The sequence below is a fragment of the Oncorhynchus masou genome, chromosome 30, assembly GCF_036934945.1.
Source record: "Oncorhynchus masou masou isolate Uvic2021 chromosome 30, UVic_Omas_1.1, whole genome shotgun sequence".
Classification (NCBI taxonomy): domain Eukaryota; kingdom Metazoa; phylum Chordata; class Actinopteri; order Salmoniformes; family Salmonidae; genus Oncorhynchus; species Oncorhynchus masou.
Window position 1 is genome coordinate 62,099,550 of NC_088241.1, and position 288,358 is coordinate 62,387,907.

Consider the following 288,358-nt stretch of genomic DNA (forward strand, 5'->3'; position numbering starts at 1 on the left):
AAATGTATGTGCCTTTGAACGAGGTGTGCTAGTAGTAGGTGGCAGACACACTGGTTTCAAGAACTGCAACACTGCTGTTTTTTTCTCACTCTAAACAGTTTCCGGTGTGTATCAAGAATTGTCCACCACCCAAAGGAAATCCATCCAACTTGACATAACTGTAGGAAGCATTGGAGTCAACATGGGCCAGCATCCCTGTGGAACGCTTCGACACCTTGTAGAGTCCATGCCTCGATGAACTGAGGCTGTTCTGAAGACAAAAGGGGTTTCAACAAAGAAATAGGAAGATGTTCCTAATGTTTGGTATCCTCAGTGTCTTCAGAAAGGACCCCTTGTCTTATTCCACAATGTTGCTGATCCATTCTCAGTTTTCTCCAATCACACCCGTAAAACTATGTAACTGTTTTAAAGTCACCATTGACCTTATGGTGAAATCAGTGGAGGCTGCTGAGAGGAAGACAACTCATAATAATGTCTGGAACGGAGCAAATGGAATGGAATCAAACACATGGAAAACATGTTGGATGTATTTGGTACCATTCCACCTGTTCTGCTCCAGCCATTACCACGAGTACGTTCTCCCCAATTAAGGTGCCACCAACCTCCTGTGGGTGAAATCCCTGTGCAGTGTTTTTCCTCTCCGGCGACTGAGTTAGGAAGGATGCCTGTATCTTTGTAGTGATTGGGTGTATTGATAAACCATCCAAAGTGTAATTAATAAACTCACTACGCTCAAAGGGGTTTTCAATGTCAGATTTCTTTTAATTTTATCCATCTAGAAACAGGTGCCCTTCTTGTGAGGCAATGGAAAAGCTGGTTATATCTGTTTGAAAGTTGCTGCTTGACTGAGGGACCTTACAGAAAATTGTATGTGTGGGGTACAGAGAAGAGATAGTCATTTAAAAATCATGTTAAACACTAGTATTGTACACAGAGTGAATCCATGTAACTCATGAGACAAGTTAAGGACATTTTTACTCCTGAACTTATTCAGGCTTGCCATAGAAAATGTGTTGAATACATATTGACTTTCAGCTTTTCATTTTTATGTCTAAAAGCATAATTCCACATTGTGTGGAGAACAGTGACACAAAATCTCAATGGAATCCATTTTCATGAGATGTTAAATGTTGGACCAATAAGACCAAAAGATTTCATGGAAATTGAATGTAAAGGTTTTAATTACAGTGCAATTAATAAACAACCTGAAATGCAGTCTCAATTGTTTCTTCGATTTAACACTCAACATAAAAACTGAAACAATTACATCTAAATAGATATAAACTGAAAATAGATAAAATTGTTATTCTGGGAACTGCACAAAAGATGAAGATAAACAGTGACTAGTAGATGTTAACACCATTCTGCCATCATGTAGACTTCCTGCACCAACTTCCTGTCTTGTATCAGACCACTGTCTCTCCAACTAACTGTGTCGTCTCTCCTCAGTCATCATTGACTTTATATGGTCTTAAACTGCCTTCAGTGAGCTAGTTGAACTCAGCAGTTCCTCTATACTGGAACCCATTAAACAGATGCTCTGTGAACTCAACACTCAAAATAAATGGTCCAAAATAAAGAGTAGCCTGCATCATCATATCACCACTATAGTAACAGTTAAACATTTTTCATCCCAGAACATTCTACAAATATGCAGATAATCAAAGAGCACACAATTATAAATGTAACAAAAGTACCATTAGAAACTAATACACAATTATTATACTTTACATAAAAACACTTAATACCCAATTGCCAAAATAATTAACCTCCACCTCATTAATTCACTTGTGCATAAAGCCCATCTAGGTAGTTAAGATGGGGTACCTGAGCCCTACTCCCAGTCACGTTGACTTCAGCGTACTCACTCTCCTGTCCCTGGACCCTGTCCTGGGCTGCATCTTTGGTCTGTAGTTTGGAGAAGTCTATGTCACCATAGTGGATCTCTTCAGGCTGGTCATCTGCAGGTTCCTCTCCGGCTGTGGCCTGGTTAGTACACACTGTCCCAACCGGGGAGTTCTGTGGAGAGAACACAGAGAGAGGAACTGGTGTTTAAGCTCTAAGTTCAGTAATGTGTAAAACTAAGGTCAGCAGGTTACACAACACATACTGAGTGGATGACAATGAAAATGTCAATTAAACTGACATGAGTAAAGAATTTCATTTTGTCAACAAATGAGCTCCAATCTAAACAAAACACTGTCAAAGTCCAACAACTATTCTGTTTTTATTCCATGTTCTTACAGGATGTGGCATTGCTTTCGATGTGGTCATCTCCTCCTAAACTTCCTCTGAAATGATGTTAACCTCATGGCTTTAAATAGTTTCAGCATTAATTCAATACTTCCTTAGACACACTTTGTAGATGGTTTTGTAAGTTGAGCCTTATTCCCACCTGTCCCTGTGGACTGTCTGTCCTTTCAAGTCCATCGTGGAGCCTCAAGTTTCTCCTCCTGGAAGACATTTAGAAAGGTATTCTGAATGCACTGAGAGGTTTTTCATATGCAAAAGCACAAACACAGCAGAAATAAAATTGTTTTGCGTTGATGCCAGGAATAGTTCTTACCATACAAAAAGACTGATCAGGCTGATAAGCAAAATGACCCCCAGAGTTCCTGCTGCAACCCCAGAAACCAGAAACCAGAAACCAACCCCTGAGGTTTTTGAATCTTCTTGCCCTGAAAATAAAGCACATATTATGGTCAATTCTCACAAAAAGATCTCTCAAGTACACTACATGACCAAAAGTATGTGGACACCTGCTCGTCGAACATCTCATTCCAAAATCATGGGCATTAATATGGAATATAGAATGTCATTGTATGCTGTATCGTTAAGAATTCCCTTCACTGGAACTAAGGGGCCCAGCCCAAACCATGAAAAACAGCCCCAGACCATTATTCCTCATCCACCAAACTTTACAGTTGGCACTATGCTTTGGGGCAGGTAGTGTTCACCTGAAATCCGTCAAAACCCAGATTCGTCCGCCGGACTGCCAGATGGTGAATCGTATATTCAACACGCCAGAAAACAGATTTCCACTTCTCCACAGTCCAATGGCACTGAGCTTTACCCCACTGCAGCTGATTCTTGGCACTGCACATCGTGATCTTAGGCTTGTGTGCGGCTGTCCGGCCATGGAAACCCATTTCATGAAGCCCTCATCAAACAGTTCTTGTGCTGCCATTGCTTCCAAAGGCAGTTTAGAACTCGGTAGTGAATGTTGCCATCCTACTGCCAATGTTTGTCTACGGAGATTGCATAGCTGTGTGTTCGATTTTAAACACCTGTCAGCAACATGTGAGGCTTTAATAACTGAATCCACGCATTTTAAGGGGTGTCCACATACTTTTGAATATATATTGTATATCTAACCTACGATTGTGTCCTTCGTGCCCATTTTACCTTTTATAGCCAGCTGCACTTCATTTGACTTCCCACAGCCGTGACTATTTCTTGCTTCACAGTAGTACAGTCCTCCATCACCAGTCACATTGAGGGTGTAACTCTGTCCAGATGCTACCTGTGTTGTTTTACCCTCACTGATCTGGAACCAGGTGAAGTTTGTCACAGGAGGGTTGGCTGTACTGCTGCAGGTCAGATTAACACAGCTGCCCACTGATACTGAATCAGCAGGACTGATGGAGACCGAGGTGTCCTTAGGAGAGACTGAGAGAGAGGGGTTCATTTACAATGTATCTGGATATGGTATATTGAATAGTCTCATCAAAACCACTCTATTACAATCATCAGTGAAAACATGATAGAATGATCTATTCTTCAGGAACCGGTGACTAAATCTTACATGAAACGTTAAGCATCATGTTATGTTCTGTTGTCTTGTTGCTTGTCCCTACTGGGTAGACTGCAGTACAAGTGATGTTCTTCTCATGATGAAGGTATGATGGAGTGAAGGTCACCGTGGAGAGAACTGATTTGGTTTGGTCTGGATTCTCCTGCAGTTGGTTCTCAGTTGTGAACTGTGTTGGGAGAGTCCATGTCAGCTCAGGGGGGTGTTCAGGACAGGGAGCGACAGCAGAGCAGTTCAAACTGACAGGGATCCCTTCCTTCACCTCACCTGAGACAGTAAGGATGGGACTGGAAGGCAAATCTGTAATACATTGTAGATAAATATATTTTCTGCACTAATAGTTCAACTGTCCACTTGTTTTATCTTTGATGCAAGGAATTCAACTTTTATCTTTGATGCAAGGAATCTAAACTGGAAAAAAATTGTTGGTAAAAAGATAAATTGTCTCTTACCACTGACATCTATTTCAACAGACTTATCTGGATCTGTTGCACGGTATGGTTGACTCTCAATCCTGACGTAGTATTTATCAGTGTAATTGGTGGTTACATTGAAGAAGACTGTGGTGCAGTTCATCTGGGAAATGTTTCCAGTTATCTCCCCTTGATATCTGTTGACCAACTTACTACTGTTAAATATCACTCTGTCCGGACGCTCACGAAAGTTTGAGTTTTCTTTAATCCACACACCAGAGGGTAGTATTGCGCTGTTAAATGTATACTTATTTTGGTGAGGAATATCAAATGAACATGGGATTTGCACACAGGAGCCAGTCAGTACATCCAGTCTATCTGGCATTGTGGTGATCAAATCTCGTTGACCAAAACAGACCAAAACACCTGCAACATAAAGGACAACATCAGGGAGGTAATATGATCTTTTCAGTACAGTCACTCTCTCTCTGCAGCAAAAAATATGAACTCATTTCAATGTACAGGTGATTCCTGATGTCACGACTCCATGTCCTAAACTGGATCATGAACATATCTGGAGCACAATGTTTGAATCCAGACTATTAAACTATGCTTTTCTATACATTGAGACAGATGGGAATACAGCTCATAGTATGAAACATCATCCCTTGTACTTATTCCTCTGTCTGATTCATAACTAGTTGTTGTTGTGTGTAAGACTCACCTGATATAAAGAGGACAATGAGAAAAAACATGTTCTCAGGACAAGCCATGTGAGAACTCACACACTACTGATCACCTGAAACAGTACAAACATACACACATTTAGTAACTCAACACACTGCCCCTCCTTACCTTCAGGCTCAAACCCAACACCCGAGCACTCCATTCTCCCACCCCTACAGGAGGGCAGCTCCCGCTCAGGCTGTCCAAGCTCTTTTCTGTCCTGGCACCCCAATGCTGGAACCAGCTTCCCCCTGGGACATCAGAGACTGTAACGTTCTGTGCTTCACGGAAACATGGCTCACTGGAGAGACGCTATCCGAAGCGGTGCAGCCAACGGGTTTCTCCACGCATCGTGCCGAAAGAAACAAACACCTTTCTGGTAAGAAGAGGGGTGGGGGCGTATGCCTTATGGCTAACGAGACATGGTGCGATGAAAGAAACATACAGGAACTCAAATCCTTCTGTTCACCTGATTTAGAATTCCTCACAATCAAATGTAGACCGCATTATCTACCAAGAGAATTCTCTTCGATTATAATCACAGCCGAATATATCCCCCCCAAGCAGACACATCGATGGCTCTGAACAAACTTTATTTAACTCTTTGCAAACTGGAAACCATTTTTCCGGAGGCTGCATTCATTTTTGCTGGGGATTTTAACAAGGCTAATCTGAAAACAAGACTCCCTAAATTTTATCAGCATTTTCGATTGCGCAACCAAGGGTGGAAAAACCTTGGATCACTGTTACTCTAACTTCCGCAACGCATATAAGGCCCTGCCCCGCCCCCCTTTCGGAAAAGCTGACCACGACTCCATTTTGCTGATACCTGCCTACAGACAAAAACTAAAACAAGAAGCTCCCACGCTGAGGTCTGTCCAACGCTGGTCCGACCAAGCTGACCCACACTCCAAGACTGCTTCCATCACGTGGACTGGGACATGTTTCGTATTGCATCAGATAACAACATTGACGAATACGCTGATTCGGTGTGCGAGTTCATTAGAACGTGCGTTGAAGATGTCGTTCCCATAGCAACGATTAAAACATTCCCTAACCAGAAACCGTGGATTGATGGCAGCATTCGCGTGAAACTGAAAGCGCGAACCACTGCATTTAATCAGGGCAAGGTGTCTGGTAACATGACCGAGTACAAACAGTGCAGCTATTCCCTCCGCAAGGCTATCAAACAAGCTAAGCGTCAGTACAGAGACAAAGTAGAATCTCAATTCAACGGCTCAGACACAAGAGGCATGTGGCAGGGTCTACAGTCAATCACGGACTACAGGAAGAAATCCAGCCCAGTCACGGACCAGGATGTCTTGCTCCCAGGCAGACTAAATAACTTTTTTGCCCGCTTTGAGGACAATACAGTGCCACTGACACGGCCTGCAACGGAAACATGCGGTCTCTCCTTCACTGCAGCCGAGGTGAGTAAAACATTTAAACGTGTTAACCGTCGCAAGGCTGCAGGCCCAGACGGAATCCCCAGCTGCGCCCTCAGAGCATGCGCAGACCAGCTGGCAGGTGTGTTTACGGACATATTCAATCAATCCCTATACCAGTCTGCTGTTCCCACATGCTTCAAGAGGGCCACCATTGTTCCTGTTCCCAAGAAAGCTAAGGTAACTGAGCTACACGACGAGCTGCACTCACTTCCGTGATCATGAAGTCCTTTGAGAGACTAGTCAAGGACCATATCACCTCCACCCTACCTGACACACTAGACCCACTCCAATTTGCTTACCGCCCAAATAGGTCCACAGACGATGCAATCTCAACCACACTGCACACTGCCCTAACCCATCTGGACAAGAGGAATACCTATGTTAGAATGCTGTTCATCGACTACAGCTCGGCATTCAACACCATAGTACCCTCCAAGCTCGTCATCAAGCTCGAGACCCTGGGTCTCGACCCCGCCCTGTGCAACTGGGTACTGGACTTCCTGACGGGCCGCCCCCAGGTGGTGAGGGTAGGTAACAACATCTCCTCCCCGCTGATCCTCAACACTGGGGCACCACAAGGGTGCGTTCTGAGCCCTCTCCTATACTCCCTGTTCACCCACGACTGCGTGGCCACGCACGCCTCCAACTCAATCATCAAGTTTGCGGACGACACAACAGTGGTAGGCTTGATTACCAACAACGACGAGACGGCCTACAGGGAGGAGGTGAGGGCCCTCGGAGTGTGGTGTCAGGAAAATAACTTCACACTCAACGTCAACAAGACTAAGGAGACGATTGTGGACTTCAGGAAACAGCAGAGGGAACACCCCCCTATCCACATCGATGGAACAGTAGTGGAGAGAGTAGCAAGTTTTAAGTTCCTCGGCATACACATCACAGACAAACTGAATTGGTCCACTCACACAGACAGCATCGTGAAGAAGGCGCAGCAGCGCCTCTTCAACCTCAGGAGGCTGAAGAAATTCGGCTTGTCACCAAAAGCACTCACAAACTTCTACAGATGCACAATCGAGAGCATCCTGGCGGGCTGTATCTGTCATGTCTTATTATGTCTTGTTCCTGTTCTTTCTCTTCACTCTGTCTCTCTCTGCTGGTCTTATTAGGTTACCTTCTCTTTCTCTCCTTCTCCAGCTGTTCCTCATCTCCTCTAACTACCTCGTTCACCCTTTCCCCACCTGTTCCCTTTTTCCCTCTGATTAGGACTCTATTTCTCTCTTGTTCCTGCTACTTTCGGTGTCAGATTCTCGTTTGAGTTTCTCATGCCAGAAGCAAGCTATCGTCTCGTTTGCTTCATCCTTGTCCTAACCTGTCGGAATCTGCCTGGCAGGTGCATCCTGTACTCAGCTAACTGACTTTCGTTTGCACTGTGTCCAGTTCATCTGATGCTACGTGTGATCAGGTACCACTGTTCCTCTACGACCCGCGCCTACCCAGAGCGACCTGCAGCCTGTCGCCGCTAACCCAGCTATTCTCCTCTGCTGCTAAGAAGGGGACTCTCTTGATAATTATCAGAGGGACTTTATGTTTCATTTGTCGCCCTCTCTGCGGGTTGTCTATTTTTCCCATTATCTACGTCTGAAGAGGATTTATGTCTTTCCTGTGTTCTCTTTAAAGAACTCTGTTTTTGTTAAACCGCTTTTGGGTCCTCACTCAAGTGTTTAACAGAAGAATCTGACCAAGATGGACCCAGCGACTCCGGATCCTTTTCACTCAGCCGTCGAGATCCAGGGAGCGATGCTAGGCAGACACGAGGAGGAATTGTCTGCTGCTCTACATGCCGTTGAGACCCTGGCCGCCCAAGTCTCCGACCTCACAAGACAGATTCACCATCTCCGCCTCGATCCACCGGCCACTTCCAGGGCTTCCGAGTCTCCGGAGCCCAGAATCAATAACCCGCCGTGTTACTCTGGGGAGCCCACTGAATGCCGCTCATTCCTCACTCAGTGTGATGTGGTGTTTTCTCTCCAGCCCAACACTTACTCCAGGAGCACAGCTCGCATCGCCTACGTCATTTCTCTCCTTACCGGACGGGCTCGTGAGTGGGGCACGGCAATCTGGGAGGCGAGGGCTGAGTGTATTAACCAGTATCAGGACTTTAAGGAAGAGATGATACAGGTTTTTGACCGTTCTGTTTTTGGGGAGGAAGCTTCCAGGGCCCTGTCTTCCCTATGTCAAGGTAATCGATCCATAACGGATTACTCTATTGAGTTTCGCACTCTCGCTGCCTCAAGTGACTGGAACGAGCCGGCTTTGCTCGCTTGTTTTCTGGAGGGTCTCCTCGCCGAGGTTAAGGATGAGATTCTCTCCCGGGAGGTTCCTTCCAGCATGGACTCCTTGATAGCACTCGCTATTCGCATAGAGCGACGGTTTGATCTTCGTCGCCGAGCTCGTGGAAAGGAGCTCGCGTTCTCCGTTGCCCCCCTCTCCGCATCACTGCCCTCTTCTTCCGCCGGCTCGGGTTCTGAGCCTATGCAGCTGGGGGGTATCCGCATCTCGGCTAAGGAGAAGGAATGGAGAATCACCAACCACCTCTGTCTCTACTGCGGCTCCGCTGGTCATTTTGTCACTTCATGCCCAGTAAAAGCCAGAGCTCATCAGTAAAGGGAGGGCTACTGGTGAGCGCTACAACTCTGGTCTCTCCTTCAAGATCCTGCACTACCTTTTCGGTTCATCTCCGCTGGACCGGTTCATCAGCTTCCTGCAGTGCCTTGATAGACTCTGGGGCGGAGGGCTGTTTTATGGACGAGACCTGGGCTCGGGAACATGACATTCCTCTCAGACAGTTAAGGGATCCCACGGCCTTGTTCGCTTTGGATGGTAGTTCTCTCCCCAAGATTCAGCGTGAAACGCTACCTTTAACCCTCACTGTCTCTGGTAATCATAGCGAAACCATTTATTTTTTAATTTTTCGTTCACCTTTTACACCTGTTGTTTTGGGCCATCCCTGGCTAGTTCGCCATAATCCTTCTATTAATTGGTCTAGTAATTCTATCCTCTCCTGGAACGTCTCTTGTCATGTGACATGTTTAATGTCTGCTATCCCTCCTGTTTCCTCTGTCTCTTCTTCACAGGAGGAGCCTGGTGATTTGACGGGGGTGCCGGAGGAGTATCACGATCTGCGCACGGTGTTCAGTCGGTCCAGGGCCACTTCTCTTCCTCCGCACCGGTCGTATGATTGTAGTATTGATCTCCTTCCGGGAACCACTCCCCCCCGGGGTAGACTATACTCTCTGTCGGCTCCCGAACGTAAGGCTCTCGAGGATTATTTGTCTGTATCTCTCGACGCCGGTACCATAGTCTCCTCCTCCTCCTCTCCCGCCGGAGCGGGGGTTTTTTTGTTCAAAAGAAGGACGGGTCCCTGCGCCCCTGCATAGATTATCGAGGGCTGAATGACATAACAGTTAAGAATCGTTATCCGCTCCCTCTTATGTCTTCAGCCTTCGAGATCCTGCAGGGAGCCAGGTTTTTCACCAAGTTGGACCTTCGTAACGCTTACCATCTCGTGCGCATCAGGGAGGGGGATGAGTGGAAGACGGCGTTTAACACTCCGTTAGGGCACTTTGAATACCGGGTTCTTCCTTTCGGCCTCGTAAACGCTCCAGCTGTCTTTCAGGCATTAAGATGGATCCCGCTAAGGTCCAGGCTGTCATTGATTGGCCCGTTCCTAAATCACGCGTCGAGCTGCAGCGCGTTCTCGGCTTCGCGAATTTCTATCGTCGTTTCATCCGTAATTTCGGTCAGGTGGCAGCTCCCCTCACAGCCCTTACTTCTGTCAAGACGTGCTTTGAGTGGTCCGTTTCCGCCCAGGGAGCTTTTGATCTTCTCAAGAATCGTTTTACATCCGCACCTATTCTTGTTACACCTGACATCTCTAGACAGTTCGTTGTTGAGGTTGACGCGTCAGAGGTGGGCGTGGGAGCCATTCTTTCTCAGCGCTCCCTCTCTGACGGCAAGGTCCACCCTTGCGCGTATTTTTCTCATCGCCTATCGCCGTCGGAACGTAACTATGATGTGGGAAACCGCGAACTGCTCGCCATCCGCTTAGCCCTAGGCGAATGGCGACAGTGGTTGGAGGGGGCGACCGTTCCTTTTGTCGTTTGGACTGACCATAGGAACCTTGAGTACATCCGTTCTGCCAAACGACCATATGCGCGTCAGGCTCGTTGGGCTCTGTTTTTCGCTCGTTTCGAGTTCGTTATTTCTTATCGTCCGGGCTCAAAGAACACCAAGCCTGATGCTTTATCTCGTCTCTTCAGTTCTTCAGTAGTCTCCACCGACCCCGAGGGGATTCTCCCTGAGGGGCGTGTTGTCGGGTTGACTGTCTGGGGAATTGAGAGGCAGGTAAAGCAAGCACTCACTCACACTCCGTCGGTGTGTTTGGATAATGATAGGTGATGTGGACACCAAGAAACTTGAAGCTCTCAACCTGCTCCACTACAGCCCCGCTCGGCCCTCCTTTTCCTGTAGTCCACGATCATTTCCTTTGTCGTGATCACGTTGAGGGGGAGGTTGTTGTCCTGGCACCACACTGACAAGTTTTTGACCTTCTCCCTACAGGCTGCCTCATTTTTTGTTGGTGATCAGGCGACTCCAGGCGATTGTTGTGTCATCGGCAAACTTAATGATGGTGTTGGAGTCGCTCAGTCATGGGTGAACAGGTAGTACAGGAGCGGATTAAGCACGGATCCCTGAGGAACCCTCGTGTTGAGTATCAGAGAGGCAGATGTGTTTTTGCCTACCCTTACCACCTGGGGTGCGGCTCATCAGGAAGTCCAGGATCCAGTTGCAGGGGGAGGTATTTAGTCCCAGGGTCCTTAGCTTAGTGATGAGCTTTGAGGGCACTACGATGTTGAACGCTGAGCTGTAGTCAATGAACAGCATTCGCACGTAGGTGTTCCTGTTGTTCGAGTAGGAAAGGGCATTTTTGAACGCAATAGAGATTGCGTTATCTGTGGATCTGTTGGGGTGGTATGCAAATTGGAGTGGATCTAGTGTTTCTGGGATGATGGTGTTGATGTGAGCCATGACCAGCCTGGCTACAGACATGAGTACTACGGGTTGGTAGTAATTTAGGCAGGTTGCCTTGGTGTTCTTGGGCACAGGGAATATGGTGGTCTGCTTGAAGCATGTAGGTATTACAGACTCGGCCAAGGACAGGTTGAAAATGTCAGTGTAGACACTTGCCAGTTGGTCAACGCATACTCAGAGTACACATCCTGGTAATCCTTCTGGCCCTGCGGCCTTGTGAATGTTGACCTGTGGAATCCCTTTGTCGTCCATAATATTTTGCAATCTCTGCCACATCCGACGAGTGCCAGAGCCGGTGTAGTAGGATTCAATCTAAGTTGGATTCAATCTTGCAAGGGCTGTAGCTTTTGTGGTGTGATGGGTAACGATGCTTCGTGGGTGTCAGATTTTGATGTGTGCAGAGGGTCCCTGGTTCGAGCCCAGGTAGGGGCGCGGAGAGAGACTGAAGCTATATTGTTACATTGATGTTTGAAATTTGCTGCTTGACTGAGGGACCTTACAGATAATTGTATGTGTGGGGTACAGAGAAGAGGTAGTCATTCAAAATCATGTTTAACCAACATAGAAGTGTGTTCATCAACAGACATTTTAACGTAACTTTAGGGGCATGGCATCTTATAATGGTGATGAACCCAAATTCACTGCTGGGAGGGGGAGGTTTTTCTCATACTCTGATCAAACCCCTGTAAAGTGTGTAGGTGCAGGAGGTTCCCCCATGTTTTGCTCCACATAAAAATGGGATGAAAGCCCTTCATCTAGTGTTAATCCAAATGCCCCTGTAGATGGTCTCGCTGAGCTGGTCACTCAGCTAGCCCGGGAAATAGGTAGCTCAATTAGGGAAGAACTACAGAGTGGCAGGTCCAGTAAGCCACCAGTAAGTACAGAAAAGATAAGTGATCATCATTCAGAGTCAGTAGGATGTGTAGATCTCAGTCAAATTAAGTTCATCATGAAGATGGGCAGAGTGCAAGTATGGAGAGACTCATTCACCTGCTTGAATGTACCTTAGAGAAGAGCATACCACCTGTTATGGTTTCACAGACACAGGCCAAGGCACCATCTTTCCCCACCCAGCCCTTCAGGCGTAGGGAATGCAGGGTTTGTGGCTCAACAGATCACTCCACTGTGATGCACTGTAGACATGAGAACCTGTGCCTCCGGTGCTTTTCCCCAGATCGTTGGAAGTCAAATTGTCCTAAACTGGGGGAACGTTATGTCAATCCCGGTGGTGAGAGACGCCCACCACAACAGCAGAGAAACTCACCACCACAGCAGCAACCGTTAAACTGACATGCCCACAGGTGAAGGGGGGAAATGTGGGTGTTCAACTGTCTACCCCCAAGAAAGAATTTGATGATCTCGAGAAAACGTATAAGACTTTGTGCTCTGATGCGAAAGAAGGAGAGCAAATTGTTATGTTAGGTTCACAAGAAGTTGAGGCTTTTTCAGATTTGTTTTACACCTCTGTGTCTGTACATGGGAAAGTACAGCTTAAGGGCATGCTTGACACTGGGTCTATGGCCTGTACATTGAGTGAACATGCGGTGCAGAGACTTTTGGAAGCAGGTGCCCTTCCTCAGCATTATCAGCCTCCCGCAGAGTTAGTATTAGTGGGGTGTGGGGGGAAGAAGACCTCAACAAAGTGTTTCTATGATTTGGACATGCAAATCTATGGGATTGATGTTAAAGTGCCCACTCTAGTTGTTCCTGGACAGCGTGATGATCTCAGTCTGGGATCGAATGTCATTAAGCATCTATTGCATGAGATGAAAGGCACTGACGAATACTGGAAGCTCGTCAACAACATGGATGGCCAGACCCACTCACCAGAGGGTGAGCAGTTTCTGCAGATGATGACAAGTGTCACAAGATGGAAGGGACAGCAAGTCGATGGCAAGATTGGGACAGTGAAGCTCACTCAAGCTGTGACTCTTTCGCACAAGACTGAACACTTAGTTTGGGGTAAACATCCTAAAAATGTGGCATGGTCTCCAGGCAGCACTGTAATAGTCGAACCTACCAGGTCAAAGGTCATGCCCAGAAACATACTCGTGGGTAGAGTTATTACACCCATGTGGGGAGATGGCTGGGTCCCTTTAAAGGTAGTAAACTGTTCTGACAAACATCTCACCCTAAGACGTAACATGAAGTTGGCAGATGTGTCTACATGCTTGGCTGTTGAGGATGCAACAATCTTTCAGGGCCTTCATGAAGTGAGGAAAACCCCAATGGAACAGAAGCAGGATGACAATGGCTGCCACAATCTGAAACAAAGACTGTCTGATCTAGGATTAGTAGACATTGACATTGATGGATGCCAGGTAGCTGACCAGTGGAAGGAAAAGCTTGTGAATACCATCACAAAATATGAAGACATCTTCTCAAGACATAATCTGGACTGCGGAGAAGCCAGGGGTTATGTTCACCGTATCCACCTGGTTGATGACAGACCCTTCCGGCTACCATACAGAAGAGTTCTGCCTGCTCATTACCTGAAGCTGAGGAAGGTATTGACAGATATGGAAGAAGTAGGTCTTATACGCAAGTCAGTTAGTGAGTATGCCTCCCCTTTAGTCATGGTATGGAAGAAAGACGGGAGTCTGAGGTTATGCACTGACTTCAGGTGGATGAATGCACGAACGGTGAAGGACGCTCATCCCCTTCCTCATCAAGCAGATTGCCTCGCAGCCCTTGGTGGCAGTGCATTTGGACTTGACCTCAGGATTTTATAACATTCCAGTTCACGAAGAGGACAAGAAGTACACAGCCTTTACCACACCGATGGGACTTTATGAGTACAATCACATGCCACAAGGTCTGTGTAACAGCCCGGCCTCTTTCATGAGAATGATGTTGAGTATATTTGGGGACCTAAACTTTTCAAATCTCCTTTGTTACCTAGATGACTTGTTGGTCTTTGCATCCACTGAGGAACAGTCTCTACAGCGACTTGAAGTTGTGTTTAGCCGTTTAAGAGCCAACAATCTCAAGCTAGCACCCAAAGAATTTCTACGAAGAACAGTGAAATTCCTCGGACATATCATTAAAGAGGACGGTGTGTCAGTGGATCCTGAGAAGGTGGAGGCCATTGCCAAGATGAGCCAAGCTCAGCTGATGGAGGCAGATGGATGCACTCCCTCTGCTCTAATCCTTCTTGGGTATGGTATTATATTACCAGCACTTCATTCCTGACTGTTCTGCTATAGCCAGACCTTTGTTGGCACTCACTGGGGGTCAAAAGAGAAGAGGAAGAGATGGGAAGAAGAGCAACAGTGGGATTTCCCGGAAGCTGACGCTATCGGATTGGACTGAGGAGTGTGTCGTTGCATTCCAGAAGCTGAAGGATGCTCTTTTGAATTGTGTCGTGCTAGCTCACCCTGATTTCAAGAGGCCGTTCATTCTCTTCACTGACACTTCCTTGGATGGTCTTGGGGCAGTGCTTTGCCAAGTACCTGAAGGTGAAGATAAGGCAAGGCCCATAGCATTTGCAAGCAAGATCCTGAGTAAGTCGCAGAGAAGGTATCCGGCACTCAGACTTGAATTTCTAGCACTGAAATGGAGTGTGTGTGAGAAATTCAGTCACTGGCTTAAGGGGCACGAGTTCACTGTCTGGACAGATAGTAACCTGTTAACGTACATCATGACAAAACCCAAGCTGGACGTTTGCGAGCAAAGATGGGTTGCCAAGCTGGCACCGTACAACTTTGATTTGAAGCGTATCCCAGGCAGCAAGAATACAGTAGCAGATGCACTGAGCCGCGACCCCTTTGCAGTGACTGTCGCGCAGAGACTGATGAGGGAGTCCTACCTAGCACTTCTGTCTAAGGCTGTTGAGACGCTGAATGATGATGTCCAAGATGCCTTCCGTTGGGCTTCTTATCCCCAGGAGATAACCTCTTTGACCACTGCTGAAGTGAAGGCCATATGTCAGCTCCATATTGACTGGGAATGTTCAACGGAGATGCAAGCAATCCAGCTTGGTTCCAACACCCAACGGCTGCTTTCTCCTGGTATTGACACTTTGCCTGAACTCTCGCACGAGGAACTTCGAGATCTCCAGCTGCAAGACTCTGTGACTTCCAAGGTCATCCCTTTCGTCTTCAATAAGAAACGGCCCACCAGACGAGATCGATACATTGTTTCTTCTAAAGTGTTGTTGCTGATGAAACAGTGGGATCGCTTGATCCTAAGAGAGGGAGTTCTGTATCGTGTCATTAAGGAGAGTCACACAAACCGGAGAAAGTTCCAGTATGTCTTGCCAGAGGTGTTGAGACTCAAAGCGATGACTGGCATTCATGTTGCAGGACATCAAGGCCAACCTAGAACTCTAGCTCTGGCCAGACAGAGATTTTTCTGGCCTGCAATGGAGAGAGACATCAAGGAGTATGTGCGCTGCTGCCAGAGATGCGTTCTAGCAAAGACTCCAGAGCCAGCGGCTAGAGCCCCGTTAGAGAGCATCAAAACTTGCTCTCACATGGAGTTGGTGTGTTTGGATTTTTGGACAGCGGAAGACAGTAAGAAGAACTCAGTTGATGTTCTGGTGGTGATTGACCACTTCACTAAACCAGTAAAGAGACTAATAGAGTCAATCCACCAGAAGGTGTAAGTTTAACATAGTACGGAGAGATGATTTAGATTCTTTTTTTTTAAGGCTAAGAATGTAGATATAGTTTAAGAGGCACTATGCATCTAGGGGCAATTGAAGGCCTGACCAATTTTCACTTGCCCTGAACCCTATGGGTAGCTTTTGAGCTGAATTCAGAATTAAGCCTTGAGCTTGGTAGGTTATTTTGTTGTTTTACAAGGTTGGTGAAATTCAGGAGGGGTGAATGTAACAATTGTTAAAGTACTATGTGAATTTCACCAGGTTCATATATCAATATGTTGTTTTGATTTGTTATGCATGCCTGCATCCTGGGAGAAGGGGAGTGTGTACTTACGTTTTGCCTGGCGGGCTCGTGCTCAAATCATTTTGATGCACTGAGAGAAGTAGGCACGCTTTTTCTGTCTTCAGAAAAGTTTGATTCTTTTAAGTACAAAGTCATACACAGTGTTTTGTTCATGAATAATGATGTATATTTAGAGGTTATTCATAAGTGGATGGTATTGTTAACACTAGTATTGCACACCGAGTGAATCCATGCAACTCATGTGACGAGTTAAGCAAATCTTTACTCCTGAACTTATTTAGTGTTACAATCCTCTTCATCTGATGAAGAGTAGTCAAGATCAGACCAAAACGCAGCTTGGGAAGTGTCCATGTTAATACTTATGTTAATACTTATTTAAACTCGGAACACTAAGACAAAACGACGACCGACGACGACGAAAACGACGAAAACGACGACAACGACGAAAACGACGAAAACGACAAACGACGAAAACGACGAAAACGAAAAATAGCCACAACACAAAACAGTTCTATCTGGTACAGAGACAGAAAACAACTTCCCACAAACACAGGTGCCAACCCCAACTCACGCCCTGACCAAACCAAAATAGAGACATAAAAAAGGAAGGTCAGGACGTGACATTTAGGCTTGCCATAGAAAAGGAGTTGAATACATATTGACTTGAGACATTTCAGCTTTTCATTTTTATGTCTAAAAACATAATTCCACCTTGTGTGTAGACCAGTGACAGAAAATCTCAATGTTATCCATTTTAATGAGATGTGAAATGTTGGACCAATAAGACCAAAAGATGTCATGGAAATTGAATTGAAAGGTTTTTATTACAGTGCAATTAATTAACAACCTTAAATTCAACCTCAATTGTTTTGTTCATTTAACATTCAACATAAAAACTGACAAGATGAATTCTAAATAGATACTATTGAAGTCGGAATTTTACATACACCTTAGCCAAATACATTTAAACTCAGTTTTTCAAAATTCCTGACATTTAATCCAAGTAACAATTCCTTGTCTTGGGTTAATTAGGCTCACCACTTTATTTTAAGAATGTGAAATGTCAGAATAATTTTGTAGAGAGAATGATTCATTTCAGCTTTTATTTCTTTCATCACATTCCCAGTGGGTCAGAAGTTTACATACACTCAATTAGTATTTGTTAGCATTGCCTTTAAATTGTTTAACTTGGGTCAAACGTTTCGGGGAGCCTTCCACAAGTTTCCCACAATAAGTAGGGTGAATTTTGGCCCATTCCTCCTGACAGAGCTGGAGTAACTAAGTCAGTTCTGTAGGCCTCCGTGCTCACACACACTTTTTCAGTTCTGCCCACAAATCTTCTGGGCTTTGTGGTGGCCACTCCAATACCTTGACTTTGTTGTCCTTATTAAGCCACTTTGCCACAACTTTGGAACATGATGGTGCCACCCCCTTGCTTCACGGTTGGGATAGAAAAACGACTTCGGCTTGCAAGCATCCCCTTTTTCTCCAAACACAACAATGGTCATTATGGCCAAACAGTTCTATTTTTGTTTCATTAGACCAAAGGACATTTCTCCAAAAACTACAATATTTGTCCCCATGTGCAGTTGCAAACCGTAGTCTATTTTTTTATGGCAGTTTTGGAGCATTGGCTTCTTCCTTGCTGAGCAACCTTTCAGGTTATGTCGATTCAGGACTCGTTTTACTGTGGAAATAGATACTTTTGTACCTGTTTCCTCCAGCATCTTCACAAGGTCCTTTGCTGTTGTTCTGGTATTGATTTGCACTTTTCGCACCAAAGTAGGTTAATCTCTATGATGCACAACGTGTCTCCTTCCTGAGTGGTATGACGGCTGCGTGGTCCCAAAGTGCATAATTATATGTGCGTACTATTGTTCGTACAGATGAACTTGGTACCTTCAGGCAATTGGAAATTGAACCAGACTTGTGGAGGTCTACATTTTTTTTCTGAGGTCTTGGCTGATTTCTTTGTCAAGCAAAGAGGCACTGAGTTTGAAGGTAGGCTTTGAAATACATCCACAGGTACACCTGCAATTGACTCAAATGATGACCTCTTGAAACTCCCCATCCCGGATCCGGGATCGTGACTAAAGCCTCAGGCTCATTAGCATAATGCAACGTTAACGATTTCTGAAAATCGCAAATAAAATGAAAATAATGCGCCTGCTCTCAAGCTTAGCCTTTTCTTAACAACACTGTCATCTCAGATTTTCAAAATATGCTTTTGAACCATAGCAATTGACTAATTTGTGTAAGAGTATGCTAAGCTAGCTTAGCATTTTGAGTAGCATTTAGCACGCAACATTTTCACAAAAACCAGATAACCAAATAAATAAAATCATTTACCTTTGAAGAACTTCGGATGTTTTCAATGAGGAGACTCTCAGTTACATACCAAATGCGCAGTTTTTCCTGAAAGCGTCTGTGTGTAGGAGAAATTGCTCCGTTTTGTACATCACATTTGGCTACCGAAACTAACCGAAAATTCAGTCACCTACAACGTCAAACTTTTTCCGAATAAACTCCATAATATCGGCCCAATGAAACATGGCAAACGTTGTTTGGAATCAATCCTCAAGGGTTTTTTCACATATCTCTTCATTGATATATCGTTGCAAAGCCTGCATTCTTCTCTGAATTCCGTGGAAAAATACTTGCAGCTGACTGGCTTGCGCAACAATTTCGGCGCAGGACACCGGGCGGACACCTGGTAAATGTGGTCTCTTATGGTCAATCTTCCAATGATATGCCTACAAATACGTCACAATGCTGCAGACACCTTGGGGAAACGACAGAAAGGGCAGACTTACTCCTCTCGCATTCACAGCCATATAAGGAGACAATGGAAAACAGAGCCTCAAAAATCCTGCTCATTTCCTGGATGCCGTCTCATCTTGGTTTTGCCTGAAGCTCACGTTCTAGGGACGCACAGAAAATATCTTTGCAGTTCTGGAAACGTCAGAGTGTTTTCTTTCCAAAGCTACCAATTATATGCATAGTCAAGCATCTTTTTGTGACAAAATATTGCGCTTAAAACGGGCACGTCTTTTTATCCAAAAATGATATAGCGCCCCTAGAGTTTCAAGAGGTTAATCAATCTAATGCCATGACATCATTTTCTGGAATTTTCCAAGCTGTTTAAAGGCACAGTCAACATAGTGCATGTAAACTTCTGACCCACTGGAATTGTGATATAGTGAATTATAAGTGAAATAATCTTTCTGTAAACAAGTGTTGGAAAAATTACTTGTGTCATGCACAAAGTAGATGTCCTAACCGACTTGCCAAAACTATAGTTTGTTAACAAGAAATTTGTGGAGTGGTTGAAAAATGCATTTTAATGACGCCAACCTATCTATATGTAAACTTCTGACTCCAACTGTATAAACTGAAAATAGATAATATTGTTATTCTGGTAACTGCACAAAAGATGAAGATAAACAGTAACTAGTAGATGTTAACACCATTCTGCCATCATGTAGACTTCCTGCACCAACTTCCTGTTTTGTATCAGACCACTGTCTCTCCAACTAACTGTGTCTTCTCTCTTCAGTCATCATTGACTTTATATGGTCTTAAACTGCCTTCAGTGAGCTAGTTGAACTCAGCAGTTCCTCTATACTGGAACCCATTAAACAGATGCTCTGTGAACTCAACACTCAAAATAAATGGTCTAAAATAAAGAGTAGCCTGCATCATCATATCAACACTATAGTAACATTTAAACACTTTTATCCCAGCAAATTCTACAACTATGCAGATAATCAAAGAGCACACAATTATAAATGTAACAAAAGTACCAATAGAAACAGATACACAATGACAATACTGTACATAAAAGCACTTAATACTCATCGGCAAAATACTTAGCATCCACCTGTTTTATTCACTTGTGCATAAAGCCCATCTAGGTTGTTAAGAGGTGGTTCCTGGGCCCCTCTCCCAGTCACGTTGACTTCAGCGTACTCACTCTCCTGTCCCTGGACCCTGTCCTGGGCTGCAGCTGGGGTCTCTTTGGTCTGTCGTTTGGAGAAGTCTATCTCACCATAGTGGATCTCTTCAGGCTGGTCTACTGCAGGTTTCTCTGGTTCCTCTCCGGCTGTGGCCTGGTTAGCACACACTGTCCCAACCGGGGAGTTCTGTGGAGAGAACACAGAGAGAGGAACTGGTGTAAAGCTCTAAGTTCAGTCATTTGTAAAAATCAGCAGGTTACACAACACATACTGAGGGGATGTCCTTAGATACACTTTCTAGATTGTTTTGTAAATTGAGCCTTATTCCCACCTGTCCCTGTGAATTGTCCGTCCTTTCAAGTCCATCGTGGAGCCTCGGGTTTCTCCTCCTGGAAGACATTTAGAAAGGTATTCTGAATGCACTGAGAGAGTTTTCATATGCAAAAGCACAAACACAACATCTATTTTTGTTTTTGCATTGATGCCAGGAAAGGTTTTTACCATACAAAAAGACTGATCAGGCTGATAAGCAAAAGGGCCCCCAAAGTTCCTGCTGCAATCCCAGAAGCCATTGTGTTAACAGTCTCTTCTTGCCCTGAAAATGCAGCACATATTAGGTAATTTCTCACATAAAGATCTGCAATGTACACTACACGACCAAAAGTATGTGGTCACCTGTTCATGGAACATCTCATTCCAAAATCATGGGCATTAATGTCAATGTCATGAAATAGCTGAATCCAATCATTTGAAGGGGTGTCCACATACTTTTGAATATATATTGTATATCTAACCTACGATTGTGCCCTACGTGAAAATTTTACCTTTTATAGCCAGCTGCACTTCATTCGACTTCCCACAGCCGTGACTATTTCTTCCTTCACAGTAGTACAGTCCTCCATTACCAACAGTAACATTGAGGGTGTAACTCAGTCCAGATGCTACCATTGTTGTTTTACCCTCACTGATCTTGAACCAGGTGAAGTTCGTCACAGGAGGGTTGGCTGTACTGCTGCAGGTCAGATTAACACAGCTGCCGACTAATACTGGATCAGCTGGACTGATGGAGGCCGAGGTGTTCTTAGGAGAGACTGAGGGAGAGGGGTTCATTTACAATGTATATGGATATGGTATATTGAATAGTCTCATCAAATTCACTCTATTACAATCATCAGTGAAACATGATAGAATGATCTATTCTTCAGGAAACGGTTACTAAATCTTACATGAAACGTTAAGCATCATGTTATGTTCTGTTGTCTTGTTGCTTGTCCCTACTGGGTAGACTGCAGTACAAGTGATGTTCTGCTCATGATGAAGGTATGATGGAGTGAAGGTCACCATAGATAGAACTGATTTGGTTTGGTTTGGATTCTTCTGCAGTTGGTTGCCAGTTGTGAACTGTGTTCGGAGAGTCCATGTCAGCTCAGGGGGGTGTTCAGGACAGGGAGCGACAGCAGAGCAGTTCAAACTGACAGGGACCCCTTCCTTCACTTCACCTGAGACAGTAATGATGGGACTGGAAGGCAAATCTGTAAAAAATTGTAGATAAATCTATTTTACACTAATCGTTAAATTATCCACTTGTTCTCCTCTTATCTTTGATGAAAGGAATCTAAACTGGAAAAATAGCTGGTAAACAGTGTTAGGGAATAATCAGAATTGGTGGGTAACATAGGTAGGATGTTTTATATTCATCATTTGTTTGTAAGTTACTTCTCATTAAGAATGTTATTTTTGTATAATACTGTGGCGAGGTTGCAGTTATCTGTTCTATGTCGAGACTAAGTTGCATGGGCCGTAGAGAGGGGAGAGGTCAAAGTGTCATCATATCTTTTGCTCCACAATATCTGTGTGCCAGTCAGTGTGTCTCTGTGAGTTTGTCCAGGATTGGTTGTATTTAGAATTGGTTCTATCTAAATGACAATTTGATATATATCATAGGGTGGGGGTGATGTCTTGGTACCATTTTATACCAAGGACGAGATAAGAGCTTTGTTTAGGAGACCAAACTGAATGATAATTTATAGCCAACTCTGTCTGGCTAGGGGATACTCCTCTCTGAAGTAAAGTCTTTTCTTTGTGTAAGTTCCTGGGACCTGTGGATTGTCATGTCATCTAGGGGGGGTGGATCTTCGCTATAAAGGATCCCATTTGCCATTGTGTGGGGGCTCTCAACTTTTGAGTAGAGATACTGAACTGTTGAGAGTCACAGAAATTGCTATAGAGCTCATATAATTAACCTCTTTGAACTCTAGGGGCAGTATTTCATTTTTGGATAAAAAAACGTTCCCGTTTTAAACAAGATATTTTGTCACGAAAAGATGCTCGACTATGCATATAATTGACAGCTTTGGAAAGAAAACACTCTGACGTTTCCAAAACGGCAAAGATATTATCTGTGAGTGCCACAGAACAGATGCTACAGGCGAAACCAAGATGAAACTTCAAACAGGAAATTAGCAAAATTTTTGAAGCGCTGTTTTCCAATGTGATGGCTGTGATTGCGTAAGGAGAGAGCCCACAATTTCTGCCGTTTCCCCAAGGTGTCTGCAGCATTGTGACGTATTTGTAGGCATATCATTGGAAGATTGACCATAAGAGACCACATTTACCAGGTGTCCGCCCGGTGTCCTGCGTCGAAATCGGTGCGTAAACCTCAGCTGCAAGTATTTTTCCATTTAATTCAGAGAAGAAAGCAGACTTCCACGAACGATATATCAATGAAGAGATATGTGAAAAACACCTTGAGGATTGATTCTAAACAACGTTTGCCATGTTTCAGTCGATATTATGGAGTTAATTTGGAAAAAAGTTTGGCGTTTTGGTGACTGAATTTTCGGGGTTTTTTGGTAGCCAAAAGTGATGTAAAAAACTGAGCATTTTTCTCCTACACAAAGAATCTTTCAGGAAAAACTGAACATTTGCTATCTAACTGAGAGTCTCCTCATTGAAAACATCTGAAGTTCTTCAAAGGTAAATGATTTTATTTGAATGCTTTTCTGGTTTTTGTGAAAATGTTGCCCGCTAAATGCTACGCTAAATGCTATGCTAGCTATCAATACTCTTACACAAATGCTTGTTTTGCTATGGTTGAAAAGCATATTTTGAAAATCTGAGATGACAGTGTTGTAAACAAAAGTCTAAGCTTGTTAGCAAATATATTTATTTCATTTCATTTGCGATTTTCATGAATAGTTGCATTATGCTAATGAGCTTGAGGCTATAAATAGGATCCCGGATCCGGGATTGCTCGACGCAAGAAGTTAAAGATGGACTTTGATAACTAACTCTGACTTGTGTGTGTGGTTTGCTCCCATGATTTGGTAAATAGAGGAAATTTCCACGACATTTGGCGACGAGTATGGGATGTGAAGCTTCACTCGGTGACCGTTCCTACGATCTAGGTAAATAATTTGTGCACGAGGGATCCCCTAAACTTGGGATCTCAGGGAGAACCACACTTCGGGAACAAAGCAGATGGACCAACCTTTGATCTAAGAGGAAGCGAGCCGAGTGGATACCACATCTCGAACTGAGTTTTTTTTTAAGAAAAAGGTGAGCAAACCACACACAGATTTGAAGTCGAGTTTTTTAATTATGCCTGTTACGTATACTCTGAGCGTGAATTCCTTTGTAAGGAAGGCACCTTGGTGGCGTAAGCAGGGCCGAGTCAGAGGAGAGTAATCTGGGGGTTTTGTGGACTCAAAAGATACTCTGCACTGTCCGGTTGCCAGTGACCAAGAGCCCTCCTGACACTGAATTGATCACAGTGGGGATTTGATGCGATCTGTCGGGTTGATAGGCCAAGGGGGACTGTGTGTTCTAGGTGAAACACGGCACTTGGTGAAGCCCTATTGGAAGAAGGACCTCATTCTATGCGTCTGTGTGATTTGTCTAAGTGACCCTCAGATGTGGTGAATTCCAATTATTTGAAATGTGCTAGCCAGGTATGCCCTGGGTTTACTCTGTGTGAGTATTTTGTTATGGGATCACTAGGTAATAGTTGTCGGACCGTTCTGTGTGAGCGGGGTAGGGTTGACTCTGTGTGGGCAAACCGTTTTTCTGACCAGTTCTGTGTGAACATATGACCAATCCTGTGTGGATGATCCTGCAAGTTCTGTGTGAGTACCTAAGATTTCTTAAATTTTATATGGATTCTGTGAATTATTTGAAATTATGATGAATTATATGTGTGTATAATCAATTACTAGAGATTTGATAAAGTAATGCTGAGAATGATTAGATACAATTTAAACCACCCATCCGTAGACGTACGTAGGTTTTGAGTTGATATCTTAAATGGATAATTTGATAAAGATGAAGTTTTTAAGCACTATTAAAATAATCTACAAAATCTGGGAAATTGAGCTCTAAAAACTGATTAGAGTGTGTCCACTTTTGGTTGTTTTAACCTAACGATGTAACTATAAAACGCATATTGGATTATCTCCGTCTGGGTGAAACATTTGAAATTAAACTGCCCTTAAGGTCTGAACATGTTTTAATTTTTCTTCCCAGTATGAGAGAAGTTGCGGGATTTATTGAATAAACTGTTTTCCATAAAGTTAAAGAGAATTCGAGGGATTCTCGATGTAATTTATAATGTCGTACAAAGCCTAAGGTTTTCCATCAATCTAATTGTCATTGCGTGATTAATGTGATGTAGTAAAATATTTGAAAGACATTGCATAGTTAAACATTATCTATTTTTATTGAGAGGCGCAATATCTGTTTCCTAGTCATTAACTGTCAATTTTATTCTTTGATTGCTAATATATTCATTTGGAATTTGAGAATCATAGCTGGAGTATGAGAATCATAGCTGGAGTAAAGTTTGTACTATTAAAATTGGGCTATTATTCTTCTGGGAATTACCGATAGTGACGTATTTTGATTTTAATTAGAAATTGGGTTTATATGCGGAGAATCTTAGTCTTTAGCAATAGCATTAGTGGTTCAGTGGTAGAATTCTCGCCTGCCATGTGCGAGGCCCGAGTTCCTTTCCCAGTCATGGCGCTGGCTGAATTCAGAGTTTTTGATTGTAAATAGTCTATTTGAATGTTTTGCCTGGAAAGTTATGGTCGCTAGTGTTTGTATAAGAGATAAATTGAACGTTTTCAATAGATTGTTTAGGTTAAATTGATAGACTAATTCAACTTAAAATAATAACGAAGCGAATTCTGATGCAAGACGATGTCTGTTCACTAAATTATCTGCTGGAATAATGTATTGAGAATGGGGTCGTATTTAAATTACCGTATCAATAGAGAAGACAGTTACCTAAGTTAAAGAAATTCTGAATAATAGCGGGGAGAGAATGGCGAAATGTTTATCATTCTTACAGATTGACTGACGCATGTTATAATTTTGGCGCTGCGTGTTATTTTTAAAGAAATAGGATACATTTCATAAGTGTGAAGAGCAAAGAGAAGATGAAGTTATAAAGTTGGGGTTTTTAATCTTACATAGAGGTAAGGAAAAACGTTGAAATGAGAGGGGTTATATATTTTTGCCCAATGAGAAAAAGAAATATGAAAGTTGAGTTGAAAGTATAGAAGAGAGTTAATTGTTATGTTGGCAACTAATTGTCAGGGAAAGTTGCTGGAGGCAGGTAGATTGTTGTAGAATAACGTAAATTTGCGTTATTAGTTTGAATATACAATAACCTTACTCTAATTGTCTTGACCGTTGTTCAGGTACATTTTTTCTGTATTTCTAGCAGCTGATTCACTAGGTGGGCATCATAGATTTGTGGCGTTTATATTTACTGTATTAGGCTATGAGAATTGGGAGACTGGATGTCTGAATCATTAAACATTGTGATAATAGATTCTGGTGTTTATTGATTATTGGTTTGATTGTTTAAGTAACACCAGTCAATTTGAGCAGGAAAGTTAATGTAGTCTAACATTATAGTATGTTTCCATTATGAGGAACAATGTCAGGTCATTAAAGGTGATTGCTGGATGAAATAGTACGCCAACCTGTTGACAGAAGACTGAATGGGTATGAATGTTGAAAAGCAAGATTGGGCCAAAGACTAAACTAGTATGTTAAGTGGGGGAGTATCATAGATTTTAATTATAGTGTTGTTACCGCAATAGTCAAAACAATTTCATATGTTTTGGGAAATTAGCTAGGTTGAATTTGGATATTTGAGTTCCTTTATTATTCGCTTTTTAAAAGAGAGGTTGGAATCAAGTATGATGCCTTGGCACTTAAAATAAGATACCACCAGGAGCTTTTTCCATCAGTGGTTGTTTTTGAGGAACATGCAGACTGTGTTTAATTTTATTGAGATGTAAACATGAGTCTCTGAGCAATTTTGTCATCTGAATCATTATAGTAGTGAGTTTTTGTGTAGTTTGTTATTTGCATGAATTTATCACTGTATCATCTGCATACATTGGAACTTCAGGCCCTGTACAGACTAAAGGAAGATCATTAATGGATGTGCTGAACAGTATTGACCTTTGTGGATATCAGTGGGGGAAAAATTAAGTTTATTTTTATTTTTAAGATGATGAGACAGCACCGACTTTTGAAGGATTTTAGATTTGTTTAATAAAATCAGGATTGGTTTTTACTAAATTTATATCAACAGGTTGAAATTATTAGATTGCTGATTAAAAGTTTTTTAGGAGTTGATTTAACTTAGTTAAACATTGTATCATACATATACATTGATTTGATTAAAACTTATGATTAATGATTTGAGATACAGTGGTTTGGTTTATAGTTCACGTTTGAGTTTCTGAAACGATGTAGTGTAATGAATAATAAGTGTTTTTGTGTTTTCTCCGGGAAAATTGATATTTCACTGTCCCTCTCTGGAATGTTTCCAGGGACTATACTCTTGGGGAGAGTGAGTGAAATTGAGGCCATAAACTACCACATTGGAGGGAGCCTGGAAGTTTTTTTGTTTTACACACGCAAATTCTTTTGATAAAGGAATGTTCTGGGAACATGGAAATACAAAAATGTTTGGAACTAGTTGATTATTGTTTGCAAATTATTTTATATAGTGAAGCACTGCTTTGAAGGGTTTTGTATGACCTATGACCTTCTGCTGATTTTCCGTTGTGGCTTGATCACCCGCATTGGAAAGCCATTTGGACAATAAAAGTATGGTCATTTGTAATACTGCTTTCAAAATAATTTGTGTAATTGGTAAATATGTTCTTTAGCCATATTTGTAATTTGGACCATTTGTGAAGGGCATTGCTCTTAACTAAGGGGATGCTGCTTTAAGTCTATTTTCCTATGACCATAGGGCTTAAATCATTTTTCTTTGTGGAGTTTTTTTCAGTTTAGTGATTTAAATTTGATTAGGTTAGCTGAAATGTTATTTTACATTTGTTTTCAGTTTTGTTTTACATTACTCTCATACGGAGAGATGTGTGTAAAACATGGGGAAGGATTTAGTTTGAGGGTTTGAATTGAAGTTATACAACTTAAGTGATATGTGAAGGAGTGTATTGTATTGTTGAGTGTATTGTATTGTTGTGTTTGTTTTGTTCTATTCCCGAGAGGTATAGGTCTAATTTCTTGATCATTGGCTCTACGATGGAGTTGACAGTGAGATGGGGAGTATAAACCAAGTTGAAAGAATAGTTTCAATAGAATGTTTTGATATTCTCTGTGAAATATGTTTAGATATGTGTGTTAAGAATAATTGGTAAAAGTAATAATTTATCATGTAGTTAATGAACTGAACTAAACTGTTGTTCTGATCTGTTCTTTTGAGGTGATCATGAAAAGTGACGTCAGACGGTATCTTATTAATGCATGGAAGAGATAATTTGGACCGAATGGTGTGTGTACCTCAAAACCCCCTCTAACTGGCTGGATAAGAGTGACAAAGGCGTTGAAGGTGGCTTTCCAAACCACTTCTACCGTGAGAAAAGAACCAAGCCAGAAATTGGTGTACAGTATCAGATCTAAGCTATCAACTGCTTTTCTTTCATGGTTCTCTCATACTGTGATGAGTCCACTTGGAGTGATCATGTAGGAAGATCTGTCCTAACATTTTCTTATGATGCTGGTATATTGGTTGACGAATGGACAAGACATGAGTGGTAAAGATGAGACATTGAAATTGGGACATTATCATGGGCCGTCCACTTTGAACTGTAAAGCTATCTGAAGAAAAACGAAGATGCCAGAAGATGCCGTGCCTGTGTAAGGGGGGTTTGGTCAACTGTGCCATTAAAATGGCTTATACTTTTGTGGTATCAGGTTGATTGAAGAGGTCTAGTAATTTAGATTAAGAATGCATTGAGATACTGATCTGTATTATAATCATGATTAAAAAAGTTAATAGTAGAATTATGGGATAATTATACTGTATGCAAATCTGCTAATATTGATGTGTGTTAAATTGAGGTTTTTACTGTGAGTGATAAGACACATTTGATTCACTGAGGAATGCTATTCTAAATATTGGTTTGATAAATAGTTACTGGAATATGAATGATTTCCCTATTCTCTATTCCTGAGTATATTTCTGATCATGAGGACTTAGAGGGATGTCTGTCCTATATGTTGTGATGAGGCCTGTGTTTAGACACTGGTTCTCATGTAACTTAAAGAGCATTTATATGTTATGTTTTTATTTTCCTCAAATGGATTATTCTGTGTTATTAAACATGTGCAAGTTTGTCTTGTAGAATAAAGGTTGTAAACTTAGTACCAGAAGGGAGAAAGCTTACATATAAGCTAAGGTATTTGACATTGAGGGGATTTGAATTTTTAAATATTGAGTATGTAATTAATATTCAGATTTTTCAGAAGGGACTGAGTCCCTTGAGAGGGGAAGGTTAGGGAATAATCAGAATTGGTGGGTAACATAGGTAGGATGTTTTATATTCATCATATGTTTGTAAGTTACTTCTCATCAATAATGTTATTTTTGTATAATACTGTGGCGAGGTTGCAGTTATCTGTTCTATGTCGAGACTAAGTTGCATGGGCCGCAGAGAGGGGAGAGGTCAAAGTGTCATCATGTGTCAACATATCTTTTGCTCCACAATATCTGTGTGCCAGTCAGTGTGTCTCTGTGAGTTTGTCCAGGATTGGTTGTATTTAGAATTGGTTCTATCTAAATGACAATTTGATATATATCATAGGGTGGGGGTAATGTCTTGGTACCATTTTGGTACCACCAAGGACGAGATAAGAGCTTTGTTTAGGAGACCAAACTGAATGATAATTTATTGCCAACTCTGTCTGGCTAGGGGATACTCCTCTCTGAAGTAAAGTCTTTTCTTTGTGTAAGTTCCTGGGACCTGTGGATTGTCATGTCGTCTAGGGGGGTGGATCTTCGCTATAAAGGATCCCATTTGCCATTGTGTGGGGGCTCTCAACTTTTGAGTAGAGATACTGAACTGTTGAGAGTCACAGAAAATGCTATAGAGCTCATATAATTAAAGATGGACTTTGATAACTAACTCTGATTTGTGTGTGTGGTTTGCTCCCATGATTTGGTAAATAGAGGAAATTTCCACGACAACAGTTAAATTGTCTCTTACCTCTGACATCTATTTCAACAGACTTATCTGGATCTGTTGCACGGAATGGTTGACTCTCAATCCTGAAGTAGTATTTATCAGTGTAATTGGTGGTTACATTGAAGAAGACTGTGGTGCAGTTCTTCTGGGACATGTTTCCAGTTATCTTCCCTTGATATGTGTTGACCAACTTACTACTGTTAAATATCACTCTGTCCGGACGCCCACCAAAGTATGGGTTTCCTTTAATCCACACTCCAGAGGGTAGTATTGTGCTTTTAAATGTATCCTTATGTTGTTCAGGAACATCAAATGAACATGGGATTTGCACACAGGAGCCAGTCAGTCCATCCAGTCTATCTGGCATTGTGACGATCAAATCTCGACCAAAACAGACTAAAACACCTGCAACATAAAAGACAACATCAGGGAGGTTCTGATATATTATCAGTTCAGTCCAATGATATGTATTAACCCTAGATGACTAACAGGGGCCTCTGTTTGGAAGCCACTGCACAGCCATCTTGTTACTCCTCCTCCAGTGTAAAACAGATCTTGGAAGCTATAGAAATTCATTTATTAATGTCTACATTCATTTTTGACAAGTATATTCCATTACAGACACCTTATTGCAGACATGTAAATTATATTTTGTGACCTGCAACACCTCCTTCAGCAGAGAGACCCTACCCTTGGTCCATTCAATGAGTGCATATTGTATCTCACTGAACTGGTATTATCCAATAACTAATTCATCTTTGAGTCAGACTTTATCATTCAAAATCGGGGTGGAGCCATGGACTCCCCCTTTTCCCCCAACTATGTGTACCTGTATGTGGAACAATTTGAGAAAGCACTCATTTACAAAACAGAGACACCCCCTACTTTCTAAAATCCTCTCATGGAAGAGATACATAGATGATGTCTTTGTGCCCTGGGAAGGAAGTCAGCAGGAACTAAATGAAGTCCAAACTCTGCTAAACGAGAGCTCTGAATATCTCAAATTCACCATGCAGACTGAGAGAAATATAAACTACCTGGACTTATGGATCATCAAAGAGAAGGATGCATTACATACAGACTTGTCCACAAAGTCAACAGACCTCAATACCCTGCTACGTGGGGATAGTATGCATCCCCTTCCCCTCAGGAATGGTCGACCATACAGTCAGTTATGCAGGGTTAAACAAATCTGTGGCCAACAGTCAGATTTTGACAGCAAATGCTTAGAAAATGAAAAATAATTTCATAATCAGAGGCTACAAGAAAAAAAGTCTTGATGCTGCAGTGATGAAAATATCTCAAAAACCAAGAGAGGGTTTGCTAAAAATGAAACCAAAGAAGAAAAACAATGCAACAGTCTTTTGCACTAAGTACACCAAATGTTCAGAGAAAATTTAAGCAATCCTGAAAAAGCACTGAGATATTCTACAATCAGACGAAAGAAATTGTACACATCTTCAAGGAACCCCACTGGTGATCTCGCAATATTGGAGATATCATCTCTTGCAAGATAAAGGGTGTAATCTATCTCATCACATGTTCATGTGGGGAAGCCAACGCATTACAAACAAAAAAACAATTAAAATAATGTATAGCTGTAAGAACACTGATGATCTAGTAGCAGCTCACTTTGTTGAAGCTAACCATCCCATCTCCTCCCTCAAATACACAGGTATTGAGCATGTTGCTCAACCAAGGAGATGAGGTAACATGGATTTCCTACTACAACAGGGAGAGGTCTACTGGGTTTCCTATTTAAAAACATTGACCCCTATTGGTCAGAATATTGACTTTGATCTCAGGCCCTTCCTATGAACAATTAGTTTGATAAAGAAGTCTTATAAATGAATGTATTCTTTCTACAGTTTATCAGCGTACAACCAATATGTTCCCCCTGTTGATGATGCTTATTATGCATTATGGATGAACCAAAAGATTATAATTTTATAACGTTTAATTAAATTGGAAAAAATTAAATATATGTGAAATTAAATTTAACAATAATGTAACCCTATACTAATGTTAATGATAACAATAGCCTAATATATTCAATATGCTGTAAACTATTCTTTTAACAGTTTCACTCAATTCATTCTAATTAACCTCATAATTGTGACTCACCCTCACTATTGTTAATGTTGTACTAATTGCACTGTCTGTCTACATAACCTGGTTCAAGCATTCATGACTTTACCCTGAAGAAGGCACAGTGATGCCGAAACATTGGTGTTTTACCCAATAAATTACTGGCAGTTTATATATATATAGATTGTGCAACTCTCTGTTTTTATAGCTTACAGTGTATTCACCATTAGTCAGCACCTCTACACTAAGTCATTTTCTCTGGGTGTGATCCAGCTCATACTTTTTATGTGACCTGAACATAACAAAAAAATTTAAAAAACATGTAAAGACATTAAAGTATTTTATTTATAGAGTACTAACTTTACTGTCCCCATCTACAACAAAATACTAAAATACATGTAATTTAGTCCATGAAACATTTGATTTAAATACTGTATAATTCCATTCATTCTTATGGAGGATTGCTTCTTCTGGGGAGTACCATATATAGAGACCGGTGGATTTAAAGTCTCTCATTGGCCGTTACATAGAATCAGCGATCCAGGGTTTATACACATTACTGGTACTGTCTCTCCCAATAACATTAATATGAATTTATTTCAATGTACAGGAGATTTTTCAATTGGTTGGTGTGTTGTCAAGGAGTGAGGTGACGTGTGTTTGTGAGCAGATGACCACTATTTTGAGCCCGGTATGGGGACAGGGACAGTGGTGGAAGATATACTGTTAACCAAACACTGACGTCGGTTTCACATGAACATACAATGCCATGAAAAAGTTTCCCCCTTTCTGGTTCTCTATTTTTTCTTCAATTTATACAAAATGTAAAATCTTCATCCAAAACCTAATATTAGATAAAGGGAACTTGAGTTACCAAATAACACTTTTTTATAGTTCTCCATTTATTACATTAACAAAGTTATGCAACACCCAATTCCTCTCTGTGAAAAGGGAATTTCTCCCTTACTCTCAATGACTGGTTGTGCCACCATTTCAAAACACAAATCAAGTCTGCATGAGAATTGATAAAAAGCAACAAATTCAAAGTTTTGGAATGTTCTACTTCTACTGATCAACAACTACAGGAAGCATTTGGCTGGAGTCATTTCAGCGGAAGGAGGCACAACCAGTTATTGAGTATAAGGGGGCAATTACTTTTTCACACAGGGGCATTGGGTGTTGCATAACTTTGTTTAAAAAATAAATGAAATAAGTACATCATTGTTGTGTTGTTAGTTCACTCAGGTTCCATTGATCTAATATTAGGTTTGATTGAATATCTGATAACATTCAGTATCAAAAACATGCAAATACATTTTCACGGGACTGTTTGAATCCAGACTATTAAAATACACTCATCAGGAATTAACTGTACACTTTTCTACACAATTTAAAAGGCTGGAATATAGCACATCCCATAAAATATAATGACTTGTGGTTATTCCTTTATGTCTGATTCATAACTAGTTGTTGTTGTGTGGAAGACTCACCTGACATAAAGAGGCCAATGAGAAAAAACATGTTCTCAGGACAAGCCATGTGAGAACTCACACACTACTGATCACCTGAAACAGTACAAACATACACTTACTGGTGGAGTAACTTAACTCACACAACACATTGCATTGAACTCTCCCCATATCAAATACTCAATGTCCTTCAGTTGTGAAACTAACACATGAACAAACAGCAGTACTTTAGAACATATTGAATTTCATTACTCATCATTTATTTATTTATTTTGAACATTAAAATTAACAGAAAATATAGTGAAGAAGTCGATACTTGCCTTAGACGGTAACGTAAACTGTCTACAGCAGAAACTGTCACACCCATAGTGAGGTCTGACTAACTAAAGTGCTGAAATTCATGTGGCATATCTCTCATCTCAACTGTGACGTACTTCCTAATAACTGTATGAGATTTTTTTTAAAGAATACTACGGTATTTAATGTCCCTTTCTCACGGTAGGACAGGTCAGCAGCATTTAGAAACGGCCAAATCACTAAGTCTGTTATAATACAACAAAGGAAACGTCATTATAACCATCTCCCTCTCCTCTGTCTCACAGGCTTGAATGGGAATGTGTGTTTGATTTAAACATATAGTTAAATCATGAACCAAAATCCACTATTCATTTATTCAAGACAAAACAGGAAAAAGTTCAATTTTAGTTCGATACAAAACATACGGTTGTCACATTATGTTTCAACATGAAAAACAGACTTGGTATGAAACAGAGTAACTGTAATTGTATCTGAGTGTTTCTCGCACACCTCTCAACTTCTCCTACACCAACTTCCTCTTTGAGGTCTATTTGCCAAGAAGAGCCTTTTGGGCTGGATGCCACAGAGACAAACTTTTCACGTCACTTCGATATGGAATTTACTTTTTCATAGGAGTTAACGAGAACTTATGCAGTAGGTTATGAGAATTAATTCTGCATGTTAGGAGACTGAGGTTAAGGTTAGGTAAAAGTGTTAGGGTTAGGAATATGCTCTCCTATCCAGTGTTGGACGACCGCATTTGGGATCCTGAGCTTACTTTCCTGCTATTAAACACATTTTGCCATGAGGCTGATAGAAAAGGTTTCTGTTTTAAAGCTAATTTCCTGCAATTCTATAAATTTTGCTATCATATGCTATCAGGTGCCGTTCTGTAATCCTAACCTTCCTTCCAAAATAATTTCTTATACTCTATGTGATCGGTCCCCCCCACGGGACGGCTGTTGACTCCTTGCTGTCCCCATTCCACCTGGCCGATCTGCTGCTCCAGTTTCAACTGTTCTGCCTGTGATTATTATTATTTGACCATGCTGGTCATTTATGAACATTTGAACATCTTGGCCATGTTCTGTTATAATCTCCACCCGGCACAGCCAGAAGAGGACAGGCCACCCCACATAGCCTGGTTCCTCTCTAGGTATCTTCCTAGGTTCTGGCCTTTCTAGGGAGTTTCCCTAGCCACTGTGATTCTACACCTGCATTGCTTGCTGTTTGGGGTTTTAGGCTGGTTTTCTGTACAGCACTTTTTGGTTATCTGCTGATGTACAAAGGGCTATATAAATAAATTTGATTTGATTTGAGTTAACGTGCGCTGATTTGATTAGCATGAGGTTGTAAGTAACAAGAACATTTCCTAGGACGTAGACATGTCTTATATGTGCAGAAAGCTTAAATTCTTGCTAATCTACAGTAGTTCCTCCTTTAAAAGTTGCGTCATACTCAGGCACACCTTGCTGCCTGCTGCAGCATTCTGTGGTACGTTATCTATATGTCAGCCATTTTTTTCTGTTAATGCAAGTTCTTGCTAGTTTGACCACCAGAGGGTATCTTTGAGAAACATTGATTGTCTTCCGTTACCAGAGAATTTAAAACCTTTTTTGTAATAACATTGTAAATTGGATTGATTTTAGGAAATTTGGCTTAATTAATTTGATTATTATTTTGGTGTTCTATTCCGAGAAAAATGAAAAAACAAAACCCTCACGGTTTCCGTTAGGATGGAATGTAAAATATGGCGCTGTACAACATGACGGTCAGATGTAGGTTACAGCATGAGGATTGGAGGATTCTAAATAGTTTGCCTTCATTAGAAAACTTTGTTCCAATATTTCTGTAAATCAGTGATATTTATTCCCACAGTAATTCATTATGGATCCATAACTAAATCAACATCTGCATTTTGAAATAGTATTTTTATCATTATTTTATTAACGAAAGCATAAAGATCCTGATGAAGAAATACAGTACCGTACAGTATATTCTTTTACATTTGGATAATAAAACATTTAAAGCATTTTGAAGATATGAGCCAGCTGCATTTGTTTATTAGGCTACTGTGCAGTCTACAATACATACTGTAGTAAACATGGAAAAGTGCCTAATTCCTTACATAAGGGAGAGCAGGCCATGTCTGTACTACAGAATGTGGAGCATAGAGGAGACGGGGGTTCAAATCCCTGACAGGGAGGAAGGAGTAGACTGTCTTGTAAATAAGAATTTGTTCTTAACTTAACTGGTTCCATATGTGTTATTTCATAGTTGTGATGTCTTCACTATTATTATAATATATCACTAGCCACTTTAAACAATGCTACCTAATATAATGTTTACATACCCTACATTATTCATCTCATATGTATACGTATATACTGTACTCAATATCATCTACTGCATCTTTATGTAATACTTGTATCACTAGCCACTTTAACTATACCACTTTGTTTACATACTCATCTCATATGTATATACTGTACTCGATACCATCTACTGTATGCTGCTCTGTACCAACACTCATTCATATATCTTTATGTACATATTCTTTATCCTCTTACACTTGTGTGTGTATAAGACAGTAGTTTTGGAATTGTTAGTTAGATTACTTGTTGGTTATTACTGCATTGTCGAAACTAGAAACACAAGCATTTCGTTACACTCGCATTAACATCTGCTAACCATGTGTATGTGACAAATAACATTTGATTTGATTATTCTACAATGTAGAAAAATCTTGGAATTAGTAGGTGTGTCCAAACTTTTGACTGGTACTTGCTTAATTATTTTGATTAATATTATGGTTTTTCTATTCCAAGAAAAAACTAAAAACCCTCTGGGTTTCTATTAGTATGGAACTGAAAATATGGTGCTGTACAACGTGATGGTCGGCAGTACAGTACTGGGCTATTTAGCTAAAGAATTCCCGCATGGCAGGTGGGAGACTGGGTTCAATTCCCCTACGGGGAGGAAGGAGTAGGCTGTCCTTGTAAATAAGAATTTGTTCTTAACTGACTTGCCTATAAAGGTTACACTAAGAGCATACCATTTCTGCACACTCATTTTCTAATTCTTGTCTAACCAATACCCAAACGGACATTAATAGCAGCACTGTAGAAACTATTACACTCGACGGAACGACGTGATTAGTGTAGTGTCAACAACGTAGCCACTGCCAGCTAGCCTACTCCAGCAGTACTGTATCATTTCAATCATTTTAGTCAATAAGATTCTTGCTACGTAAGCTTAACGTTCTGAACATTCGATAAGTGTAGTCCACTTGTCATTCCAATCTCCTTTGCATTAGCGTAGCCTCTTCTGTAGCCTGTCAACTATGTGTCTATCTATCCCTGTTCTCTCCTCTCTGCACAGACCATACAAACGCTCCACACCGCGTGGCCGCGGCCACCCTAATCTGGTGGTCCCAGCGCGCACGACCCACGTGGAGTTCCAGGTCTCCGGTAGCCTCTGGAACTGCCGATCTGCGGCCAACAAGGCAGAGTTCATCTCAGCCTATGCCTCCCTCCAGTCCCTCGACTTCTTGGCACTGACGGAAACATGGATCACCACAGACAACACTGCTACTCCTACTGCTCTCTCTTCGTCCGCCCACGTGTTCTCGCACACCCCGAGAGCTTCTGGTCAGCGGGGTGGTGGCACCGGGATCCTCATCTCTCCCAAGTGGTCATTCTCTCTCTCTCCCCTTACCCATCTGTCTATCGCCTCCTTTGAATTCCATGCTGTCACAGTTACCAGCCCTTTCAAGCTTAACATCCTTATCATTTATCGCCCTCCAGGTTCCCTCGGAGAGTTCATCAATGAGCTTGATGCCTTGATAAGCTCCTTCCTGAGGACGGCTCACCTCTCACAGTCCTGGGCGACTTTAACCTCCCCACGTCTACCTTTGACTCATTCCTCTCTGCCTCCTTCTTTCCACTCCTCTCCTCTTTTGACCTCACCCTCTCACCTTCCCCCTACTCACAAGGCAGGCAATACGCTCGACCTCATCTTTACTAGATGCTATTCTTCCACTAACCTCATTGCAACTCCCTCCAAGTCTCCGACCACTACCTTGTATCCTTTTCCCTCTCGCTCTCATCCAACACTTCCCACACTGCCCCTACTCGGATGGTATCGCGCCGTCCCAACCTTCGCTCTCTCTCCCCCGCTACTCTCTCCTCTTCCATCCTATCATCTCTTCCCTCTGCTCATACCTTCTCCAACCTATCTCCTGATTCTGCCTCCTCAACCCTCCTCTCTTCCCTTTCTGCATCCTTTGACTCTCTATGTCCCCTATCCTCCAGGCCGGCTCGGTCCTCCCCTCCCGCTCCGTGGCTCGACGACTCATTGCGAGCTCACAGAACAGTGCTCCGGGCAGCCGAGCGGAAATGGAGGAAAACTCGCCTCCCTGCGGACCTGGCATCCTTTCACTCCCTCCTCTCTACATTTTCCTCCTCTGTCTCTGCTGCTAAAGCCACTTTCTTCCACTCTAAATTCCAAGCATCTGCCTCTAACCCTAGGAAGCTCTTTGCCACCTTCTCCTCCCTTCTGAATCCTCCTCCCCCTCCCCCTCCTCCCTCTCTGCAGATGACTTCGTCAACCATTTTGAAAAGAAGGTCGACGACATCCGATCCTCGTTTGCTAAGTCAAACGACACCGCTGGTTCTGCTCACACTGCCCTACCCTGTGCTCTGACCTCTTTCTCCCCTCTCTCTCCAGATGAAATCTCGCTTCTTGTGACGGCCGGCCGCCCAACAACCTGCCCGCTTGACCCTATCCCCTCCTCTTTCTCCAGACCATTTCCGGAGACCTTCTCCCTTACCTCACCTCGCTCATCAACTCATCCCTGACCGCTGGCTACGTCCCTTCCGTCTTCAAGAGAGCGAGAGTTGCACCCCTTCTGAAAAAACCTACACTCGACCCCTCCGATGTCAACAACTACAGACCAGTATCCCTTCTTTCTTTTCTCTCCAAAACTCTTGAACGTGCCGTCCTTGGCCAGCTCTCCCGCTATCTCTCTCAGAATGACCTTCTTGATCCAAATCAGTCAGGTTTCAAGACTAGTCATTCAACTGAGACTGCTCTTCTCTGTATCACGGAGGCGCTCCGCACTGCTAAAGCTAACTCTCTCTCCTCTGCTCTCATCCTTCTAGACCTATCGGCTGCCTTCGACACTGTGAACCATCAGATCCTCCTCTCCACCCTCTCCGAGTTGGGCATCTCCGGTGCGGCCCACGCTTGGATTGCGTCCTACCTGACAGGTCGCTCCTACCAGGTGGCGTGGCGAGAATCTGTCTCCTCGCCACGCGCTCTCACCACTGGTGTCCCCCAGGGCTCTGTTCTAGGCCCTCTCCTATTCTCGCTATACACCAAGTCACTTGGCTCTGTCATAACCTCACATGGTCTCTCCTATCATTGCTATGCAGACGACACACAATTAATCTTCTCCTTTCCCCTTCTGATGACCAGGTGGCGAATCGCATCTCTGCATGTCTGGCAGACATATCAGTGTGGATGACGGATCACCACCTCAAGCTGAACCTCGGCAAGACGGAGCTGCTCTTCCTCCCGGGGAAGGACTGCCCGTTCCATGATCTCGCCATCACGGTTGACAACTCCATTGTTTCCTCCTCCCAGAGCGCTAAGAACCTTGGCGTGATCCTGGACAACACCCTGTCGTTCTCAACTAACATCAAGGCGGTGGCCCGTTCCTGTAGGTTAATGCTCTACAACATCCGCAGAGTACGCCCCTGCCTCACACAGGAAGCGGCGCAGGTCCTAATCCAGGCACTTGTCATCTCCCGTCTGGATTACTGCAACTCGCTGTTGGCTGGGCTCCCTGCCTGTGCCATTAAACCCCTACAACTCATCCAGAACGCCGCAGCCCGTCTGGTGTTCAACCTTCCCAAGTTCTCTCACGTCACCCCGCTCCTCCGCTCTCTCCACTGGCTTCCAGTTGAAGCTCGCATCCGCTACAAGACCATGGTGCTTGCCTACGGAGCAGTGAGGGGAACGGCACCGCAGTACCTCCAGGCTCTGATCAGGCCCTACACCCAAACAAGGGCACTGCGTTCATCCACCTCTGGCCTGCTCGCCTCCCTACCACTGAGGAAGTACAGTTCCCGCTCAGCCCAGTCAAAACTGTTTGCTGCTCTGGCCCCCCAATGGTGGAACAAACTCCCTCACGACGCCAGGACAGCGGAGTCAATCACCACCTTCCGGAGACACCTGAAACCCCACCTCTTCAAGGAATACCTAGGATAGGATAAAGCAATCCTTCTCACCCCCCCCTTAAATGATTTAGATGCACTATTGTAAAGTGGCTGTTCCACTGATGTCAGAAGGTGAATTCACCAATTTGTAAGTCGCTCTGGATAAGAGCGTCTGCTAAATGACTTAAATGTAATGTAAATGTAATTAAGTGGGGGAAAAAAATCTCATTGATTCATCAAGACCAGTCCCCACGCTTGTCTCAGGGCCACGCGAAACGGTGCTAAAATAGTTGTAGGCTTTTGTTTCTAACTTCAATATGCTCTTGAAATATATAAGACTGTCACAATGTTTAACAGAACATTACTCATCACTAGTGAGACTCATTTCGCATATGGTAGGTGTACATTATACAGCCAAACCCAGATGACGCTGGGCCACTTGTGCACCGCCCTATGGCACTCCCAATTACGGTCAGATGTGATACAGCCTGAATTCGAACCAGGGACTGTAGTAAAGCCTCTTGCAATGAGATGCAGTGCCTTAGACCGCTGCGCTACTCGGGAGCCATGACCAATATATATATATATATTTATTTTTATTTTTTAAATTCAGAACATTAACCATGTGTAGGTAGATAAGTGTGTTTTTATTTTTTTTGAATTTCACCTTTATTTTACTAGGCAAGTCAGTTAAGAACAAATTTTTATTTTCAATGACGGCCTAGGAATGGTGGGTTAACTGCCTGTTCAGGGGCAGAACGACAGATTTGTACAAAGGGGGCAGATTTGTTCAAATCCCTGTCAGCTCAGGGATTTGAACTTGCAACCTTTCGGTTACCAGTCCAACGCTCTAACCACTAGGCTACCTTGCCGTAGGTAGATGTGGAAAGATTATATTTTGAAAGTTGGGGAGAAGTTGGGTTAGAAGGGAGGGGGAGGTTCACACCTAGCTCAAGTTGGGGAGGGGGAGGGGGGTTTCACACCTAGCTCGGCTATTCCACATTTATTTAGAAAAGGTTGAATAGTCTATTGTTCGGCTAATAGCACATCCTGCTATGCTTGTGAATAACTAATAATAATACTGTCCCCTTTCCACATGTTAAAGATTCCAATTGATAGAAGTGTTTTTAGCCACAATCGGCCCCAACCCCAATTCATATATTTGGGCACAGTCAATAGCGTGCTGGACTTCAGGCTAGAATGTTGAAGGTTCAAAACCTGCTCCCTGCTTGTTTCATTACATTATTATGCTGGTCTCAGAGCAAATAGCCTGGATTGTTACTCCAATCTCGTTCCACGCTCTCTTCCACCTGAGTGGCTCGCTTGTGGGCGTGCTGGCAGGATGTACTGTTTTTTATTCTGTATATATGAATTAGAAATCAGCCTTTACTTAAATCATGTTTCTCGTCTATTGCTGTCTATTGATGTCCCAGGGGCAGGAGTGGTAAACACTGTTGAAGTGTATATCTGTAATACATACATGCAGACACGGCATCATTCAAAGAATGGAGCTTGATACACCTGGTATTGGCTATGACTGAAAAAAACTTGCTAAATAGCTATTTTCGAAAGTTAACATTTTTGACAAAAAAAATCTGCACAATCTATATTATCTAACACATTCCTCTCAATTGTACAATTTTTGCTTGACTCGTTGTGACGTTATAATTACTTAAATTTGCTTTTTTTTGACAGCTATCTTTGCTGAAGAAAGTCACCAGGGATGGGTGGCTCACATCAAATTCGTCATTGGAACCACTTGATATGATTGGTCATATAAAAACCTTGGGACCCAAATGCATAATGAGTGCTCTAACTCCCCCTTGCGGTGGTCTGGAGCAATGAAGCTGTGATGCTGGGTACCTCTAAGTCTCACAACTTTTAAAGGAGGAACCACTTTAACTGCACTGTCTAATTTACAGTAGCTGTTAGAGTGAAAACGTATCATGTTATTGTTTGAGGAGAGTGCACAGTTATGTACTTGAAAATGCATATATTGACCAATTAGGCATAGTTGGGCAGACTTGATACAACATTTTGAACAGAAACGCAATGGTTCATAGGATCAGTCTAAACTCTGCCATCTAGTGGCCAAAATCTAAATTGTGACTAAACTGGAATAATACATTGTGGCCTTTCTCTTACATTTCACAGATAATGAAAAAAAACGCATATTTTTCCTTGTTGTTTTATCTTTTACTAGCCTAGTGGTTCGAGCGTTAGGGCCAGTAACCAGAAGGTTGCTGGATCGAATCCCCGAGCTGACAAAGTAAAAATTCAGTGGTTATGCCCCTGAGCAAGGCAGTTAACTCACTGTTCCCCGGGCGCCGAAGACGTGGATGTCGATTATGGCAGCCCCACTCACCTCTCTGATTCAGAGGGGTTGGGTTAAATGTGGAAGAGAGGTTACTGTTGAATACATTCAGTAGGACAACTGGCTAGTTATCCCCCTCTCCCTTTCCCTCACATTTTCACCAACTTCAAAGTGGTTCCTTTCAAGTGGTATCAAGAATATACATATCCTTGCTTCAGATCCTGAGCTACAGGCAGTTAGATTTGGGTATGTCATTTTAGGTCTAATCGTTAAGATGTTAATTAAAGGTAAAACGGGCACGTAGGGCACAATCGTAGGTTACATATACTCTATATATTCAAAAGCATGTGGACACCCCTTCAAATGATTGGATTCAGCTATTTCATGACATTGACATTAATGCCCATGATTATGGAATGAGATGTTCGATGAGCAGGTGACCACATACTTTTGGTCGTGTAGTGTACATTGCAGATCTTTATGTGAGAAATGACCTAATATGTGCTGCGTTTTCAGGGCAGGCTTATCAGCCTGATCAGTGTTTTTCGATGGTAAAAACTATTCCTGGAATCAATAGAAAACTATTATTTCTGCTGTGTTTGTGCTTTTTAACATGAAAACTCTCTCAGTGCATTCAGAATACCTTTCTAAATGTCTTCCAGGAGGAGAAACTCGAGGCTCCACGATGGACTTGAAAGGACAGACAGTCCACAGGGACAGGTGGGAATAAGGCTCAACTTTAAAAACCATCTACAAAGTGAATCTAAGGAAGTAATGAATTAATGCTGAAACTGTTTAAAGCCATGAGATTCACATAGTTTCAGAGCAATTTTAGGGAGAGATGACCACATCGAAAGCAATGCCACATCCTGTAATGACATGGAATGATAACAGAATGGCTGTTGGACTTTGACAGTGTTTACTGTCTTTACACCTGTCAGTTGAATTGACATTTTCATTGACATCCCCTCAGTATGTGTTGTGTAACCTGCTGACCTTAGTTTTACACATTACTGAACTTAGAGCTTTACACCTGTTCCTCTCTCTGTGTTCTCTCCACAGAACTCCCCGGTTGGGACAGTGTGTACTAACCAGGCCACAGCCGGAGAGGAACCAGAGGAACCTGCAGAAGACCAGCCTGAAGAGATCCAATATGGTGACATAGACTTCTCCAAACTACAGACCAAAGAGACCCCAGCTGCAGCCCAGGACAGGGTCCAGGGACAGGAGAGTGAGTACGTTGAAGTCAACGTGACTGGGAGAGGGGCTCAGGAACCACCTCTTAACAACCTCGATGGACTTTATTCACAAGTGAATTAAACAGGTGCATGTTCATTTTTTCCCAATGTGTATTAAGTGTTTTTATGTACAGTATTGTCATTGTGTATCTGTTTTCTATTGGTACTTTTGTTGCATTTATAATTGTGTGCTCTTTGATTATCTGCATATTTGTAGAATTTTCTGGGATGAAAAGTGTTTAACTGTTACTTTAGTGTTGATATGATGATGCAGGCTACTCTTTATTTTGGACCATTAATTTTGAGTGTTGAGTTCACAGAGCATCTGTTTAATGGGTTCCAGTATAGAGTAACTGCTGAGTTCAACTAGCTCACTGAAGGCAGTTTAAGACCATATAAAGTCAATGATGACTGAGGAGAAAAGACACAGTTAGTTGGAGAGACAGTGGTCTGATACAAAACAGGAAGTTGGTGAAGGAAGTCTACATTACAGCAGAATGGTGTTAACATCTACTAGTCACTGTTTCTCTTAATATTTTGTGCAGTTACCAGAATAACAATATTATCTATTTTCAGTTTATACAGTTGAAGTCGGAAGTTTACATACACTTAGGTTGGGGTCATTAAAACTCATTTTTCATTCACTCCACAAATTCCTTGTTAACAAACTAGAGTTTTGGCAAGTCGGTTAGGACATCTACTTTGTGCATGACACAAGTAATTTTTCCAACATTTGTTTACAGACAGATTATTTCACTTATAATTCACTGTATCACAATTCCAGTGGGTCAGAAGTTTACATGCACTATGTTGACTGTGCCTTTAAACAGCTTGGAAAATTCCAGAAAATGATGTCATGGCTTTAGAAGCTTCTGATTAACATCATTTGAGTCAATTGGAGGTGTACCTGTGGATGTATTTCAAAGCCTACCTTCAAACCCAGTGCCTCTTTGCTTGACAAATCAGCCAAGACCTCAGAAAAAAATGTAGACCTCCACAAGTCTGGTTCAATTTCCAATTGCCTGAAGGTGTCACGTTCATCTGAACAAACAATTGTACGCAAGTATAAACACCATGGCACCATGCAGCCGTCATACCGCTCAGGAAGGGGACGCGTTCTGTCTCTTAGAGATGAGCAAAGGACCTTGTGAAGATGCTGGAGGAAACAGGTACAAAAGTATCTATATCCACAGTAAAACAAGTCGTACATCGACATAACCTGAAAGGCCGTTCAGCAAGGAAGAAGCCACTGCTCCAAAACCGGCAAAAAAATGCCAGATTATGGTTTGCAACTGCACATGGGGACAAAGATTGTAGATTTTTGAGAAATGTCCTTTGGCCTAATGAAACAAAAATAGAACTGTTTGGCCATAATGACCATTGTTGTGTTTGGAGGAGAAAGGGAGAGGCTTGCAAGCCGAAGAACCCTATCTCAACCGTGAAGCATGGGGGTGGCAGCATCATGTTGTGTTGGTGCTTTGCTGCAGGAGGGACTGGTGCACTTCACAAAATAGATGGCATCATGAGGTAGGAAAATGATGTGTATATTTTGAAGCAACATCTCAAGACATCAGTCAGGAAGGTAAAGCTTGGTCGCAAATGGGTCTTCCAAATGGACAATGACCCCAAGCATACTTCCAAAGTTATGGCAAAATGGCTTAAGGACAACAAAGTCAAGGTATTGGTGTGGCCATCACAAAGCCATGACCTCAATCCTGTAGAAAATTTGATGGCAGAACTGAAAAAGTGTGTGCGAGCATGGAGGCCTACAGACCTGACTCAGTTACACCAGCTCTGTCAGGAGGAATGGGCCAAAATTCACCCTACTTATTGTAGGAAGCTTGTGGAAGGCTACCCGAAATGTTTATCCCAAGTTAAGCAATTTAAAGACAATGCTAACAAATCCTAATTGAGTGTATGTATACTTCTAACCCACTTTGAATGTGAAGAAAGAAATTAAAGCTGAAATAAATCACTCTGCTATTAATGTGACATTTCACATTCTTAAAATAAAGTGGTGAGCCTAATTAACCCAAGACAAGGAATTGTTACTTGGATTAAATGTCAGGAATTTTGAAAAACGGAGTTTAAATGTATTTGGCTAAGGTGTTGTCATGTCTTGTTATGTCTGTTCCTGTCCTTTCTCTTCACTCTGTCTCTCTCTGCTGGTCTTTTTAGGTTACCTTCTCTGTCTCTCATTCTTCAGCTGTTCTACATTTCCCCTAACTAGCTCATTCACTCTTTCCCCACCTGTTCTCTCTTCCCCCTCTGATTAGGTCTCTATTTCTCTCTCTGTTCCTGCTACTTTCAGTGTCTGATTCTTGTTTGTGTTTTTGATACTAGAAGCAAGCTGTCGTCCCGTTTGCTTCCACCTTGTCCTATCCTGTCGGAGTCTGCCTGGCAGGTGCATCCTGCATATTACTACGTTCTTTGTTCCATTGACTACGTTGGAAGAGGATTTATGCCATTCCTGTTTTTTATTAAAGAACTCTGTTTTCTGTTAAAACCGCTTTTGGGTCTTCACTCAAGTACATAACAGGTGTATGTAAACTTCAGACTTCAACTGTATCTATTTAGAATTCATCTTGTCAGTTTTTATGTTGAATGTTAAATGAACAAAACAATTGAGGTTGAATTTAAGGTTGTTAATTAATTGCACTGTAATAAAAACCTTTAAATTCAATTTCCATTACATCTTTTGGTCTTATTGGTCCAACATTTCACATCTCATTAAAATGGATAACATTGAGATTTTGTGTCACTGTTCTACACACAATGTGGAATTATGTTTTTAGACATAAAAATGAAAATCTGAAAGTCAATATGTATTCAACACCCTTTCTATGGCAGTCCTAAATAAGTTCAGGAGTAAAGATTTCCTTAACTAGTCACATGAGTTGCATGTATTCACTCTGTGTGCAATACTAGTTTTTAACATGATTTTTGAATGACTACCTTATCTCTGTACCCCACACATACAATTATCTGTAAATTCCCTCAGTCAAGCAGCGAATTTCAAACAGATACAACCACAAAGACAGGGAGCTTTTCCAATGCCTCACAAAGAAGAGCACCTGTTTCTAGATGGATAAAATTAAAAGAAATCTGACATTGAAAACCCCTTTGAGCGTAGTGAGTTAATTAATTACACTTTGGATGGTTTATCAATACATCCAATCACTACAAAGATACAGGCGTCCTTCCTAACTCAGTCATCGGAGAGGAAAGATACCGCTCAGGGATTTCACCCACAGGAGGTTGGTGGCACCTTAATTGGGGAGAACGTACTCGTGGTAATGGCTGGAGCAGAACAGGTGGAATGGTACCAAATACATCCAACATGTTTTCCATGTGTTTGATTCCATTCCATTTGCTCCGTTCCAGACATTATTATGAGTTGTCTTCCTCTCAGCAGCCTCCACTGATTTCACCATAAGGTCAATGGTGACTTTAAAACAGTTACATAGTTTAATGTCAGTGATAGGATAAACTGGATGGGGATGGATCAGCAACATTGTACTTACCCCACAATACTAACCTAAATGACAGAGTGAAAAGAAGGAAACATGTACAGAATAAATGTTTTACAAAACATGCATTCTGTTTGCAATAAGGCACTAAAGTAAATCTGCAAAACATTTGGCAAAGAAATTAATTATATGTCCAACACAACATATCACTGAGTACACTCTTCATATTTTCAAGCATGGTGATGGCTGCAATATGTTATGGGTATGCTTGTCATCAAGTGTTTTAGGATAAAAAAATACATGGAATAGAGCTAAGCACAGGCAAAACTAGAGAAAAACCTGGTTCAGTCTAGGCAGGAGGTCAGAAACCTGGCAGTGTGGTGCCAGTACAACAACCTCTCCCTACACATGCTCAAGACAAAGGAGATGATAGTGAACTACAGGAAAAGGAGGGCCGAGCAGGGCAGTGTAGTGGAGCAGGTTGAGAGCTTCAACTTCCTTGGTGTTCACATCACCAACAAACTATCCTTGTCCAAACACACCAATACAGTCATGAAGAGGACACAACAACACCTATTCCAGGAGACTGAAAAGATTTGGCATGGGTCCTCAGATCCTCAAAATGTTCTACAGCTGCACAATCGAGAGGTTGCATCACCGCCAGGTATGGCAACTACTCGGCCTCCGAACGCAAGGCGCTACAGGAGGTAGTGGGTATGGCCCGGTACATCACTGGGGCCAAGCTTCCAGCCATCAAGGACCTCTATACCACTTGGTGTCAGAGGAAGGCCCTGCAAATGTTTATTTATTTTTGTTTTGTTTAATGATACATATTTATTTTATTCTATTTTAATTTTTTTATTTTTTTCCCCCTAATTGGTAGTTACAGTCTTGTCTTATTGCTGTAACTCCCTTACGGACTCAGGAGAGGCAAAGCTTGAGAGCCGTGAGTCCTTCGAAACAAGACCTAACCAAGCTGCACTACTTCTTGACACAATGCCTGCATAACCTGCAAGCCAGCTACAACAATGTGTCGGAGGAAACACTGTACACCTGGCGACTGTGTCAGCGTGCATGCACCTGGCCCACCCACTTGAGTCTTTAGAGCGCGATGGGACAAGGACATCCCTGTGGGCCAAACCATCCCCTAACCCGGACGACGCTGGGCTAATTGTGCACCACCCCATGGGTCTCCCGGTTGCGGCCGGATGCGACAGAGCCTGGACTCAAACCAGGATCTCTAGTTGCACAGCCAGCAACTGCAGCGCAGTGCCTTAGACCACTGTGCCACCCGGAAGGCCCCCAAAAGGCTTCTTAACAGCTTCTACCCCCAAGCCATAAAACTGCTGAACAGCTAATCAAATGGCTACCCGGACTATTTGCATTGACCCCCCCCTTTTTTATGCTGTTGTTTATTATCTATGTATAGTCACTATACCCCTGCCTACATGTACATGTTACCTCAATTACCTCGACTAACCTGTACCATATTCTCCCCTGTCATTGCATTGGTGAAAGGTTAGCATGTCTTGGGGGTATGATATTTGCGCATCTATGAACAAAAGAAAAGTCGTTGATAAAGTTCATCATAAATCAATCAGGTTTAATACAAGTTGCATCAGGGAGACAACATCTAGTATAGAAGCAGAGAAAACGTCTAACTGGCCTCTTGGAGACAAGCCCTTTATATCCTAATCAGACCAACAAATGTTCTGTAAACACCATCCTCTTGGAGACAGACCTTTTATATCCTAATCAGACCAACAAGTGTTCTGTAAACACCAGCCTCTTGGAGACAGTCCCTTTATTTCCTAATCAGACCAAAAAATGTTCTGTAAACACCAGCCTCTTGGAGACAGGCCCTTTATTTCCTAACCAGACCAACACATGTTCTGTAAACACCAGCCTCTTGGAGACAGTCCCTTTATTTCCTAATCAGACCAACACATGTTCTGTAAACACCAGCCTCTTGGAGACAGTCCCTTTATTTCCTAATCAGACCAACACATGTTCTGTAAACACCAGCCTGAGAGGCTTGTAGGAAGTCAAAACAAAAGGCAGTGGCTTTGTTAACTACTACAGAATCAGTGTTCCACAAGCTTGTGTTTGTTCCTCCAGTCTGGCGTCAATCCCTCTCAACAGAAGTTTAGAGTTACTCTGAATGATCAGCTATGAAAAGCCAACTGACATTTACTCCTGAAGTGCTGACCTGTTGCACCCTCGACAACCACTGTGATTATTATTATTTGACCATGCTGGTCATCTATGAACATTTGAACATCTTGGCCATGTTCTGTTATAATCTCCACCCGGCACAGCCAGAATACGCTTGGCCACCCCTCAGAGCCTGGTTCCTCTCTAGGTTTCTTCCTAGGTTCTGGCCTTTCTATGGAGTTGTTCCTAGCCACCGTGCTTCTACACCTGCATTGCTTGCTGTTTGGGGTTTTAGGCTGGGTTTATGTACAGCACTTTGTGTCGTCAGCTGATGTAAGAAGGGAATTATAAATAAATTTGATTGATAATCCACAACATACAGCATTGAGTCTCGTGACCATCAACCCAAGTGTTACAAACAGCACACTGGAAATCATGTAACAGAAAGGTCAAATATATGAATATGTTGAACATTATATGAATCACTCTAAACTGAATCTGAACTTTATTCATCTTAAATATTACCATTACTTACAAATGTTTAATTTATATATTTTGGGGGTTATGTCAGTTATGTTTGGTGTTGATCAACAGACACAATTGAGGCTGAATTTGAGGTTGTTTATTAATTGCACTGGAATAAAAACCTTCACATTAAATCATTTTTATTGGTCCAACATGTTACATATCTCATGTGTAAACATTAGCTCATAATCATTTTTATTGGAAACAATACAAAAGTGACAAAAAAATGCTGTTTAAAAATGTTTAAATGAATATGGATATTTACGCTTGTCCTGATTAGATTAGATTATTTGGGCTAAAGCTTGTAAACATCCAATACCTTATACTTCTTTGCAAGATGTCAGTAAGGTACTGCTAAACACCGATTCTGCTCCATCACCTAAAACCTACTGATATAGCCACTGACAGAGTGTGGTAGCATGAACTGCATTCTTCAGTGATGCAGTCACATCATCTCATTGTATTTTCCTACAATTTAGAAACTTTGGTTTACATCTACCCACATATAGGCACAACAGTTTCCACAAAATTGAAATTAGCTTGTTAGTAATTTTTTGTCAGTACTACCATATAGCAGCATCAGCGTAGTAGAATGTCCAATAGTCAATACTTTCTCTCTCTGAATCATCTGGTCCCTCCACCTCTCAATTCCTGACCCTGTCCTCCAGAGCCTTCAGCTCTCCCTCCACCTGTTGGGGGAGGTCGGCTCCCACCTGCTGGGTGAAGTACGCCCTCAGCTCCTGGGTCTCCTTCTCCCAGAAGGCCTTGGGCAGGTCGAAGAGGGCACCCATGTCCACCTTGCTGCCCAGTCCCTGCAGGTTGATGGCTCCCTCCAGTGGCACCCAGCCCACCATGCTCTTCTTGGCTGCCTCGTCCTCCCTCTCACGGCTGCAGCGCTTGAAGATCCACTCCAGAACGCGGGCGTTGTCACCGAAACCTGGCCAGAGGAAGGAGCCCGACGTGGGGTCCTTCCGGAACCAGTTGACATGGAAGATCTTGGGCAGGTGGGTGGCGCCCTTGCGGGTCTCCATGCTCAGCCAGTGGGCTAGGTAGTCACCGAAATTGTAGCCGAAGAAGGGGCGCATGGCGAAGGGGTCGTGCATGATAACCTTGCCTGGAGAAAAAAAAAAGTATTTTATTCAAAAGGTCATGGTTTTCTACATTATCACAGATGAATCAGGGACAACAGTATACCATCATATCAGATGATATTAACCTTAGAGAGGTTTTTACTGTCTACTCTATAGACATCTCCTATCCACTTAAATGTTAGAACTGTTCTGTATTTAACCTTTATTTAACTAGGCAAGTCAGTTTAGAACAAATTCTTATTTACAATGACAGCCTACACCGGCCAAAGCAGGATGACGCTGGGCCAACTGTGCACCGCCCTATGGGACTCCCAATCATGGCCGGTTATGATACGGCCTGGATTCGAACCACCAGTGAGATGCAGTGTCATTAACCGCTGCCACTCGGGAGCCAGAAACATTAATTAAATGATTGAATTAACTTTGACAAGCTCTTTAATGTGGTTAATGAGGTTCTGTACCTTTGTACTCAGCAGCTGCTGTGGCCTCAGACCTCATAGAGGCTCCTACAAACACACCGTGGCGCCAGTTAAACGACTCGTACACCAGAGGGACTCCTGGGAAACAGAGGTCAGAGCAACAGTGTAACAGTGTCCCAAAGTGACACATTGGATAATAATGTCAATTCAGTCATCATAGGGAATCATTTTGCATTTGTTCTCGTTACATTAACCAAAACGGTATAATTTACAACACTAGCTACAACACTAGATGCTAGTATGAAAATATATAGTGGTAATCTTAGATGGCCTACTATAAACCAATGTTTTAGTCATTGGATCAGTAGAGGCCACTCACCCTCCGGCCTCCTGCCCCCGAAGATGATGGCATCGATGGGCACACCCTCGTCACTCTCCCACTGGGGGTCGATGATGGGGCACTGGGCCGCCGGGGTACAGAACCTGGAGTTGGGATGAGCACACGGGCCAGAGTCTCCTGTGAGGAAGAGAAACATTTACATTTAAGTCATTTGGCAGACGCTCATATCCAGAGCGACTTACAAAGAGGGTGAATATGATTGGAACGCATTATTACTGTTAGAAATGTAATAGTATTAGGACATTAACATTTATATTACATTTTGATTTGATTGTATGTAAATAAATCACTTAGAAACATGATTACATTATAATTGACACTAATAGATTCATGGATAAATGCTATGTGGTGATTTACAAAGAGACGGCAGTAGAAAAGTGATGCAGAGTACTTTCTCAAACCAATGACAACAAAAGGAGAGTATCATGCCGTGTCACCAGGTGTCACTATTAAGACTTACAGCAGAGGTTCCCAACCTTTCTGGTTCGGGGGACCACCAAATCACAGCCAAAAGCTCAAGGACCACCAAATCACAGCCAAAAGCTCAAGGACCACCAAATCACAGCCAAAAGCTCAAGGACCACCAAATCACAGCCAAAAGCTCAAGGACCACCAAATCACAGCCAAAAGCTCAAGGACCACCAAATCACAGCCAAAAGCTCAAGGACCACCAAATCACAGCCAAAAGCTCAAGGACCACCAAATCACAGCCAAAAGCTCAAGGACCACCAAATCACAGCCAAAAGCTCAAGTCGCAGATAAAAACAATTTTACATCAAATTTCTCAGTAGTCCATTTTAGCAGTGAATGTACATCTATTTTGGGACTTATAAATGAATGATATATACCCAGTAATTCTTGAAGAATATAATCCTCATGAGCTTCGTTCAACTGTCATACCCCATACTCCAAGTTGATATTCCCGTCATAAGATGTTATTCTCTCTCGACTAAACCCACAAATTGGGGGAAAAACAAACATTATTTCCCATTGAACCCCATTGTAAAAGAGACAACTTCATTGTTCAACGTACATGTAAGCAGGTCAAAGATCCTGACCTATGGTTGACAATGCTCCCACATTGGGAAATGAAGACAAGAGTCCTGTGGCTACAGGTTATTCGGCGTGCGAATGTGGGGACCCGATGTCCAAGTAGGCTACACATATCTACGGGGCTGTGTGGCTCAGTCGGTAGAGCATGGCGCTTGCAACGCCAAGCGTCGTGGGTTCGATTCCCGCTGGGGCCACCCATATGTAAAAGTAGTGGCCCCAGCCGACTTGTAAGTCGCTTTGGACAAAAGCGTCTGCTAAATGGGCTATATTATATATATATTATTATATATTACGGTGTGGGGAACACTTCATCACAGGTAAGACATTTCACTTGTTTTGGGCGATTTGTAACTCCACTCACTAGCTGTATAGTCTGTTTGTTTGTGGTGTTGGTCTTGTTTAGCTTAATGTTCCAGTCACGTGGCTGCTAGCACCTTCATGAAAAGGGGCATGAATGAATCCCTACAGTCAATATTACATTAATCTAAGTAGTGAGAATGCTCGGGAGCAAGCAATGTTGAAAAAGTCATCTTGTACTTCTCTTAAATGTAGTTTTGTAATTGACAAAAAAAAGCAGATAACAAAAAAACTGCATTTAAAAAGGGTCAAGTATTTGCTGTGAGCCAACGGGGTAACCTAGGTAACCACAGGTTGTTTTCCCCACAGCCGGTCAGGGCCGTGACATTCGACTGGAAGTATCAAAACCCAAAATACAGTAGAAGCTTGTCCAATGTTTGTAAACAAAAGTAAATGTAAACAAACACTGTATAGACTCAACACAAAGTTAAAACTATTATTTTAATATATTTGATGGGCAGTCCTTGCATACATAGCTCTTGCTTTGAATTTGAGAGTGGTTACATTTCTCCAGGTCCATCACTCAGCTTTTTACCAAAACATTGTTTCATTTAAAGATTCCAGCTTAAAAGGCTTATTATTATTACTATGATAATAAACTATTTGCATTGTGAAAAGTAATGTAAAATAGCATATAATACCATTAATACTCCCAAGATATATTTAATTTGAATTAAAACTAAAATAAATAATAATTGAAAACGACCACAGGACAAACCCAGGTTGGTTCCCACTACACTACAGTGAGTCAACTCTACCTGCTTTTAGGTTGGTTCCCACTGCACTACAGTGAGTCAACTCTACCTGCTTTTAGGTTGGTTCCCACTACACTACAGTGAGTCAACTCTACCTGCTTTTAGGTTGGTTCCCACTGCACTACAGTGAGTCAACTCTACCTGCTTTTAGGTTGGTTCCCACTACACTACAGTGAGTCAACTCTACCTGCTTTTAGGTTGGTTCCCACTACACTACAGTGAGTCAACTCTACCTGCTTTTAGGTTGGTTCCCACTGCACTACAGTGAGTCAACTCTACCTGCTTTTAGGTTGGTTCCCACTACACTACAGTGAGTCAACTCTACCTGCTTTCAGATTGGTTCCCACTGCACTACAGTGAGTCAACTCTACCTGCTTTTAGGTTGGTTCCCACTGCACTACAGTGAGTCAACTCTACCTGCTTTCAGATTGGTTCCCACTGCACTACAGTGAGTCAACTCTACCTGCTTTCCGGTTGGTTCCCACTACACTACAGTGAGTCAACTCTACCTGCTTTTAGGTTGGTTCCCACTACACTACAGTGAGTCAACTCTACCTGCTTTTAGGTTGGTTCCCACTACACTACAGTGAGTCAACTCTACCTGCTTTCAGATTGGTTCCCACTGCACTACAGTGAGTCAACTCTACCTGCTTTTAGGTTGGTTCCCACTACACTACAGTGAGTCAACTCTACCTGCTTTCAGATTGGTTCCCACTACACTACAGTGAGTCAACTCTACCTGCTTTCAGGTTGGTTCCCACTACACTACAGTGAGTCAACTCTACCTGCTTTCAGATTGGTTCCCACTACACTACAGTGAGTCAACTCTACCTGCTTTCAGATTGGTTCCCACTACACTACAGTGAGTCAACTCTACCTGCTTTTAGGTTGGTTCCCACTACACTACAGTGAGTCAACTCTACCTGCTTTCAGGTTGGTTCCCACTACACTACAGTGAGTCAACTCTACCTGCTTTCAGGTTGGTTCCCACTACACTACAGTGAGTCAACTCTACCTGCTTTCAGATTGGTTCCCACTGCACTACAGTGAGTCAACTCTACCTGCTTTCAGGTTGGTTCCCACTGCACTACAGTGAGTCAACTCTACCTGCTTTCAGGTTGGTTCCCACTACACTACAGTGAGTCAACTCTACCTGCTTTCAGATTGGTTCCCACTGCACTACAGTGAGTCAACTCTACCTGCTTTCAGGTTGGTTCCCATTGCACTACAGTGAGTCAACTCTACCTGCTTTCAGATTGGTTCCCACTGCACTACAGTGAGTCAACTCTACCTGCTTTCAGATTGGTTCCCACTGCACTACAGTGAGTCAACTCTACCTGCTTTCAGATTGGTTCCCACTGCACTACAGTGAGTCAACTCTACCTGCTTTCAGATTGGTTCCCACTGCACTACAGTGAGTCAACTCTACCTGCTTTCAGGTTGGTTCCCACTGCACTACAGTGAGTCAACTCTACCTGCTTTCAGATTGGTTCCCACTGCACTACAGTGAGTCAACTCTACCTGCTTTCAGGTTGGTTCCCACTGCACTACAGTGAGTCAACTCTACCTGCTTTCAGATTGGTTCCCACTGCACTACAGTGAGTCAACTCTACCTGCTTTCCAGGATTTGCCGTGCCAGTCGGTTAGGGAGACCCCTGCGGCAGGGGGGTCCAGTCCCTCCCACCACACCCCTCCGTCACTGGTCTCACCCACATTGGTGAACACAGTGTTTTTGGCGATGGTCGCCATGGCATGAGGGTTGGTCTTCAGGGACGTGCCGGGAGCCACACCGAAAAAGCCGTTCTCTGGGTTGATTGCCCTGAGTTTACCTGAGAACAAAGTGACTAGGGCAGTGAGTAACAGAGATGCATGTATGGATTTGTTTCCTGAAAGAAGCACAATGAACTCTAAAACAGGAGGGAGTTGATGGTTATAGTTTCAATGGGTTGTACAAATGTCTGACCATGAAATTAATAGCCTGACAGTAAATTCAAAGCTTGAGTATGTTACGGGTCGCGTCTGTACTAGTATGTTATGGGTCGAGTCTGTAATAGTATGTTAGGGGTCGAGTCTGTACTAGTATGTTAGGGGTCGAGTCTGTACTAGTATGTTAGGGGTCGAGTCTCTACTAGTATGTTAGGGGTCGAGTCTCTACTAGTATGTTAGGGGTCGAGTCTCTACTAGTATGTTAGGGGTCGAGTCTCTACTAGTATGTTAGGGGTCGAGTCTCTACTAGTATGTTACGGGTCGAGTCTCTACTAGTATGTTAGGGGTCGAGTCTCTACTAGTATGTTAGGGGTCGAGTCTCTACTAGTATGTTAGGGGTCGAGTCTCTACTAGTATGTTAGGGGTCGAGTCTCTACTAGTATGTTAGGGGTCGAGTCTCTACTAGTATGTTAGGGGTCGAGTCTCTACTAGTATGTTACGGGTCGAGTCTCTACTAGTATGTTACGGGTCGAGTCTCTACTAGTATGTTACGGGTCGAGTCTCTACTAGTATGTTACGGGTCGAGTCTCTACTAGTATGTTAAGGGTCGAGTCTGTACTAGTATGATAGGGGTCGATTCTGTACTAGTATGTTACGGGTCGAGTCTCTACTAGTATGTTACGGGTCGAGTCTCTACTACTATGTTAGGGGTCGAGTCTCTACTAGTATGTTAGGGGTCGAGTCTCTACTAGTATGTTAGGGGTCGAGTCTGTACTAGTCACTGTGTGTTGAGTGTGTATCCCTCCCCTCACCCTGACTGTCGAACTTCATCCAGGCGATGTCGTCTCCTACACACTCCACAGTCCAGCCAGGCAGCGCAGGCTTCATCATGGCCAGGTTAGTTTTCCCACAGGCACTGGGAAATGCCGCCGCCACGTAACGCTTCACTCCCTGAGGATTGGTGATGCCCAGGATCTGGTGGGGGAGGAGTGACAGAGAGACAGAGAGACAGACAGACACAGAGACAGACAGAGAGACAGAGACAGACAGACAGAGACAGACAGACAGACAGACAGACAGACAGACAGACAGACAGAGAAACAGAGAGTGTTGCATTGAGTAGTATCTCCCATAACGTAGGAACGTCACAAGAGATTAACTAACTACTCCCCTGCTACTGTATGAGGTACTGACTGTGGATCTGTATCTGGCAACCCATCTCCTGATATTGCAGGTCAGCACAGATATTCCGGTCTGCTTTTCCTGTCTAAGGTACAGTATTCCTATCGGAACCCTTCCAAAAAAGGGAATTCAGTGCACCCCTATCAGTTCCCCGTTCTCACCAGCATGTGTTCGGCCAGCCAGCCCTCGTCCTTGGCGATGCGCGAGGCGATCCTCAGGGCAAAGCACTTCTTCCCCAGCAGGGAGTTGCCTCCGTAGCCACTGCCGAACGACAGGATCTGCCTGGTGTCTGGCAGGTGGGAGATCAGCACCTTCTCTGGGTTACACGGCCACGAGTTGACCAGGGGAGCTGGGAGCGGGGAGGGGGACCATGGGAGGATAATGGTGATGGAGGGATGAATGAATATAGAAGCAGTGAATGGAATTAGAGTAAATGGAAAGACTAAATGAAGTGAGGCAACTGTATGGCATAAAGCAGGATGTGTATGGTTATGTAAGGGATGTGACGCGTGACAGCAGTTCGAGAGAAGGCCTCTGTGAAATGGTACCTTTCAGTGGGAGGGGTCGACCGAGGGAGTGCTGGCAGCGTACAAACTCCGCCCCCTGTGCCAGTTTGTCCATGACGGGGGTGCCCATGCGTGTCATAATGCCCATACTGGCCACCACGTAGGGGGAGTCTGTCACCTGCACGCCAAACTTAGACAGCGGAGAGCCCACCGGGCCCATGCTGAAGGGGATCACGTACATGGTTCGACCTGAGGAAGAATGAGGATGTTCATTTCAATAAAACATTGAGAGTTAGACATTATTTTTCATTAGAGACAAGTCTCAGTTAGCTGATTAAAACAGTTGGTGTCTCCAATTTTGTTTTGGTCCCTTTTCAGATAATTATATAACTCTACATTTTAATCCTAAATTTGACCATATTATATTTTAATGACTACTGGCCCTCTCACTGTCTAATTAGACTTCAGTGGTATGACACTAAAACACTCGACTCAACGTTGAGGTTTAAGCCCGGTTTTCTGGTAGGCAAAAATAGGCATTAAAAAAAAAAGTGATGAACCCAAATTGACTGAAGAATAACACTCCATTACAGACTATTTATTGATTTTTGTGGACAGCTGAAACTATAGACGGAATGGTGTAAACCTCCAGGGAGTCCAGAAGGAGAGGAGGGTTGTGGACAGCTGAAACTATAGACAGAATGGTGTAAACCTCCAGGGAGTCCAGAAGGAGAGGAGGGTTGTGGACAGCTGAAACTATAGACGGAATGGTGTAAACCTCCAGGGAGTCCAGAAGGAGAGGAGGGTTGTGTACAGCTGAAACTATAGACAGAATGGTGTAAACCTCCAGGGAGTCCAGAAGGAGAGGAGGGTTGTGTACAGCTGAAACTATAGACGGAATGGTGTAAACCTCCAGGGAGTCCAGAAGGAGAGGAGGGTTGTGGACAGCTGAAACTATAGACAGAATGGTGTAAACCTCCAGGGAGTCCAGAAGGAGAGGAGGGTTGTGTACAGCTGAAACTATAGACAGAATGGTGTAAACCTCCAGGGAGTCCAGAAGGAGAGGAGGGTTGTGGACAGCTGAAACTATAGACAGAATGGTGTAAACCTCCAGGGAGTCCAGAAGGAGAGGAGGGTTGTGTACAGCTGAAACTATAGACAGAATGGTGTAAACCTCCAGGGAGTCCAGAAGGAGAGGAGGGTTGTGGACAGCTGAAACTATAGACAGAATGGTGTAAACCTCCAGGGAGTCCAGAAGGAGAGGAGGGTTGTGGACAGCTGAAACTATAGACAGAATGGTGTAAACCTCCAGGGAGTCCAGAAGGAGAGGAGGGTTGTGGACAGCTGAAACTATAGACAGAATGGTGTAAACCTCCAGGGAGTCCAGAAGGAGAGGACGGAATGGGTTGTGTACAGCTGAAACTATAGACAGAATGGTGTAAACCTCCAGGGAGTCCAGAAGGAGAGGAGGGTTGTGGACAGCTGAAACTATAGACAGAATGGTGTAAACCTCCAGGGAGTCCAGAAGGAGAGGAGGGTTGTGGACAGCTGAAACTATAGACGGAATGGTGTAAACCTCCAGGGAGTCCAGAAGGAGAGGAGGGTTGTGTACAGCTGAAACTATAGACAGAATGGTGTAAACCTCCAGGGAGTCCAGAAGGAGAGGAGGGTTGTGTACAGCTGAAACTATAGACAAAATGGTGTAAACCTCCAGGGAGTCCAGAAGGAGAGGAGGGTTGTGTACAGCTGAAACTATAGACAGAATGGTGTAAACCTCCAGGCAGTCCAGAAGGAGAGGAGGGTTGTGTACAGCTGAAACTATAGACAGAATGGTGTAAACCTCCAGGGAGTCCAGAAGGAGAGGAGGGTTGTGTACAGCTGAAACTATAGACAAAATGGTGTAAACCTCCAGGGAGTCCAGAAGGAGAGGAGGGTTGTGTACAGCTGAAACTATAGACAGAATGGTGTAAACCTCCAGGCAGTCCAGAAGGAGAGGAGGGTTGTGTACAGCTGAAACTATAGACAGAATGGTGTAAACCTCCAGGGAGTCCAGAAGGAGAGGAGGGTTGTGGACAGCTGAAACTATAGACAGAATGGTGTAAACCTCCAGGGAGTCCAGAAGGAGAGGAGGGTTGTGGACAGCTGAAACTATAGACAGAATGGTGTAAACCTCCAGGGAGTCCAGAAGGAGAGGAGGGTTGTGGACAGCTGAAACTATAGACAGAATGGTGTAAACCTCCAGGGAGTCCAGAAGGAGAGGAGGGTTGTGTACAGCTGAAACTATAGACAGAATGGTGTAAACCTCCAGGGAGTCCAGAAGGAGAGGAGGGTTGTGGACAGCTGAAACTATAGACGGAATGGTGTAAACCTCCAGGGAGTCCAGAAGGAGAGGAGGGTTGTGGACAGCTGAAACTATAGACAGAATGGTGTAAACCTCCAGGGAGTCCAGAAGGAGAGGAGGGTTGTGTACAGCTGAAACTATAGACAGAATGGTGTAAACCTCCAGGGAGTCCAGAAGGAGAGGAGGGTTGTGTACAGCTGAAACTATAGACGGAATGGTGTAAACCTCCAGGGAGTCCAGAAGGAGAGGAGGGTTGTGTACAGCTGAAACTATAGACAGAATGGTGTAAACCTCCAGGGAGTCCAGAAGGAGAGGAGGGTTGTGTACAGCTGAAACTATAGACAGAATGGTGTAAACCTCCAGGGAGTCCAGAAGGAGAGGAGGGTTGTGTACAGCTGAAACTATAGACAGAATGGTGTAAACCTCCAGGGAGTCCAGAAGGAGAGGAGGGTTGTGTACAGCTGAAACTATAGACAGAATGGTGTAAACCTCCAGGGAGTCCAGAAGGAGAGGAGGGTTGTGGACAGCTGAAACTATAGACAGAATGGTGTAAACCTCCAGGGAGTCCAGAAGGAGAGGAGGGTTGTGGACAGCTGAAACTATAGACAGAATGGTGTAAACCTCCAGGGAGTCCAGAAGGAGAGGAGGGTTGTGGACAGCTGAAACTATAGACAGAATGGTGTAAACCTCCAGGGAGTCCAGAAGGAGAGGAGGGTTGTGTACAGCTGAAACTATAGACAGAATGGTGTAAACCTCCAGGGAGTCCAGAAGGAGAGGAGGGTTGTGTACAGCTGAAACTATAGACAGAATGGTGTAAACCTCCAGGGAGTCCAGAAGGAGAGGAGGGTTGTGGATAGCTGAAACTATAGACAGAATGGTGTAAACCTCCAGGGAGTCCAGAAGGAGAGGAGGGTTGTGTACAGCTGAAACTATAGACAGAATGGTGTAAACCTCCAGGGAGTCCAGAAGGAGAGGAGGGTTGTGTACAGCTGAAACTATAGACAGAATGGTGTAAACCTCCAGGGAGTCCAGAAGGAGAGGAGGGTTGTGTACAGCTGAAACTATAGACAGAATGGTGTAAACCTCCAGGGAGTCCAGAAGGAGAGGAGGGTTGTGTACAGCTGAAACTATAGACAGAATGGTGTAAACCTCCAGGGAGTCCAGAAGGAGAGGAGGGTTGTGTACAGCTGAAACTATAGACGGAATGGTGTAAACCTCCAGGGAGTCCAGAAGGAGAGGAGGGTTGTGGACAGCTGAAACTATAGACAGAATGGTGTAAACCTCCAGGGAGTCCAGAAGGAGAGGAGGGTTGTGGACAGCTGAAACTATAGACAGAATGGTGTAAACCTCCAGGGAGTCCAGAAGGAGAGGAGGGTTGTGGACAGCTGAAACTATAGACAGAATGGTGTAAACCTCCAGGGAGTCCAGAAGGAGAGGAGGGTTGTGTACAGCTGAAACTATAGACAGAATGGTGTAAACCTCCAGGGAGTCCAGAAGGAGAGGAGGGTTGTGGACAGCTGAAACTATAGACAGAATGGTGTAAACCTCCAGGGAGTCCAGAAGGAGAGGAGGGTTGTGGACAGCTGAAACTATAGACAGAATGGTGTAAACCTCCAGGGAGTCCAGAAGGAGAGGAGGGTTGTGTACAGCTGAAACTATAGACAGAATGGTGTAAACCTCCAGGGAGTCCAGAAGGAGAGGAGGGTTGTGTACAGCTGAAACTATAGACAGAATGGTGTAAACATCCAGGGAGTCCAGAAGGAGAGGAGGGTTGTGGACAGCTGAAACTATAGACAGAATGGTGTAAACCTCCAGGGAGTCCAGAAGGAGAGGAGGGTTGTGGACAGCTGAAACTATAGACAGAATGGTGTAAACCTCCAGGGAGTCCAGAAGGAGAGGAGGGTTGTGGACAGCTGAAACTATAGACGGAATGGTGTAAACCTCCAGGGAGTCCAGAAGGAGAGGAGGGTTGTGGACAGCTGAAACTATAGACAGAATGGTGTAAACCTCCAGGGAGTCCAGAAGGAGAGGAGGGTTGTGTACAGCTGAAACTATAGACAGAATGGTGTAAACATCCAGGGAGTCCAGAAGGAGAGGAGGGTTGTGGACAGCTGAAACTATAGACAGAATGGTGTAAACCTCCAGGGAGTCCAGAAGGAGAGGAGGGTTGTGGACAGCTGAAACTATAGACAGAATGGTGTAAACCTCCAGGGAGTCCAGAAGGAGAGGAGGGTTGTGGACAGCTGAAACTATAGACAGAATGGTGTAAACCTCCAGGGAGTCCAGAAGGAGAGGAGGGTTGTGGACAGCTGAAACTATAGACAGAATGGTGTAAACCTCCAGGGAGTCCAGAAGGAGAGGAGGGTTGTGTACAGCTGAAACTATAGACAGAATGGTGTAAACCTCCAGGGAGTCCAGAAGGAGAGGAGGGTTGTGGACAGCTGAAACTATAGACAGAATGGTGTAAACCTCCAGGGAGTCCAGAAGGAGAGGAGGGTTGTGGACAGCTGAAACTATAGACAGAATGGTGTAAACCTCCAGGGAGTCCAGAAGGAGAGGAGGGTTGTGTACAGCTGAAACTATAGAGGGAATGGTGTAAACCTCCAGGGAGTCCAGAAGGAGAGGAGGGTTGTGTACAGCTGAAACTATAGACAGAATGGTGTAAACCTCCAGGGAGTCCAGAAGGAGAGGAGGGTTGTGTACAGCTGAAACTATAGACAGAATGGTGTAAACCTCCAGGGAGTCCAGAAGGAGAGGAGGGTTGTGGACAGCTGAAACTATAGACAGAATGGTGTAAACCTCCAGGGAGTCCAGAAGGAGAGGAGGGTTGTGGACAGCTGAAACTATAGACAGAATGGTGTAAACCTCCAGGGAGTCCAGAAGGAGAGGAGGGTTGTGTACAGCTGAAACTATAGACAGAATGGTGTAAACCTCCAGGGAGTCCAGAAGGAGAGGAGGGTTGTGTACAGCTGAAACTATAGACAGAATGGTGTAAACCTCCAGGGAGTCCAGAAGGAGAGGAGGGTTGTGTACAGCTGAAACTATAGACGGAATGGTGTAAACCTCCAGGGAGTCCAGAAGGAGAGGAGGGTTGTGGACAGCTGAAACTATAGACAGAATGGTGTAAACCTCCAGGGAGTCCAGAAGGAGAGGAGGGTTGTGGACAGCTGAAACTATAGAGGGAATGGTGTAAACCTCCAGGGAGTCCAGAAGGAGAGGAGGGTTGTGGACAGCTGAAACTATAGACAGAATGGTGTAAACCTCCAGGGAGTCCAGAAGGAGAGGAGGGTTGTGGACAGCTGAAACTATAGACAGAATGGTGTAAACCTCCAGGGAGTCCAGAAGGAGAGGAGGGTTGTGGACAGCTGAAACTATAGACAGAATGGTGTAAACCTCCAGGGAGTCCAGAAGGAGAGGAGGGTTGTGTACAGCTGAAACTATAGACAGAATGGTGTAAACCTCCAGGGAGTCCAGAAGGAGAGGAGGGTTGTGGACAGCTGAAACTATAGACAGAATGGTGTAAACCTCCAGGGAGTCCAGAAGGAGAGGAGGGTTGTGTACAGCTGAAACTATAGACAGAATGGTGTAAACCTCCAGGGAGTCCAGAAGGAGAGGAGGGTTGTGGACAGCTGAAACTATAGACAGAATGGTGTAAACCTCCAGGGAGTCCAGAAGGAGAGGAGGGTTGTGTACAGCTGAAACTATAGACAGAATGGTGTAAACCTCCAGGGAGTCCAGAAGGAGAGGAGGGTTGTGTACAGCTGAAACTATAGACAGAATGGTGTAAACCTCCAGGGAGTCCAGAAGGAGAGGAGGGTTGTGGACAGCTGAAACTATAGACAGAATGGTGTAAACATCCAGGGAGTCCAGAAGGAGAGGAGGGTTGTGGACAGCTGAAACTATAGACAGAATGGTGTAAACCTCCAGGGAGTCCAGAAGGAGAGGAGGGTTGTGTACAGCTGAAACTATAGACAGAATGGTGTAAACCTCCAGGGAGTCCAGAAGGAGAGGAGGGTTGTGGACAGCTGAAACTATAGACGGAATGGTGTAAACCTCCAGGGAGTCCAGAAGGAGAGGAGGGTTGTGGACAGCTGAAACTATAGACAGAATGGTGTAAACCTCCAGGGAGTCCAGAAGGAGAGGAGGGTTGTGTACAGCTGAAACTATAGACAGAATGGTGTAAACCTCCAGGCAGTCCAGAAGGAGAGGAGGGTTGTGGACAGCTGAAACTATAGACAGAATGGTGTAAACCTCCAGGGAGTCCAGAAGGAGAGGAGGGTTGTGTACAGTCCACTACCTGCCATGCAGCCTGGGAAGCGGTCCTGTCTGGCCTTCTGGAAGTCACCCTCGCTCATCCAGCTGCCCAGCTGGCTCTTAGCCCCCCCATCGGGGATAGGGATGGTGTCCCTCTGGTTCTTGGTGACGATCACAGTCTTACTCTCCACCCGAGCCACGTCTTTGGGGTCTGTACGTGCCAGCCAGCTGCAGAGATAAAGGCCATAAACAGACTATTAATTCTCTTATCATTCTTTATGGTAGAGTGAGAATAACAGGCTTTTGATGAGCTTCAGGGCCACAGTGGAAAAAGTGATTAAAAAGACAGATTACTTTGTTTGACAGACTTAGTACTCCCAAGAATGTACATATTCAACGTAAGCATTCTTTACTAACCAGAAAAATCACAGTTAATGTATTATATTCTTCTCTACATTACCTTAGCTCACTATCTTACTGCTTCCTGACATACAGAGCCAGAGTCCCACCAATCACAGCACTGATAGAGTAGGTAGGGGACCACAGCAACGCTCACCAGTTCTCATACTTGGGTAGCCTCTTCACCATGCCGTCTTTCTCCAGGCCAGCTAGGATGTGGGCGGACTCCTCCGCGCTCCCCGTCACCACATGCACATTGGCAGGCTTGCACTCATCCACGGCCCTCTTCACAAAGTCTGCCACCGCTGGAGGCAGGGAGGGGATCGAGGCTAAGGAGCGGACCCCCACGGATGTCCCCACTCCACCCCGTCTGTACCAAGACACCGGGAGGTAAGAGTGGGTGTGTTACGGAGGCTGACAGGAAGGTGAACTGTATTCAAAAACATTCTGTACCATAATATACATGATATCAGCTGTAAGAGGAGCAATACTACCATCATTTAGCAACTTGCAGTTTAAAAATAAATAAATAAACAAATATCCAAAACGGATATCAAATTTAAATCTGGTGTCAAAATAGGCAACAATACAAAACGACATTTAAATACTGGGTAGCGAGATGCATAATGGTAGCAAGACACACGATCAACCTCTTCAGTATTGTTTCAGGGATGCAATTCTATGGAGAGCAGATTAGAGGACAATGTGTCACTATAGTCCTACTATTAGTGCTGGTGAATAATCCACACATCAATAATGCATAGGGGTAATGCATAGGGGTAATGCATAGGGGTAATGGACTAATGTAATGTCACTTCTCAGATCACACTTTTTAGGGTTTCCCCAAACAAAGGCAAGCACGGTGAATGTGTTACTTCTGAACTTATTCTACAATAGCATTTCATGATCCATACATGTTCCTCATGATTTAAAAAGTCTGTGAGACATATCCCATACCTTCAAAACTCAAATGACTTTCACGAGGAAAGGCCATTGAAAGAGCAGCCATCTTCCTACGCAGTTTGGTTTTGCTGCTCTTCCTCGGGCTAAGTAAGAATGTAAGTAAGTAGCAGGAAGTGGGCAATCTAATGCAAACTGTGTCCAGGGCAGTGCAACCTGAGACTTCAGCTCAGAGCTCTTTATAATGGCAGGGGCACGTAGGGGGGGCTTTCTGTTGTTTGTTAACAGCAGTGTTCATAAACAAGGGCAGAACACAAATCAGTTACAACATGCGTGAGCAATCTGACTAGCTGACTAGAAAAACCAGGCACGACGGCTTCACAACAAAAAAAAAGGGAAAAAATCAATAACAAGCCTGAGAATGACGATATGGGTTCTCAGATACACTCTTCAATTGAACTTTTTTAAACTAACTTTATTGACAAGTCTAAGAACTGATTTAGGTCTCTCTTTGGCTCTGGGAGCTGATTTACAATTGAACTCACATTCCAACTCAAGGTTATAGGTCCATTGACTATTTGGCTTGAAATTCAAAAATAACACTTTTCTACTAGTTGAAAGATTTAGATTTATTTAACTAGACAAGTCAGTTAAGAATAAATTCTTATTTACAATGACGGCCTACTGGGGAACAGTGGGTTAACTGCCTTGTTCAGGGGCAGAACGACAGATTTTTTAACCTTGTCACCTCGGTGATTCAATCCAGCAACCTTTCAGTTACTGGCCCAATGCTCTAACCACTAGGCTCCCTGTTACCTGGTAAAAGTGCTAGCCCGCCGCCAGCCCCAATTGGCTGCATCGTTGGTGTCATTAAACTTGACGTGTACATAACGGCCATTTCTAAAGGAAAGGTTAAAGGCTGCCCAGTGCCCTAGGTGCAAACTGAGAAGATAACATGTTGTGGATGGAAAAATGGCATATTGCCAAGAACAATTCTTGCCCAACATCACAGGGAACAAGTGTTATTTAAAACACTGTGTAACCCTTTACGTGATGATACATCATCTTAAAAGATCTTCTCCAGTTCATGAAGTCTCTTATAAGTGACACATTTCTGCATGCAGTCGACCAGATGTGTGTTGAGAAACTTCAGACTGGGAGAGAGCAAGCAAGCAGACAAAAAAAAAAAATGAACCAGGAGAGGAGAAAGGTTAGACTTTCCACCTTTTCCTCCGTGTAGAATGCCATGCTTCAGGCCACTTAAAAAAAAAAGACTTCAACTGAAAATCTATTGAGCATAATGCAGGAGCTTTTGTTCTGTCATGCAAACATCTAAACTATACACGTGCTGCACAATATTACAAGAAAATAAAAAAATTTAAAAAAATTTAAAGGAAAGAGAATGTGCTGAACATGTAACATGAGTTCATATGTACTGTATAAGCTCTATACGTTTCCATTTAAGGGTGTGGCAAAAGCCTCAGCTCCAACTACAAGTACCATAGCAGCACAGTTCAACTTAAAGAGTACAAATCTGCCTGTGTAATTTTGCAATGTAGCTCACCAAAAACATAAGCTATATTCAATTACCAGTGCACCCTGCTTTCCCATTGTGGGGCGCCCACAGACATTTCTGTGAAACTGAATGTAAAACCAGGAATAGGCTACAGTGTTATCCTGACTTAGGGAGAGATAAACATGTGAGCACAACGATGACCATAACAATGTATCATTTCTCAACCCCTGTGGCCTTCTCTTTGGGTCCCGGTTGAGCTCTGCATTGTCTCATTTACACCAGGACAAAAACGTAGACCAATCACCATGCACCACACACAGTCACACCACTCCCCCCCCCCCTCCCATTTTGAATGTTAATGGCTTGGTCCACAAGGAATTTTCAGGAACTGAGCAGAAATGCACGTAGCACATGCACACTGGAAATACATTCATTCACCATGCATGTACATGCAGAAGTCATTAAAACTCCTAACTCCCATAATGCACTATGATTGTGTATCAACACTCATGCACCAATCACAAATGCACAGACACATGGACATAGATCCTCTCCAGACTGTCAAGACAAGATGCACTCAAGACAGCTCACATTTACTGTTTTTAGTCTCCGCGTGACGTCACCAAAGCCTAGAGAAAGAGTTATGAAGGGGGAACGTAAGAGATTCAAAATGAGGGACATGGTCTCTTTGGGTCGTCCTGTCTCTCTCACTTGTTATAACAGGATCTTTAAATTCTTTCCGTCATTTTCTATCTCCGAGGCAAACAGCTTTTGAAATATGAATGGTCAGATTTGTGCACTTCCAAATCTGCCTAACACAAACCAAGACACATAGTTCTCGGTGTGCGCTGTGCTATTGGTCTGACACTATTTCAGCACTGATAATCAAGATGTAGCTGATGAATGGCTCACCGCTTCGCATTTCAGTGCTTCCTCAAATTCTTCAATAGGACCTTCCATTCTACAATGGGAACATTTAAATCCTTAGTTTGTGGACATTTAATCTGTTGTTTATGCATCCTTGATATTAGGTTACGATGCTTCTCTGATATTGCAGGGTGTGTGTATTCCCTGAGTTTGCCACCATAAACATATACCCTATCGTAAGAAGGATGTTTGCCTAGGATTGCTGCCAACAGACATACAGTATCTTGAGTGAGATAGCAATAACAACTGGGTAAAGTATCCCTATCCACGATAGGGATATTACTAATTCATGAAAACTAATTTAATACCATCTTTAGGCTACCATTGCAGTTTCTAAAATGTTGAAAAACCATAATGTTGCTGAGAAGGCTACACTATACTCTGCCATGGTTGGTCAATAAGGAAATACACTGAACAAAAATATAATATAATATATATATAAAGTGTTGGTCCCATGTTTCATGAGCTGAAATAAAAGATCACAGAAATTTCCCATACACATAAAAAGCATATTTCTCTAATTCTGTGCACAAATTTCTCCTTTGTCAAGATAATCCATCCACCTGACAAGTGTGGCATATCAACAGCATGATTCTTATATAGGTTCCCCTTGTGCTGGGGACAATAAAAGCCACTCTAAAATGTGTAGTTTGTCAAACGCCACAATGTCACAGAAGTGGAGGGAATATGCAATTGGCATGCAGACTGCACTGTTGCCACAGATTTGAATGTTCATTTCTCTACCATAAGCCACCTCCAATGTCATTTTAGAGAATTTGGCAGTACATCCAAACGCAGCCCACAATTGATTTTTTCAATGGCTATTTGAATGCACAGAAATACCATTTAGAGATCATGAGGCCCATTGTGAGGCCCATTTTTATCTGTGACCAACAGATGCATATCTGTATTCCCAATCATTAGAAATCCATAGATTAGGCCCTAATGAATGTATTTTAATATAATGATTTTCTTATTATAAACTGTAACCCAGTAAAATCTTTGAAATTGTTGCATGTTGCGTTTATATTTTTGTTCGGTATAAATTGAGTTTCAAATGGCAAAATGTTAAGATACTCACCTTCTGATAAGTCCAAGCAAAAGGCACGACATCTTGTAAAATACTAAAATGGGGTAATGAAATACAAAATTCTAAAAAAATAAATATATAGAGAGATAGAATAAGAGCGTCGTGTGCCCTTTAGCACCAACTACAACTCATATCTGATTGGTCTATGAAGAAGAACTGCACCGCTGAGGTTGCCCAGTACAGGCTAATGAAAGAACTTTGCACTTTGCAACACGTGTAACAATTTATCGGAGGCAAACACATTGACTGAATCTAGGTTCTGCGCATCGCAGTCGACGATGATGCTTAGGTTGATAACTTTAATGCAAACGAATAGCCTACCGATTGCATATATAAATATATGTATACACGCAAATGTATATTTATTTCGTAAAGTAATCCAGCAGTAGGCTATTGATGTAGCTAGATCTTCGTTATATCCGTTCAGAAAAAAAGTTAGAAAACAGGACAATCTGAAAACAAATAAATGGACCGCGAGGTGTCTGATTTTATGTTAAAATTACTCGCTTTCAATAAAGCATGAAACAACTAAGAGGCGCATTTCATTCGACTTTCCTATCCCTGCTCCTGCCTCCTTCACAGCCAACCAAACCGCCTCTACCGGGTGATGCAAGCTCTGAAGTTCCTGTATCCGCTAAGACACAACAACCGCCCTGGTGACCCTCATATATACTTCAGCAATGGTGACTGGTGGTGGATGTAAGGCACGTACAACCTATGGAGAATCAATGTTGAGGGAAATAGTTGGCCGCTTTTGGTGTGTGCTCGAAAGGGACATGCAGAGTCAGCAGAATAAATGCAAAGTCATTGAAAAAAAATAGTACAGCGGAAGGATATCTCAAAATGACAATATTGGCTGCGTAAATTCTCTTGATCCAGCTGGTGCGATGCAGGTTATCCAACAAACGTGTTATTACATAAACTAGTAGACCTACCTAAATGATTACACACTGCCATGGGCCTACCTGTAGGACAAATAGGCCTGACAAATTCCCGAGACTATGTCATCATGATTGACACCTGCGTTATGAGTAGATACCATAACCTATCATGATGACTTCTGTGCATCTTTAGTTAGATTTTGGGCAACTATGAGCAGTATGAAGCATACTAGGCTGAAAGTATGTGGGATTAATCTCAAGATATTTGCTATCTGTGATACCGCTATGTTCTTTCTATTTTTCATTGTGCTTTCATTCAATGTGTTGGATGCCTGAACTGTATTTGTGGATTTGACAAAAAGCTTCTGATCTGTTGACCAGTTCTGTCCAGAATCTACCAAGCAATGCAATGTCTGAGCCTGGTCTGAGGGATGCAAATTGCAGATTTCCTGTTAATGTTTCCAAGTTAGAGAGGGAAAGAGAGAGGAAAAGTTAAAGGGGACGTTGTGTGGACAGTGAGAGAGAGATAATGACAGTAGGGTAGACAGAGTTCAAAGAAAGATGAGCCCCCAGTACCACTGGTTAAACTTCTATAAACCATGGTTATGGCCAGCAGAATCAGCCACCATATTATGGAGAACACCATGCACTATTTATGCATTCACTCCCCCGCCCACAGATGCAGTCCTCGGTTATCAAAGAGAACATTCAGAAATGCTGCTGCTGGCAAAAAAAAAAAAAGGCATTTGAAGCTCAAATCATGGTTGGAATGTGGACTTAGTCTTGTTATCTTACATTGAGAGTCCATGAGAGAGGCCTATCATAGGTTACATGTACGCTGATAAGGGAACAACTGAAAAGTAAGGTCTCAACCAGACCCTTCTCACACCAAGTAATGTGTGTTGTTTGATTTGATATTTTATTTATTTTGTTGTTCATTTTTTACATTCTCAAATCAGGTCACAGAACCAGGATAGAAACTGAAATGTCATCTTTAAATGCACATTCTAGAATAGAAGGCAGACAATGCAATAATGAGTCGTACTTCTAGTTTGGTTTAAATGTTCTAGAACCAAAAGGAAAATTATTTGACTGAGGATCAAACAAGATCTCTTGATGCTTGTTCTATTATAATCGTAACTAATATGTCAATAATGAACTTGATTCAGAATTGTATTTGTAGTTTGAACTAATACCATTTCATGGAACACTATAAATATGTCAGGCAACCTTTGCTACCATGTTTCTCTCCTAGACGCTCCCCTCCCCTTTATCATCTGTCATCCATTGAGGAAAGACCTTTGGTCAGTATATTTCGCAACTAGGCAGAAATGGAAAACAACTTAAGTTTAAATCACTCACTCAATTAATAACTCATGTCTACTGCTGTGACAGCTATTTTAGAGTCGTTCTTTTGGCTGTACTGGATGTCTGCAACACTGATATAATATAATAGATATTATTAGGTGCTTAAAGTTATCCTATTTGGATATCCCACTCTCCCTGAGACACATTCAAAGAGTGGGGTCATGGCTAGGGTTCAGCCATTTTTGACAGCTACCCTGGAGCAGCTAAGGATAACTGCCTTGCTCAAGGGTACATTGGAAGATTTTTCACCAAGTCAGGTCTGGGATTTGAACCTGCAACCTTTTGGTTACTGCCACCCAACGTGCCCACAATCATGTTTGAATATCTCCACGGACTTCATTACTGCGGTTTGCACAGGTTATTACTTGAACAAGTGGATGATTCATTGACAGCTGAATATTCAGATTACAATTGTCAATTAAATAATTTGAATAATCAGACAAAACAATTAGAATGATTTGCAGTAAGTTGTTTGGATAACTCAATTGGATCTTATCAATTGTGGCTGATTTCAAACTGATGTTGAACCCATTTAACATGTACATTACCACATTACTTAAGTAGATAAATGAAATCAATTACATTTATCATGAAGTTGCTGAGCCCCATTATTAATGTGCTTGGGTGGCTCTAAACCATATTTTCATCACTTTGGATCCAATATGAGTTTTTTTGCTGAAAGTGGAACAACTGCAGGTCAAAGCACCCTTCATGATGCAAGCAATCACAACACAGTGTTGCCATGAGCAGCAAAAATTACCTAAATATAGGCACACCATTGTTTCAATATTAGACACGTTGTCCAGCTTAGTACATCTCTGGCGGCCGGGTAGCCTAGTTTAAAAAAATAAAATAAAAAATTTAACCAGGTAGGCTAGTTGAGAACAAGTTCTCATTTGCAACTGCGACCTGGCCAAGATAAAGCATAGCAGTGTGAACAGACAACACAGAGTTACACATGGAGTAAACAATTAACAAGTCAATAACACAGTAGAAAAAAAGGGGAGTCTATATACATTGTGTGCAAAAGGCATGAGGAGGTAGGCAAATAATTACAATTTTGCAGATTAACACTGGGGTGATAAATGATCAGATGGTCATGTACAGGTAGAGATATTGGTGTGCAAAAGAGCAGAAAAGTAAATAAATAAAAACAGTATGGGGATGAGGTAGGTGAAAATGGGTGGGCTATTTACCAATAGACTATGTACAGCTGCAGCGATCGGTTAGCTGCTCAGATAGCAGATGTTTGAAGTTGGTGAGGGAGATAAAAGTCTCCAACTTCAGGGATTTTTGCAATTCGTTCCAGTCACAGGCAGCAGAGTATTGGAACGAAAGGCGGCCAAATGAGGTGTTGGCTTTAGGGATGATCAGTGAGATACACCTGCTGGAGCGTGTGCTACGGATGGGTGTTGCCATCGTGACCAGTGAACTGAGATAAGGCGGAGCTTTACCTAGCATGGACTTGTAGATGACCTGGAGTCAGTGGGTCTGGCGACGAATATGTAGCGAGGGCCAGCCGACTAGAGCATACAAGTTGCAGTGGTGGGTGGTATAAGGTGCTTTAGTGACAAAACGGATGGCACTATGATAAACTGCATCCAGTTTGCTGAGTAGAGTGTTGGAAGCAATTTTGTAGATGACATCGCCAAAGTCGAGGATCGGTAGGATAGTCAGTTTTACTAGGGTAAGTTTGGCGGCGTGAGTGAATGGTGGCTTTGTTGCGGAATAGAAAGCCAACTCTTGATTTGATTTTCGATTGGAGATGTTTGATATGAGTCTGGAAGGAGAGTTTACAGTCTAGCCAGACACCTAGGTACTTATAGATGTCCACATATTCAAGGTCGGAACCATCCAGTGGATCAGGGAATCGCCCGCAGCAAGAGCAACATCATTGATATATAGAGAGAAAAGAGTCGGCCCGAGAATTGAACCCTATGGCACCCCCATAGAGACTGCCAGGGGACCGGACAGCATGCCCTCCGATTTGACACACTGAACTCTGTCTGCAAAGTAATTGGTGAACCAGGCAAGGCAGTCATCCGAAAAACCGAGGCTACTGAGTCTGCCGATAAGAATATGGTGAATGACAGAGTCGAAAGCCTTGGCAAGGTCGATGAAGACGGCTGCACAGTACTGTCTTTTATCGATGGCGGTTATGATATCGTTTAGTACCTTGAGTGTGGCTGAGGTGCACCCGTGACCGGCTCGGAAACCAGATTGCACAGCGGAGAAGGTACGGTGGGATTCGAGATGGTCAGTGACCTGTTTGTTGACTTGGCTTTCGAAGACCTTAGATAGGCAGGGCAGGATGGATATAGGTCTGTAACAGTTTGGGTCCAGGGTGTCTCCCCCTTTGAAGAGGGGGATGACTGCGGCAGCTTTCCAATCCTTGGGGATCTCAGACGATATGAAAGAGAGGTTGAACAGGCTGGTAATAGGGGTTGCGACAATGGTGGCGGATAGTTTCAGAAATAGAGGGTCCAGATTGTCAAGCCCAGCTGATTTGTACGGGTCCAGGTTTTGCAGCCCTTTCAGAACATCTGCTATCTGGATTTGTGTAAAGGAGAACCTGGAGAGGCTTGGGCGAGGAGCTGCGGGGGGGGGGTTGGCCGAGGTTGGAGTAACCAGGCGGAAGGCATGGCCAGCCGTTGAGAAATGCTTGTTGAAGTTTTCGATAATCATGGATTTATCGGTGGTGACCGTGTTACCTAGCCTCAGTGCAGTGGGCAGCTGGGAGGAGGTGCTCTTGTTCTCCATGGACTTCACAGTGTCCCATAACTTTTTGGAGTTGGAGCTACAGGATGCAAACTTCTGCCTGAAGAAGCTGGCCTTAGCTTTCCTGACTGACTGCGTGTATTGGTTCCTGACTTCCCTGAACAGTTGCATATCGCGGGGACTATTCGATGCTATTGCAGTCCGCCGCAGGATGTTTTTGTGCTGGTCGAGGGCAGTCAGGTCTGGAGTGAACCAAGGGCTGTATCTGTTCTTAGTTCTGCATTTTTTGAACGGAGCATGCTTATCTAAAATGGTGAGGAAGTTACTTTTAAAGAATGACCAGGCATGTCCTGGTCAATGTCCTTCCAGGATACCCGGGCCAGGTCGATTAGAAAGGCCTGCTCACAGAAGTGTTTTAGGGAGCGTTTGACAGTGATGAGGGGTGGTCGTTTGACTGCGGCTCCGTAGCGGATACAGGCAATGAGGCAGTGATTGCTGAGATCCTGGTTGAAGACAGCGGAGGTGTATTTGGAGGGCCAGTTGGTCAGGATGACGTCTATGAGGGTGCCCTTGTTTACAGAGTTAGGGTTGTACCTGGTGGGTTCCTTGATGACTTCTGTGAGATTGAGGGCATCTAGCTTAGATTGTAGGACTGCCGGGGTGTTAAGCATATCCCAGTTTAGGTCACCTAACAGAACAAACTCTGAAGCTAGATGGGGGGCGATCAATTCACAAATGGTGTCCAGGGCACAGCTGGGAGCTGAGGGGGGTCGGTAGCAGGCGGCAACAGTGAGAGACTTATTTCTGGAGAGAGTAATTTTCAAAATTAGTAGTTCGAACTGTTTGGGTATGGACCTGGAAAGTATGACATTACTTTGCAGGCTATCTCTGCAGTAGACTGTAACTCCTCCCCCTTTGGCAGTTCTATCTTGACGGAATATGTTATAGTTGGGTATGGAAATCTCTGAATTTTTGGTGGCCTTCCTGAGCCAGGATTCAGACACGGCAAGGACATCAGGGTTAGCAGAGTGTGCTAAAGCAGTGAGTAAAACAAACTTAGGGAGGAGGCTTCTGATGTTGACATGCATGAAACCAAGGCTTTTTCGATCACAGAAGTCAACAAATGAGGGTGCCTGGGGACATGCAGGGCCTGGGTTTACCTCCACATCACCCGCGGCACAGAGAAGGAGTAGTATGAGGGTGCGGCTAAAGGCTATCAAAACTGGTCGCCTAGAGCATTGGGGACAGAGAATACGAGGAGCAGGTTTCTGGGCATGGTAGAATATATTCAGGGCATAATGCGCAGACAGGGGTATGGTGGGGTGCGGGTACAGCGGAGGTAAGCCCAGGCACTGGGTGATGATGAGAGAGGTTGTATCTCTGGACATGCTGGTTTTAATGGGTGAGGTCACCGCATGTGTGGGAGGTGGGACAAAGGAGGTATCAGGGGTATGAAGTGTGGAACTAGGGGCTCCATTGTGAACTAAAACAATGATAACTAACCTGAACAACAGTATACAAGGCATAATGACATTTGAGAGAGACATACAGTGAGGCATACAGTAATCACAGGTGTTGAATTGGGAAAGCTAGCTAAAACAGTAGGTGAGACAACAACAGCTAATCAGCTAGCACAACAGCAGCAGGTAAAATGGCGTTGACTAGGCAACGGGGCCGACAGATAAAACATAAACAAGCAGAATGGAGTACCGTGATTAATGGATTAATGGACAGTCCAGCGTGCATCAGCTATGTAGCCAAGTGATCAGTGTCCAGGGGGCAGCGGTGGATGGGGCAGGGAAGCTGGACTGGCGAGTGTTATCCAGGTAAAAAAATAAAAAAACTAACAATGACTAAATAGCTTGTAGCTAGTTAGCTGGTTAGCTTCTGGAGGTTCTTGAGTGTGTTCTAAAAATTAAAAATAATAGCGATTCCGTATCACATTGTGGTTAGAGCGTTGGATTAGTAACCGGAAGGTTGCAAGTTCAAACCCCCGAGCTGACAAGGTACAAATCTGTTCCTAGGCTGTCATTGAAAATAAGAATTTGTTCTTAACTGACTTGCCTAGTTAAATAAAGGTCAAATAAAAAAAAAACATCTTAGGAATTCATACAAATCTGTGCTGTTGCAAACTTACTGCTAGCTAGCAAGAGGAAATAAAAGCATACACTCTTACATAAAAAAGGGGCTTCTAGGCAAATAACCTTGATAACATTAACTCTCTATAGCAGGGCAAGATCGAAATCACGATTTTGCAACTTTGTTGCAGAGGTCGGAGTGGCAAACAGCACACAACAACTTACTGCTCGCTAGAAGCAAGAGGAAATAAAAGCAAATGCCGTGCTTCTACATCTTTACTGCTTGCTGTTTGGGGTTTTAGGCTGGCTTTCTGTACAGCACTTTGAGATATCAGCTGATGTAAGAAGGGCTATATAAATACATTTGATTTCATTTGATATGAACTTACATTAAAAAAGGGGGGATTCTATAGAACCTTTTGGTCTATTCAAATTTGAACCGCCATTCTGAATTAAAAACCAACTGCCATTCTGATTAAAAAACCAACCGCCATTCCAACATGAGGATGCAAGAGGACTGTGGTTGAATAAATGAAGCCAGTAATTTAATAAACTATAGCTAGACTAGATAGATAAAACATTTGAGCACTGTTTGTAAGCTAGCTAGCTAACAAGCTAGACAGGTCAAAGCTAGGCTTCTTTAATTAGCCACTTTACAAGCTAGCTCTTACAAAGAAACATGATTTTGTATTATGGAACATGCCAAATAGAGCTACAGACCCAGTCTGACAATGGGTACTAGCTAATTGTTACTTTTATTTCAGTGTGGAGTCAGATGAGGGGACAATGTTTCATGAAGCTATTACAAGACTATTGTTGACCTCTGTTGAATGCACTTGATGGGCAGTGGGCGGACTGAGAGGAAGTATTTATCAAAATGATTTATATATATTTGTCTTGGTGATTCAATAGGCTAGTTAATCATTACATGGCTTTTGACACACTATGTTTCGCTCAGTCTGGCAGTAAGCCATCAGAGGCAGAGGATCTCTCTTTCGGCTGCTGCTGACAACAGCTCTATGTAAGTTGTTCTTCTAAATCCTAATGATTATATGTCTGCTTTGCAATGTATCTTTATTTTGGCAGATTAACTCATGCTTATTTCTGTAAATTAACTCATATTTTTGCTCCTTTTATCTTGTTTTCTAGACCCAGAAGGCAACAACCCTTACTGTACTGTTCCATAAAGCCACAGAGTTGGTGCCAAGATTGACGCTGGTCATCATTCAAGCAAACAGTTTCCACCCTGGCCACCAGTGCATATTTCCAAACTATGTTTGCATATAATGACGATAAAATGTCAAAACATTGCTGGTATTATTTGGTCTGTTAATGTTTATTATATTATATTCTTGGCTAAAAAATATGACTATTTATTAGTAGTAGTCATAATTCATAAATGGCACCATACAGGGTTCTATAGCTGATATCTCAAAGTGCTGAAAATAAGAATGTGTTCTTAACTGACTTGCCTGGTTAAATAAAGGTAAAATAAATAAAAAAATATGGAACCAATTTTGGTTCAGTGAAGAAGAAGCCTTGGGTTTTTAATCAAATAACCATATAAAAGGGTTCTATACAGAGCTTTTAGGGGTTCCATATATGAAGCAAGTTATAGAACCCTTTTTGTTTATATAAGGACAGCATTTTTTCTATAATATGCCATGTAATTTTTTTGTTTAGTTTGTTTGTCAAGATTCAACAGTTGGTCAAAATTACTATACTGTAACATAAAAGATCAATAATAGGATTGACTTGCCCTCAAAAAGTAATAATACCACTCAGAGAAGCCTTCGACCCTTCAAGGCTTTTTCAAGCTTTCTGAGCAGAGAGCAACTTTTAATCTGTAGAAAGACTTGTAATTGTTCTGCGTAGGGCAGCAATTAGGCTACTTGAATTAGTTTGTTTCAGGTGATGGAAACTTTAAGTGAGAAAGCCCCTATGACCAAGACTGGCCCAGCTTGCACACTGTAGTCTTTGTAATCATGGTTTCTTTGCTAATTGAGTGCCAACTTCATGTCATGTGCAGTTGCACACTGGGAGCTACAGTTTAGTATTCTGTCTTCTGAGTTATTATGCTATCCATGGTTATTATGAATTCAAACAAAATTGGAAATCAGAAAGCATTCTGGATAAAAAATATATATATATCAGATTTTCATTGATGAGACCTACTTAGTCATATGACATCAGACAAACATAAACTGACCATGAGCATACCACTCAAAATGGCAGAAGCAGCATTACCATCTATAGGACACACTCAGAACTGCAGTTATACATTAATGCTTCAAAATTCACAAAAAGTGACGTTAGCTGATGAAGATTATCTCATAGAACAAAACCTGTGTTTATTCCGTACCCATCATTGAGCTACACTGTGGTACGCTACGGTCCCATAATCAAACTACAAATCCCATGATGCTCTAGCTTGATCTTCTAAACAGGAAATTACGTCTCCGTGAGAAGGGTTCAGTTACTTTCATTTTCACTTTTTGAGCTGACTAACGGGTGACTGATTTCAGCGTTGTGCACTATCAGACATTTAGGAAAATCCGCGCATTCTGTGAACTATTTATTTGCTTTCTATTTTTGTTTTGCAAAAGGTCATTTTTGCATATCAAGTAAATAAATTCCCATCGCAAAATGACTTCCATAGACATTCGCCCGGAGTCGAAGAAACAGGTAAATTTGTCCATTTATTTTCGAATTTTGTCTAACGTTATATAATCATTTGACTATAGCCTATCAATATAACTTGTGTCAGATAACTCAGCAGCCCTGTTAATCTTCAAGTCGTTTTGACATTTAGACCAACAATAGGGACATGTGAGTTCACATCACACCCTAGTCTCATAGACTAGACGTAACATAGTACACGTAAATCTTGGGACGATGAAATGACTATTATATGTTACGTGTGAGTGAGTGAGCGCGCGCATACGTACGTACGATGTTTGGTATGGTTAGATAAGACCGGTTACTTAAGGCAAAGGGTGGACATATAACGCAAAAATCTAGCAACCCAAAGGTTGCATGTTTGAATCTCATCACGGACAAATGTTTCATTTTAGCAACTTATATTTTGCTACTTCACAACTACTTAGCATGTTAGCTAACCCTTTAACCTAACCTTAACCCCTAGCCTAGCTAAAGTTAGACACCCAGTCACCTAGCTACTGTTAGCCACAATAAACTGTAATTCCTAACATATCATAGGAAATGGATGATGGACATCCACAAATGAATACATACCATACGAAGCGTAACATTTTCACTCTGATTGTCGTGTCCAAATTTAAATTCACTGTGTTGCATCAGGTGAACCTGACCCACAGTCCAGGTGAAAGTAACTGTCCAAACATTAGAGACATTGAGAGTTGGGTTTTCTGCTGTGAATTCTAAACCTTTTTTTCTTTGTTTGGTTTCAATTTCCTAGGTTGATGATTTCTGCACTCAGCTCACTAAAGAGGTAGGCCCTTATTGGTGCAGGTCTACTTGAATAATAACCAAATGACCACATTTGAGATGTTAAAACGATAACTGTGTCCAACATTGGTAACTGGTGTATTACAGGCAGAGACCCTGGTCACATCATTCTTCCCTCAGAAGATTGCAGAGATGGAAATGCTGTTGAAGGTGAGGCTGTGGAAAAACACAAGTGCACCTTTCAATCTCAGTCCAAATACCTTGATGCAAAGCTATTGTACATAAGAATGCAAATATAATCTATATTTTTGTTTATGTGAAATGGTCCCCAGACATCCTTAAGCACTGATGGCCTGGCAGCTCTGAAGGCCCCTCTGGACATCCCAATACCAGACCCGGCTAAAGAAGAGGCTAAGCAAAAGAAGAAAGAGGAGGTACAGACTTTTCACCCAATTCAGCGGTCTATCACGATTAACCCCTTGGATTAAATCAAATCAAAATCAAATCAAATGTATTTATATAGCCCTTCGTACATCAGCTGATATCTCAAAGTGCTGTACAGAAACCCAGCCTAAAACCACAAACAGCAAGCAATGCAGGTGTAGAAGCACATTGGAATCACTCCCAAGTCGTATCGACCATGCATACACACATGAAGGAACCATGCAAAATCCGTCGCCCGCCCCTCTTCTCACTTGTTTTGCAGAAAGAGGCAAAGGAAGGGAAGAAAGACAAGGACAGCGAGAAAGAAGATGAAGACGCAGGTAGTTAAGAAGACACAATAGCACCGATTTACAACTGCGGGTTAGCTGTCAAATTGCCCGATTGCACAGATCTAGGATCAGCTCACTCTTACCACTAATCCTAACTTTAACCATTAGAGAGGACACACAAATAGAAACTTAGACCAGTGCGTTTGTGTAACTTCATCCTACTCCTTGAGTTTTCTCACAGTGTTTCTCCCTAAGGGCCTCCCTGTGGTCCGATCCCCTGCAACGAGAGAGTGGAAAGTCTTCTAAAGGAGATCAAGCCTCAGATCCAGCTACTGAAGGAGAAACTGAACACAGTCAGTCAGCCCTTTGTCCCTCTGTTAGTCTCTGTGTAGGCCAAACTGTTCTTTTACATCTCAAATTCACTAGCACATCTTTTCCTAAATAGGTGAGAAGTGTCTAGAGAAATACATAAATACTATGATCTCTTACTCTGGCAGGTGTCAATGTGGGTGCAACTTCAGATTCCCAAAATTGAAGATGGGAACAACTTTGGGGTGGCTGTACAGGTCAGACTTTCTGATCTTAATAAAATGATAATTGTCATATCAGCCATACCTTGATAATACTGTTGGTAGGTCCTACGCTCATAATGTTGTTCCACAGGAAAAAGTGTTTGAATTGTTGACCAACACTCGCACAAAGATTGAAGAATTCCAGACACAGATCTCAAAGTAAGAGACCTTAACCAAAAGATTACTGTTTACACTCATATCTAATTCGTTATGTAGTTGTTGTGTTAATGTGACTAACAAACACCTTCATTATCTGTGATGTGTTATCAGGTACTACAGTGAGAGAGGGGATGCTGTTGCCAAGGCCTCAAAACAACCTCATGTGGTTAGTATTCAGGTGTGTGTGTGTGTGTGTGTGATCACTTTCATTTGTGTGTGTGTGTTGACCATATTTTGTGTAACTACCTCCAGGGAGACTACAGGCAGTTGGTGCATGAGCTGGACCAGTATCAGTACTTTGAGCTTCGCATCGTGGTTCTGGAGATCCGCAACACCTATGTAAGCTCCCTCATGTATCATACCTCTCTGTCCGTCATTAGATGTGCTCAGCACCCCCATAATTTAACCTCCCAGTTAAACTTTCCCAGTGTGAAGTATTTACCTGGACTTCTAGAGTTGTGAATGGAAACCACACCCTGTTATCAAGCGAACAAATTGAGTTTATAATTACCAATGCCTCTCCTGCTCCTCACATTGTACTTACCTACCTGTCTTCCTCTGTTTGATGCCCTTGTTGGAAAAAAGGGTCATTGTAGGTGATGATGATGAATTTGTATGTTTGATGGGTCTATCGCGGTGCATTTTCTTGACGTAAAGCAAATATCTGTGTGAAACAGACAATAAATAAAAATCTATTTCATCCAATCTAATGATGAAAGGCTTTCAGTGATGTAATTACCCTGCTATTTCTGTCACCCATTCACCAGGCCTTGCTGTTTGACATCATCAACAAGAACTATGACAAGATCAAGAAGCCCAGAGGGGACTGCAAGGCCCTCATCTACTGATCAACTGACTTGTGAACATCCACTGAAGACCACAATATAGCGACACACTCTTACTCACCCATTCACATGTTATGATACTAATTGTGTAACATGTTAAAATGCTTGTTGCGCAACTGAATACCTTCAGACACAGTGGATTTAAAAACATTTTCATTTTCATAACAAACAAAAAAACTGCTGTATTACACAATCAATGTATTCAGATTTCAAAATTAAAGTAGTGATAACTGGCATAACATCAAGTGAGTATTTTTTTATTTTTAATGCTTCGTGGTGAGATTTGAAAGTATTTCAATATTTTGCTTATGAAAGCTTGACTTTCTCAATTCTGTGGTAATGTACATAAATAATCTTCCTGTTATTATCCAATTCGATGTTCTTGATGTTAGGAGTTATCACATTGACTATAAAGCAAATGGAAATGTTACTTTTAGTTTTTATAAAATATCAAGCAGAGCCCTTTTTGCTGTGTAGTCATAGCTATTCTTATTTTGATCCGGGGAGCAAATAATATTTTAGCCAAAGACATCAATGCTTTAGCCACACGTCATGAACACCCCTTTCACTGTACGGCTCTCTCTGAGTTGTGATGAGAAGTCCCTCTCCAGGCCACCCAGGACAGCACCAGCTGGGCTGCAGGCGATACCAACCCTGATACAGCCCCCTCCAGCCCAAACACCCTAGAGCTCCCCCCAGAAGCTGGGAGGGGAACTGTGGGAAATAAGCCAGCAGACAGAGCAGCAGAAACAGCCACAGACCCAGTAGGGAGACACAGAGTAGGAAGAGCAGGCGCAGCGGGGGCCCAGAGGGCCCTCCCAGGGCTAGGTAGGGCCCCAACACTGCAGTCTCCTCGGCCAGGAGCAGGCAGCAGAGGCAGAGGAGAAGAGTGTCCTCCGAGACCTCCCAGCCCTGCCACAGCATGCCCGCTTTCAGGCAGGAGGCCTTGCACTCGCCCTCATGGAGCAGGAGTAAGGACTGCCCTGGAACACTGGCTCCCTGGCCAAGGTTCAGGCCCCCAACCAGGGTAGCAGGCATGGGCTCGTAGCAGCTGCCTGCCATGTTCTCCAGCAGAGTCAGGAGACTGCGAGAGCCCCACCACAGTGCTCCCACAGTGGCTATCCGTGAGAGATGGCGAACGGAGAGAGAGAGGGATCGACGGATGGAGAAGGAGAAGACGAAGACGAAGGAGCTTGTGAAAACACAGGTCCAGGCCCAGCCCGATCGTAGGAACATCCTGAAAGAGAATCCAAAGCAGAGGTATCCAGTATAAATGTATGGCTAAATAGCTCAGGACCAGGGGTGGATTGGCTATCTGGCAATTCTGGCAAATGCCAGATGGCTGGAGCTGGTCGAAATTGACACAAAAAATATTTTTATATGGAAAATGTGCCCATGGGCCATTTTTTTGTTTTGTATTTGTATATTTTTGAGCACATTTTCTCTGTTTTACTAATCTATGATGAGCCTTTGGTTGCTCAGTGGGAAATGGCCGGCCCCCCTACCAAGATAATCTGACCCGGTTTTCTCAACTCACATTCAAAGAATCATCTAAAACCATGATTTAGTCATACAGTAAAGTGCAATATCCTGATGATTCCTCTAATGAAAGTGTCTGCTCTGTGCCTGTGTTCTCGCTGGTGCCTGCTTCTATGATGAGCAGGTCCCCCCCCCCCCTCCCCCATGATCTCAACAGAAACATTTGTTATGATCATTTAAAATTTCAAAATGCAATTGCGGGAAAAACACACAGCTTTAGAAGCTTCATCCCTTTGTCCCTGACGAAGAAAGTAGGGTCTCAGATTTCTGTAGTTCTCTTTTTTTTCTTCTCAACTCTCATTATTGATCTCAATAGCAACTATTTTACAACCAAGATATTTGATTTGGCTTTGAGATATGGAGCGTCACGCATGCGAGGGCTCATGGGTAATAGCCCACAACTGGACAGTACAGTTACTGTTGGATGAATACATATGACGACTCGCAGCTGGTATTATACTCAGAGTTAGCGATCTAGTTAATTTGCTTCGAGTTTCCATTTTTGTCGGGTGTTGAACCCCAAATGAATTTGCATATGATATTAGTTAGTGTACATAAAGATGTATGTAATTCAACTCTATTGAACAAAACAAAAAAAATTGAATCTATAGTCTTAACGGTCAACCCAAAATTCACAATGGTCACTGGATTAGGTTAGTGACTGCACATCAAAATATCTCTAATCATGCATTCCTGCATGGACATGCTCGATGAAATGCCTTAGTACTCTATTATACTTCTTAATGAATGACTTCATGATGAATTGGGACAGACCAAGTCATGGACTGGTGCAACCAACTGTAAAAGTTCAGTGACACCAGGAGAACATTTTAGTCTGGAGCCCTGTAATAGTAATGAACACTTAGGGTATGTATTGATTCAGGGGAACACATATGACAAGCACTAATTTGCATTGTAAACTGGGTGGTTCGAGCCCTGAATGCTGATTGGCTGACAGCCGTGGTATATCAGTGTATGGCAAAACATTTATTTTTACTTGTCTAATTACGTTGGTAACCAGTTTATAACAGCAATAAGGCACCTTAGGGTTTGTGCTATATGGCCAATATACCGCGGTGCACACAGTGATGTGCCAGGGCCAAGTTCTTGTACCAGTCCGTGCCTGCTTGGGACAGAGCTAGATGGTATGGCCATTGAAAGAATATTATGTGTGAAAACATAAGCAACACATTCATTATCACAGAACAACAACAACAGAGCTTTGAAAGAATGGAATTTGTATCTATTCTCTCCAATATTATATATCATGCTAATGCCCATTTAATCCACATGAATAGTGGCTTTCCTTAATACTGATGGGTGTTGTCCAAAAAAAAAAAAAAGACCTCACCTGTAGAGGTAGTGGTTCCTGTTTGCAAAGATGCTGTACTTGGACACCCACAGACTCAGGGCTGGTCCAAACAGAACCACGCCCGACAACAGGAGGTGAAAATGGTGTCTGAATACGGCGCTGCCAAGCAGTCCAGCCCAAAGGTCTGTAACAACCACCAGAACAGAGTTTAGGACCATCATGGCAAGCTTCACCGGTCGGCTTTGGTCCTTAGCCATTCGTGTAGTTTCTATCCTTGTCATTTTCTATTAGTTCTGTTCGTTTTGTTTTTAATCTTTGGATCCATTGCTTTTATGCCAACTTTCTTAAGAGTCACATCTTTTCGATTCTTATGTTATCGTCTTCTTCCTATGGGCAGAGAGTATGCTCTGTCGTCAAGTGTTGACTGTACTTGTATCTGTCCAGTGCTGTACACTCCTACCTACCCTGTGTTCATTTATCTCTCTGGCTGTCAGAGCACATGGTTTATACCCATTCCTTCCTTCCTACCCCCCCCCCCCCCAGTCACTACATTTTGAAAAAAGCCTGACTCCTTTTTTGGCAAAGTCCTCTCCACTAGGCCCTCCATTCGCAGGCTCAGCTGTTGATGCCAAAGTATATTTCAGTCCATCCCAGTTGTCTGTGTTTGTCACTAGCAACACTTGCCTCACAGAGCGTTTTCTGAGGCCCATTCCACCACTTAACATCCCTTTACATGCTGCTCCATGTATCCTACCACTTAGCATCTGCCTGTCTTCATTCCGATATGAGCCCCTGAGGGTTTCTCACACAGATAGACATACTAATGGCCCTGGAGGCTAGTCCCCAGACAGACAGCTCCCATTCTCTATCTGGGCTATTTGCTCACTCGCTCTCAGAGGGTGCCAAGGAAACCGACTAATTTTAGAGCACTATCAGCATTCCTGCCATTACAATACCCCCCCCCCCCCCCCGGAACTCTGCTGTGGCTTTATGGCAGCTAATTGTCTGTTAGTTGTGGGGCGGGGGGGGGGGGGGGGGGGGGGGGGCAACCCACTAATTTCAAGCTGTTGATTGGTTTCAATTTTGAGTTTTTTCTCCCTCTTGCTTCCTATTGCTCAAGCAGCAACTTTTATAGAAAACCCATCTGTAAAGCCCATTACTGCAGAGGTTCGACAGGTCGTCACAGTCAATATTGAGCAATCATAACTTTTGCAGATATCTGGCAATTCCCTTCGTTGGATTTCTGATGACTGTATTTGCTGGGTTGTATGCACACAAAAAAAGTTTTATTGTAAAACAATTTGTAGAGATTTTATCAAGGTTGATGTTCCAAGCACAATCACACACCCAAACCCGTTACTGTGTCTTAAAGCCCAGAACACACCCAAACCCGTTACTGTGTCTTAAAGCCCAGAACACACCCAAACCCTTTACTGTGTCTTAAAGCCCAGAACACACCCAAACCCTTTACTGTGTCTTAAAGCCCAGAACACACCCAAACACTTTACTGTGTCTTAAAGCCCAGAACACACCCAAACCCTTTACTGTGTCTTAAAGCCCAGAACACACCCAAACCCTTTACTGTGTCTTATAGCCCAGAACACACCCAAACCCTTTACTGTGTCTTAAAGCCCAGAACACACCCAAACCCTTTACTGTGTCTTATAGCCCAGAACACACCCAAACCCTTTACTGTGTCTTAAAGCCCAGAACACATCACTTAGATCTTCGATTGGAATTGTTTACATTGGACTACAACATTCACTGAGTGTACAAAACATCCTAATATTGGAGTTGCACCCCCCCCCCTGTGCCTTCAGAACAGATTCAATTTATCAGGGAATGGGACTCTACAAGGTGTTAAAAGCATTGCAAAGGGATGCTGGCCCATGTTGACTACAATGCTTCCCACAGTTGGGTCAAGTTGGCTGGATGTCTTTTGGGTGGCGGACCATTCTTGATACACACAGGAAACTGTTGACCGTGGGAACAACCCAGCGACGTTGCACCCAAACCGGTGTACCTGGCACCTACCACCATACCCTGTTCAAAAGGCACGTTTGTCTTGCCCATTCACCCTTTGAATGGCACACATACACAATCCATGTCGCAATGGTCTCAAGGCTTGAATTATTATTATTTATTTTAAATCCTTCTTTAACCTGTCTCCTCCCCTTCATCTACACGGATTGAATTGGATTTAACAAGTGACATCAATAAGGGATCATAGTTTTAACCTGGATTCACCTGCTCAGTCTCATGGAAAGCGCAGGTGTTCCTAATGTTTTGTACACTGTCTTCTTACCTCTGGACATTAATACCATTACAACATACCTTATACTGAATTATCATCATTCTGTGATTTATGACATTGTTTTAGTCTACATATGCATTATTTGGGGTCTGCTTTTTACTCTAAGCAACCAAACACAATGTGGGCATGAGGCTTGTTGGGGGCTCTTGGAGCAAGTGCTTAGTGAGCTTCAATAAGTTCTGCATAAACGGCTCCAGGTCAAACTTCATAGAGTCTTTCGTCTCCTTCATCCTATTCTTACTGTACACTGGGGTGCATCAGAAGAGACAACTCCCCTTAAATGTCATTGTTTTATAACACAAGATAGTGTGGCTCCATCTGCACTGTGGCTGGAGGGATGTCTGTCTGCGTAGGAGTAAGGCCCCTGAAAGAAGACAATGCCTCAACTGTATCCCTTCTCTGCTGATTGGTGAATACAGGGGTAATAATGGCTTCTGCACCAAACACACAGAGGTAAGAATTTACATGATATGTATTGTTATCTAGCATTGAATCAATGCAATTTCACAGCTCACTCTGAGCTTGTTCTCCTCCCTCTGTTGCGGTCCTGCCTCTCCCCATAGTGAAGTCACTGACTGACACACTTATGACATCACTTCCTTTTCCTCGCTTGTTTCCACCCCTCCCAGTACCTCTCATCTCATCCAGCGGGTGGGTTTGCCTGTGCTCCCAAACACACACACTGCTCCATCCCACTGTGAAGAGAGAAAGAGAGAGATGTCAGTATGTCCTTTGACAGGAAGGATGAGTGAACTTAAAAGCACATTGGTTTAAAAAGAATAGTATTCTAAATGGTCTATGGAGACTTTTCATATTCCGGCGGTGAACTCCGACAGTGTATGACTGTGTGTGCAGAACACCGTGACCCCTGTAGGTCATCACTGAGGTGTCGCCTGCCAGCTTGTGTCTCTCCTGGGCTGGGAGGACAGACGGACAAACAGACAGCAGGCAGACGACAGGTCAGTCGACACAACCAGCTATTGTACAGTCAAGTACAGCTGAACAACAAATGGAGGGGTAGTAGGAGATGAATGATTAAACATACTGTATACCCATGTCATCAATACTTAGGCGGCAGGGTAGCCTAGTGGTTAGAGCGTTGGACTAGTAACCGGAACTGACAAGGTACAAATCTGTCGTTCTGCCCCTGAACAGGCAGTTAACCCACTGTTCCTAGGCCGTCATTGAAAATAAGAATTTGTTCTTAACTGACTTGCCTGGTAAAATAAAGGTAAAATAAAAAAATAAAATAAAAATATATGAGATTTTCTGAGAGCAATCTAGAGTAGATTACAGTCGGATTGGACTGTGTTTCTGGCCCACTTGCTAATCTAAATGTGATCTCGACTAGGACCCAGTACAGATGTACAACAACCTCATGGCCTCCCCAGCACCATTCTGGGCAACCTGCTGCCAACGGTACTCCCAGTCCTGCTGGACGATGTTCAGCAGCGAGGCCACCAGGCCCTCCATTGGGGAGAACTTCCTCATGTCCCACAGCTTGATGGACTGGTCCTTTTGAGTTACTGATCTGATAACGTAGCCCAGTGGTTAGAGCGGTGGACTAGAAACCGAAAGGTTGCGAGTTCAAATCCCCGAGGCAGTTAACTCACTGTTCAGAGGCCGTCATTGAAAATAAGAATTTGTTCTTAACTGACTTGCCTCGTTAAATAAAGGTAAAATATTTAAAAAAACGTGCTTCGCCCTGCAAGCTGAAGAGAGGACGTTTATAATGAACCTGTATCTTCCCTCCAGGGATGAGGAGTCAACAGGCACACAGAGAAGGTTTATACCTTAATGTGCACAGTGTCAGGATGAAGTGGTTAGAGTTTTAGACCCTGTCCAAATACTAAAAAATGCATCCTTCCTCACTATCGAAGCGCTTGCTGATTGGTGAAACGGCACTGCATAGCTTTCACCTGTCCAGTTATATCAGAACAGTGCATTTATGTATAAACAGTAAATTGTCCCATGTATGCGTTTAGGCTTTGATATCGATGTTTACATACACAGTAAGAGAATGTAAGAGAGTGATTGCACATGCTGGACGCATACACACGGTAGTGGTTCTCCTCTATTACCTTGCTGTGGATGAAGGTGATACAGTCTCTGTGTCCAGACAGCTGGCCCACGGGCTTGGGTCTGTCCTCCCGCAGCGTCAGTCTGTCCCACACCTTGCAGAGCGTGTCGTCGCTGCCTGAGACCAGCAGCTGGGACAAGCTGTCGGCAAACGCCACTGTGTTCACATCGTGGTCGTGAGCTTTGATCTGAGGAGACAGAAGGTGCGGGGGGAGGGGGGGAACAGATGGCAGAGGTCAACAACACGGTGATGTGGGTCATGACAAAGGGTCCCAAGAGAACAGGATTGCTCTGTATCGTCACGTAAAACCAGAGGTGGTGGTGTGAAGCTTTATAGTGGGGAGACAGAGGGTGACCAGGTTGTGACTGAATACTTGCAATGCCAATGTCCATAGGCGGGCAGACACACACTTTAAGAGTTCTCTTATTCTGTTCCCGATCAATGACATAGAAGCAGCCATCATTAGCTAGGCTATAAAACGCAACAAACTATTTTATTTTCAAATGTCTCGGAAAATGTCAAATTGGGATGAAATATATTGGGTGCACTCACTCTCCAATGACCCCTTTCCCTCTGGAGGCAACCAGAGAGAAGACACAGAACCTATTCTTATCTGGGCTAAGAGGGAAGAACAGAACATTAACCAGCCTCAGCCAGAGAGAAGACACAGAACCTATTCTTATCTGGGCTAAGAGGGAAGAACAGAACATTAACCAGCCTCAGCCAGAGAGAAGACACAGAACCTATTCTTATCTGGGCTAAGTGGGAAGAACAGAACATTAACCAGCCTCAGCCAGAGAGAAGACACAGAACCTATTCTTATCTGGGCTAAGAGGGAAGAACAGAACATTAACCAGCCTCAGCCAGAGAGAAGATTTAACATCCAGTGGAACAAATTGGTGAATTCACCTTCTGACATCCAGTGGAACAGCCACTTTACAATAGAGATGGGTCGACCCCAGGTGGTGAGAGTAGCTAACAGGTTAGAGTGGCAGTGTGGTGACAACCTCTCCCTCAACATCAGAAGGACCAAGGAGCTGATTGTGGACAAGATCCGACAATGGAGAAAAAAAAAGAAGAAGATTTGAACGGTCATCCAACTCAGGAATCTCAGGCCTCTTTCTAGATCTCCGACTGAAGATCACTGAAGTTATGATTAGACCAGGTATTTTGCGAAGTTCCCAGTTTTATTGAGGTGGCAATAAGTCTAAGAGCTTTGCACACCTGGATTGTACAAAATGTGCACATTACTATTTTATAAATTCCTTCATGCTCTGTCAAGTTAGTTGTTGATTTTCAAGTCTTGCCATAGATTTTTTTCACTCTGTCATTTAGGTTAATATTGTGCAGTAACTACAATGCTGTTGATCCATGCTCAGTTCTCCTTCACAGCCATTAAACTCTGTACCTGTTTAAAAAAGTCACCATTGGCTTCATGATGAAATCCCTGAGTGGTTTCCTTCCTCTCTGGCAACTGATTTACGAAGGACGCCTGTATCTGTGTAGTGACTGGGTGTATTGATACACCTTCCAAAGTGTAATTAATAACTTCACCATGCTCAAAGGGATATTCAATGTTTGCTTTTTTTAAATTGTTATTGCCCAACTACCTATAGGTGCACATCTTTGTGAGGCATTGGAAAACCTCCCTGATCTTTGTGGTTGAAATTCACTGCTCGACCTTACAGATAATTGTATGTGTGGGGTACAGAGACAATAGCCCACTATTACTGCACGCAGAGTAAGTCCATGCAACTTATTAGGCACATTTTTACTCCTGAATTTATTTAGGCTTGGCATAACAAAAGGGATTGAATACTTACTGACTCAATACATTATGGGGTATTGTGTGTAATCCAATAACCAGGTTTCCAGACAACCTTTTATACACGCGCAAAGTACATGTCTGATAAATATATAGTCATGACAGGCCTGATTGAAAGAGAAAATGTTTCGGTAAACTTTCTAAACGTAGACAAAACAAGCCAGACAACGTGGGATCTTTTGATGTCTGTTAAATTAATTCTCCGAGAAATTTGTGGAAAGACTTATGCGCAAATATTGATACAATAACCATCATATCGAAGTACACTTGTCACACGATGACACGCGTGGTCGTCCCACTCCGACTCTGGGAAATCAAGCGGTTTATTAGGCTACAGGTTAAATATATTCTGATGAACTTCACAGGGTGGTGAAAGAGCACGGCGATGAGCTTGATGCTCCTTTCCAACGAATATTGAGGGTCTTATTCTGGTGACATGATGATCAATGCTTGACAAATCTAAAATATGCTTGCTCTTATCCATTATAAATCTCATCACGTAGACTAGCCTACCCACAGTGTAGCTGTTATATAGAGAGCGCATGCCGAGACCAAAGTAGGCACATTTGCTATTGACAGTTCGTGACAAAACTAAAATCGGTAGTTAAAAATGCAAAGGAAACACATTGAACAATTCATTTTTATTTGTTACATGAAAACGTAAGTGGAAAAAGTACATTGTGTGCATCATCACGTACTGGTTTTTATCCGCAACAAGTCAGTTTGGTGGAATTAATATATTTGAATATTTGCATGAAAATTGGTTGGAAACTTGAGCTATGTACACAAAATCTCAATTTTTATCCGTTTTAAAATTCAGGCTGTAACAACAAAATGTGGAAAAAGATCAAGCGGAGTGAACACTTTATGAAGGCACTGTATATTATGATTAATTATGATTAAGTATTTATATATTCCTGCTACAAGTCACTTTTCGGCTCCGTTTTACATGTATATACTGCCCAGAAACAACCTTTAACACTCATCATAGTTCTTGTGTGGTTTTTATTCGTACTTCAAATGTTTTATTCTATTTCCTCCTCCTACGCTGTATCCTGTGCACATGACAAATAAACATTAAAAACTCGGCGCCTCCTCTCGTCTGAGTTAGCGAGGGAAGAACAGAACATTAACCAGCTTACACTGAGAGACAACGCCAACTACGAAACATCTACAACCCATGGAAAGAATAGGCCTAAAATGAAGCTGGGATATGTGTTACTTTTTGAACAACTTGACCCAAATTCACACAGACAAGTGGGTTATAAAAGCAAGTCTAAGAAGCTGTAGATCTGTTCTATGTTCGTTATTTCTACGCTCCCCTTAAATTTTGTTTTGTCTTTTGTACACCAGCTTCAAAACAGCTGAAAATACAATGTTTTTAGTTCCAAAAATATATTTCACAGCGTTGAAGATGGTACAATGATTCTGTACACTTCACTTGCTTGTTTTGTCACAAACTGAAATTAGTTGGCCTATCAGAATTTTAGCAACCAGGAAATGGTGGATCGATTTCTGCATAGTGCACCTTTTAAAAGTTTGAATCCTTACTTGAGGGAAAATCTGTGTAAGTCTCACTTTGACATCAATTCATAAGTAAAAGTTTGAGACACACACACACACACACACACACATTTTTAGTTTGCCTAAAAAGCAGTAATTAAATGGGAACTCACATGACCTGAGGTACTCAGCTATCCACGTGATTGATGTTCTGGACGATGAATGTATCTAATTTAAAACGTTTCCTGTTGCTCCATCAGTGGCAAACAAAACCAGCAATAGATGGCTGAGATGACTAGCTCTAAAGTGATGAATCCTTGTGAATCAAAAGGATTGCAGGTAGAATGGTTCATTTCCTCATTGGTTAAGCTATAAGTACTATGTGGAGAAACACAAACTTGAGGTCCAGGTCGGTGTGGGTTTCACTGTCTCCATCTACACTGCAGACATAAACAAGAGGGATATACAAGAGGGCACACGTCACTACTAACTACACAATGAAAATCCTAACAAGAAACCCAAGAGAGATTCTGAGCCTATATTCTGGTGAACATTGTGACGGAAATCGAGTGGATTTTGAAATCCCTCCTTTCAAAATTAGCAAGAGTTTAGCTTTTAATTTATTTATCAAAGCTCCTCTGATTGACTGGTTAAAATAACTGTCCAGTGAAAAGCTCCTATTCTGTTAACTCTGTTAATACCCAAATAATGGTATTGACGCGTCCTATATTCGTATGTGGCCAGGACATTCATTGGAAAATGTTTTTTTGAAATAAAGAATACCCCACCACAAATTTTCATTTTAAACCAACCTGTTCAAAAACACTCTTTTTCTTGCATAAATATTTGTGACCACACCACTCAAATACAGAAAAGCTGTTTTTTTAACATACTTAAAATAGTTTTCCTTACAAAAAAAAAAAATGCTAGTTAACCCATAAATAATTATAGGCCATATTTCATAGAAATGTAGAAACACTGGACCATTACTTTAGCTCTGTCATCCAACCTCCATATCTTCAAATTAAGTTATAATCCTACACATTAGTTCATCTGTGCTAAAGTCAAGGTGACAATTATTTATTTATTTTAAATAGCAGCCCCCACCAGTGTGTGTTGTGAGACCAGCTGGAATAGAGCATCTTGTGGGAGTCGGGGTGACTGCTTCAGTTTAAAGCTCCCCCTACTGGTGTCATACAGACAGAAGTTCTGGTCTAAGAAAGACAAGGAGGGGATGCATGTGTTAGGAACCAGAAGTCACTACTAATAAAACAATAAAAAGTGACATTGTTTTAATGTGAATTTGGCCATGTAAACACAGCGATGTCGTTAAGAACTAAAAAAAGAATTTCAAAAGTTTTCCCATTCCACTGTAATGGTTGTGTTCTTTGCTTGTTCTACTCTCACGGACCTCCATCAGTCAGCATGTGGGTTCGAGTGCCCACTGAGTCTCACAATTCCATTGCGCTCTGTTGCTCTTCACTCAGACATTTGCATTTATGATGGATTCGAGTTCGGAGATGTTGAGTCTGACGAATATCAAGTATGTCACCTTGAAGTTGTATGACCACAACCTCTTGTGAGAAGCCAGATGAAGGAAGGTTGGGTGTCAGAGGGAGGGCTAGCTCAGTACGTCCACACAGGTCCAGGTCAATAAGAGTGTAACTGGTTAGACCACCTGTGGTCCAGACCGAGCATGCAGATACCCAGGGCTCTGGCCCAAATCAGGTCCATTCACATTATGATTTGCATTGTCAGCCCCTTTTTCAGAATGGCCCTGATTTGTATTATATTGATGAGCACATTTTCTTGGGGTGAATCCATTGTTTTAATTCCACAGAAGAGATTTACTTTGGTTATTTCTCAATGTTGGAGAGGTCCCATCTGGGGTGCCATTATCTATGTAATGGTTTTGACTTGAGGTTATTGTTTATAGGGGTGCCAGGTAGGTTGTGCCTACCAGAGAAAACATTGGTTTCTCCTTTTAGTTTGGGAGGGAATGAGTCCCATCTGGTCCGTCAAGTCTACACCAATACAAAGGACTCGTGTTTAAAAATAAATTAAAAATAAATCACTATGAAAATAACCTTTCATAAACCCCTAAGACATTTTAAATAATGTTAAAACCTATTTTGTGTTGGTTATATTACCCAAATAAATGAGCACACACACACACACAACAAACAAAAAAAAAGACGATGAGCTCTGGTTCCTCAAGGAAAGGTCCCGTACCTCGGGCCTGAAAGAGTCCAGTCCGGTAAAGGAGTTGAACAGTGAACCCAAATGACCTTGTCCTTTCATCAAGTGATGCGTAATCCCGGTCTCATTAAAACAATCAGATTGCAATCAAACTCTTTCACTATAGAGTGTCACATCTCTGTGGTCTTCACTACAACTGAACACATCAATCACGGTATACATCACACCAAAACAAATGAAATGTCGTATGCAAAAAGTAGTAGTAAATCAGACAGACAATCCGATCCTCCAACAGATCTCCAGCGGAGGAAAGGCCCTGAAGAAACAGCAGAAACCAACATAGATCAGTAGTCCAACAATAGATATACAGTGCCTTGCGAAAGTATTCGGCCCCCTTGAACTTTGCGACCTTTTACCACATTTCAGGCTTCAAACACAAAGATATAAAACTGTATTGTTTTGTGAAGAATCAACAACAAGTGGGACACAATCATGAAGTGGAACGACATTTATTGGATATTTCAAACTTTTTTAACAAATCAAAAACTGAAAAATTGGGCGTGCAAAATTATTCAGCCCCTTTACTTTCAGTGCAGCAAACTCTCTCCAGAAGTTCAGTGAGGATCTCTGAATGATCCAATGTTGACCTAAATGACTAATGATGATAAATACAATCCACCTGTGTGTAATCAAGTCTCCGTATAAATGCACCTGCACTGTGATAGTCTCAGAGGTCCACGCATGTGTGGATATACTCACTGTGAGCAAATGCACTCTCCGTGAGAAAAACTGGAGCCTTGACACCGGCCTTGTTCCCTCAGAGAACATTTTTTTTTTTAAGAATTACCCTCTTGACCTGAGAAACAACTTTGTAAGAAACTACTGTGACAAAGTGAGACCAACATGAAATTGCTCCCCCTCACCTCCGTCAGCACGCACGTGAAGCTTTGCCTGGCTTTCAGGCTGGATGAGGCCGTGGCCACGAGGGTCTGAGTCCGGATTTCACTCTGATCCAACTCCTGAGTGTCGGGCTGGGAATCCACTGGCAAGACACAAGCCACAGCAGCAGTCAGCCAGAGACCAGTGGGGCAGACAAGACACAGCAGCAGTCAGCCAGAGACCATGGGGGCAGACAAGACACAGCAGCAGTCAGCCAGAGACCAGGGGGGCAGACAAGACACAGCAGCAGTCAGCCAGAGACCAGCGGGGCAGACAAGAGACAGCAGCAGTCAGCCAGAGACCAGTGGGGCAGACAAGACACAGCAGCAGTCAGCCAGAGACCAGCAGGGCAGACAAGAGACAGCAGCAGTCAGCCAGAGACCAGCGGGGGAGACGAGACAGCAGCAGTCAGCCAGAGACCAGCAGGGCAGACAAGACACAGCAGCAGTCAGCCAGAGACCAGTGGGGCAGACAAGAGACAGCAGCAGTCAGCCAGAGACCAGCAGGGCAGACAAGACACAGCAGCAGTCAGCCAGAGACCAGCGGGGCAGACAAGAGACAGCAGCAGTCAGCCAGAGACCAGTGGGGCAGACAAGAGACAGCAGCAGTCAGCCAGAGACCATGGGGGCAGACAAGAGACAGCAGCAGTCAGCCAGAGACCAGCGGGGGAGACAAGTGTAGGTATAAACAACACTTGTGAAAGGAACATGCCATTATGTTCAGTCTTAAGAGACTTGTTATTGTGTATTTAACAGAGTTGTCTAGTAAGTGCATTGAAATATGTATGAAGAGCACTATATAAAATAATCACGTTTTTTGGGGGTCGTTTTTCCTTTCATTGCTTGCGCTCACAGTAAAAACAGCAGGATGTCTGTAATTAGTGCACACTACAGCAATGACACCCAGTTTGGTTTACCAAGAGGGTTGCAGCGGACTCCCGGGCGCCCCTGCCAGGCATCGTCATGTCAGAGTCCGAGAACGACTGGCCGAGCTGCGGACGTGTTGCACCATTCACATGGATCAGCCTCACCTTCCCCCTTCAGGTGCACACAGAGACGGGGAGAGGGTTGGGAAAACACTGTGCTCAGTGACATGAACTAGGGCAACATATGTAGAACCCAAGATGAGCAATCACTCCATTCAGCATTAGGGGCGTATAATAATTATTTTATGCATGTACTACAGACAGCTATAAAAAATAAAATAAAAATCGGTCCAATAATACAGGACTAGTAAAGGCACAGTTATTCTTTTATATACACAGGACTAGTCAAGTTGACACACTTACTCAATCCAGGGGTTTTATTTTTTACGTTGTAGAATAACAGGGAAGACATCCAAACTAGTAACCATTAAATAAATCAAAATATTTTATATTTGAGATTCTTCAAAATAGACACCTTTTGCCTTGACAGCTTTGCACACTTGGTATTCTCTCAACCAGCTTCGTGAGATAGTCACCTGGAATGCTTTTCCAACTGTCTTGAAGGAGTTCTCATGTACACTAGTTTTTTTTCTTCTGATTTTTTTCAGGGACCTCTGCATCCCTATTTCCCACAGCTAGAGTATGGTGTTGAGTAGGTTTTGACTTGGAGTAGAACACTTCTCATGTGCTAGGTCTACTCTTTAGCTAGACTTATTTTTTAAATTAAGTAGGCAAGTCAATTAAGAACAAATTATTATTTACAATGACTGCCTACCCTGGACGACACTGGGCCAATTGTGCACCGCCCTATGGGACTCCCAATCACAGCCGGATGTGATACAGTGCCTCTTGCACTGAGATACAGTGCCTTAAACCACTGCACCATTCGGGAGACTGGTCTCCCAGTCCCAGCTCCAATTTACCTCCACAATAGGTAAGTCAGCACATCAATATAATCGTGTTCCTCCTCAGTTAATAACTACATGTCACCCTGCTGCCACTACCGCTGTTACTGCTGCTCTGATTGGATTCTGCTTGAGAACCGTCGGGGTTGACGCTGGAGCCCCGACCGCCGGATATCCCAGAACTAGACAGAGCCCATAGACCGTGAGCTTGTCAGGGAAGTCAAGTATGTTGTCTATGAGAAGTGAATAATGATAAGAGTCAGATAAATGTGTTTGCCGTGTGAGAGATTAACAGACTACTACCAAAATACTTAGCTAGGATAATTTATGACAAAACAAGAAGCACAATCAACTTGCTCTAACCTTAGTTACATATCACTTGCTGACCATCGCATGTATTGTCTGACTAGATCTATGGACTAACGTTACCTATCTAACCAGCTAGCCTAGTTTAAATACCATACACTTAAACGTGCTTGACAGTTCTTTGGTGCTGTAGATTAAGTGTAATAATTTGCCAATTATGTTGTCACGAGTCAGTTTATGAAAACGGTTGGTTATATGGAGCCGTTCTTCTCTGCCGATGTTTTCAAGCTATTACCAGACCAAAGTAACTAAACGTCAGCTATGCACCATGTTACAATACTGGAACACCTGTGTGTGTCTTTCACTGTGCCATCAAGCAAGGAGCTTTTGTATGGAGGTCAATGAGAGTGTCGAATTTGGTCAACAAAAAAATGAAAGATTTGTATTTGATCGAATATACGTTTCGTAATAAGTAGGATACGTGACGTCCCGGCAACTTTGAGAAGAAAAAACACTTTATATCAGAGTTGTCTAGATATGGCTATGCATATTCATGGAATCCGGCTAGTAGCATTGCATCTCCAAAAATGTTTATAACTAACCCATTGTTCTGTCCGCGGCATCTCAATTCCATTTCAATTTAATAAGAGCTTTATTGGCATGGGAAACATATGCCAATGCAAGTGAATTAGATAAACTAAAATGAACAGTAAACATTAGTCACAGAAGCTCCAAAATAATAAATACATTTTAAATGTCATATTATGTATATAGTATTGTAACAATGTGCGATCGCCATTGAATCCAGGCGGTTGACGTCAACAACTCTCATCGAATATTCAAACAAAGATTACAATAATGAGATGTATCCACCAATCCAAAGAAAGGATAGGCGTGAGCTAGAGATCCCGCCATGCCGTTTTGACGACAACGACTCCCATTGTGAGCGGACTCGGAGACGTATCTTGTTAGTATATACCACAGATAGATGAGAACATATTTGTTCATAAACCTCAGTGGCCTGTGCACTTCTGCTGTCACATGACCCACTGAAATTGGGCCAGTGGATGTTGAAACGTGGATGTGTAGACCTTATCAAATTCAAGTCATGTCAATAAAACTCTATATATGGCTAGCATTCTCGACAGGAAAACCCTGAAATTAGGACATCCATAAAACCGCAAGGATAGCAACAAATTACAAGGATTTTCTTTAAAATTGTATTATGATCCTCATTAGTAGACACCAATGGCGACAGCAAGTTACTGGTGTCCAGACACATAACGGCAGTGGCGACGCGTCATTCAGGCAGAGCACCACATGTTTTTTTTGTTGTTGCCCATTTTGCATGTTACTTTGGCAGTGTTTCAGCCGAACTCAGTGCTTTCTGTGGTGGTGGAGCAGCCAGTGGAAATTACGGAGCGTAGGGGTTGGTAATGTTCTCTATTTGCGCCGTGATTGGCTCAGTGTTCTGTCTCTCAAATGGACACTACAATCGCCACAAAATTTACAAGAAGAGCAAAACAATTCAAGCCACTTGGGTGCTGCCTTATACTTACATTAGACGTGCCCATCCTAGAAGGCTCAAGGTCATTGACCACAGATAAAATGTATCACATATCTACCATAGCTGTGATTGGACTGATCATGTCAACATCACACTTTCAAAATGTTAGCTAGCAAGTTAGACAAGAAGTCATCATCATGCAATCTACTGGCAAATCCTTTTCAATCCATGTCCTATGGCTCCCGAGTGGTGCAGCAGTCTAAGCCACTGTATCTCAGTGCTCGACGCGTCACTACAGACACCCTGGTTCGATTTGAGCTGTATCACAACCGGCCATGATTGGGAGTCCCATAGGGCGGCACACGATTGGCCCAGTGTTGTCCGGGTTTGGCCGGTGTAGGCCGTCGTTGTAAATAAGAATTTGTTCTTAACTGACTTGCCTAGTTATATAAAGGATAAATATGAAGATAAATGATTGATAAAACATATCGGTGCTCATCGGCCATTGAACATAAACATTATACAACAAGTTGGAAATTGCAAATTCAACAATGAGTGTTACGGCACCACTGCAGCCCCGGGTTCGATCCCAGGCTGTGTCACAAACGGCCGTGACCAGGAGACCCATGAGGCATAATTTGCCCAGCGTCGTCCGGGTTGGTGGAGTGTTAGGCCGGCCGGGATGTCCTTGTCTCATCGTGCTCTAGCGACTCCTCGAGGCAGGCCAAGTGCCTGCAAACTGACTTCGGTCGTCAGTCCGACAGTGTTTCCTCCAACACATTGGAGCTTCTGGGTTAAGCTAGCATTGTGTCAAGAAGCAGTGCGGCTTGGCTCTTGACCTTCGCCGAGTCCGTATGGGAGTTGCAACGATGAGACTACCAGTTGAATATCACGATGAAGGGGGTAACACCATGGGCAACAAAAGTTTTACAATGGCCATTCCGTTAATCCAGCATGACTTCGAGCGCCTTCAAAACAACTAGAAACTCGGAACCTAGTTCATGTCACTTCAACGAGTTCAAGACAACTAGGAACTCAGATAAAACTAGCTCCGACTGGGAAAATACAGAAAATAATTTTAAGCGGTCATCCAACTCGGAATTGTAAATCGGGATTTCGGGGCTCTTTCTAGAGCCCACAAGGAGCCCCTCACCACTTTCCTGTTCAAGTGAGAACAACACAACAAAGTGAGTCCAAACAGGTATTGTATGCTGCTGCATAAATTATGTAATATGCCAGGGAGATATGTATACTGTAGCTAAGAAAGTAATACTAAGTGTATGCTGTGTAGTAAGCTGTTAGTAGTCCATGTGCCTCACCCTAATCATTTGAATTGTTTAGTGTTGTGTAGTGACTTAGCTGGCATTCATCCCCCAACATTTTTTGTTTGTTTGCCAGACCAAGATGTACATGCTAAAATCGCCACTGCATAACGGAAAAGAGCAAATGCTTTACAATTTACACGTGTGTGTGTGTGTGCGAATGCATCTATGAGTTACACATACATGTCAGTACATACACAACAAGTAGGTCACATGGGGGAGAGGCGTTGTGTCATGAGGTGTTGCTTTTTTTGTTTTTTTGACACCAGGTTTGCTGTTCACTTGTGCTATATCAGATGGAAGGGAGTTCCCTGCACTCTGTATAACACTGTATGCTTCCTTGAATTTGCTCTGGACTTGTGGTCGGTGAAAAGACCCCGGGTGGGGTAAGTGTGTGTGTCAGTGTTGTATGTAAGTTGACTATGCAAACAATTTGGAATTTCAAGCACAGTAATGTTTCTCATAAAAACAAGAATTGATGCAGTCAGTCTTTCCTCAAATCTTAGCCAAGAGAGTCTGACATGCATAGTTGATGTTAGCCCTCTGATTACAATGAAGAGCATTTTCTGGTCCAGCTGCACTTTAACTAGTTCCTTCTTTGCAGCATTTGACCATATGACTGGACATTAATCAAGATAAGACCAAACTAGAGCCTGCGGGACATGCTTTGTGGATGACATTCAAATCCAAATCTATTGGTCACATACACGTGTTTATTGCAGGTGTAGTGAAATGCTTGTGCTTCTAGCCCCGACAGTGCAGTAATATCTAACAAGTGATGTCTAACAGTTTCACAACATATAGCCAAAATACATGTAAATCTAAGTAAGGAAAGGATTCAGAATATATATACATATATATTAGAGCAGCATTGGACTAAGATACCGTAGAATAGTATAGAGTACAGGATATACATATGAGATAAGTAATGCAAGATACGGAGACATTATTAAAGTGGCTAGTGTTTCATGTCCTTAAAGTGGCCAGTGATTCCTAATCTATGTCTATATGCAGCAGCCTCTGATGTGCTGGAGATGGCTGTTTAACAGTCAGTGGTGTAGTCTAGAATACAATACAGTATATACGTATGAAATGGGTGATGCAATATGTAAACACAATTTAACAGTGACTAAGATACTGTAGAATAGTGTGGAGTGCAGTTTATACATTATGGAGATGAGTAATGCTAGATACGGAACATTATTAAAGTGGCTAGTGATCCATTTCTAAATGTGGCCAGTGATTCCTAACCTACAGTTGAAGTCGGAGGTTTACATGCACCTTAGCCAAATACATTTAAACTCAGTTTTTCACAATTCCTGATATTTAATCCTAGTAAAATCTCCCTGTTTTAGGTCAGTTAGGATCACCACTTTATTTTAAGAATGTGAAATGTCAGAATAATAGCAGAGAGAATGATTTATTTCAGCTTTAATTTCTTTCTTCACATTCAAAGTGGGTCAGAAGTTTACATACACTCAATTAATATTTGGTAGCATTGCCTTGAAATTGTTGAACTTGGGTCAAACGGTAGCCTTCCACAAGCTTCCCACAATAAGTTGGGTGAATTTTAGCCCATTCCTCCTGACAGAGCTGGAGTAACTGAGTTAGGTTTGTAGGCCTCCTTGCTCGCACACGCTTTTTCAGTTCTGCCCAAAAGTTTTCTATAGGATTGAGGTCAGGGCTTTGTGATGGCCACTCCAGTACCATGACTTTGTTGTCCTTAAGCCATTTTGCCACAACTTTGGAAGCATGCTTGGGGTCATTGTCCATTTGGAAGACCCATGTGTGATCAAGCTTTAACTTCCTGACTGATGTCTTGAGATGTTTGCTTCAATATATCCATATAATTTTCCTCCCTCATGATGCCATCTATTTTGTGAAGTTCACCAGTCCCTCCTGTAGCAAAGCACCCCCACAACATTATGCTCCTACCCCCTTGCTTCATGGTTGGGATGATGTTCTTCAGCTTGCAAGCCTCCCCCTTTTTCCTCCAAACATGAAGATGGTCATTATGGCCAAACAGTTCTATTTTGTTTCATCATACCAGAGGACATTTCTCCAAAAACTACGATCTATGTCCCCATGTGCAGTTGCAAACCATAGTCTGGCTTTTTTATTGCGGTTTTGGAGCAGTGGCTTCTTCCTTGCTGAGCGGCCTTTCAGGTTATGTCGATATAGGACTCGTTTTACTGGGGATATAGATACTTTTGTACCTGTTTCCTCCAGCATCTTCACAAAGTCCTTTGCTGTTGTTCTGGTATTGATTTTCACATTTCGTACCATAGTATGTTTGTCTCTAGGAGACAGAACACGTCTCCTTCCTGAGCGGTATGACGGCTGCGTGGTCCCATGGTGTTTATACTTGCGTACTATTGTTTGTACAGATGAACGTGGTACCTTCAGGCATTTAGAAATTGCTCCCAAGGATGAACCAGACTTGTGGAGGTCTACAATTCTTCTGAGGTCTTGGCTGATGAACAATAGTTCTTCCCGGGCTGTATGTAATGACACAAAACAATTCCTGAGCTAATAACGTAAAAAAGAGTACATAAACAAACAAAATATTGCAGTGTTGCTCATGAGCTAGTCGCGATGCTGCCATCTCCGCCGGCGCCATCATGTCTGATAAAATGTAGCAACTGAGTTTAGCACTCCAGCTCAAATCAAATTTATTTATAAAGCCCTTCTTACATCAGCTGATATCTCAGTGCTGTACAGAAACCCAGCTTAAAACCCCAAACAGCAAGCAATGCAGGTGTAGAAGCACCGTGGCTTGGAAAAACTCCCTAGAAAAGCCAGAATCTAGGAAGAAACCTAGAGAGGAACCAGGCTATGAAGGGTGACCAGTCCTGTTCTGGTTGTGCCGGGTGGAGATTATAACAGAACATGGCCAAGATGTTCAAATGTTCATAGAGGACCAACAGGGTCATAATAATCCCAGTGGTTGTCGAGGATGGCTAGCTTAATTCATCCCCCTAGCTAGCCTATTGTGACACTGCCTAGCATTGATTTGTTACAAACCATGTGCAAATAACCAAGGAATACAAAAACCATGACTATTCCAATTCCAAATAGGTACCTAATATAAACGGGACAAAAATTTTTTTTGGGGGGGGGCTCAGTCTGGATTTCAATTTACTCCTGAAAGTGGTAAAAGTGGAATGCACAAGGTGCAATTTTGAAATTGGACAGTACATCAGCAGTTTTCCTCTTGTCATGTCAGGCATTGCAGATGTATGTATAACTTGACATCGATGTCCAAACCAACTAGGTCATGTCAACTACCATTTTTTTTAGCTCTTTTTTTTTTGCCCATTGATTTTGTTGTATTGTTTGAGTCACTCAAATATCACATGAACACACAAGACATGACAATGCTGGAAGTGGGGCCTGAGTGAAAAAGTTTGGGAACCCATTTTATAGGGTAACATTTGGACTCCTAAATTTCAAAAGGTTGCTATAAACCGGTCTTAAAATCTCTTAAAAAATGTTATTTAAAAATGATGATTGCGCAGGATCTGTTTTTTGTATATTGTGTTTCATTTGTAAGGTAATTATACTAACTCAATGTTATTGTTTTTTTCAAAGGTTGGTTAACAAGACCAAACACAACTAGTGTGGTGATAGAGGTTGGAAGACACATTCACATTCCCAATCATCCAACATCCCCAATCATCCAACATCCCCAGCCAGAGTGGATCCAAAACTTGCTGAATGGCAGATGAAAGTATCATTCAGTGACACTGGAAGTGATTGCTCTGATTTGACTGACTCCGCATATGTACAGGTTTGTAGTTCATTGTTCTTTAAAAGTGGTTGAATTACCGTGTTCTAGGTCAATGACACCCAGACGCGTCTTTCTTTTTCTCAACGCAGGTAAGCTACAACCACGCCCCCGGCGTTCTATTACGCTCCCGTTGTCTCACTCACAGGCGATCAGCGCAGAGACAGTGACCTTCCAAGGTAAGAATGTTAAGTGTAATTTAACAATTAGCTGCCTACCGTAATGCAGGCGTATTATTATCATGTTTGGTAAAATTTGCCAATGTATTTATTTTCAGAGTTTCAGTGAGTTGTACAAATGTCTCATAACTCTGCTGAATTCCCTAAATTGAAGGTCAGCTAAGTTAACCCATCTCGGTATTTGAAGTTATATTATCATTAGTAGGCTACTATCAGGTAAAAGCAAATGCTTATTATTCATAATGTCTCATATTTATTAGCTAATCATTCAGTCGAATACGCTATGCTACAGCCATTGAATCTGTCTTTGAGCGTTAAGGGATGTTAATGGCTAGCTCGGTCCACGACATTATGTCATTATATTTTTCAATCTTGAAATACAAGGGAAAATGTTATTAATCAGTGACTGAAAATTCGCGCTACGTGATATTCACTTCCGGACTTGGAGAGCGCTCAAAGCGTTGTAGAACGCCTCTCTGAATAACGGGGCGTGGTTTTGGCTTAACTGCGTTGGGAAAAGGAAGACGCCACCGAGACAGCACACCAGGACATACCTGGAAACCAATCATAATAACTTTTCATTGCATGTTTGTAATAACAAAATTAGACCATACTTTTAGTGTTAACCATTTTAATTAGACAAAGTTAAGGACATGACAAACTAAAACAAAGTATTATAATGTACAGAATGTTCTCTGACATTAGTCAGCTACTATTTGTTACAATGTAACAGTGCAGCTGTATGTGCATTTACATAGTGCTGGGCGGTATCTTTGTAGGTAGACAACAATTTTTCCTTGAACCCTCTAATCGTCAAACAGAACTAAAAGTGGAGGGAGAGAGGTGAAAATATAAATATTTATAACATAAATACAAATTTTCGGACATAAAAGCACGGCATATAGTGGTAAGGATATGGTAACAAGTTATTACCGATCAACAATCACGCAAAACAGGTTGGAGTTGGAGTTTTCCTAAATCCCTGACAGCTGCAAGTATTTTAGAAAGGCGCAGTGTGGACACCTAGGTAATTACTGCATTCCCGGGCATCATAGCCCGTCATAATAACGCAGAAAAGGTACATTACAGAGATTGGAAAACAACTGTAACAGTTTTTAAACATATCCAATATACTCTTTCTATCTTTGTTATAACCCTAATCACCCGTGACTAATGCAAACTATTGTGACGCACCACTTTGCAATAAAATGTACATTAATATAAAAGTGTTTGGTGAAATAAGAAGTGACTTAAACGTTTGTTTGTGTACCGCCATGATATAATAGAAGCAGTAGAAGAAGTGACCTAATTACATAGGGGTCGATTCTTTTAGGCCCAAGTGAAAAATCTCATTGAATAGCCTACAATTGCTGGACTCAGAAACAAAACAGAAACCAAATAGCTTTAATCGAATACATATATTGGCTCACTATATTTCGAAATAAATTTAACGTTTTATCGAGATACATTTCCGATATGTTTAAAGTTTCAATCTGTAAACTATTCACTCTGTTTAGTTATTTTAATCCTAATCTGATGACCCCATACAGGATCAGGATGTTGGGTATGAAATCTGATTCAATCCGGTTGATTGAATTTTACAAATGCTTATTCAGATCAGTCGCCATGGCTCTGGAAAAGCCAACTCTCAGCATGCCTCAATTACATTAAACAGCAAAACTGGTTCGACGAGACAAATATTATTTGAATCAACTCATATTGTTACATAAAGGTTTTATATTGACGACACGTCTGCGTCCCTGCTGAATGTCAGCGATCAGCCTTGGGGGGAGCTGTCGTGTGTTTACTAGAGAGAAGAGGGAGGGAGAGAGACGAAGGGAGAGAGAGAACAGGCGAGGGAGGGCGAGCAGGAAAACTTTTCAGTTTTAAAGAGCGAGAGGAAGCGTGTGCTGTAGCGGCGACCATGCAGGTAAATGCATTAACTAATTGCTCAGAAGTTAATTAAACGATATTGTCGATGTCTTAATTGCGATTGTGCTTGAAAGATTGAAACTATCACTTGAACAACAATCGAACGATGAATTGTTGTATATCAAATAGTTATATGCACCGAATTCGAACATAAATGTCCAAAACTTTTCTGCCTCCCCTTCTCTTCACCCCACCACCCCCCTTTGCCGTGCGCAGTGTGCATGTAGTCTGTTTCAAGTAGCTTAGCGTTTGATTTATTTGGTCAATTATTGCACGAAGCTATCTACAATGATTTGTTAAAGATGTTCGTGAATACTAAAACTCTTTGATAATGAAACTGATCATTAAAATGCGTCCTGGGTTTTGTGGAATGGTGAGGGAGGAGGGGTGCGTTTTTTTTTTTTTTTTTTTACACATCTGTGAAGGGAAGCCATATTCATTAATTAAATAGCTTAGTCCATGTAGGCCTCAATTTGCGCTGTTGAGCAGGCAGCGGGTGGCGTAATACTGGATGCCCGATTGGAAGCCCATAATCTGTGGGGTAAGGGAACCACTCAAGGCCGAGGTTTCGGATGGGAACCAAAAGCCTAGCGACTCAGTCTATGTATCTATTTGTAGTGGAACGCTATGCTTCAGGATGTGTAGCCATGTACACCTGGGATAAGTTTATTTTATTTTTTTTGTCTTCTGGACTAGCTAGTTGAGTGCGACGGGTTATCTTGCTGGCTAACAGGCTGGCACGATTGTTTGGTCCTTTTGTTTTAATTTCGCACCGTAAATGAATAATCAATGCGGTACGTTTCGAGTCTCTGTTTTAGCCGTCCTTTATAATTGCAGAGGAACTAGTGTTTGTTGCATTTCATAACATTAGTTAGCATCACAACGTTGATAGCTTGGCTATCTAACTAGCTTGCTAGCTAATTGATTCATCACTGTTCCGCGTATCTAATTAATCTGTACCTTAATTAGCTAAATAATGAAGAGCAATGGGAATGTATCAATACCGTTGTATAAATCCTTAAACTATGGTTTATAACGCACGGCACTCTCTCTCTCTCTCAACTATAATAATCAAGCAACCTTGTTGGTAAAACGATATTTTCTGGGCACGGCTAGCTAGCTAATTGGTGAGGACGGAAGTGGGCAATACAGCGGAGTGTTGGTATTCGACATGTATCTTTTTATCGCTCATCGATTCGTTTAGAAGTACCGGTATTGAAAGTTGTAGCCTAATAATAGGGTTGTTTGGTCTAATTACACAATTCAAAGTCTGCCGAGTAGCTTTGGAAAAGGACAACACTGCATTGTCTCGTGGTTGGGGTATGCTGGCCATTTACAAGGCTATTATATAGGTGTGTGTGTGATCACGTTCAAATGGCCCATGGTTCGCTCATTAGTTACAATGAAGCGACATGTTATGTTTTGCATGATCCTAGATATCGTACTTGTCTCTGAAATTTGGTAAATGTATGCTGGTCAAGGTCAATAATCAGGCCATTCACAACGATTTAATTGAAGAGGAATAACTGTTTCTTCGTGTGAAGTGACATTGCATTCAAGTCAGAAAATATTCTGTGTTTTTATTTGTCTGTTTTTATTGATTTATTTGGACCAAGTTCGTCATACTATTTTGGCTGTATAGCCTAAACAATTAGACTAGCAATAGGCTGTATGTGTTTCTTCTGATAGTTATCAATATTGAGGCATAACTTGGATTACTCTCTCTATTTTGGTTTATGTAGATTTATATTTCCAACATACTTACTGAAATAACATTTGCACTGTGTAGCCTATGACATTAAAAAAAATACAAGTAAACACCCCTGGATATGGTTCTATTTTCAAAGCAATATTTTTCTATCCACTGAAACACATTTTGATCTTGCAGGAGAAGTCTGGAGAGACGGTGTGCAGTGAAAGCAACGAGGTGTGGTTGTGCCCCCTGTGTCAACAAGGGTTACCAGACAGGGGCTCCCTTTCTCTGCACCTGTCTGACAGTCATAGTGTGCTCCCTAACTGTGTAGACAAGCTGCTGGACATTGTGAGTAGTGCTACGCTACATCACATGGGTCTACAAAACTTGACTTGGGTGTCTGTTATTATGGTGATGTGTTTCATGAATGATACTTGGATGTTAAACAGTATACATGATAAATTATTGTACATTGTGTGTGTATACATGATACATTATTGTACATTGTGTGTATACATGATACATTATTGTACATTGTGTGTATACATGGTCAATTATTGTACATTGTGTGTATACATGGTCAATTATTGTACATTGTGTGTATACATCATACATTATTGTACATTGTGTGTATACATGATACATTATTGTATATTGTGTGTATACATGATACATTATTGTACATTGTGTGTGTACATAATTGTGGGACTGTAGACCGTTCAATAGAACTTTATTTACCCCCTTAGGGCATTGTTAGTAGTGGATCACTGGTTATGTGAAATATTGCTGAATGAGTCACCAATTTGTAGTAAGATGCTCTCTCTTGTTGGACTACAAAGCTAAGCAGTTGGTTCCTGTGTCAGCAGAATTTAGTCTGAAGGTAAAGTTTCCTTTTTCCGAATGAATTAATCACGTTTTCTTCACCAGGCTGCTCCCAAACAGGGGGCGAGTGGAGTGGACGGGGACACCGATGTTCAGCATGACGCAGGTGACTTTCTCCTTTGAATGACCGCAGTACCCACCATTTTGCACTGTGGATTAGTTTATCAATATTGTATTTATGAATTTATTTGAATAGTGGATACAAGCACATTGACAGAGTAACCTAAACATCTTGCGTGTGCTAATTCTAAACGCCTGTTACTAAGAGGGTATTGTTACACCTACAAGCGTACACTTTTTTGCTATGACTGTATTTGTGTTTGTCAGGTAATACATTAATCGGGTGCTGTCAGGGTTCCATCTACCAAAAAAAAGCTGTTGAAATATCTTGCCTTTCTCCTTTACATCAGATGCTCCGTCATTACAGCTGGAGCTTTTAGAAGCCTCCTCCGCCTCCCTCTCAGACTCGTGTCATAATAATGAGAACACTGACGGACCCCAACATAATTCCGACAGTAGGCACACTCTCATTGGGTCTGGAGACAAAGGTAAAGAGATGGATAAGGAGGCAGAGGGAGCTAGAGACCTGGAGGGAGGTGGAGTTGTCTTTGAGACGCATCAGGAGAGCGAGATCAGTCCACAGAAACACCTGACAACAATGAAGAGTCAAGGGGTACAAATTGTGTAATGGCTGAAGGCGATGACAGTCCTCCATTCAAGTGTAATGCGTGCTTAGAGGCTTTTCCTACCAGAACCGCATTAAGTGTTCACTACAACTCTGCATCCCATGTGCAACGGATGAGAACAGGATCCCTCAAACAGGGTGGTGAAAATGGGACCCCAGCCGCTCCCTCAGTCCCTTTTCTGTCTCGGCCATATCTATCAAACAAGCCCTACCAGTGCACTGTGTGTCGTGTCTCTTACAACCATGCCATCACCCTGGAGAGTCATTTGAAATCTGTTTTGCACCAGACTCGTAGCAGAAATGCAGGAATCTCTGCCAACAGCGCAGGTGGAAATTCAGGAAGGACCAATATGGCTACTAACTTAGTTGTTACGTCTGGGGGCAGTGCTGCACAGTTGGTTAGCACCCCCAGCAGCAATTGTGTCACCCCGGCAAGCCTGGCTGCTGCAGCAATGACTAACAAAGATGGAGATGCAATTCAAACCCAGGCGTCTCCCTCACTGCTTTCCTCCCCTGTGACCTCTGCTCAGGCAGTCTCTGCTTTTCTCACCCTCCTCACGTCCAACCCAAGCTCTATCTCACACTCCCTCCTCCCCTCCCTCCTCCCCTCTCTGTTTGCGGCTGGTGCATCCCCTGCCACGGCCTCACCTCAGCTCGTAACCCAGACTCAGATGCTCATCCCCTTTATCCTGAATGGGCTCCAAACACAAAGCCAGAGACTAAACCCAGAGCTTCTGACCCAGTCAATACCCCTACTAGGTCTCAATGCTGCCCAGCAAGCTATTCTGGCCCAAAGACTCAGTAGCTTACAGAACCAGTGGCCCGCTGTCGGTCTCCAAGCAATCTCACAAGCCTGTTCAGAAGACAGCCAAACAAACAAGAGCAAAGTGAAGCAAGATACAAACGAGGTGACAGCTGAGGAGAAAGGATCACTTAAGGCTGCGAAGGAGGACAGTTGGTCCATGGAATCTGGTGATGGAGAAAGAGAGATTTGTGAGGAGGATGGTAAGGGATATGCACAAGAGCATCTCAGCACCTTAGTAGGCAAAAATAACAGGGCTGAGTCATGCATGATAGATGGAGATATTGAAATGAAAGAGAGCACAACAGAGAGCGGGAACTCAGCAGGTCACATGGGGCCAGATGAGAAAGGGGGGGACAATGACAAGTGTAGTGACCGCTCACCGTCTGTTAGCAGCAACTCAAGCCTAAGTCCTACCACTTTAAATCTTTTGCTTAGCCCTGATTCTACCCCTCAAAAATCTGAAGTTGGCACAAGCCCTTATGCCTCTGTCTGCTCCCCGGAGTCTAGCCCCTCTAAACGCACCTTAAATTCCCCCGATTCAACTCGTCGCCCTGCTCATTTCAGGGCTCGCCACTTCTCAGGCCCCCCGATGCTGTCAGAGTTCCAGATACAGGTTATGCGTGCGTTTCTGGAGTCGCGTAGCGAGGCTGATGCGGCCAGTCCTCCCCGTGACGACTGCGAGTCGTTGGGCAGGGAGGTGGGGCTCACCGAGGTGGAGGTACGCAAGTGGCTCACCGACGCCCGACGAGCCAAAGAGCGGCAGATAGCTGGGGGAACAGAGCGCGTGAGCAGCATTGCAGGCTATGGTAAAAAATACAAGGGTCTTGATAACGACGAGGAGGAAGGTTGTCTTACAATAGATGAGACCGAGGGTGGGGTCAGCGATGAGGCCTCTGGCAGTCACGCGATGGATTTGTCAAATAGTGGAGGGCGTAAAGAGATGGGGAAGGAGAGCCAAGGGGACTCGTGTCTGACCTCAGACAATGAAGAATTTTACACCTCTGTCATTGTGAGTGATGAGGACAGCCTGAGTGGCTCCATGAGGCAGGGGCCAGGCAGCCCTGCTAAAGAGGAGGCTCTGGTAGAACTGTCAGGAGACAAGGGTTCAGGAGGAAAGGTGTTGCGCTCCACCACTGTGTTCCTCTCAGACGCTGAGGATGACGATGATGCCGAGGAGGCCGCAGCTCAGAGAGCAAAGAGAAGAAAGAGAAAGAGGGAGTTGGAACGGGAGGAGGTAGAAGTTAAGAAGGAGAGACTAGACCCCGACGTGGATTTACAACTAGAGGCCCAAGCTGATCCTCCTTCCCACCTTCCCGTCACCATTGACCATCAACAGCTTCCAAGTGGTATTCTACGCTCCCTCCCTCTGTCTCTGTCCCTCACTCCATTCTCTAATCAGTTCCATAGCCCTTATGTTCTCTCTCTCCCTCCCTCAGTGGTTGGGCTCGGGGTTGCAGAAGGAGATGGAGGCAAAGTACCTGCCTTTCCAAACCCCCCTAACATCACCCGGTTCTCTGACCCTCTCATCACATCATCCCTCTCCTCCCATACCCACACCTCCCACTACATGTCTAATGGAGGAGACTGTGAGGCTGCTTTAGATCTCAGCATTGGGAAAAGCAACAGCTCAACATCTTATTCCTCCACGTCTCTCACGGGTGACAAGACTTCAGCACAAAAGGGCCGTCTGCTTGATGGACTCGGTCTAAGGCCCACATCTTTTGGGGTACCTGGGGAAGGGAGACTCATTGTGGTCAAGGTCAAACCTGAGCAAGCGACTTCCAACAGCAGTGGAATTGTCAGTGGGAATAACATGGCCAAGGCCAGTACTGTCTACATGAGAGAGAAAGAGGAGAGGGACCAGAAAGGCAGGCCCAAAGCACGGCGGTACCGCGACATGAGACGTTCCAGGACCATCATCCAGGCTGAGCAGCTAAATGTGCTTTATGGCTGCTATTTCAAAGACCCAAATCCTGGGAAACACGAGTTTGAGCAGATATCAGAGTGGGTCCATCTCCCAAAGAAAGTTGTACAGATTTGGTTCCAGAACATGCGGGCTAGGGAGCGCAAGGGTGAGGTTCGCTTCATCAGTGATGGCACTCTGGCAGCAGTGGGCAAACCACTCATCAAGTTCACCTGGCCACTGTCACAACCCATCTTCTCCAGCACCCCCAAATCAAACTCCAACAGCAGCGTCTCAACTGTAGCCAATCCAGTACGGGCCATCCCAAAGATGGAGGTGAAGAAGGAGGAAAATGTAAAAAAAACAGTTCCAAACAGGCCCAAGGAGGTGGGCTCTTCCATTTCCTCCGTGAGCAGCAGTGTGTCTGCAGTGCCAAAAACCAAAATGGAGGTGACAAACAATGTCACAATGGTCAAAATCGCCCCCAAAAGCATCGCTCCATCTCCCCCTGTCGTCCCCAAGGAAACCCGACCTACCCCGCCTCGCCCCCTTCCCAAACATGCGCCTCAAGAGGAAGTTGGGGAAGATGATGATGAAGTGGATGATCGTAACCAAGCGAAGCCACTCGCCAGGCCAGGATCCACCAACCGCATGGTGCCAAAACTGCCCTCGACGCCAATTAGCAAGTCTCCTGCTGCGACGTCACAAAAGCAAAATGGGCTCAATTACTGGTCGGCCAAGGGCCCCTTTAAGATCAACACACTGTCTAGGGAACAGTTGGGTCTGTCAGCACCCCGTACCTTCACAGCTGTCGGTGCAGCTGCTGCCCCCACTGCCATCACCATTTCTGCCACGTCCTCTGCTCCTGCTGCTGCCACGGCAACTACCACCCCCACCACCACCACCACAACAGCAAGCGCAAGTAATCAAACCACAGTCAGCATTGTCACCATCGCTAAGACCTCTCCATCGGAGAGCAGCTTCCTGCACCACTCCACCACCCGCAGGCCACGCACACACCTGTCCTGCCTGCAGCTGTCCATCCTGCAGTCATGCTATGAGACGTGCGCCCACCCTAACGCCATGGAGTGTGAGGCGGTAGGGACAGAGCTGGGGCTGCCGCTCAAGGTGGTCCAGATCTGGTTCCAGAATACCCGCGCCAAGGAGAAACGCTGGAGGCTGCAGCAGGAGAAACTGGTCAGACATTTTACTGTACAGTATGCAATGAATTGGTCTGTGGAGATAAGTTATTTTTTTTTTGTAAAAAAAAATATATTACAGGCAGCTATTTAGGAAAGAGATTAAGCCCAGTTGTGGACAAAAAAATCAATTTCAATGGAGATCTCCATTGTGCATGTGTTTTAGTCCACGACTAGGCTGAATCTCTGTCTGGGGAAACCAGCTCTAAAACTTAGCTTCTTGTCTAGAACTGTATGTTGAGGTAATACACCAGTGACCTTTTGTTGAACATGTATGTCAGAAGCCAGTGTTGGAGTGACACCTTTTTTTCTTTCTCTGCCTTTTGTAGTCTCCTGTGTCGTCAGATCCCTCCAAGACGATTGACATGAGCTCGGGCAGCTACCTGCAGTACAATGCTCTGCGAGCCCACCGTCCCATCCTTCCCAAACCGGTTCAGCTGACCGTCCTGGAGCCCTCTTCTCCCCCAGCCGGGGGCCAGCCTGCAGGCCGAGAGACGCTGAGAGGCAAGTGCCAGGCCTGCAACACAGGCTTTGAGTCCAGAGCAGCAGCAAGGTCCCATGTCTTCTCCCTTCGACATTTAGCCACTCTGAGAACCACTAACTTTGGCCAGCCAGCGACCATCATCAACAATAAATCTGATAGCGGGTCTATTTCTGTTTCCGCCTCCGGGTCTTGTGTGGAGGACCCATCAGCTTCCCCACCCTTACCCAGCAGCACCAGCTAAGGCACCCATCAGTGCTGGTAAAGACTGGACCCATTGGGCTCCTTAAATGTTTATAAACACATTGGGCACTGGTCCTCCAAGCTAATATTCTTTAATGTGTGATGGAACGGCCCAGTCACCTACCACCCTTGCTCCCTCGCATTGGATGTCTTTCTCCCGAGTTCTTGTGTCCAAACTGGATACACTGTTGTCACACTGCTTCACCAAAAGTTATCAAATGAGTGAACATTTACCAGTCCCTTATATTGTCCTGGGCTGCGGTTATAATCTTGTCCTTAACCATCCTGGCCCAGTTTTTAAATCACTCTTATAATACTTGTGTATTATCCCTAAAGACTGTGCTTATGCAAAAAAAAAACAATTAGGCCATTATCTGACTGACTAAAAAAAGACTGCTGGGATTACTTGTAACTGTATAGAGTTGGACCAGAAATGAGAAGTAGCTCTGTTTTTTAGTGGCGTTGAACTTGCCATCTTGATTGTGTGTCACTACAAGCTTTCTGTATGGATACAGGTGGCGTGTGTTCAGATGGTGTATGCTACTTCACATCGGAAGGTACTTTTAACTGCTTGTGACTAGAATTGGCCTGTTAATCTGAACAGATTATCCCCTCCTGTAAACACACTGGCTGTGGCTGAAATGGAATCCTCCATGGGCCCTGGTCAAAAGTAGTTCACTATATAGGGTTCCATTTCAGACACACCCACTCACTGTTCTCATGACAATCCTCTATAGACAGGGAAAAGAGAGGCTGAAGAGGGCAGACTCTCATTATATGGCACTTTGATGCGTTTTACATTGTATGAAACGTTTTTATTCTTAAGCATTCTTATGCAGTGTCTTTCTACTTAATGAAAGATGTGCGTGTTGCATGTTGGATGTGTTATTGTAAGTTACATTAATTACATTGGAAACATTGTTTTTGGTACTTGCAGTCTGTCAAAAAAATATCTACATTAACTCATCAAACACCAAACAAAACGGATCAGACCTTACTGCTGTGCAAGGAAAGTCTTAGTCCTGACACTTGTTAAATTATTTCTAAATTTATTAATTCACTACTGGTGTTTTAAGATCTATTGAATGAATGTTGAGCAAGAAAATAACATTTCCTTATTTGGTCAATGAAAAATATCCACAACAAATCATTTCAAGTGTAAGATTGAAACGAGTGATATTCCTTAACAAACAATATACACTGAACACAAATATAAACGCAACATGTAAAGTGTTGTTTCATGAGCAGAAAAAAAGATCCCAGAAATTGTCCAAACACACACAAATGTGATTACATCCCTGTTTGTGAGCATTTCTCCTTTGCCAAGATAATCTATCCACCTGACAGGTGTGGCATATCAACAAGCTGATCCTTACACAAGTGCCCCTTGTGTTGGAGACAATAAAAGGCCACTTAATTTTTTTTTTTTTTTTGCAGTTTTGTTACAACACAATGCCACAGATGTCTCAAGTTTTGAGTGTACAATTGGAATGCAGGAATATCCACCAGAGCTGTTGCTAGAGAATTTTATGTTAGTTTATCTACCACAAGCCACCTCCAACGTTGTTTTTGAGAATTTGGCCTCAACCGCAGACCACGTGTATGGCGTCTTGTGGGCGAGCAGTTTGCTAATGTCAACGTTGTGAATGGAGTACCCCATGGTGGGGTTATGGAAGCACAGTAATACTGTGATGAGATCCTGAGGCCCATTTCTTCTTCTTTTTTAAGGTATCTTTGACCAACAGATGCATATCTGTATTCCCAATCATGTGAAATCCATAGATTAGGGCCTAATGAATTTATTTAAGTTGACTGATTCCCTCATATGAACTGTAACTCAGTAAAACAGTTAATTGTTGCGTTTTTATATTTTTGTTCAGGATACATCAACTTCCTGGGGAGGTCAAATGAAACAGACTTGACAACAAGAACTAGAAAAGAACGGGTTTAATTTCTGAGATTTAATTTCTTTTTTTGAAACATATGTGGTTGCAAGCTACTACTTATCTGTGTATGGGTAGAAACAATGCAAGTCCAGAAACCAGGAGAAGGGAGTCAGTTGGGTACTCTAGTCGTCACCTTTGTCTTACTGGGGATACTTCTGTAAGCAATTGGGACATGCAAAAAGTCAAGACCGCACAAACTATGAAAGGTGCTGTTTTGATGGACACATAAAATACTAAAGATATTTTTCCTTCTGTTTTAAGTTGTATATTATTAATAATGTTACTAATAGTTTTGACAAAATGCAAAATGACAAATTACACTTTTTTTTTCTTTTTTAAGAATTATATTAAGAAAAAAATAATATTCCAAAGTTAATCCTTCCTTTTGCTTTCTGTCGTTTAAAAAAACCAAAAAGCAATCTTGAGGTTGACAGAGCAGCAGAGATGTTCTTCATGCAAACTGTAAAGGAACTCCCATGGCTTGACATTTGAGCCAGTCCAAGATTTTTACCATGAGCTACAGATGAATGCATTTCAGCCTTCACAACCTGGGGCAGGCACTTGATTTGGCTCATAGACTGACTACAAGTTTTAAAATATCCTTCATAATTGCTCATTTTTTTTCTTTTCTTTTTTTTTGGTTATGGTGTCGAGCTGTAGCTTGTGTCTAAAAACAAGGACTGGGTTGCAGTGCTGTGCTCCAAGTCTGGGATCGGTCCAAGGTAGTTTTATGGAGATATGCTTTTTATTCTATTCACTATTCATTGTCACTTGATTATCACTATTGTTATAACTACTACTTCTGCTATTTTTATCATTATTCATCACTGTTTTGATTGACTCCTAACGGTTTTAATGATGTCTCTTTACTCAAGAAAGAGAATTTTTATTGGTATGAATATTGAACAATAATGGTGGCAGTGTGTTATAAGTGTGTTAGCATATTGATTCAGCTTTTTTTCCTTACTTGTACTCATTTTGTGTTGGATCGCCATTTGGTTTTCTTTGGTATACAGAAAATAAATACATTTTAATTGAACAACAAAACTGGTCCTATTACCATGTTATTGGCATGTCAGTTGGGTTTATTGCTCCTCAGCTTGTTAAATGAATCTCACCAGTCACTTGTGTTTGTCTACATGTTATCATAACCAAGAGTATTTGCAAATTGACTGGATATACCTATGTGGCCTGAAGGTATGGATGCTTCTAGAGGAGAATACAGTAGAATAGGGTGATGAGAGTTCTACTCCATGAAGAGCTCTCAATATGCATGTTGTTTAGATATTTAGTTTCTAGATTACAACTGAATCTGCAACCCAACCTGATCTGCTAATATGATAATAACTAATTGTAGAAGTTACTCTGTAAATGGAACACCACCTCTCACTCCACTTTTCTTGCAATAACATTAACCACCACCATATTTGTTCAACCATCCCCATGAGAAACATGAGGAAAGAATAGGATTTGGGAATAAATGCTCAAAGTAAGGTCTGAGGTTTAACACAGATTTAGTAATAATAGCAATCAGTTAACAAAGCCTATGTGATTTTTTTTCTTCATATGACATAAATTCTTCCAAATGCACAACACAGTGAGTTTAGCTGATGAAGATTATTTCAACAAAACGAATGTGATCTCCCCAAAGCCTGTGTGTACCACCTTCATTTTCGTTTTTAGCCAAAAACCCTCCAAAAACACAATTTTCCTCATTCATAGGCTTTGTCCAACGATCCATGGCGGAGTTAGTGCCTACAAAAAGACGCCATTAATGATAATGCAATCATAGGTCGCAAAACAAATGGGGGAGTGGGCTTTGTGATTGACAGACTTCTAATCGAATCAGATTTTGAAGTTTAAGACAAAAAGGTTAAAAAGAGAATGTGCTGCCAGATATCCAATAGACGTAGGGGTGTGTGTCTACGATCATCAACTGACTAATAAAATTGCGAGTTCACGCCCGCAGTGTAACTCCACCCCCCGGCATCCATTTCTGAACGGAGGGACACGGCGCTAGCGAAGAGAATCCTCGATTTTATGTATATTTCTTCATGTATATCACTGTAGATTGTCTTCAGAAAATTCGCGACATAAATCTGAAGTAGCCACTAGTCTGTGAAATCGTAGCATATATTATCCGTTGAACCCGTTCGGACAGAGGCTAGAGTTGAAGCTCGCCTTTTATTTCACGTTTAACTTTCCTAAGCGGCGTGTTCAGCCGTTTTTTTCTCCTCTTCCTTTGCCCCGCTCACCCCCCCCCCGGTGTGAGTAGTGGCCTGTAACGTTGATTTAGCCACGAGGCGGGTCGGATCAACCGGAATTGGGCGATGGCGGAGTTCGGTAACGGACTGGACTCAGGAATGACGGAGGAATCCCTACTGGACTCAGACCCAGGGCACCCAGAACTAGAAGACCCGGGTGTTGGCGATGAGCCGGGATTAGAGGAAGGAGAAGCTGCAATTGAGGACCCGGTAAGTGAAGGGCATAGTTTATGCCCAAAGACTCTCTAAAAGTTGAGACAAATGTCTATTGTACGATATGTATTGTGGGTGTAAACACGTTATTTTAAGATGTATTTAGCTATATTTATATACCCTGTGGTGGTATGTGACTGACTTATCTCTTTGGTCGATACAACCGCCATTGTGGCTCACGCAGTGCAGTATAAATGGGTGGTGACATGCGTGAGTTTTGGCGGCCATGTTGGTGCAGCAGCGGTGGTAGTTTCTCTGCAGCAGAGTTGTCGACCTAGTGGGGGGAGAAGGAAAAAAAAATATTCGTCGCTAAAATGCGAGACCGAGATGTGGACAGGGGCGAGGGTAGGACAGGCGCCATTAGCCGCGGCATTGCGAGTTTATCTGCAGACACGGAGAGAGCTCACGGTAAACACGCCTCCTTTATTTCCCTCGTACAGCTGCTGAAATAGACGCGTATACATCATATGATGGTCAATTAACGGTCATTTTACTAGCAACAAGCAAGCGTTTTAATGTGCTGTTAGCCACCCTTCTAACCGCATATAGCTAAAATGCTAGCAAAGGGTATGCGGCACTTGTGCTATTGTAGGTACGATTTTATATGGACATTCAGGCTTGATATAGTGGAGGGAGCCGAGTCGCTAACTTCGCTAATTGGGACGATCATGACATGCCACTTGACACACGTTCATCCTCCCACTTAAGGCATTTAACGTTAGAGGGATATGCACAACACAAGCACTTTTGTGCGAACGATTAGTCTTTAATGTACTCTTTTGAGTACAAGTATTCTGTTAATACATTTGTGGGTCATGGTTATTATTGTAGTTGTGTGCAAAGATGCCGATTGCCAATACTTTGAAATTAAAGCTTTTGGTTTGCGTTTGAATGTTTTTATAGCTACAATATTTCAGGTTTTATACGCACGTGATTGTTCGTTGACACAGAATGTGTTGAAAAGCAGTTGTGGGGGTGAAATGTTGTTTTTTTTTATTTATTTTTTTAGGGCTGGGCCCGCATCCTTCGGGTCTTTATTTTTAGGGCTGGGCTTGCTTCCTAACATATTTTCATAAGGGGGAGGGAGGGAAGAGACACTAAATATGCAACAAAATACAGACATGTATCAGTGATGGTCGAGTCAAATAAGCCATGTTGTTGCCATGAATTTCAGTGTCCGTTTGAAGCCTGTCAAAGCTGTTGGAATTCGTCTATTGGTTGTGGGTGTCATGTATGACATCCCCCAAGATCTGGAATGGGTTTCACTGTAAATGTTGTCATTCAGTGAGTGCATGTCTATCATTATCTAGTTGAGAATGCAGCTGTGTCTGTCGAGTGTCTGAAATGAATGGTGACTAAATCCTGCCTGTTACAAAGACCCAGCCAGTGGTCATGTGCCAGGCTGTTCCACTCAGAAGTAGAAATGGGGTCAGCTCAGGCTGCTGAAATTTCAATTGTGTTATGTGCATGCAGATCACATATGGATATATTCCTTTGGTTTCTTTTTTTTCCCCCAGCTGATTTCTGTCCTGACTGGTGTGGTCTTTGTAATTGATAGGTGTCTCTTTGTTTTATTAATATATATATATATTTTTTTTTTTCAGGAGCTGGAGGCAATCAAAGCCCGGGTGCGAGAGATGGAGGAGGAAGCAGAAAAGCTGAAGGAGTTACAGAACGAGGTGGAGAAACAGATGAACCTTAGCCCTCCACCAGGTGAGTTTGTGGGAGGAAGGAGTAATGAAGTGTCCTCGGAGAATGTCTTCCAAAAATATGTTTGAGAACACCGACTGAATGTTATATTTCACTGACGTTTCCAGAGAGCAGATGCAAGACAGATTAATATCAGACTCATCCAAATGTATATCTGTTTGTTCTTTAGTTCACCGTTTTTAAATTTCACTCATTGCTCAATTTTGCTCTCATTAGCCGGTCCCGTCATCATGTCCATCGAGGAGAAAATGGAAGCCGACGCAAGATCAATCTACGTTGGAAACGTAAGGCTTCGCCTCCCCTTAACCTCCCTGGATGTTATTTGGGTTGTTCTTAGGGATGTAACGATTCCCCAATATGCATCGGTCCCTGGTAAAAATGTTTAAGATACAATGCATTTGGTCAGGGGGAGCCCCAAACCAATCCAAAAACAAGCATGCATCGATCAGAAAACCGATTCTCACTTTTACAAATCGCCCAATTCACTAATGTTTTTACTCATTGTTTTATCTGTTGGGATGAAATTGATGCATCCTCTCCTTCAGTTCAGTAACCTATCAAGATTTTATGCATGTAACTGTGTATGACTGTCACATAACAACTGTGCTGCGCACAGTGCAGGAGGCACAGCTGCTCGCGGCAACAAGAGGTAGGCCTATTTCTTTTCTAATAGGCTATTTGAACATCTGCGCGGCACCTACAGCTTTCAGATGCTTCTCAAATGGCTTTCGCAATGTCAAATTGTAGGTTTTATTAGTCATGACAAGCAATGTCATTTGCTTGTCACTCAACTAATAGTTAGCAAGTAGGCTGTAGAAAATTGTTTTACCGGAGTTGTGTAGCCTAACAGAGTGGAAGCAAATGCTGATTGGGGTTTTCAAACGTTCCCATTGTCCAGGCTAACATAATACATCGTTTTGGTAGTTTTGCTTTAAACAGTCAGCATGTTTGGTCATTTTTCCATGAACAGGGTAATTTTCATTTTTTTTTTTTTTGCTAATAAGTATTGCCGTAGTACCCGCTCACAATTTGAATCAGTGGCTGATGGTGATTTCAGATAAGTACGGGGCAAAAAGCATACATTCCCCACCCCTAATCTGATAGTGGCCTGGTAGCTGCTCAGTCTGCTGTATGGGTCAGCTCAGGTACCGACATACACCGTTGACATTGAGACACACGCGGTCATTTAGTTTAGAGAAGTAAGTAGACGGATCCAGCTCAGAGGCCCAGCTCCTGAGCTCCCATCATCAGCAGCAGATTTGAATTCAAAATGGAAAATAAATGTGTTCATGCCACACACAAGTGCATAGACTCCTATCGAACTAAATCGCATCAATTCGTTCCCTCTAATTAAAACGAATCACACGGTCATTGCAAACTAAGGCCATGTATCTAGATATTTATCGAATAGCTCATGAAAGGAGATGCATTCAAACAGAGCAAGCAAGGATGTGTATGTGGTGATTCTCCTTGTCATTTCTATCAGTTTGCATTTACTATCAGTTTCAAAGGGCCGACTCAAATTTCCATAAATGTCCGTTGACATTAGTGAATGATTTTCACATGCATTTGTGCATAAACTTTTAATTTGGGTTTTGGCCCCAAGTGAATTCTCCTATATGGAATCTACTAGCCACTCTGTTTTTCAGAGGTATCTCACATGTTCTCCCTCTCTGTGGAAAGGTGGATTATGGCGCCACGGCGGAGGAGCTAGAAGCCCACTTCCACGGCTGCGGCTCCGTCAACAGAGTCACCATCCTGTGTGACAAGTTCACAGGGCATCCCAAAGGGTACGTATCTACACCCCGTTCCTCCATGTGCTCTTTCACTACAGGCCTGTGAGTACACAATACTACCGTCTTCTATCAGTCATCTAGAGCAGTGATTCCCAAATTTGTTATAGTCCTGTACCCCTTCAAACATTCAACCTCCAGCTGTGTACCCCCTCTGGCACCAGGGTCAGCACACTCTCAAATGTTTTTTTTTTTTTTTGCCATCATTGTAAGCCTGCCACAAACACACACTTCATGATACATTTATTAAACATAAGAATAAGTTTGTCACAACCTGGCTTGTGGGAAGTGACAAAGAGCTCTTATAGGACCAGGGCACAAATAATAATATAATAATAATCAATCATTTTGCTCTTTATTTAACCATCTTACATATAAAACCTTATTTGTTCATCAGAAATGGTGAATAACCCACCACAGGTTAATGAGAAGGCTGTGCTTGAAAGGATGCACATAACTCTGCAATGTTGTATTGGAGAGCATCGGTCATAATTTTCCAGTCTGTGCCTGTATTTAGTTTTCATGCTAGTGAGGGCCGAGAAACCACTCTCACATAGGTAAGTGGTTGTCAAGGCTATCGGTGTCTTAACAGCACGATTTGCCAAGGCAGGATACTCTGAGCGTTGCCCAATCCAGAAATCTGGCAGTGGCTTCTGATTTTTAAATTCAATTTTCACAGAACCCCTTGTTGCAATTTCAACAAGGCTCTCTTGTTCAGATATCGGTAAGTGGACTGGAGGCAGGGCATGAAAGGGATAAAGAATCCAGTTGTTTGTGTCATCTGTTTTGGGAAAGAACCTGCTTCTTTGCGTGCCCAACTCACTCCGGTCCTTCGCTATTTGACATTGTCTGGAAGCTTGAGTTCATTAGCACACAAAATTATACAATGAGGGGAAAGACCTGTGTGTTGTCCTTGTTAATGCTGACCGAGAAGAGCTCCAATGTCTTAATCATAGCCTCAATGTTTTTGTCCCGCACATTGAATATAGTTGTGGAGAGTCCCTGTAATCCTAGATTCAGATCATTCAGACTTGGGAAAAAAACATCATCCAGATAGGCCAGTTGTGTGAGAAACTCGTCATCGTGCAAGTGGTCAGACAAGTAAAAATGATGGTCATTAACTTCTTCGATATAGGGGGCAGTCTTTTAATTTTTGATTAAAAAAACGTTCCCGTTTTAAACAAGATATTTTGTCACGAAAAGATGCTCGACTATGCATATAATTGACAGCTTTGGAAAGAAAACACACTGACGTTTCCAAAACTGCAAAGATATTATCTGTGAGTGCCACAGAACTGATGCTTCAGGCCAAACCAAGATGAAATTTCAAACAGGAAATGGCCCAGATTTTGAAGGCGCTGTGTTCCAATGTCTCCTTATATGGCTGTGAATGCGCCAGGAATGAGCCTACACTTTCCGTAATTTCCCCAAGGTGTCTGCAGCATTGTGACGTATTTGTAGATATATCATTGGAAGATTGGCCATAAGAGACTACATTTACCAGGTGCCCACTTGGTGTCCTCCGTCAAAATTATTGCGTGATCTCCAGCTGCGTGCGTTTTTCCATTTTCTTCAGAGGAGAAACACAACTGCCACGAATGATTTATCATCGAATAGATATGTGAAAAACACCTTGAGGATTGATTCTAAACAAGGCTTGCCATGTTTCTGTCCATATTATGGAGTTAATTTGGAAAAAAGTTTGCCATTGTAATGACTGAATTTTCGGGGGGTTTTCTTAGCCAAACGTGATGAACAAAACGGAGCGATTTCTCCTACACAAATAATCTTTTTGGAAAAACTGAACATTTGATATCTAACTGAGAGTCTCCTCATTGAAAACATCTGAAGTTCTTCAAAGGTAAATGATTTTATTTGAATGCTTTTCTTGTTTTTGTGAATGTTGCCTGCTGAATGCTAGGCTTAATGCTATGCTAGCTATCAATACTCTTACACAAATGCTTGTGTAGCTATGGTTGAAAAGCATATTTTGAAAATCTGAGATGACAGTGTTGTTAACAAAAAGCTAAGCTTGTGCGTGAATATATTTCTTTAATTTCATTTGCGATTTTCATGAATAGTTAACGTTGCGTTATGCTAATGAGCTTGAGGCTATGATTACGCTCCCGGATACGGGATTGCTCGACGCAAGAAGTTAAAGAACTTTAAGCTCGTTTTTGAAATTGTATTTATTTAATAGAGCGGCGTGTCAATACTTTGCCCCTTGATTACCAGAGCACTTCTGTGTTGTTAAGGCGTTACATGGTCTCTGCCCATATCATTGCATAGTGCAGAAAATACACAAGAGTTCAGGGGCCTTGCTTTAACTAAGTTAACCATTTTCACTGTTGTGTCAAACGTCTTTCACGCTGTCAGGCATTCCCTTGGCAGCAAGAGCCTCTCGGTTGATGCTGCAGTGTACTCAAGTGGCGTTGGCACTCACGTTTCCACTATGTCTCCCTGTCATGGCTTTTGCGCCATCATTACAGATACCAACACATCTTGACCAAGTCCTTTTGATGTCACAAATCTGTCCAGTACTTAAAAATATAAAAAATTATCCTCTCCTGGTTTCCAGTGCTTTGCAGAAGAGCAGTATTTGTTTCAAAACATCTCCTGCCATGTCACTGTGTCGTGAAACAGTTTATGAAGGCATTGTCTGTACGTGTTTTTTTTTTTTTTTTTTTGCCTTTTCCCCCAGCATTGTCCCAGCCATATCCACGGCAGCGGGAAGAATGAAGTCCTCCACAGTAGTATGGGGTTTGCCTGTCCTAATCACTCGATAGCTCACCATATAAGACGCTTCTAGCCCCTTCTTATTAATGGTATCTGTTGCTTTTATACATGTCTTACTACTCGAAAGTCATCTTTATTCTCGCTCAACTCCCGTGGCTTATCTTTCAAATGTCTGCACGAGTGAAGGCTTCACTGAGTTGTGAGATCGTACTCTTGCACATATAACACACTGTGGCTGAGAAAAGGCACTACTCCCAATATAAGTGAACCCCAAATCAATGTAGTTCTCATCATATTTGCACCTCTTCGATGGTTGGACCCTGTCTGTTTGGTGCTTTCCCGGGTAAGGGGTCAGTAACTCTCCAGCTGCATCAGGTTCACCACGGTCAGTGTCCATGCTAGCTGGGCTAACAACAAATGTAGAATTACTGATGCTAGCATTGGATGTGCTTATGGAAGCAGAACAACTTGTGTTGTCGACAGGTGCAGGTGTAGTACTGCTGGAAGTAGCAGTACTACCAGTAGAGTTGGTATATGTCGCTATAGAACGCGGTCCTTACTACTTTAAAAAAAAAAAAAAAAAACGTTTAGCAATTTTTGTGCCAACTAAATGAGCCGCTGCTACATTTGGCAACAGACGGACCATTAGTGGAATTCCCGCGAGATCGTAACGGTTAATGTGATCGGATGTTAATTATTTGACTAGGCTACCTGTATTTGACGTTGTGTTATTTCACTGAACACTAGATGGTTTCATTTGATTTTTGGCAGTGAAACAACGCTACTCAGGCAATACAAAAAAAAAAACTCACCCAAATGTATAGCCCTGTTGGAAAATATAAATGAGCTGTTCCACAATGTGGATTTTTATTTTTTTATTTTTTTTTTCAACAAATGAATGTGAATCACATTTTTATTTGGCGTAGCCCCGACGGCATTGCGTACCCCAATTTGGTCATAAATGGTCTAGAGGAATGAGTATACACACCGCACTTTACTAGATTGTAATTGTCTACACTCAATGTGCAGGTTGGCAATGTAGCCCACTTTCATTCACATGGATGTACAGTGCCTTCAGAAAGTATTCACGCCCGTTGACTTTGACTATAAGTTCCACATGGAAGGAAACCAGACTCCACTAATCAGGCAAAACAAGCTCTATAACTCGCTTCATGCACACATTCCTATTAAAATATGCATTGACCTGTATTGTGAGTAGCCCTATTCAATCTTAAACTGGGTAGGTTATCAGGAGTTTTACCATTTCAAGTAAAATTATTAACATGTTATGTAGTTTGGTTAACAAAAAAAAAAATCATTATGGTTGGATTTTAAAATTCATACATGGCTGTCTCTGGGGAAATTGTCATAAATATTTTGAAATGATATTGAATAACGACCTATGCATATGGATCATTCTCTAATTACATCTAAGTCTAAGAGCTTTGCACGCCTAGATTGTGTACAATATTTGCCCGTTTTTATTATTTGAAAAAGTCTTCCAGCTCTTTCAAGTTGGTTGTTGGACACTGCTAGACAGCCATTTTAAAGTCTAGATTTTCTAACCAATTTAAGTCAACTGTAACTAGGCCACTCAAACATTCAATGTTGTCTTGGTATGCAACTTGTGTATATTTGACCTTGTGTTTTAGATTATTGTCCTGTTGATTTGTCTGCCTGTATCTGTTGGAAAGCAGACCGACCCAGGTTTTCCTGTAGGATTTTACCGGTCCTTGGCTCTATTCTGTTTTCATTCTGAAAAAACGTCCTAGCCGTCCTTGCCGATGACAAGCATACCCATAACATGATACAGCCATCACCATGCTACAAAATATGAAGTGGTACTCTGTGACATATTGTGTGATGGGGGTTCTACTAAGCTAACATGGAATTGTTTTAAGGTCATACCAAGGTTCGTTTAGCTATTTGTTTTTATATTTTAGGGCCCTTTTAAGGTATCAAAAAATATAAAATTGTTTGAAACATTGAATTGGTCCATAGAACACATTGATGAAAAAAGCTTCATACATGGATGAAAAGTGTGTATATGTATGTGTGTGTGTGTGTGTGTGTGTGTGTATATATAAAAATGAATGAATGAAAGGAACTGATACACACTATATTCAGACTAGGCCTGTAAAGGCCCAAGAGCCACTGATCGAGGCCAGCCTAAATCTACAGGCTCACCAAGTCTATGTTGATCATCCATGTTTTTTACTACTTTTCATCCATGTATGTAACTTTTTTTTATCAATGTGTTCCAGATCTGTGTTCATCCGACAATTCAATGTTTCAAGCTAAGATTTATATGTTTTTTGATAAAAAGGGCCCTAAAATATAAAAACAAATAGCTAAACGTGCCTTGGTATGACTAAAACAATCATCTCCCTTGCTTAGTTGAACCCCCATCACACAATACGTCTAAAGTGGACTGACTTCAATTTTGTGCATGGTGATGGCTGTATCATGTTATGGGTTCTTGTCATCGGCAAGGACGGCAAGGAACGTTTTTAACAGAATGAAAACAGAATGATCCAAACAGAGAAAATATACAGGAAAACATGTGAAGTGTTGGTTTCCAACAGATACAGGCAAAAATCAACATTTTACATTTAAGTCAAAACACAAGGTCAAATATACACAAGCGCTTACCAAGACCACATTGAATGTTTCTGACATCCAGTGGAACAGTTGACTTAAATTGGTTAGAAAATCATTAAGACTTTAAAAAAGGCTGTCCCAAAATGTCCAACAACCAACTTGACAGAAAAGACTTTTTTCTCTCAAAACTTTGGCAAATTTAGTTTCTATCTCAATGGCAAAGCTCAGACTTAGATGTTTAACAAGATGATCCATCCATCTGACTGATGTGGCATGTCAAGAAGCTGATTACTCACACACACATCACTGACACATGTTCACCTTGTGCTGGGGGACAATAAGGCCACTCTAAAATATGCAGTTTTGTTACACAACACAATGTCTCACAGTGGGGAGAACAAGTATTTGATAACCTGAAAATGTCCACCAGTGTTCCTGCTGGGAAAGCATGCAGAGGTCAATATTTTTAAATCATAGGTACACTTCAACTGTGATTTAGAGAATCTAAAACAAAAACCCAGAAAATCACATTGTAATTTTTGTAATGAATTCATTTTATTGCATGACACAAGTATTTGATACATCAGAAAATCAGAAAAATTTTGGTACAGAAACCTGTGTTTGCAATTACAGATTTCATGTTTATCGTCCCAGCTGTAATGGACACAAAGGTTTTCTTTTCTGACACAATGCAGTATCCATTACTATAGCCATGCACCATTCATGACTTGTCCAGATCCTTCATATTAATTTAATTCATCTATATAAATGTCTTTCAGCTGCTGCCAAAAAGATACTCTAAAAAGGGTTCAGGTCTGGAACAAAATATTAAGAACACCTTCCAGGACCTTGAGATGCACCCCTTTCCCTCAGAACAGCCTCAATTTGCCCTGGCATGCACTCTATAAGGTGTTCTGTTGTCATGCTGGAAGACCCAGCCACGTTCATTTTCAATGCTTCCCAGGTTGTCCAATTTGAGATACATGGCCCCATCCATCCTCCCCAAACGGTTTTGCAGTGTGAAAGACCCAGCAGCTCTGCAGAAAAGCATCCCCAAAGAATGATGTTTCCACCTCCATGCTACCAGTATGCTGTTCTTGTGGCACTTCATCCTTTTCTTCCTCCAAACACAGTGTACCCATGATAAAAATTACAGACTCTACATGCTTTGTAAGTGGGGAAACAAGTAAAATACATTGTATTTTGCACTTTTCTCCCCACTGTATAAAGCATGCAGAGAAAGTAACTTATCATGGGTACATGTGTTCAGAGGGTGAATGGGCAAGACAAAAGATTGAAGTCCCAACTGAACAGAGTATGGAGTAGGTGCCAGGCATCATTCTTTGGGGATTGTGTTTCTGCAAAGAGGCTGGGTCTTTCTGCACTCAAAAGTTTGTGTATCAAGAATGGTCCACCACCCAAATTGACAACTGTGGGAAGCATTGAAGATGGGTCATGGCTGGGTCTTCCAGCGATGACAACGACCAATACTTTCCACAGAACACCTTATAGAGTGCATGCCCCGACAAATCTCAGGCTGTTCTGAGCGAAAGGGGTGCAACTCAATATTGGAAGGTGTTCTTAATATCTTTGTTCACGCTGATACACCTCTGTTTTTTGGCAGCAGGTGGTAAGACATTTATATAGATCTGGAATTAAATTAATATAGAGGGGCCAAACATCCACTAGTCATGAATTGTGTGCAAAATGGTCATTATGTCAGAAAAGAAAACCTTTGTGCTCCATTACAGCTGGGACAAAACAAAATTTCTGACAGCAAAATATTAAGTTCTGCATTTTGCTGATATTGTATCATTGGAATAATGTCATGCAATAAAAGATAAATATGAAGTTACAAATGATTACAATGTGATTTTCTGGGTTTTTGGAGGCCAGTTTTAAATTCCCCTAAATCAAAGTTGGAAGTAGTTATTGTATGATTTAACATACAATTTTCCTCTGCAACAGCACTGGTGGACATCAGCATGCCAATTTTGCAGGTTATCAAATTGAGACATTGTTCTCCCCACTGTGTGTGTGTGTGTGTGTGTGTGTGTGTGTGTGTGTGTATGTTTATATATATATGTATGTATGTGTACATACACAGACAGACAGACAGACAGACAGTGCCTGTGTATATATGTGTATACAATCAATCATATATACAGTGCCTTGCGAAGTATTCGGCCCCCTTGAACTTTGCAACCTTTTACCACATTTCAGGCTTCAAACATAAAGATATAAAACTGTATTTTTTGTGAAGAATCAACAAGTGGGACACAATCATGAAGTGGAACGACATTTATTGGATATTTCAAACTTTTTTTAACAAATCAAAAACTGAAAAATTGGGGGTGCAAAATTATTCAGCCCCTTTACTTTCAGTGCAGCAAACTCTCTCCAGAAGTTCAATGAGGATCTCTGAATGATCCAATGTTGACCTAAATGACTAATGATGATAAATATAATCCACCTGTGTGTAATCAAGTCTCCGTATAAATGCACCTGCACTGTGATAGTCTCAGAGGTCCGTTTAAAAGCGCAGAGAGATGAAAGAACAAGGAACACACCAGGCAGGTCCGAGATACTGTTGTGAAGAAGTTTAAAGCCGGATTTGGATACAAAAAGATTTCCCAAGCTTTAAACATCCCAAGGAGCACTGTGCAAGCGATAATATTGAAATGGAAGGAGTATCAGACCACTGCAAATCTACCAAGACCTGTCCGTCCCTCTAAACTTTCAGCTCATACAAGGAGAAGACTGATCAGAGATGCAGCCAAGAGGCCCATGATCACTCTGGATGAACTGCAGAGATCTACAGCTGAGGTGGGAGACTCTGTCCATAGGACAACAATCAGTCGTATATTGCACAAATCTGGCCTTTATAGAAGAGTGGCAAGAAGAAAGCCATTTCTTAAAGATATCCATAAAAAGTGTTGTTTAAAGTTTGCCACAAGCCACCTGGGAGACACATCAAACATTTGGAAGAAGGTGCTCTGGTGAGATGAAACCAAAATTGAAATTTTTGGCAACAATGCAAAACGTTATGTTTGGCGTAAAAGCAACACAGCTCATCACCCTGAACACCTCATACCCACTGTCAAACATGGTGGTGGCAGCATCATGGTTTGGGCCTGCTTTTCTTCAGCAGGAACAGGGAAGATGGTTAAAATTGATGGGAAGATGGATGGAGCCAAATACAGGACCATTCTGGAAGAAAACCTGATGGAGTCTGCAAAAGACCTGAGACTGGGACGGAGATTTGTCTTCCAACAAGACAATGATCCAAAACATAAAGCAAAATCTACAATGGAATGGTTCAAAAATAAACATATCCAGGTGTTAGAATGGCCAAGTCAAAGTCCAGACCTGAATCCAATCGAGAATCTGTGGAAAGAACTGAAAACTGCTGTTCACAAATGCTCTCCATCCAACCTCACTGAGCTCGAGCTGTTTTGCAAAGAGGAATGTCTCTGGATGTGCAAACTGATAGACATACCCCAAGCGACTTACAGCTGTAATCGCAGCAAAAGGTGGTGCTATATTGACGACGTTATTGTCGGGTTGAAATATTATAGATCATTTAGGCTAAAAACAACCTGAGGATTGAATATAAACATTGTTTGACATGTTCCTATGAACTTTACTGATACAATTTATTTTTTGTTTGCCTGTTTTGACTCCGTTTGAGCCTGTGGATTACTGAAGAAAACGCGTGAACAAAACGGAGGTTTTTGGATATAAATAGACTTTATCGAACAAAAGGTACATTTATTGAGTAAATGAATGTCTTCTGAGTGCAAACATATGAAGATCATCAAAGGTAAGGGATTAATTTAATCTCTATTTCTGAATTTTGTAATGCTTCTGCTTGGCTGTTTATGGTTTAAGAATTTGTCAACTGGGCTATGTTCTCAAATAATCACAAGGTATGCTTTCGCCGTAAAGCATTTTTTAAATCTGACACCGTGGTTGGATTCATAAGAAGTTAATCTTTTAAACCTATGTTAAATATGTTTTTATAATGAATATTTCTGTATTTGAATTTGGTGCTCTGCAAGTTCACTGGATGTTGGCACGATCCTAGAGAGGTTAATGACCTAAGGCTCACATTTCTGTGTGCTAATTTATAATTAAGTATGATTTGATAGAGCAGTCTGACTGAGCGATGGTAGGCACCAGCAGGCTCGTAAGCATTCATTCAAACAGCACTTTCGTGCGTTTTGCCAGCAGCTCTGCTATTTATGACTTCAAGCCTATCAACTCCCGAGATTAGGCTGGTGTAACGATGTGATGTGAAATGGCTAGCTAGTTAGCGGGGTGCGCGCTAATAGCGTTTCAAACGTCACTCGCTCTGAGACTTGGAGTAGTTCCCCTTGCTCTGCATGGGTAACGCTGCTTCGAGGGTGGCTGTTGTCGACGTGTTCCTGGTTCGAGCCCAGGTAGGGGCGAGCAGAGGGACGGAAGCTATACTGTTACACTGGCAATACTAAAGTGCCTATAAGAACATCCAATAGTCAAAGGTTTATGAAATACAAATGGTATAGAGAGAAATAGTCCTATAATTCCTATAATAACTACAAATTAAAACTTCTTACCTGGGAATATTAATATTTATTTAAAAAAAATGTAACCTTTTAACTAGGAAAGTCAGTTAAGAACAAATTCTTATTTACAATGACGGCCTTTGCCACCACTGCTAAAGTACGGCATATAAATAAGTTAATTGCACACTGTGACTCCAATTCCCAGTAATGTTACATCGGTTGAGTTACAGCTTATTCTAATAGCCTGGAGGGGTCTAATCTGAAGTGCGTAGAAACTGGCGATCTGGTTGTTCAAATTTAAGCGTTGTTAATCACACAGTTTATTCTCGTTAAGGGAATTGAGGAAAAAGAGGTGTCGACATTTGTTTAGTGAATTGTGCTTTGCGATTTATTTTTATTTTTTTTTAGAGCTTCAATATTTCCGTTCTCTGCGATTTTGTCGTTTGTGACCCATTTTCATGTTTCTGCTGCTGTTGCAGGTTTGCCTATATCGAGTTTTCAGACAAGGAGTCTGTGAGGACGGCCATGGCATTGGACGAGTCTCTGTTCAGAGGAAGGCAGATTAAGGTAAGGACGTGACAATGTATACACGTTAGTGGAGGCTGCTGAGGAGTGGACGTTTCAGAATCGCTGGAACCTAATGGAATGGCATCAAACATAGAAACCGTGAATTTGGGATCATTCTGCTCCAGGTATTACAACAAACCCCTCCTCCCCAATTGAGGTGCCACCAACCTCTTGTGATTGCATTTCCATTTGAACCGTTTGGCAGACACTCTTATCCAGAATGATCTGCAGTTAGTGTATTCATATTGAGAGAGTTTGGTTACACAACCACGTCTGTCATGGTAAGTACATTTTCCTCTGTAGCTTTCGGCAAAGTCAGCGCTAGTAGGAAAAATTCAAGTGCCCGTGTCGATTTCAACTAAAGAACTGGGATAATCTCAAGATTTCGACCTATGTATTTGTCTATGACGTGAATTTCAGTCAGATTTCGTACTTGGACTGAGACTGATGTACATGACCCTGTACTAGTGTCTGACTTGTGGAGTCCTGTTTGTCCTCGCTCTTGGTTCTGGCAGGTGGGGGTGAAGAGGACCAACAGGCCAGGCATCAGCACTACAGACCGCGGGTTCCCCCGGGCCCGCTTCCGCTCACGAGGAGGAAACTTTAACTCGTCACGTGCACGTTACTACAGTGGCTACGCACCGCCCAGAGGCAGAGGACGGGCCTTCAGGTGAGCACCCTGAGATTGGGAGACAGCTGGTCATTACCGGAGGGAGGAGGAGGAATATGGAGATGTGAAGGGGCAGAAGACTGAGTAGTGAGAATATAGAAGTAGTGGGGGATGAGCAGGAGATGGTTAGCGGGGGGAGAAGAGGACCCCGTGAAGCGTTGTTAGCCCCGGGGGGGCCAGCCCCGAGGGCTCGGGGGTGGGAGGGAGGATGGCTAGCCCCGGGGGTGGGGGGAGGGAAGATGGCTAGCCCTGAGGGCTCGGGGGTGGGAGGGAGGATGGCTAGCTGGGGGGGTGGGGGGCTAGGCTCAGGAGATGGCTAGCCCCATGGGGTAGGGGGAGGATGGTTAGCCCCGGGGGTGGGGGAAGATGGCTAGCTGGGGTGTGGGGGGGGGGCTAGGCTCGGGAGATGGCTAGCCCCATGGGGTAGGGGGATGGGCTCGGGGGTGGGGGAGGGCTAGATGGGGTGGGGGGCTAGCCCCCCATGGGCTCGGGGGTGGGGGAGGGAAGATGGCTTAGCCCCATGGGCTCGGGGTGGGGGGGAGGGAAGATGGCTAGCTCGGGGGGAGGGAAAGCATCACTCTGTCCATCAATAAGTGTCTGGTCTGAAACTGGCCATATAGAGAATCATTGAGAAGGCATGTCTATAAGTCTGCCTGTAGTGGGAGGAGCCTGAATCTGTGGCTGCCATTGATGATCAGTGAAGGAGGTTCCACAGCAGAGTGGAGGGAAGGTTTCCTTTTAGAGTGGGGTTGTAGAGAGAGAGACAGGTGGGAGGGAGTCGTGTAGGTTCGATGGGGGGGGGGTGTGGTCTTGTTGCGTGCACCATCTATAACTGTTTCAGAGGAGGCAGCTAAACTCTCAGCCCACAGCAGTGAGGTCCACCCAGGCTGTACATGTATGGGAGGCAGGCTGTTTGTATGGCTTGGAGCTACATTACATGTACACACTGACTGTGAGTGGGCATCTCTCCCACAGTGCTGCTCATTAATGCTAAAGGTGACAGGCAAAGTGTTTCACTTAAATGTCAGTTTGTTCTCATTTGTTCAGTGCTGATGGTCGTATTCCATTTTTATAATTTTGATCATTATATGATGCCGTGACGATTTTAAATGCAAAGACGTTAATCTTTGTAAATGCATTGCTTAAACATTAATTGGCATGTGTATCTGTGATAGTTCAGTTGTTCTAATGATGTACCAGTGTTGAGCAGGAGCCTGTATCCATCCTGTGTTCCGTCTCATCAACGCAGTGCTGTGTGTTTACCTGTCCTGGGCCAGCTGTGTGTTCACCTGTCCTGGGCCAGCTGTGTGTTCACCTGTCCTGGGCCAGCTGTGTGTTCACCTGTCCTGGGCCAGCTGTGTGTTCACCTGTCCTGGGCCAGCTGTGTGTTCACCTGTCCTGGGCCAGCTGTGTGTTCACCTGTCCTGGGCCAGCTGTGTGTTCACCTGTCCTGGGCCAGCTGTGTGTTCACCTGTCCTGGGCCAGCTGTGTGTTCACCTCTCCTGGGCCAGGTGCTCCAGAGCCGTGTTTTGCCTGTGACCTTTTCCAAAGCAACACCCCTGGTATCTGGATTTGTTTTCAATCTGTACAAAAGCTTGCCCCCTATGTATGTAAAACCTGGAGTGGATCAAAGTGCTGTGCACTGGGAGTCTGGTGTGTCTCCCTGGAGTGTGTGTCCTACGGTGTCTCTCAGTGTGAGGTGAGAGGGGGGGGTTCCCATGATGACTCATTGAGCTCTCAGTGGGCCTCACTCTGGAGCTCTGTCTCTGGACCCATGTCCTGTTTTGTTATTTTTTAATTTATTTTTTAAATATTGTTTCGCTAAGAAGAGGGGCTGCAGAGCAAGCACAATGAGCATCCTCGCCAACTGACATGCACTGACAGATTCTGACCAATGGAACAACTTGTCCACTCACTACTAGACCAATGGGGTCAGTTTAGTCCTATGTAGTAGTACCCCTCTATGGGAGTTGATATGATCGTTAATCACTGATGTTTTAGAGGGGCTCAACTTTTGAAGTCCTATTTAACACATTTTGTAAGAATGACATCCTGGTGAGGTGTATATAATTTGGTGCCAGTCCCAATTGTATGCCCACCACACTCCTATACATAGACTAGCCTGGGAACAGGTAGCCCACTATAGGGAGACGAAAAGCATGAGTCCGGATGCTTTGCCTTGCTCCGAAAACCAACTGTGATGTTAACTACACATTGGTGCATCAGACACACAGATGTCCCCTTGGTCAGACGTTCCCACTCACTGCCTTCACTTCCAGAATGGAGGGTTCATTCCTGCAGCCTGATTTTGACCACAGCATTCTAACCACTGGTTTCTACTCATGTGACCTGTGTGTTTGTGGGTACTGGATGCCTGGGTTTGATGTTTGTGGTGTGTGTGTGAGACAGGGTTTCTGTTAGCTGGTAATAGGCAGCTTTTATCTGTTTGTTTTTTTAGAAAAAAGGTGAGAAATAAAATTGGTGTTGACCAATTTTCTGGGAGAAGAAAAAATCCCATTGTGGGATAATGCATTATTTTTTTTTGCTTATTAATTGATGTAAATGCATTTGACTGGTCATTCTTATCGGTCTTTAGGTTAATTTGTATAATTTAGTGGAAATAAATTGTCACGTGTACAGTATATTTTATGTAGCTTATCACACGACTACCTATGTAGAGCCTTTGAGTGTAAAATCTGTCTGACCAAGAGATGCTGCTGTACCTTGTGGTGCTTTCAACAGAACTGGGAATACCATGTCAAATCCCGACGTCGGAGATTTAGAGTCCTCAGTTTCCCCGAGTTGGATGACCGTTCAAAACAATTTTTCGACGGTCGTATTTTTCCCAGTTTTTAAACGCATCGTCAAACTGCAGCGGAAGGCATGCTTCAGCAGTGCATCGCAAAGTGGAGCGACGGCCAGGAGGCCGTTTGCATTCTGAAAACATGCATAATTGTTTGAAACCTGAATGTTTCGCTACATATTATGGGGGGTGTTTTACCTTGCTTCAAATGAGCTTACTAGATCTCTCTCTCTAAAGCTCTACCAGATCTCTCTCTAAAGCTCTACTAGATCTCTCTCTCTAAAGCTCTACCAGATCTCTCTCTAAAGCTCTACCAGATCTCTCTCTAAAGCTCTACCAGATCTCTCTCTAAAGCTCTACCAGATCTCTCTCTAGATCTCTCTCTCTCTCTCTAAAGCTCTACCAGATCTCTCTCTACCAGATCTCTCTCTAAAGCTCTACCAGATCTCTCTCTCTAAAGCTCTACCAGATCTCTCTCTCTAAAGCTCTACCAGATCTCTCTCTCTAAAGCTCTACCAGATCTCTCTCTCTCTAAAGCTCTACCAGATCTCTCTAAAGCTCTACCAGATCTCTCTCTCCCTAAAGCTCTACCAGATCTCTCTCTCCCTAAAGCTCTACCAGATCTCTCTCTCCCTAAAGCTCTACCAGATCTCTCTCTAAAGCTCTACCAGATCTCTCTCTCTAAAGCTCTACCAGATCTCTCTCTCTAAAGCTCTACCAGATCTCTCTCTCTAAAGCTCTACCAGATCTCTCTCTCTAAAGCTCTACCAGATCTCTCTCTCTCTAAAGCTCTACCAGATTTTCATCTGTCACATCCAACCCACTCACCTGTGCATTGCCATTTTTACAATGGCGTTTTCCTGCCAATTTGCATTATGGGGTGAACATTCATGTCTAGCCTACTGCCTTGTGCGCGTTGCTGCGCTTATAATGTCAAGATATAATAGTTCATCAACATTTTAAGCTAAACGTTCTGATCTGTTGCATCAAACTCACTGCTTTGAATGTTTGTATTATGTAGCCTAAGCCTATTGGTTGTATGAATTTGGGATCTATCGTCCCAGAGTCTGTTTTGAATAGGCTGTTTCTTTCACGACAAGCTGACCAATAAGAGCAGGTTGCCTAAACCTGTCTAAGATAGTAGATTGACACAGGCAAGTGATTTTGCTGTTTAGTTACTCGTCTTGTTGATATGAATTAGTACATTTTGAATAAGGTTTGGGTAGCCTAGTGGTTAGAGTGTGGAGGCGGCAGGGTAGCCTGGTTGTTAGAGTGTGGAGGCGGCAGGGTAGCCTAGTGGTTAGCGCGTTGGACTAGTAACCGGAAGGTTGCAAGATCAAATCCCCAAGCTGACAAGGTAAAATCTGTCGTTCTGCCCCTGAACAGGCAGTTAACCCACTGTTCCTAGGCCGTCATTGAAAGTAAGAATTTGTTCTTAACTGACTTGCCTGGTTAAATAAATGTAAAATAAAAAAAATGGGTCCAGTACAGTTCTCAAACATCCAGTAAAAATGTTTTCAATGTTGCTGGTCAAATGTCCGGCTACACATTTTCCTAATGGAAACCCTGTTGTGTGAGTGGAAAAGCGCTTTGATGCTGTGTTTGAGTGATGGTGCAGTCCAGGTTGTCAGGAGAAGGGGTCAGTCAAGTCTCCGTGCTGAAGCTATATGTGTTGCCCTTCCTAGCATGTGCCATGTGAATGACTTTGTGACTCTTCTGTGGGGTGAGATGGAGGCTTCTGTCCTCAGGGTCTCTCCCAACAGCGACCTCGGGGGGCCGCTCTCGCAGAGAGAGAGAGAGAGAGAGAGAGAAAGAGAGAGAGTGCCTCACTGTCCCACACACCCCCACACCATTATTTCTATAGTCCTGTATAATCTGAGAATCAGATATTTTAATGTTGGCGAAGCTGTTCTCTGCTTCTTTCTGTACTGTTAATTCATATTCGTAAAAATTTTAAATTGTGGTAATTCAACACTTATCAAAGGCACAATACCATTAAGATGGTATACATGTCATCCTACCAACAATTTGTGTATACTCAAAACAATTATTCATACATATATTTTACCCCTCAGATTGACTTCTCATCAGGCCCTTTTCTACCTGCACACTAACAACCACACCACACACCCTAAAATTGGTGTCCGTCTTTAAGCCAATCAAGAAACTCACCCTCTTTTTCTCTCTCTTTTCCAGGGGCCGAGGGCGAACAACATCGTGGTATTCCCCTTACTAATACCCCCAACCCCCTACTATCACCCCATGTCCCCATACAAAAAAAAAAAATGGAAAAAAAAGTCCCAGGAAAAAACACTGAAGAAAAAAAAAAGATGAAAAAAAAAACCCCCCAGTATTCTCCTGGACAGACTGGCCACAGTGTATGATTGTGTGTGAGCGTGCGTGTGCTGAGATGGTGCGGTCACCCTGGTAATGTATCTGATGACCATCGGAGATTTGGTGGCATTTCTTCTTTGAGAAGATGTTATCTCAGGCTGCAGATTTGTCTCCTTTGTCTGGCTGTGACCCTCACACCCAACACAGCCCCCAAATGCTTGCTTTCGAAAAAGCAAACATCGACGAGAAAGGAATGTCTTTTTTTTTAATTTTTATTTTTTAATGTACCGTCCATGTTAAACTTCAAAGAGCAAAAATGTTGTTTATTTTTTTAAGTTGTGGTGTTGGGCGTTTTTCATTTCTTTGTCTCTGTTTTCTGATCAGTTCCAACTCTCACTACTTTTGCTACCATATTCTCCCTCTGGTTCCATCTCATGCTCTCTTGTGTTTAGTATCTTAACAGCTGTGACTTCTGTTCAGTGGGTCATTTTTTTTATATATATATATATTTTTTAACATTTTGTCTATTGAACCTTTCCTTTTAGTCTGAAGCATTCACCCCAAGAAGGCATGGCCAGAGCTCTGCCAACTTTTCTGTTTATTTTTTTTTTTTTTGTAGGCCTCAACTTTTCCCCCCTCTTCTTGCACCCCTCTGCCTTTCTGTGCTGCTGCTCCTACCATTTTGTCCTTCACCTCTTCTGCTCTCTTTCTCCTTCTCTCCTCTCTGTGTATATTAGACCACTTCTTGTCGTTTCAGGTTTCAGGACCAGTGGAGGCTGACAACGCCTCCTCCAGTGGCCGCGGCGCCCCCCAATGTCTCGGCAGGGTCTCTCTCTCTCTCTGCTCCTGCTATGCACACTCACCCCATCCTGTCTGTGTGGGGGGGAGGGGGTCAGGGCGATCACAGGGCCACTGCAGGGGGTGTTTACTACAACAAGCGTTGAGTTGACTTACTCACCCGGCACGCACTCACACATACTAGGCCCACACACTTCAGACACCACACAACCAAACAACCACACATATTTATATAGCGAGAGCTAGTCAAGATGGCAGCAGCAGTTTTAATTGGGAGTGAGAAAGACCGGACCAGATAAGGGGTGGGCGGGTTCCAGGGCCCGACTTTAACAGTGCGTAGTGCAGCCACGGCTTGTCGAGGACTAGGAGTGGGGCTAAAGGCATCGATTTAATGTAATAGCCGAGAGGGGCGGAGCTTTTATTTTAGGGGGGGATAGGGGGTGGGTTTGTGTGGAGAGGTTTGCATTTTTGAAACGGGAGAGTGGGTTAAACAAAAAAAAGATGTTTTGCTTTTTTTTATTTTTAACCCATTAGTCTGTAATTAGAAAAAAAAATATAAAAAAAATAAAGAAGTTGTGTAAAAATTATTAATTTGTTTGTGATTTGTCCCTAGTTTCAAACGCATTTTAAAATCGGTTCTTGAAAGTAAAGCTGGGAGAATTCTGAACCTATTGACTGACATTCATATTGTATTTTCAGCGGTTTGAAGCTGGTGTAAAATGTAACAAAACGGGAAACATAACTAGCGCACAGAACAGATCTGCTGCTGCTGCTTAGACTTGCTTTCAATGAGAATGACAGATCTATAATCCACATTTCTATGCGAATTTGTCCGGCTTGCCCAAAAGGTTCCATATTGCAGCTTTGAGTGTTGTAGTCTTCTCCAGTACCCTCTAACAACACAGGAGCCGAACACCCTCATGAGGTACAATTACTATTCTAACTATTTTAAATGATTTACTGTAACGTGTCTAAGCCTAACTGCCTTTTTACAAGTGTTCATACTTTCCAGTATTATTTATTATTTGAAAGCAGGGAATTAGATTTAGTTTCATCCTAAAATCAAATCAAAAACACATTTGGCTAATAGGCTTTTATACCACAATTTTTATTTATTTATTTTACCTTTATTTAACTAGGCAGGTCAGTTAAGAACAAATTCTTATTTTCAATGACGGCCTAGGAACAGTGGGTTAACTGCCTGTTCAGGGGCAGAACGACAGATTTGTACCTTGTCAGCTCGGGGATTCAAACTTGCAACCTTTCGGTTACTAGTCCAACGCTCAAACCACTAGGCTACCCTGCCGCCCCAATAAGAGTTTGCACAAGAGTGAAGGGATAAATATGTAACGTTATTTTTTTTTTATTACATGTTTGATTCTGTCCCTAAAATGTAATTCACGTGTTTAAAATAAATAAATATAATAATAATCCCATTTTCTATCCTGAAAAGGTGTGACTAGTAACGTTTAGGTAATGCCCAAGAAAAATGAATCTGCTGCATTCTAAATTGGGGGAATTTGGCTATTGAAATTGATTTTGGGCATCGTGATATTGAAAACTCGGACTGCATGAGGCTCAAACACGAATTAATGATAAATAAAAATAAATAAATCATCCTCTAATACAGTTTTAGCACTACAATCACTCAATTATTGAGCCCGAAAACTTAAAAAATCTTCATCCTGCTTTCATTTACATACATTTAAGCTATTCCAAGTGAATTCACCTTCTGACATCCAGTGGAACATTTACAATAGTGCATCTAAATCATTAAGAAAACTTAAAAATCTTCATCCTGCTTTCTTTTTTTAAGATTCAATTATTGATCTTCTGAAAGTCGCAGATAAAGCTAGATGCATAATCACTGTACTCTCAAGTACTTGAAACCGAATTCGCAAGGTTTCATTTAAAAACACCAAGAGGAAAGAAATCACTGACGTCCTGGCTCTGTCAACACAACACTTGTTTTGTTGTTTTTCATTAGTTTCTTCTTGGGCCCAGGGATATCTGTGTACTGAAGGGAGGGACAGAAAACATTGGGGGTAATATTATCCAACTTGCATAGTCATTTCACCCCTACCTACATGTACATATTACCTCAACTAACTTCTACCCCCGAACATTGACTCGGTACCCCCGTATATAGCACTGTTATTTTGTAGCTCTTTTCTTTTAGTATTGTTGGTTTAAGGGCTTCCAAGTAAGCATTTCACTAAGGTCTACCTGTTGTATTCGCGGCTTGTGACATAAAATTTGATTTGAACATGGGCCAGCGTCCCTGTGGAGAATAAATCCTAAGCCAATTATTCCCAGGACCAAACATATGTAAAAATTGTATGCGCGCATGACGAAGACACTTTGGATAAAAGAGGCTAATAAATGGCGAACTTGTACTAACAATAATGCTGCTCATTCCATGACCAACTGACCAGGTGAAAGTTATGATCCCTCATGTCACTTGTTCAATCCACTTCAATCAGTGTAGATGAAGGGGAGGAGACGGGGTTAAAGATGGATTGTAACGCCTGGAGACATGGATTGTGTGACATTCAGAGGGTGAATGGGCAAGACAAAATATTTAATTGCCTATGAACGGGTCATGGTAGGTGCCAGGCGTTTTGAGTGTGTCAAGAACTGCAACACTGATGGCTCTTCCACGCTCAACCGTTTCCCATGTATATCAATAATGCTCCACCACCCAATGGACATCCAGCCAACTTGACACAACTGTGTGAAGCATTGGAGTCAACATGGTCCAGTGTCCCTGTGGAACTCTTTAGACACCTTGTAGAGTCCATTCCCTGACGAGTTGAGGCTGTTCTGAGGGGGGACAAACAGCAGGGAGCAACTTGGTGTTCTTAATGTTTTGTACACTTATCGACCACTGCATGGCAGTAAGGAGTGGCATGTCACTGAAATGTGTCCAACTCACCGGTCCCCCTCCACCCTTCAGGGCTGTGATGTCACTTAGCTGACCAGACATTCCTAGCATGCATGCCTCATTTTAAGTGTTTCTCTCGTTTGGGGCACTTGCAGATGCATCATTGACTCTTCAAAGTTTTTCCTAAAGGAAAATAATGACATGAAGGGACCAAATGAGAGGACAAACTACTGTAGTCCTTTACAGTTAAATGAGAGGACAAACTACTGTAGTGCTATACAGTTAAATGAGAGGGCAAACTACTGTAGTGCTATACAGTTAAATGAGAGGACAAACTACTGTAGTGCTATACAGTTAAATGAGAGGACAAACTACTGTAGTGCTATACAGTTAAATGAGAAACGTATCAATAACAATCTTATTGAATGAGTCTGACGACAGCACTGACCTGCTCTCGACTCTGTCTTGAAGTCCCTGTGGTGGCTGCGGGAGCGTCGCTGTACTGCTGCCGGAGCTTTTAGATCACACAGCTAAGGAGGGCGCCACGTCTCTGCTTTGTATTTGTCTGCATCGTTCATGTCTCCCTCTTGTGGGTTAGGTAAAGATAAATATTACACATCACAGCGAATGGTTTTGTAAAATCACACCACATAAATATGGCAGATTTGGGTATGTTTTTTAAGGGGGTGAGTACATAAGATTTAACAGGAAGAGGAAATTACCATAGTGCATTGAAGCAATCTTGGGGGAACATGTTTCTTGCCACTAGATGAAACTTTTCTTAGCGCCTTTAGCCCTTTCCATTTTCACCCTCGATCTTTGATTCATTTAGCTTTGGAATTAAATATAAAATGTTAAGGTGAAGACATTCAGAAGTGATAAGGAGCAATGGAACAAAATGAACAATAATTGTATTCATTATACACAGATTGAGATGCCAGGAGATTAGAAGTGGAAAGGAGGGCATTTTACTGTTCTTTATTGAACTTTTGTACAGTTCCAAGATGCACAGAAATGCAACAACAATACATCACAAAATGACAAACAGCGTCTCTTTTTCGATTTTTGAATCGCATTTTTGGAAATGAGGGCATCTTACCGTTCTAACGGTGGCCAGTCTGTGAAGGGCGCGGTTGTCTTCAACACTTCCCTACTTCCCCACTTTTGAGACTGATCAGGTGCGTGACATCGTAGGTAAAACAGCAGCAGCTGCTATCGCACGTCCAGGAAAGACAAACCCTACAAGATAGTGGAAAATTACCTTTTTGAAGTTCACGCCAAAGTGAACTTTCAATGACACAGTACAGTTTCTATTCCGCTAGCCAGCACCTCGTCTTAATAGGTGTGCGTTTCTTTTTCTTCTAGACAGTACAGTTTGTAAGTCGCTCTGGATAAGAGCGTCTGCTAAATGACTTAAATGTAAATGTAAATGTACTTATCTTGGATGTTTAGAATGTTCCATCTTGGACCCTTGTGTAAATCTCAAACATGCACTGTACCTGAAGCCACACAGGAATGAATGAGTACAGACCTTATACATCTATGTGACTGGTAATAGATCTCAGTAAGTAGAGATATATATACAGTATAACTGTTAAACAACGCTACCGTAGCTATATATATTATTAGCAATAAGGCTACAGAAGACAAATAGCTAGCTATTAGCCCAAGAGTGGACTAAAGGAGCCTAACATGAATCCTTATAAGGATCTTACATGTTCTGTTTAGAGGTGAACTGGCGCTGGCAGCCAAAACAGCCAAATACTCCATCTAAACACGAATCGATTCTCAAGTGCAGTATGGTTCTAGAAATATAAAGAACTGTACTTTCATATCACATCAAGAATACACATTTACTATCTACCAGAGGAGGCTGATGGGAGGAGCTATAGGAGGACAGGCTCATTGGAATGGATGGAATGGAACCGTCTGTGGTTTCCATCTGTTTGATGTGTTTGAGACCCGTTCCTTTTATTCCATTCCAGCCATTAATGAGCCCTTCCTCCTATAGCTCCTCCCATCAGCCTCCACATGAGTATTCTTGTCATGTATTCTTTTTTTTTTCTTAATCTGATTGGGTGGGCCTTGACAGGGTCTGTGTTCACCCATGCCTACATCCCTGCCTCCCAGTGCAAGACTAATTAGAAATATTGTACAAACAGGACACAGTAACACAGGCCTATTCTGGTTGTAGGCTATACATACAGTCCAAAACACAAAACCACAAACACAGACCACAACTATAACAAAACAACATTACTGTAATGTTAAAGTAATATGCTAGCCTATACAATGCAAACAGTGGGACACAGGTAGCCTACCTTTAGAGACAGAGTAACAATGGCCTCAAGTTCCACAAACTAATGTGAAATATATATACAATATGTAACTCCTTTGGAATGATAGACAGGATATAGGCTACACAGGACAGGACACCTGATGGACAGGACACCACTATACTGGAAATAAAAAAAAGAAGCAGACAACAACTATATAAAGTATACTAAATACATATAGTAAACTATAGAAAGTTATACAAAATAATTTACTTACAGATCTAAAACTGAATCCAGTCCTTCATTTTCCTCCACCTGAGTCATGGTGATCTTGGTCCAGGTTGCTCACAGCATCTGTCTGACTCACTAAGAAATTCCTTCAAAGGTTCTTTCTCTGTATACCTGGCTATTGTCCTCTTTTTACCCCCCTGTTAGGTAGTTAGCTTGGTTTTTCGTTTTCTTTTTACCCCCTGTTAGGTAGTTAGCTTGGTTTTTCGTTTTCTTTTTACCCCCCTGTTAGGTAGTTAGCTTGGTTTTTCGTTTTCTTTTTACCCCCCCTGTTAGGTAGTTAGCTTGGTTTTTCATTTTCTTTTTACATCCCTGATAAGCGATTTCTAGGCTAAAGCAATGATAGAATCTGTTCAAAAAATACCCAACAAAAATAGAAACGCAACATGCAACAATGTCAAAGATTTTCTGAGTTCCAGTTTATATAAGGAAATCAGTCTGCAATTACACGTGGTCTGCGTTTTGAGAGGCCGGTTGGACATACTGCCAAATTCTGTAAAACCACGTTGGAGGTGGCTTATGGTAGAGAAATTAACATGACATTCTATGGCAACAGCTCTGGTGGACATTCCTGCAGTCAGCATGCCAATTGCACTCTCCCTCAAAACTTGAGACACCTGTGGCATTGTGTTGTGTGACAAAACTGCACACTTTAGAGTGGCTTTTTATTGTCCTCGGCACAAGGTCAACCTCTGTAATGATCATGCTGTTTTATCACTTTCTTGATATGCCACACCTGTCATGAATGCTCCTCTGCCTAGTCATGTCAAATCCATAGATTATGGCCTGATTGAATTGATTTAAATTGACTGATTTCCTTATATGAACTGTAACTCAGTACAGCATTAAACTTCCCAGAATGTTCCTTTTTAAAGATTCCCAGGTACAGCCACGTGTCACTTTTAAAATGTCGGAAAACATGTAATAATGGCCGGATGTGATGCAAAAAAGGGAGAAGTAAATTGAAAACAAGATTCAAAGAATATACATACCAGCTCATGTGTGGTGTGAAAGAGGTATTCTGCTGTATGTATTGAAACACACTTCCATAACCAACAACAATGCACCACTGTTGGCTACGTATGCAAAAAGACAGTTGCATCAGAGATGGAAAGAAATGTTGACTGAATCTTCAGGTTTATTCGGCTTGTTTTATAACATTTTAAAACATTTCAATAGACCTACAGTTCTAAAGTTATTAATTCACAATAGAGGTGATTAAATGCGTCTGGAGGTGATTCTAAAATGAGTCTGAATTCCAACTAGTTGTCTCAGTCTTCTGTGATTCAGTCGTCCTGCTTCTGTCCCATTCACCACCTTCAGTCACATTACCACCCCCGCTACTACAACCCGGGCCTCAAACCCAGACCCATCGACCCCGGCACCCTTAACCAATCAAATGCCCCAGATGGAGGGGATTCCATACAGCCAGCCACTGGGGGCTCAGGGATTGGTCAGGACTGGCAGTAACAGAATAGCAGAGCAGATGATGGGATTGTCATACCTGTCTGACGCACCTTCCACAGAGACTACCGGCCAACACAGTCTCATACTGCAACAGGTATGTCGATACTCCGCTATGTTTCTGTTTTCATCAGAATGCACCTGTTGCAGTTCGTTCAATGGTGAAAATCTCTCTATTTTCTTGCATCCCATTTTCTCTTTCTTAAAGTGAATGTTATTTCCTCCCTCCAAACCCTTACATCCCAACTCCCTCTCCTACAGAACTTTTCTCCCTTCCTCCCGGCCCCCCCCTGCGAAGCCAAGTACACCATGGAGTATTGACTGTGGCGGGAGAGGAACGACATTGCTATGAGGAAGAGCCGAGACAAGGCCAGTTGGCACATACAGCTCACCCACCAAAGGGCTCTGCAGCTGCAAGAGGAGAACCACCGGCTGCAGATTCTCGTAGGGAAAATCACCCAGAAATTGGACACATTGGACCAGCAATCAAACACATCTTGTCACAGAGTCACCTACGGCCCAGGGGTGAGAATGTAGCCAGGGAAGAGGGCAGTTGAGTGTGTTGGGGAGTGTACATTTTACATTTGAATAATTTAGCAGAAGCTACTATCCAGAGGGATTTACAGCAGGAGTTTAGTGGTAGAGAATTACAGCAAATATTTATTGTTTAGTGAAGTTCTGAATGAAAACATGTTATTTTGTTGTTGGAAATTGTACATTCCTATATACTGAAACTGTCACATACAGTTGAAGTTGGAAGTTTACAAACACCTTAGCCAAATACATTTAAACTCAGGTTTTCACAATTCCTGACATTTAATCTTAGTAAAAATTCCCTGTCTTTGGTCAGTTAGGATCACCACTTTATTTTAAGAATATGAAATGTCAGAATAATAGTAGAGAGAATTATTTCTTTCAGCTTTTCTTTCCTTCATCATTTTCCTGTGGGTCAGAAGTTTACATACACTCAATTAGTATTTGGTAGCATTGCCTTTCAATTGTTTAACTTGGGTCAAATGTTTTGGTGAGCCTTCCACAAGTTTCCAACAAGAATTTGGGTGAATTTTGGCCACAATATTATTTAGTAGATATCTGGCAAAAGTGAAGTAATTCTGCAATTCAATTTCTTCTAAATACGTATTTTGATGGCTATTTCTCAACATTCTGTGTTATGACTTACAATTAAAATCAAGGTACAAAAAAAGAGGGGTATTTTATTTTAATGTTATTACTAACACAACATGTACATACTGTGCATTCGTAAAGTATTCAGACCTTTTGACTTTTTTCACATTCTGTTACATTACACCATATTCTAAAATTGATTAATTTGTTTTTTCCCCCTTATCAATCTACACACAATACCCCATAATGACAAAGCAAAAACAGGTTTGTATAAATGTTTGCAAATGTATTAAATAATAAACATCACATTTACATTTACACATTTGTATTATTGATTGTATGTTTGTTTATTCCATGTGTAACTCTGTGTTGTTGTTTGTGTCGAACTGCTTTGCTTTATCTTTGCCAGGTCGCAGTTGTAAATGAGAACTTGTTCTCAACTAGCCTACCTGGTTAAATAAAGGTGAAGTTAAAAAAATAAAAAAAGTATTCATATCCTTTACTCAGAACTATGTTGAAGCACCTTTGTCATTGATTACAGCCTCGATTATTCTTGGGTATGACACTAACCTTGGCACACCTGTATTTGGGGAGTTTCTCCCATTCTTCTCTGTAGATCCTCTCAAGCTATGTCAGGTTGGATGGGGAGCATCGCTGCACAGCTAATTTCAAGTCTCTCCAGAGATGCTAGATCGGGTTCAAGTCCAGGCTCTGGTTTGGCCACTCAGGGACATTGTCCCAAAGCCACTCCTGCATTGTCTTGGCTGTGTGCTTAGGGTCGTGGTCCTGTTGGAAGGTGAACCTTTGCCCCAGTATGAGGTACTGAGCGCTCTGGAGCGGGTTTTCATCAAGGATCTCTCTGTACTTTGCTCTGTTTGTCTTCCCTTCTATCCTGACTAGTCTCCCAGTCCCTGCCATTGAAAAACATCCCCACAGCATGATGCTACCACCACCATGCTTCACCGTAGGGATGGTGCCAGGTTTCCTCCAGACATGACGCTTGACTTTCAGGCCAAAGAGTTAAATCTTGGTTTAATCAGACCAGAGATTCTTGTTTCTCATGTCAATGAGGTAATTGAGGTAATATGTACATGTAGATGTACATGAGTTATTAAAGTGACTATGCATAGATAATAACAGAGAGTAGAGGCAGCATTCCAGAAGGGGGGGGGGGCAATGCAAATAGTCTGGGTAGCCATTTGATTAGCTGTTTAAGAGTCTTATGACTTGGGGGTAGAAGCTATTTAGGAGCCTCTTCGACCTAGACTTGGTGCTTCGGTACCACTTGCTGTGCGGTCTTAGACTATTTTTAGGGCCTTCTTCTGACACCGCCTGGTATAGAGGTCCTGGATGGCAGGAAGATTGGCCCCAGTGATGTACTGGGCCGTACGCACTACCCTCTGTAGTGCCTTGTGCGTCGGAGGCCGAGCAGTTACCATACCAGGCAGCATGCTTTCAATGGTGCAGCTGTAAAACCTTTTTATTATCTGAGGAACCATGCCAAATCTTTTCAGTCTCCTGAGGGGGAACAGGTTTTGTCGTGCCCTCTTCACGACTGTCTTGGTGTGCTTGGACCATGTTAGTTTGTTGGTGATGTGGACACCAAGGAACTTGAAGCTCTCAACCTTCTCCACTACAGCCCCATCGATGAGAATGGGGGCGTGCTCAGCTCTCTTTTTCCTGTATTCCACAATCATCTCCTTTGTCTTGATCACGTTGAGGGAGCGGTTGTTGTCCTTGCACCACATGGTCAGGTCTCTGAACTCCTCCCTATAGGCTTTCTCATCATTGTCAGTGATCAGTGTTGTGTCATCAGCAAAGCTAATGATCGTGTTGGATATGTGCCTGGCGTGCAGTCATGAGTGAACAGGAATGTTGTGGCGGATGTTTTGATACCTACCCTTACCACCTGGGGTCTGCCCGTCAGGAAGTCCAGGATCCAGTTGCGGAGGGAGGTGTTTAGTCCCAGGGTCCTTAGCTTAGTGATGAGCTTTGAGGGTACTATGGTGTTGAACGCTGAGCTGTAGTCAATGAATAGCATTCTCACATAGATGTTCCTTTTGTCCAGTTGTGAAAGGGCAGTGTGGAGTGCAATAGAGATTGCATCATCTATGGATCTGTTGGTGTGGCATGCAAATTGGAGTGGGTCTAGGGTTTCTGGGATGATGGTGTTGATGTGAGCCATGACCAGCCTTCCAAAGCATTTCATGGCTACAGACGTGAGTGCTACGAGTCGATAGTCATTTAGACAGGTTACCTTAGTGTTCTTGTGCACAGGAACTATGGTGGTCTACTTGAAACATGTTGGTATTACAGACTCAGACAGGGAGAGGTTGAAAATGTCAGTGAAGGCTCTTGCCAGTTGGTCAGCGCATGCTCGGAGTACACGTCTGGCCCTGCGGCCTTGTGAATGTTGACCTGTTTGAAAGTCTTATTCACATCGGCTGCAGAGAGCGTGATCACACATTCGTCCTGAACAGCTAATGCTCTCATGCATGTTTCAGTGGTATTTGCCTTGAAGCGAACATAGAATTTATTTAGCTCGTCTGGTAGGCTCGTGTCACTGGGCAGCTCTCAGCTGTGCTTCTCTTTGTAGTCTGTAATAGTTTGCAAGCCCTGCCACATCCGACAAGCGTCAGAGCTGGTGTAGTACAATTCGATCTTAGTCCTGTATTGACGCTTTGCCTGTTTGATGGTCGGAGGGCATAGTGGGATTTCTTAGCTTTCGGGTTAGAGTCCCGCTCCTTGAAAGCGGCAGCTCTTCCCTTTTAGTGTGAATGTTGCCTGTAATCCATGGCTTCTGGTTGGAGTATGTACGTACAGTCACCGTGGGGACGATGTCCTCGATGCACTTATTGATAAAGCCAGTGACTCCTCAATCCCTTTGGAAGAATCATGGAACATATTCCAGACTGTGCTAGAAAAGCAGTCCTGTAGTTTAGCATCTGCTTCATCTGACCACTTTATTATAGACCGAGTCACTGGTGCTTCCTGCTTTAATTTGTGCTTGTACACAGGAATCAGGAGGATAGAATTGTGGTCAGATTTGCCAAATGGAGGGCGACGGAAAGCTTTGTACGCACCTCTGTGTGTAGAGTAAAGGTGGTCTAGAATAGTTTTTCCTCTGGTTGCACATTTAACATGCTGATAGAAATAAGGTAAAACTGATTTAAGTTTCCCTGCATTAAAGTCCCCGGTCACTAGGAGCGTCGCCTCTGGATAAGTGCTTTCCTGTTTGGTTTGGTTCCCCTTTCTCCACTGGGATTCTCTGCCTCTAACCCTATTACGGGGGCTGAGTCACTGGCTTTCTGGTGCTCTTCCATGCCGTCCCTAGGAGGGGTGCGTCACTTGAGTGGGTTGAACCCACTATCCACATCGACGGGACAGTTGTGGAGAAGGTGGAAAAGTTTTAAGTTCCTCGGCGTACATATCACAGACAAACTGAAATGGTCCACCCACACAGACAGCGTGGTGAAGATGGCGCAGCAGAGCCTCTTCAACCTCAGGAGGCTGAAGAAATTCACCAAAAACACTCTCAAACTTCTACAGATGCACAATCGAGAGCATCCTGGCGGGCTGTATCACCGCCTGGTACGGCAACTGCTCCGCCCACAACCGTAAGGCTCTCCAGAGGGTAGTGAGGTCTGCACAACGCATCACCTGGGGCAAACTACCTGCCCTCCAGGACACCTACACCACCCAATGTCACAGGAAGGCCAAAAAGATAATCAAGGACAACAACCACCTGAGCCACTGCCTGTTCACCCTGCTATCATCCAGAAGGTGAGGTTAGTACAGATGCATCAAAGCAGGGACAGAGAGACTGAAAAACAGCTTCTATCTCAAGGACATCAGACTGTTAAACAGCCATCACTAACATTGAGTGGCTGCTGCCAACATACTGACTCACATCTCTAGCCACTTTAATAATTAAAAATTGGATGTAATAAATGTATCACTAGCCACTTTAAACAATGCCACTTTATAATGTTTACATACCCTACATTACTAATCTCATATGTATATACTGTACTCTATACCATCTACTGCATCTTACCTATGCCATTCGGCCATCGCTCATCCATATATTTTTATGTACATATTATTTTTCATTACTTTACACTTATGTGTGTATAAGGTAATTGTGAAATTGTTAAATTACTTGTTAGATATTACTGCACGGTCGGAACTAGAAGCACAAGCATTTCGCTACACTCGCATTAACATCTGCTAACCATGTGTATGTGACAAATAACATTTGATTTGATAGATGGGCATTCATAAAATGGCATTTCAGGCAACAGTGTTGCATAAACTCAGACGCACGGACAGACTCCGACGCCTTGATTTCCACATCCACATTTTGCTGCGGGCCAAATCTGGATGAATCATATATGTCTATTTTTGGTTCAGATTTTGTCCTGTCTGGACAAACATAGACACATATAAATAACTTGTTTTTACATTTCATTCAGAACCAAAAATGAGCCTGATTTCAACACCCGGAAAATTCATATTTTCAACGTCGGTAAAATACGTATTTTCAACATCCGGAAAATAAATATTTTCAACTTTCATTTAGAACCGAAAATGTACCTGATATCAAAGAACAGAAAATCCATATATTTTTTAACGTCTTTTCAACTTCATTTTGCTTACTGGGACTATTCTAGTTTTGCAGAGAGAGGCATTTTTTGGGTTTCACCTATGGTAGCAGAATGGCAGGGACCGGCTCTGACCCAAGTGCAGCCATCAAAAGCGTGTACCAACGGTATGATCCTAAGTGACTTGTTCGAATATAGCAGGGGACGCACTTAAAGAAGGAATGGGTAATTACACGACCTAATGATCACTTTATGATATCTTCAAGAGGTTCAGACCTCCTACTGTACGTTTTTGGATGGACAATTGCAGGGACCTGTATTCGAGTCCTGGTCAGGCTACTCCCCTGAATTCGCTACACTGGTGTGAGAAGTAGGACGGCACAGTGTGCCCAAGGGTAGAGGCACGATGGGAATATCAACAATATGCTCTCCATGCAAATGACAAAATAATCTGGACAGTCCATTTATAATACAGCGCATAATGCGAGCTCTTTCATCCTTGAGAATAATCTGTGATGTATGGCCCCACCACGCGGCAGATGACTCAATTTGCAGTGAAAACTGGGCACATCCCCTCAACGACTACACCCGATTTCTCACGAGTCTGGAGATCGCTTCTACCAATGCAGACCTCTTTGTCACAGAGACAGAAATGATCGGTTCGCCTCGTTCAGCCAGCCAGCCAGCAGTTATGGGACCCGTCCCCTTTAAGATGATGTCAGAAATAATAATTTAATATTGAATGTCTTTGTTTCATGTCGGCGGACATATACTTCGGTCGAGCAACAATGTTAGAAATCAGGGACGGTAGAAGTCGAGCATCAACCTGTCTGCCAATACAGCAAAACGGATTGCTTCCTAAAGTAGGTTTCAGTGGGTGTCAATGTTATCTTCTCTGACAGGACTTTAGTTTCCAGTGCTTCATATAACACCACCCCGGGACAGAAGCCTATATATCACAGGATGGAATAATAGCCAAAGCCGACAGAGAGAAGACGCATAGGAAGAGTTGAGATAATGCGGTGAAATTTCAACTCAATTCGGAACTGTTCCCTTTATCCCCTTCAATGTTTTGGATTTACCAAAACGGACGCTCGGAAGTGACAATGGGCAATCGTTAACCCAGTGGATTTATTTTAATATCCGACGACTATAATAATACTGGAAAGGGGTACGTCATTCATTTTGCTGCAACTGTCCCCATGCCACAGCCTGTGACAATATTGTATATTTACAAAATAATGTGTTTTGCTGTCTGCCCCGGGCAGATGCGTGCGTGCGTTTGTTTCAGTGACGGATTATGTCACCACCATGCCAGTTTTATTCATGTTACAATGTTAAACAATAATGTTAGGAATTTTTTTTTTCTGGTACTTTGTGTGTGTTGCTCAAAACCTCTTAAAATATGCGTTGGCTCTTTTCCTTCGATGCAGTACTTTCCCTGTCTGAAAAACCTATTATGTAACGTATTTCCTTTAGCAGTAGCCTAGTTCATGGCCTTGCCAGTATAATGGACCATGCCCTTATGGCTGATAGTATAGACGTGTCCAAAAACCTCACACGATCTTGGGCTATAAAATATAACTGTACAACGTATTTCTTACACGTGTTATAGTCATGCTACAGATAAAAACGTTTTCTCTTTTTTTACCCAGTAATAGAATGGGTAATTTCCGCCAATCGAATATTTGGCTAAACATTATGTCATGCGGTTGGCATTGCTCCCTCTACGCTCTTTTATGGGATTGATTGGAGATATCATTTGCCAGACTTTGTGATTAATTAAGTATGCAGGTGAAAGTTGTAAAACTGACTGTTCAAGTCTGTAGATAAATAAGAAAGCAGATCCATTCACTGAGCTATTTATTCTTATTCTGCCGGTGAACTGTATACTGTAGCTAATAATATATTTTGGAGAAAGTAGTAATGGTGAATCCAAGCTTGTCAATATTTGTGTATGTTTTCCCACCACAGATATTCCCCTTATTTCCCAGTCCATCTAAGAAGTGACCACAGCCTCTCTGGCCCTCAGTCATGACATCACCTGAGTCCCCCCTCCCCTCCCCTTCCACCTGTCCGCCTCCCCCTTCCTCCCTCCCCTCCTCTCCCACTCCCTCATCTCCCACTCCCTCCTCCTCCCTCCCACATCCCCCCTCCCTGCCTCCCACAGGGGAGGTGATGGTCCTGGCCCTGGGGAGGAAGAAGCAGAGGATGCTCATCGGTCTCTCCATCCTGCCCAATCTCTTCCTGGCCTTCCTTCTCTCCTCGGATGCCCTGCTTACCCTCACCTCACCCCACCACTGCCGCCTCCCGGGACCCTTGCCTGCCGCCCAGATCCTTAACGCCTCCCTGCCCTGGGAGAAGGGGGACAGAGTGGGGGACAGAGGGGGGCTGTCTCAGTGCAAGCAGTATATCAACGGTACCCAGTCCGGGGTGGAAAACTGTGAAGCTGGCTGGGACTACAATGTCACAGAAGGATTGAGGATTAACATTGTTACTGAGGTACCTCAAGGAACTTTGTCGGCTTCATTGTTTTCTTGATTAGTTTGTAATTCCCGGTCTCAGAATCCAAGTGGCTCCTAGGGGAGCAGGGAATGATTGTTTAACAATGATACAATGCATTCTTCAGTGAAGTTCTGATACCCTTACATGCACTGTAACAGAACTGTAATTTATACAGTAATTTTTGGTATTAGTTTTAGTAAAATACTTTTAAATATTTAACTGCAGCGTACTGTAAATTATGGTGCGTTATGGTAAAATGTTGTGGGTGGGGTAAGAATGGCTGTATTTCAAATGATACTGTAATCCACCCAACAGAATACAGTAACGTACCGTATCTTTGGAGTGCCAAATACCTTTTGACCAAAAGTGCGTACATGGTATTGTATTGTTGGCATTGTTGACTCATTAACATATTTTGGGGCATGCCTTGTAAGAGGCTATATTTGTAGCACCCGTTAGTGAGAATGCTGTACAAATTTAACTCCTATGTGGTTATAGTGCCCCACCAATTTGTATAGGGGACATAATTGGAGTGGCAGCAAGTCTCAAACATTAAATGGTTGAGCATTTTAACATGTTATTTTGGTCTGATTTGCCCTGTAGTCACTCTCAGTTTGGAAGCCTTTCTTAAGGCCTCTTAAGGATCCACACCTTTCTTTCAATTTTCGCCTAAAATGACATACCCAAATCTAACTGCCTGTAGCTCAGGCCCTGAAGAAAGGATATGCATATTCTTGGTACCATTTGAAAGGAAACACTTTGAAGTGTGTGGAAATGTGAAAGGAATGTAGGAGAATATAACACATTAGATCTGGTAAAAGATAATACAAAAGACAAAAACAACATTTATTTTTTATTTTTTTGTACCATCATCTTTGAAATGCAAGAGAAAGGCCATAATGTATTATTGCAACCCAGGTGCAATTTAGATTTTGACCACTAGATGGCAGCAGTGTATGTGCAAAGTTTGACTGATCCAATGAACCATTGTATTTCAGTTCAACATTTTGTATCAAGACTACCCAAATGTGCCTAATTTGTTTATTAATAACTTATCAAGTTCAAAACTGTGCATTCTCAAAAAATAGCATGGTATTTTTTCACTGTAATAACTACTGTAAACTATACAGTGCAGTTAGGTTAACAAGAATTTAAGCTTTCTGCCAATATTAGATATGTCTGGAAAATATTCTTGTTACTAACAACCTCATGCTAATCGCATTAGCCTACATTATCTCAACCGTCCCGTGGATGAGACACCGATCCCGAATAAGTTAAGGCCTCTAGAAGTGCAAGTGATATAATACCTCACATATTTATAGATATGCTGTAATGTGTATCCCTTGTAGTTACATTAAAATACTGTGCAATACGGGTCCTGTGTGGCTCAGTCGGTAGAGCATGGCGCTTGCAACGCCAAGCGTCGTGGGTTCGTTTCCCACTGGGACCACCCATATGTAAAAGTAGTGGCCCCAGCCGACTTGTAAGTCGCTTTGGACAAAAGCGTCTGCTAAATGGGATATATCAATACAACCCCCCCCTCAATGAATTTCATCCATTGATCCATTCATTCCGATTACAGTTGTATTTACTTTTTTTAAACGATTTAGTATAATACATTTTACAGTAGTGTACTGTGTGTCATTACACGGTACTTGCTTTGATACCGTAATTAGATTACAGTAGGTGTACTGTAATATGAAGGGGAAAAAACAAACTTACTTGCCAATGAGCTGCCTGTAAGTAAGTGTCAAAATCACGGCAAATGTAAAAAACGCTTTCACCATTAACACAGCTTTGATGAAGTAGGCCTATGTTATAAATAGTCACGTAGAGGGAAGTAATGGGAAATGTACAACCAAACTCATCCTGCCTTTCTTCATTTACTGATGTGTGTACTTGTTCGACAATGCCTTATGACGCAACAGGCCTAATGTCTTTGGCAGAACTCTTGACAAATGTCCACCACACCCAATTTTTCCATGGATGTCTTAAGCTCTCAATTGGCTCGCTGTGGACCGACTCTCTATTTGTTTTGAATTCCAATGCGTGGTGGCGCGGGTGGCATCCACAATGCTTCTTCTGTAAGCTGTTCTGTGGGCCGGTTGCCCTCTGTGGTTAACTGCACATACACTGGTCTCAAGGAGTCACTCTAACTGAAGAGACAGACTACTGCAGCGGTGTTTCCATGCACCTATATTAGACGGCAGGAATATCATTCAGTTAGTCTTTTCATAGACACAAGGCCTGATTTAGTGGTTGGTTTCAGAGTGCATTTTGACCTTGTCATGATCCACCTGTATAACACCACAGTGCTTTTCAGTAACTTCTCACGGAGGCCAGAAAAGCTCTGATCAGTACACGCCTTTATTCAATAAGGCTTCAGTGGAATACTGAACTAAGCTCCTTTTAAGCAGCTGCCTCGTAACACCATGTCAGCCTATATGCTCCTTTAACACGAGGACGTTTACTATAAGAGGGGAAAAATGCAAGGCAAATGTTTTGGCCAAGGGCATTATAATGCTTTCGAGTCAGGTTTATAACCGGTTTGGGCAGTTTGTGAACTTGTTTGTGTGCAGGTTTTGCATTTTTTTCTTTTCTCCCAAACCAAGCACCTCATCCGCTATGCTTTTATGTGTGAGGTTACTACACAGTGCATCTATGCCGACCAGTGAGGATGAGTGATAGTATTTGACAGGCTTTTATGCGTCCCTGCATAGGTTCCAGTAACAGAAGGTATTGTTAGCAGCAGCTTCCCTGACTGTGCCCAAAAACAATGCTATCTCTGTAGATTTTTTTTAAACCTTTATTTAACCAGGCAAGTCAGTTAAGAACAAATTCTTATTTTCAATGACGGCCTTGGAACAGTGGGTTAACTGCCTGTTCAGGGGCAGAACAACAGATTTTGTACCTTGTCAGCTTGGGGATTTGAACTTGCAACCTTTCGGTTACTATTCCAACGCTCTAACCACTAGGCTACCCTGCCGATAATTATAATCACTTAGCTTTCAACAGTAGAAAATGCAGAGCTCTTGAGATGTAATAACAAAGTCACACTCAAGTCATTTCAAACACTGAAAGGAAATGATTGAAATCACATTTAAATATACTGTAGTTTGGTTGAAATTAAAAAAAAAAATGGTATGATCTGGAAAAATGGCTTATTGATGGAGTGATTGTGCATAACATAAAATGTTTAACTGTTTCTTCCCTTTCTGTATTCTTCTGTTGGTTTCCCACCTCGTTGTTTCCCTCTCCTCTCCCAGTGGGATTTGGTGTGTGGTCAGTACTGGCTGGTCCCAGTCGAAGAGGTGTCCTTCATCCTGGGCGTTCTGACAGGATGCTTGGGACTGGGCTTTGCAGCTGACAGGTGAGACAAGCTGATAAATACAAAGGGTTAGACTGGAGAGGAGGAGAACTCTTGTGGATTTAAAGTGAAATGTAATTTGCCAACAAGATTCAGTTCATTAAGATCATCAAATTAAAAGCTTTCAACGACAGTTTCAGATTCAGGACTGGGATGCACTTGAATCCAGACTCAGGTCTTGGCTGCACTTGAATCAAGAAATGTGGTTGAATGAACATCGTTTACCTATATTTCTAGACTAAATGTCCCTAAATAACTATGTATTTACATGGAAATGACCCTGGTTATTTACTTTCTTTATTCTTGGACTCAATAAACCAGGACTGTTAACTTGGTTTTTAAACCTGTTTTTAAGAGGCCTATATATGGATTTAATTTCCATGAAATCGGACAGTGTTTAAGCACTACTAAAACAGATCTTTGTATCTTCTCTTCTCTATATTTTCCTCAGACTGGGCAGGTTGAAGACACTACTCACCTCTCTGACCCTCTCAGTGGTATTTGGCGTGCTTGTGTGCGTCTCTACCGCTCCCCCATTCTTTATTGTCATGCGTTTTTGCCTGGCTGCTGCTAGCGCCGGTGTCTACCTCACGCTTTACATCACACGTGAGTAGTCTCAGATACTGGTGTCATAGTTAGGGCCTTTACATCACACGTGAATAGTCTCAGATACTGGTGTCATAGTTAGGGCCTTTACATCATCACTCAGATACTGTGTCATAGTTAGTCTCAGATACTGGTGTCATAGTTAGGGCCTTTACATCACACGTGAGTAGTCTCAGATACTGGTGTCATAGTTAGGGCCTTTACATCACACGTGAGTAGTCTCAGATATTGGTGTCATAGTTAGGGCCTTTACATCACACGTGAGTAGTCTCAGATACTGGTGTCATAGTTAGGGCCTTTACATCACACGTGAGTAGTCTCAGATACTGGTGTCATAGTTAGGGCCTTTACATCACACGTGAGTAGTCTCAGATATTGGTGTCATAGTTAGGGCCTTTACATCACACGTGAGTAGTCTCAGATATTGGTGTCATAGTTAGGGCCTTTACATCACACGTGAGTAGTCTCAGATACTGGTGTCATAGTTAGGGCCTTTACATCACACGTGAATAGTCTCAGATACTGGTGTCATAGTTAGGGCCTTTACATCACACGTGAGTAGTCTCAGATACTGGTGTCATAGTTAGGGCCTTTACATCACACGTGAGTAGTCTCAGATACTGGTGTCATAGTTAGGGCCTTTACATCACACGTGAGTAGTCTCAGATACTGGTGTCATAGTTAGGGCCTTTACATCACACGTGAGTAGTCTCAGATACTGGTGTCATAGTTAGGGCCTTTACATCACACGTGAGTAGTCTCAGATACTGGTGTCATAGTTAGGGCCTTTACATCACACGTGAGTAGTCTCAGATACTGGTGTCATAGTTAGGGCCTTTACATCACACGTGAGTAGTCTCAGATACTGGTGTCATAGTTAGGGCCTTTACATCACACGTGAGTAGTCTCAGATACTGGTGTCATAGTTAGGGCCTTTACATCACACGTTAGTAGTCTCAGATACTGGTGTCATAGTTAGGGCTATGTGTATTGCGCAGTCATGTGACATATCATCATTTTATTCTGTATTTCAAGCCTTATCCAGAAATGAGAATAACTCCAAAAATGAAAACAATTTCCCGAGGATGATGCTGAACCATCTGACATATGGAGAAAAAAGGGAGTTTGATAAAAAAAAGTTCAAATCCAGGCACGTCACATGATTTGTCAAAACACAGAGCCATAGTACAAAAGGCTCTAACAAAAGCATCAAAAGTCTACTGCCACAATGACCACTGCTGATCTTTTGTTATCATTCGTTGTTTTGTCTTGTGTGTTTGATTGACAGGTCTTGAACTCTGTGACCCCTCACTACGTCTGTTAGTCACCATGGTGGCAGGACTAACTACAGTTGCTGGGGAGCTGCTGTTGCTGGGTTTTGCTCTGGGTTACCAGTCCTGGAGAGGCTTACTTGGAACTGGGGCTGCACCACTCTCTCTGTTCCTCACCTATGGGTGAGTGTGTGTGTGTGTGTGTGTGTGGGTGGGTGTGTGTGTTGCGGGATAGTAGTTTATGGACAAGGGGGAAGGGGAATATGGTAGTCATTTCATTAAAGAAGTAAATGCAAACTGACTTGCTGAGAGCATCCCGGCATTGTATTGATTTCAGCCATTAACTCAAGTCAGAATACATTAGCATTTGGCTTCAAGGTGCAGTGTCCCTCCCACACTCCTCATGACCTTTTATTGCAAATAGTAAATTGAACACAGAGCAAATTAAATATGAACTTTGCTGTTCCAGGGGAGAGAATAGCTTGGGATAGATCCTAGGTTGAACATTTACATTTACATTTAAGTCATTTAGCAGACGCTCTTATCCAGAGCGACTTACAAATTGGTGAATTCACCTTCTGACATCAGTGGAACAGCCACTTTACAATAGTGCATCTAAATCATTTAAGGGGGGGTGAGAAGGATTGCTTTATCCTATCCTAGGTATTCCTTGAAGAGGTGGGGTTTCAGGTGTCTCCGGAAGGTGGTGATTGACTCCGCTGTCCTGGCGTCGTGAGGGAGTTTGTTCCACCATTGGGGGGCCAGAGCAGCGAACAGTTTTGACTGGGCTGAGCGGGAACTGTACTTCCTCAGTGGTAGGGAGGCGAGCAGGCCAGAGGTGGATGAACGCAGTGCCCTTGTTTGGGTGTAGGGCCTGATCCATGTGGAAGCTAACTAGCATCGCTGGTCCCATGATTTAAAATACTTCCTAGGAGCAGCCCTTAATCAGGAGTTATCACACGGTAATCCCTGGATTCTCAAGCCTTAGGACTTAATTACAACCCTCTTGTCTTAACCGTTGTTATCTTCAACCTAGAAGGAAGCTAGGAGAAAATGACATGGAAATGTTTTTGTTTCAGTATTCCAGGAGTATTTCCCGAGTCTCCTCGCTGGCTCCTCCTCTCTGAGAGATCTGCTGATCTGAATTCCTTCAGTGAAAGAAGAGATAGAGGGAGGGATGACGAGAGCTTCACAGGTGTGTGGGAACCATTTTGTCTTTTTGTTGTGGGTCTTTTCATGAGATTTATGACTTTTATTAGAAAAACAATTCTCTGCTGATGCCTCCAGTGTGACTTGTGGTGTTGTCATTATTTCAGAGCTGGACTCCGAGCTATCGCCCTCTACTCGCCCACATCTGTCCTTCCCAGAGCTCGTACACAGCAGGAACATCTGGAAAAACATATGTGTGCTCGGCTTCACCTCGTAAGTCACCTAACTATGTTGTTTGAAGTTTGCCCTCATATGTCAGACTTTAATTAGCTGCACACATAGTAATAGTAGTAGGTCTACCAGTAGTAGATATGCAGTGGTGTAATAATGTTATATGATGTACTGTTTTATCTTTAGTTTTATATGTAATGTAAGTGTCTTAATGTGTTTGGACCCCAGGAATAATAAATACAAATACAGTACATGAAAGTTTAACTTCTTTGTGTAACTACACAATAACTACACCGTTTACTAATAAGATGTAACAACATTTTGGTAATCAATCATAGTAGTATGTATGCTACATATAGTGTAATGTAAAGGTTTGGCCTTGCTTCTATCAACATTTTACAGGTTGGCACCCATAGGATTCATACAGTAGTTCTCCCTCTCCATCTTCTCCTGTTGTCTGTCAGGTTCATTTCCCATGGCATTAGTCACTGTTACAGCTCGTTCCGCGGTGATGTCAGAGGCACTGCCCCCAGCTTCTATTGGACCTATCTACTCTCTGTCTGTGCGGGAGGAGGGGCCTGGCTGTTGTTATGGGCAACCGTGAACAGGTGTGGTCGACGTGGTATCCTGCTCCTCGCCATGACGATGACAGGGCTGGCATCTCTGATTCTCCTCGGACTGATGGAGTGTAAGTTGGCGTTCAAGGTAGAATCCTTAGTTACTACACCCATTTTTGGACTTGTAAATTAATGATTTATACCCATTGAATCTTGAAGAATATAACTAAAATGCCTCATGAGCTTAGTTCAACTGTTATACCCCATCAGAAACCAAAATATAAGCTTGTTTTACTTGTTTGTAAACAATCACTGTATAACCTTAAAACATGGTTAAAACTATAATGTTGATGTCATTGATGGTCAGTCCTTGTATTCATAGCTCTGTCTATGCATTTGAGTGTTTACATTTAACCAGGCTTATCCCTCAGCTTCTTACCAAAATAGAGATGGGGTGGCCACTTGGTTATTGTTTCAAATACGGATTGGCATAATTCTTTGTAGAAATAGTCCCTTAACCACTGATATAGGATCAGATATGTTTTCATCCACTAAAACATATAATCCTGTGTCAGTGCTTAAGGGCCAAATTCTACCTACTCCTCACCTGGGATACACATAGTTAGGGGCCAAATTCTACCTACTCACCTTGAACACACATAGTTAGGGGCCAAATTCTACCTACTCACCTGGAACACACATAGTTAGGGGCCAAATTCTACCTACTCCTCACCTGGAATACACATAGTTAGGGGCCAAATTCTACCTACTCACCTGGAACACACATAGTTAGGGGCCAAATTCTACCTACTCACCTGGAACACACATAGTTAGGGGCCAAATTCTACCTACTCCTCACCTGGAACACACATAGTTAGGGGCCAAATTCAACCTACTCACCTTGAATACACATAGTTAGGTACACATAGATAGTCCTCACCTGGAATACATAGAGGGTAAATGTAATTCAGTTCATAGGAGACCACATGTCATGAAGTAGTTACAACTCCATCATTTATCAATTGACATTGAATACAGGAAGCACAGGTTATTTTTGCATGGCACCACCTTGTGGCTGAATGGTGGTATACCAGTTAATGAAGGACACTGCCGTGGCAGTGATGTCAAAGTCGTGTCTCAGTTTCAGATGTCATCGCCAGCCAGTCAGTCTGTGGAGTTCAGTTCTAAGTTCACTCTCAGTTCTAAGTTCACTCTCAGTTCTAAGTTCACTCTCAGTTCTAAGTTCACTCTCAGTTCTAAGTTCACTCTCAGTCCTAAGTTCACTCTCAGTCCTAAGTTCACTCTCAGTCCTAAGTTCACTCTCAGTTCTAAGTTCACTCTCAGTTCTAAGTTAACTCTCAGTTCTAAGTTCACTCTCAGTTCTAAGTTCGCTCTCAGTCCTAAGTTCGCTCTCAGTTCTAAGTTCGCTCTCAGTTCTAAGTTCGCTCTCAGTTCTAAGTTCGCTCTCAGTTCTAAGTTCACTCTAAGTTCACTCTCAGTTCTAAGTTCACTCTCAGTTCTAAGTTAACTCTCAGTTCTAAGTTAACTCTCCCTCCTAACCTTCTCTCAGATCTAAGTGAGGCGGCCATCACTGTGTTCTCAGTGATGGGTCTCTTCTCCTCCCAGGCGGCTGCCTCTCTCTGTGTCCTCTTCACAGCAGAGATCATGCCCACCATCATCAGGTAAGGACCAGCAACTCATAGACTGTCACACGAGTCTTCCCCATCTAGGCTTGTTCCGTGTATTAGATGTATTATTTAGGCCTAATATTCATATTAATGGGTGTCATTTTTGGCTTGATCCTCATATATCCTCTTGGAGATCACTAACCTTTGAACTTTTCCCTCTCGTCCAGGGGCATTGGCGTGGGCACGGTGTTGGCCCTGGGCTGTGTGGGTCGGCTCACCTCGCCGCTCATGGACCTGCGCAACCACTACGGCTACTTCCTTCACCATGTGGTGTACTCCTCCCTGGCTCTGCTGGCCGTGCTCTCCATCCTGCTGCTGCCCGAGAGCAAGAGGAAACCGCTGCCCCAGACGCTGGCCGACGGGGAGCAGTACCGGCGCCCCTCGCTGGGTCGGAGGAGGAGGGACAACGTGCCCCTGCTGGCCACCCCCAACCCAGAGACCTAGCATGTCATAAGCCCAGAGTGTCAGCAGGTCGCGGAGAGGAAGATAGCGAGGGAGAAGAGGGTCAGCTGTCTGCTGAAGATGGTTGTGCTGAGCCAATGAAGGAGGGTGGTTGGTTGAAGGGACCCACACCTCCCCTCACCTTTCCCATAAAGCCTGTGTGTCAGGAAAGGGAGCAGATGCTTTCTGCCCATGCTCCCATCTGCCACCATCAGAGAGGCCCTTTTGATAGGTGTATTATCTGGCAGAGTATGGCATCACACACAGCTCACGGAGGTAGAGGCAGGTATGTTACGGAAACGGTCCTGTAAATAGCTACAACCTAGTTTCTTTAACTTTATGAATGCTAGGTTATCTATTTATAAAAAAAAACAGTAGTTTTGTTTCTGGAAGTTTTTGGAAGGGTACTTTGTATTGTCGAAAATCATCGTACTAAGACAAGATGAGGGCAATTTTGTCTACTGCTCTTAAAGACATTGGGGAAGATTATATTGATTGAATATTCTTTATGGGTAACGTTATACTTGAGGGTAGTTTGGTGAAACTTTGAACTTGCATTAAATAAATACTAATAGGCTCCTTCCTCAAACCCAAGAGTCCTTACAATCCGTTGAATAACAAAAGATGGAGAAAGTGACATTTAAATGTACTGTAGTTCCTCAGACTTGGTTGGATGTGATAAAACGATATGAATTCAATTTCCAGATGTGACTTGGATCCAGTACTGTTTATTGGGTCATTCATCTTGATCGTCTAGGCTGTCAGACCTGTCTTACTCGGCTTCACTGAAGACATAGGGAGCGTGCCTGTGCATTCAGAGCTGAAAACCTTGGCTAGATAGAAGTGTATGGTAGAAAGTGGACACACATTTCTATATTGTATCAGTTCTACGCTAAATATTATTGTGGGGAAATGCCGTGAACAGTTTGCAGCATTGAATGATAGCCGCGTCCACAAACCAGGCCAAGCCCCCACCCCTTAGGCACTGATCTGAAAGGATTGGCTAGGTACAACAATCCATCCAGCTTATCAGGCGGCATGGTGAAGCTATTACGATATTGCTTATAGCTTTCTGATCCTTTCAGATCTCCTCAAGCATCTTGGCCCTAGGCTAGGGGGTAAGCTCTAAGGGGGGGGGCTGAATGGGGTTTGAAGTTAGGAAGGGGAAAAGAGACACCTCCCGCTGCAGGTCTTTGGAAGTTTCTTTGAACTGCACTTAACAAATCTAATAATAACATGGATATTATTGGTGATGATAATAACTATGAGTAACTTGACAACAGTAATATGTTGTTAGGCATTGCTGGCTCCTTAAGATGATCTATTAAGCAATAACAGCAATGTAATTATGTTAATGACTCTAATAACCTGATTGAATCAAAAATAAAATGTTAAGTAAACAATGGGTTGTTGTCTGTCTTGTCGTCAGGAAGCTCACAGATCATCCTATTGATCTTGGATATTGGTTTTAAGATTGTATCATTTACTTTTTGTCACGCATACCTTTCCCCCCAGAAAACAACGTAGAGATGTTTCAAAGTGTTTCTGATAAAGATTGGTACGAGCGCCGCAAATCCATTAAGGATGCAAAAAAATTATACAAACTCAAACTTGAATCGATGTTTGACAACTCAGACTCGCAACGCATGTGGCAAGGACTACAGGCTATCTATCAAGGACTACAGGCTATCATGGACTACAGGCTATCTATCATGGACTACAGGCTATCTATCATGGACTACAGGCTATCTATCATGGACTACAGGCTATCTATCATGGACTACAGGCTATCTATCATGGCCTACAGGCTATCATGGACTACAAAGGCAAATCCAGCTGTGTGGTTCCCACCGAAGCCTCCCTCCCAGATGAGCTGAACACATTCTATGCTCGCTTTGAGGCAGACAATACCAAGCCATCCAGGAAGACTCTCGCTGCTCTGGATGACTAGGTGTTTTCACTCTCCCAAGGTTGATGTAAGGAAAACTCTCAAAAGAGTAAATATAGTTCAGCATTCAACACTGTTGTACTCTCCAAGCTCTTAGCTTTGTGTCCGAACACTACCCTCTGCAACTGGATCCTGGACTTCCTGACGGGCAGACCACAGGCTGTGCGGATTGGCAACAACACCTCCTCCACAATGACAACTGCTGTAGTCCCTGTTCCACCAAGTTTGCTGGCAGCAAAAGGCCTGATAATCAACAACAACGGTCAATCTTTAAGGAGGAGGTAAGTGATTGTTGTCCTCCTCCACAATGACTCTTAACACAGGGGTCCCCCCAAGGGTGTCCTCAGCCCTCTGCTGTAGTCCCTGTTCCACCACTGTGTGGCTTTGCACCACACCAACTCCATCCAGTTTGCTGACGACACAACGGTTGTAGGCCTGATAATCAACAACAACGAGTCAATCTTTAAGGAGGAGGTAAGTGAACTGGCATTGTGTTGCCAGGACAACAACTTCTCCCTCAAAGTGAGCAAAACAAAGGAGTTGATTGTTGTCTTGAGGAAGTAGAGGGAATACCCTGTTCCACATAGACGGGATCGCAGCAGAGAGTCAGCAGTTTGAAGTTCATCGGCGTCCACACCACCGGTGACTTAACATGGACCAACACCTCCCCTCTTGTCAAGAGGGCGCAACAACGCCTCTACTTCCTCAGGCGGCTGAAGAAATTTAGCATGCCATTCGGGGTCTACTCCAAATACTATAGCTGCACTATCACCAGCGTACTGACCGTTTGCATCACGGCCTGGTACAGGAATTGTTCTGTCCGCGACCGAAAGGCTCTCCAGCGGGTGGTGAAGACGGCCCAGTACATCACTGGGACCGTGATCCCATCCAGGGAGTCCCACACACCCCAGCCATGAGCTGTTCATACTCCCTTACTGTTGGGCAGACGGTATTGAAGCTGGAGGTCTGACACCAACACACATCACAACTGCTGCTACCAGACTATTATTTACTATTGCTAATACTGCACAACTTAAACACTTGCCCCCCAATCACCCCTTCCCTGGTACATGTGTAAATATAAAATGTGCCTTCCTGTATTATACTTATGCTAAAATATTTATTCTGTTCTACTGAGCTAATTACTTTATGTTCAAATTCTTATTTTGTATTATTTTTTATTGTTGTTGCATTGTTGAGAAGGAACCTGCAAGTAAGCATTTAGTTGGACAGTGTATATGTAACAGTATGATTTTAGACCGTCCCCTCGCCCATACCCGGGTGCGAACAACTGACACCTCCGAAGCATCGCTACCCATCGCTCCACAAAATCCGCAGCCCTTGCTGAGCAAGGGGAACTACTACTTCAAGGTCTCAGAGCAAGTGACGTCACCGATTGAAATGCTATTTAGCGCGCACCGCTAACTAAGATAGCTGTTTCACATCCGTTACACTCACCCCCCTTTTGACCTCCTCCTTTTTCCGCAGCAACCAGTGATCCGGGTCAACAGCATCAATGTAACAGTATAATTTTAGACCGTCCCCTCTCCCATACCCGGGCGCGAACCAGGGACCCTCTGCACACATCAACAACTGACACCCACGAAGCATCATTACCCATCGCTCCACAAAAGCCGCGGCCCTTGCCGAGCAAGGGGAACTACTACTTCAAGGTCTCAGAGCAAGTGACGTCACCGATTGAAATGCAACGCTAACTGAGATAGCCGTTTCACATCCGTTACATATACCATGTGTATCCTGTAAGTAAGCATTTAGTTGGACAGTGTATACCATGTGTATCCTGTACATATGACTAATAAAACTTGAGACAGTAACGTCATTTCAATGTTATTATTTGTCGGACAGGAATGGCAATATCTTATTTACTTCACAAAACGTAATTCCCTTTTTATGTACTTTTCCCTCTATGCGTATTTTGACCTTGAAATTAAGCATGAGAATAGTGTGCTGATACGTTTTAAACTTTCATCCTACTCGGAATTGTAAATTCGGAACTCGGGCCTCTTTCTAGAGCTACGACCTGAAGATCACTAACGTCATCATGAATCAACCTTTTTTCTTTTCTTCTTGGGTTCCCAGTTGTCTTGAAAGCACCATAAATCCAGAGAATGCCAGACTTTGATGACAAAGTTTGATGCCAAAATTTGCCCACGAAAGACCGCCGCGACACCTTCCTGTTCAAGTGAGCACAGCACAGCAATGTGAGTCCCAAAATGTATTGTATGCTGTAATATTCCAGGGAGATATGTATACTGTAGCTAAGAAAATAATACTAAATGTATGCTGTGTAGTAAGCTATTAGTAGCCCATGTGCCTCACCCTAAGAATGTGGTATACTTTCACCCCTTAATTTCGCCTACTGTTCTGACTTGGTGGCCTATAACCTGTTTTTGAGAAATGTAATCATCGAATATTGTAAGAGCTTTCATTGTCTGCTTATATGCCTCCTTTATTTATCCTACGGTTCTGACTTGGTGTACAGGGAGAACACTGTAAGAACGGCCCATGTTCTGAATTCTGTTGCTGTACATTTCAAAAGTGCTGAACAAATAGTTATATTGACTACGTCCGTTCTAGCTCACTCATTAATGTCTCAATCAAAATGACGGATTGCTTCTTATCCGCTTGTCATCTCCTTATCGACTGCTGTTGGGACAGCTTTACCTAAGCCCTAACAGTTTGTCACAGTTATAGTGTAATTAATGTATTGTTTAGTGTTGTGTAGTGGCTTTGAGGGCATGCATCCCACATAATAATTATTTTTTGCTGCACCAAAATGTACATACTAAAATCGCCATTGTATGTAAACATGCCAAACATAACATATCATACTAAATTGAGTGTCTCAGATATACGTACAGAATAATGCGAAATGCTCTGAGACCAGGTTGGCTGTTTTCAAGTGATTGTTAAATAAATGTTAGAACTATTTGGTTATAATATCCTCATCTATTGAGCATAGTCAGAACTACAAATTTCCGATTATTCCATGCAAAACAATTACGCAAATATATCTCCATCAGTTATACAGCAAGTAGCTAGCTATATGCTATTCATGATCAGTTAACATTAATGATCATGTAATTTCAGATACGTGAAGCTAAGCAAACAACATCATTTTGTTTGCTTCATCAGCGATGATAGGTTTGGGAAATAGCTTGACATCGGCAAATCCTCGTCCTGGTAAAATTGTCTGACTACTGTCGTCACCACTATAGATGGCAAGTTTATCCCCTGAAAGTTGGCTTGTTAATACGCCATACTGACGTGATCTTTTAGATAGCTAGCCAATTTGATGTGATCCTTCAAACAATGTAGCCTTATATCATGTCTGTCAGCAGCAATCGTAATTAAACCCAATGTTGAAAATGGGAACATTTTAGCTAATTTAGCTAGGTAGGCCTACATTAAGTCCACTTACCGCTATTAGCCAACGGTACAACGTTTCTACCGGTAACTTGCAAAGTAAACATCAGCTAACACTAACGTTACCACTGCAAACGCCCTTCTGCTGCTTGACAGGCAGAGACGAAAAAAAGATGGGACATTTAGCAAAATCACTCATACTTGTCAAGTATAGTTCACTTTTTATTTCACTCAAATATCCAATTAATGATGGCCAATATTGAGAGATATCCGTATCTGAAATGACATGATCATTGATGTTTACTCATCACGAATAGCATGCAGTTACTTGCTGTATAACTCTGGTAGAGCTCAATGGGCACAATTATTTTTTTGCATGGAATAATCTGAAATGTGTAGGTCTGACAATGCTCTTCAAGGAGTTATATTACAACCAAATAGTTAACATTTAACAATCCCTTGAAAACGGCACGCAGGTGTCAATGGTTTTAGCGGAGATGTAGGTCTTTTTAACCCAGATTGGGGTCCAGATCAAACATCTCTCAGGATAAGTGGGGGTTTCAAAATGAACCAATAAGAAATGGGGGTTTCGAAAGGAACCAATGAGAAATGGGGGTTTCGAAAGGAACCAATGAGAAATGGGGGTTTCGAAAGGTTCCACTCAAGACGTTGTATAGTTATCGGACGTTAGTCATGGTCTGCAGAGATGACAGTAAGGAATTTAAATTATGCACACAAAATATATATTCACTCACTGTGAGCTGTGTCTTTGAACGTTACCTACCGGTAGCTATGTATGTAATGTTATGTTTTTCGTAAATGTAAATGCTAGCTAACGTTATCTACCGTAATTTAGTCATCTGAGACCGTGGCGTTTCACGAGCTTCACGAGCCCCCCGAAAGGTTCGAGCAAGCCCCCCCTGCTATTTCCTGCTATGCTACACATTTTGACATGAAGCTGAGAGTATATTTTCCCATTTTAAAAGCTCATTTCCTGTCATTCTAAACATTTTGAGCAGGCAAATCAAACGCTCTACCCCTCACTGTGGCATGTTATTGAAAACAACCTATTACCCCCAAATTAATTGAAGATCAGCATCGACATTCCTATTCTCAGCCACTTGTCATTCCCACAAATTCCTTCACTCGTAGTGAATGCTTCTCAAAAAGAGTTTAATTTCCATGACCGGGACAAGCAGGCATGTGGTCGGATTAATCTCTCATAAAACATGTATAGCACCTGATCTAGATCAGATATCAATGTACTTCACAAACTGTCCACCTCAATCCGAGAAAGGCACTCGGCAGGAATTTCACAGGGTTATATTTGTACTGAAGGACAAAGGAAGGGAAACAATGTGGTGTAAATACGAGTTAAGGTTACGCCTCACAAACCATCAGGTTGAGAGACAGCAACAGCTACATCCCCATTATTAAAGACATCTCCTACACATAGTCAGGTACAAAATTATTGGCACCCTCTATAAAGATTGTGGAACGTTCCGGCTAAGGTTACACTTCACAATCCATCAACTTGTGAGACAGCAACAGCTAGGCCTTCGTCTCATTATTCTTTAACATCCCACCTTTGGCTTAAACACACTATTTTCTATGCAATTTTTTATTAATGTAAATTCGGCATTTCATCAGTTTTTCTGTAAACTGTTAAGCAATAATGAATCAAATCAAAGTCACTCAACTGCAATAACTGAGGCAGTGGGATTCCTGAGATATCAGCACTAAAATTGTCACCGGTCTTTATAAAGAGAGGCCACAGCTCTGAGCACAGTATCTGTCAACACATCGTGATTAAGAAGGAAAGGATTGTTCAGAGCATGTTGGATTTCTGCATTCTTCAGCTAACAAAAATCTAGCCACATTAATTACAAAATATCTTCCCTAATGAATTAGCTAATCATATCTTCTTAATAACCTTCAATGAATTGGACAAGCGCAAACAATATATGCCTAAACTACTCGCAACAATATACCATTTTGGACATGTTATTTATTTACTTACACAATCTTTGCGACAGATACATCCTCAAAAAGTTAAGAGGGTATACTGTAATATCTGTAGTGTGTCCACTCACAATAACATCTCTCTACTTGGTCAGACAAGGAATATATATTATATATTTGAATATAATTTCTTTATAACTTAAGTTTAATGATGTTGAAATGAGTGAAACGGCACAAAGCTGCATCAGGATATTATCTAGCACAGATTTCTAATGAATAACAATAAAAGTCTTAACATAATGTTAAACAAATAACATTGTAGCACGTTCTGTGTGTATTTATCACATTATGAGTAATGGTGGACTTTCATGGGAGTGTTTGATTATTGTCTTTACTTGTAGACGTGACGTGCATCAGGTCCTATAATTAGCAGGCTCCTCTACAGCAAATAAAAATACTTCTCCACAACAAGCTAGGCTACTCAGAACAAGCTAGGCTGCTCTCGTTAGCCACTGGAGGTAAGGTGCCCTTATCTATATTCAATCGGTTTGAATATTTTAGGATTCTGACATCAGATTACATTTTTTTTCTCTCAGATTTTATAACATAAATGTAAATGTAGAAGCTGTTATTTTTCTGCCAATAATCAAAAGCAGTTAAATTGAAAATGCTTTGATTCAGTACTAGGACGAAGCTGAATCTTAACTTGCTCTTTAAACGTTCCTAAAGGATCATTCATTAAAACCTGCAGCTCCACCACCAGTTGGGGCTGGGGATTTCTGTCAATTTCAAAAGCATATTTTGACAGTCGTGTGTGTGTGGACACGTCTCCTATTTGCATTGATCCTTTGAAGTTGTGCTCGCTTTGCTGCATGCAAAACACAAGTTCTACTTGCAAGGGATTTACTTCAATGTAATTATTACCACTGTATAATTAGCCCAAACCTGGGCTACTTCACTCCCATGCGTCACTGCAGAAATATCAAAGTGAATTCTTCCGTGTGGCGCAGCGGTCTGCTACAGACACCCTGGTTAAATTCCAGGCTGTATCACAACCGGCCGTGTTTGGGAGTCCCATAGGGCGGCGCACAATTGGCCCAACGTTGGCCGGTGTAGGCCGTCACTTGCCTAGTAAAATAAAAATCATTCTTGTCTTGCCATATTGCTGTACCTTGTCATACCAGTGGAGGGAGTGTCAAAGCATGGAACAAGTGTCTCGGAAGAGCCCTGCTACCCTTTCAAACACATGACGTCTGTTACAACATAAAGGCCAACTGTTTTAGGCGTGTCAATGTCAATGGGAGGTTTATAATTATAAATGATGGACAACTAACCTAAGCAAGAGGTCATGGCTACATATCTTACTGTATAAAGACACCATGCATGTTTTCATTTTGAGGGTCACATCAATGCACAAATATTAATGAGACATGTAGGCTACTGAAACAGTTCTCTGCTTTATTAATATTTGGAATTAATTACATTACTGATCAACCAACAATTGTTGCAGATGGTAAAAACAGGAACCTCCATTTTCCACTAAGGAGTCAATTATTATATTTACCTGTAATTCAAAATTAAGTTTTAAAAAAGGAAACACTTCCGAGCTGACAAGGTAAAAATCTGTCGTTCTGGCCCCTGAGCAAGGCATTAAACCCACTGTTCCCCCGGGTCCCGAAGACGTGGATTGTCGATTATGGCAGCCCCCCGCACCTCTCTGATTCAGAGGGGTTGGGTTAAATGCGGAAGACACATTTCAGTTGAATTCATTCAGTTGGACAACTGACTAGGTATCCCCCTTTCCCTGTCTTGTTTCCCCCTGTCTACAGTAAGGGTGAAAACTGTGTGACCTCCTAGGTACTTCCAATGTTGTCCACTTGGGGAAGGTAGAAAATAAGCTGTACCATTACCCACCTCTTTACTGGCTTCTCATCCCCCTACTGGTAGGTTGTGAGAACTAATGCATTGTGTAAGCATTAAGATAGGGAAAGGGGGATACCCAGCCAGTTGTACAACTGAATGTCTTCAACTGATAACATACACTATGTTGTATATTGAAATAAAAACACACAAGAGATAAAACATAAACATTGAAGTGAAAGCCTGTAAAATCAAGGCTTTTTTTCTCTCAGTCTTTGAGACACAGACCATGAAAACCACTCATTCCCTATGAATACCTAGGAATCCAACTAACCATGTTTGGGCAATCTGGTAATAGTGTATTAGTTCAACCTGGGTGAAATTATAAACATGACTTGGATCTAACATACATTAAGCAGTAGACACCATTGTCATATCACATGCAGTAAGCTATTATATTATCCTTCAAGTATCTTTATTCTGTAGGATTAAAACACAATATAGTTTACACTTTATTCTAACTAAAGGCAAAACAATTAGCTATTTTAATTAAATTTTAAATAGTATTTTTTAGGAAGTATATTACTTTTCGATGTACACAGTGCCTTCAGAAAGTATTCATACCCTTATTTGACATTTTGTTGTGTTACAGCCTGAACTCAAAATGGATTCAATATTTTGTTTCTTCTCACCCATCTACACAGAATACCTCATAATGACTAAGTGAAAACATGTTTTTAGAAATGTTTGCAAATGTATTGAAAATTAAAAATAGAACTATCACCCTTGAGTCAATACTTTGAAGAAGCACCTTTGGCGGCATTTACAGCTTTGAGACCTCTTTGTTATGACTGTATAAGCTTTGCACATCTGGATCGAAGATTTTCTCAATCTCTGTTAAGTTAGATGGGGAGCGGCGGTAAACAGCAATCTTCAAGTCTTTCCACAGATTGTCAATGGAATTCAAGTCTGGGCTTTGGCTGGGCCACACAAGGACTTTCATTTTCTGAAGCCATTCCGGCATTGCTTTGACTGTATGCTTACAGTCATTGTCCTGTTGGAACGTAAATCTTCGCCCCCCAGTCTGTCGTTTGACCTCTGAAGCAGGTTCTCATTAAGGATTTTCCTGTATTTGACTACATTCATTGTTCCCTTTATCCATACCAATCTCTCAGTCCCTGCTGCTGAAAAGAATCCCCATTGCATGATGCTGCCACCACCATGCTTCACGGTACGTGTGGTGTTAGAAGGGTGATGAGTGGTGCCTGGTTTTCTCCAGACATATTTGGTATTTTATTAGGATCCCAATACTCTTCCTGGGGTCCCACACAAAACATGAACCATGACATAATACAGAACATTAATATACAAGAACAGCTCAATTAGAAGTGCATTTGGAAAGTATTCAGACCCCTTCCCCTTTCCCACATTTTGTTACATTACAGCCTTATTCTAAAATGAATTTTAAAAATTATTATCATCAATATACACACCGTACACCATAATGCCAATGCGAAAATAGGTTTTTAGAAATGTTTGCAAATCTATTAAACATAAAAACAGAAATATTATTTACATAAGTATTCAGACCCTTTGCTATGAGACTCAAAATTGAGATAGAGCTCCAATACAGGATGGTGTCGAAGCACAGATCTGGGGAAGGGTACCAAAACATTTTTGCAGCATTTAAGGTCCCCAAGAACAAAGTGGGTTCAATTATTCTTAAATGGAAGAAGTGAGCAATCGGGGGAGAAAGGCCTTGGTCAGGGAGGTGACCAAGTACCCGATGGTCACTCTGACACAGCTCCAGAGTTCCTCTGTGAAGATGGGAGAATCTTCCAGAAAGACAACCATCTCTGTAGAACTCCACCAATCAGGCCTTTATGGTAGAGTGGCCAGACGGAAGCCACTCCTCAGTAAAAGGCACATAACTGCTCGCTTGGAGTTTGCCAAAAGACACCTAAAGGACTCTCAGGCCATGAGAAACAAGATTCTCTGGTATGATGAAACCAAGATTGAACTCTTTGTCCCGAATGCCAAGCGTCACGTCTGAAAAAAACCTGGCACCATCCCTACGATGAAGCATAGTGGTGGCAGCATCATGCTGTGGGGATGTTTTTCAGAGTGCTCAGGACCTCAGACCGGATCTTCCAACAGGACAATGACCCAAAGCACACAGCCAAGACAACGCAGGAGTGGCTTCAGGACAAGTCTCTGAATGTCCTCGAGTGGCCCAGCCAGAGCCTGACTTAAACAAACATTTCTGGAGAGACTTGAAAATAGCTGTGCAGCGACACTCCCATCCAACCTGACAGAGCTTGAGAGAATTCGCAAAAAATAATGGGAGAAACTCCCCAGCGATGCTCCCCTGAGCCTTCTCTGAATCGTGGCATTGAACGCTTTAGCAGGATTCTCTCTCTTCACAACTGGCTACGTGATTATTGCAGCTCAATGGGTTTAACTTTTGTTGAAAACGTCTACCTTTTAGAAATAAAACACGTTTTAAATTGGAGGATGGGATCCACCCAAATCATTTAGGTTCCTGGATCCTTTCACAGCATTATAAGGCTGCGTGGAGACAATGACTCATCAATGACCCAAGCCCAGCTCAGTTAATCCCTACCATTGTGACACTGAGTGGTCATAACGCTTTAGCAGATATACATTATACTAGAGGCATTGGTAAACAAAATGTAAGTAGCCTAATTTATGTCCCTCTAACTGCCCTGAATGCCTCAGCTGATCCTACAGATATTGTATGCAGTAATCATGTGCCTATGAACCAGATTTAGTGTGGAAGTGTGGAAGAGGTGAACAAATGATTGTTGTCTATCAATGACAAGCCAACTTGGATGGAAAATTACTGAGGAGAATAGCGAACTATATTGCCACTCCTATTTGCAATATTTTCAATTTAAGCCTACTAGAAAGTGTGTGTCCCCAGGCCTGGATGGAAGCAAAAGTAATTCCTCTACCTAAGAATATCTGGATGAGGAATACCTATGTAAGAATGCTGTTCATTGACTATAGCTCAGCATTCAACATCATAGTACTGTACCCTCCAAGCTCATCATTACGCTCTTGGCCATGGGTCTGAACCCCGCTCTGTGCAACTGGGTCCTGGACTTCCTGACGGGCCACCCCAGGTGTTGAAGGTAGGCAACAACACCTCCACTTCGCTAATCCTCAACACAGGGGCCCCACAAGGGTGTGTGCTCAGCCCTTCCTGTACTCCCTGTTCATCCATGACTGCGTGACCAGGCACACCTCCAACTCGAATCATTAAGTTTGCAGATGACACAACAGTAGTAGGCCTGATTACCAACAATGACAAGACAGCCTACAGGGATGAGGTCAGGGCCCTGGGAGAGTGGTGCCAGGAAAATAACCTGACACTCAACAAAACAAAGGAGCTGATCGCGGACTTCAAGAAACAGCAGAGGGAGCACGCCCCTATCCACATCGACAGGACCGCAGTGGAGAAGGTGCAAAGCTTCAAGTTCCTCAGCGTACACATCACTGCCGATCTGAAATGGTTCACCCACACAGACAGTGTGATGAAGAAGGCGCAATACCGCCTCTTCAACCTCAGGAGGCTGAAGAAATTTGGCTTACAAATGCATAATTGAGAGCATCCTGTCAGGCGGTATCACCGCCTGGTTCAGTGACAAAATTGAGCACACAGCCATGCAATCTCCACAGATATTGGCAGAATGGCCTTACTGAAGAGCTCAGTGCTTTCATCATGGCACCGTCATAGGATGCCACCTTTCCAGCAAGTCAGTTCGTCAAATTTCTGCCCTGCTAGAACTACCCCAGTCAACTGTAAGTGTGGTTATTGTGAAGTGGAAACGTCTAGGAGCAACAACGGCTCAGCTGCGACGTGGTAGGCCACACAAGCTCACAGAACGGGACCGCCGAGTGCTGAAGCGTGCAGCGATTAAATTATCGTCCGTTCTCGGTTACAACACTCACTACCGAGTTCCAAACTGTTTCTGGAAGCAACTTCAGCACAAGAACTGTTAGTCGGGAAATTAATGAAATAGGTTTCCATGGCCGAGCAGCCTAACACAAGCCTAAGATCACCATGCCCAATGCCAAGCGTTGGCTGTAGTGGTGTAAAACTAGCCGCCATTGGACTCTGGAGAAGTGGAAACACGTTCTATGGAGTGATGAATCATGCTTCACCATCTGGCCGTTTGTTGGACAAATCTGGGTTTGGCGGATGCCAGGAGAACGCTACCTGCCCCAATGCATAGTCCCAACTGAAACATTTGGTGGAGGAGGAATAATGGTCTGGGGATGTTTTCATGGTTCGGGCAAAGCCCCTTAGCTCCAGTGAAGGGAAATCTTAACTCTACAGCATACATTTTAGACGATTCTGTGCTTCCAAATTTGTGGCAACAGTTTGGGGAAGGCCCTTTCCTGTTTCAGCATGAAAATGGCCCTGTGCAGGAAGCGAGATCCATACAGAAATGCTTTGTCAAGATCGGTGTGGAAGAACTTGACTGGCCTGCCCAGAGCCCTGACGCCAACCCAATCAAACACCTTTGGGATGAATTGGAACACCAACTGCAAGCCAGGCCTAATCGGCCAACATCAGTGCTCGGCCTCACTAATGCTCGTGGCTGAATGGAAGCATGTCCCCACAGCAATGGTCCAACATCTAGTGGAAAGTCTTCCCAGAAGAGTTGAGGCTGTTATAGCAGCAAAGGGGGACCAACACCATAATAATGGCCATGATTTTGGAATGAGATGCTCGACGAGCAGGTGTCCACATACACTACATGGCCAAAAGTATCTTCATATGATAACTGAGGAATAATCTATGCTTCTGGAAAGCAATAGTGCATGCTGAATAGTACCTCAATAAATTCTGTTTGTTTTTCAATCTGGTGAAAGTCTCAGTGAGATAAAAATGCTTAGCCAATACATTATTTTGTTGGAACTCATTTTAAGAGCCCACACAGCACCCTGGTGTGGAGTGGAGGATACCCCTGCATCACTACGCTAGCCAACTACACACCCTCTCCTTTTTACCCTCTGTCAGGGATCCCACGTGCCTTGGTTAGGAAAGAGATCTCTGCCAGTTGTCATTCTATGAAGACAATGGATGACAGGAGAATAGTTTAAGGTGAGTCCATGTGTTCAAGTACATCAAGCAAGGCTCAAATAACCCCAAAAAGGGATAGTTCACCCAAATTACAAATGTACATATTGGTATCCTAATATTTACTTGCATTTTGGTCCAGAAAAGCATTTTGAGACAATGGCAAGTTAAACAAAACCAAAGCATGGTTTTACCTTGTCCATACACCACTTACCAGTTAAGGAAACCTAATTTGGGTGGACAATCCCTTTACCCCCTTCCATAAGTGTAAGTGAACATTTGTTCAAGTGTATTAAGCAAGTACCCTCCACACAAATGCCCTCCACACACGACAGCTGGGAATGGGACCCTTAACAAATCATTGAGGGACACAGACTGGTATGTGCTTGGTGTAAAGTTGTCAAAATGGCTATTATGGTTTACTTAAGACGAAACAGAGCACTTACCGCCTGCACACACGTTTTGAAGGAGGTACGCTCTTAGAAAAAAGGGTTCCAGAAGGGTTCTTTGGCAGTCCTCATAGGAGAGCCCTTTTTGGTTCCACATAGAACCCTCTGTGAAAACAGTTTCACATGAAACCCAAAAAGCTTCTACCTGGAACCAAAAAGGCGCTATCTAGAACCAAAAAGGTTTACCCAAAGGGTTCTCCTATGGGGACAGCTGAATAATCATTTTAAGTTAGTTAATACCCTTTTTTCTAAAAGTGTATAAGGCTCTTTCCAGCTGTGTCAACCACTACATTATCCATTTGTAGACACCTTCACTAATGTCTTACCACAGCCACCGTGTCTCAGTCACAATGTCTGTTGCACTTACCTGGCTAGTTGTCACTCGAGACCCCCCCCAAAAAGTATTTCCTTATCAAAAAGATCAAATAGTTACTCACCATAATCTATTATTATATTACCCGGGAAGCAGTTACATACAGTTATATTACTTTATAAAATATGTTATCCATTGTCATATGGCTGGATAATGTTGACTTTGGCACAATTTATGAATGTCCAGATTTATCTACGCTTGTCAGTTGTATAGCACGTCCCCACCAATCTCCAGAGATAGAATGATCATCTATAACTTGTTAATATCAGTGTTGTAACCAAGATTGAGTTAATGCATATATTAATCAGAGAATGCTAATAAAGAGAAAAACTTTATAAAAGGCTATTTAACAAGGTTTTAATGGGATATTGTCTTTTGAGGGTGAATGGTAATCTAGGGCTGGGCAATAAATCAATATAAATCATTATCGAGGTAATTACTTCACTCAATAACGATATAAAAACGGTTACATTCATTTTCGATAATGTCGATATAGAATAATTAGGTACAACAGTCCTTTTCACCTCTGTGATGCAGCAGGAACGTGCAGAGAAGTGACAATATGCACGTGGAGAGGTATACGCCCAGTAAAAACCACTTAGCACCTCGAGTGATGGAGTAGCCAATATTAACCATGAAAAATTTGTGATGTAGGCGAAAACAGTGGCAAAAGACAAAGACATCACACATGCTAGTATGCATTGCATTGCTAAGGACATGCTACCAATTAGCAGCCGAAAGGGAAGGTTTCAAGAGGCTTATCAATTTAATTGACCCCAGGTACGTGCTGCCAGGCCGCAAATATGGAACAATTTTCCTTCAAGTATAATTTTGTGTGTAGCTCACATAATATATATATATTTTTTCACCTTTATTTAACTAGGCAAGTCAGTTAAAAACAACTTATTTACAATGAAGGCCCATTGGGGAACAGTGGGTTAACTGCCTTGTTCAGGAGTAGAAAGACAAGATATTTACCTTGTCAGCTTTTGGCTACTGGCCTAACACTCTAACCACGGTTTGTTCAGACATTCTTGAGTTTGAAGCAGACATGCACCTTTTAGACATGATTTGATTAATATTGTGATAATTATTGTTATTGAATGAAAAAATATATAGATATCATAATTTATTTGCATTATTGCCCAGCCCTAATGGTATCTGTCATGGTGGAAGCAGAGGTGTAATCCACCCATTTTTTTTAAAGGAGCCACTGATAGTAAATTTGAACAAATTTGACGTAATTATGTGTAAAATATACACTATTCTCCATATTTTCCAGGGCATAATGCCCTGGGGTGGACGTTTTGTTAACATCTCATAAGGTAAATGGAGTTTAACATGAGTTGCTTGAGGAAGGTGACAAGTGTTCTTTCATGTATGGCCAAGATGTATTTATGTGAGACCTTTGCAAACAAGCCCCAGCTATTACAATGTCAGATGGTGAGGCCCAGACAGTCACGCACATTGAAGTGCCTCATGGTCAGTTGAAGGAATCCAAGAGCAATTTCACAGGTTTATCTTTGTCCTCAAGGATAAAAGGAAGGAACAATGACATGTAAACAAGATGGGAGGAGGACTACTTTTTAATGGCCCTCTCCATATAGGGCTGAACAACACTCTTTATAAAGAGGGATGAAGGTCTGGAGATAGACAATGCACTGGACATCCTGAAGGTAGAAGAAGTCTGCAGAGGAAGATAAACATTAAAGTACCTAACAACTATCATTGACACATCATCACTAGGCTCAAATCAGAAAATACGTAGCTTGTCAGTTGACTGATGTTGGTCTGAAGTATTTGTCTATTTCATCCTCAGTAGAGATCTGTTCCACCAAACAAGGGGTGACCAACAACAGGTAAGAATCGTAAACTTCCACCCTAAGGTTGTCGTGTAGGCACACACTCTTGACAATGGCCCCAATTCAATCTATTCACTGAAATAAAAGGCAGGACACTACGACACTTTGTCACGGGATAAACCGGATCACTGTGTGGCAATTGTTTACTTGCCGAGGATTATAGGCTCGAGGTGTCTTCCTTGATCACGCAGGTCGCCAGCCTACGTAGCCTACGTAAGAAACTGGGGAAAACGCAGAGTGGAATGTTTACCTTTTCTACGCCGGTGGCGGGACAGCATTTGCGATTGTTGGATGCATCTCCGCCTTGTCGTTTGTCGTTATGCGACTGGGCAGTGTTGCCCGGAGCTTCCCCATCAGAGTCGAAGGAGCACAGCAAGAGGAGCACGACAATCAACGATGGTCGCATGTCACGAGCGGTGGAAGCCGAAGACAGCGGCCTCCCACAAAGCAGTCTACACTCCCAACGAGATACAAACAACAAATAATTTCGCCGTCCTGGAGCCTGATTTTCCTGCACCTTCGTCACTGGAGGTACCTGTGTCTGCGGTCGCAGTGCCTACTCTTACGATTTCGAAGTCAGCAACCTTCCTGCCCTGGATCGAGCAGGGCTTCTACATCTGTCGGAGGCCTGCACCAGGCGCAGGGAGCAACAGGCTCAAGTTGTCCTGCCTCTCGCCCGTCCATAAAGAATTCTCCGAATCCTGTGAAGCGTGGGAGTGGGCGGATTTCCTCGTCCTGCTCGCCATGGTAAGAAATGTGACCATTCCTGGTGCAAAAAACAATGTCCTATCCTAGAGCTCGAGTAAGTTACATTACTAAGCTGCTCCCGAATGTACTATGTCGTTACATGGAAATCGTTTGTATCGTAGTCCATGTGGGTTTAAATGATATTATGAAGGGCAGCTCTGAAGAGTTGAAACTGGATTTTAAAGGAGCTGATTGACTCTCTGCTATACTAATAAAAGATCCATCATATCTGGCACTGTGCCCTCTGAATCGTGGCATTGAATGCTTTAGCAGGATTCTTTCTCTTCACAACTAGCTATGTGATTATTGCAGCACAATGGGTGTAACTTTTTGTTGACAATTTTGATACCCTTTGGAAACAAAACACATTTTATATGGAGGTTGGGATCCACCCAAATCATTTGGGGTCCTGGATCCTTTCACAGCATTATAAGTCTGCTTTGAGACAATTACTTATCAATGACCCAAGCCCAGCTCAGTTAATCCTTACCATTGTGACGCTGAGTTGTCATGATGCTTCAGCAAATGTACATTATACCAGGGAAGTTGGTAGACACAATGTAAGTAACTCTGCTGATCCTACAGCTTTTGTATGCAGTAAGGATGTGCCTATGAACCAGATTTATACTGTTAGCACTGAGGCGGTGTGCCCTAGTAGGAATTCCACCATGTGCAGCTCACCCTGCACTAACATAAATAACATGAACATATCTACCTCTGCTAAGCTTCCCAGTAAAGCAATGAAAACAAGTAAGCATCCCAGAAGAAAGGTTCTCAAAATAGCCCACGTTAACACCTCTTAAGGATCTGACCCTGTTTTCAAGTCTCATCTAAGATGACATACCCAAATCTAACTGCCTGTAGCTCAGGAACTGAGGATATGCATATTCTTGATATCATTTGAAAGGAAACACTTTGAAGTTTGTGGAAATGTGAAATTAATGTAGGAAAATATAACACATTAGATCTGGTAAAAGATAATACAAAGAACCATCATCTTTGAAATTCAAAAGAAAGGCCATAATGTGTTATTCCAGCCCAGGCACAATTTAGATTTTGGCCACTAGATGGCAGCAGGGTATGTGCAAAGTTATAGACTGATCCAATGAACCATTGCATATCTGTTCAAAATGTTATATCAAGACTGCCCAAATATGCCTAATTGGTTTAGTAATACATTTTCAAGTTCATAAGTGTGCACTCTCCTCAAACAATAGCATTGTATTATTTTACTGTAAATTGGACAGTGCAGTTAGATTAACAATAATGTAAGCTTTCTGCTCATATCAGATATGTCTATGTCCTGGGAATTTTTTTTGTTACTTACAACCTCATGCTTATCAAAGCCTACGTTAGCTCAACCATCCCGCGGGGGGACACCAATCCCGTTGAGGTTATTAAGAAACAAGGTTAATGAAATCAATAATTTGCTAGTAACATGACATTCATATTATGACTATCTATGAAACTCACTTAGATAATACACTGGTAGCAATACAAAGTTATAATATTTACAGATCTGTAAAGATCTCAAATAATGTTGAAGTAGTATGGCTACAGGTTCATCTGCCTCACCTAAAGCCCATTCTTGTGGGAAGCTGCAATAGACCACCAAGTGCTAACAGTCAGTATCTGGATAACGTGTGAAATGCTTGATAATGTATGTGATATCAACAGAGAGGTATATTTTCTGGGAGATTTAAATATTGACTGGCTTTCACCAAGCTGCCGACTCAAGAAAAAGCTTCAAACTGGAACCAGTGCCTGCAACCTGGTTCAGGTTATCAGTCAACCTACCAGGGTAGTTACAAACAGCACAGGAATGAAATCATCAACATATTGATTATATTTATCCTTTATTTAACTAGGCAAGTCAGTTAAGAACACATTACATTATTATTTACAATGACAGTCTACCGGGGAACAGTGGGTTAACTGCCTTGTTCAGGGGCAGAATAATAGATTTTTACCTCTCGGGATTTGATCCAGCAACCTTTTGATTACTGGCCCAATGCTCTAACCACACTACCACCTGCCATGATCACATCTTTACTAATGCTGCAGAAATTTGCAGAAATTAGCTTGAAAGCAGTATCCAGATCCATCGGATGTAGTGATCACATTATAGTAGCCATATTCACGAAAAACAAAAAGTTCCAAAGGCTGGGCCTAATATAGTGCATAAGAGGTCATACAATATGTTTTGTAGTGATTCCTATGTTGTTGTGTTATGAGAATTCTATTCTCCTGTTCATTAACCAATTCAATTATGTTACCCTCAGTCTGTTATATCAGGATTTGTAAGATACTGATAGAAACAAAAACAGACAGAGGCTCAGTCTACCAAAGTCAAATGTTAATTCACGGAACGTTCTGAAGTCAAGAATACAAATCAATTCATTTTATACTGACTTCTCACGCCCACACATACACACAGCCATACATACACACACAAACAGACGCACACACATGTCCTGCTACGCACACACTGTCTGTCACACTTCCCAGCCGACAGAGATAGTGACGTTGTCCTTGAGACGTACTCCCCATTCTCTCCCAAATCTCTAGTCAGGTCGGCACCAAGCTCAGACAGTCTGTGTTTAAAATACCATAAAGACATATTGTTTTACCCTAATTCTGACTAGGACTACACATGTATTGATTATGATTATGATTTTATACATTCTAATCAATTCCATTCAATTATATGTTTCAGGGCGGAATATTCTAATCATTCAATTAACAGACAATCCTCACCTATCATGTTGATGTAAATAATATTTGTTGGTTTGAGCCTCTGTAATGAGCTACTACAGCGACTGGAATGACTGAAACACTTAACAAAGAGCTGCAGTTAGTTTCAGAGTGGGAAGCAAGGAATAAATTAGTCCTAAATATTTCTAAAACTAAAAGCATTGTATGTGAGACAAATTATTCACTAAATCCTAAACCTCAACTAAATCTTGTAATAAATTATGTAGAAATTGAGCAAATTGAGGTGACTAAACTGCCTGGAGTAACCCTGGATTGTAAACCATCATGGTCAAAACATATTGATACAACAGTAGCTAAGATGGGGAGAAGTCTGTGCATAATAAAGCACTGCTTTACCTTCTTAACAGCACTATCAAAAAGGCAGGTCCTACAGGCCCTAGTTTTGTTGAATCTGGACTTCTGTTCAGTCGTGTGGTCAGCTGCCACAAAAAGGGACTTAGAAAAATCCTGTAGAATAAGAATATTCCCGAAACATGCATCTTGTTTGCAATAAAGGCACGAAAGTAAAACTGCAAAGAAATGTGGCATAGAAATTAACTTTATGTCCTGAATACAAAACGTTATTTTGGGGGCAAATCCAACACAGCACACCTAAAACAAAATGTCAAATATATACTGGAGTTGCTTACCAAGACGACATTGAATGTTCCTGAGTTGCCTAGTTACAGTTTTGACTTAAATCGGCTTATACATCTACGACAAGACTTAAAAATGACTGTCTAGCAATGATCAACAACCAACTTGACAGAGCTTAAAGAAATGTAAAAAGAATAATGCAAATATTATACAATCCAGGTGTGCAAAGCTCTTAAGATTCAGCCAGAAAGACTCACAGCTGTAATAACTGTCAAAGGTAATTCTAACGTGTATTGACTCTGGTGTGAATACTTATGTAAATTAGATATACATTTTTTTACTTTGTCACTATGGGGAATTCTGTGTAGATGAGTGAGAGAAAAAAATGTAATACATTTTGAATTCAGGCTGTAAAACAACAAAATGTGGAATGAATAAGTCAAAAGAGTATGAATACTTTATGAAGGCACTGTATCATGAGTTATGCACTTTTACTGATATTAAAAATGAAACAAAACATTTGTTGATTGAATTGATAATGTAATTTAAAGTAATAGGTGGCTCAAGCTGGAGACAACTAAAACTGTGGAAACATAATTTACTCTTCTTTTAGAATGTTACTGTGAAGGAGATTGACTGCCACCCCCAGAACCCGCCATAGTTTGATAATCACGATGTTCACCTTCCTGCACGACGAGCCCGCTGAGCTGTTTAACCTCAGAGAGATCTACTGTACGCAGCCTGGATGATCTACGTAAGTAAGGACCTGCCTGCTGAAATCTCAATTAAATCAAACATTGATTGGAAAACCTTTCATCATATAACTCAGTGGTTCCTAACCCAGGGCTGCTAAATTACTAAAATGTAAATGTGGCCACAGGGGGGGCCCCAATGTTTCCTGGGGGGGGGGGGGGGATCGCAGGGCCTTGCTTGATTTGAGGGGTAAACACCCCCCCCCCCCAAAAAAACACGCTACCCTGCTGCACATGAGGATATCTTCAGTTGGTCTTAAAGTGGAAATATGTTTAAAAAATCCCGAATATGTAACTTTTTCCCATTTGTTTTAGATCTATCATTTTGCTTGAAAGTCTAAGAAGCAGTAGATCTGTTCTATGTAAGCTATTTCTATGCTTCCCATTCTTAAGTTTCGTTTTTTGGCCTTTTGCATTTGGTTTTCTACTTCAAACAGCTGAAACAGCAATATTTTTGGTTATGGAAAATTTATTTCACAGCGGTTTAGATGGTACAATGATTTTATACACTATTTTGTCACATAAACTGAAATTAGGCAAACTATTAGAATTTTAGCAACAAGGAAATGGCGGAGCGATTTCTGCATAGTGCAATTTAAAAAATATGGGTCCCTGGGGGGAAAAGGGACCCCTGATCAACTGATGTATCTGTAACCTACGAAAGATTAAATCATTAATATATTTCAAGCCAATTCCAATTTGGGAAAGTTCTGCAAGATTCAGTATGACCTGGATGAGGCAGAGGAGAGGGCTGATATTGCTGAGACTCAGGTCAACAAGATGAGAGCCAAGAGTCGTGATACCGGTTCCAAGGTCAGTAGGTACTGTTTCAATTTTCTATTAAAGCTGTAATATGTATGTAACCTTTTGGGTAATCCCCCAGAAAAATCACATAGAAATGTGGATTATAGATCTGTCATTCTCACTGAAAGCAAATCTAAGAAGCAGTAGATTGGTTCTATGTGCGCTATTTAGATGCTTCCCGTTCTTAAGTTTCTTTTTTGTGTCTTTTACTTTCGGTTTTGTACACCAGCTTCAAACAGCTGAAAATATAAAAACGTTCATTATGGAAAATATATTTCAGCTGTTTCGATGGTACTATGGTTTTGGTACAGTGATTGTTTTTCCTGAATAGGAGAACAATTAGAATTTTAGCAACCAGGAAATGATGGAGCGATTTCTGCATAGTGCATCTTTAATTATAATTTGCAGATTACACCATGTAATGTGTGGCTGAAGCCTTAACGTTGAATCCTCATAAGGCATATGACATCCAATAGCCATAATATCAATAATATTTATTTTATATTAAATCATTCCCTGGCATCTTTTGTGTCCTAAAACTATACAAGACAGGTTATGTCCTAGGGGAAACACTGTTATATACAAAACAAAGACCACACTAAGAATATGAGGAAGGGAAAATCTGTATTCTTGTCATCAACAACTTAAAGGTGACCAAATATGTATCTATACATCGTCTTCAACACTTTTGTAGCCCTTTCTGTGTAATTACAATTTAGTCTCCATATCTGCATTATCCTAGATGTACATAGATTTTAGACCACTGTATTCGAACAGTGTCTTGTTGACAGCCTTGAATACAGTTGACAACATACTTCTATGAAGATATTCATGGCTGGCTGAACGTATGCCATCAATGTTGGCCGAACGTATGCCATCATGGCTGGCCGAACGTATGCCATCATGGCTGGCCGAACGTATGCCATCATGGCTGGCTGAACGTATGCCATCAATGTTGGCCAAACGTATGCCATCAATGTTGGCCGAACGTATGCCATCATTGTTGGCTGAACGTATGCCATCAATGTTGGCCGAACGTATGCCATCAATGTTGGCCGAACGATGCAATCATGGTTGGCTGATGCCATCAATGTTGTTGCCGAACGTATGGCATCAATGTATGCCATCATGGTTGGCTGAACGTATGCAATCATGGCTGGCCGAACGTATGCCATCATTGTTGGCCGAACGTATGCCATCAATGTTGGCCGAACGTATGCCATCATGGTTGGCTGAACGTATGCAATCATGGCTGGCCGAACGTATGCCATCATGGCTGGCCGAACGTATGCCATCAATGTTGGCGAATGTATGCCATCAATGTTGGCCGAACATGCCATCATGGCTGGCTGCCATCATGGCTGGCTGAACGTATGCCATCATGGCTGGCCGAAGGTATGCCATCATGGCTGGCTGAACGTATGCCATCATGGCTGGCCGAAGGTATGCCATCATGGCTGGCTGAACGTATACCATCATGGCTGACTGAACGTATGCCATCATGGCTGACTGAACGTATGCCTAATGGCTGGCTGAACGTATACCATCATGGCTGACTGAACGTATGCCATCATGGCTGGGCGAACGTATGCCATCATTGTTGGCCGAACGTATGCCATCAATGTTGGCCGAAGGTATGCCATCATGGCTGGCCGAAGGTATGCCATCATGGCTGGCTGAATGTATGCCATCATGGCTGGCTGAACGTATGCCATCATGGCTGGCCGAAGGTATGCCATCATGGCTGGCTGAACGTATGCCATCATGGCTGGCTGAACGTATGCCATCAATGTTGGCCGAACGTATGCCATCAATGTTGGCCGAACGAATGCCATCAATGTTGGCCGAACGTATGCCATCATGGCTGGCTGAACGTATGCCATCATGGCTGGCCGAACGTATGCCATCATGGCTGGCTGAACGTATGCCATCATGGCTGGCTGAACGTATACCATCATGGCTGACTGAACGTATGCCATCATGGCTGACCGAACGTATACCATCATTGCTGGCTGAACGTATACCATCATGGCTGACTGAACGTATGCCATCATGGCTGGCCGAACGTATGCCATCAATGTTGACCGAACGTATGACATCAATGTTTGCCGAACGTATGCCATCATGGCTGACCGAACGTATGCCATCATGGCTGGCCGAACGTATGCCATCATGGCTGGCCGAAGGTATGCCTTCATGGCTGGCTGAACGTATGCCGTCATGGCTGGCTGAACGTATGCCATCAATGTTGGCCGAACGTATGCCATCAATGTTGGCCGAACGTATGCCATCAATGTTTGCCGAATGAATGCCATCAATGTTGGCCAACGTATGCCATCAATGTTGGCCGAACGTATGCCATCATGGCTGGCCGAACGTATGCCATCATGGCTGGCCGAACGTATGCCATCATGGCTGGCTGAACGTATGCCATCATGGCTGGCCGAACATCTTCCATCATGGCTGGCTGAACGTATGCCATCATGGCTGGCCGAACGTATGCCATCATGGCTGGCCGAACATCTTCCATCATGGCTGGCTGAACATCATCCATCATGGCTGGCTGAACGTATGCCATCATGGCTGGCTGAACGTATGCCATCATGGCTGACTGAACGTATGCCATCATGGCTGGCTGAACGTATGCCATCATGGCTGACTGAACGTATGCCATCATGGCTAGCTGAACATCTTCCATCATGGCTGGCTGAACGTATGCAATAGGGCTACACGAGTGGGGTGTTTTGACCTTAATATTTCAGTGTTACATGTATATGAAAAGTATTACATCGTCTAAGATTCATTTGATTTTTTAAGTATTTTATTTTCACTGTGATTTTGTGCAAACACAAGCTTACTACCGCTGGGAATTGCTAGAGACCTCATGATATGACATCATCACAATACTTAGGTGCCGATATGATATGTATTGCAATTCTCATGATTTTATGCGATACTGTGATTTTATTGTGATTAAATGTTCTAAACATATTGCTCACTATACAGTATGTCTGCTGCAGAGAGACAAGACAGAGAATGTCAAATTTCTGGGGGACCAGTCATGGAAATAAAGGTGCTGAAAACATATTGGCTCACTATTTAAAAAGAAGATTGAAGCCAAGCTTTGGGATGAAAAAATACAGAAGTTTTGGCGCAGTTACAGCTGACTAGCGCTAGCTAATGCTACGTAAGACTTTTAAAAACATATTTTTTTAATCGATACTTGGGAGTCAAATATCAATATAATATGATTTAAAAAATGATATTGTGACATGAAACTGTATTGATTTTTGCCCCCATCACGAGAGTTTAGCTAAAACAAAGAAAATTGTTATGACGATAAACTTCACATCTGCCGTTACATCACCCATTATGTTTCCCGTGGAAAGACAATACTATCCTGAGAGTAAATTGAAGGTGACCTACAAGTGTATCCTCATGAAATATTTTCATATCGTAAATTCATTTGGTACATTACAATTAGGGCTTGTACAATACATGTATTTTTATTACAGCCATGGCTAGTCAGTTCTGGTCTTTGAAGGCCCAGACCCTACAACACGACAGGTTCCAGAGTACAGTGCCAACATCACTTAAAGACCTTTCAGGTCAACTTATCCCGTGGTCGAAGACACTGCATCTCAGTGCCAGAGGCGTCACTACAGACACCCTGGTTCCAATCCAAGCTGTATCACAACCGGCTGTGATTGGGAGTTCCATAGTGCGGTTCACAATTGGTCCAGTGTTCTCCGGGTTTGGCCAGTGTAGGGCATCATTGTAAATAATAATTTGTTCTTAACTAACTTGCCTAGTTAAATACAAAATAATATATATTTTTAAATGATAATGAATGCATACAGTATATCAAACAGAATAATTATTGATAGAGGAAAGTCTTACAGCAAATATAAATGAGCAAAGTAGTGCAACAGCTTGAACAGAGAAAAACTTACAAATTATATGGAGAAATGCATGGATAAAGTAAAAAAATAAAAAGTAATATTTATTTTTTAATTTAATTATTATATTTTTTAATCTAAACAAGAGCAATTGTTTTACATAGGCTACTTAGAGGCCGACCCATTAAAAACTGTTAACGGTACCTGAACTGTATTCGGTTAGAAAAAGTACATTTATAAGGGTCCAATCTAAAGTTTAGAAGACATGGAGACAACAATCAGATAGAATATTTAGAAATGAGCTGATGTAGATGTAGAGGGAAGAAGGAACTTGAAATGAGCTGATGTACAGATGGAGAAGGAACTTGAAATGAGCTGATGTACAGATGTAGAAGGAACTTGAAAGCAAAATGAATTAGCTGAAAGAGATGAAAAGTGAAATGCAAGTGTCACGTTCGTCGTAAGAATTATCAGACCAAGGTGCTGACAAGATATGGTTACCACATGTTTATTAACTGAAACGCACAAAACAAAAAAGAATGAACTAAACGTGAAGACAATGAAGTGCTCAAAGGCAACTACACATAAACAAGATCCCACAAACACAGGTGGTAAAAATAACTACTTAAATATGAACTCCAATTAGAGACAATGATTACCAGCTGCCTCTAATTGGGAATCATACTGAACACTAACATAGAAAAAGAAACTCGAACACAACATAGACATAGATATACTAGATCACCCCCTATTCACACCCTGACCTACTACACCATAGAGAAACAATGGCTCTCTATGGTCAGGGCGTGACAGTAAGATCAAATTGAGAAAATAAAAAAAAGTTTATCACACAAATCAGCTGGTTTAAAAGTTACCCTCTGTCCCGATGGGAATTCAATAAATATCTAACGTTCTACGGTAAATTCTATCAAAAATAAATGTGTGTATTTTCTTCAAAACTAGCTTGCAACGATAGATGGAAATAAAACTAGAAATTGTGCTTGCTGCCGCAGCGTGACGTGAGCAGAAAAGGTAACTTGTTAACCAGTGCATCTGTATGTTCATGGTATCAAAAGACAGAAATTAAAGACATAACAAATCTAATTAAAAGTAAATAAAAACCATAGACACTGTAACAGTGTACAATTTAATGCTACCAAAGATTGTTAACTTCTTACCATCTCTTGTGTGTGGTCATGTTTGGTGTCCCTGACAGGAGGTCTCCCAATGCAAGAGGCTGGACCTGCATCTGTGAGTCACATGGACGAGAGTCACATCCCATACTGTAGATGTTTTAACAGAACAAACTGTCATCGAAATGTGTTGCACTATAAATGTAACTGATTGTTGGTTTTAGAATGATTTTTAAAGCTGAGTTTAAAATGAAGGTTGTAAGAAACACCTTCTACATCTGATACAAATAAGGTTAATACTACACCGTAACTGCCTGAGTCCAAACAGGACACGTCTGTTATCCTGTTAATTGTTAGTAAGCCATACTGTAGTACAACACTTTAAAACAGCCAGCAGTTCCAAAGGGAGTTTTCAGTTACCCCACAAATAAAAAAAAACTAAGTGTGACAAAATTCGGCAAAACTGTCTAATATTCAATATCTGCGAGGTGACAGAGTAAACAATTTGCCAGTCAATGAACAAATGTAGATAGCTACTTTACTGTACAAGGAGGTTCACCATTGTATTGGGTTTACACAGAAATGCAAGTGACAAACAACAACCTTTCTTGCAACCTTCACTTTAAACTCAGCTTTCAAAATCATTCTAAAACCAACAATCAGTTACATTTATAGTGCAACACATTTCGATGACAGTTTGTTCTGTTAAAACATCTACAGTATGGGAATAGCACAAGCCCAATAGCATCAGAGCGTTAACAGCAATGCCAAGGACAAAGACAAACACTGAGATGTGAGTTGCGTGAGTTTTCAACGACCTTTGTGTCACAACAGATGCATGGACATCCTAAAGATAGTGAAGTCCTTGAAATGCAAAGGAGAATCAGGTTACACAGCAGAACAGTGGTAAGGTGTCCAGCCATCATTCCTTCTATCTGACAGACAGAACACAGTGTTGATAACACGAGAAGACTGGACAGCTGAGAATGAGGACATATAAAGAAAGGTTGAGCCTAGAATAGACTGCTCAAGTATGGGGACTAAGTAAGGAGCTTGATGAGAGAGAGTGTGGTCCTTTGTTGCTCAGTTGGTAGAGCATGGCACTTGCAACACCAGAATGGGTGATTAGATTCCCGGGAGCATAAGCACGTTGAGTCGCTGTAGATAAAAGCGTCTGTTAAATTGCATATATTTTATGTTATAAACCAGGTAGTTTGGGTCCTAGATGCTGAAGGCCATTGTATATTAGACATTATAAACTGGGTGGTTCGAGCCCTGAATGCTGACTGGCTGACAGCCGTGTTATATCAGAATGTATACTACATGTTTGACAAAACATGTATTTTTACTGATTTTAGTGCTGATTACGTTGGTAACCAGTTTATAATAGCCATAAGGATCTTGTAGTATATGGCCAATATACCACTGCACTGCGTAAGAACAGCCCTTAGCTGTGGTATATTATCCATATACTACACACCCCTGGGCCTTTTTGCTTAAATATACCACGTGTATGACACAAAATTACTTGTTTACTGTTCTAATTATGTTGGTAACCATTTAATAATAGCAATAAGACACCTCGGGGGTTTGCGGTATATGGCCAATATACCACACCTCCTTGGGGCTAACTGCTTAATTCAAACATTTGAGGGTTGTGGGTCATGGTCAATTTTATAGGCTTGAAATGTATTAGCTGTGTGCCACCAGAGACTCTGGGTTCGAGCCCAGGCTTTGTCGCAGCCGGGCGACGCACAATTGGCCTAGCGTCGTCCGGGTTAGGGAGGGTTTGGCCAGTAGGGATATCCTTGTCTCATCGCGCACTAGCGACTCCTATGGCGGGCCGGGCACAGTGCACGCTGACCAGGTCGCTAGGGGCACGGTGTTTCCTCCGACACATTGGTGCGGCTGGCTTCCGGGTTGGATGTGCGCTGTGTTAAGAAGCAGTGCGGCTTGGTTGGGTTGTGTTTCGGAGGACGCATGGCTTTCGACCTTCGTCTCTCCCGAGCCCGTATGGGAGTTGTAGCGATGAGACAAGATAGTAACTACTAACAACTGGATAGCATGAAATTGGGGAGAAAAAGGGGGTAAAAAATAAAATAAATAAATGTATTAGCTGATGGGTTGCAGGGTGTTACATTCTCCTCATGGTAAAGAATAGTGATAGTCTTGGCTTACAATACGTTGCTTCTTTTGAAATCCATTTTCGAGAGAGAGAGAATATCATTTGTTTTTAACTATCTACTGATATGGTTTTAGGGTAAAAACGGACTGTTTTGTCACGATCGGTATGTGTTCCCTCCTGTAGTGACAGGAATTAATTTCCCGACAGCTGGGAATTGGACACCTAACAGTGTCATTGAGGAGTAGCATGTGGAAGTAAAGTAAAGAACCTCAAGGCTGAATGCCCAAGGTGTGAAATTGTAGGAGTCAAAGGTGCTCCTGAAGAGGTCTAAGGAGGGAAACTCTGGTGATGACAACCACTTATATAGTATTATCACCTCATAGACAACTTGTAGACAGCTTCACACTAATGCACTGACAGCCATCTTGACCTTTAACAGCACGTTACTACAAATCTAAGACCTTATTATGTCCCTTGGGTCAGCACCTTACATACTACTCTACACAGACGTTTCTAACTTGATTATACAGAGACGTTTCTAACCTGATTAGCCAACACCTTACACAAGTTATTTAAAACATTTTTACATTTTGAGTCCCCCTTGTTAAAACTAGCATGAGTTTCTTGAAAGTGACATGTACATCTAACTGCCAAAATAAAGGAAACACTTGAATAAATGAGAGATACAAAGTATATTGAAAGCAGGTGCTTCCACATAGGTGTGTTTCCTAAGTTAGTTAAGCAATTAAAACCCTATCATGCTTAGGGTGATGTATAAAAATGCCCAGTTGCCCATTTTTTTTGACTACCATAGCTAGAAGAAAACATGTCAGTGACTTTGAAAGAGGGATCTCAAAGGAGCATAGGGGGTTTAAAGGTTGTGTGTGTCTCAGTCACCAGATCTCAACCCAACTGAACACTTATGTGAGATTCTGGAGCAGCGCCTGAGACAGAGTTTATCATTATCGTCAACTAAACACCAAATGATGTAATTTGTCCTGGAAGAAATGGTGTCGTATCCCTCCAATAGTGTTCCAGAGACTTGTAGAATCTATATTCTGGCAGGTTGTTGTGGCCCAACGCTCCTATTAGGACACTTTATGTTGGCCTTTCCTTTATTTAGGCAGTTTACATTTTATCAGACACTCTCATCCAGAACGACTTACAGTAGTGAGTTCATACATTTTCATACTTTGCTCCATTTGTGGCTTAAATTAATTGAATTAAGGGCTCTTCATAAACTGTACACCCAAAGAACAATTTCACAGGGTTATTTTTGTCATCAAGGACAAAGGGAAAGGAACTATGTCACGTCAACAAGATGAGGTCTAGTTTAATACTTCAGTTGCTGTTACAATGCATAGAAGGAGTGACCTTGTCTTGGTGAACAAAAGACAGCTGCACTTGTCATAAGAACCCTATTGTGAGTTTACGCACTGCAACAACACTTTCTTATGTCACCCCCAAGTGTTCACAATGAGCAAAGTATAACGGGGTATTTCAAAAACAAAAAACGGACATACATTACTTATGGTTTCCACGTTTCAAACTGTTTTTGGAACTAACTTACTTTGTGTCAGTGCACATTAAAATATATAATTGGATTAATTCCCATTGGGCAAATATACATGCTTGGCATTTTTAGATGACTACAGTGCCTGAGACTGCCCTATGATCAAGTGGGCTTTCAATGCAGCCAATTCCTCCCCTCCTCTGTCCACCCTGGAATAGCCTGTTGTTAGAACGAGCCTGATAGGTCAAAAGAGGTATACACCTCTAGCCCCAAATACAGATCTTTTGAAATAATCAGTCTAATTCATGTCCTGACATGGCCCATCTCCATATAGGGCTGATCAACACTCTATAAAGAGTGATGGAGATGGAGACCAGGGGAGACAGACCAGGGGAGACACAAGGCACTGGACATCCTGAAGGTAAGCATATAGAGGTAGTCTGCTGAGGAGGGCAAAAATAATCATCACAGGACCAAACAATTGTCATTACCACATTTAAACTGGCAAGTTGATTGATATCGGTCTTTATATTTGTCTATTTAATTCTCAGTAGAGATAATTTCCAACGTATCCAGGGTGTGACCAACAACAGGTAAGAATCATAATCCTCTAAAGTAGAGGTCCTACTACATGCCTCCTAGTGGTTTAATGTGTTCCATGAAAACTATACATTACTATACTAATGTTTTATTTTGGTCTGTACTCATTGACCTAGTCAACTTGTATATGATGCACAATACGTCTTTCCCGTATAGTAATTACATGTAGTCAGTGTTATACAGAAGGTGAATTCACCAATTTGTAAGTCGCTCTGGATAAGAGCGTCTGCTAAATGACTTAAATCTAAATGTTATACTAACACAAGCTGTAGATTTGAGCTACAGTGGACTTAGCTACTTTTGGTCTGCTGTGAATCTCACATGTTTTGGTTTATTTTCAATGTGCTATTGGTTTGCTGACCTTCATAGTGTTCAGATAAAGTCTTATCAATCTAGGGTTCTAAATCGGGTAGCCTACTGGTGTTCTGCCTCGACACCATTTTTTAAAGCTATTATTTAAAAGTTCTATTGGTCTGCCATGCTACAGAATACTACTCACATAAACAGTATATACATACAGTGATACTAATATTTCAATTGATTTAGGTCTTTAAAATAACAATAATTTAAGTATTAAGGCTAATTTACAAGTATAGTGTATAGAATCATTGTACTATCTAAAACGATGTGAAATAACTTTTACATAACCCAAAATATTTATATTTTCAGCTTTTTGAAGCTGTAGAAAACTGAAAGTAAAATACACAAAAACAAAACTTAAGAACGGAAGCATAGAAATAGTGCATATAGAACAGCTTCCTAGCCCTGCTTTCAATGATCATGACATATCTATAACACATATTTCTATGTTAATTTGGTTGGGTCGCCCAAAAAGTGACATATTGCAGCTTTAAGTTTGAGAACAGTTTGTTATGAGAATCCTAGCATACAACACACCTTGGCAACAGTGAGAAGACAGCCACACGTAAATCTATAGTTTAGTAAATGTAACCTAATAATATATACACAAATACATACATATCTACAACAAATACATTATATTATTCCAACTCAAACCTGGTACTGTGTGTAATATATACATATGTATGTGTCCAATGCTCTTTTCCTGCCTGCACAGATTTAAGAATGGGGGACGCGTTGATGGCAGAGTTTGGGGGCGCAGCTTCCTATCTGCGTAAGTCAGACAAAGAGCGTATGGAATGCCAGACAAGACCCTTTGACATAAAGAGAGAGTGCTATGTGCCAGACCCTGAGGTTGAGTACGTCAAGGCCACAATCACCAGCAGAGATGGGGCTAAAGTCACCGTTGATACTGAGTTCGGAAAGGTAAATATTTTGGTGAAAAGCATTTCTGAAAATATATGACCTGGAGAAAATCACAAGATAATACATTTTCTACTAGGATAACTCTATGATTGATGAACAGTTAGTTATAAACTGAATTGAGTTATGCACTTTACTGTTGACGATAAACATTCTTCTCACAAGAGGTAATAAGGAGCAGAATCCTGACTTGAGATCTTTAACTTTCATGCAAATCAGGCATTACATGTAAATGTGTGCAATCTCTTCAACTTGAAAATGAAACAAACTCATTTAATTTGCTCATCTTTCAGACTGTTACTGTGAAGGAGGATGACGTTCACCCCCAGAACCCGCCAAAGTTTGATAAAATTGAGGACATGGCGATGTTCACCTTCCTGCACGAGCCTGCTGTGCTGTTTAACCTCAAAGAGCGTTACGCAGCCTGGATGATCTACGTAAGTCAAGCCTGACTGCTAATATCGCCAATAAATCAAACATTCATTCAAATGAATGAAACTAAATCTGCATCTCCCTCGTCTTCCACAGACCTACTCAGGGCTGTTCTGTGTCACTGTCAACCCCTACAAGTGGCTGCCAGTGTATGATCAGTCTGTTGTCAATGCATACAGAGGCAAGAAGAGGACAGAAGCTCCTCCTCACATCTTCTCCATCTCTGACAATGCCTACCAGTACATGTTGTCAGGTAAAATATCACTTTTCATTTTCATCTACATTGGTATATAAAATAATTTTTGTATAATGACACATTTACTGATACTTCTCTTTCAACAGACAGGGAAAACCAGTCTGTTCTTATCACGTAAGTACATCAACCAAAGGTTATATTGATTTGAGGCTATTTAAAATTAAGATAAATTCTGAGACATCAACATTTGTATTTCAATCCCAGTGGAGAATCCGGTGCTGGAAAGACTGTGAACACCAAGAGGGTCATCCAGTATTTTGCCAGCATTGCTGCTGTCGGCGGAAAGAAGAGCGCTGCAGAAGAAAAAAAGGTCAATAGAATGCAAATGTTCATCATTATCAATCCCAAATGAAACATTATTCATGGCTGGATGAGCATATGTTGAGAAAATCCATTTTTATTCATGTAGTATTGGTGTTCATTGCAGCATTTTCACACTGTATGGATGTTGGTTTCTAGGGGACACTGGAGGATCAAATCATCCAGGCCAATCCTGCCCTGGAGGCTTTTGGTAATGCCAAGACCATCAGGAATGACAACTCCTCTCGATTCGTAAGTTTGTTCTTTGTTTGCAGTCAAAGACCATTCAAATCTTATCCTATATTTTAATCTTATCTGTTATCTTCTCGATTTGAATTTCATAAGGATAAGAATTTTATTAGGATCCGCCATTAGTTGATGTCATGACGTCAGCTAATCTTCCTCGGGTCCATCAGCTAATCTTCCCTTTTGGGACTGTGTGCAACAGACCTGGGTTTAAATACTATTTGTTGTTTATTTCAAATACTTTGTGTTTGATCGAGCCTGCCTAGAGTGTGAAAGGTGTGATTTAAACTTTTGGGACTATTCCATCAGTTCCACTACACCACGCAAGCTCAATCAAGCACACCTATTCAAAAAGAAAACAACTACTACTTGAACCCAGATCTGGAGTGCTCATTCATTTCTACTTTTGACAATAACTTACAGGGTAAATTCATCCGAATTCATTTTGGAGTCACTGGGAAGCTTTCGTCTGCTGACATTGAGACTTGTGAGTACAATAGTATATTTGTTCAGAATTGAAGATCTCTTTGACAGGAAACACATTAATACCAAAAGCACTTTTCCTTACTGATCAGATCTACTGGAGAAGTCACGTGTAACTTTCCAGCTCAAGGCTGAGAGAGATTATCACATCTTCTACCAGATCCTGTCCCAAAAGAAACCAGAACTGCTGGGTGAGTTTTAAATCATCAAACACTACTGAGCAGGCTTAAGGTCTAATTCAACTGAGAACTACTGATTACATTGGGGTACAGATTTATTGGATCCCATGATAAATATGTGCAAAACAAATACTGTAATACAAATACTTAGCTACATTTTTTTTATTATATACATTTTATACTAATTCAATTGCTCAGAGAAAGAGATTTTGTTTAACAAAATCCTTGTGAGGACAACGACACTGAGCCTTTTTCTAAAATGACATTGGATAACACATTGGGAGGGATCTGAGACCAGCGGTTCCCAAACTGTTGGGTGCGCCCTGGTCGGTAGGGGGGGGCCCTTACACTATATTATGTTATGGCCTATACCACAGCCTGAACACAAATCAAACTGTGCTGTTCAAATATTTTCAGAGATGCTACTCATCACCAGCAATCCCTATGACTACGCCTTCATCTCCCAAGGAGAGATTGCTGTAACTTCCATTAATGATGCAGATGAGCTAATGGCTACTGATGTGAGTAAAATATGTTCATGAACACTGTATGTGCTTGGAAGTAAGCATTTCACAGCAAGGTCTACACCTGTTGTATTCAGGGCATGTGACAAATAAAATGTGATTTGATTTTGATTTATTCCACTTATATCCAACTCTCTCTCCAATACAAAAAAATATGCTTTTATTTCAAAACTAGGATGCCTTTAATGTGCTTGGATTCTCCCAAGAAGAGATTAATGGCATTTATAAGCTGACTGGGGCCATCATGCACTACGGCAACCTGAAGTTCAAGAATAAGCAGCGGGAGGAGCAAGCAGAGGCAGATGGCACTGAGGGTGAGCACTGATTAAAAACCTCTCACTTTAACATAAAGTAATATTTGAAAAATCTGACGCTCAGAGTGCCTCCTCCAACCATAAAACTTTGCCTTTCCAGATATTGACAAAGCTGCATATCTGATGGGCCTGAACTCTGCTGACCTGGTCAAGGGGCTGTGTCACCCAAGGGTCAAAGTAGGAAATGAGTGGGTCACCAAAGGTCAGAGTGTCGACCAGGTGAGTCTCAAAAAAGTTGTATATTTCCAAGAGATAATAATTTTGAGCATAAAACTTCTGTCTAAAGTTGCTAATATGTTCATGTCTGTGATTCCTCATTGCCGATGCCTCTTAGTCCAAGGCCTGATATGTGTCTGGGTAACTGTCCCTAGGCGTTTATGTGGAGTCTATGTTTTGGTAAATTATTTTCTCAATATTTTGTAGGTGTACTACTCCATTGGTGCATTGGCAAAGAAAATTTACGAGAACATGTTCCTCTGGATGGTGATAAGAATCAACCTTACACTGGACACAAAGAACGCTCGCCAGCACTACATTGGTGTGCTGGACATTGCCGGCTTTGAGATCTTTGATGTGAGTGTTTGATGTACATTTTATAAATAGGACACGTCAAAAAACGATTCATCTAAAACATTACAGCTGACAAAATAAAGTAACTGTAAACTTCTATTTCAGTTCAACACCTTTGAGCAGCTGTGCATCAACTTCACTAATGAGAAGCTGCAACAGTTCTTCAACCACCACATGTTTGTGCTGGAGCAGGAAGAATATAAAAAAGAGGGCATTGTCTGGGAGTTCATTGACTTCGGCATGGACTTGGCTGCCTGCATTGACCTCATTGAAAGGGTTGGTGTCTTCAGTTTCACATAAGTTTAATTTATATGATTGAATCTTTTGCGATTTCAAACATTAAAAGGGCCATCATCATAAATGTGCTACAACAACAAATTATTCTCATATTTATGCTTTTTCCTTAAAATGCATTTATTTTCATTCATTTTCCCCTTTCAGCCCATGGGTATCATGTCCATCCTTGAAGAGGAGTGCATGTTCCCCAAGGCCAGTGATTCTACATTCAAAGCTAAGCTGTATGAGAACCATCTGGGCAAAAATGCATGCTTCCAGAAACCTAGGATTATTAAGGGTAGACCAGAGGCACATTTCTCCCTGGTTCACTATGCTGGCATTGTTGACTACAACATTGGTAACTGGCTGGTAAAGAACAAGGACCCGCTGAATGAGACTGTGGTCGGACTGTTCCAGAAGTCAAGTCTTAAGTTCCTGGCCAACCTCTTTGTGAGCTATGCTGGTGCAGAAGGAGGTACTATGTGTTTTTAATCGGCAAAGACTACAAACCACAGAAATAAATACAAATGTACATGACAATAATATATTTAATTGATGTCATTATCATACAGCACCTGAAGAAAAAGCGGCTGGAGGAAAGAAGAAGAAAGGCTCTTCCTTCCAGACTGTGTCTGCATTGCACAGGGTAGATCTGACTTTAAATCAATATACTTCTGATGTTTTCAAATGGCAGAAAATAACAAATGTATTATATTTGTGCTAAATTTGACATGTCAGTTTGTTGTGGATTGGCATGTTAGCATTAAATGCCGTTATGACTCGTGAGGTACTGGGAGTAATTTATGGAAAATTTTACATTTGTCATACTTACAGGAGAACTTGGGTAAACTCATGACCAACTTGAGGTCTACTCACCCTCACTTTGTGCGTTGCCTCATCCCCAACGAGACCAAGACTCCTGGGGCCATGGAGAATCCTCTGGTCATGCACCAGCTGCGCTGTAACGGTGTGCTGGAAGGCATCAGGATCTGCAGAAAGGGCTTCCCCAACAGGATCCTGTATGCTGACTTCAAACAAAGGTACAAATCATTATGCATTTCCTGTCCAAAATAAATTCAACTGTTTACCTATTCAGGTGTTCCATTTTTGAAGATAATTGCTTTCTGATTTAAATTCAGATACCGCATCCTCAATCCAAATGCTATCCCTGAGGGTCAGTTCATTGACAACATGAAGGCAGCAGAAAAACTGCTGGGCTCTCTGGACATTGACCACACCCAGTACAGATTAGGACACACGAAGGTACGTTCTCTATATAGATGAAAAGCAATAAGACCTGTTGGACCAGCAGCAATTACGGGGTCCAAGCAGTATATTACCACTAGGTTTACCTGAGAAATGCCTGTTGAAATAACTGATGATATACCACTGAGCATGCTTTCTATATATCATCTGTCTCTAGGGGAAATGGATCCAGTCAAGAAATGCAAATATTTACCATGTAGTAGATCCATATCTGGCTATATATAAGATATCAAAAGCATTGTGGCCATACTGTTTGAGATAGACTTTCTGTCCATTTTTTTCACTCTCGGTCATGCTGGGACAGAAGTTGTAAAATCAATTGCACATTACAAGGCCAACTTGTTGGTCAATTTGTGCCATTTTCACAGAGGCAAGAAATTAGCCATCTAAACATGACTACTACATTTTGTAAATCTGGGAGATACCACATTCAAGTTATTTATGGTCAACTGGCAGAAAAATACAATCGTACAAATACAAGACAATCCATGCACCAAAGTATGGCCTTGGTTTATCATTAGGTGTTCTTCAAGGCTGGTCTCCTGGGTACCCTTGAGGAGATGAGAGATGACCGTCTCGCTCTTATCATCACTGGAATGCAGGCCCGATCACGTGGTCTACTTGCCAGAATTGAGTTCCAGAAAATTGTTGACCGCAGGTTGGAATAAGAGTAGATAAAACTTCTGCAGACAATATGGTGGAGGTGGAAAAGGGTGTATAAAAAGCTACTTCTGTTCCATTTCACAGGGACGCCTTGCTTGTGATCCAATGGAACATTCGTGCCTTCATGGGTGTCAAGAATTGGCCCTGGATGAAGATGTTCTTTAAGATTAAACCTCTGCTGAAGTCAGCAGAGACTGAGAAGGAGATGGCGAACATGAAGGAAGAATTCCTGAAGCTTAAAGAGGCTTATGCTAAAAGTGAAGCCCGTAGAAAGGAGCTGGAAGAGAAGATGGTCTCCCTTATCCAAGAGAAGAATGACCTGCAGATCGCTGTCCAAACTGTGAGTAACTTTAACTGAACTAGCGTTACATTGCTGCACTCAAATCATTTGTCAAAATTGCCTTAGCTAACTAGAGAAATGTAAAAACAGAGAAAGAGGAGACATGACTTGCGGCAGGGTAGCCTAGTGGTTAGAGCATTGGACAAGTAACCGAAAGGTTGCAAGTTCAAACCCCCGAGCTGACAAGGTACAAATCTGTCATTCTGCCCCTGAACAGGCAGTTAACCCACTGTTCCTCGGCTGTCATTGAAAATAAGAATTTGTTCTTAACTGACTTGCCTAGTTAAATAAAGGTGAAATAAAAAAAAAATAGGTATGTACAATCAGAGGAGCATTTGTAGTCTCCAAATATTTTGCCACCAAACAAACTTCTGAGCTTTGGAGAATTTGATATACTTACAATATATTGACACATTGACAGTCAGAAGACACTATTGGTGATGCTGAAGAGAGATGCGAGGGTCTGATCAAGAGCAAAATCCAGCTTGAGGCCAAATCCAAAGAGCTGACAGAAAGACTGGAGGATGAGGAGGAGATGAATTCAGAGCTGACTGCTAAGAAGAGGAAGCTGGAAGACGAGTGCTCAGAACTCAAGAAGGACATTGATGATCTGGAGCTCACTCTGGCTAAAGTGGAGAAGGAGAAGCATGCCACAGAGAACAAGGTAAAAGTTGTTCTTCATTATTGTATTGTTAAAACTCCAATTGATTGTTTTGGATGAAAACGTAATGACATTGTTTCCTTAGGTTAAAAACCTGACTGAAGAGATGGCAGCTCTGGATGAAATCATTGCCAAGCTGACCAAGGAGAAGAAGGCTCTGCAGGAAGCTCATCAGCAAACGTTGGATGACCTGCAGAGTGAGGAGGACAAGGTCAACACGCTGACCAAGGCCAAAGCCAAACTGGAACAGCAAGTTGATGATGTGAGTACCAAATAGGAAATAAAAAATTACAGCAAAATAAGTAATATCCTAAAATAGCCTACAGCACAATATTGTTTAATATATCCTTTATCAGCTTGAAGGTTCTCTGGAGCAAGAAAAGAAGGTCAGGATGGACCTTGAGAGAGCCAAAAGAAAGCTGGAAGGAGACTTGAAGTTGACCCAGGAGAGCCTAATGGACCTGGAGAACGACAAGCAGCAACTGGAGGAGAGAATGAAGAAGTAAGATCACAACCCACAAAATCTAATGAATAATTCCTTTCCAGAAAGCTCTAAAATGTGTGCTTTACTTATCAGGAAGGATTTTGAGACGAGCCAACTCAACAGCAAGATTGAGGATGAGCAGGCCATGAGTGCCCAACTTCAGAAGAAACTGAAGGAGCTGCAGGTATTTTAATAGTATTGTTGAAAAGGTCATCATTGTGTTACACTTGTTTATGTTCTGTTCTTACCAAAACATTTCAATTCCAACCATTTCAGGCCCGCATTGAAGAGCTGGAGGAAGAGCTTGAGGCTGAGAGAGCTGCCCGTGCCAAGGTGGAGAAACAGAGGGCAGACTTGTCCAGAGAGCTGGAAGAGATCAGTGAGAGGCTGGAGGAAGCAGGTGGAGCCACTGCTGCCCAGATTGAGATGAACAAGAAGAGGGAGGCTGAGTTTCAGAAGGTGCGCAGAGACCTTGAAGAGGCTACTCTGCAGCATGAGGCTACAGCTGCCACTCTGAGGAAGAAAAATGCTGACAGTGTGGCTGACCTGGGAGAGCAGATTGACAACCTTCAGAGAGTGAAGCAGAAGCTGGAGAAGGAGAAGAGTGAGCTCAGGCTGGAGTTGGACGATGTGGTCTCCAACATGGAGCAAATTGTCAAGTCTAAAGTATGTGGTATCACTGAGCAATCATAAAATGCGTTATCGGTACATGCTTTTTAATGATGCAATCTAGTGACTGTGTTCTGTCATTCAAAAAACAAATCTGTTTTTAGACAAACTTGGAGAAAATGTGCCGCACTCTCGAGGACCAGATGAGTGAATACAGGACGAAAGCTGAGGAAGGACAGCGATCCATCAACGATTTCACCATGCAGAAAGCAAAGCTTCAAACTGAGAATGGTATATTAACTAAAAATCTGGACATTCACATGAACATCAACAACAAATAACCAAATAAGTAATATAATTTGAAATAATTAGAATTGCATTAAAACAGGTGAACTTGCCAGACAGCTGGAGGAGAAGGACTCTCTGGTCTCCCAACTGACCAGAGGTAAGCAGTCCAACGTTCAGCAGATTGAAGACCTCAAGAGACAACTGGAGGAGGAAGTCAAGGTATTTATACTAAAAATGCAGTGTCAATAATCAACTTCATCTAACCTCCGGCATAATTTGATTCTTTACAAAATGTCCTTACCAGGCAAAGAACGCACTTGCCCATGCAGTGCAGTCTGCTCGCCATGACTCAGATCTGCTGAGGGAGCAGTATGAGGAGGAGCAGGAGGCCAAGTCTGAGCTGCAGCGTGGCATGTCCAAGGCTAATGCTGAAGTGGCTCAGTGGAGAACCAAGTATGAAACTGATGCCATCCAGAAGACCGAGGAGCTTGAAGATGCAAAGTAAGGACGCTTAATTTAAATTATTATACAAAAGTATTGAAACCAATAGAATGTTATATATATGGGGGATACAGATTCAGGAATGGCTGAAGGATTGCAACATTTACCTGGTTAACTCTGCAAATAGCACTGCTGGGTGATCTGAAAAGTCATAGTCAATCGATTAAAAAATAATAACACACATAGCAAAAATAAATATTTAATTTACAATCTTTAGAAACTAAGAGAATATAAAGAAAGGTTCAGGACTTTTGTGAAACTTCACAACTGTATGGTGTTCAGAGATAGATGGGTGGGGTTGAGGGTAGCTGAAAGATGGGACTGAAAACAAACAAAAGATAACTAATGTAAAATATACAGTGTCTGTAAAATGTATATAGTATGTATAAGATGGAAGTAGGAGCCTTAGTGTTGTCGTCCATTAGTTTACTCCAATTAGGGGAGGGATGGTAGGGTTAGGGGAAAATAATAAACAAAACACATATTTAAAAAATATATATACATTTAATAATATATCTATGGGGGATTTCTGTATGCTTACATTTATAGAAGCTATTTGCAATTTGGCTGAATTAGTGACACAGAAAAGTACATGATGAATGATACATAGATTACCTGATATAGAACCATTAAATATCAGACAGAAAAAAGGCAGATGTCTTAAATGTTTCTCATCTATGTCAATCCAGGAAAAAGCTGGCTCAGCGTCTGCAGGATGCAGAGGAGGCTGTGGAAGCTGTTAATGCTAAATGCTCCTCCCTGGAGAAGACTAAACACAGACTCCAGAATGAGATTGAAGATCTCATGGTGGATGTGGAGAGATCCAATGCATCTGCTGCCGCTCTGGACAAAAAGCAAAGGAACTTCGACAAGGTAGAAAATTAGCCTTCCTATTAGTCTTTATTACCACTGTGATTTTTATTTGACCCTGCTGGTCATCTATGAACATTTGAACATCTTGGCAATGTTCTGTTATAATCTCCACCCGGCACAGCCAGAAGAGGACTGGCCACCCCTCATAGCCTGGTTCCTCTCTAGGTTTCTTCCTATGTTCTGGCCTTTCTAGGGAGTTTTTCCTAGCCACCCTGCTTCTACACCTGCATTGCTTGCTGTTTGGGGTTTTAGGCTGGGTTTCTGTACAGCACTTTGTGACATCAGCTGATGTAAGAAGGGCTTTATAAATACATTTGATTGATTATAGTACATAATAGGGACAGCATGTAGACTAGTGGTTAGAGAAGCAGGCCTTGAATCCCAGCTCAGATGAGAAAATCTGGTGTTGAATTCACCGACAACCAGAAGGTTGCTGTCATCATCCTACATACCCTTGAGCAAGGCACTTCACCCCTATAATTGCTCCAGGGGAGTTGCACTGCAGCTGACCCATTGCATTCTGCCCGTGTTTTCTTGGGGGCTTAGGTTGTGAGCATCTTTCTTCTGTAAGTTAATGGACAATAAAGTACATCTTATCCTAATCATATACTGTACTGAAACCACGTATCTTTCCAGGTCCTGGCTGAGTGGAAGCAGAAGTTTGAAGAGTCTCAGACTGAGCTAGAGAGCTCCCAGAAAGAGGCCAGATCTCTCAGCACTGAACTCTTCAAACTCAAGAACTCTTATGAGGAATCTCTGGATCATCTGGAGACGATGAAGAGAGAGAACAAGAACCTTCAAGGTCAGAGAATGTGCATTATTGCCTATATAACTTAGTTAATCAAAGATTGATAGGTTATAGAGATCACAAAAATATTGTAGTTATGAGGCTTGGGTGTTTTTTCATATGTATCGTATACCGGGGTATTTTGAAATACCGATGGTATGATTTTCAATACTGTAAATTTAACTATCTAAGATGTGCCAAATAAATATGCACCAACGGTAATACCATATACCCCGGTATGAACATCTAGATACAGCCCAACCCTACTCGTTGTCACAAAAAGATTCTGAAAATATATTTTTCCACAGAGGAAATTTCTGACCTGACTGAGCAACTTGGTGAGGGAGGAAAGAGCATCCATGAGCTGGAGAAAATCCGTAAACAGCTGGAGCAGGAGAAGGCTGAGATACAGTCTGCTCTAGAGGAAGCTGAGGTAAGAAAACATTTACAGACAGTGAAAGTTCCAGAATTGAATTGTAAAATCTTCTAAACTATGGGTGGCTGTGTTCTCATAGGGCTCCCTAGAGCATGAGGAGGGCAAGATCATGAGAGCACAGCTGGAGTTCAATCAGGTCAAAGCTGACATTGAACGGAAGCTAGTGGAGAAGGATGAGGAGATGGAGATGAATAAGAGGAACCAGCAGAGAGTGGTGGATACCCTGCAAAGTTCCCTGGAGTCAGAGACTCGCAGCAGGAATGAAGCTCTCAGGCTGAAGAAGAAGATGGAGGGAGATCTCAATGAGATGGAGATCCAGCTCAGCCAGGCCAACAGGCAGGCAGCAGAGGCCCAGAAGCAACTTAAGGGTCTTCATTCCCATCTGAAGGTAACACCTCCACACCATTGTGAATTAAAAACATTACTTGTGCCTTCATAAAAAGCCAAACCACACTGTGAAACAAAATATAGTAAAATCATAAATTCTCTCTACAGGATTCTCAAATGCAGCTGGATGATGCTCTTCGTGGCAATGATGATCTGAAGGAGAACATTGCTATTGTAGAGAGACGCAACAATCTGATGCAGGCTGAATTGGATGAGCTGAGAGCCATGGTGGAGCAGACTGAGAGAGGCCGCAAACTGGCTGAGCAGGAACTGCTGGATGTTAGTGAGAGAGTTCAGCTGCTGCACTCACAGGTAAGACGGTAATAGATAACAATTCGTGTTCTCCTTAAAATGTCTGCGATTTGAGATTTGTTGAGGTTATATTAAAAGGAATTTGTCATATATATGTGTAGAACACCAGCCTGTTGAGCCAGAAGAAGAAGCTAGAGGGTGACACATCCCAGCTTCAGAATGAAGTGGAGGAGGCTGTGCAGGAGTGCAGAAATGCTGAAGAAAAGGCCAAAAAGGCCATTACTGATGCTGCCATGATGGCAGAGGAGCTGAAGAAGGAGCAGGACACCAGTTCTCATCTGGAGCGCATGAAAAAGAACATGGAGCAGACCATCAAGGACCTGCAGCACCGCCTGGATGAAGCTGAACAAATTGCCATGAAAGGTGGCAAGAAGCAGATCCAGAAGCTGGAGTCCAGAGTAAGTGTCTGAGGCCCAGCTACATAATCTTCTATTAATTCTAAATCATTTTTTCATATTTATAGTCATATTTCTAGCTTTAATATTAAAAGCAGTGGTAACTAACAACGTAAATGGAATTAATGTGTTAACATTCATAATTTCTTTCTAGGTGAGGGAGCTAGAGAGTGAAGTGGAAATGGAGCAAAGGAGGAGCAGTGATGCTGTGAAAGGTGTCCGTAAATATGAGAGACGCATCAAGGAGCTCACCTACCAGGTACATCATATATTTTAATTTGACATTGCATTATTAACACGCTAAGAATCAAATGTAAGACACACCAATGACAATGTTTTTCCTTTCATTTTGGGTACAGACTGAGGAAGACCGTAAGAATTTGTCCCGTCTTCAAGACCTGGTGGACAAACTGCAGCTGAAGGTCAAATCCTACAAGAGAACTTCAGAGGAGGCTGTAAGTAGAAAATGTTCCATCATCCAACTAATACAGCTGTAATTCTCAAATTGTTGTTTGCAAGAAACTTGACATTATTCACAGGATTTTTAACATTCATATTTAACATTATTCACAGGAGGAACAAGCCAATTCCAATTTGGGCAAGTTCCGCAAGATTCAGCATGAACTGGATGAGGCAGAGGAGAGGGCTGATATTGCTGAGTCTCAGGTTAACAAGATGAGAGCCAAGAGTCGTGATTCTGGCTCCAAGGTCAGTGAAGTTGCTGTTTCAATGTACATAGTTGTAATGGTTATAATTAAGCAGATTCCCATTTGTAATGTATGGCAAAATCCTCAACCTTAAATAGCTTCAATGCTAAAGTCTGGGATCTGGGACTCTGTTTAATGGTCATTTCAATTCTCTATATTCACCCATTGATTCCTGAAGAAAATAAGTAATGCATTAATTATTTGTTAAATTGTTACTAAGTAACTATACCTGTTGAAGTTCCCAACTGTAAAAATTCAACCAGAGGTCACAGTATAAATGGCAGTATAAAACATTTTCTCATAATCAATCCATCTTCTCCATCACAGAAAGGAAAGGAGGAAGAGTGAGGTCAAGAGTTGTGATGTCGGCTCCCAGGTCAGTTCTTTTAATTATATTGGTTTTCATTTGTCATGTATGACGATGGCCCCAACATCAATATCTTTGTAAGTATTTGATGTCCAATAACCATACAACTACCTATAAAGTGTTATTATATTATATTCTATACATTTGAATAATATTTCCTGTCATGGGTTAAAAAATGTTGTTTTTTTCAAAAGCATAATATTTATTGGTTTAAGTGGTGATTTACTGTGATGGCAAGCAACGCATTTTTATTTACTTATAAATACTAGACATTTACTTAGATAAACACTAGACATCGTTGCTTCTTTAATTATTTTTGTAAAATCTTTAATTTACTAGTAAACAGTTTGTGTAATGCATGATGTTTGTAGTGTTCTCTGTAAACTCAAACAAGGTGCCCCATTGTTTAATTTATAGTTGATGACCCACAGAATATTCTAAGAATGTTTTTAGTGTTCACAATAGTTAATTCAATTTGAACCTTTATCCATCTTCTGTCACAGAAATGTCATGATGAAGAGTGAAGCTCTTGGATGGACCTTACTGGAAAATCTCCTGACTGTAGTGCTTTAGTTTTCTATATTCTCCATGCAACATGAGCAGAATAAAGAATAAAGTCAATTTAAAATAGGCCTTCTGTGTTTTGCTTGTTTCTATTACAAACAGGAATTCTAGACATTTATTAGCATGAAATCAACTGTTTAACAAAATTAAGTAAACACTGGTTTTCATAGAATATACTGAGATTTAGGGGACCCCACAGAGAATCAGGAAAATAGACAAACATCTCTGGTGGTGCTCCTGGGCCAAATTGTGTCCCCTAAATCAGTGGCTTCCAACCAGGGGTACTCAGGACCCCTAGGGGTACTCAGGACCCCTGGGGGTACTCAGGACCCCTGGGGGTACTCAGGACCCCTGGGGGTACTTAGCCTATCCTCAGTGGGTACTTGGGAAGACTCATGAGACCATAGGCCTACTGGTCAAATGCAGGAGCGGGTACTTCAGTGGTATTCTGGCAGAGCAAAATTCCCTTTGTCGTACAGTAATCGAAAAAGGTTGGGAACTGCCCTAAATGGACAGGTACATTGTTCAGAAAATACCTAATTAGACAAAAAGTGAAACTACTACCCACACCGATGAACAATGTATTTTGTTTGCCTAAAATTTAGTATTTATGAGGTTTCATGAGAGTTTGATTAATATTAGATCATATTTGCATGTGACCCAACATTACATCCATGGAGTATCTTTATCTACTGACAAGAGTTAAGAGTTTTAGGCGTTTGTTGATTTTCTCTTGAAAGAAATCAACACAGCGACAATTATGTGGGAAGTGAATTTACACAACATAAAATCATCAAAGTTCAGTGGCTTAGCATCCTGTTGGCTACGTCCCCTGACACTTGTTCTCAAAAAATCTGTCACTGAAATTCACACTTCTACTCAATACAACACATTGAATTTAACTTCCCACTGTTCACTGTGTAATAGAATGCTGCATAGAATGGCTGATTTGCTCATATTTGCAAAGGCCTACCTGTGATCCAGGCTGAATCTCATCCGGCCGTGATTAGGAGTCCCATAGGGCGGCGCACAATTGGCCCAGCGTCGTCCGGGTTTAGCCGGGGTAGGCCGTCATTGTAAATAAGAATTTGTCCTCATCTGACTTGCCTATTTAAATAAAGGTTAAAACAAAAACAAATAAAAAAACATTTGGCTGGAGGAATGAATATATATGCATCATGATCTGCATGTCATTGTCAGTAAGGGAAAATTGCATGAAAGCTTATTTTCTCTTCAGACACACACTTTCCCTCCTTACCTTACGCACTCTCTCCCTCCCCCTCATAAACACACACACCACTCTCTCTCCCTCCCCCTCATAATCACACACACCACTCTCTCTCCCTCCCCCTCATAATCACACACACCACTCTCTCTCCCTCTCATAATCACACACACCACTCTCTCTCCCTCTCATAATCACACACCACTCTCTCTCCTCTCATAAACTTACACCTACAACCACTCTCTCTCCCTCTCATAAACACACACACCACTCTCTCTCCCTCTCATAAACACACACACCACTCTCTCTCCCTCTCATAAACACACACACCACTCTCCTCTCTCATAAACACACACACCACCCTCCCTCTCATAAACACACACACCACTCTCTCTCCCTCTCATAAACACACACACCACCCTCCCTCTCATAAACACACACACCACTCTCTCTCCCTCTCATAAACACACACACACTCTCTCTCCCTCTCATAAACACACACACACACCACTCTCTCTCTCCCTCCCTCTCATAAACACACACACCACTCTCTCTCTCTCCCTCTTATAAACACACACACACACACCTCTCTCTCTCTCCCTCTTATAAACACACACACACTCTCTCTCTCCCTCTTATAAACACACACACACACACTCTCTCTCTCTCTCTCTCTCTCTCTCTCCCTCTTATAAACACACACCACTCTCTCTCTCCCTCTTATAAACACACACACCACTCTCTCTTCCTCCCTCCCTCTCATAAACACACACACACCACTTTCTCTCTCTCTCTCTCTCTCTCTCTCTCCCCCTCCCAAACACACACCACTCTCTGTCTCCCTCCCTCCCTCTCAAACACCCACACCACTCTCTCTCTCTCTCACACACAACAATGACATTACTCAACTCCAAACTTTTAAAACATTAAGCAACAAACAGAATTTAAGGAGCACAAGAAACAAATGTATATATTTATAATTGTTATTTTGTTTAGGCTTACATTAGGCCTATAGTGCATTCGTAAAGTATTCAGACCCCTTGATCTTTTCCACATTTTGTTATGTTACAGCCATATTCTAAAATGGATTCAATATTTTTTCCCCTCAATCTACACACAATACCCCATAAAGACAAAGCAAAACCAGATTTCTAAAAGTTTTTGCAATCGTATTAAAATATTACATTTACATAAGTATTCAGATCCTTTACTTAGTACTTTGTTGAAGCACTTTTGGCAGCAATTACAGCCTCAAGTCTTCTTGGGCTACAAGCTTGGCATACCTGTATTTGGGGAGTTTCTCCAATTCTTCTCTGCAGATCCTCTTATATGGGACCTTATATAGACAGGTGTGTGCCTTTCAAGTTGTAGAAACATCTCAAGGATGATCAATGGCAACAGGATGCACCTGAGCTCATTTTAGAGTTTCATAGCAAAGGGTCTGAATACTTATGTAAATAAGGCATTTCTGTTGTCTAAAATCCTTTTTTGCATTGTCATTATGGGGTATTGTGTGTAGATTAATGAGTAAAATAATGTATTTAATCAATTTGAGAATAAGGCTGTAATATAATTGTTTGGAGAAAAAGTCAAGGGGTCTGAATACTTTCCAAATGCACTGTATATGAATCCTACCTTTGAAGCACATTTCATGACTAGCAGACACTTTTCCTTTCTTCCTGTGTCAACCAACAAGTTACCAGGTTGTTAGCTAGGTAAAATGACTGAACAACGTTGTTTTTTATTAAGCACATAATTATCTACCTGGGATTAGTTTAAAACGGCCCGCAACATGGTTTGTGAAATGTTCATAAATGCGTGCAAATGCCGCTAGATTTTTTTTTTTTTTTAAAGTCATCTCCGCTATTATGGGGCATATTTTTGTCATATGGGTCATATTTCTTTAACCGTTTAGACTAGAAACAAGCCATGGAAGCATGACTGTTGTGAAGCAGTGCTCCATTGTCCTTCTCTGACACTCAGAGGCTGCACGACAGTGAGTATTACATAAGTATTCAGTGATGAAATTTATACAATGTATCAACATTGCTTGCTTTGCACGCTGCTCCAATGTAACACATGTACAAATCTAACAGCAGAAGACTCAGCAGAGTCTGGGTCTGCATCCCCGCTGCTAAATTAAATATTTTTTTAACTGACGGAGGAATAAATGCACACGAAGAGTGGAGAGAAGCAGGTGAGTGAGGGCTGGTAGGGAATGCGACCTGCGCATACAAGAGACCATCAAATAAAATGTTATTTGTCACATGCGCCGAATACAACAGGTGTGGCCCTTACAATGAAATAGTTACTTAACCAATAAATAAATAAATTCCCTTAACCAATGATGCAGTTTTGAGAAAAACATGTGCTAAGTAAAAAACAGATAAGTAAAAAAATAAGAAATAAAAGTAGCAAATAATTAAAGAGCAGCTGTAAAATAACAATAGCGAGGCTATATACAGGGGTTACCGGTACCGAGTCAATATGCGGGGGACTAGTGGCTATTGCTTAAATTCAACAGAATTTATAAACAAAACTGACTTTATAAATATTTTATAAAAGGCGCCAGGCATGTTCTTTAGATCGGTAGGGCTGAAAAATATGAAACGGTACTAAGGTATTCTGCAATGTTTGAAGTATGACGTTTTGGTACCGTGATATTACCATGCTACCAGTATACAGTGTAACACTAGTAGAGAGAAGCATGGAAGTAATGGAAAAGGGTACTTTAATAATTCTGTCAGTCCAGCCAAAGCAATCCGAATGAACCCCACCCAGAATTCAATAAAAATGTTAATGTCGGATACCATGTTTAGTGCCTTCTTTATGAGCAAAAAAGGGAATAACACACATTATGTATTACTATCCATATTAACAGGCTAATACAGGATTTGTAAAGTTGACCCACCTCATGATAAGGATTTCAATAAGAATTCCGGTCCTCAGTGGAGCTGCACCTACAGGAATGGAATCAGATCAGACATATTCATTAAAAGAAAGGCGAGAGTGGGGCAGCAGGCCATCTTGCTCCTTCAATAAAGGAAGCACAGATGAATAAGGCCACACAAGCATGAAGTTACGGAGCGCTGCAACAGAGTGTGACTAGTGTGTGTGGTAAGGCAGGTTGATTGGAAGACGAGTCTGATCTGAACAGCTGGGGGCTGTTCCCAATTCCCTAAGCCGCATACTACGGTTGCGTGAACACTTTAGACAGCACCATTAACGACTTAAGATATATTAAGACATTCTTACAGTAGGTTCAAACAAGGCAAGGGACCTCATTGAACCTTTATTCAAGCAGGGGTCACATTGAAACTACAGTCTCTTTTTCGTACATTACAAGACCAAGTTGTTTTTGTTTTTAAACAACCACATTTACTCAGTGAAGAGGTCTTTTAGTGGTTAGAGTGTTGGGCCAGTCACCGAAAGATTGCTGGATCAAATCCCCGAGCTGACAAGGTAAAAATGTGTCATTCTGATTCAGAGGGGTTGGGTTAAATGCTGAAGACACATTTCAGTTGAAGGCATTCAGTTGTACAACTGACAAGGTATCCCCCTTTCCCTTTCTAAGGCTTCAACAACTTACTTTGGAGCAGCCCCTCCTTTTAGATGGTGCTAAAAGGTGGCAATGCAGCTATTGACCCCTGACCTAAAACTTAACTATTTGCTTGCTGTTGTAGCCTCCTGCTCTCAAGCATAGCATCCGCATTCCCATCCTCAACTACGGTTCAATCACACGCACCAGCTGGTTCTCCAAGTGAATGCTTCTCAGAAATGTTTACTCTCTATGGCCTTGACAAGCATGCATTGGTTATAGTAAACTTGAAATAATGAATACATTCCCTCCATTCACCTTTAGTGATGCTTTCGTTCAAGGACGAACATTGTAGCAATTGTTATTAGTAATGATCTTAAATTGCTTTATTTATCTCAGATAACAATGTACCTCAGAATCTGTCCATCTCAATCAGAGAAAAGCACTCAGCAACGTTATATTCCGTTTTGTGCGATTTCCCCTATCAGCCGTGCTGTTTCTCCCAGTAGCCTGCGCATCATAGTGGTAAGTTTCTCGAAACCAAGTGAAATCGCAAAAAAAATGTCTGGACCTTTCTATAACATGCCATTTACATGAAAATTAGAGATTTGGCTTAAATATAGTGAACCAAACCAACACCACACAAACCAGCAACTTGAGAGACAGCAACAGCTACACTCCCATTATTAAAGACACCTCCTATATTAAGGGTTATAATTCAATCACAACCATACCTGTATTCTGCTTCTGTTAAAGCTTCTCTATTCATTTCTTCATTGTACTTTTGAAAGACACTAATTAAAATGTAACTATGAGTAATATCATTGTTTAATGTTTTTTTTGGTAATTAGTCGTTAAACAATGCTTTCTAGCTGAAACAATGCTTTCTACCCTCCAAACTCGTCATTAAGCTCGAGACCCTGGGTCTCGACATCGCCCTGTGCAACTGGGTCCTGGACTTTCTGACGGGCCGCCCCCAGGTGGTGAGGGTAGGAAACAACATCTCAACCCTGCTGATCCTCAACATTGGGGCCCCACAAGGGTGCATTCTCAGCCCTCTCCTGTACTCCCTGTTCACCCATGACTGCGTGGCCATGCACGCCTCCAACTCAATCATCAAGTTTGCAGACGACACTACAGTGGTAGGCTTGATTACTAACGACGACGAGACGGCCTACAGGGAGGAGGTGAGGGCCCTCGGAGTGTGGTGTCAGGAAAATAACCTCACACTCAACGTCAACAAAACAAATGAGATGATCGTGGACTTCAGGAAAGCGCATACGGAGACCCCCCTATCCACATCGACGGGACAGTCGTAGAGAAGGTGGAAAGTTTTAAAGTACCTCGGCGTACACATCACGGATAAACTGAAATGGTCCACCCACACAGACAGCGTGGTGAAGAAGGCGCAACAGCGCCTCTTCAACCTCAGCAGGCTGAAGAAATGTGGCTTGTCACCAAAAATACTCAAACTTTTACAGATGCACAATCGAGAGCATCCTGTCGGGTTGTATCACCGCCTGGTACGGCAACTGCTCCGCCCACAACCGTAAGGCTCTCCAGAGGGTAGTGAGGTCTGCACAACGCATCACTGGGGGCAAACTACCTGCCCTCCAGGACACCTACACCACCTGATGTCACAGGAAGGCCAAAAAGATCAGTAAGGACAACAACCACCCGAGCCACTGCCTGTTCACCCCGCTATCATCCAGAAGGCGAGGTCAGTACAGGTGCATCAAAGCTGGGACCGAGAGACTGCAAAACAGCTTCTATCTCAAGGCCATCAGACTGTTAAACAGCCATCACTAACATTGAGTGGCTGCTGCCAACATACAGACTCAAATCTCTAGCCACTTTAATCATTAAAAATTGGATGTAATACATGTATCACTAGTCACTTTAAACAATGCCACTTTATATAATGTTTACATAACCTACATTACTCATCTCATATGTATATACTGTACTCTATACCTTCTACTGCATCTTGCCTATGCCATTCGGCCATCGGTCATCCATATATTTATATGTACATATTCTTAATCATTCCTTTACACTTGTGTGTATAAGGTAGTTGTTGTGAAATTGTTAGATTACTTGTTAGATATTACTGCACGGTCGGAACTAGAAGCACAAGCATTTCGCTACACTCGCATTAACTTTTGCCAACCATGTGTATGTGACCAATAAAATTTGATTTGAAGATGCAAATCCTATAGGCCTACACTACTCACAATAATAGTATTTACTCTTCAATCCCAGTGCAGTCAAAAACTATATTTTCCTGTGTTTTATATATATTTCCACACTATGAGGTTGGAATTATACTGTACAATTGTTACAATTATTATGCCCTTTCAGTGTAAAAGCTGAAATGTCAGTGTGTATTGGTGGGATGGAGTTTTGGCCTGCCTGTTGACATTGGCAACAGTAAATTAGTTGATAGACCAATAAGAAAGAGAGTTCCAAACCTCTGCCAATAACAGCTAGTTTTCAGTTTTCCCCTTCCCACTCAGACCACTCCCAGACAGTCCAAGCTAAATTCTTGCTTTAAATTTTATTTTCTAAGAAGCTTTATTTGTCTATTTTTTTACCATTTTAATTGAAAACAATCAAAAGGTGTTTAACTGTCACATTCTGACCATAGTTATTTTGTGTTTTCCTTGTTTTAGGTGGGCATTCTATGTTTTGTGTGTCTAGGTTGTTTTTCTGTGTTCGGCCTTGTATGGTTCTCAATCAGAGGCAGGTGTCGTTAGTTGTCTCTGATTGAGAATCAGACTTAGGTAGCCTGGGTTTCACTGTGTTTTTGTGGGTGATTGTTTCCGAGTCTGTGTTTTACACCACACGGTACTGTTTCGATTAACACATTTGTTGTTTTTGTAACTTGAAGTGTTCAGTTTGAATTTATTATTAAATAAGATGAACACTAACCACCCTGCGCTTTGGTCCTCTCCTTCAAGAAATGACTTGATATTGCGATATAAAAAGGTCTGCATTGGACCTTTAAACTTATTATGCATGTCTATTAATTTAATATTCCTTCTTTATGTAGTATGCTCTAGTACATTCTAATTCAAATCTGGACTTCATAACCAGATCCTCTACTTAAAAAAAAATATATATATATATATATATATATACATATATATATATATCAGGTGGGTGCAATTAATTATCAGGTACAACATAAAACCAGCAGACATCCGGTGAAGGATGGATTTGAATACCCCTTCTCTAATAGTTTAGTAGTAGTATTCTACACTTTAATGTAGCAAGTATCACAGCTGTGTGCTGGAAAACCTTGGTATTGCATGGGTGAGGTTGAGCTGTGATGTTTATTTTAATTTCCTGGCTTTTTTGGCTTTTGACCAGCCCTAACTTCTCACTGAAAACAGTTTTGGTAGCAACCCTAAAATGTGTACTTGTGTAACACAACACTATGCTACAGATGTCTCAAGTTTTGAGGGAGCGTACCATTGGTATGCTGATTGCAGGAATGTCCACCAGAGCTGTTGACAGATCATTTGATGTTAATTTCTCTACCATAAGCCACCTCCAACATCGTTTTAGAGAATTTGGTAGTATGTCCAACTGGCCTCACAACCGCAGACCACATGTAACCACACCAGCCCAGGACCTCCACATCCGGCTTTTTCACCTGCGGGATCATCTGAAACCAGCCATCCGGATAGCTGATAAAACAAAGGAGTATTTCCGTCTGTAATAAAGCCCTTTTGTTTGTTTGGAGAAAACTCATTCTGGTTGGCTGGGCCTGGCTCCCCACTGGGTGGGCTGTACCCATGCCCAGTCATGTGAAATCCATAGATTAGGGTCTAATGAATTGATTTAAATTGACTGATTTCCTTATATGAACTTTAACTCAACAAAACCATTGACATCGTTGCATGTTGCGTTTATATTCTTGTTCAGTATAGTTTTGAAAAGTGTTATACTTACCTTTAATAAAAAATCTTTAAAGAACAATAACTAATACTTGAACAAAAAGAAGGTCATATTTCATCTGTTACCCTTCCTACAGTAAGGGTGAAAGTACAGGGACTGTGAAGTGACCTCCTGGGCTGCAGTTCTCCCTGTACTTCGAATTTTGTCCACTTGGGGAAGGTAGAAAATAAACTGAACTATTATCCAACTCTTTACTGGCTTCTAATGCCACTACTGGTAGGTTATCAGAACTCACAACAAATTATCTACACCAAAAACGAAATGGGAGTAAGGTCCTGTAAAATAAAGGCTTTTCGTTCTGTCTTTGGGATACAGACCATGTCACTCACTAATTTCCAATTTGATAATAATAGCCACACTTATTTCTTAAAAGATGAAATCACTGCACCTACACATTGAATACATTTACATTTACATACTGACAGTTATGTATGAGTTACAGATAATGTCATTATGACTTACCTTGGTCAGTGCTGATTATCTTGCTAGAGGAATGTTTTTGGAGGCTGCTCCTGCATTACTAGCCTACCTCATTCACTCACTCCCTGTCAGGGAGCCCACGTGTCTTGGTGAGGAAAGAGATGGTCTCAGCCTGGGGGAGCCATGGAGATGGACTGGCAATCTGTCATTCTATGGAGAAAAAGGATGACAGGAGAATAGGTTAAGGTGAGTTCATATGTTCAAGTACATCAAGCAAGACTCAAATAACCCCCTTAAAACCCATTCAGGAATTGACACCATATAGCGAGTCCACACACACACACACACTTACCCAGCCACCAGGCCCCACACCACACACACTGAGACGGCAGTGGAGGGCACAGCCACCCCTTCTCCCCTCCACACAAACACACGACAGCTGGGTATGGGACCCTTAGCAAGTCATTGAAGGGCGGGAGATGGTATGTTCAGCTTTGGAAGCTATTGCGGAACCTCAAGGCTGAAGTGAGGCACAAGGTGTGACGTTGACAGAGAGTCTAAAGGCCTCCAGTATACTATAATGCACAGGTCTTGAAGGAGGTAACACACTTTCCAGCTATGTCACCCCTACATCATCACCTTAACAGCTTGACTTTCCCCATATTGTACATGATGCCCTGACAGCTATCTTGAGCTTTAACAGTGTGGCACTTACGAATATAAGACCCCGTGCCCCTTGTCTCAGCACCTTATCAGATATCCACTTAGTCTAATGGAAATTTAAAGGGAGAGTGGAATAGAATGAAATGTTTTTTTGTGAGAATAGAATTGTATTAAGACTGAGTTGATCCATAATTTACACGAAAGATGTTAATAAATAAGGGGGTAGAACTATAAAAGGCTATTTTCCAACGTTTAAATGTGATATTGTCTTTGAAAGTGAAAGCTTTACGAGTATCTGGCCTGTTGGACACATTTTTTCTTGAAGGAGCACTAAATAATTATTTGTAAAATAAAAATATATCTTTCTTTCTTTCAAACTTAGGTATGACGCCCTGGGTGTAAGTTTTGTTAACAACTCATGTAAGTAAGTATTTCACTGTTAGTCCACACCTGTTGTTTACGAAGCATGTGATAAATACAATTTTATTTGATGTTGAGTCCCCCAACATGAGTTGCTTGAGGAAGGTGACTTGTGTTCTTCCATTTGTGGCCTGGAAATATTTACATGAAAAGGTTGCAGCTATTACAATGTCACATGGTGAGGGCCACAGGAGAAGGAATCCAATAAGAATTTCACAGGTTTATATTTGTCCTCAAGGATAAAAAGTAGACAATGCCACGTCAACAAGATGGGGCCTAGGGTTATGCTTACAGTAGATGGGAATCTCGGCGACAATGCATAGGACAGTGACCTTGCCTTTGTGAACAAATGAGGACAGCTGCAGTTGTCTTGCAATGATTTCACACCATGCAAGAAGACTATCATGTCATCTCAATGACCTTAAGCGATCACAACACGCAAACAACAAAGGTGTTCATAAGAGACATCCAAGTTTGTTGCCAAACATTTACTAGAACATAAAATGCAAAACTCAAAAAATGACTACTCCCCCTTACTGGCATTGCTGACATATTGCACCAAAACACTAAATGCAAGGGATTTCCAAAGCTCAAACATACCAGATTGATAAGTGTTGGATATACATGGTGCCTGAAACTGCTCTATAAAGGAGGGTGCTAAAATAGTCTCTGAAATGTCCTAACGTCGTCATGTAGCCATCTCATAAAGTGACAATCCAAAAAAGGAGTTACAGCAAAGGGTGATGCTGTACATGCACCTTGGGATTTTGCTCCCCTCCTCATTGGTCTGAGAAACACACCCTCTACTTCCAAATACAGATCTTCTAAAATAATCAGACTCATTTATTACAATAGATGGCCCATCTCCATATAGGGCTGAGCAACACTCTTTATATAGAGTGATGGAGACCAGGGGAGACAGACTAGGGGGAGACACAAGGCACTGGACATCCTGAAGGTAAGCATATAGAGGCAGTCTGCTGAGGGCAAAGATAATCATCACAGGACCAAACAATTGTCATTACCACACATATGTGTTCAGTTGATTGATATTGTCTTTGTATTTGTCTATTTCATTCTCAGTCGAGATCCTTTCCACCAAACGTATTCAAGGTGTGACCAAGAACAGGTAAGACTTATAGTCTTCTATTAGTATATAGGTATATAGGTTTTTAAATATAGGTTTTACAACCCGCCTCTTAGTGGATTGCATGAAGACTTTCAATGTGTTCCATGAAAACTATACATTACTATACTAATGTTTTATTTTGGTCTGTACTCATCGACCTAGTCAACTTGTATATGATGCACAATACGTCTTTCCCGTATAGTAATTACATGTAGTCAGTGTTATACTAACACAAGCTGTAGATTTGAGCTACAGTGGACTTAGCTACTTTTGGTCTGCTGTGAATCTCACACGTTTTGGTTTATTTTCAATGTGCTATTGGTTTGCTGACCTTCATATTGTTCAGATAGTCTTATCAATCTAGGGTTGTAAATCTGGTAGCCCACCGGGGTTCTGCCTCGACCCTCATGTCTTTTTTAGGCTATTATTTTGGGCCGTGGCTGCGAATCCAACTTTTTCGGCCTCACTCAAAGATGCAGAGCTTTCCGAAGCTTATGTGCAGATCCCGTTCTGCGAAAGTCTATATTCTCTACTTTATGAGCAGAGAACAGGCTACTCAAGCGAATGTCGCTTGTTTAATAATAAAGTTAGATCAAAGCTGAATCAGTGTCTGCAAGATCACATAACAAGCACCGTGCCCATTCGCCTGAGTAGCCTGTTCACTGCATCTAAAGGTGAGAATATGCACACACGCAGCACGTGATCTGCACATGCGCAGAGGCTTCGGGAAGCTCCGGATGTTTTAGCACAGCGGACAAAAAAATCCAGAATAAGTCAGATCCACAGCCACTCCATATATTTTAAAGTAATATTGGTCTGCCATGCTGGTACAGTATACTGTTCATATACAAAACAGACATAAAGTGATACTAATATCCAATATTCCAATTAATTTAGGACTTTGGGGGAAATGTTTGGGACCAACTTTTTAAAATTAATTTAGTGAAGTATTAAGGCAAAATCAAAGGGCTGTAAAACATCCACATTCACGTTGAAGTGTTTAGAAACATATTCGATTCTTATTTACAATAAAAGTGACTCCAAAATGACACAATACATTATTTACCATTAATTTCTGTTGGGCAAAAAAATATCTGAAACAAAACCAAAACGAACTGCAAATGCATCCAGCAAGTTTGTAGAGTCACAAGCTTGATTTAATCATTGCATGCTAGGAATATGGGACCAATTACTAAACTTTTGACTACTTCATTTATAAGAATCTTCAGGTGTCAATCATTTTGATCCCTACCTTTTTGAGGAAAAAAGCATGACTTGTTAAACAAAAATATCTTCCTCTATGCAATTGTATTAGTATAAAATAATACAATTTATTTTCTACAGTCAAGGGTGTCAATAATTTTGAACCCCACTGCATTCAAAGCTGTTTCACAAATTTAAGAATGTGTGACATGTTGATGGCAGAGTTTGGGGTTGGCATTAATTTCAACCTGGTACTGTGTGTAAATAATATCCATACTGCATTCAATGCTCTGTTTCTGTCTGCACAGGTTTAAGAATGGGGGACAGTTTGATGGCAGAGTTTGGTGCCGCAGCTTCCTATCTGCGTAAGTCAGACAAAGAGCGTATGGAATGCCAGACAAGACCCTTTGACATAAAGAGAGAGTGCTATGTGCCAGACCCTGAGGTTGAGTACGTTAAGGCCACAATCACCAGCAGAGATGGGGCTAAAGTCACCGTTGATACTGAGTTTGGAAAGGTAAATATTTCACAATTAAAAATCTTCTTAAAATATACTTTTGGTCATGTAGTGTATGTGGGCACCTGCTTGTCGAACATCTCATTCCAAAATCATTGGCATTAATATGGAGTTGGTCCCCCCTTTGCTGCTATAACAGCCTCCAGTCCACTGGGAAGGCATTCCACTAGAAACATTGCTGCGGAGACATGCTTCCATTCAGTCACAAGAGCATTAGTGAGGTCGGGCACTCATTAGTGAAATCGGGCACTGATATTGGGCGATTAGGCCTGGTTTGCAGTCAGTCAGAATTGTCTAGAATGACATTGTTTGCTGTACCGTTAAGTTTTCCAGTCACTAGAACTAAGGGGCCTACCCCGAACCATGAAAAACAGCCCCGGGCCATTATTCCTCCTCCACCAAATACAGTTGGCACAATGCGTTCTCCTGGTATCCAGATTCGTCAGTTGGACTGCCAGGTGGTGAATCCTGATTTATCACTCCAGAGAATGTGTTTCCACTCCAGAGTCCAATGGCGGCAAGCTTTACACCATTACAGCTGACACTTGGCGATGCATAGTGATCTTAGGCTTGTGTGCAGCTGCTCAGCCATGGAAACCTATCTCATGAAGTTCCCGACGAACAGTTCTTGTGCCGACGTTGCTTCCAGAGGCAGATTGGAACTCGGTAGTGAGTGTTGCAACCGAGGACAGACCATTTTTACGAGCTACCCTCATCAGCATTCGCCGGTCCCGTAAGCTTGTGTGGCCTACCACTCCGCGATGAGCTGCTGTTGCTCCTAAATGTTTCCACTTCCCAATAACAGCACTTACAGTTGACCAGGGCTGCTTTAGCAGGGTAAAAATGTGACTTGTTGGAAATGTGGCATCCCCTACGACAGTGCCACGTTTAAAGTCACAGAGCTCTACTGGAGATTGCATGGCTGTTTGCTTGATTTTATATACCTGTTTGCAACGGGTATGGCTGAAATAGCTGAATCCACTAATTTGAAGGGGTGTCCACATGGTTGTACACTATATATATATAAAATTAAGAGCAGAATCCTGACTTGAGATCTTTAACTTTCATGCAAATCACGCATTACATGTCAATTGATAACTTGTGAAAAATCAAGATAGGATTTGTCTCAAAAGTGAATATCTCTACACCTTGAAAATGAAACAAAATCATTTAATTTGCTCATCTTTCAGACTGTTACTGTGAAGGAGGATGACGTTCACCCCCAGAACCCGCCAAAGTTTGATAAAATTGAGGACATGGCGATGTTCACCTTCCTGCACGAGCCTGCTGTGCTGTTTAACCTCAAAGAGCGTTACGCAGCCTGGATGATCTACGTAAGTCAAGCCTGACTGCTAATATCTCCATTAAATCAAACATTCATTCAAATGAATGAAACTAAATCTGCATCTCCCTCGTCTTCCACAGACCTACTCAGGGCTGTTCTGTGTCACTGTCAACCCCTACAAGTGGCTGCCAGTGTATGATCAGTCTGTTGTCAATGCATACAGAGGCAAGAAGAGGACAGAAGCTCCTCCTCACATCTTCTCCATCTCTGACAATGCCTACCAGTACATGTTGTCAGGTAAAATATCACTTTTCCTTTTCATCTACATTGGTATATCAAATAATTTTTGTGTAATGACACATTTACTGATACTTCTCTTTCAACAGACAGGGAAAACCAGTCTGTTCTTATCACGTAAGTACATCAACCAAAGGTTACATTGATTTGAGGCTATTTAAAATTAAGATAAATTCTGAGACGTTTGTATTTTCAATCCCAGCGGAGAATCCGGTGCTGGAAAGACTGTGAACACCAAGAGGGTCATCCAGTATTTTGCCAGCATTGCTGCTGTCAGTGGAAAGAAAAGCGCTGCTGAAGAAAAAAAGGTAAACAGAAAATAGAATGCAAGTAAAACTTTTGTTTTACTTGTCCGAAAGCTCAAGTCACTTGTCCTTGAAAAGAGTAACAATAAAATAACTATAACGAGGCTATATACAGGGTGTACCAGTACCGAGTCAATGTGCGCGGGTACAGGTTATGACCTGCCGAGCCAGTTGCGGTGACACAGGAATGCCGGTGGAATGTTATTTTAGGACATCGGACATGACAATGTCATTAATACCTGCTAAATAGTTAACTAGCGAGATAGCCAATTCAAAACATATTGTGTAGTTTGGCTGGTTATCTAGTTAGCATGTAAATCTTGGTGGGCAAACTCTATAACATTTTTTGGGATATATTCCAAACAAAGCCACTACACAACACAATACATTAATTGCACTAAAACGGTGACAAACAGTGCCCACAAACTGTTAGGGCCTACATAAAGCTGTCCCGAGAGCGGAGGTTTCTTACATTTAGCCTCATTTAAAAAAAACATTGCTGATAAATAAATGTGGTTTCTACTGACTCCTTGTGGATTTGTGTAACTCGATAAAAAGCATTCTTCTTCAATAATGACAAATGCCGTTTTGACTTTTTAGCCATTATTGAACATTATTACAGTTTTGTTCTGTAGATTGTCATCAAAGACTGTCATTCTCTGGATTTACGGTGCTTTCAAGACAACTGGGAACTCTGAAAAAACAGGGTTGAATCATGATATCAGGGATCTTTAGGTCTGGAAGTCAGAGCTCTAGAAAGAGATCCAAGTTCCTGACTGGAATTCCGAGTTTGACGACCGTTCAAAACACAATTTCCCAGTCAGAATTCATTTTTTCCCCCAGAGTTCCCAGTTGTCTTGAACACACTGAAGTCAGAGATTTCCCAGTTCTGAGTTCCGAGTTGTTTTGAACCAGGCAGAATCCATGATGGATTGACAGAGTGGCCAATGTATTCAACCATTTCTGGCCCATGGTGTTGCTTGTGAATGTTTATCCTTTTAAGCTCAGAAAAGAGACCATTTCAGACAGATGTTTTCAACCCTTAAACCCAGACTTGGACCACACACCCTCTCCCCCGAATTGCAGGCAGGGGAAGCAAAATAGTTATTGTTTTGCATCGCAATTAGCCACTCATTCCTTCGAAATAATTCCTTCCATTGTTGAATTTGCGATGTATGACTTTTGTGTAATGTTTATGTCCAATGACCGATGAGCACCAATACGTTTTGTGTATAATTTATCTTCATATGACAGAGATTGAAAAGATTGTCGACGTGATTCATGATGATGACTGCTTGCCTAGCTAGCTAGCTAAGATTTTGAAAGTATGATGTTGACAACAGTCCAATCAAAGCTACTGTAGATATAACGTGATTTGACATAATTTTATCTTGACCTTGAGCCTTCTTGGACAGGCACATCTAATGTAAATCTATGGCAGCACCCTAGGGAGCTTGAACTACCTAGCTCTCCCTGAAGATTCTGCGATGAGCTAGTGTCCCCATGAGTGACAGAACACAGCCAATCACAGCGCAACTAGAGAAAATTACCAACGTCTACGCTCTGTGCTTTCGCTGGCTGCCCTCCACCACAGGAAGCACTGAGCTAGGTTGAAACAATTTGGACCTGTCTTACTCAAGAGAACAACATGACTTTTCCAGGATTTTCATTGCTGATCAAAATGTTGTTATAATTGCGGAAATAACTCACTAACTAGCAATGTGGCTTTCTTGCGACTGCATGATTGAAAGACCACTCATGCCTGTCAATAATAATTAGTGTGCAACACATTGCATCCAGAGGACACTGATCCACTGATGACACACATTGTGGTTATTCTGTGATTCTTTTTACTTGTCCAGTCGGACAACTTAAATCTATATTCTTCTTGTCCAAATGCTAATGTCGAGCCCTGTGATCATCAATATCTATCCTAAAGTAAACATTTTTTCATGGCTGGTTGAGCATATCAAATCAAATCAAATTTTATTAGTCACATGCGCAGAATCCAACACTTTACAGTGAAATGCTTACTTACGAGCCCCATAACAAACAATGCAGTTAAAAAAAAATACAGATAAAAATAAGAAATAAAGGTAACAAGCAGCTGTAGAATAACAATAGCGAGACTATATACAGTGGTTACCGGTACCGAGTCAATTAGCGGGGGCACCGGTTAGTTGTGGTAATATGTACATGTAGGTAGTTATTAGTGACTATACATAGATGATAACAACAGAGAGTAGTAGGGTTGTAAAAGGGGCAATGCAAAAAAAGCCATTTGATTAGTGTAGTATTGGTGTTCATTGCAGCATTTTCACACTGTATGGATGTTGGTTTCTAGGGGACACTGGAGGATCAAATCATCCAGGCCAATCCTGCCCTGGAGGCTTTTGGTAATGCCAAGACCATCAGGAATGACAACTCCTCTCGATTCGTAAGTTTGGTCTTTGTTTGCAGTCAAAGACCATTCAAATCTTATCCTATATTTTAATCTTATCTGTTATCTTCTCGATTTGAATTTCATAAGGATAAGAATTTCATTAGGATCCCCCATTAGTTGATGTCATGACGTCAGCTAATCTTCCTCGGGTCCATCAGCTAATCTTTCCTTTTGGGACTGTGTGCAACAGACCTGGGTTTAAATACTATTTGTTTTATTTCAAATACTTTCAGTGTTTAATTGAGCCTACCAGATAGGTGGGATTTAAACCCATTCAAGCTCAATCAAGCACACCGAAGGTATTCAAAAAGAAAACTACTACTACTACTTGAACCCAGATCTGGTGTGCTCATTCATTTCTGCTTTTGACAATAACTTACAGGGTAAATTCATCCGAATTCATTTTGGAGTCAGTGGGAAGCTTTCGTCTGCTGACATTGAGACTTGTGAGTACAATAGTATATTTGTTCAGAATTGAAGATCTCTTTGACAGGAAACACATTAATACCAAAAGCACTTTTCCTTCCCGATCAGATCTACTGGAGAAGTCACGTGTAACTTTCCAGCTCAAGGCTGAGAGAGATTATCACATCTTCTACCAGATCCTGTCCCAAAAGAAACCAGAATTGCTGGGTGAGTATTAAATCATCAAACTGTGTACTGAGCAGGCTTGAGGTCCATTCTGAATTAAACTGAACATTTCTGATGAATTCCAATTAAATTCTTATGGTGCAGCCGCGCATGCAGGGTGCTACCCCCCATTCCCAACCGTAAAACTCACAACATAATGTATTGTGATTTATGCCTTCATATTTCCTATGTCCATGAGAAAGTTGCAATTATTTAAATGCCATTTAAGCACACAACATTGACATTTTGATGCACGAAAAACAATCTCCAGGTGCAGTTTTTCTAACCTTGATTAAGACTAATTTGCCGTCCTGTCTATTTCTAATATTACTGTTGTTTTGTTACTTTTATACAATGCCAATTTTCCTAATAGTATGTCATGGTCTATTCCACAGCCTGAACACAATTAAACTGTGCTGTTCAAATATTTTCAGAGATGCTACTCATCACCAGCAATCCTTATGACTACGCCTTCATCTCCCAAGGAGAGATTGCTGTAACTTCCATTAATGATGCAGATGAGCTAATGGCTACTGATGTGAGTAAAACATACTGTATACACTGAGCGTCAAACCCTTAGGAATACCTTCCAAATATTGAGTTGCATCCCCTTTTGCCTTCAGAACAGCCTACAATTCATTGGAGGATGGACTCAACAAGGTGTCAAAAGCATTCCACAGGGATGCTGGCCCATGTTGAATCCAATGCTTCTGAAAATTGTGTCAAATTGGCTGGATGTCCTTTGGGTATTCTTGACAAACACGGAATACTGCTGAGCGTGAAAAACCCAGCAGCAGTTGAAGTTCTTGACACTCAAACCAGCGCCTGGCACCTACTACCATACCCCATTCTAAACGCACTTAAATCTTTTGTATTGCCCATTCAACCTCTGAATGGCACACATACACAATCCATGCCTCAATTGTTTCAAGGCTTAAAAATCCTTGTTTAACCTATCCCCTCCCCTTCATCTACACCGATTGAAGGTGACATTAATCAGGGATGAAATCTTTCACTGAACTCACCTGGTCAGTCTATTTCATGGAAAGAGCAGGTGCTCCTAATGTTTTGTACACTCACTGTATGTGGTAATAATCCAGTTGTTTCCAACTCTCTCTCCAATACAAAACAATGGCTTTTATATCAAAACTAGGATGCCTTTAATGTGCTTGGATTCTCCCAAGAAGAGATTAATGGCATATATAAACTGACTGGGGCCATCATGCACTACGGCAACCTGAAGTTCAAGAATAAGCAGCGGGAGGAGCAAGCAGAGGCAGATGGCACTGAGGGTGAGCACTGATTAAAAACCTCTCACTTTAACATAAAGTAATATTTCAAAAATCTGACGCTCAGAGTGCCTCCTCCAACCATAAAACTTTGCCTTTCCAGATATTGACAAAGCTGCATATCTGATGGGCCTGAACTCTGCTGACCTGGTCAAGGGGCTGTGTCACCCAAGGGTCAAAGTAGGAAATGAGTGGGTCACCAAAGGTCAGAGTGTCGACCAGGTGAGTCTCAAAAAAGTTGTACACGTCCAGGAGATAATAATTTTGAGCATAACACTTCTGTCTAGAGTTGCTAAAATGTTCATGCCTGGGATTCCCCATTGATGATGCCTTTTAGTCCAAGGCCTGATATGTGTCTGGGTAACTGTCCCTAGGCGTTTATGTGGAGTCTATGTTTTGGTAAATTATTTTCTCAATATTTTGTAGGTTAACTACTCCATTGGTGCATTGGCAAAGAAAATTTACGAGAACATGTTCCTCTGGATGGTGATAAGAATCAACCTTTCACTGGACACGAAGAACGCTCGCCAGCACTTCATTGGTGTGCTGGACATTGCTGGCTTTGAGATCTTTGATGTGAGTGATTTGATAAAAGGCCACGTCATGAAACGATTCATCTAAAACATTACAGCTGACAAAATAAAGTAACTGCAAACTTCTATTTCAGTTCAACACCTTTGAGCAGCTGTGCATCAACTTCACTAATGAGAAGCTGCAACAGTTCTTCAACCACCACATGTTTGTGCTGGAGCAGGAAGAATATAAAAAAGAGGGCATTGTCTGGGAGTTCATTGACTTCGGCATGGACTTGGCTGCCTGCATTGACCTCATTGAAAGGGTTGGTGTCTTCAGTGTCGCAGTAGTTTAATTTATATGATTGAATCTTTAGGATTTCAAACATTACACGGGCAATCTTCATAAATGTGCTTCAACAACAAATTTTTCTCATATTTATGCTTTTGCCTTAAAATTCATTTATTTTCATTCATTTTCCCCTTTCAGCCCATGGGTATCATGTCCATCCTTGAAGAGGAGTGCATGTTCCCCAAGGCCAGTGATTCTACATTCAAAGCTAAGCTGTATGACACCCATCTGGGGAAAAATGCATGCTTCCAGAAGCCTAGGATTATTAAGGGTAGACCAGAGGCACATTTCTCCCTGGTTCACTATGCTGGCACTGTTGATTACAACATTGGTAACTGGCTGGTGAAGAACAAGGACCCGCTGAATGAGACTGTGGTCGGACTGTTCCAGAAGTCAAGTCTTAAGTTCCTGGCCAACCTCTTTGTGGGCTATGCTGGTGCAGAAGGAGGTACTATGTGTTTTTAATCGGCAAAGACTACAAACCACAGAAATAAATACAAATGTACATGACAATAATATATTTAATTGATGTCATTATCATACAGCACCTGAAGAAAAAGCGGCTGGAGGAAAGAAGAAGAAAGGCTCTTCCTTCCAGACTGTGTCTGCATTGCACAGGGTAGATCTGACTTTAAATCAATATACTTCTGATGTTTTCAAATGGCAGAAAATAACAAATGTATTATATTTGTGCTAAATTTGACATGTCAGTTTGTTGTGGATTGGCAGGTTAGCATTAAATGCCGTTATGACTCGTGAGGTACTGGGAGTAATTTATGGAAAATTCTACATTTTTCATACTTACAGGAGAACTTGGGTAAACTCATGACCAACTTGAGGTCTACTCACCCTCACTTTGTGCGTTGCCTCATCCCCAACGAGACCAAGACTCCTGGGGCCATGGAGAATCCTCTGGTCATGCACCAGCTGCGCTGTAACGGTGTGCTGGAAGGCATCAGGATCTGCAGAAAGGGCTTCCCCAACAGGATCCTGTATGCTGACTTCAAACAAAGGTACAAATCATTATGCATTTCCTGTCCAAAATAAATTCAACTGTTACCTATTCAAGTGTTCCATTTTTGAAGATAATTGCTTTCTGATTTAAATTCAGATACCGCATCCTCAATCCAAATGCTATCCCTGAGGGTCAGTTCATGGACAACATGAAGGCAGCAGAAAAACTGCTAGGCTCTCTGGACATTGACCACACCCAGTACAGATTAGGACACACAAAGGTACGTTCTCTAAATAGATGAAAAACAACAGCAGCAATTATGGGGTCCAAGCATGACATTAAGAATACAACACCATCAGGTCGACCGGCGCAATGCTGATATACCACTGATCATGCTTACTACATATCATCTGTCTCTAGGCCAAATGGATCAAGTCAAGAGATACAAATATATACTTGGTGTAGCGCCACCATGTAGTAAATCCAGATCTGGCTACATATAAGATATTAAAAGCATTGTGCACATACTGTTTGAGATAGACCGTGCCAAATGTTTTAAATCTTGGTCAACATGCTGGCTGTAAAATCAATTTCTCATTCTAAGGCCACCTTGTGGTCAATGTGTGCCTTTTTCGCACAGAGGCAAGACATCAACAATCTAAACATGACTATAAACATGGGGGATAACACATTCAAGTTATTTGGCAGAAAAATACAATCCTACCGAATACAAGATGATCCAACCACCACATTATGGCCTTTTGTCTCATTAGGTGTTCTTCAAGGCTGGTCTCCTGGGTACCCTTGAGGAGATGAGAGATGACCGTCTCGCTCTTATCATCACTGGAATGCAGGCCCGATCACGTGGACTACTTGCCAGAATTGAGTTCCAGAAAATTGTTGAACGCAGGTTGGAATAAGAGTAGATAAAACTTCTGCAGACAATATGGTGGAGGTGGAAAAGGGTGTATAAAAAGCTACTTCTGTTCCATTTCACAGGGACGCCTTGCTTGTGATCCAATGGAACATTCGTGCCTTCATGGGTGTCAAGAATTGGCCCTGGATGAAGATGTACTTCAAGATTAAACCTCTGCTGAAGTCAGCAGAGACTGAGAAGGAGATGGCGAACATGAAGGAAGAATTCCTGAAGCTTAAAGAGGCTTATGCTAAAAGTGAAGCCCGTAGAAAGGAGCTGGAAGAGAAGATGGTCTCCCTTATCCAAGAGAAGAATGACCTGCAGATCGCTGTCCAAACTGTGAGTAACTTTAACTGAACTACCGTTACATTGCTGCACTCAAATCCTTTGTCAAAATTGCCTTAGCTAACTAGAGAAATGTAAAAACAGAGAAAGAGGATACATGATTTGCTAAATAGGTAAGTACAATCAGTGGAGCATTTGTAGTCTCCAAATATTTTGCCACCAAACAAATTTCTGAGCTTTGGAGAATTTGATATACTTACAATATATTGACACATTGACAGTCAGAAGACACTATTGGTGATGCTGAAGAGAGATGCGAGGGTCTGATCAAGAGCAAAATCCAGCTTGAGGCCAAATCCAAAGAGCTGACAGAAAGACTGGAGGATGAAGAGGAGATGAATTCAGAGCTGACTGCTAAGAAGAGGAAGCTGGAAGATGAGTGCTCAGAACTCAAGAAGGACATTGATGATCTGGAGCTCACTCTGGCTAAAGTGGAGAAGGAGAAGCATGCCACAGAGAACAAGGTAAAAGTTGTTCTTCATTATTGTATTGTTAAAACTCCAATTGATTGTTTTGGATGAAAACGTAATGACATTGTTTCCTTAGGTTAAAAACCTGACTGAAGAGATGGCAGCTCTGGATGAAATCATTGCTAAGCTGACCAAGGAGAAGAAGGCTCTGCAGGAGGCTCATCAGCAAACGTTGGATGACCTGCAGAGTGAGGAGGACAAGGTCAACACGCTGACCAAGGCCAAAGCCAAACTGGAACAGCAAGTTGATGATGTGAGTACCAAATAGGAAATAAAAAACTACAGCAAAATAAGTAAAATCCTGAAATAGCCTACAGCACAATATTGTTTAATTCATCCTTTATCAGCTTGAAGGGTCTCTGGAGCAAGAAAAGAAGGTCAGGATGGACCTTGAGAGAGCCAAAAGAAAGCTGGAAGGAGACTTGAAGTTGACCCAGGAGAGCCTAATGGACCTGGAGAATGACAAGCAGCAAATGGAGGAGAGAATGAAGAAGTAAGATCACAAATCAAAAAATGCTTATAGAATATTATTCAGTAGAACATGCTTTCTCAATAAGCATGTTCTTCTCAATAGGAAGGACTTTGAGATGAGCCAACTCAACAGCAAGATTGAGGATGAGCAGGCCATGGGTGCCCAACTCCAGAAAAAACTGAAGGAGCTGCAGGTATTTCAATAGCATTATTGAAAAGGGAATCTTTCTGTTACACTTGCAGAGTTTTAAAGTAACAAATTACAACTACTCTCGTTAATGTAATTTAGTAGCTTTTCCGGGTATTTTTCAAAGTCAGTCATTTTATTCGAGTTGAGGAAAATGTTTTGTAACAGTATTCTACTTAAGGAAAATATTTCAGTAATCCTTGCACCCGATTTTAATTGCTTTGAATGTTTAATTTATTTTTTAAATATTGCCTTGTTGAAATTCATAAAATAAACTAACTTAGATCCTACTGTACATTCATTTCCTAGAGTACTTTTTCAATTTAATGTATGGAAAATATGTGTAACAACATTCAGATAATTAGCTCATTTTGCTAAGGTTATCAAGCTTAATTAAGTACCCAGAGTACTTTTTAAATTATCTACCGTTTACGTTTACTTGAGAAGGATATTTCAGTACTCTTTCCACCATTGTACACTTGACACTTGTTCTGTAAATCGTAATTCCCTCCATTGCAGGCCCGCATTGAGGAGTTGGAGGAAGAGCTTGAGGCTGAGAGAGCTGCCCGTGCCAAGGTGGAGAAACAGAGGGCAGACTTGGCCAGAGAGCTGGAAGAGATCAGTGAGAGACTGGAGGAAGCAGGTGGAGCCACTGCTGCCCAGATTGAGATGAACAAGAAGAGGGAGGCTGAGTTTCAGAAGGTGCGCAGAGACCTTGAAGAGGCTACTCTGCAGCATGAGGCTACAGCTGCCACTCTGAGGAAGAAAAATGCTGACAGTGTGGCTGACCTGGGAGAGCAGATTGACAACCTTCAGAGAGTGAAGCAGAAGCTGGAGAAGGAGAAGAGTGAGCTCAGGCTGGAGCTGGATGATGTGGCCTCCAACATGGAGCAGATTGTCAAGTCTAAAGTATGTGGTATCACTAAGCAATCAAAACGTGTTATCTGCACATGCTTTTAAATGATGCAATCTAGTAACTGTGTTCTGTCATTCAAACAACAAATCTGTTTTTAGACAAACTTGGAGAAAATGTGCCGCACTCTCGAGGACCAGATGAGTGAATACAGGACGAAAGCTGAGGAAGGACAGCGATCCATCAATGATTTCACCATGCAGAAAGCAAAGCTTCAAACTGAGAATGGTATATTAACTAAAAATCTGGACATTCACAGGAACAGCAACAACAAATAACCAAATAAGTAATATAATTTGAAATAATTAGAATTGCATTAAAACAGGTGAACTTGCCAGACAGCTGGAGGAGAAGGACTCTCTGGTCTCCCAACTGACCAGAGGTAAGCAGTCCAACGTTCAGCAGATTGAAGACCTCAAGAGACAACTGGAGGAGGAAGTCAAGGTATTTATACTAAAAATGCAGTGTCAATAATCAACTTCATCTAACCTCCGGCATTATTTGATTATTTACAAAATGTCCTTACCAGGCAAAGAACGCACTTGCCCATGCAGTGCAGTCTGCTCGCCATGACTCAGATCTGCTGAGGGAGCAGTATGAGGAGGAGCAGGAGGCCAAGTCTGAGCTGCAGCGTGGCATGTCCAAGGCTAATGCTGAAGTGGCTCAGTGGAGAACCAAGTATGAAACTGATGCCATCCAGAAGACCGAGGAGCTTGAAGAGGCAAAGTAAGGACGTTTTCTTACTTTTAAGGCTATTCAACCTTGGCTGAATTAGTGACACACAAAAGTACATAAATGAATTATATTGTATTACCTGACATAGAGCGCATTCGGAAATTATTCAGACCCCTTGACTTTTTCCACATTTTGTTACGTTACAGCCTTATTCTATAAGATGGATTAAATTGTATTTTTCCCTAATCAATTTACACACAATACCCCATAACGACAAAGCAAAAACAGGTTTTTAGAAATTAATGCAAAAAAATTACTGAATCATCCGATTTACATTAATATTCAGACCCTTTACTCAGTACTTTGTTGAAACACCTTTGGCAGCGATTACAGCCTTGAGTATTCTTTGGTATGACGCTACAAGCTTAACACACCTGCATTTGGGAAGTGTCTCCCATTCTTCTCTGTAGATCCTCTCAAGCTTGGGTGGGGAGCGTCGCTGCACAGTTATATTCAGGTCTCTCCAGAAATGTTCGATCAGGTTCAAGTCCGGGCTCTGGCTGGGCAAATCAAGGACATTCAGAGACTTGTCCCGAAGCAACTCCTGTGTTGTCTAGGCTGTGTGCTTAGGGTCATTGTCCTGTTGGAAGGTGAACCTTTGCACCAGTTTTAGATCAGAGTGCTCTTGAGCAGGTTTTCATCAAGGATCTCACTGTACTTTGCTCCGTTCATCTATCCCTAAATCCTGACTAGTCTCCTAGTCCCTGCCGCTGAAAAACATCCCACCACGATGCTTCACCGTAGGGATGGTGCCAGGTTTTCTCCAGACATGACGCTTGGCATTCAGGCCAAAGAGTTCAATCTTGGTTTCATCAGACCAGAGGATCTTATACTCATGGTCTGAGAGTCATTTAGGTGCCTCTTGGCAAACTCCAAGCAGGCTGTCATGTGCCTTTTACTGAGGAGTGGCATCCGTCTGGAAATTCTACCATAAAGGCCTGGTTGGTGGAGTGCTGCAGAGATTGTTGTCCTTCTGGAAGGTTCTCCCATCTCCACAGAGGAACTCTGGAGCTCTGTCAGAGTGACCACAGGGTTATTGGTTACCTCCCTACAAAAGGCCCTTCTCCCCCGATTGCTCAGTTTGGCCGGACGGCCAGCTCTAGGAAGAGTCTTGGTGGTTCCAAACGTCTTTCATTTAAGAATGATGGAGGCTACAGTGTTCTTGGCATCCTTCAATGCTGCAGATATTTTTTTGGTATCCTTCCCCAGATCTGTCCCTCGACACAATCCTCTCTCAGGGCTCTACAAACAATTCCTTCGACCTCATGGCTTGGTTTCAGCTCTGACATGCACTGTCAACTGTTGGACCTTATATAGACAGGTGTGTGTCTTTCCAAATTACGTCCAAACAATTGAATTTACCACAAGTGGACTCCAGTCAAGTTGTAGAAACATCTCAAGGATGATCAATGGAAACAGGACGCACCTGAGCTCAATTTCGAGTCTCATAGCAAAGGGTCTGAATACTTATGTAAATAAGGTATTTCTTTTTTTTTTTTAAGAAATTTGCTAAAATTGATAAAAACTTGTTTTTGTTTTGTCGTTATGGGTTATTGTGTGGATTTGATTATTGTGTATTGTGTAGATTGATGAGAAAAATATATAATTGAATACATTTTTGAATAAGTAGAAAAAGTCAAGTGGTCTGAATACTTTCCGAATGCACCGTACAAAAAAGGCAGATGTCTTAAATATTTCTCATCTATGTTAATCCAGGAAGAAGCTGGCTCAGCGTCTGCAGGATGCAGAGGAGGCCGTGGAAGCTGTTAATGCTAAATGCTCCTCCCTGGAGAAAACTAAACACAGACTCCAGAATGAGATTGAAGATCTCATGGTGGATGTGGAGAGATCCAATGCAGCTGCTGCCGCTCTGGACAAAAAGCAAAGGAACTTCGACAAGGTAAGACAATTAATTGTAGACAAGTCCAATTAGCCTTCATTATAGTACATGATAGAAGCAGCAGGTAGCCTAGTGGTTAGAGAAGTAGGCCAGCAACTTCAGACTGGAAAACCTGGTGCGGAGTGAGCAGGTAACCGGAGGTTTGCTGACATCATCCTACCATCGCCTGCAGTTGTGCCCTTGAGCAAGGCACTTAACCCCCTATAATTGCTTCAGGGTCACAGAACTGCGGATGACCCATTGCTTCCTGCAACTGTGTGTCTCGGGGCTTGGGTTGTGACCGTCTTTCCTCTGTAAGTTAATGGACAATAAAGTACATCTTATCCTAATCATATACTGTACTGAAACCACGTATCTTTCCAGGTCCTGGCTGAGTGGAAGCAGAAGTTTGAAGAGGCTCAGACTGAGCTAGAGAGCTCCCAGAAAGAGGCCAGATCTCTCAGCACTGAACTCTTCAAACTCAAGAACTCTTATGAGGAATCTCTGGATCATCTGGAGACGATGAAGAGAGAGAACAAGAACCTTCAAGGTCAGAGGATATGCATTATTAGATGCACGGCACAGGGGGAGCCCACGTTTCATGGGGGGACACGGGACTTTCCTTGATTTCAAGGGCACAATTCACAATTGTTACACTGATCTAAAACAATGCATACATCCGCGATGCTTTAGGATAGAAAACAAGCAGCAAACTGCCAGAGAAAGGCACAACTCTGATGCATATGGGAATGTATTTGGTTGTCTCTATGACATTCAGAAGCTGAGCCATGACCTTCTAAAGTCGAGGAGTTAAAAAAATTGTACTTCGTTTGGGAAGTCATCTTCAGTGAGGGCCCAAAAAGGTGACACGTTTTTTTTTTGCACAGAAACTTGCTGCTTTAAAGTGAACATTTCTAGTGACTTTCAGGCTTGATCCCTTATTGAAATGCAGGTTTAAACTGTGTACTAATTAAACCACAAAGATTATTATTGACATGATCAGTCTCTGTGTAAACTAAAAAGTGGTTAATGTGAACCTAACTCATAGCTAAAAATGTTAAGGAAAGCTATCAAATGTTATTTGTTGCCTAGGCTTTACTGCAAATGACACTCAAGTCCACAGAATAAACAACTGATACTGCAGTTAGCCATGACAGCCTTTATAATAGAATGCATGTGACCACAAACACACACTAAATATTGCACCTGGGAAAAAAACATTGTAAAGTACAAACAAACATACATTCTATTTCTGCTCTATTACAGTGACTACGATTATAGTCGCAGTGGCCTAAGGTACTGCATCGCAGTGCTAGAGGTGTCACTAAAGACCCTGGTTTGATCCCAGGCTGTGTCGTAGCCAGCCGCGACAGGGAGACCCATGATGCGGCTCACAATTGGCCCTGCGTCGTCTGGGTTTATGGGAGGGTTTGGCTAGCCGGGATGTCCTTGTCCCATCGCGCTCGAGGGACTCCTTGTTGCGGGCTGGGTACATGCATGCTGACTTTGGTCGCCAGTTGTATGGTGTTTCCTCTGACACATTGGAGAGGCTAGCTTCCGGGTTAAGCGAGCAGTGTGTCAAGAAGCAGTGCAGTTTCGTACTGCTTGAGGACGCATGGCTCTCGACCTTCGCCTCTCCCGAGTCCGTATGGGAGTTGCAGCGTTGGGACAGTACTCTAACTACCAATTGGATATCACGAAAAAGGGGTAAAAAGTCAAAACAAAAGAAATATATAACATTCACTGAGTAAAAAGTAAAATACTCACAAAATGTTACAGTATGCGAAGTTCAACACAACAAAATGTGAGAAAAAGGGAAAGTGTATGGTGTTCCTTTCACCACTATAGTGGCATCCAACTTAAGCCAGGCCAAGCTCTAGCTACACTTGATTCCTGAAACCACTTGTTTAACAAGCAACGCCTCATTTTCACCAAATTCTCTCATTCTGAAAATTAACCACATAGAGGGAAAACATTAGTTTATATCTATATCTTTTTTTGGACACCGATTGTGGCCAAATGTATTATTTTTTTTAACCTATATTTAACTAGGCAAGTCAGTTAAAGAACACATTCTTATTTTCAATGACGGCCTAGGAACTGTGCGTTAACTGCTTGTTTAGGGGCAGAACGACAGATTTTTACCTTGTCAGCTCGAGGATTCAATATTGCAACCTTCCGGTTACTAGTCCAACGCTCTAACCACCTGCCTTACATTGCACTCCATGAGGCCATGGCAGGCTGACTACCTGTTACGCGAGTGCAGCAAGAAGCTAAGGAAAGTTGCTAGCTAGCATTAAACTTATCTTATAAAAAACAATCAACCTTAACATAATCACTAGTTAACTACACATGGTTGATGGTATTACTAGTTTATCTAGCGTGTCCTGAGTAGCATATAATAGATGCGATGCCTGTTCACTTCTCATCGATTCACAGCCTACTTCTCCAAATGGGTGATGATTTAACAAGCGCATTCGTGAAAAAAGCTCTGTCGTTGCACCAATGTGTACCTAACCATAAACATCAATGCCTTTCTTTAAAATAAATACACAAGTATAAGTTTTTATACCTGCATATTTAGTTAATATTGCCTGCTAACATGACTTTCTTTTAACTAGGGAAATGTGTCAAATTGTGTTCCGTGCAAGCAGTTTGGGCCACCTGGCTCATTGCGAAGTGTGTGAAAACCATTTATTCCTAACAAAGACCGTAATTCATTTGCCAGAATTGTACATAATTATGACATAACATTGAAGGTTGTACAATGTAAAAGCAATATTTAGACTTGGGGATGCCACCCGTTAGATAAAATACAGAACGGTTCCGTATTTCACTAAAAGAATAAACCTTTTGTTTTCGAAATTATAGTTTCCGGATTTGACCATATAAATGACCCAACGCTTGTATTTCTGTGTGTTATTATGTTATAATTAAGTCTATGATTTGATATTTGATAGAGCAGTCTGACTGAGCGGTGGTAGGCAGCATCAGGCTCGTAAGCGTTCATTCAAACAGCACTTTCGTGCATTTGCCAGCAGCTCTTCGCTGTGCTTCAAGCATCGAGCTGTTTATGACTTCAAGCCTATCAACTCCCGAGATTAGGCTGGTGTAACCGATGTGAAATGGCTAGCTAGTTAGTGGGGTGCATGCTAATAACGTTTCAATCGGTGACGGCACTCGCTCTGAGACCTTGAAGTAGTTGTTCCCCTTGCTCTGCAAGGGCCGTGGCATTTGTGGAGCAATGGATAACAATGCTTCGAGGGTGGCTGTTTTCGATGTGTTCCTGGTTCGAGCCCAGGTAGGGGCAGGAGAGGGACGGAAGCTATACTGTTACACTGGCAATACTAAAGTGCCTCTAAGAACATCCAAAAGTCAAAGGTATATGAAATACAAATGGTAAAGAGATAAATAGTCCTATAATTCCTATAATAACTGCAACCTAAAACTTCTTACCTGGGAATATTGAAGACTCATGTTAAAAGGAACCACCAGCTTTCGTATGTTCTCATGTTCTGAGCAAGGAACTTAAACGTTAGCTTTTTTACATGGCACATATTGCACTTTTACTTTCTTCTCCAACACTTTGATTTTGCATTATTTAAACCAAATTGAACATGTATCATTATTTATTTGAGGCTACATAGATTTTATTGATATATTATATTAAGTTAAAATAAAAGTGTTCATTCAGTATTCTTGTAATTGTCATTACTACAAATAAATAAATAAATAAAAATTGGTCGATTAATCGGTATCGGCCCTTTTGGTCCTCCAATAATCGGTATCGGCGTTGAAAAATCATAATCGGTCGACCTCTAGTCAGTAGTGATCAAAACGTCCATATTAGACAAAAACATTTATAAAAAATTATCATTGAATCTATACGAATCAAGTATGTTACCTATTTTGGATTCAAAACTAATTTTGCCTAAAGGTGACTAGTTTGCATCCCTGTATCTTATACAATGTGTGACTCTGTCACTATCAAATCTATTCACTTTCTATAAAAGAGAATATGTATAATTAAATTGAGTTTATATAAATTATCATAATAAAACATATTTGGTCGCGGAATAACACTTGGGGAAATTGGGTCAATTTATTATCCTTCTTTATTATTATTATCCTTTGTCTTCTTCTCCTTCTTCTTATCACTAAATAGCATAACCTAGACAATTAAAGATGGAAAATACAACAACATCAGAGATAACAAATATTCTGATGAACAATTACATTTTTCCACAGAGGAAATTTCTGACCTGACTGAGCAACTTGGTGAGGGAGGAAAGAGCATCCATGAGCTGGAGAAAATCCGTAAACAGCTGGAGCAGGAGAAGGCTGAGATACAGTCTGCTCTAGAGGAAGCTGAGGTAAGAATAGAAAACATTTACTGATAGTGAAAGTACCAGAATTGAATTGTAAAATCTTCTAAACTATGGGTGGCTGTGGTCTCATAGGGCTCCCTAGAGCATGAGGAGGGCAAGATCCTGAGAGCACAGCTGGAGTTCAATCAGGTCAAAGCTGACATTGAACGGAAGCTGGTGGAGAAGGATGAGGAGATGGAGATGAATAAGAGGAACCAGCAGAGAGTGGTGGATACCCTGCAAAGTTCCCTGGAGTCAGAGACTCGCAGCAGGAATGAAGCTCTCAGGCTGAAGAAGAAGATGGAGGGAGATCTCAATGAGATGGAGATCCAGCTCAGCCAGGCCAACAGGCAGGCAGCAGAGGCCCAGAAGCAACTTAAGGGTCTTCATTCCCATCTGAAGGTAACACCTCCACACCATTGTGAATTAAAAACATTGCTTGTGCCTTCACAAAAAGCCAAACCACACTGTGACACAAAATATAGTAAAATCATAAATTCTCTCTACAGGATTCTCAAATGCAGCTGGATGATGCTCTTCGTGGCAATGATGATCTGAAGGAGAACATTGCTATTGTAGAGAGACGCAACAATCTGATGCAGGCTGAACTGGATGAGCTGAGAGCCATGGTGGAGCAGACTGAGAGAGGCCGCAAACTGGCTGAGCAGGAACTGCTGGATGTTAGTGAGAGAGTTCAGCTGCTGCACTCACAGGTAAGACGGTAATAGATAACAATTCGTGTTCTCCTTAAAATGTCTGCGATTTGAGATTTGTTGAGGTTATATTAAAAGGAATTTGTCATATATATGTGTAGAACACCAGCCTGTTGAGCCAGAAGAAGAAGCTAGAGGGTGACACATCCCAGCTTCAGAATGAAGTGGAGGAGGCTGTGCAGGAGTGCAGAAATGCTGAAGAAAAGGCCAAAAAGGCCATTACTGATGCTGCCATGATGGCAGAGGAGCTGAAGAAGGAGCAGGACACCAGTTCTCATCTGGAGCGCATGAAAAAGAACATGGAGCAGACCATCAAGGACCTGCAGCACCGCCTGGATGAAGCTGAACAAATTGCCATGAAAGGTGGCAAGAAGCAGATCCAGAAGCTGGAGTCCAGAGTAAGTGTCTGAGGCCCAGCTACATAATATTCTATTAATTCTAAATCATTTTTTCATATTTATAGTCATATTTCTAGCTTTAATATTAAAAGCAGTGGTAACTAACAACGTAAATGGAATTAATGTGTTAACGTTCATAATTTCTTTCTAGGTGAGGGAGCTAGAGAGTGAAGTGGAAATGGAGCAAAGGAGGAGCAGTGATTCTGTGAAAGGTGTCCGTAAATATGAGAGACGCATCAAGGAGCTCACCTACCAGGTACATCATATATTTTAATTTGACAGTGCATTATTAACACGCTAAGAATCAAATGTAAGACACACCAATGACAATTTTTTTCCTTTCGTTTTGGGTACAGACTGAGGAAGACCGTAAGAATATGTCCCGTCTTCAAGACCTGGTGGACAAACTGCAGCTGAAGGTCAAATCCTACAAGAGAACTTCAGAGGAGGCTGTAAGTAGAAAATGTTCCATCATCCAACTAATACATCTGTAATTCTCAAATTGTTGTGTTTTCTAAAAACTTAAATCATGCTTAAAACATTTCACAGGAAGAACAAGCCAATTCTAATTTGGGCAAGTTCCGCAAGATTCAGCATGAACTGGATGAGGCAGAGGAGAGGGCTGATATTGCTGAGTCTCAGGTTAACAAGATGAGAGCCAAGAGTCGTGATTCTGGCTCCAAGGTCAGTAAAGTTACTCTTTCAAGAGTCTGAAAGGATCATTTGCAAACATCCCATGTACTGTAGATGGCAAAAAACGAAACTTGGAATAGCTTTAAGGCATATTTCATCAAATAGCTATTCGCATTATCGTTATTTATATTCCTGTTTCCCTTTAATTTAATTGTGTCTCATCCTAAAATTATTTTAGATTACTCCTTGAATTTGTGCCACAAACAGGTTTAACAATTTTCTGCAGTACATCCTGTAGTTGAAGAGCAGCAATCTATTGAACTTAGTAGGAAATCAAATAAATGTATTGCCCAAGATTATCATAATACATTAACAAAGTCCATCAGGGATTTGTATTTTCCTTAAACTTTCTGAAGAGGCAACGCAGGAATGCCCTTTCTTTGTGTGCGTGCTTGTCTACCACTTTGTATAGCTGTTAGTGATGATGCTAATAATGATAACCGTCATCTGGTAGATGGAAAGGGTTTCCCAAAAGCATTCTCAATTTAAATGTTAACTACAAAGTAAGCCTACCTGGTATCATGATAATTTGCATCTATCCAGTGGCAATCTTTTTTTGTTGCAAACTCCGTAATTACATGTGTGGTACAGAAACACCACTAACCAAACAAGTCTCTTGCTGGTGCCCAGTTGAATTAAATGGTATCTACACCCAAAAATGAAAATGTATTAGATTTTTCCCAGACCTCAAAAGTGGTCTCCTGATGCAGTTAAACCATTGTTGTGGACTTAGAACATCCAATTTAGTTGTTTTTCTATTAAAAATGTGCAATTTTGAGGGCAAAAAAACAGAAACCTGGATTGACAAAACAGAAAAAAATTAATTTGGAAAATAACTGAATTATTGCAAAAAATGTAACAGATTTCATAGGGCCCTAACTTATTATTTTTTTGTGACCATTGAAGTCTTTAATTGCACATAATGGCTCTAATAAATGTTTTGTATACTCTTGAGTGTATTACACAGTAAGGTGAATCAGGTACTTGTTTAGTATCTGTATAGGGACAGCATGAAGTTCATAGTGTATTCCATACCAGGAGGGGTTGCATTAATGCAGAATTCTGCGTCTACACACAGAAAAAAAAGTATAAAACACTTTTGTAAATGTACTGTAGATCTAAAATGTTTCTTATTGTCATTTCTGCTCGGCTTCTGACTAATGTTATGCTTCAGTTGCACTTCCCCACTCAGATAAGAAATCCTTGCTCATGTGGTTAGACCAATCAAATTCCTGCATTCACTAACAGGCATTCTATCAGCAGATAGCACTCTGACTGATGTGTAGCTACTTTTCTCCAATTCTCTGTGTACTTTACTCTGGTAAAACACAAGATTAACAAAACATTAGGAAATACAGTTGGCTACATTCTTTCTATGATAAACATGAGAAATATGATGACCATTCATCATTGTTGCAAAAAATCCAAATTTACTTGTTTAGCTGCTACCCAAAATAGCATTGCACGTCTGTTGTCATCACTAAAAAAATGTTTAACCTTTATTTAGCTTGGTAAATCAGTTAACACATTCTTATTTACAATGATGGCCTACACAAGCCAAACCCTAACAACACTGGGCCAATTGTGCGCCACCCTATGGGACTCCCAAACACGGCCGGTTGTGATACAGCCTGGAATCGAACCAGCGTATGTAGTGACAATTCTAGCACTGAGATGCAGAGCCTTAGACCCCTGTGCCACTCGGGAGCTTGAAAATTAAGCTTTTTTCTGCTGAATGTGTAGGAAAGGAAAACTATAGTTGCATGCCCCTGATCACTCTATTGAAGCAAAGGAAACCTATGGACTTTCGATATAAAACGCAAAACTAAATGGGTACATTTTTTTTTTGATGGTCTGATGGTTTTGAAAATACAGATTTCTAAAAACTAACACAAACCATTTACCATAATATACATACTGTACATACCTGTTGAAGTTTCCAAACATATAATTTTAAGGACACAGTATATGGCAGTATAAAATGTTTTGCTTCACACAGTAATATTAAAAAAAAAAAAATGCTCATGATCAATCCATCTTCTCTGTCACAGAAAGGAAAGGATGAAGAGTGAGTCCAAGAGTTGTGATGCCAGCTGTCAGGTCAGTTCTTTCCATCAAAATAATTATATTGATTATCATTTTCAAATTCCCTCATGTCGACAGCTTCTACCTCAATAGCTTTGTAAGTATTTGATGTCAAACAGCTATACTATCATTCACATGACATATTTTTATACTCACTGAGTGTACAAAACATTAGGAACACCAGCGCTTTCCATGACATAGACTAAGCAGGTGAATCCAGGTGAAAGCTATGATCCCTTATTTATGTCACTTGTTAAATCCACTTCAATCAGTGTAGAGGAAGGGGAGGAGCCCAGTTAAATAATAATTTTAAAGCCTTGAGACAGTTGAGACATGGATTGTGTATGTGTGCCATTCAGAGGGTGAATGGGCAAGACAAAAATGTAAGTACCTTTGAACGGGGTATGGTAGTAGGTGCCAGGCGCACCAGTTTGAGTTTGTCAAGAACTGCAACGACGCTGGGTTTTTCACGCTCAACAGTTTCCTGTGTGTATTGAGAATTGTCCACCACCCAAAGGACATCGAGCCAACTTGTCACAACTGTGGGAAGCATTGGAGTCAACATGGTCCAGCATCCCTGGAATGAGATTAATTGAGGCTTTTCTGAGGGCAAAGGGGGTTGCAACTAAATATTATGAAGTATTCCTAATGTTATGTACACTCATTATAAAACAGAATCAAATATGAATTGGATTATTGTTTACTTTTAACCAATTTTTCAACATTATTTCTAAAGCATAATGGTTTCAGTGGTCACTTTCTGTGCAATAGCAAGCAAAACTGTTTTTGTAAATTATTTATAAGATTTTATTGTAAGATTTAAACATAAATGAAGAACAGTATTTAATAATAACGTTTTCAGAAGCACATTTTCTCAACCTTTATCTATCTTCTTTGTCACAGAAAGAACATGATGAAGAGTGAAGCTCTCAGATGGACCTTTCTGAAAATGTCCTGACTGTAGTGCTTTAGTTTTCTATATTCTCCATGTAACATGAGCGGAATAAAGAATAAACTAAATTTAAAATAGCCCCTCTGTGTATTCCTTGTAACATGTTACCTGTATGACAACGTTTTTACATATCTGGTTGTCGAAGGTGTGTACGGGAGGTGAAGTCAGGTGCAGGAGAGCAGAGTATAGTGAACATGCACACTTTAATTCCATTCCACAAAATACAGCATATAATACAAACACGGAACATGGCAAAAGTAAAGCGCCCGACAATAATCCACATCACAAACAAACAATACACACAAAGACATGGAGGGAAAACAGAGGATAAATACATGCAGTAATTATAGAATGAAAACCAGGTGTGTAATGGAACAAGACAAAACCAATGGAATATGAGAAATGGAGCGGCGATGACTAGAAAGCCGGTGACAGCGATAGCCGAACGCCGCCCAAACAAGGAGAGGAGCCGACTTCGGTGGAAGTCGTGACACTGGTATAGACATCTGTCAGGGTTGGTGTTGATTCCATTTCAATATTTCTGGTATGTTCTATAATCTAATGTGGTTGTTTAATTCAAATTGACTTCTAATCACATGGCCCAGTGGCATGCTGGACAGAAAGTGACTTTCCCACTAGCACTCACATTATATAAAAATGGTTTATCTATCTATTGACATACAGTACCAAACAAAAGTTTGGACACACCTACTCATTCCAGGGTTTTTCTTTATTTTTTACTATGTTTTACATTGTGGAATAATAGTGAAGACATCAAAACTATGAAATAACACATATGGAATCATGTAGTAACCAAAAAAGTGTAAACAAATCCAAATGTATTATATTTGAGATTCTTCAAAGTAGCCACCCTTTGCCTTGATGCTAGCTTTGCACACTCATGGCATTCTCTCAACCACACTTTTTGTTTGGCCAGGCAGGGATGTCCTTGTCCCATCGCGTTCTAGTGACTCGGACGCATGCACACTGACACGGTCGCCTGGTGTACAGTGTTTCCTACTACACATTAGAGGTCGACCGATTATGATTTTTCAACGCCGATACCGATTATTGGAGGGTCAAAGAAGCCGATACCGATTAATCGGACGATTTTTATTTATTTATTTATTTGTAATAATGACAATTACAACAATACTGAATGAACACTTATTTTAACTTAATATAATAGATCAATAAAATCAATTTAAAAATCAGTTTTGATTCCAAAACATCCAGTGATTTTGCAGAAATACTCATAATAAACATTGATAAAAGATACAACTGTTATTCACAGAATTAAAGATAGACTTCTCCTTAATGCAACCGCTGAGTCAGATTTCCAAAATTTTTACGGAAAAAGCAATCTGAGAACGGCGCTCAGAGCCCAATCCAGCCAGAGAAATATCCGCCATTTTGGAGTCAACAGAAGTTAGAAATAACACTATAAATATTCACTTACCTTTGATGATCTTCATCAGAATGCACTCCCAGGAATCCCAGTTCGACAATAAATTACTGATTTGTTCCATAAAGTCCATAATTTATGTCCAAATAGCCACTTGCTGTTAGCGTGTTCAGCCCAGTAATCCATCTTCATGAGGAGCGAGCACTTCGTCCAGACAAAAACTTGAAAAGTTCCGTTACAAGTCGTAGAAACAAGTCAAACGATGTATGAAATCAATATTTAGGATGTTTTTAACATAAAACATCAATAAGCTTCCAACCGGAGAATTCCTATGTCTGAAGAAAAGCACTGGAACAAGAGCTAACTCTGTCGGGGGCACGCGTCAAGAGCCTGAGACACTCTGCCAGACCACTGACTCAAACAGGTCTCATGAGCCCCTCCTTTATAGTAGAATCCTCAAACCAGTTTCTCAAGACGGTTGACATCTAGTGGAAGCCGTAGGAAGTGAAACTTGACTCCGTGGACACTGTGTATTTGGCAGGCCAAGCTTTGAAAAACTACAAACCTCAGATATCCCACATCCTGGTTGTTTTTTTTTCAGGTTTTCGCCTAATATGCATATATTAGCATCTGGGACAGAGTAGGAGGCAGTTCACTGGGCACGCTATTCATCCAAAAGTGAAAATGCTGCCCCCTATCCTGAAAAGGTTCAAGAGACAGCGCACTTCTTAATCAAATAAGCTACTTTAATGCAAATGTTGTTGTCATCTTTTGCCCTGTGAAATCAGCAAAACAAGCTCAATAACTCAATGCATGCATGCACTTCTATTGAATATGTGACTCGCTTCAGATAACTAGGCATATGTCACACGTCACTACTTCACACAGGAGAGGCATTTCATTTTTTTTTTTTATCAAAAATCATTTTTGGGGGAGAAATGCCTTCTGGAACATGTGGACTTTCATGTCCCTTAATAACAACCTTATATTCCATCTGTAAATACAAATAAAATAGATTATGAGCCTAGTTGGTTTAGACACCAGGAACCAGGAACCAAAAACCAGGATTTTTCCTGCTAGCCATGATTGGGTGAGATAATGGGTGGGCTGGATTTGTTGGGAGATGAATTTGGATTGGTCTGTAGCATCTGTCTATAACGTGAGCTTGCTCATTATGTGTTGATAGACCTTTCTACCTCGCCGTTTTTGAAAGAGATAAAATTAGCCACCAAGAACTACAAAAGTTTTGCTACTTTTCTCAACAACATTGATAACCTGAAATTATCAGGAGCTATCATTAGATCAGTTGGAAAAAGTGACAGGCTACTTTCTGCACTAGCCACGGTCAGTGTGAACCAGATGACTTGACACAATGCTGGCCAAAAAAGATGTAATAATTGGCTACAATTAAATCTGGCTACAAAAAAAAATGAGTTAAATGGTTTCAGTCTGCTGTGAAGTGTTCATCCATGTGTACGGGTAAGAGTCTAACTACATTTTCAGATATTATAAGTTTCTAATTTGGTCAGAAAGTCCTTTTCATTGCAAGTCAAAGCACACTGTTCACTAGCTAGCGAACGTTAGCTTGCTGGCTCGCTAGCTAACATTTATGTGTATGAATCAGAAGTCCATTTGCATTGCTAGTTATAGCCTAATGTTAGTTAGCTAACACTGGACCAAGTTGTTAGCTTTAGCTATCTGCAGATTCATATTACAGCTATGACAATGTTTGTACTGGTAGTAGTATGAGTTGGGATTATGCCAGTTCATTGTTTTGCTGGATAGGTACAAGGCTAAACAAAAGACTCCACTTCGCCAGATGATTCAGGGATGCAAATTTGTGAAGGCCCAAAAAAGTGACACTTTTTTTCGCACTGAAACATGCAAATAAAAATCCCCGCTAGGGGGAAATGCAGGTCGTAACTAATTAAACAACAAAGAATGTGATCTACATGATCAGTCTCTATGTGTAAAATAGTGGTTAATGTGAACCTAACTCATAGCAAAAGAAAATGTAAAGAAAGCAATCCAATTGTTGCCTAGACTTTCCTGCAAACGACACTCAAGTCGTGAGAAAAAACAATACACTAATATTGCAGTTAGCCATGACAGTCTTTATAATAGAACGCTTGTGACCACACACATCTAAATATTGCACTTGTGAAATAAACATCTTAAAGTAGAAATAGAATGAAACAAACAGGCATTCTATTTTTGCTCTATTATAGTGGCCACTATAGTAGATGTAGATCAAGTGCAAGACTACATGTGTGCAAAAATAACATTCACTGAGTAAAACATTAAATAATCCCCTCTCACTCACATGTTACTGTCAAGTTCAACCTAACAAAAACAATATACTTGGGCTACTTTGCACATTATTACATCGTTCACGTTCTGCCTGTGGACATCTGTTCTACAATGTGCCAGCAGGGCATGAAACCCTTTGTTGGCATAATTGATCTCTTTCAGGCAGAGAGTACACCTGGCAAACCCCTTTTTATCCACTGTATTGAAAAAGTGAGAAGGAAGGAAAGTGTGTGGTGTTCCTTTCAACTCTATGCTGGCATCCAGTTTAAGCCAGGCCCAGCTCCAACTACACTTCATCCCTGAATCCACTTGTTTAACCAAGCAACGCCTCATTTTCACCTAATTCTCTCATTCCGAAAATTAACCACATACTGTAGAGGGAAAACATTAGTTCACCGACAGTACTCTAGTTAGTTTGTTAACTTCTTAACATTTTACACAGATCAAGTAAGCAACTAACGCGTCATAACTTGAGGAACGGCAAGGAGTCGTATACCAGTTAATTAATACTATAGAGAATGGTTAGTTCACTAACGTTAGCTCATCTGATGTTGTAACGTTAGCTGTTTGCTAATTTTCACACCATAAACTCAATTATTCGATCAGTTAAATTGGCTAATGTTGCTCAACATTCCTCTGGCTAGCTATCGGAGAATTGGACCCAGCTACTGTGGCAAGATACTTAACAATGCTAACAATACTTGTTCCACCACACTTTCTCCCTCACCTCAAACTTTCCAAATGCCAGTTGTTTTTCGGTTACAGCTCATGATACGCTTCCTCACTCCTGTCTCCGTGGTCAGGCTTCTCACCTACCTCTTCGTTATTGTTCAGAGGACGCGCTGCTGTAGGTGTCAACTGCCATGCCATTCCACTCTCCGCCCTTGCAACACGCGCTAATGCTGTCTTGTTTGCATACAACCAGTAGTGATCCGAACACCCCCCGCCTAAACTTTTCTCATCGGAGCTACACCAATCACCTAGGTCACCTATTTTGAAATCAAAACGGCGAATTTCACCGAAAGGTGACTAGTTTCCATCCCTGATGATTACATGACCCATCAAGTTAGCCTGGTGTGTCTGAGAGTGATTAAGGCCATCTATTTTATTTCATGATCATGTGTACATGTCTAGAAAAAAAGTGACATTTTCCTTCACATGACCCATACATTTACCCATACAAGTGTGTCTGGGTAAGAATCATCTAATAATAATAAAATATTTATAAAATATTTTTATCTGGACACTTTCTGTTTTTGATTCTGAATGGGTGTAGACACACAAATGCTCTCCAGTAGCTCTTCTGTGGGGTTACAAGTTAATAAACCTTTAATGCAGAATCACTTTCCCATTGTTCCTCAACCGCAGTGTATACCATATATACCATTTTCTAGTTCTGGGTCTCTACTTTTATTGAATGTAAAAAACACAATTTAAAATTTTGCTACATAAAACCGAATGGAGGCATCTGGTCACATATGCATTCACCTGTACGGTTAATAGGCCTAGGCTACATCTTGATTTACCCAGTTTATCAAGATATATACCATTCAAATAATTGATTACCATTATGTTGTTATGGCGTTAGATTAAAAAAAAAAAAAATAAAAATGATTGTATGATTGTACAATTGCTTCATTAACGTATACAGTGCTTTCTGAAAGTACTAAGTCACCCTTGACTATTTCCAGTTTGTTACCTTACAGCCTCATTCTTAAAATATATTAAAAAAATAAACAAATAATCCTCATCAATCTACACACAATAGCCCATAATGACAAAGCGAAAACATGTTTTTAAATGTGTCTTCCGCATTTAACCCAACCCCTCTGAATCAGAGAGGCAGAAAGACAGATTTTTACCTTGTCAACTCGTGGATTTGATTTAGCAATCTTTCGGTAACGTTACTGGCCCAACGCTCCTATCCACCCAGTTTATCAAGAAATATAATCGTACCAGTATGTTATCTAACCCTAACTAACTAGCTAACCAAGAACATTTAACATGAACTAGCTAGCTTTGACAATTACATTGTATTTATTACCTATATCATATTAACTAAACACATACATTTCCAGAACAATTATTCTTACCTTGGTCAGTAAGTGGCAGTTGGTGGCAACTGGCAAGCTAAAGCTAACGTTAGCTGTTTTAACTAACATTAACGTTACCAGCTCGATGAAAACTCTTGCTTGCAAGCAGTTCCGAATTTATTTATTTTCTTCCTCTTGTCAACCCAGGTGGAAATATATTTTAAATCAATGTTATACATATGTAATTAAATAAAATGCAATTTTCCATGAGAAAGCTTTTGGCAATGACTGGTCTTCTCCTTCGACAGGTGTAGTTTTTTTTTTTTTTTTAAATAGTAACGGTCGCTCTGTCAGTTAATGGGGATCCTCTATGGAGGGAGATAGCTGCCAAAAGGTTGAATGTACTTATCGTCAGGATTGTAATAAAATCCATATGTAAATTGTTAGGATCATAAGAGAAGCCATGTGAAACGTGAAATGTACATTTTAAATTAGATCTGTAAATGTACTATATTACGACTACAAATTAACATTTACAAGTACCATTTTTTGTCATTTAAATTTTTGGGGTATACATATATATATATATAGAGAGAGAGATATTTTTTTTTTACTTTACCCTTTACTCGGTTATAGATATTTTTTATACCTACAAACTTTTGTAGGTAATGTGGCACATTGCAGTGGACATGAACCAAATGTAGCTAGTTGGAGTTAGCTAGTCAATCAAGCAACTCTAGCCCAGATATTAGAGACATTTTTGCAGCTTCTGGTTTAATTTCCAAAATAAAAGTCTAGAGCTTATTTTAGAATATTACACCAGTAGATGGCTTAGTATAGGCTTGGGCCTTCAGCAAATGACTTGTGTGAGAATGATAAAGACACAGAAGAGTCTTGTCTAGAATAGCCACCTGAGCTGCAAAATAGAAAGTAAATATGATTTAGGCTAGGCCTATTCCGCCATCTACAAATGCCATGCTGTTGTGTGTAATTTAATCACCATAAAATTGCATAATTTGATTGTTGTCTATCAACAATGACAAGCCACCGGGGTCTGACAATCTGGATGGAAAATTACTGAGGAGAATTGCAGATGACAAGTCCAGAACAGACTATGGGAGGCACACAGTACTATATAGAGCCATGACTACATGGAACTCTATTCCACATGAAGAAACCGATGCCATCAGTAAAATTAGATAAACACCTTAGGGAACAGAGGGGACTGTGAAGCTACCTTTTCAGCAGCTAATGGGGATCCATAATTAATACAAATACAACTATTTTGTTTAACATTTATTTAGAGAAGATATTTAGAGCACTATGAGCTAGGGTCTCTTTTTAAGGGGAGCCCTATAATAAAAACAGTTATAAAACACAATTACATTTAATTTTAAATTATTCCTTAAGACACCAGTCCCCAAAATGATGGTCTAAATTGCAATGCCTACAAGTTGAAGGCCTATTGTTAAAAATTTGGATAGGCCTAAATTAAACACAGAATTATTCAAGTGATAGGCTAAAGAACTTTGGAGAGTTTAGATAATTTTGAATACACACATGGATTTAAATAAACAAATAGATAAGACTGTTCTATTGTATTTTATTTAGTTTCTATTGTAACTCAGACAAAATATTGAATGGATGACATACTGACTGACTGAACTGAATGAATGATGAATTAAATGTTCAAATATGTTGGAATGACGAGTTGCATGCGACATGCATGCCTTGCACTTTATTTGGCTAGTAGGCAAATAGGCCTACATTAGGGTATAAAGACTCTATATGGCTGCATGCCTCCAGAATGGCATCTTCTGAGGGCTGCTTTTCCGAAGATGCGCGGTGCTGCATGGAGATCACAAGCTCTTCAACTGGGCAGCAGTGTCGTGATGGAGGGAAAAGCCTACACGGAGACTACCTCAGACCACTGCAACAGAGTTATTGTAAAGAGTGGGAATGAGCTTATGCCAGACTTAGCCGACGTTTAACCTCTCCCTTGTTAATTCCAAAGTCAATATGTTCATGACCCGAATCATATAAATCATGTAAAATAATTTTAAATTCATATTAACCTACAGAATGTGCATTGGCCAGATTTTGAGGAATGAAATATCTAAATATTCTACACAAAAGTGGTCATAATTAATAGATTCACAAAATAAGTATTATTATTCTGTTTCATTATTCCTGATAGATACTACTGATTATGATTCATGATTTTTTAAACATTTATTTAACTCGGCAAGTCAGTTTAAGAACAAATTCTTATTTTAATTACGGCCTACGAACAGTGGGTTAATGGCCTTGTTCAGGGACAAAGGACAGATTTTTACCTTGACAGCTCGGGGATTTGATATTGCAACTTTTTGGTTACTAGTCCAACACCCTAACCACTAGGCTACCTGGTAGATAATACTGGTTATGATTCATTATCAAAGGTAGATACTACTGGTTATGATGAATTATTCCTGGAAGATAAAAAAAATCAAATCAAAGTTTATTTGTCACGTGCGCTGAATATAACAGGTGTAGACCTTACAGTGAAATGCCTACTTAAAGGCTCTAACCAATAGCGCAAAAAAGGTACTAGGTGAACAATAGGTAGGTGCTCGATCCTCCTTTTCCTGTAGTCCACAATAATCTCTTTAGTCTTGGTTATGTTTAGGGATAGGTTGTTATTCTGGCACCACCCGGCCAGGTCTCTGACTTATAGGCTCTGGCACCACCCGGCCAGGTCTCTGACTTCCTCCCTATAGGCTGTCTCGTCGTTGAGGGAGAGGTTGTCGTCCTGGCACCACCCGGCTAGGTCTCTGACTTCCTCCCTATAGGCTGTCTCGTTGTCGGTGATCAGGACTACCACTGTTGTAACATGGTGTGAGTATGTTCACAAATTTCACGTTTACGTGAAATTTGTCTCACTCCATAGGGCTTGGGAAAATTTGAAATTGTGATTGACAGCTCACTCAAAAATATATTTACAGATATGTTATAGATTCACATGTCTCTTTCATCTTATTATGTTTAATAAGTAGCAGATATACCTCAAGGAATATGATAATAGGCTAGCTACGTAATTCACTTTCTGATCCAACTTTTGCATGCAACGCCCACTTTGTGAACCTAATGCCAAAGGTCAATAGCATTACCATCAGGTTAGAGAAGGTTATAAGATGTGACTGTGTATTTTACACACATATTTTAATGTTAATTTCTTTATGTTTTTGATAAATACATTACCAAATATATTTACATATGTTTCAATTGTATTTAAATATATTCCAATATTTTTTCCGTATGGGTTAGGCTTACACTGAAGCGAAAAACTACAAAGGACTTATTATATGTGCACCAGACAGATATTTATGAAAGGAAATAGAGGGTAGACTTTTCTCATGTGAGGCCTAGTCCCATCATCCTCGTTGCCATCCAGGTTGCTTGGTGGAGGAGTGAATTAATAATTTATTGTCTCATAGGGAGATTTGCTTGTCAAAAATACAAGAGTAGACTATATGAGATTATAGCTGAGATTTATTGGCCGATTATAGGCCAACAGTTTCCCCCAAAGCCAATAATGTTTCTTTGCGGACACACAAAAATAAGATTGATCCAGTCAACTCCAAATATTTCTGTCATGCACTAGCATACACTCAATGGGGATTATAAAATGCCTGTCCAATTTCTTTTTAAATAAGCAGATTTCCCCATTTCCACCCTGAATGGACAATGCTTTGACTTCTGAACAAACTATTTGACCTAATAATAATTTGGTGGGTGCAAACATTTGTCCTATTTCACACTTGTACAAGTGTGTATTATACACATTTTAATTGGAAATGTATTTTGTTGCATATCCCAACTCCCCCTGAGACCCCCAGGGGTCATAGCCAGGATCAGTAAATATCAGGAAGTGGACCAGGAAGTGATGACATGTGTGTAGCTTGTTTAAATCTACAGTTCACTGTCACAATGTGACTTGAATTGATTCCTCTTATGCATAGCCGCGGGAAGTTGCGGTGCTGAGCACCCTGATTAAAAAAAAAGTAATAGTGATTTGTGAACTAGGCCTTTATTACTCCTGTATTAACATGGAAAATACTCCTCAGCACCAAGCCCCCAAATAGTTAATGTGAGATTGTCTTCCGACAGATAGGACTCACTTCTACAATACCGTTTTGCTGCTCTTCACTAATCAATTGCAGTCATAATCATTCGGGGCAGCAGTGTAGCCTAGTGGTTAGAGTGTTAGTAACCGAAAGGTTGCAAGTTCAAATCCCCAAGCTGACAAGGTACAAATCTGTCATTCTGCCCCTGAACAGGCAGTTAACCCACTGTTCCCAGGCCATCATTGAAAATAAGAATTTGTTCTTAACTGACTTGCCTAGTAAAATGAAGGTAAAATAAAAAATAATCAACAATGTTATCGTGCCTCATTAAGTAATTCTCCAAAGGGAATGTGCCATCATGTTTCCTGCTTTCTATTTGGAATGTAAATATACATCTTGTACGTATGGCTCATCTGTGGCAGAGAGGATTACGTAATTCATCAAAAGGCAAGCACAATATCTTAAACATTTGTATTTTATTACATTTTTAATAATCACATCACATGAACAATTAACCACAACAAACACTTCTTTCAAAACCCGAAAAAATACATTCTAAATGAAAAAAAAAAAAATCAAAACAAAATAAATTGACATAAGTCATCCTAACACATCCCATTTGTTTCTGCTCTTGAGTAGGTGTTTTCTATCAGTACACTTTGTGTGAGCTAACAGCTAGAAGCAGATCTATGGAGCTCATTGTTGCATCACCGGAGAGCTCTAAGTATAACACAAGCCAAACCTGACAGCTGCTGTTAGTCTTACACAAAGGTGTGTTAGGACGTGGAGCTTCCCATGATACTCCAGGGCAGAACAATGTTACTAAATGACCCGATACAAACTCTGATTTCAAATCCCTCTTCCACACATTTTGTATGTTATACAGTGAAATTCATACATATTAGTTTCAATCCCTTTCGTGTTACATGTATCTTGTTTTCAAATCAACGCAAGGTCGTCCACTGTATCCTACAATGTCAAAATCACATCTAAAATGGTCTTCCTGTAAATAACAGTGTTTAAGTTTCTTAAGACTGGGGTTGTGGGGATGGACAAATGTTATGTGAAAGTTAACAAAACTCTTACAATTTGTGAAAGAAAGGCTGTTCAATAGACAGCAATGCAAAAACTGGACCAGACCCACTATGCCTTCCATAAGCCCTCTAACACTCCCCCAACCACCACGCACCAATGGGAACACAAGATAAATACACAAGATAAATACACATAGAAAAAGTGTTGTTTCTTTAGTACACTAAATCTCCAGAACATTCTTTTACTTCAGCAGCCCTTTTCTCGGAAAAAAGGTAGACTTGCTCAATAATAATAATAATTAATATTACTCATCACCATTAAATCTGTTAAAGGTAGATGAACATAAAAGCTATACTTAACATCCTTATTACACCCCCCCACACACACACACACACACACACACACACAATTGTTGTCGTTGCTGTGGCGAAATAGTGTATAAACAGACAAAATCTATATTTCTAAAAGAAAAAACGCATGCAATCTCAAAGAGAACATGAAGACCAGGGGTGAAAGTGATAGTAAAAGTGGTTGTGGACAGGCACAAGGAGGACATGTCCCCATCAGACGAGGAACGTGGCACCAGAGGCCATACTACAATCCAGCTCAGCAGGCGCTCCTCTGATGCACGACAAACCTCTCAAATATCAATATCTACAAACCTATACAATTTCAAAATAAAATATTGTTGATAACAATAAAATCTATTTTCTTAAAACATTTGGCTCTGGGGATTATTCCACACATCTCAAAAGATTGTTACCCTCAAACTGTCACGCCTTGGTCTTAGTATTTTGTGTTTTATTAATTAGTTGGTCAGGCCAGGGTGTGACATGGGTTTATTGTTTGTTGTATTCTTAGTGGGGTTTTTTAGTTATTGGGATTGTAGCTGATTAGGGGTGTGTGTTACATAGGTTTGGCTGCCTGAGGCGGTTCTCAATCAGAGTCAGGTGATTCTCGTTGTCTCTGATTGGGAACCGTATTTAGGTAGCCTGGGTTTCACTTTGTATTTCGTGGGTGATTGTTCCTGTCTCTGTGTTAGTGTTCACCAGACAGGCTGTATAGGTTTTTCACGTTCCGTTTGTTGTTTTGTTTTTTCATGTATCGTCGTTTGTTCTATTAATAAACATGAGTAACCAACACGCTGCATTTCGGTCCGACTCTCTTTCGACAAACGAAGAACGTTGTTACACAAACAATATTTCATGGTGGTCCTAGGAGCAAAATGGGAGGCCATCAAGATGAAACACAGTTCTATGCTGTACAGGAGTGTGCTAAGCTCCTTAACAGTGTTTGTTAAGTGGCCCCTATGCATTGCAGACATATCCATGGATAGCTCTACCTTCAATCAAATACACATTTCCATCACGGTGAACCCTCTTTGATATATTCAAGCCTTTAAGGTGCTTTTAATAGTTCCCATACCTCTGATTTAAGAGGATATTAAAAATGTCAGTTGTATCATTCTTGCACATTTTGGAGTGTTGGTGCTACTTTTAGGAGGTCTACATTTTGACTTGAATTAGCGGGGCGTGGGGGGAAAAAATAAATCTTTACTCAAAAAAATGACTTGATGTACTGTCCTCATTTTGAGTACAACACAAATAAACCCGATGAACGTATAGCTGATTTATATACCAAACTGCAATATAATTTCCAGGCAAAATGACAGCCTCTGACTCTCTTCCTGCCCACTGTCCAAAGCAAAGAACGCAATAATAAGGAAAGATAAACCACTGACTATGATTTGCCCCCAAGGACAAATATACTGAACCACAACACTGCAAGTCTTAATGCACATAGGCTTTCTGCTCTGGGCATGATATTACCTGGCCATGCACTAAAATAAAGCAATTGGAGGCAATCGTTGGATACATTACTACATGTACAATAAGCCACATCGAATGTTCCACTGCCAATAAATAGCCTGACGAGAGAAGTCCTTCAGCTAGTCCACTTATAACCGTCAAAAAACATCTGACCAGAACCCTCAGAAAAGAGCTGAAATAGAACAACAACAAGGATTAGTTACAAAATAGAATTATTGTAAATCCTAATCCGACTACAGAGCCACCAGGCGGCTTGACGGGTCTGTTACTCTCCAGGGACAAGGGCCCATCAGCTTGAGCTTCCAGCCCGAGTTCCATCCCAGTTTCAGGTAAACAGGACATGAGGCACGTACAAGACACACAGCTCCACCAATTTCCAAGACCCTTCCCTTCAAATAACTAATCTTCACACAAGTCCCTTGTACTGTATTCAAAATTAAAGCTTCCAAACTCTACTTTCTTCAACTTTTCCCAGACTACTATTCTGACAGTGGAACATTCAACGTTCAGAACAGTTTGTACATATTATATACGCAAACTGTTTTGAACATCCGAATGTTCCACTGCCACATCACATTGTTATTTTAACCCGCTTAAGTGGACACGTCTTTCACTACGCCTCAGTGTTCGTTGTCTCTCTGTTCTTATCCGTCTTTAACTCCCTCCTCACATTCCCAACATGCTTCCTCGGTCTCAAAGCCCTAAACAGAGTTGCGTCTTCATGATTGTGTGCCTTTGTTTCAAGAAGAAAAAAAATAATGGTTGCGTGTATTCAAGAAGCTCTCTGAGTCCTAATGGTGAATAGACCATCCAGCGTATTGCTTGTACGAGAAAGAATACTAATAAAGAAGGAAACGATGAGAAAAACCTTCTACCAAAACAGATGAGGAAAATAAACCAAAGTCGAGAGAGAGAGAGAGAGAGAGACAGACAGAGAGACAGAGAGAGAGAGAGGAGAGAGAGAGAGAGAGAGAGAGAGAGAGAGAGAGAGAGAGAGAGAGAGAGAGAGGGGAGGGGAGAGAGAGAGGGAGAGAGAGAGAGAGACAGAGAGAGAGAGACAGAGAGAGAGAAAGAGAGAGACAGAGAGAGAGAGAGAGAGACAGAGAGAGAGAGAGAGAGAGAGAGAGACAGGGAGAGAGAGAGAGAGACACAGAGACAGAGAGACAGAGAGAGAGACAGAGAGAGACACAGGAGAGAGAGACAGAGAGACACACAGAGAGAGAGACAGAGAGACACACAGAGAGAGAGACAGAGAGAGAGAGAGAGAGAGAGAGAGAGAGAGAGAGAGAGAGAGAGAGTAAACGGAACAGAACACCACAGCTCATTGTTACAGCAGAATTCACTCAAACACACCATCACAAACACATAGATTAAAGAGAGTTAAATAGCCTACTGTTCAAGCAGTCTACTAGTTTCAAATGCTCTGATGATGGACAGTGAAGAGAGGAGGGAGGTGAACCAGTGAGTGAGTCGATGGTTAGTGAATACTGAGTGAATAATCAATGGTTACTGGGAACACACGGCAGCCCTACATGCTCACAAGTAAAGGGGTGCTACACACATATTACTCTCCGTACGTAACCCACAGGTGAGTCTAGGGGGGTTTCCCATTGGGTAGTGTCTATGGGGGTGTCTGTACGAAGCAAACAGGTTTGTTCAAGGCCGCTGTTGCCTGGTAGATTACGCTCTCACTAAAACGGCACTAGTACGTACTGTAATACTGGACATGACTGGCGTCTGCTACTGTGTGCTGCGACTGCCATGTTCTGCTCTTGTAGAGACCAGGAAACATGATCTAAAATGAGCGCTGTTGTCAGAAAGCCAGGAAGGAAAAGGTTCATATACAACACAGCCCATCGCCCCTCCCATCACCTGATCAGAGGGACCAACGGAAAACCATGATCCTAGGAAAGTCCTCCGAGCACATTAATACAAGATTAGCACAACCAGACAAATCAGAGAGAACATGGCAAGCCTCCGTTACCCTCCCATTGATATCCCACCCTGCCCGAAGCTTGGTCTACTGTATGTACAATGTCAGCTCAGCCAATGGGAACAGGACAGCGGTAGGTCGGTAGCACAGGGTAGGCGTAATAACATGATACATGAATTAGATCATAGGAAGGGTGAGGTGTTTGGAACTGGGGTGTGGGGTTGAGGGTCATGATCCGAGTCCTGCTAGTGTGCCGTTGAGGGGGAAGAGGGAGGGGGCTGGGGGTAGCCGGCAGAGGCCAGGAAGTCATTGAGAGAGACACTGGGTTGCAGGTGTGAGGGGCTGTTGTCTGGGGCTGGCCAGGTTATGATGTCGGCGCCGTGATCCGTGCGAGAGCAGGCGATCTAGCAGAAGTTGAGCTTGAAAGACTCAATCTGTAGCAGGAAGAAAAGGAAAGAGGAGAGAAGGAGAGAGGAGAGAAGGAGAGAAATGGAGAGGAGAGAAAGATAGAGAGGAGAAGAAGAGAGGAGAGAGGAGAGAAGAAGAGAGGAGGAGAGGGAGGAGAGAAGGGGAGAGAAGGATAGAGAGGAGAGAAGGAGAGAGAGGAGAGAGAGAAGGAGAGAGAGAAGAGAGAGAGAGGGGAGAAAGTGAGAAAGGAGAGAAGGAGAGAGGAGTGAGAGAAGAGAGAGAGGAGAGAAGATGAGAGAGGAGAGAAGGAGAGGAGAGGAGAAGAAGAGAGGAGAGAAGGAGAGAAGGGGAGAGAAGGATAGAGAGGAGAAGGAGAGAAGGGGAGAGAAGGATAGAGAGGAGAAGAAGAGAGGAGAGAAGAGAGAGGAGAGAAGGTGAGAGAGGAGAGAAGGAGAGAGAAGAGGAGAAGAAGAGAGGAGAGAAGGAGAGAGGAGTGAGAGAAGAGAGAGAGGAGAGAAGGTGAGAGGAGAGAAGGAGAGAGTAGTGAGAGAAGAGAGAGAGGAGAGAAGATGAGAGAGGAGAGAAGGAGAGAGGAGAAGAGAAGAAGAGGGGAGAGAAGGAGAGAAGAGTGAGAGAAGAGAGAGAGGAGAGAAGATGAGACAGGAGAGAAGGAGAGAGGAGAGGAGAAGAAGAGGGGAGAGAAGGTGAGAGAGGAGAGAAGGAGAGAGGAGTGAGAGAAGAGAGAGAGGAGAGAAGGTGAGAGAGGAGAGAAGGAGAGAGGAGAGGAGAAGAAGAGGGGAGAGAAGGAGAGAGGAGTGTTGGACAGGATATGTTGAGATGAAGAGGGTAGAGGGATAACACAAAGAAGAATTAGAAGCCTGTAGAATAAGAAGTCAAAGGTAATGTAGAGGTCAGGGACTTTGTATCCCAACTTCAAAAGGCACCTCTCCAGACCAGACATCCCCTCTCTACTTACTTGTCTCAGGGATACTTGAGTCCAGGCCCTGGGGGTCATGGAGGCCCCGGCAGGGGGCATCCTCCTTTACCCCATTCTCCCGGGAGGGGCTGCTTGCCTGTCCTGGCGCCGTGGCTGGAACTGGGGTATCACTGGGGGGAACCTCATTCCCCTCTGCTATCTCCTGGGCCCCCTCAGCCTAGAAACAAACACAGTGGCAGGGTGTCAGTTGGGGCAATGGAACAAGGGTTTCAGTGTGTGTACAGTAGGACAAGTGGGATAATAACAAAAAGAGTACTCAAAGAAAACAGGCGCTGACGTTGTCTTCAAATGGTAAGAAACTCATTAAACCTATTACAGTACCAGGGTTAGTGGTTTAACGGCATCAAATCAAGTGGAAAATAAAAGAGCTTATATTAAATCAAAAATATTAGATGAGGAATATAACCTTCAGCTATATTAACAATCGGAGTAATAATAATCTGAATCTTTAGACTGGGGTTTAGGAGTACGGTATGTCAGGGTCCGGAAATCATGGCTCTATCTCACAAAAAGACTACAATGGAAGGGATCAATGACAAAATCCAGGGGAATTTAGATAGTTTGTATTTCAATATATTTCAAACCCATTTAAACCCTTGTTTTTTTTGGGGACCATTTTCATTCAAAGGAAATGTTCCTGCCGAAACCACAGAGAGTGCCAGAACAACTATGATGTAAACATGGACTGGTCAAGTGTTGTGTAAGATGATAAGTATGTGTAGGCATACTACAACATCTCTGAAACAGACCTATAACACCTTACTGTCATTATATTCTCAACTGTATGCAAGTATTGATGAGATGAAATCCTAAAGGATGTGATGGAGGACCAACTGAGAACATGTCCCGTCGTGTGTGTTTATTATCAACTATGTACTCTCTATGCATTGTAGAAAGATCACGTTCATTCCCAGTGCCAGAGGAGATGAATGGTGCAGCCATTGATATGGTGGTCATGTGACAGATATTATGGACTGTGATAGGCTGAGGGGACAGGCGACATCACACTAGATAGGACTGGCTGATGCACAGACATCCCCCACCCACCTAGATGGTTGTAAAAAAAGATGGAGGGTCCCTAGGAGAGGAGCCATAGTAGTTCCTTCCTGTATTACCAGCCTCTCCTCTTGGTTATCCTCACTCCCCTCACACATGTCCTCTTATGGGGGACATCACCCCTCCCCCTCATCTCCCCACTGTAAGGGTGCACATTCCCCTCCTCTTCTCTCTCTCCTCCACCCCAACTCCCTCCTTCCATCACCCGGTCTTTCTCTTGTTGCTCAGACTCGAACTGCTATGCCTGAAGGTCCAGTCTTCCCACATCTCCAAGGAGGAGAAACGGGGGAGGAAGGAGGCAGATTCTTCAGGTGCCACATGAAGAGAGAACCATGCTGTCAACAGTCATTAGCAAAACACCTCCCAGCATCTTCAATTGTTGTTATGAACACAGTGAGGAAAGAGTACAGAGAAAATAAACACAATGCTTCCCCCCCATTGCTTATTTTTATTTCTCTCTCTCCCAATTCAATTCAATTCAAGGGGCTTTATTGGCATGGGAAACATGTGTTAACATTGCCAAAGCAATGTCTCTCTCTCTGTCTCTCTCACTTTATCTCTCTCTCTCTCTGACTGTCTCTCACTGTATCTCTCTCACTTTATGTCTCTCTCTCACTTTATCTCTCTCGCCCTCTCTGTCTCTCTCACTGTATCTCTCACTTTATCTCTCTCTGTCCCTCTCTGTCTCTCTCACTGTATCTCTCACTTTATCTCTCTCTCTCGCTCTCTCTCTGTCTCTCTCTCTCTGTCTCTCACTTTATCTCTCTCTCCCTCTCTGTCTCTCTCTCTCTTTATCTCTCTCTCCTCCCTCTGTCTCTCTCTCTCTGTATCTCACTCCACCCTCTGTCTCTCTCTCTCTGTAACTGTCTCTTTTACTTTATATCTCTCCCTCCCTCTGTCTCTTTCTCTCTCTCTCTGTCTCTCTCTCACTTTCTCTCTCTCTCTCTCTCTCTCTCTCTCTCTGTCTCTCTCACTTCATCTCTCTCTCTCTCTCACTCTCTCTCTCTTTCTGTCTCTTTCTCTCTCTCTCTTTGTCTTTCTGTCTCTCTCTATCACACACACACACACACACACACACACACACACACACACACACACACACACACACACACACACACACACACACACACACACACACACACACACACACACACACACACACACACACACACACACACACAAACAGACAACAGCAAAAGATTGACAGACAGACAGACAGACAGACAGACAGACAGACAGACAGACAGACAGACAGACAGACAGACAGACAGACAGACAGACAGACAGACAGACAGACAGACAGACAGACAGACAGACAGACACACACACACACACACACACACACACACACACACAAACAGGCAAAATATTGGGGAGCGACACATTCCACAGCCGATATTGTCCACAGTGTAATAACGTGACTTGACCATTGGTCAGTAAACAGGGCCAAAATACAGGTAATACTTACCGTACCTGTGCCATTGGCTATCTTGGCTATCTTCCCTTAAATGTTTTTCAGAATGCTATCATTGTGTTGATCACATTTCCAAGTTGTTATCTCGACTAAACCAGGCTGAACATTTGATAAACCAGGCTGAACATCTGAACATATCAGAGGAACAGACTAAACCAGGCTGAACATATCAGAGACTAAACCAGGCTGAACATATCAGAAGTAAACCAGAACATATCAGACTAAACCAGGCTGAACATATCAGAGGAACGAGACTAAACCAGGCTGAACATATCAGAGGAACGAGACTAAACCAGGCTGAACATATCAGAGGAACGAGACTAAACCAGGCTGAACATATCAGAAGTACGAGACTAAACCAGGCTGAACATATCAGAGGAACGAGACTAAACCAGGCTGAACATATCAGACGAACGAGAATAAACCAGGCTGAACATATCAGAAGTACGAGACTAAACCAGGCTGAACATATCAGAAGTACGAGACTAAACCAGGCTGAACATATCAGACGAACGAGACTAAACCAGGCTGAACATATAAGAACATACCAAACGTACGAGATTAATCCAGGCTGAACATACCAAACGTACGAGATTAATCCAGGCTGAACATACCAAACGTACGAGATTAATCCAGGCTGAACATACCAAACGTACGAGATTAATCCAGGCTGAACATATCAGACATACGAGACGAAACCAGGCTGAACATCTGACATGCAGCAGACTAAACTGTAATGTGTATGTAAGTAGGAGTACAAAGTTACTCAGTATGAGGCTCCTTTGTCTGGTGACCTCACCTCGATGTTGCCACCGCCGGGCCCGTGACACAGGTTGTCCATTGAACCCACTTTGGACTTAGCCTTATCCTTGAAGTTCACTTTCTGGGACTCGATCTTCACATCGCCGCCCCCTGCAGGACACACACAGTCACTGCATAGGTCTGAGGAATATATCAGTTGGTGATTATGGATGTTTTGTTTAATCTTTATAATCATCTTTGGGAGTCATGTTTGAATGTTCCTTGATTACTTTTGGATTTCATCTATCAATACTTGTATAGAGTTGAGAATATAACGACAGTAAGGTGCTGTGGTCAATCAAACCCATAGAGATACATGAATTACTGTGTACATACAGGATGACAACTCAACAGGTCTACCCAAGAAAACCTTACCAGGCTTGTGTTTGATGTTGGCCTTGGAGCCACACTTTGATGTCACTTTGCTTAAGTCCACCTTTTTGTTGAGTATCTGAACCTGCAAACCGTACAACAGACCCAGTTACACACATTGAAGAGGTCCTTCATGAAAATCGGTCAAAGAACCATGGCAGCCATCTTCTTCGCCGTGCAGTTGAATCTATTTACCTTTATCATCAGCCATCTGTTCTGTACTGCCCCTTCTACCAATGTGTCCAGCGCATACAGTAGCAATAAGAGCACAACCAATCAAAGGAGGAAGTATACATGGAGAGCCAATCAGAGTTGAGTGTCTGTGCAGGTCAGAGGTCAGACAGGGAAGGGTGGTGTTTGGTGTTGAGTGAGTTAGAGAGACAGAGACAGGGAAAGTCTAAGCCAAGGGCAGTAGCAGGCACTACGGAGGAGGGTTATCTAGAGCTACCATGCTGGCAGAAAAAAATATATCACACAACAGCCTCTTGTCGCCAAGGTCCAAAAACAACAGAAAGAAAAAAACTGTGATTGAGTGACGTGTCTCTGGGCCTCTTGCGTGGAGCAGCAGTCTCAGGCGTTACTACAGACCCGGGTTCATTCCGGGGCTGTGCCACAACCGTCCGTGGCTGGGAGTCCCGTAGGACGGAGCACAATTGGCCCAGCGTTGTTCGGGTTAGGGAGGGTCGCCAGTTGAACAGTGTTTCCTCCGACACATTGGTGCGGCTGGCTTCTAGGTTAAGCTGGCGGATGTTAAGGGGCGTGGTTAGATGGGTCATGTTTTGGAGGACGCATGACCCCACCTTCGCCTCTCCCGAGCCCGTTGGGGAGTTGCAGCGATGAGGAAAGATTGAAAATTGTGGCCACCAAATTACAGTGGGGCAAAAAGTGGGTCCTGGAGTGGCCTAGCCAGTCTCCAGATCTCAACCCCATAGAAAATCTTTGGAGGGAGTTGAAAGTCTGTGTTGCCCAGCAACAGCCCCAAAACATCACTGCTCTAGAGGAGATCTGCATGGAGGAATGGCCCAAAATACCAGCAACAGTGTGTGAAAACCTTGTGAAGACTAACAGAAAACGTTTGACCTCTGTTATTGCCAACAAAGGGTATATAACAAAGTATTGAGATACACTTTTGTTATTGACCAAATACTTATTTTCCACCATAATTTGCAAATAAATTCATTAAAAATCCTACAATGTGATTTTCTGGATTTTTTTTCCTCATTTTGTCTGTCATAGTTGAAGTGTACCTATGATGAAAATTACAGGCCTCTCTCATCTCTTTAAGTGGGAGAACTTGCACAATTGGTGGCTGACTAAATACTTTTTTGCCCCACTGTATATATAAATTTAATTGAAAAAAATAAATATATAATTGCGTTCAGGCAATGACGTGCCAGTGCCAAAAGGGGGCACCACTGTAGAATTTCCTAGACTGGAACAGAATCCTGAAAATAAATGTCAATTGCAGGACAGTGACTCAGATCATTTGAGTCAGGTTCTTGAAAAAGGTCTCCAACCGAAAAGTCTACAATAAACGGGTTATTATTGTGTGTATCAGTCTAGTTCAGCCTGTCTCAAACCTGTTCCAGTGGAGGCTTCAGTAGAACGAATAAATAAAACCCTCCCGTGGGATTTATTGGTCATGACGTGCGGTCGGTCGTATGGGGTTGGGGGCCATTGAAGCTAAGCTGCAATCCGGTACTAACCTTCCCTCCACCAGGAACATGCTTGATATTGTCCTTGGAACCCAAGCGTGAGGTGACGTGGCTGAAGTCCAGCTTTTTGGAGACTATCTGAACCTACAAACACAGCATAGCAGGCAGAGAGGAAGAGTAGGGTCACCGTGGGGGTTAAGGTTAGAGGGAAGGTCGGGATAGTGCTGTGACGAGGAAGGAAGAGAAGTGTGCAGAAACATCGAGAGGCCACAGACAGAGAGGTGTATTAAGTCACACATGCGGGTCCCACATCCACACCTGCCCTTTGAGGACGCTCAATTGCTGCCGTATTGAAACAGGCCCCTCTTTAAATGGGGTTGTATTATGATAGTGATGCTTCCTCCTGTTGTGTATTGTATGTTGTTGCTAATATACCTGTGTTGTTACGAGTGCAAATTACAAGAACTGTGGTGATATTGCTATGTATATTGCTATGTATATTGCTATGTATATTGCTATGTATATTGCTATGTATATTGCTATGTATATTGCTATGCATATTGCTATGTATATTGCTATGTATATTGCTATGTATATTGCTATGTATATTGCTATGTATATTGCTATGTATATTGCTATGCATATTGCTATGTATATTGCTATGTATATTGCTATGTATATTGCTATGTATATTGCTATGCATATTGCTATGTATATTGCTATGTATATTGCTATGTATATTGCTATGTATATTGCTATGCATATTGCTATGTATATTGCTATGTATATTGCTATGTATATTGCTATGGATATTGCTATGGATATTGCTATGTATATTGCTATGTATATTGCTATGTATATTGCTATGTATATTGCTATGCATATTGCTATGTATATTGCTATGCATATTGCTATGCATATTGCTACGTATATATATGTATATACAATTTGATTTGATATGCCCTTTTAATGGTCTTAAGTGGATGGCATAAGTCACTGTTAGTTTAATAGTCACTCTGATGATATCCAGCCATATTGAGACATTCGTACTTGTTAGCACATAGACCGATAATCACAGTGTGACAATATGAAATTAGTGCTACGAACCCACAAACCCACTACTTGGATTTTGACAGGAACGTGACAAAACGTCATACTGTTCACGAGACATTTTTGTTAGAAATCACTGCACCCACCCTTGTGCTGACAGTTAAAGTAAAGGAAACACACACACACACACACACACACACACACACACACACACACACACACACACACACACACACACACACACACACACACACACACACACACACACACACACACACACACACACACACACACACACACACACACACACACACAGCTATCCTTGTGGGAACCAAATAATTGATTCCCATCCAAAATCCTATTTTCCCTAACCCCTAAATCTAACCCGTAACCCTAAATCTAACCCGTAACCCTAAATCTAACCCGAACCTTAATTATAACCCAAACCTTAATTGTAACCCTAAAACTATACCTTACTGTAACTCCTCGCCCTAATCTTGATTCTAACCCTAACCCTAAACCTAACTCTAAACCTAACATTTTAAGCTCAGATCCTTGACAGCCATAGGAGACTGGTGGGTGTCAATGTGGTAATTATAGAGATTTAGTAGAGTGTGACTGAGCAGAACTCAGAAACACATAATGACTTAATGACTGAGAACAGCCCTCAGCAACGACTCTGTCTCAGGGCATTTAACACTATGCGGTAAGGCAGGCAGGCCCATGTTAAAAACCATGTTTAAAACCATGTTAAAAACCATATACTGTATATATTTGTACTGCTGTCAAGCAACATTGTCAATATGGACTCCCGTTTCTCTGGCTCTGGTTTGTGTTACTGTATGAAGTCCTGTGAGGAGTTCTGAGAGGAGTACGCCATCTGATCTGGTATCCCATTTACCATTCGTCCATATCTCAATAATCACTGTGTTTTTGAGGTGAAACCTGAAATAAAACATGAATCAGAACGGTTGTATTTTAAACGCTTGTTTCTTTTCTGTGGTCCGCTGCCACGAAATCTCACATTGATGGTAAACTCCAGAGAGGTGAGAGCTGTCTGACTGTAAACACACTGGTGTGTAGTCCACTGTGAGCACTGTCTGGCTATAAACACACTGGTGTGTAGTCCACTGTGAGCGCTGTCTGGCTATAAACACACTGGTGTGCAGTTCACTGTGAGAGCTGTCTGGCTGTAAACACACTGGTGTGTAGTCCACTGTGAGAGCTGTCTGGCTGTAAACACACTGGTGTGTAGTCCACTGTGAGCGCTGTCTGGCTGTAAACACACTGGTGTGTAGTCCACTGTGAGCGCTGTCTGGCTGTAAACACACTGGTGTGTAGTCCACTGTGAGAGCTGTCTGGCTATAAACACACTGGTGTACAGTCCACTGTGAGAGCTGTCTGGCTATAAACACACTGGTGTGTAGTCCACTGTGAGAGCTGTCTGGCTGTAAACACACTGGTGTACAGTCCACTGTGAGGTCACACCAGTGAATCACGACTCTCTTTTCAGGCTTCATTCTCACAATGGAAAAGTCAGGAACAGTGTCAGTCGGTCGGTCAGTCACTTGTTCATCTACTTTTAGACAGCAGTCTGTCAGTCCATGCAGTGAATGAGGGACAATCAGAGAATGAGTGAGTGCATGTGTTTCTGTAAACACACTGTGTGCAGTTCAATGAAATGTCTGGCACAAAAACTAAAACCGAGGCGGAGATAAACACACTGGTGTGCAGTTCAGCTTGGGCTATAAACAATGGATGAGATATAAGAGATATAAACAGCTTGGGGAAGAATGGAGGAGATATAAGAGCTATAAACACACTGGTGTGTAGAATGGAGGAGATATAAGACATACAAACAGCTTGGGGAAGGTTGGAGGAGATATAAACAACACTGGTGAATGGAGGAGATATAAGAGATATAAACAGCTTGGGGAAGAATGGAGGAGATATAAGAGATATAAACAGCTTGGGGAAGAATGGAGGAGATATAAGAGATATAAACAGCTTGGGGAAGGTTGGAGGAGATATAAGAGATATAAACAGCTTGGGGAAGAATGGAGGAGATATAAGAGATATAAACAGCTTGGTGTAAGTCCACTGGAGAGATATAAGAGATATAAACAGCTTGGGGAAGGTTGGAGGAGATATAAGAGATATAAACAGCTTGGGGAAGAATGGAGGAGATATAAGAGATATAAACAGCTTGGGGAAGAATGGAGGAGATATAAGAGATATAAACAGCTTGGGGAAGAATGGAGGAGATATAAGAGATATAAACAGCTTGGGGAAGGTTGGAGGAAATATGAAGAGACACTTTAGAAGACAATGACAAGAGGATAGAGACAAATAAAGAGAGAGAGTAGTAAACAGGGGGTAGTAAACAGAGGGTAGTAAACAGAGGGTAGTAAACAGAGGGTAGTAAACAGAGAGTAGTAAACAGAGGGTATTAAACAGAGAGTAGTAAACAGAGGGTAGTAAACAGAGGATAAGAGAGAGAGTAGTAAACAGAGAGAAGTAAACAGAGGGTAGTAAAACAGGGGATAAGAGAATGGATAGTAAAAGAGATATAAACAGAGGATAAGAATGGAGGAGTAAAAGAGATAGTAAACAGAGGATAAGGTTGGAGTAGTAAAAGAGATATAAACAGAGGGTAGTAAACAGAGGATAAGATATAAGAGATATAAACAGCTTGGGGAAGAAACAGAGGATAGTAAAAGAGATAGTAAACAGAGGATAAGAGATGGAGTAGTAAACAGAGATATAAACAGAGGATAAGGGGAAAATGGAGAGAGTAGTAAAAAGAGATAGTAAACAGAGAGGAAGAACAGAGGGTAGATATAAACAGAGAGTAAGAATGGAGGAGTAAAAGAGATAGTAAACAGAGAGTAAGAGAGAGAGTAGTAAACAGAGTAGTAAACAGAGAGTAGTAAACAGAGAATAAGACAGAGAGTAGTAAACAGAGAGTAGTAAACAGAGAGTAAGAGAGAGTAGTAAACAGAGAGTAGTAAACAGAGAGTAAGAGAGAGAGTAGTAAATAGAGAGTAGTAAACAGAGAGTAAGAGAGATAATATTAAACAGAGAGTAGTAAACAGAGAGTAAACAGAGAGTAGTAAAACAGAGAGTAAGATAGAGACTATTAAACATAGAGTAGTAAACAGATAGTAGTAAACAGAGAGTAGTAAACAGAGGATAGTAAACAGAGAGTAGTAAACAGAGGGTAGTAAACAGAGGATAAGAGAAAGAGTAGTAAACAGAGAGGAGTAAACAGAGGATAGTAAACAGAGAGTAGTAAACAGAGAGGAGTAAACAGAGGATAAGAGAGAGGGTAGTAAACAGAGAGTAGTAAACAGAGGATAAGAGAGAGAGTAGTAAACAGAGAGTAGTAAAAAGAGGGTAGTAAACAGAGAGTAGTAAACAGAGGGTAGTAAACAGAGGGTAAGAGAGAGAGTAGTAAACAGAGGGTAGTAAACAGAGGGTAAGAGAGAGAGTAGTAAACAGAGAGTAGTAAACAGAGAGTAAGAGAGAGAGTAGTAAACAGAGTAGTAAACAGAGAGTCGTAGCAAACAGAGAGTCGTAGTAAACAGAGAGTAGTAAACAGAGAGTAAAACAGAGTCATAGAGACAGAGAGTATTAGTAAACAGAGAGTAGTAAACAGAGAGTAAGTAGTAAAACAGAGAGTAGTAAACAGAGAGTAGCAAACAGAGTCGTAAAACAGAGAGTAGTAAACAGAGACTAAGAGAGAGAATAAAACAGAGAGTAGTAAAACAGAGAGTAAGTAGAGAAACATAAACAGTGTAAACAGAGAATATTAAACAGAGAGTAGTAAACAGAGAGTAAACAGAGAGTAGTAAACAGAGAGTCGTAAACAGAGAGTCAGCAAACAGAGAGTGGTAAACAGAGAGTAGTAAACAGAGATTCATAGCAAACAGAGAGTAATAAACAGAGAGTCGTAGTAAACAGGGAGTCGTAGTAAACAGAGTCGTAGTAAACAGAGAGTAGTAAACAGAGAGTCGTAGTAAACAGAGAGTAATAAACAGAGAGTCGTAGTAAACAGAGAGTCGTAAACAGAGTCATAAACAGAGAGTAAGAGAGAGAGTAGTAAACAGAGAGTCGTAAACAGAGAGTCATAAACAGAGAGAAGTAAACAGAGGGTAGTAAACAGAGAGTAAGACAGAGAGTAGTAAACAGAGAGTAGTAAACAGAGAGTAGTAAACAGTGAGTAAGAGAGAGAATATTAAACAGAGTAGTAAACAGAGAGTAGTAAACAGAGAGTAGTAAACAGTGAGTAAGAGAGAGAATATTAAACAAGAGTAAGAGAGAGTCGTAGTAAACAGAGAGTCGTAAACAGAGTCATAAACAGAGAGTCATAAACAGAGAGTAAGAGAGGGAGTAGTAAACAGAGAGTCGTAAACAGAGAGTCATAAACAGAGAGAAGTAAACAGAGAGTAGTAAACAGAGAGAAGTAAACAGTGAGAAAGAGAGAGAATATTAAACAAGAGTAAGAGAAACAGAGAGTCGTAGTAAACAGAGTCGTAGTAAACAGAGAGTCAGTAAACAGAGAGTCAGTAAACAGAGAGTAAGAGTAAACAGAGAGTAGTAAACAGAGAGTCATAAACAGAGAGAAGTAAACAGAGAGAAGTAAACAGAGAGTAGTAAACAGAGAGTAGTAAACAGAGAGTCGTAGTAAACAGAGTCGTAGCAAACAGAGTCGTAGCAAACAGAGAGTCGTAGTAAACAGAGTCGTAGTAAACAGAGAGTCGTAGTAAACAGAGAGTCGTAGGAAACAGAGTCATAGTAAACAGAGAGTTGTAGTAAACAGAGAGTCGTAGCAAACAGAGTTGTAGTAAACAGAGAGTCGTAGTAAACAGAGAGTCGTAGCAAACAGAGAGTCATAGTAAACAGAGAGTCGTAGCAAACAGAGAGTCGTAGCAAACAGAGTCGTAGTAAACAGAGAGTCGTAGCAAACAGAGAGTCATAGTAAACAGAGAGTTGTAGCAAACAGAGTCGTAGCAAACAGAGTCGTAGTAAACTAGGAGTCGTAGCAAACAGAGAGTCGTAGCAAACAGAGAGTCGTAGCAAACAGAGTCGTAGCAAACAGAGAGTCGTAGTAAACAGAGAGTCATAGCAAACAGAGAGTCGTAGCAAACAGAGAGTCGTAGCAAACAGAGTCGTAGCAAACAGAGAGTTGTAGTAAACAGAGAGTCGTAGCAAACAGAGAGTTGTAGTAAACAGAGAGTCGGATACAGAGGATAAGAGAGAGAGTAGTAAACAGAGAGTAGTAAACAGAGGGTAGTAAACAGAGGATAAGAGAAAGAGTAGTAAACAGAGAGGAGTAAACAGAGGATAGTAAACAGAGAGTAGTAAACAGAGGATAAGAGAGAGAGTAGTAAACAGAGAGTAGTAAACAGAGGATAAGAGAGAGTAGTAAACAGAGAGTAGTAAAAAGAGGGTAGTAAACAGAGAGTAGTGAACAGAGGGTAGTAAACAGAGAGTAAGAGAGAGAGTAGTAAACAGAGAGTAGTAAACAGAGAGTAAGAGAGAGAGTAGTAAACAGAGAGTAAACAGAGAGTAGTAAACAGAGAATAAGTAAACAGAGAGTAGTAAAACAGAGAGTAGTAAACAGAGAGTAAACAGAGAGTAGTAAACAGAGAGTAGTAAACAGAGAGTAAGAAACAGAGTCATAGCAAACAGAGAGTAGTAAACAGAGAGTAAGCAAACAGAGAGTCATAGTAAACAGAGAGTTGTAAAACAGAGTCGTAGTAAACAGAGTCGTAAGATAAACTAGAAACATAGAGTAGTAAACAGAGAGTAGTAAACAGAGAGTAGTAAACAGAGAGATCGTAGTAAACAGAGAGTCGTAAACAGAGAGTTGTAGTAAACAGAGGATAAGAAACAGAGTAGTAAACAGAGAGGAGTAAACAGAGTCGATAGTAAACAGAGAGTAGTAAACAGAGAGTCGTAGTAAACAGAGAGATAAACAGAGAGTCGTAGTAAACAGAGAGTAATAAACAGAGGATAAGAGAGTAGTAAAACAGAGAGTAGTAAACAGAGAGTCATAAACAGAGAGAAGTAAACAGAGGGTAGTAAACAGAGAGTAAGACAGAGAGTAGTAAACAGAGGGTAGTAAACAGAGAGAAAGACAGAGAGTAGTAAACAGAGTAGTAAACAGAGAGTAGTAAACAGTGAGTAAGAGAGAGAATATTAAACAAGAGTAAGAGAGAGTCGTAGTAAACAGAGAGTCGTAGTAAACAGAGAGTCGTAGCAAACAGAGAGTCGTAGTAAACAGAGAGTCGTAGCAAACAGAGAGTCGTAGTAAACAGAGAGTCGTAGTAAACAGAGAGTCGTAGCAAACAGAGTCATAGCAAACAGAGAGTCGTAGTAAACAGAGAGTCGTAGCAAACAGAGAGTCATAGTAAACAGAGAGTTGTAGCAAACAGAGTCGTAGCAAACAGAGTCGTAGTAAACAGAGAGTCGTAGCAAACAGAGAGTCGTAGTAAACAGAGAGTCGTAGCAAACAGAGAGTCGTAGTAAACAGAGAGTCGTAGTTAACAGAGAGTTGTAGCAAACAGAGTCGTAGCAAACAGAGTCGTAGCAAACAGAGATTCATAGCAAACAGAGAGTAATAAACAGAGAGTCGTAGTAAACAGAGAGTCGTAGTAAACAGAGAGTAGTAAACAGAGAGTCGTAGTAAACAGAGAGTAATAAACAGAGAGTCGTAGTAAACAGAGAGTCGTAAACAGAGAGTCATAAACAGAGAGAAGTAAACAGAGGGTAGTAAACAGAGAGTAAGACAGAGAGTAGTAAACAGAGGGTAGTAAACAGAGAGAAAGACAGAGAGTAGTAAACAGAGTAGTAAACAGAGAGAAGTAAACAGAGAGTAGTAAACAGTGAGTAAGAGAGAGAATATTAAACAAGAGTAAGAGAGAGTCGTAGTAAACAGAGAGTCGTAAACAGAGAGTCATAAACAGAGAGTCATAAACAGAGAGAAGTAAACAGAGGGTAGTAACCAGAGAGTAGTAAACAGAGAGTAGTAAACAGAGTCATAAACAGAGAGAAGTAAACAGAGAGTAGTAAACAGTGAGAAAGAGAGAGAATATTAAACAAGAGTAAGAGAGAGAGTAGTAAACAGAGAGTCGTAAACAGAGAGTCATAAACAGAGAGAAGTAAACAGAGGGTAGTAACCAGAGAGTAGTAAACAGAGAGTCGTAAACAGAGAGTAGCAAAAACAGAAACAGAGTCAGTAAACAGAGAGTAAGTAAACAGAGAGTCGTAGTAAACAGAGAGTCGTAGGAAACAGAGAGTCAGTAAACAGAGAGTAAAACAGAGAGTAGCAAACAGAGATGTAGTAAACAGAGAGTCGTAGTAAACAGAGAGTCGTAGCAAACAGAGAGTCGTAATAAACAGAGAGTTGTAGCAAACAGAGTCGTAGCAAACAGAGTCGTAGTAAACTAGGAGTCGTAGCAAACAGAGTCGTAATAAACAGAGAGTCGTAGCAAACAGAGAGTCGTAGCAAACAGAGAGTCGTAGTAAACAGAGAGTCGTAGCAAACAGAGAGTCGTAGTAAACAGAGTCGTAGCAAACAGAGTCGTAGCAAACAGAGAGTCGTAGTAAACAGAGAGTCGTAGTAAACAGAGAGTCGTAGTAAACAGAGAGTCGTAGCAAACAGAGAGTCGTAGTAAACAGAGAGTCGTAGTAAACAGAGAGTCGTAGTAAACAGAGAGTCGTAGTAAACAGAGAGTCGTAAAACAGAGAGTCGTAGTAAACTAGGAGTCGTAGCAAACAGAGAGTCGTAGTAAACAGAGAGTCGTAGTAAACAGAGAGTCGTAGCAAACAGAGAGTCGTAGCAAACAGAGTCGTAGTCGTGGAAAACAGAGAGTCGTAGTAAACAGAGAGTCGTAGCAAACAGAGAGTAATAAACAGAGAGTCGTAGTAAACAGAGAGTCGTAGTAAACAGAGAGTAGTAAACAGAGAGTCGTAGTAAACAGAGTGTACTAACAGAGAGTCGTAGTAAACAGAGAGTCGTAGTAAACAGAGAGTCGTAGTAAACAGAGAGTAGTAGTAAACAGAGAGTAGTAAACAGAGAGTCATAAACAGAGGGTAAGAGAGATGGGGGTGAGAGATGGGGTGAACTCACTTTGGCCTGTCTGGTCTCTTTGGAGGAGGAGCCTTGGCCCAGGGCGTCGCTCCTGCCAGAGACCTGGGGAGACAAGGCCCACCTTGGGTCAATACTACACACAGGAAAACCAACGGAGGGGTGGAGAGAGGAAGGGAGGGAGGGAGGAGAGGGGGCTGCAGGACTACCTCCTCTTTGAGGATGTATCCAAAACAGCAGGGCTATGTTTATTTCAGAGAATGTGCATGCCTGTGTTACTGGGCACATGCAGTTTGGGGTCCATCGTTCAACATGTGGAACCATATTTCTATCAACGTTGGTTATTGGTTAGTCCAACATTGGACTTGGTCATTCCATCATGTTGACACGTGACAGTCGAAGTGAAAGGTATAGTATAAGGGGACAGACAGGAAAAAGAAAGTGAGAGGTGAAGTTGTACAGAGGTTAGATTCAGAGAATGGGGTGAGATGTCAGGATGGATGCAAGATGGTCAATGGAATCAAATGGAGATTTATGGCAGAAGTCACAGAGTTAACTGAGGTTAACTGGGAAACATTTTGAATTAAAATAGAAGACAAGCTTGTTAGAAGACAAACCAGTTACTAGGTTAATAGAACCAGTTAATAGAAGACAAACCAGTTACTAGGTGGGACCAGTTACTAGATGGGACCAGTTACTAGATGGGACCAGTTACTAGATGGGACCAGTTACTAGATGGGACCAGTTACTAGCTGGGAGAAGAAACCAGCAGGAGGGGGTTGTTAACTGGGAATGCGGGACGTGGCGTTAGGAGCAGGGTACTAAGGGAAAATTGTGTGTTAACTGGAGCATCATCTACTGAACATAAGCTGGCTGTAGGAGGTAAAGTCATTAGATGGTCAACAATGAGACTCAACATGGAAAACCCTACAGAATGTTAGAACAACAGTGTCTGTAAAGCAAGGCCATCTGTGAAACAGAATACCTAATGTATAAAACCCAACCTGGCTCATCAACATGGTATCCCCCCCCCCCAATCCCCAAAAGCACCCCCTCCATCACTGATGCACGACTCCCTACCTTCCCCCCTCCGGGCTGGTACTTCATGTTGTCCGTGGAGCCGATCTTGGAGCGCACGTTGCGGATGTCAGGTGCGGGGGCTGTGCTTGGGTGGGAGGTGGTCCCCGAGGCGCTGACATTGCCCAAGGTGGTGTTAGAGGTGGGACGGGGGACACGGGGCCCAGGGTGCTTCTTCTCTGGTACTGTGGAGGAGGGGGCGGGGGCTGGTTTGGTGGTGGTGGGGCGGACACGGGGCCGGGTGGAGTCAGCTAGAGGATGAGGAAGAGGAGGAGGAGGAAGAGGAGGGAGGAGGGGGAGAGAGAGGATGAGGAAGAGGCGGAGGGAATTGCGGAGGAAGGAGGAGGAGCAGGAGGAGGAAAAGGAGGAGGAGGAAGAGGCGGCGGAGGAAGAGGAGGAAGAGGCGGAGGGAGAGGAGGAGCAAGAGGAGGAGGGAGAGGAGGAGCAAGAGGAGGAGGAGGAGGAAGAGGCAGCGGAGGAAGAGGAGGAAGAGGCGGAGGAGGAAGAGGAGGAGGAAGAGGAGGAGGGAGGAGGAGGAGGAAGAGGAGGAGGGAGAGAAGGTGAAAGAGGAAGAGGAGCAGGGAGAGGAGGAGGAAGAGGAGGAGGGAGGAGGAGGACAGTAATAAAACAGGTCATGAAGCTGTAAAAAGTAAACAGACAAATTATATACAGTGCCCTCCGTAATTATTGGAACAGCAACACGTTTGTTGTTTTGGCTCTGTACTTCAGCACTTTTTACAGTTACAGACACACAAATATCATACCCCCAAGACATGCTAACCTCTCACCATTACAATAACTGGGGAGGCTAGCATTTTATATCATACCCCTAAGACATGCTAACCTCTCACCATTACAATAACAGGGGAGGTTAGCATGTTATATCATACCTCCAAGACATGCTAACCTCTCACCATTACAATAATAGGGGAGGTTAGCATTTTATATCATACCCCCAAGACATGCTAACGTCTCACCATTACAATAACAGGGGAGGTTAGCATTTTATATCATACCCCCAAGACATGCTAACCTCTCACCATTACAATAACAGGGGAGGTTAGCATTTTATATCATACCCCCAAGACATGCTAACCTCTCACCATTACAATAACAGGGGGGAGGCTAGCATTTTATATCATACCCCCAAGACATGCTAACCTCTCACCATTACAATAACAGGGGGAGGTTAGCATTTTATATCATACCCCCAAGACATGCTAACCTCTCACCATTACAATAACTAGGGAGGTTAGCATTACTGGGGGGGTATGATATTGGTGTGTCTGTAACTTTCTCACTCGTCATTATTCACGATTCATCCAGCACTATCTGAAATCATGGTAGAATCCACATTTATGTGTTTAGAAACATATTCTATTCTTATTTACAATAAAAGTGACTGCAAAATGACACACAACATTATTTACCATTCATTTCTATTGGGCAAAAAATAATCTGAAACATAACCCAAAACAAACAGCAAATGAATCCAACAAGTTTGTAGAGTCTCAAGCTTAATGTAATTATTGCGTGCTAGGAATATGGGACCAATTACTAAACTTTTGACTACTTTAATACACATACGTGAATTTGACCCAAAACCTTTGGTCCTGTAAAATGGATGTACAATGTACAGAAAATAAGTTTCATTTCGAAATGGCTCACCTGACATGGATGAAAATACTCTCAAATGAAAGCTGACCGTCTGCACTTTAACCTCATAGTCATTGTATCATTTGAAAACCAGAAAACATGTGTCACTGTCAGCCCAATAATTGCAGAGGGCACTGTAGGTCAGCTCAGAGTATAAACCAGACAGGACCACCATAACCTCCAGTATAAATCAGACAGGACCACCATAAACTCCAGTATAAACAAGACAGGACCACCATAACCTCCAGTATAAATCAGGCAGGACCACCATAAACCCCAGTATAAATCAGACAGGACCACCATAAACTCCAGTATAAACAAGACAGGACCACCATAAACCCCAGTAAAAATCAGGCAGGACCACCATAAACCACAGTATAAATAAGGCAGGACCACCATAAAATCCAGTATAAATCAGACAGGACCACCATAAACTCCAGTATAAACAAGACAGGACCACCATAAACCCCAGTAAAAATCAGGCAGGACCACCATAAACCACAGTATAAATAAGGCAGGACCACCATAAACCCCAGTATAAATCAGGCAGGACCACCATAAACCCCAGTATAAATCAGGCAGGACCACCATAAAATCCAGTATAAATCAGGCAGGACCACCATAAACCCCAGTATAAATCAGGCAGGACCACCATAAACTCCAGTATAAACAAGACAGGACCACCATAAACCCCAGTATAAATCAGGCAGGACCACCATAAACCCCAGTATAAATCAGACAGGACCACAGTAAACCCCAGTATAAATCAGGCAGGACCACCATAAACCCCAGTATAAATCAGGCAGGACCACCATAAAATCCAGTATAAATCAGACAGGACCACCATAAACTCCAGTATAAACAAGACAGGACCACCATAAACCCCAGTATAAATCAGGCAGGACCACCATAAAATCCAGTATAAATCAGACAGGACCACCATAAACTCCAGTATAAACAAGACAGGACCACCATAAACCCCAGTATAAATCAGGCAGGACCACCATAAACCCCAATATAAATCAGACAGGACCACCATAAACTCCAGTATAAACAAGACAGGACCACCATAAACCCCAGTATAAATCAGGCAGGACCACCATAAACCCCAGTAAAAATCAGGCAGGACCACCATAAACCCCAGTATAAATCAGACAGGACCACCATAAACTCCAGTATAAACAAGACAGGACCACCATAAACCCCAGTATAAATCAGGCAGGACCACCATAAACTCCAGTATAAACAAGACAGGACCACCATAAACCCCAGTATAAATCAGGCAGGACCACCATAAACCCCAGTATAAATCAGGCAGGACCACCATAAACTCCAGTATAAACAAGACAGGACCACCATAAACCCCAGTATAAATCAGGCAGGACCACCATAAACCCCAGTATAAATCAGACAGGACCACAGTAAACCCCAGTATAAATCAGACAGGACCACCATAAACCCCAGTATAAATCAGGCAGGACCACCTTAAACCCCAGTATAAATCAGACAGGACCACTGTAAACCCCAGTATAAATCAGACAGGACCACCATAAACCCCAGTATAAATCAGACAGGACCACTGTAAACCCCAGTATAAATCAGACAGGACCACTGTAAACCCCAGTATAAATCAGACAGGACCACTTAAACCCCAGTATAAATCAGACAGGACCACTGGTATAAATCAGACAGGACCACCTTAAACTCCAGTATAAATCAGAAAGGACCAAAGTAAACCCCAGTATAAATCAGACAGGACCACTGTAAACCCCAGTATAAATCAGACAGGACCACCTTAAACCCCAGTATAAATCAGGCAGGACCACTGTAAACCCCAGTATAAATCAGACAGGACCACTGTAAACCCCAGTATAAATCAGACAGGACCACTGTAAACCCCAGTATAAATCTGGCAGTACCACCATAAACCCCAGTATAAATCAGACAGGACCACCATAAACTCCAGTATAAATCAGACAGGACCACCATAAACTCCAGTATAAACAAGACAGGACCACCATAAACCCCAGTATAAATCAGGCAGGACCACCATAAACTCCAGTATAAACAAGACAGGACCACCATAAACCCCAGTATAAATCAGGCAGGACCACCATAAACCCCAGTATAAATCAGGCAGGACCGCCATAAACTCCAGTATAAACAAGACAGGACCACCATAAACCCCAGTATAAATCAGGCAGGACCACCATAAACCCCAGTATAAATCAGACAGGACCACAGTAAACCCCAGTATAAATCAGACAGGACCACCATAAACCCCAGTATAAATCAGGCAGGACCACCTTAAACCCCAGTATAAATCAGACAGGACCACTGTAAACCCCAGTATAAATCAGACAGGACCACCATAAACCCCAGTATAAATCAGACAGGACCACTGTAAACCCCAGTATAAATCAGACAGGACCACTGTAAACCCCAGTATAAATCAGACAGGACCACTGTAAACCCCAGTATAAATCAGACAGGACCACTGTAAACCCCAGTATAAATCAGACAGGACCACCTTAAACTCCAGTATAAATCAGACAGGACCACAGTAAACCCCAGTATAAATCAGACAGGACCACTGTAAACCCCAGTATAAATCAGACAGGACCACCTTAAACCCCAGTATAAATCAGGCAGGACCACTGTAAACCCCAGTATAAATCAGACAGGACCACTGTAAACCCCAGTATAAATCAGACAGGACCACTGTAAACCCCAGTATAAATCTGGCAGTACCACCATAAACCCCAGTATAAATCAGACAGGACCACCATAAACTCCAGTATAAATCAGACAGGACCACTGTAAACCCCAGTATAAATCAGACAGGACCAACCATAAACTCCAGTATAAACAAGACAGGACCACCATAAACCCCAGTAAAAATCAGGCAGGACCACCATAAACCCCAGTATAAATAAGGCAGGACCACCATAAAATCCAGTATAAATCAGACAGGACCACCATAAACTCCAGTATAAACAAGACAGGACCACCATAAACCCCAATATAAATCAGACAGGACCACCATAAACTCCAGTATAAACAAGACAGGACCACCATAAACCCCAGTATAAATCAGGCAGGACCACCATAAACCCCAATATAAATCAGGCAGGACCACCATAAACCCCAGTATAAATCAGACAGGACCACCATAAACTCCAGTATAAACAAGACAGGACCACAGTAAACCCCAGTATAAATCAGGCAGGACCACCTTAAACCCCAGTATAAATCAGACAGGACCACTGTAAACCCCAGTATAAATCAGACAGGACCACCATAAACCCCAGTATAAATCAGACAGGACCACTGTAAACCCCAGTATAAATCAGACAGGACCACTGTAAACCCCAGTATAAATCAGACAGGACCACTGTAAACCCCAGTATAAATCAGACAGGACCACTGTAAACCACAGTATAAATCAGACAGGACCACCTTAAACTCCAGTATAAATCAGACAGGACCAAAGTAAACCCCAGTATAAATCAGACAGGACCACTGTAAACCCCAGTATAAATCAGACAGGACCACCTTAAACCCCAGTATAAATCAGGCAGGACCACTGTAAACCCCAGTATAAATCAGACAGGACCACTGTAAACCCCAGTATAAATCAGACAGGACCACTGTAAACCCCAGTATAAATCTGGCAGTACCACCATGAACCCCATATAAATCAGACAGGACCACCATAAACTCCAGTATAAATCAGACAGGACCACCATAAACTCCAGTATAAACAAGACAGGACCACCATAAACCCCAGTATAAATCAGGCAGGACCACCATAAACTCCAGTATAAACAAGACAGGACCACCATAAACCCCAGTATAAATCAGGCAGGACCACCATAAACCCCATATAAATCAGGCAGGACCACCATAAACTCCAGTATAAACAAGACAGGACCACCATAAACCCCAGTATAAATCAGGCAGGACCACCATAAACCCCAGTATAAATCAGACAGGACCACAGTAAACCCCAGTATAAATCAGACAGGACCACCATAAACCCCAGTATAAATCAGGCAGGACCACCTTAAACCCCAGTATAAATCAGACAGGACCACTGTAAACCCCAGTATAAATCAGACAGGACCACCATAAACCCCAGTATAAATCAGACAGGACCACTGTAAACCCCAGTATAAATCAGACAGGACCACTGTAAACCCCAGTATAAATCAGACAGGACCACTGTAAACCCCAGTATAAATCAGACAGGACCACTGTAAACCCCAGTATAAATCAGACAGGACCACCTTAAACTCCAGTATAAATCAGACAGGACCAAAGTAAACCCCAGTATAAATCAGACAGGACCACTGTAAACCCCAGTATAAATCAGACAGGACCACCTTAAACCCCAGTATAAATCAGGCAGGACCACTGTAAACCCCAGTATAAATCAGACAGGACCACTGTAAACCCCAGTATAAATCAGACAGGACCACTGTAAACCCCAGTATAAATCTGGCAGTACCACCATAAACCCCAGTATAAATCAGACAGGACCACCATAAACTCCAGTATAAATCAGACAGGACCACCAAAACTCCAGTATAAACAAGACAGGACCACCATAAACCCCAGTACAAATCAGGCATAAACTCCAGTATAAACAAGACAGGACCACCATAAACCCCAGTATAAATCAGGCAGGACCACCATAAACCCCAGTATAAATCAGGCAGGACCACCATAAACTCCAGTATAAACAAGACAGGACCACCATAAACCCCAGTATAAATCAGGCAGGACCACCATAAACCCCAGTATAAATCAGACAGGACCACAGTAAACCCCAGTATAAATCAGACAGGACCACCATAAACCCCAGTATAAATCAGGCAGGACCACCTTAAACCCCAGTATAAATCAGACAGGACCACTGTAAACCCCAGTATAAATCAGACAGGACCACCATAAACCCCAGTATAAATCAGACAGGACCACTGTAAACCCCAGTATAAATCAGACAGGACCACTGTAAACCCCAGTATAAATCAGACAGGACCACTGTAAACCCCAGTATAAATCAGACAGGACCACTGTAAACCCCAGTATAAATCAGACAGGACCACCTTAAACTCCAGTATAAATCAGACAGGACCCCAGTAAACCCCAGTATAAATCAGACAGGACCACTGTAAACCCCAGTATAAATCAGACAGGACCACCTTAAACCCCAGTATAAATCAGGCAGGACCACTGTAAACCCCAGTATAAATCAGACAGGACCACTGTAAACCCCAGTATAAATCAGACAGGACCACTGTAAACCCCAGTATAAATCCGGCAGTACCACCATAAACCCCAGTATAAATCAGACAGGACCACCATAAACTCCAGTATAAATCAGACAGGACCACTGTAAACCCCAGTATAAATCAGGCAGGACAGGACAGGACACTGTAAACCCCAGTATAAATCTGGCAGGACCACAGTAAACCCCAATATAAATCTGACAGGACCACCATAAACCCCAGTATAAATCAGGCAGGACCACCATAAAATCCAGTATAAATCAGACAGGACCACCATAAACTCCAGTATAAATCAGACAGGACCACTGTAAACCCCAGTATAAATCAGGCAGGACCACTGTAAACCCCAGTATAAATCAGGCAGGACCACCATAAACCCCAGTATAAACAAGACAGGACCACAGTAAACCCCAGTATAAATCAGGCAGGACCACAGTAAACCCCAGGACAAATCAGGCAGGACCACAGTAAACCCCAGTATAAACCAGACAGGACCACAGTAAACCCCAGTATAAACCAGGCAGGACCACTGTAAACTCCAGTATAAACCAGGACCACTGTAAACCCCAATATAAACCAGACAGGACCACAGTAAACCCCAGTATAAATCAGGCAGGACCACTGTAAACCCCAGCATGAACTGCTACATGTATTATCCCACTTCATATTTAACTGATCGCATGATGAACTACATCTGCCCTGCCTGCCGAGACTTAAACCTTACATCCTCCCTGAAAGAGTCTTATTTCTGAGCAGAAAGACATGCTCGGTTCATAATCCCTAGAGTGTTGAGATGTAGTGTCAGCAAGAAAGTAATCCCTAGAGTGTTGAGATGTAGTGTCAGCAGGAAAGTAATCCCTAGAGTGTTGAGATGTAGTGTCAGCAAGAAAGTAATCCCTAGAGTGTTGAGATGTAGTGACAGGAGGAAAGTAATCCCTAGAGTGTTGAGATGTAGCAGCAGGGGAAAGTAATCCCCAGAGTGTTGAGATGTGTGTCAGCAGGGGAAAGTAATCCCTAGAGTGTTGAGATGTAGTGTCAGCAGGGGAAAGTAATCCCTAGAGTGTTGAGATGTAGTGTCAGTGTCAGCAGGGGAAAGTAATCTCTAGAGTGTTGAGATGTAGTGTCAGCAGGGGAAAGTAATCCCTAGAGTGTTGAGATGTAGTGTCCCTCTAGAGTGTTGAGATGTAGTGTCAGCAGGGGAAAGTAATCCCTAGAGTGTTGAGATGTAGTGTCAGCAGGGGAAAGTAATCCCTAGAGTGTTGAGATGTAGTGTCAGCAGGAGAAAGTAATCCCTAGAGTGTTGAGATGTAGTGTCAGCAGGGGAAAGTAATACCTAGAGTGTTGAGATGTAGTGTCAGCAAGAAAGTAATCCCTAGAGTGTTGAGATGTAGTGTCAGCAGGAAAGTAATCCCTAGAGTGTTGAGATGTAGTGTCAGCAAGAAAGTAATCCCTAGGGTGTTGAGATGTAGTGACAGGAGGAAAGTAATCCCTAGAGTGTTGAGATGTAGTGTCAGCAGGGGAAAGTAATCCCTAGAGTGTTGAGATGTAGTGACAGGAGGAAAGTAATCCCTAGAGTGTTGAGATGTAGTGTCAGTGTCAGCAGGGGAAAGTAATCCCCAGAGTGTTGAGATGTAGTGTCAGCAGAGGAAAGTAATCCCTAGAGTGTTGAGATGTAGTGTCAGTGTCAGCAGGGGAAAGTAATCCCTAGAGTGTTGAGATGTAGTGTCAGTGTCAGCAGGGGAAAGTAATCCCCAGAGTGTTGAGATGTAGTGTCAGTGTCAGCAGTGGAAAGTAATCCCTAGAGTGTTGAGATGTAGTGTCAGCAGGGGAAAGTAATCCCTAGAGTGTTGAGATGTAGTGACAGGAGGAAAGTAATCCCTAGAGTGTTGAGATGTAGTGTCAGTGTCAGCAGGGGAAAGTAATCCCCAGAGTGTTGAGATGTAGTGTCAGCAGGGGAAAGTAATCCCTAGAGAGTTGAGATGTAGTGTCAGTGTCAGCAGGGGAAAGTAATCCCTAGAGTGTTGAGATGTAGTGTCAGCAGGGGAAAGTAATCTCTAGAGTGTTGAGATGTAGTGTCAGCAGGGGAAAGTAATCCCTAGAGTGTTGAGATGTAGTGACAGGAGGAAAGTAATCCCTAGAGTGTTGAGATGTAGTGTCAGTGTCAGCAGGGGAAAGTAATCCCCAGAGTGTTGAGATGTAGTGTCAGCAGGGGAAAGTAATCCCTAGAGTGTTGAGATGTAGTGACAGGAGGAAAGTAATCCCTAGAGTGTTGAGATGTAGTGTCAGTGTCAGCAGGGGAAAGTAATCCCTAGAGTGTTGAGATGTAGTGTCAGCAGGGGAAAGTAATCCCTAGAGTGTTGAGACGTAGTGTCAGCAGGGGAAAGTAATCCCTAGAGTGTTGAGATGTAGTGTCAGCAGGGGAAAGTAATCCCTAGAGTGTTGAGATGTAGTGCCAGTGTAAGCAGGGGAAAGTAATCTCTAGAGTGCTGTGTCGAGGTTTACTCGCTTCGGCTTTTAGAAATACATTTTCCTTTTTTTTCTCTGAGACTTCACCACCTCTTTGTCACGGCCTGCATGCGTCATCTATGTGTTCCTGCGTGACCATTGTGTCACTCTTCATTTCTGTCCCACTCTGTGCAACAGCCGCCTCTAATCCCCCAGCTGGAGTTACAGTACTGTCTGGCTGAGGGACCTCGTGCTGCCTTTAAAAGGAGGAGAGAGAGAGAGAGAGAGAGAGAGAGAGAGAGAGAGAGAGAGAGAGAGAGAGAGAGAGAGAGAGAGAGAGAGAGAGGAAGAGAGAGGAGTGTTTCTGTACCTGTTGTTGACTTCAGAGTGCTGGGCTTGATTTCCTCTCCTGGCCTGCTGTCAGTCTTTGATGCTGAGAGGCAAAACAGAAGAGATCGTTCATGATCAGAGTTCAGCCTGTTCCTGGTCCTCCAAACAAACTTGCCAAAGTTTTGTTTGGCAAAGCAGTGAAGTCAGGTTGTGGAATGCAGAAACAGTTTGGTACCCTGCTGGCTCGACATCAGAGACTTTGAGTCCCCAAAATAATTGGTGGCAGTGTGTGTGTGCGCGCGGGTGTGTGTATGCATGTGTGTGTGGGTGTGCATGGGTGTGTGCGGATGTGTGTGTCCGTGGGTGTGCGCGGGTGTGTACTGTATGCGTGTTCAAAGATGTGTAAGTGTGTGGTATAGAGACTCACCCAGGGGGCGTCTGGTTGCGAGTGTGCTTGTGGCGGTGCGGGGTGCCATGGCTGGTTTACTGGTTGCCGTGGTAGCAGAGACGTTTTTGGGGGCAGCATTTGGAGCCGTGGAGGTGGTGGTCGCCTTTGGTACTAGAGGACGTCTCTCTGTGGTCTGGAGGGAGAGAGAGACAGGGAATGTGTGGTAAACAGAGAGGAAGGGAGGAAAAAGGAAAAAGAAAGGAAAGAAGGAAGGAAGGAAGGAAGGAAGGAAGGAGGGAGGAAGGAAGGGAGGGAGGGAGGGAGGGAGGGAGGGAGGGAGGGAGGGAGGGAGGGAGGAAAAAGAAAGGAAAGAAGGAAGGAATGGAGGGAGGGAGGGAGGGAGGGAGGGAGGGAGGGAGGGAGGGAGGGAGGGAGGGAGGGAGGGGAGGGAGGGAGGGAGGGAGGGAGGGAGGAAAAAAAGAAAGGAAAGAAGGAAGGAATGGAGGGAGGGAGGGGGAGGGAGGGAGGAGGGGAAGGAAGGAAGGAAGGAAGGAAGGAAGGAAGGAAGGAAGGAAGG

General features: G+C 42.1%; 10 protein-coding genes, 2 long non-coding RNA genes, 1 other non-coding gene and 2 pseudogenes across 20 annotated transcripts in view; 9 read left to right on the forward strand and 6 right to left on the reverse strand.

Annotated features, from left to right (window-relative positions):
- Positions 1-1,163: 1,163 nt before the first annotated feature.
- Positions 1,164-33,889, reverse strand: LOC135522918 (B-cell receptor CD22-like). Of its 4 annotated transcripts, none has more exons than XM_064949622.1 (8): positions 33,703-33,886; positions 4,949-5,023; positions 4,264-4,650; positions 3,806-4,111; positions 3,406-3,669; positions 2,567-2,678; positions 2,396-2,453; positions 1,164-2,019 (listed from the first exon to the last, which is right to left on the reverse strand). In XM_064949622.1, the coding sequence occupies exons 2-8, from the start codon at positions 4,995-4,997 to the stop codon at positions 1,780-1,782; spliced, it is 1,416 nt and encodes a 471-aa protein (XP_064805694.1). In that variant the 5' UTR covers positions 4,998-5,023; positions 33,703-33,886; the 3' UTR covers positions 1,164-1,779. The 4 variants fall into 4 exon arrangements, with proteins under 4 accessions (XP_064805694.1, XP_064805696.1, XP_064805695.1 ...); XM_064949624.1 differs by having other exon boundaries at positions 1,901-2,019; positions 2,359-2,453; positions 33,703-33,889; XM_064949623.1 differs by lacking the exons at positions 1,164-2,019; positions 2,396-2,453; positions 2,567-2,678; ... (2 more) ...; positions 4,264-4,650; positions 4,949-5,023 and adding exons at positions 19,064-20,499; positions 20,645-20,702; positions 20,815-20,908; ... (2 more) ...; positions 30,021-30,230; positions 33,404-33,478 and having other exon boundaries at positions 33,703-33,817.
- Positions 33,890-49,683: 15,794 nt separating this feature from the next.
- On the reverse strand, positions 49,684-69,324 carry LOC135522919 (phosphoenolpyruvate carboxykinase, cytosolic [GTP]-like). Its single transcript, XM_064949625.1, has 10 exons — positions 68,709-69,324; positions 64,442-64,654; positions 63,929-64,113; positions 57,333-57,539; positions 56,946-57,133; positions 56,415-56,577; positions 55,290-55,505; positions 51,491-51,628; positions 51,154-51,249; positions 49,684-50,715 (listed from the first exon to the last, which is right to left on the reverse strand). The coding sequence occupies exons 1-10, from the start codon at positions 68,738-68,740 to the stop codon at positions 50,246-50,248; spliced, it is 1,908 nt and encodes a 635-aa protein (XP_064805697.1). The 5' UTR covers positions 68,741-69,324; the 3' UTR covers positions 49,684-50,245.
- Positions 52,685-52,758, forward strand: trnaa-ugc (transfer RNA alanine (anticodon UGC)). The gene has a single exon. It is a non-coding gene; the product is annotated as a tRNA-Ala (tRNA).
- On the forward strand, positions 64,585-77,268 carry LOC135522920 (uncharacterized). The gene is made up of 3 exons (XR_010452742.1): positions 64,585-64,674; positions 76,721-76,783; positions 76,912-77,268. It is a non-coding gene; the product is annotated as an uncharacterized LOC135522920 (long non-coding RNA).
- Positions 77,269-78,237: 969 nt separating this feature from the next.
- On the forward strand, positions 78,238-81,721 carry LOC135522922 (proteasome activator complex subunit 1-like). Its single transcript, XM_064949628.1, has 11 exons — positions 78,238-78,447; positions 79,202-79,234; positions 79,339-79,401; positions 79,524-79,625; positions 79,898-79,955; positions 80,160-80,257; positions 80,402-80,470; positions 80,568-80,635; positions 80,747-80,801; positions 80,888-80,974; positions 81,403-81,721. Exons 1-11 carry the CDS (start codon positions 78,409-78,411, stop codon positions 81,481-81,483), a joined length of 753 nt encoding a protein of 250 aa, XP_064805700.1. The 5' UTR covers positions 78,238-78,408; the 3' UTR covers positions 81,484-81,721.
- LOC135522921 (fat storage-inducing transmembrane protein 1-like) lies at positions 81,617-84,798 on the reverse strand. The gene is made up of 2 exons (XM_064949627.1): positions 84,371-84,798; positions 81,617-82,717 (listed from the first exon to the last, which is right to left on the reverse strand). The coding sequence occupies exons 1-2, from the start codon at positions 84,610-84,612 to the stop codon at positions 82,012-82,014; spliced, it is 948 nt and encodes a 315-aa protein (XP_064805699.1). The 5' UTR covers positions 84,613-84,798; the 3' UTR covers positions 81,617-82,011.
- Positions 84,799-86,746: 1,948 nt separating this feature from the next.
- Positions 86,747-98,609, reverse strand: LOC135521683 (DDB1- and CUL4-associated factor 11-like; annotated as a pseudogene).
- Positions 98,610-104,053: 5,444 nt separating this feature from the next.
- On the forward strand, positions 104,054-114,496 carry LOC135522923 (zinc finger homeobox protein 2-like). Of its 3 annotated transcripts, none has more exons than XM_064949631.1 (5): positions 104,054-104,122; positions 107,943-108,095; positions 108,675-108,735; positions 109,040-113,219; positions 113,551-114,496. In XM_064949631.1, exons 4-5 carry the CDS (start codon positions 109,317-109,319, stop codon positions 113,944-113,946), a joined length of 4,299 nt encoding a protein of 1,432 aa, XP_064805703.1. In that variant the 5' UTR covers positions 104,054-104,122; positions 107,943-108,095; positions 108,675-108,735; positions 109,040-109,316; the 3' UTR covers positions 113,947-114,496. The 3 variants fall into 3 exon arrangements, with proteins under 3 accessions (XP_064805703.1, XP_064805701.1, XP_064805702.1); XM_064949629.1 differs by lacking the exon at positions 104,054-104,122 and adding an exon at positions 105,954-106,052; XM_064949630.1 differs by lacking the exon at positions 104,054-104,122 and adding an exon at positions 106,488-106,595.
- A 3,358-nt stretch (positions 114,497-117,854) lies between these two features.
- LOC135522924 (polyadenylate-binding protein 2-like) lies at positions 117,855-139,514 on the forward strand. 3 transcript variants are annotated; one of them, XM_064949632.1, is made up of 7 exons: positions 117,855-118,365; positions 119,973-120,081; positions 120,295-120,362; positions 121,762-121,868; positions 132,235-132,322; positions 132,838-132,992; positions 138,887-139,514. In XM_064949632.1, the coding sequence occupies exons 1-7, from the start codon at positions 118,222-118,224 to the stop codon at positions 139,071-139,073; spliced, it is 858 nt and encodes a 285-aa protein (XP_064805704.1). In that variant the 5' UTR covers positions 117,855-118,221; the 3' UTR covers positions 139,074-139,514. The 3 variants fall into 3 exon arrangements, with proteins under 3 accessions (XP_064805704.1, XP_064805706.1, XP_064805705.1); XM_064949634.1 differs by having other exon boundaries at positions 117,856-118,365; positions 137,992-138,979; XM_064949633.1 differs by lacking the exon at positions 117,855-118,365 and adding an exon at positions 118,669-118,776.
- A 1,199-nt stretch (positions 139,515-140,713) lies between these two features.
- LOC135523220 (uncharacterized) lies at positions 140,714-142,966 on the reverse strand. Its single transcript, XR_010452802.1, has 4 exons — positions 142,911-142,966; positions 142,534-142,643; positions 142,260-142,397; positions 140,714-141,994 (listed from the first exon to the last, which is right to left on the reverse strand). It is a non-coding gene; the product is annotated as an uncharacterized LOC135523220 (long non-coding RNA).
- A 2,316-nt stretch (positions 142,967-145,282) lies between these two features.
- Positions 145,283-147,279, forward strand: LOC135521684 (CCAAT/enhancer-binding protein epsilon-like; annotated as a pseudogene).
- Positions 147,280-152,186: 4,907 nt separating this feature from the next.
- Positions 152,187-164,778, forward strand: LOC135522926 (solute carrier family 22 member 17-like). The gene is made up of 10 exons (XM_064949635.1): positions 152,187-152,739; positions 153,543-154,070; positions 157,340-157,443; positions 157,892-158,046; positions 159,335-159,500; positions 160,397-160,512; positions 160,634-160,739; positions 161,162-161,385; positions 162,825-162,936; positions 163,110-164,778. Exons 2-10 carry the CDS (start codon positions 153,603-153,605, stop codon positions 163,384-163,386), a joined length of 1,728 nt encoding a protein of 575 aa, XP_064805707.1. The 5' UTR covers positions 152,187-152,739; positions 153,543-153,602; the 3' UTR covers positions 163,387-164,778.
- Positions 164,779-195,027: 30,249 nt separating this feature from the next.
- Positions 195,028-209,830, forward strand: LOC135522927 (myosin-7-like). Its single transcript, XM_064949636.1, has 40 exons — positions 195,028-195,079; positions 195,210-195,251; positions 196,337-196,545; positions 196,836-196,979; positions 197,071-197,227; positions 197,317-197,344; positions 197,435-197,540; positions 197,690-197,782; positions 198,200-198,263; positions 198,352-198,450; positions 198,856-198,959; positions 199,138-199,276; positions 199,377-199,495; positions 199,700-199,849; positions 199,952-200,122; positions 200,288-200,597; positions 200,695-200,768; positions 200,957-201,162; positions 201,262-201,385; positions 201,910-202,046; positions 202,136-202,391; positions 202,813-203,055; positions 203,138-203,314; positions 203,409-203,554; positions 203,630-203,720; positions 203,813-204,202; positions 204,310-204,436; positions 204,534-204,652; positions 204,738-204,934; positions 205,624-205,807; positions 206,444-206,609; positions 206,903-207,027; positions 207,110-207,418; positions 207,526-207,729; positions 207,831-208,127; positions 208,279-208,383; positions 208,484-208,579; positions 208,698-208,832; positions 209,159-209,207; positions 209,702-209,830. The coding sequence occupies exons 3-39, from the start codon at positions 196,345-196,347 to the stop codon at positions 209,177-209,179; spliced, it is 5,814 nt and encodes a 1,937-aa protein (XP_064805708.1). The 5' UTR covers positions 195,028-195,079; positions 195,210-195,251; positions 196,337-196,344; the 3' UTR covers positions 209,180-209,207; positions 209,702-209,830.
- An 11,060-nt stretch (positions 209,831-220,890) lies between these two features.
- On the forward strand, positions 220,891-246,083 carry LOC135522928 (myosin-7-like). Its single transcript, XM_064949637.1, has 40 exons — positions 220,891-220,949; positions 221,075-221,120; positions 222,632-222,840; positions 224,031-224,174; positions 224,266-224,422; positions 224,512-224,539; positions 224,625-224,730; positions 227,072-227,164; positions 227,553-227,616; positions 227,705-227,803; positions 228,235-228,338; positions 228,954-229,092; positions 229,193-229,311; positions 229,516-229,665; positions 229,757-229,927; positions 230,092-230,401; positions 230,499-230,572; positions 230,761-230,966; positions 231,065-231,188; positions 231,682-231,818; positions 231,908-232,163; positions 232,391-232,633; positions 232,716-232,892; positions 232,987-233,132; positions 233,214-233,304; positions 233,817-234,206; positions 234,312-234,438; positions 234,536-234,654; positions 234,740-234,936; positions 236,662-236,845; positions 237,209-237,374; positions 241,073-241,197; positions 241,285-241,593; positions 241,701-241,904; positions 242,006-242,302; positions 242,454-242,558; positions 242,659-242,754; positions 242,852-242,986; positions 245,047-245,095; positions 245,984-246,083. The coding sequence occupies exons 3-39, from the start codon at positions 222,640-222,642 to the stop codon at positions 245,065-245,067; spliced, it is 5,814 nt and encodes a 1,937-aa protein (XP_064805709.1). The 5' UTR covers positions 220,891-220,949; positions 221,075-221,120; positions 222,632-222,639; the 3' UTR covers positions 245,068-245,095; positions 245,984-246,083.
- A 13,863-nt stretch (positions 246,084-259,946) lies between these two features.
- The window catches only part of LOC135521685 (uncharacterized), a 196,216-nt gene continuing 167,804 nt past the window's right edge, over positions 259,947-288,358 (reverse strand). The window contains 9 exon segments of the mRNA XM_064947360.1: positions 259,947-261,117; positions 262,068-262,245; positions 265,418-265,530; positions 265,795-265,876; positions 267,498-267,590; positions 276,634-276,696; positions 277,672-277,919; positions 287,434-287,496; positions 287,821-287,974. Of these exon segments, the coding sequence (XP_064803432.1) occupies positions 261,113-261,117; positions 262,068-262,245; positions 265,418-265,530; positions 265,795-265,876; positions 267,498-267,590; positions 276,634-276,696; positions 277,672-277,919; positions 287,434-287,496; positions 287,821-287,974 (999 nt within the window). The 3' untranslated portion in view covers positions 259,947-261,112.

Excerpts from the sequence above, each read along its gene's own strand:
- LOC135522918 (XM_064949621.1), bottom strand. The coding sequence starts at position 33,452 with ATGGCTTGTCCTGAGAACATGTTTTTTCTCATTGGCCTCTTTATGTCA. Across the intron at positions 21,846-29,846 it reads TGTTGAAATAGATGTCAGAG|ATTTGCCTTCCAGTCCCATC; the intron begins GTAAGAGACAAT and ends AATTTTTTACAG. Across the intron at positions 21,405-21,539 it reads CATGATGCTTAACGTTTCAT|TCTCTCCTAAGAACACCTCG; the intron begins GTAAGATTTAGT and ends CCTCTCCCTCAG.
- LOC135522924 (XM_064949632.1), top strand. The coding sequence starts at position 118,222 with ATGGCGGAGTTCGGTAACGGACTGGACTCAGGAATGACGGAGGAATCC. Across the intron at positions 118,366-119,972 it reads AAGCTGCAATTGAGGACCCG|GAGCTGGAGGCAATCAAAGC; the intron begins GTAAGTGAAGGG and ends TTTTTTTTTCAG. Across the intron at positions 120,082-120,294 it reads GAACCTTAGCCCTCCACCAG|CCGGTCCCGTCATCATGTCC; the intron begins GTGAGTTTGTGG and ends TGCTCTCATTAG.
- LOC135522923 (XM_064949631.1), top strand. The coding sequence starts at position 109,317 with ATGGCTGAAGGCGATGACAGTCCTCCATTCAAGTGTAATGCGTGCTTA. Across the intron at positions 113,220-113,550 it reads GGCTGCAGCAGGAGAAACTG|TCTCCTGTGTCGTCAGATCC; the intron begins GTCAGACATTTT and ends TGCCTTTTGTAG.
- LOC135522927 (XM_064949636.1), top strand. The coding sequence starts at position 196,345 with ATGGGGGACGCGTTGATGGCAGAGTTTGGGGGCGCAGCTTCCTATCTG. Across the intron at positions 197,783-198,199 it reads ATGACAACTCCTCTCGATTC|GGTAAATTCATCCGAATTCA; the intron begins GTAAGTTTGTTC and ends AATAACTTACAG. Across the intron at positions 199,850-199,951 it reads CCGGCTTTGAGATCTTTGAT|TTCAACACCTTTGAGCAGCT; the intron begins GTGAGTGTTTGA and ends CTTCTATTTCAG.
- LOC135522921 (XM_064949627.1), bottom strand. The coding sequence starts at position 84,612 with ATGACAAGGATAGAAACTACACGAATGGCTAAGGACCAAAGCCGACCG. Across the intron at positions 82,718-84,370 it reads AGGAACCACTACCTCTACAG|GATGTTCCTACGATCGGGCT; the intron begins GTGAGGTCTTTT and ends ATTCTCTTTCAG.
- LOC135522926 (XM_064949635.1), top strand. The coding sequence starts at position 153,603 with ATGACATCACCTGAGTCCCCCCTCCCCTCCCCTTCCACCTGTCCGCCT. Across the intron at positions 157,444-157,891 it reads CTGGGCTTTGCAGCTGACAG|ACTGGGCAGGTTGAAGACAC; the intron begins GTGAGACAAGCT and ends TATTTTCCTCAG. Across the intron at positions 162,937-163,109 it reads ATCATGCCCACCATCATCAG|GGGCATTGGCGTGGGCACGG; the intron begins GTAAGGACCAGC and ends CCTCTCGTCCAG.
- LOC135522922 (XM_064949628.1), top strand. The coding sequence starts at position 78,409 with ATGACTTCCATAGACATTCGCCCGGAGTCGAAGAAACAG. Across the intron at positions 79,235-79,338 it reads GCACTCAGCTCACTAAAGAG|GCAGAGACCCTGGTCACATC; the intron begins GTAGGCCCTTAT and ends GGTGTATTACAG. Across the intron at positions 80,258-80,401 it reads TGAAGGAGAAACTGAACACA|GTGTCAATGTGGGTGCAACT; the intron begins GTCAGTCAGCCC and ends TTACTCTGGCAG.
- LOC135522928 (XM_064949637.1), top strand. The coding sequence starts at position 222,640 with ATGGGGGACAGTTTGATGGCAGAGTTTGGTGCCGCAGCTTCCTATCTG. Across the intron at positions 236,846-237,208 it reads AGCAAAGGAACTTCGACAAG|GTCCTGGCTGAGTGGAAGCA; the intron begins GTAAGACAATTA and ends GTATCTTTCCAG. Across the intron at positions 242,987-245,046 it reads GTCGTGATTCTGGCTCCAAG|AAAGGAAAGGATGAAGAGTG; the intron begins GTCAGTAAAGTT and ends TCTCTGTCACAG.
- LOC135522919 (XM_064949625.1), bottom strand. The coding sequence starts at position 68,740 with ATGTCGTGCCTTTTGCTTGGACTTATCAGAAG. Across the intron at positions 57,540-63,928 it reads CTTCCCAGGCTGCATGGCAG|GTCGAACCATGTACGTGATC; the intron begins GTAGTGGACTGT and ends ATTCTTCCTCAG. Across the intron at positions 55,506-56,414 it reads GATGAAGTTCGACAGTCAGG|GTAAACTCAGGGCAATCAAC; the intron begins GTGAGGGGAGGG and ends CTTTGTTCTCAG.